Source organism: Anolis sagrei, chromosome 6, assembly GCF_037176765.1.
Source record: "Anolis sagrei isolate rAnoSag1 chromosome 6, rAnoSag1.mat, whole genome shotgun sequence".
NCBI classification, from domain to species: Eukaryota; Metazoa; Chordata; class Lepidosauria; order Squamata; family Dactyloidae; genus Anolis; species Anolis sagrei.
Window position 1 is genome coordinate 105,032,230 of NC_090026.1, and position 288,358 is coordinate 105,320,587.

At 39.7% G+C, this 288,358-nt stretch overlaps 2 protein-coding genes and 1 pseudogene across 2 annotated transcripts; all 3 read right to left on the reverse strand.

The window, feature by feature from the left end:
• Positions 1-27,562: 27,562 nt before the first annotated feature.
• On the reverse strand, positions 27,563-175,681 carry ITGA8 (integrin subunit alpha 8). Its single transcript, XM_060782332.2, has 30 exons — positions 175,483-175,681; positions 168,916-169,040; positions 145,697-145,797; positions 141,893-142,016; positions 140,844-140,905; positions 139,039-139,084; positions 138,330-138,455; positions 124,683-124,727; positions 122,476-122,519; positions 121,225-121,281; positions 120,430-120,482; positions 114,741-114,946; positions 112,479-112,670; positions 101,431-101,476; positions 100,529-100,636; positions 91,418-91,473; positions 89,874-90,028; positions 88,687-88,824; positions 88,152-88,219; positions 85,581-85,728; positions 77,283-77,375; positions 74,080-74,159; positions 71,422-71,502; positions 69,981-70,086; positions 68,647-68,805; positions 66,448-66,570; positions 62,536-62,649; positions 47,869-47,970; positions 31,632-31,754; positions 27,563-28,516 (listed from the first exon to the last, which is right to left on the reverse strand). Exons 1-30 carry the CDS (start codon positions 175,650-175,652, stop codon positions 28,430-28,432), a joined length of 3,138 nt encoding a protein of 1,045 aa, XP_060638315.2. The 5' UTR covers positions 175,653-175,681; the 3' UTR covers positions 27,563-28,429.
• Positions 175,682-183,866: 8,185 nt separating this feature from the next.
• On the reverse strand, positions 183,867-221,099 carry MINDY3 (MINDY lysine 48 deubiquitinase 3). The gene is made up of 16 exons (XM_060782334.2): positions 221,006-221,099; positions 218,641-218,952; positions 214,497-214,576; positions 213,703-213,760; positions 211,516-211,689; positions 207,427-207,478; positions 206,297-206,411; positions 204,593-204,666; positions 203,953-204,032; positions 198,216-198,286; positions 196,941-197,021; positions 191,785-191,857; positions 190,026-190,098; positions 188,960-189,047; positions 186,715-186,786; positions 183,867-185,042 (listed from the first exon to the last, which is right to left on the reverse strand). Exons 2-16 carry the CDS (start codon positions 218,735-218,737, stop codon positions 184,893-184,895), a joined length of 1,338 nt encoding a protein of 445 aa, XP_060638317.2. The 5' UTR covers positions 218,738-218,952; positions 221,006-221,099; the 3' UTR covers positions 183,867-184,892.
• LOC132779838 (U2 spliceosomal RNA) lies at positions 197,576-197,740 on the reverse strand (annotated as a pseudogene).
• Positions 221,100-288,358: the final 67,259 nt, after the last annotated feature.

Here is a 288,358-nt window from a genome sequence, read left to right on the forward strand (position 1 = left end):
CCCTTCAGAGCGTAGCCATTTAAATCTTATGTTGTATTGTTTAAGCTTCTCCATTAGGAAATAGTATTGTTTTATTTTCTGTACAACTAATGGTGGGAGGTCTTTAGTCAGTGTTATCTTGTGGTCCTCCAGTTATATAGGAACATTAATGTGATTTCTATAATCTCTAATTTTTTTTCTTGTAAAGGTAACAATTATGTCCCTTGGCAGCTTATATTTTGACACATAGGTTGATTTTATCCTAAACACCAGGTCAATTTTCTTTTCCACTTCTTCATGCATTTTCCCTAACGTATCATTTTAGACATTTTGTTTTCTCAGGAGAATTCCTGTTCTAGTGGCTGGAATAATTTATTTGTCTTTTCCAAGATCTATAGTATTCATAGCAATCCTCCAATACCACAATCCAAGTGAGTCATATACATACCTATAAATTGGAAATTCTATATATATCCATAGATAGAAATGTAAAAATACTATGGTATGAATGATCTACTTTTAATATTCAGTGATAGCCATTATAGCCAATGATATGGAACACTGACAACTTTTGAAGAGTCACACCATGCCCACACGTAAATCAGATAGACGCATATTGATTATTTCATTTATATGCCCCTTTTCTCCCAGAGTGTGGGGTCCAAGACAGCTTCCAGAAACAGTAATTTAAAAACTTTTGCCGCAAAATCAAGGCAGTTTTCTTTCTTTCTAAGCATAAGTATAGTCAGACGTGTAATATTTTTGTGGTGATTTGAATATTTTGTGATTGAGATTATTTATTTATTTGCCATATTTATACCCCACCTTTCTCTACCCCAGGAGGGGGTCTGAAGGTGGCTTACAATGGCACATACACAGTGCCTCAAAACAACAAATTCACCAAAAAAAGTTTAAAATTACAACATATTAGACATTATTAAAATACGTTCTCTTCCTGAAGGCTAGTAAGGTGGGGGGGTGATCTGATGTTGCTAGGGAGGGAGTTCCACAACTGAGAGACCACCACTGAGAAGGCCCTGTCTCTTATACCCACCAGCCGTACTTGTGAGGTAGACAGGACCGAGATTAGGGCCTCTTCAGATGATCTTAGTCTCCAAGCTGGTATGTAGGAGAAGATGTATTTGGACAGGTAGCATCTCATACGCCTCACAACTTTGTAGAAACATTAAGGCTAGGCTCTGCTTCATGCTTTAGCCATATATACCTATTTTATCATGCTTAAACATCTTTGAATTCTGTAAAATTATTCTTAAGAACTTCTTGTGAAGAAAACATGTGGAATACTTACAGCAGACTAGGGCTGGGTTGTCACTGCCATATAATTCAGTTTGAACTGCATTATATGGCCAGTATAGACATATAATACAGGTCACTGCAGTTCAAACTGCATTATATGGGCCTACACTGGCTAGATCTACACTGACCATATAATGCAGTTCAAACTGCATTATATGGCAATGTAGATTTGGCCAAAGATTGTATTCTTTGGTGAAGCAAAGTGATGTAGCAGTCCTATATGTCTTTCTTTAAAAGTAAGCCCTACTGAATTCAATGGGGTTTACTCCCAGGTAAGTGAATGGGGGATTACAACCAGCATTATATGTCCTTCTATAAATGGGTTTCCAGTCTGGTTTAGCTAATGACTGCATGTGGTGAAAGGTCAGCTTTGACTTACCAATTAAAGACACGTTAATGAAATGTTCAGCTTTAACCGGATTACTCTGGATTTCAATTAGAAGAGACAATCCCTTCCTGCGATTTCACGTTTATTTGGCAAAATCAGCAAGTGGAGGAATAGCACAGAAAACGGAAACCGAAGTCATTTAGAGTTGTTTTCTGATAAAAGTATCTCATCTCCTTTACTGGACTGTAAATACTACCATTTCCCAAAAGCTGGATTCCTATTTCATCTTATGTTTCCCTTTTGTTCTGTAAATTCCCTAGAAAAGAAAACACTCTTGAGGGGTTGCTTTTACTTTTTGAATTGGCAGAGGGAGAGGGTTGGTAGCGTTCTCATGACTCCATCCTCCTTCTCCTGACCTTCTGCCCCATGTTCTGGTGACAGGAAGTGGGTTGGATTTTGGAGGATGGGTTTCCATTTCAAGGATGCTGTTGCTACCCAAAAAAAGCCCGCAATAGAAGGAGGTCATCAGGTCCCTTACATACCTTCCTCTTTGTTTTCCTGTCCTCGGGGGCAACAGCTTTGAATAACAACTCTTCCCTTCTTGTAATTAAGGGCATAAAAAACACTGTAGGAGGTTCAGATCCTGGACTTTACAAGCAATGTTCTCAGCATGCCCCAGACTCAAGCTATTGTGTCTGTTTTGCGTTGTGCTTTTATGATCTACTCTGCCATAGACTGTATCAAGACTAAGTCCCATTGTGCTCCGAACGGCAGGGAAACATAAGAAGCTGTGATCCTCGCCTCTAAAAGAGATAGCCCTGGAGATAACAAGGGCATCGGGAGAATGAGAAACAACACAGAAATACAAGATCTCACTTCCCTCCCTTTTGCCTTGCCAGCTGATACCACACAGCACTTGTCCAGCAGTGACATTAATTACAAAAGTTTGTGTTTCAGGTTCCTATGACATCTCATAAGATCAAGCACAGTCTAGATTCATACATCTTTAGCCAAGATGGGAATGTTAGTGCAAAAGGATGAACATGTTAGATTAATTCTTAGTAAGCTAAAAGAACATCTAGTTCAACAGTATCTACTTAGAATTTTTTTTCACATTTAAATAAGTTGTATGTTAAATTACTGAATGAAAAGATGGAATGAAGGTGAAAAATCCTACCCCTTTATTGTTGTTGTTGTTGTAGCTGCTGTTGTTTTTCCACTTTCCTCTTTTAAATGAGACTTAAAGCATCTTAGTAAAGGTAAAGGTTTTCCCCTGACATTAAGTACAGTTGTGCCTGACTCTGGGGGGTGATGCTCATCTCCATTTCTAAGCCGAAGAGCCAGTGTTGTCCGTAGACACCTCCAAGGTCATGTGGCCAGCATGACTGCATAGAGTGCCATTATCTTCCTGCCGTAGCGGTACCTATTGATCTACTCACATTTGTATGTTTTCGAACTGCTACATTGGCAGAAGCTTGGGCTGACAGCAGAAGCTCACGTTGCTCCCCGGATTCGAACCTGTGACCTTTAGGTCAACAAGTTTAGCAGCTCAGTGGTTTAACCCAATGTGCCACCGGGGGCTCCTATTTGACGTTCAATAGGTTTTTCCTTAATCTCTCCTTATTATCCAACATTTTCGCTTATCCAACGTTCTGCCTGTCCATTTATTTTGGATAAGCGAGATTCTACTGTAATAATAATTTATTACCTGCCTCTCTTTGAAGCTCAAGGTGGGGTATGGCAGGCTAAAACAGAGAGATGAAACACAACATTTATTAAAATACAAATAGCAACGGACACACAAGACAACACCAATAAAATTCACAATTTAAAATTGACTAGATAAGCCTGGTGGAAGAGGAAAGTCTTTAGTTATGTCTTGAGTTTTTATGACTGATTTAGTTGTCAAATCTATCCTGGCAGAATCATAGCCTTCCCTGTAGATTCAGACAAAAGCAAACTACTGAAGCCTCTGCTAGTTTCTATATACTTATTACTATTTTGATCGCACCCAGGGTTTCTTAACCATATGCAGAGTTTATTTTGGTCACATGCGTCTTAGTTTGAATCTGTGGAATGTTAGAAAGCATGAGGTTATCTTTGGTTGAAACCTGTGTTGAATGTATGGATGTTGGGAGTAGGAAGCAGCACCAGCAACCTTAGTTTCTTCGCTTAAGTGGAAAACATTTAGAGCAGTGTTCTCGACCTTCGTAATGCTGCAACCCCTTAATACTGTTCCTCATGTTGTGGTGACCCCCAACCATAAAATTATTTTTGTTGCTACTTCATAACTGTAAGTTTGCTACTGTTCTGAATCATAATGTAAATATCTGATACGAAATTTAGCATAAATACCCAATATGCCCAAATTTGAATACTGGTGGGGTTGGGGGATTAATTTTATCATCTGGGAGTTGTAGTTGCTGTGATTTATAGTTCACCCTACAATCAAAGAGTGTTCTGAACTCCACCAATGATGGAACTAAACAAATCTTGGCACACAGAACTGGAAGGTTTTGTTGGGCATTGACCTTGAGTTTTAGAGCTGTAGATTACCTACATCCAAAGAGCACTGTGGACTCAAGCAATGATAGATCTGAAGCAATCTTGGCATGGATACTCAATATGCCCAAATGTGAACACTAGTGGATTTTGGGGAAAATAGACCTTGATATCTGGGAGTTGTAGTTGTTGGGATTTATAGTTCATCTACAATCAAAGAGCATTCTGTACCTCACCAACAGAATTCGGTCAGCCTTCCCACACAAAACTCCCATGACCAACAGAAAATGTCGTGTTTTCTGATGGTCTTTGGCAATCCCTCTGACAACCCTCTCGCAACCCCCCCCCCCTCCCCAGGATCCCAACCCCCAGGTTGAGAAATGCTGATTTAGATTGACTGCAATCTGAATATCTAATTCACCCTGGCAAACTTCCAAGGAGATCTTGTTTCCCTCTTTTACAAATGATATTGATTTCACCACATGAATCCTTCTTCTTTACTCATCTTTGAAAGCATAAACTGATGCAAGAGCTGGTGATGGCATGCCATTATTTTATGGCCTATTTTTGTCCTTCTCTATGACCTAAGTTGATTTTAAGTGGCTGCTTCAGAGTCAAAGGCCAATAATAATCTGTGAAACAAATCAACATGTCCCCCGTAAGGTCAATACAGAGATGTTCCTTGTGCCCCGAGTCAAGCTGAAGCATTGGGGAGTTTCTTTGCACATGTCAAATATTCCATATGGAAATATTCAACGCTGTGAACTCCAGAAAATTCCTCTTTGTCTGTAAACAGGACATATTGACTGAAATTAGTGAGAGAATGTAAACCAGTTTTAATAGCACATATAATATGCAACGTATGTTTAGATCACCAAACCCCTTTCTCCCATCAAAAGTACATTAAAATAAGGTTTCTGAAAAAGTTCTGGGTCTGATTTGAGGGATGCATTTTATACACACACACACACACCAATATTCAGTGTCCTTGAGTTCCCTCTAACATATGGGAAACATCTTTATTTAACTCTTTACGAGTGGGTGGAAGAAAGAGCTGTGTTTGGAAACAATTTGGCTCAGAAACCCCATGCGGCTAAATCAATAAGTTTTGTGCTCCAGGGCTTATAAATCACTTCTCACTAGATGGCCTGAAAACTAAGAGGAGGGTTAGGAATTGGAGGCCCTTCTTCACGAGAAGAGGGGAGTGATTACAAGGCCAAATTCCTCCATGCTTCACATGGATAGATATACAACTGCATGGAGATAATGTGGGGTGAACTGAATTGTAATGCAGGTAGCCTTCTCTGTGGACAGTAAGATGCAAGAATGAATGCAGCTGCAATAACAACATGGCTGCCAGCTCATAAGAGCGTAAGATTAGATGTTCTGGGTCAAACCAAGAGCCTATTTAGTCCAGCATTCTGTTCATGCCATGGCCACCCAAGGCCAAATTCCATTTTTACTTTCTTCTAGAGCAGAGACATCACCTGGAATTACCTATATATGTCAGTGGTGTCCAACCTTTGGTCCTCCAGGTGTTTAGGACTTCAGCTCCCAGAATTCTTGAGTATTGAAGAAGCTGACCAGGGCTTATGGGAGTTGGAGTCCCAAACACCTGGAGGACCAAAGGTTGGACAACACTGCTATAGGTCATCTCGCCATTCACAATAGATTAAATAGCTTTACTCTAGTTAGGACTGATTAGTAGGATTCCAGACTAGATACTGGTGGGACACCCAGTAGATTCAATAGGTCTATCTAGTTAGGAATGATCAGTAGGATTCCAGACAATATATAGTGATGGGACACTCATCAGTGAGACATGAGTATAAATGCACCATTCTAAACCAACTAGTCGATGCAGGCATACAACCTCTGATTTGTTGTTAACGGCTGTCAAGTTGATTTTGCCTTTTGGTGGTCCTCTGAATGAGACTAAATGAGTTCACCCATTTGTATATGTCATCTAGCCATTCACAATAGATTAAATGGGTTTACTCAAGTTAGGACTGATTAGTAGGATTCCAGACTAGATACTGGTGAGACACCCAATAGATTCAATAGGTCTACCTAGTTAGGACTAATCAGTAGAATTCCAGACAACAAATAATGATGGGTCATTTATAAGTGAGACATCAGTACAAATGCACCATCCTATACCAACTAGTAGATGTAGGCCTACAACTCTGATTTGTTGTTGTTAACTGCTGTCAAGTTGATTTTGCCTTTTGGTGGTCCTCTGAATGGGACAAATTGAGTCCACCCATTTGTAATGTTGGCTTTCACTTTCTCACTACCTTACTTCTGCATACTGAAAAGGATGCCAGTTTGAATATTTAAGTCAGTCAGTAAGTAAATAGGGATTTTGTAGGTGCATCGACACTGTAGAATTAATGCAGTTTGACTTGACCTACCATGGGTCAATGTTATAGAATCATAGTTTTGTTAAATGTTTATCCTTCTCTGCCAAAGAGTGATGGTGCTCCACCAAACTCTAAATCCCAGGATTCCATAGCATTAAATCATAGCATTTAAAGTGGTATCAAACTCCATTCAGTCTACAGTGTAGATGCCTCCTAAGTCAGGTTTTCTCTAGTTTGAGTATGGATGATGCCACACTCTTTTAGTTGTGTTGATTCAGATGCATTCACAATGTCCATACGGAGCTAAAGTAAAACCAGTTGCTAGAATTGATCTCACACTTGAAAGCCTTATCGTCCAATTTAGCAGTCATGTTTGTTTTGGAAGATCAACAACAGATATTATGAGAAGGGTTATGTGAGAAGGGTTAATCAAAGCTTTTACTGGATGGGTCTGTCACTCCCGGAGGGAAAATGATGTTTGCCTATGGTTTCTAAAAAATATATTGGAGATGTTTGTGTGTTTAATTTCACGTAGTCTATATTTGTTTCAGCATTAAAAAATATATCTTTTAAAAACACACCCACATAGTGACATTGGTAAGTACTAGAATCCTGTGTTTATCAGCTGCACTAAAGAAGGAAAGAACTTGTATTTAGCTATGACTAACTTAATCAAATTGTTGAAATAAATTTAACTTACTCCTTCACTTAGGAGACTTGTCTTGCAAATTTGGGTAGATTTACATGTGTTATTTTAGAATATTGAACTGATGTTTATCTTTAAGAGTGCATTAATTCAAATTCTAAGTAACAGACAAATCTCTCCACTTTGGTTTCACTCAGTTTATAGTTTTCTCATCTTAAATTCATCCAGAGTCATTATGTATTCACAGATTAAGTGTTTTCAGAGCATGAGATAGAGCGTTTTTCGGGCAGTATGGCTTGCAGAATGAGCAAATTGGCATGACTGTCAAACAGTAAGATTAGAAACAGCACAATATTGGAAAGATGCAATGAATCAAGTCTCTTTGTAATTAGAAGAAGAGACTGTGGTCACTGACTGACGATGAGAAAGCCGGCTATGTGTATGAATAAAAAAAGTAAAAACCAACCACAACAAATAATTCTATGGAACACAACCCTCATTTATTAATTATTCTAATTGTGGTCTGAATTGTCCACCCTTTTCACACAGTAACTTCTGGAAATATTTATTTCATAATTGCTGAATCATGTAACTATTATGGGTAACCCAGCGAGGGGGAAGGAGGCCTCATATTTCCTGGCACATGGATGATAATAATAATAATAATAATAATAATAATAATAATAATAATAATAATAAAATAATAATAAAGGACACCTTACTGGGATCTGCATGCATTATTTGCCAATACATCACACAGTCCTAGACACTTGGGAAGTGTCCGATGTGTGATCCAACAGACCTCACAACCTCTGAGGATGCCTGCCATAGATGTGGGCGAAATGTCAGGAGAGAATGCTTCTGGAACATGGCCATACAGCCCAGAGAAACTCTCAGGAACCCAGCGATTCTGGCCATTAAAGCACTTGACAACACAATATTCATAGTGTTTATATAATATTTTATTGAGTTCCTAACTGCTTAATAATTCTTTCACCTTTAGTTATCTTAGCAGTGCGAGAAAATGCATTTAATCAGGTATCATGTCATTGAATGTGATATTTTTTGGCAATCTGCCTTGTATACACTAGCTTTTTTTTTTTTTTGGAATAGATCCTAAAAACAGAACGAATAAAAATCACCCACGTACTCTGACCTTACATAAGCTTTTTGCCATAAAACAATCTTATAATTCATTATTTGATCTTAAAGGGTTTTTGATTAGATCATGAGATGTACAACTAGAAAATAGTCAATTGGCCAAGAAGAGTAGATGTTACATGAAGGTCTATGTTCATCATTTCTTTTGCCAAAGCCAAGATATTTCGATGGGGACCATACGAAAAGTCTTATTCTCTCCCTGCTTGAAAGACTTATCTTTTTGTTCATACATCTGCCAAGGCTGATGCAAATTCTAAGGTGAGATAAACCATCTTGATTTATATGTCTAGCAGGAAATTTGGGATCTTTGAAAGAAAAAAAAGCTTTATAATTTATTATTCTTAATTGTGTCACATGGATGTTAGACAGAAGAGATTATCTCACGAAACCAACATAATGCAGATGTTCCAGTTCTGACACTTTACTAGAGGGAGTCTTCCCCTCCTCGCTTGACTTACATCTTCTTACTTTTCTTGACACATTTTCTGTTTTTGTCTGTTTGGAGAGATATTTATGGCCAAATTCAAAGTTTCAGAACTAACCTCCCTACAGATAAATGCCATTCCATAAAACCATGCTAACTATGACCTCAGTAGGAAACCATCCATAAAGTTGATCTATAAATCCTTGATCAACGGGGATGCCTCACAGTGGGAGTGTGTGCATTATGGTGGTTGAGATCTTCCATTGTGCTTGCATAGTATAAGTGTACTCATGTAGTACAAGCTGGTTACACCATGCGATGTCATCCTTCTGTGCAACCGATTGAATACAGAATTATTTTAGCCTCAAAGCTTCTGTCAGGGGAGCTTCTTTATACAAAGGCTTATTTTCCTCCTTGTCCTTGATCTAACTGAAATTTACTTATGCCTTTCTGGAACTCCACTTGTGAAAGCATGAGCTATTCATAAAACCACTTGGGCAAATGATATTTCTCACCCACAGAGGAAGGCACCCCCTCCTCACGCACAAATCTTGACCATAAAATTCCAAATAGGTTTACTTTAAGATTTTGTGTGTGTCAGGAGTGACTTGAGAAACTGCAAGTCGCTTCTGGTGTGAGAGAACTGGCTGTCTGCAAGGACGTTGCCCAGAGAATGCCTGGATGTTCTGATGTTTTACCATCCTTATGGGAGGCTCCTCTCATGTCCCCACATGGGGAGCTGGAGCTGACAGAGGGAGCTCTTCCACTCTCTCTCCTCCAACCTGTCGGTTTTCAGTCCTGCCAGCACAAGGGTTTAACCCACTGAACCGCCGGGGGGGGGGGGGTCTTACATTAGGTTTGTCGTATGTTGAGAATGACTTGAAAGCACAAAATAGCAGCAACAAAATATTGCATTGAAGGCTAGAACCAGGTGATCTGTGTATCTGCCCCCTTCAGTGAATGTGCAAGTCAATGCCTTAATTCAAGAAATAGCTTCCCAAGATCTACAGAGATACTTGCAGGAACACCTCAGCAAGCGAGAGTCCAAAAGTGGCAGGTTAAAATCTGGAACCTCAAGCAGTGGCTGATACCAGATGAGAGACTCCCCCCTGGGCACACAGAAGACTGGACAACTTGGAAGGTGCTGAACAGACTTTACTCTGGCATGACAAGATGCAGAGCCAAGAAATGGAGCTACAAAATGGAATCCACGACATGTGAGTGTGGAGAAGAGCAAACCACATACCACTTACTACAATGTAGTGTGAGCCCTGCTACATGCACAATGGTAGACCTTTGCACAGCGACACCAGAGGCACTCAAAGTGGCCAGCTACTGGTAAAAGGAAATTTAGCAAATTGCAGAGTTTTTTTACTTTGTGTTTTTAAAAATACATTATAACTGTATCCCCAATTCTCTTCTGACACAATCAATAAATAAGGGATTGGCGTCATTAATCTGCTCTCATCTCACTTTTCTATCTCCTTTTAAAATGCACTAGTTTCTCTCTTCTCCTCCCACTTTCCCTCTTTATTATTGGGTTATTCCCATGGCTGCAAATTGAGTTCAAAATGTAAAAGTAGTTTGTACTCAGTAAACTCAGAAGAGCATAAGAGGAAGAGGAATATTGCCTCTCCTAGTTTACATGCTCTTTCATATTAATATTTTTTTGCCATTTTAACGTCACCCTGATATTGCTTGGTCTCATGTATTAAAGCTTTCATTGGAGATGAGTATGTGCTTATGGTTCTTTACGGGTGAAATCATATATGTAGACCAAATAGCTTGGACACCTTCAAGCAGAGGGCTGTCTTTTATAAACATATCATATAGCCATTGTCGTCAATATATAAGTTAAAATAATCAAAATCAAAATGCTTCTACAAGAAGTTGTTCTGATACTTGGAGCAGTCATACCAAGTTTGAAAATTCATTGTGGCTTCACATTCTGCACTGTAATCCCAATTTGAACGCAGGGAGTAAAACAGTTGCCAGATGCAAGACTTCGCATTCTCACACTGCTGGTCAAGATTCAATAAGATGTCAACAGCAACTGAGTTATTTTCCTTTACCACATGCTTCTTCCTGTGTGAGGTTTGACCTCTTCCATATATACTCTTGTCTTTATACTACACAATCTAAGGACGAGCAAGTTATTGATTGAATGGATGTGCCTACTAAGCAAAAGAGCCAAACAAATTAGCCCTGGTGGCGCAGCGGGTTAAACTGCTGAGCTGTTGAACTTGCTGACCAAAACATTGGCGGTTTGAATCTGGGGAGCAGGGTGAGCTCCCGCTGTTAGGCCCAGCCAGGGACGGCTCAACCCATTACGCAAATAAGCATTTACATCATAGTTGATTTTTCCCAGGGGCGCTCTTGAGGCGCTCTTGGGGGAAAATAGACCTTGACATATGCGAGTTGTAGTTACTGCGATGTATATAGTTCATTTACAATCAAAGAGCATTCTGAACTCCACCAATGATGGAATTGAACCAAATATGGCACATAGAGCTCCCATGACGAACAGAAAATATATATCAGTGATTGGTGGTGGTGGTGGGGTGTGTGTGTGTGTGTCAAAATACTGTTTGCTTACCGTTGAAAATAACCTAGGGCCGCCTCTGGGCCCAGCTTCTACCAACCTAGCAGTTCAAAAACATGACTGAAAGGTAATGCCGCTCCATGCAGTCATGCTGGCCACAGAACCTTGGTGGTGTCTACGGACAACGCCAGCTCTTCAGCTTAGAGATGGAGATGACCGCCCCCCCCCCCATCAGACATGACTAGACTTAATGTCAGGGCAAACCTTTACCTTTACCTAGCCCTGCATAAGGTCAATGGAATGTATATTACGTGAGATGAACAAACCCACCCATTTAAATTTGTTCATCTACAGTTACCTGTATTAACACTGGGGGAACATTTTTAAAAGCCCTACAATGGTCATGGATAGATGTGCTGAAAATGGGTTTTTGGAGCATCAAGGGGGACATGCATTCCATAGGTTTCCTTTTGCCGACTCCTGCTTTATAATAACTCACTTTCATAGATCCAGTGTTGCAGAGTATGGTGGTCACATCAGGTGGTAGATTTGGGAGGGGGTGGAGGTATGGGAGGATGGGCACCCAGCAGGAGCAAACATTGGTTGACAGAGCTGAATGAGCAATTCTGAATCTCCTGAATTTATTTGTTTTCTTTATGTGTGTGTGTGTGTGTTTGTTTTCCATGTCAGGAGCGACTTGAGAAACTGCAAGTTGCTTCTGGTGTGAGAGACTTGGCTATCTGCAAGAACGTTGCCCAGGGGACACTCAGATGTTTCTGATGTTTTACCATCCTTGTGGGAGGCTTCTCTCGTGTCACCACATGGGGTGCTGGAGCTGACAGAGGGAGCTCGTCTGCGCTCTCCTCAGAGTCGAACCTTCAACCTGTCAGTCTTCAGTCCTGCTGGCTCAAGGGTTTAACCCATTGCACCTCTGGGGTTCCCTTTATGTGTGTTGAAAGACCATGTTACATCATGAGTATTAAACTAAAATCCTCGTAGCAACCTTGTCATATTTTGTACCTGGAACTGGGGTAGGAGCATTTTTCTACCATTTTTATTTCTTGCATGTATTCTATGTGAATTCTATAAGGGACTATTGCCTTCTAAACTACCATAGATGATTTATACAAAGTTTAAAACAGACAGCTACATACATTACCTTGTGAATCATGGAGATTCTTCTTGCTGCATTTTCTGCTGTTGTGTAGAGCAAGCATTGAGGATTGACATTTAAAAGACTCAAGAGACTCAAGAGTTTAAATTCTCCAATCCTCACACTAACAGGCAGCCAAGTTGCATTCAGGTTCTTTTTGCAGAGCTCCCTGTCTTCCTAGTCCAGGATGAATCTTTGGATGACCTATCCTTTGCAAAGATCTGTATGCTTTAAAATATTAGCCAGGAGGTATGGAATGGATTAGTCATATGTTGTCCAAATGTGGAAAAGATGGATTACAATGTTAACCAATCAAGTCAACTCCTGCAGATTTGGGAAATAGCGATAGCCAGGGCTTGCTAGGCAAAGGTTGAAGCCCAACATGAAGATGCAAGTCAATGACACCATAACTGACATTAGCATGGATGCCATGAGACAGACCTAGAAAGGTCTGGTTTGCCAGAAAAAATATATACTTAGAATTGGACTCAACTTACTTATTTACTTAGGCAATCCCTGGTAGCTCGAAGATTATTGTCTTCCAGACGTGGTGTCTTGGTGGTGGGTTAGTAGGTGGCTGTGAAGACCTATTCTTGATCCGCATGTTCTCCCGCAGTGAGGACATCGGTTTCCAGATGGAAGGCGGTCCCAGTCAGGGTTGGTTTGACGTGCCTTCCTCTTGGCATGTTTCTCTCTTTTGCCCTCCATTCGTGCCTCTTCGAATTCTGCAGCACTGCTGGTCACAGCTGACCTCCAGTTAGAGCGCTCAAGGGCCAAGGCTTCCCAATTCTTAGTGTATATGCCACAGTTATTGAGGTTGACTTTAAGCTCATCTTTAAATCTCTTTTCCTGTCCACCAACATTCCGTTTTCCATTCTTGAGTTTGGAGTAGAGTAACTGCTTTGGGAGATGGTGATCGGGCATTCGGACAACGTGGCCAGTCCAGCGGAATTGATGGCAGAGGAACATCACTTCAATGCTGGTGGTCTTTGCTTCTTCCAGCACGCTGACATTTGTCTGCCTGTCTTCCCAATAATCATTTTTACCAATTGAGATGTATATTCACAAAACCACGTAAGCCACTGTATTAAGCTGGGCCAGAGAGCCAGTGCCTTAACACTCTTTTAACCAAGCAAGAATGGCAGACCAGGTTCTTTCATGTTTTTAGGCTTAGCTGGGCTTCACATTGTGTGTCAATTGTTGATACTGGCCTTCCATTCTCTTATGCCCTCAAGGATTGTCTCAACATTTCAATCCACATAGTTACAGGTACATATTCTCCAATATTTCCGAGGTGGAAACCAGGATACATGTGGCCAAGTAACATCAGAATACAGTGAAGAAGGCAAAAGTAAACAATGAGGAAGAACACACAAACTACAAGAGGATGTAGACTTTTTTTTTACCTGAACCTACTGGGTAGGCCAAGACTTCACTATCTCTTCTTCCCTTTACATTTGTTGCATTTTGTTTGCAGCAATTGAAGTAATGTGAGAACAAAGGGATAAAATGGGAACTGAGGAAAGAAGCTGGGGCATTTTAAAGCAGCTGAAAAGTGTGGGTGATAGAGAATTAACCCAAGGCATCAATTCAGGACAGTTAGAGGGTATGTAGGTGGCTCACTGAGCTAGATCCCTCTATCAAACCTAAATTTGAAACTATAACATATTATTTGAATGAGCGTTGATGAAGGTACAGTGATATTAGTCTGAAACCTAAATGAATTTTGTGTTTTGACTTGGGTCCCATTTCCAAGTCAAATGCAGTCATTCCATAATCTAAAATAAAATGAAATATAATAAATCCGTATTGTCGAAGGCTTTCATGGCTGGAATCACTGGGTTGTTGTAGGTTTTTCAGGTGGTATGGCCATGTTCTAGAAGCATTATCTCCTGATGTTTCACCTGCATCTGTGGTAGTCATCCTCAGAGGTTGGAAATTAGGAAAATTGGGTTTATATATCTCTGAAAAGTCTAGGTGTGAGAAAGAACTCTTGTCTTTTGGGACTAGGTGTGAATGTTTCAATTAACCACCTTGATTAGCATTTGATGGCCTGAATTTTTTTTACTGCCTGGGAGAATCCTTTGTTGAGAGGTGATTAGGTGTTCCTGATTGTTTCTTGTCTGGAGTTCCCCTGTGTTTGAGTTTTGTTCTTTACTTGTTATAATTTTAGAGTTTTTAAAATACTAGTGGCCTATAAAAATAAATCCAACCCCAAATATTTTGGATAAGGGGCACTCAACCTGTATACACACATTTTTCAAGGCAACACTTTCACCTCGAAATTTTGTCTTTGGTAACCCTATTCTGAATTGTGAGAGATCACTATCCCACTCTGCTGATATCTGATCTTGTCTGATTTTAGAAGTCCGGAAATCTCAGACCTGGTTAGTATTCAAATGGAAAACTACTAAAAATATCCTGGTTGGGCCAGGAGGAACCATTCTGTCGGCCAGTGAACAATATGACCCAGTGGTCTGACCATATATGAGGCAGCTCCCTGTGTTCCTGAATCATAAAAGCAAGAATAATTCAAATCAGATGGATCATTTACTAGCATACCCCCACTCTTTTGCATCTGCTCTTCATCGGCAATGTAGCAAAGACACGTGCCTGGAAAGCAAAAAGATATGCCAGAGAAACAAAGCAAACATATTTGCATTCAATACAATTCTCACATCGAGTGGAATTTCCATGAGGCTTGGAGTCACTGAAACTAAGCAGCTCCTTTCTGCAATCTCCCTGAAGAAAACAACATCAGCATCCGTGCAGAGGGAGCTTCCGTGTTGCCGGCATTCCAGTTGTCTCCGAGCCACAGCATTTAACTCTTTCCAGATGTAACCCTTCAGCCTCCGCTTTTATTTAAAAACAAGCTTATTAGCCTTCAAAACACTATGTGCATGCAAAAAGGTTTTGGCAGGTACTGATCAAAGTGAGAATGATAGAATCGGAACAATTGGGGTTTTGCTTCTTATTTCTCTCTCCATCTGCTGGCATGTAGGTAATGATGGCGGTGGTTGGGAACCACAGGCCAAGATCCTAGATCAGTGGTTCTCAACCTGTGGGTCCCCAGGTGTTTTGGCCTACAACTCCCAGAAATCCCACACAGTTTACCAGCTGTTAGGATTTCTGCGAGTTGAGGGCCAAAACATCTGGGGACCTATAGGCTGAGAGCCATTGTCCTATAGCATATGGTATTTATTTATTTACAGTATTAATATTTTGCCCTTCTCACCCCACAGGGATGACAATGCACATATACATGGCAAACATTCAATGCCATAGACATACAACATATATAGACAGACACAGAGGCAATTTAACATTCCAGCTTTCCGGCTTCATGAGGGTATGCTCGATTCACAGGAGGGGAGCTGCCATTTCACTGTCCACTTATGACACCGAGTCCTTGATGGAGTACTTTCTCTTTCTTGCGCACACTGCTGGAAGGTTTTTATGGTGTCATAAATTAGTTAAATTAGCCTCCCTGCATAAAGTGGTACCTCAATTTCCTGCTTGAGAAATGCAACTGTTTTTCTGGCTGCATAGGTCAACAGCAAGTTAGACTATTAATGGTCAGAAGCTCACTCTGACCCAGGCTGGCTTTGAACTCATGACTTCTCGGCCAGTAGTGATTTAATGCAGCTGGCTACAAACTAGCTGTGCCACAGCCCAGTCCTATATGTCATGTCTCCTCCCTTACCCTTGCACCGGGACTGTGGCACAGCTGGCTGAGTGTCCGCTGCACTAAGATCACTTCTGACCGAAAGGTTATGAGTTCGAAGCCAGACCGGGTTGGAGTGAGCTTCCATCCAATTGTGTAGCTTGTTGTTCACCTTTGCAATCTGAAAGACAGTTGCATCTGTCAAGTAGGAAAATTAGGTACCACCTATGTGTGGGGAGGCTAATTTAACTAATTTACGAGGCCATAAAAAAAGAGACTCCAGCAAAGCACTCCAGCAAAAGCATGCGGGGAATGTGGAAGTACTTCATCAGTGTCGCAGATGGACGATGAAAGCAACAGTCAGAAAAGTGGAATGTTAAATAGCCTCTGACTGTTTGTCTACATGTGTTGTGTGTCTTTGGCATTGAATGTTTGCCATATATGTGTACATTGTAATCTGCCCTGAGTCCCCTGTGGGGTGAGAAGGGTGGAATATAAATACTGTAAATAAATAAATAATAAATTACCCTAACTTGTAGCTCCACATCTTTCAAAATTTTACAGTTGAGAACTGGGATGTGAGGAGCTAGTTAACATGAGAATGTGGTTAAAATGACAAAACTTATTAATGAGGAAGAACATGCAAGCTTGAAGAGGCTGAGCTTTCTCACATCTTTTTCCCACTACTGAGTTTATTGAGTGCAAACTACTTTTGTACTCCAATGAGAACAAGTTGAAGGCCAGTAGGGAAAGAGAAACTGGAACATTTAAAAAGCTGTTGAAGAAGTGTGAGGACAGACCACTGGTAGCATGAACTGAGCAATGTGTGTCCCTTCCAGCTGTTGCTGGACCACAAAGTCTGGTCATCCTCACTGTGATTGGCCAAGACCTCTAAGAATTGGAGTTCAACCAGAAGTTGCCCACAATTAAATCATCCCCTGCTCCCAAAAGAGCAATTGGAACATATTGTTGACAAGATGTTGACAAGATCATTGCATGGTGGAAACTTGGCATGACAACTTTGTTTAGAGCAAACCCTGCCTTAACCCCCTGTTATCAGATCCAGTAACAATCTCTGTCTCTTTATTACTGAGAACTGGAAATCCTTTTAGAGCTTAGGAACTGTTATCTGACCCACTGTGGTCTGTCATCACAAAGTTTATTCTCTGCAGGTTTTCTTAATGAACCAGAACTTGGTGATAGGAGTATACAGATGAACTGATCCTTGATTAGTTTTAGGTGACAGCCATTGCAAGTTCAAGTCTGACTATCTCTCCAGGTATAATCCTTTCAATGGAAAGGGCTAATTAGCATTGCAGAGAAACAACTACAACTTTCATTCACTTAATTGGAGTAAGACTTTAAGGATAAAGTAAGAGTTGGAGTAAGACTTTGGAACCACTGGCAATCATCTTTGAGAGCTCTTGGAGAATGGGACAAGTTCCAGCAGATTGGGGGAGGGGAAATGTGGTCCCTACCTTCAAGAAAGGAAAAAAGGACAACCCAGACAATTGCTGTTTGGTCAGCCTTACGTCGATACCAGGCAAGATTCTGGAAAAGATAATTAAGGAAGTAGTCTGCAAACACTTAGAAACGAATGTGGTCATCGCTAATAGTCAACAAGGATTTATAAAAAACAAGTCATACCAGACTAATTTGATCTCTTTTTTTCGATAGAGTTACAAGTTGGGTAGATGCGGGGAATGCCTTCGACAAGGCCTTCGACAAGGTCCCCCATGGCCTTCTGGCAAACAAACTAGTCAAATGTGGGCTAGGCAATGCCTCTATTAAGTGGATCTGTAATTGGTTCAGTGAACGAAGCCAGAGGATGCTCACCAATGCTTCCTCTTGATCCTGGAAATAATTGATGAGTGGAGTGCTGCAGGGTTCCGTTCTGGGCCCAGTCCTGTTCAACAACTTTATTAATGACTTAGATGAAGGGCTAGAAGGCATGATCATCAAGTTTGCAGACGACACCAAATTGGGAGGGATAGCCAATACTCCAGAAGACAGGAACAGAATTCAAAACGATTTTGACAGATTAGAGAGATGGACCAAAACTAACAAAATGAAGTTCAACAGTGACAAATGCAAGATACACCACTTAGGCAGAAAAAATGAAATGCAAAGATACAGAATGGGGGACGATGCCTGGCTTGAGAGCAGTATGTGTGGAAAAGATCTTGGAGTCCTGGTTGACAACAAGTTAATAATGAGTCAAAAATGTCATGCAGCAGCTTAAAAACTCATTGGTTTTTGGCCTGCAAAAATAGGAGCATAGTGTCTAGATCCAGGGAAGATATGCTACCCCTCTATTCTTCCTTGATCAAACCACACCTGGAAGCACACTGTGTTCAATTCTAGTCACAAGCTGGAATATGTCCAGAGGAGAGTGACGAGAATGATCAAGGGTCTGGAGTACAAGCCCTATGAGGAGCGACTTAAAGAGTTGGGCATGGTTAGCCTGTAGAAGAGAAGGCTGAGAGGAGACATGATGGTCATGTATAAATATGTGAGGTTAAGTCATAGGGAAAAGGAAGCAAGCTTGTTTTCCGCTGCCCTGGAAACGAGAACATGGAGATTCCACCTGAACATTAGGAACAACTTCCTGACTGTAAGAGCTGTTCAGCAGTGGAATGCTCTGCCCCAGAGTGTGGTGGAGGCTCCTCTTTGGAGGCTTTAAAAGAGAAGCTGGATGACCATCTGTCGAGGGTGCTTTGAATGTGATCTTCCTGCTTCTTGGCAGGAGTTGGACTGGATGGCCCATGAGGTCTCTTCCAACTCTATGATTCTATGAAAGGGCCTATCTCCCATAGAAAGATACAGTACATTTCTATGGCAAATCTTACATACTAGACTCTGATGGACCTGGTCTCACATGTTCATCTATATACTAATCAGAGCTGGGAAATTTAGATTGCTAGCTATTGTTGGACTAGAATTCCCAGCAACACTAGCCATTATATTTGCTTGGGAGAGCTGTTGCTATCGATCAAGATCTGGAGGTTCCCATTCCTGAGCTTCCTGGTAGGAAACATGCAGACACATCACTGCTCAAGAAATCTATGCATTGATATAATGAAGTGGTCTTTGAGTTGGAGCATAGCAGCCTTTCTATTAAATATAGGCTAAGAAAAGCATGATAGATTTTTATGTTCCTAAAAGAAGAACATTCTGTAGTCAGGTTTCATAGGTAAAATATGTAGAATTCCTTAACAAACAGTGTCCTCCAATAGGAGCGTAGGACCACTCCCTGTAGGATCCATGGATCTGAAATGGAAAAGAGACTTGCTGAATATTAATGGCTCCCAACCACCTGGCAGCATTTACACCACAGCTTGGGAAACAATCAGCCAATGGCACTGAAACGCCTTAATGTTTTGCACTGAAATATGAGGTTGACCAGTTTCAATCTGTGGTAATGGAATAAACAGACCTTCCGTGAGGTTTAGGAATGGAGTCCAAACCCATTCCGAGTCTTCGTAGTTCATTAAGTAGGTTTATTATGTTACATCAGCAACATTGTCTTTTAGGGAAGGAAAGATGAACTGTTAACAATCAACCAGAATAACTTTAGAATTTACAACAGGCGGAGGAATAACAGGCTATCATATTTTGAGGGGTTTGGTGGGTAACCAAATCTCACATCCAGAAGTGACACCAACAGTTCAATCACTAATTTGACGTTCAACAGGAAAGTATGTGCAGGTTCCTCCCTTTAGGTGTAATCAGATTTCCCGACATTTCCCTTCTCAAATCTATTAGAACTAAATATCTGTACTTCATATCTCCTTTTTAGGATGCTGAAGTCTATCTAGATTATCTGTAAAATCAGGAGAACTCACATGTGTACTTTGATCTTGTTTCATCCTTGGAACTTTTAGAAGTGGAGGCAACTAGTATACTTTGCACTTCATTTTGGTATTATTATTATTATTATTATTATTTATTAATTAAGCCTCTTCAACATACATTTTTCAGATTCTTTTCACCTGAAGTCTTTTTTATTAAAAAAAATAGAATTATGACTTAGCAGTAGAAAAAAGTATTGTGTTCTGGTTTTTGAAGAACAAGTGGTAGCATTGCTTCAAATTTCACAGAAAGGTATTGGAGAAAGAACAAAATAAACAATTCACTATACCATCATGTTTTCATGAAGCAAACATGCTCATTTACACTATTCTTTTTGCCAGAGTAGTGCAAACAAAATAGAATCAATGTATATATATGGTAAGTCATTTTTCCTCAATTTCTAGTCACTCACCTGTGGCCATCCATAGTCAGCCATCTGGATATAAGAATTGGAAGTTGAAAGACACAAGTCTGAAAGGGCTGAAGCTCTCTCTCTCTCTCTCTCTCTCTCTCTCTCTCTCTCTCTCTCTCTCTCTCTCTATATATATATATATATATAGAGAGAGAGAGAGAGAGAGAGAGAGAGGGAGGGAGGGAGGGAGAGAAAGGGAAAGAAAGAGAGAGAGTGTGTAAAGGTGACATTAAATCTAACTGCATTTGACTCTGGAGGTTGGTGCACATCTCCATTTCTAAGCTGAAGAGCTGGCATTGTCCATAGACACTTACAAGGCTGGCATGACTGCTTGGAGCACTGTTACCTTCCCACCGAAGTGGTACCTATTGATCTCCTCATATTTGCATGTTTCGGAATGGCTAGGTTGGCAGAAGCTGGGCTAACAGCTGAAGCTCACCCTGCTCACCGGATTTGATCTGCTGACATTTTGGTCAGCAAATTCAGCAGCTCAGTGGTTTAATCCACTGTGCCACTGGAGGGTCCTGTATATATATATCAAGCTTTAAACTCTGAAAGTCTAAAGCTTGTTGTATCGGCAAAAGGTTTTCCAGTTTGTATGCTCACAATTCGTTTCTCTCTCTTACAACACATACAGTAAAACGTGGGACATGACCTTTATGATTACATGGGGACATATATGAAAGCATCCTTGGTTCTTCTTCCAAATATGCAGAACATATATGGCATTTTAATATAGTTAATTCAAAATAGTAGTTTGGAGAGTTTGAATGCATTCCCAGAGCATTTGAAATAAGCACAAGTAAGGGCAGAACATTATCCTGTTTTGTTTTTGTTTTTTTGAGACAAAAGTCAATGATGGGTTTACCCACAGTTTCAGTTTCATGCAATGTAAGGAGCAGAAAAGGAATCTGAATTGTTAGGAACATCTTCAGGGGATTTCTTTTTGAGATCTTGTCCCTGTGAAGATAACTTTCTGGAAAAGTAATATCACACCGAGACCGCCTTGTTTCACAAGAAGAAAAGCAAGAGTATGACCCGTGACAAACATCCTGATTGGGTAAATATTGCCTGTAGAACTGAATGTTTCACCCCCCCCCCCAAATTCTCCAAATCTTCATCAGCTCTCCCCTCTTCCCCCCTGTTTGCACACAGTAGGGCAGCAAAATTGAACAGCAGTGTCTCCACAATACAATGTGAAGTCAGTCAAAACAAGCACCAGTCCTTCGATATTAAAAACATTCCTGCTGTGTCACATCATGGCGCCGGCATAAGCTAAAGTCAAGACTTTATATTGTCAAGAGGCACTAACTTCAGACTGAATTTCAGCATGGATGTTTGCCAGCAAGCATAAATAAAAGAATTCACTCATAAACAATATCTCAAAGCAGTATGTCAAACAGATTTAAAAATTATTATTTTTTGTTTGTTTTTGCAGAAAGGAAAGCAGGTTTGCTACAAGTTAAATACCTGTGAATGTCTGGTTAAGATTCTCTGTTGTGATGTTGATCTCTGATATTTAAAGAAAGGCTTTATAGTAGTGATCAGATATGATGGATACTCACAATGGCAGTGACAAGAAAGCACCCACGATTAATCAGTGTGCAAAGGTTATGGCTTTTTAGCTCTAGGTTACACTTACTTAAAAGGATATCATGTGAAACTGGTAACGTAAGACATAGTTTGATGTTCATTCAGCTTTGGAAGAGCCATCCATAGCAAAATTTACAGGGGAATCACATGTATGAGAATGGCACTAGACTCATATTTCTCATCAAACTAATGTTCAACTTGTGATGTACTAGGATTTAAGCTCCCTTTCACATATACTACTGTCAAGTCGGGTATCACACATTCTGTTGGGTTTCATCCCTGGACTGCACAAGTTTCTTGTGTCATCAAGTCTCCAGTCCTCAATGAGTAGCTAAACTAGAGATAGGATTAGAGTGAGGGATTCTTTCCCCCACATTCCTATGCATGCTTTCCCAGAAAGGGCTTTGTTTTTACTTTTCCTCCTTGCCATTATGTCCTCCCCCTTTGAAGATGTAATAATGGAATCTCTGTGAGGTGACTTCCTTTTAAAATGTATTTTTATTGCCCTGGGCTTGGCCATATGGCCATCCTCCATTGTCCTTTTTCTTCTGCCTTTTACTTCCTTCCAGTGAAGACACAGTTTGCCTCTTTCTCTAGGCAAAATGTAGCTGCATGGATATTTTGACTTTTTATCCTTTTACCTTTTTAAAGAAGATGATATTCAGTAAACTAGTTAGCTTCAATGACTTTTCTATCTAGAATGTATTTCTTTTACTTCAATAAATATTTTGAACCTAAAGTTCTGACTTTGCAATCCTGTGCCATCCTAAGAACAGAAGCTTATCCCAGCTTCGCCACACATAAGTTTCTGCTGGTTATGAAGTACTTCTGGTACTCAGCTATATTTATGGTGGAATCACCCCAACTGAGGGTTATTTTTGAGTTTAACAGCTTGGATTCCTCTACGCATTCTATATCTCTGTATTACTTTTCTTTTTGTCTTTACATTTCTTCCTGTTGAAATTAATTTTGCATTTTGGTCAAACTCTCTAATCTAAGGTCTTTTTGGATTGTTATCCTGTTCTCTGAGGTCTTAACTAATCGCAATTGCAAGTATTCTTCAAATTTGACAAGTGGGACCTCTATTCTGCCATCTAAGTCATTGATAAAGATGTTGAATAGCACTGGTTTTTGCACTGACAGTACAAATAAGTTTGCTGTTCTTATTTATTCTCCTTCACCATGCCTCTTCAAAGTCTGATAATGAAAACCATACCTATGGGCAACCTTGTATGTTCCAAGGCCGATTTCTTGAGTGCTTGGCACCCTGATCATAGTCAGGCCTGTATAGATACAGCATTCAAAATTTCCCATTTATGTCTGCAGACTCAAAAATGGCTGAAAAATGACAGCCCTTGACAGCAGCAAGCTACAAATGTTACTGCAAAGGAGCGCAATGTGCCAAGGAACAGAAATATGAAAAGAGAGCTTTTCTCAAAGTAAGCAATGTCAGTTCATGTGCCTCTCACTCACATTTCTAGGACACTCTGCAGCTGCAACAAATGGACTCCAGCCAGGCTTACCATGACTGATGGTGTTGTTTCCACTGCTGTCACTTTCCATTTTGGGGTTTTGCTTTTTGCTCTTCATTAAAATAGATGTTCATGGGCAGGACTGAATGAAACACACATTCACTTTAGACCCAGTTGCCTTGGATGTGTCAATGACTTCTGTGATAGCTCTCTTGAACTTTGCCGGTCCCACTCATTCAGTTGAAGAGAAAATTAGGAGGACATGCAAAGGAGGTTGCCCAGCCATTGAAAAGAATAGCCCAGCATTTATAGGAGACACATTCAGTTGTCCCTGAATGAGGATTCCCAGGCTTTCACAAGGAAACAGTGTACAACTAGATGTTAACTCTTCTCCTCTTATTAAAAGCCTGATAGAAAATTGTAAACATTTTACAGCCATGCTAAAAAAAAACCTTCAAAGTAAGGCAAAGGAGTAAATGATGTTATTTTGTTTATTTCTTAATCAATATATCCAAAAGATTGCTTTTTTTTAAAAAAACACACAATTGCCAGTGTAAACATGCGTCAGGTACATAGATAATATAAAATATTGCACATACAAAAAAAACCCCTTTCTTATTTGCAAATGATATTTCATCCGTTTAAGAGGGCTGTGTATAATCAATGTACATATTTCAAGTCAGGACATTATTCTGGATAAACTGTGGTTATAATTCAATTATTTGGTATTTACAAAGATTATACAATTAACTTCTTTTGGATGGATGGAAAGGAGGGGGTTTCATAATTTGACCCAGAACTGGAAGTTCCCTTTGTAGACTCTAACACCCAGCATTTTCAAGTCTGCATGGATGATCCATTCACACCAGGTTTCCATAATCCTGAAGTTAACAAATGACTTTTTTTGCAACCCACAAATAAGTTTTCCACATGAACTGGTTCACAGATTTCCCCTATGTTGTTGGTTTTTGAGAGCCAACATAGCGTAATACTTTAGTGTTTGACTAGTACTCTGAAGAAGAGAGTTCGAGTCACTGTTCAGTCACGAATTGCCACTAGGGCGACCTTGGGCAAATCACGCAATCTTAGCTTCAGAGGAAGACAATGATAAACGCCTTCTGAATAAATGTTGCCAAGAAAACTCCATGTTAGGTTTGCCTAGGGTCATCAATGTACATCATAAGTCAGTGTTCCTCAACCTGATGGTCGGGACTCCTGTGGGGGTTGCAAGAGGGTTTCAGAGGGGTTACAAAAGACCATCAGAAAACACATATTTCTGATGGTATTTGGATGGTATTAGGTATTTGGCAGAGAAGCCTGAAGATCTCGCTACCTGTCACTCTCTTCCTTTTGGGAAACAGACGGCAAATCTTCCCACCAAAAGCCCTCCTCTGCTGTGTTTGGCTGGTCTCTCAGCCAGCCTCTCTTTCTGAGACTCCAAGCGGAAAGGGGAGAGCAGACGTGCTTGGCGCATGGCAGAATGGTGCACATGCACGCGTGAGAGAGAGCGGGTGAGGTTGGAAGTAGGCTCGCACCAGTGAGTCCCTTCAAGGCAGGGGGTCCTGTGTGGGAAGTTTGGCTCAATTATATCGGTGGGGTTCAGAATGCTCTTTGATTGTAGGTAAACTATAAATCCCAGCAACTACAACTCTCAAATGACAAAATCAACCCCCCCAACCCCCCCCCCCCGTATTCAAATGTGGGTGTATTGGGTATTAGTGCCAAATTTGGTCCAGTGAATGAAAAAAATCCTGCATATCTGGTATTTACATTACGATTAATAACAGTAGCAAAATAATGAAGTAGCAACAAAAATAATTTTATGTTGGGGGGTCACCACAACATGAGGAACTGTATTAAGGGGTTGCGACATTAGGAAGGTTGAGAAACACTGATCATAAATACATCATAAGTCAAAAACAACTTGAAAGCTCATAGCAACAACATAACCCTGGAAAAAAGTCTAGGGAATGATAAGCTTCCTTGATTTGAACTCCACTCGTTGTTTTCTCCTTTCTAGTTCCTTTGATTTTCATACGGCCTGGTTTCAAAATCATGTGAAATGTAACAATTCTATGATCCAATTTTACAGCGATAAAAAGGAGAGTCATTTTTATAAACTGGTATTTATGACTGAAATTGGTCTGGACTGAGACATCAATACAAACAATTTTGGGAATATATTTCTTTATATCTCATAGTAGGCAACTGAAAAAGCAGAAGTCGCATTATCCTAACAGATATTAAGAAGAAACCTTCTAAAAGTCCAGCTAAAAAATCCATGTTAGAAATTCTGAAATACTAAATTCTTGGGATTTTTTCATTAGCAGCCAACCAACATAACTATTTGGCTGTTTATAAGACAAGCTTGGCTGTAGACAATATCCCACAAGCCTTCTGAAGTAGTTTTGTTCAGAAATCAACAGGTATGATGTTGGCTAACTTTCCCCTTGTTTTATAAAAAGTTGGGAAAATACCATTTCAGAATGCTCAAATGGCTTTAGAGGCAGATTGGTGGAGAGTTCAGGGTTAAGTTGTCTTTTCTCCTGTTTCCAGTCTTATGACAGCACATACTACACAGAAGTACTTTTTTGGCAGTATAACAACTGGGATTATCGGAACTAAATCTAGAACATGGTGTGAAACATGAACTCACTAAACAAGCTATGGAGAAAGGAAGAGACCGAGCAGTTGAGGAATAAAGGCACTTTTATGCTGAAAATTTTACTTCCAGATTCTAAAAAATACCACAGTATTATAGGCACATGGGAAGTTCAAAAGGTCAGACAGCTGTTCATCGCCATTTGAACAAATTTATTTGGAATTCATGGCGAGGACCACCATGCCATTGCAAGATGGCCTGGTCCAGTCATTACTAAGCCTACAAACTGATTCCAGAAGTTGATGGGATGTCTTGGACTCTTGGTGAATTTGATCAATGGACTGTCCCTCTGCAGCCTACAGTTAAGAAGATATATACTGCATTCATAATCGTCAACCAAGAAATAGCAGTCAACTGTGAGTAACAAAAACTCTATTTCAGAAATCAGATGTGCACTTTGTATCTCAGCGATGCTCTTATTTTTAGACATAAAAATGCATACACATAGGTCAGCTCTCTGCAGAAAAAAATGCTATTCCATGTAGTTGAGTTTCCATGCCCAGATCAGTCTTTTATCAGTACATGAACTAGGGTCTCTAAGTGTTGATTAATAAACGGAAGAAGGAAAACAGACATTTATTCTTAACTATTAGACATCTTCTGGAGCACCTTTCCTAGAAATATCAGGGGAGCAAGCCCTTCTACTTCCAAAAGCAAAAGAAATAGCTCCTACATTGGTTTCAGATGAGATGAGAACCAAAACTCTTCTAAATGTTTCCCCAGCAACAGCAAGAATATCCCTGTGGGCAGGAAAATCAGGCAATTCCAACTGGGTGACCCCCACGAGGGTCTTCCTCTAGGGGCAAACCAAGAATGGGCAACTTGGATGTCCCTGAACAGACTCAGAAGTGGAGTGGGCGGATCAAAAGACAACCTGGCAAAATGGCACTATCTAGAAGAATCCTCCACCTTCTGTGACTTTATGCTTGTCCACAATGTCCTGCCTCATGTACAGAGGAAGAATTGTTTAAAGCTACAGACAATACAGTTGCTCTTGCCCGTTTTTGGTCCAAAACTATTTTAACTGTTTGTGATCCCTTTATTTTATCAGTTTTAAATTTATTTATTTATTTATGCAATGCTTTTGACATGAAATATATATTGGTTTCAGATGCATATTTGGATACCTCTTTGAAACGTGTTTTCCAGTTTTGATCTCCTAGCCAGATGGGACATCCTGAGATCAGGAATGGTATATTGATTCCTCAACCATGGAATATCATTTCTTCCTCTGAATCATCTGTGGTTGTTCCAAATGACAACAAGAGAAGGATATTCTGTGTTGCCAGTGGAACAGATAATCAAAGGAAGAGCTCATAAAAAAGACTCATTAATGAGGTTTATATCAAAGCAGAGGCTTAACTAATGTTGTTTTAATTCACATAAGATCTTTTTTCTCTGTCAGGTTTTCATCATATCTTCTACAATGATTTTGATCAGAAATGTAGCTTGACTTACTTACCAAAAGCAAATGAATTCTCTTACAGGAATACAAGATTAGTACATTTTGTATTTATTCTATGTTTTCCCTACAAATTGACACACGTCTCTGGAATGGAATACCAGTCTTCTTATATCGGACAATTGCAATGATATCTTAATCTGTTATGTTAGTGCTTGGTGTGATTAAATAAATGGATATCCCAAAGAATGGGATTAAACTAGAAAATCTTCAGGGATTTTTCAGGTTTGCAGGTCTATGATTTTTCATTATACATCCCATCTTCTAAAATAGTATGCAACTCCGTTTCTTTCCAAACTCTTATTATTGATATATGGAATGTGCAGGATACATTCTCTCTATTTATATACACAATACCGAGGTCATTGCCATCAGGACAAAACTTCATGACCTGTTTTTGTTAAGATGCCCAGTCTACAAAAAGATTGAAAAATAAATAACCATGCCTTGCTTATGAAAAAGTATTTTTACAGGTTCTGCTTTTGCTTTTCGGAGGTACTTCAAGAGGGCCATCAAAATTGCTTCTCTCCCTGAGCCAGAGTTTCATAGAAGTTCTCATCTTTAGGGAGGTGCCACAATGTTCTGTCAACATATAGCGGAGTCTGAACATTTCATCTTGCTCATCCTTAAGGCATATGGCAGCACAGGATTTCCATCCTTGCATGGTTCCAATGAAGAGTGCTTCTGATGTATCCCATGTGCTGTGAAAAAGAATCACCTTTTGAATAAAGTGATTTGGTTTTTGCTTAACCTTCTTTTGCTCAATAGCTGGATGTATTTTTGAGGCAGCAACAATATTTTCTGCCATCATGCAGCCATGGTGCAGCAAGAATGTATCTAATGTTGCATTGGCCATGCTGGCACTTTGCAAGTCTTCAAATACTCTGCAGGACCCTTCTATGCATCAGTAGTCTTGTCACTTGTCAGTTGTTCCCGGTCAGCCATGTCATCTCGAGGAGGCCTGGCTCGATCAAAGAAGCCACACTAGAACAAAAGAAACAGACAAGGGTTGACAAGCCCATTAGATAAGCAAGCAGGATCAAATCATGTATCCCATCCTGCTACTGAGGCCAAATATAGCAACAGTCAGCCTCCTGAACAAAACAAGATGCCTCACTTGGCTTTACAAATCCAGTCTAACTTCATCTGTTTGTACAAATCCATTTTCAATCTATTGTTGAAGGCTGGTTTCAAGCTGGTTCACAAGTGTTTGGGGTGGTGGTATCCTAACAGCTATACCCAGAAAAAAAAACTTACAACCTGCTATGTTACTGCAGGGTTGTGCACCTTGGTTTCTGCAGAGAGGGATGTATTTTATGTGGCATAGATTTGGATAGCAGCCTCTCTGGAGAGACAGTGCGGTGCTATGATTTGAGTGTTGGACTGGGGTGCACCTATGATGTAGAATTAATACAGTTTGACACCACGTGAACTGCCATGGCTCAATGCTATGGAATCGTGGTAGTTGTAGGTATCTTTGCCAAAGAGTACTGGTATCTCACTGAACAACAAATCCTATGACTCCATAACATTAAGTCATGGCAATTAAAGTGGTATCAAACTACATTAATTATTTCTATAGTATGGATGGACTCTAGGAAATCAGGGTTCAGATCCGTGCTGATGGAAATCCACTGAGTGAGCCTAGACAAGTCAGATTTTTTCAGCCTTAGAGGAAGGCAACAACCAACCTCTTCTGACTATAAGTTGTTAGGAAAACCCAGTGACAGGATCTCCATAAATCAGAGTTACTTGAGGGCACATAACAATAAAATGGAATCCTACAGTTCTTTATCTTGTCAACATGAATGCAATTTATTTTGTTCTTAAGATGGTGGAATGTTCCTGTCAGTGGTGAAAACTAGGTGTTCAGTATTAGGAGATCTTTCTTCTTCACATTAGAGAGTTAAAGACTGAAACTCTTCACAGATGTGGACCATGAATCATCTGGTGGGCCAGAACTGGTGCGTCTTCTACTCTGTTGAATCATATCCATGCACTTGCTGTTTCGTATTAATTTATTCTGGGACTGAGGTCTTCTCCAAATATGGAGGCAAGATGGAGGGCAGATTATGAAATGAGGAGGGCCTGGTAGTTGGAAAACAGCTTCTCACCTGCTTGATCTCCATGGCTGGTTTTGATTATTTGTTCAAATGGAGATGATATAAAGGAAAGGAATGTGCATTTAAAATTAGATCTCTGTGAGGCAGAGGGAAGGCATCTTTTGGAATGATGACTAACAAAGACTCATGCACACCCAGTTCTTATGAAATTCTTCCTTTGCCAGGGTTATGTAACTTATATGTCCCCACAAGCTGAATGGAGCCCACCTCCTTTGTCTGGAAAAGACATAGACAATGACATGACAGATCTCCAGATTTTGTCATCTATATTTACCTGGAAATATAGATGGCAAATATATTACTTGGAAAATATATAGCATGCTAAAGACTTGGCTTTGTAGGTAGGTAGACTGCATTTAGACTGTTGGGTCAGAGCTTCTACTGACCTATACACAGATATTTCACAACTTCTAATGGGCTGTGAAACTCATTACAAAGCCCCTGAAAAGGAACATATACCACTACTATCACACAGTTAAAGCATCTCTATTTGTTCTATTTCCCATCATGTTTTGGACAATACAACTTTTTTTTTGGGGGGGGGTGATCTAAAAATGAAAAAAGTGACTTAAAATATGGAAAATTCCCTCAAAAGCCATTTATAGTTCCCAAACTAATAAAAGAATTAGCATAAGAATGAAGTGACTCATACATGGAAAAAAACAATTATAATAATTATGTTTTTCCTGTGCCTTCATTAGCACCAAAAAGTAATGTGTTTCAGGCATTGCTTGTGAGGTGTTAAATTCCAAAGTCAAGAAGGCTTTCCTTACAACATCTGCTCCATTGACATTCAGGGCATGAGAGTTTCTAGCATATTATAATCGTTCAGGTAAAAATAATTGGAGACGGTTAGGATGGAATGGGAAAAGTTATATTTTATCCCTCATACTCCGAATATGTGATGCCTAACAATTATTTATTTATTATTTATTAACTTGATTTGTACCCCGCTACCATCTCCCCAAGGGACTCAATGCGGCTTACATGAGGCCGAGCCCAAACACAACAATAGAAGCAATAAAACATCAATACAAGTAATTAAAAACATAGACAATAAAATACACAACATTATCAAAAAATAAATAAAAGCAACACATAAAACATGATAAAATACACCTAAGTAATCAGTCCAAGAAAGAAACTGGGGAAAAACCCTCAAGATCATGAAACAATGTGGGGAGTACTCTATTAGGACAGAACAACCAATGGAGTCATTAATTCATGTGATATTGACAACAATGTTTAAAAGTTAGATTTTTGGACTACAACTTCCCAGAGGCTCTCAACCAGCACGTCCACTAGCTGGTGTGGGGATTCTGGAAGTTATAGTTCTAAATACCCAAGCTGTCCAACCTCTGAGAAGACAGTTAGGAAATCAGCTCCTGTCACGGTGAAAATTAAGCTATGTCTCTGATGTGCAACAGTGAGTTTTAGGCACTTTGAAGTCAACTGTTTCTAAGTCCCCAAACCCAATCCTTGTAAACTGCCAGCGACTTCAGTGACTGCAAGTCTTTAGTGATGTAGTTAAAAACATCAAACAGAACCTACCAATATTAAAATAAAATCACTTGCAGCCCTGACAGTATAGGCAATTCTCTAGAGTGCAAGATCACATTACAAAAGATAATTCCTCGGGGTTTTGAGGAGGAATCAAAGCTCAAAATGCTTGTTTGCAAAACATTCTGGTTTTCTTGAACAAAAGAAGATCATAAGTCTTGGGGATCCCAGCCCATCTCTCACTGCTCCCTTCTGATGAGCATTTAATAAAGTGAGACTTTGAAAACAGCCTGCCTCTTTTTAAAGGACAGTAAAACAAACATGACTATCATTCAAAACAAACAACACACCCATCTCAGATCTCTGGGATTATTTTGCGCAGAAGATCATCAATTATTTTGTTTCTGCATGCATTCCCCCCCCCCCACCTTCCCTCCGTGTTTGATGTTATTAGTATCCACATTTGTTCAACATACCTTCCACAAAGCTAACGTCAACATAGCCAGGACCAGCAAGCCAAGGAGTATGGCTAAAACTATAACCCACAGCGGGATTGCAAAGGAAATGTTTGGAGTGGCCCAAATAACAGATGTTTTAATCTGAAACAGAAGATTTAAAATAATGAATAAAGTTATCATATAACTTGAATATGAAGGAAAGCAATTATAAATCAACAAAAAACAGTCCATTAAAATTGATCATGGGCAATAACTTTCAGAACCACGTCAAGAAAATTTGCTGCCTGAGATGAAATACATGTAATCACCTGTCTGGTACCTCTTCCCAATTTCAATGCTTGTGATGGAACTTGAGGCATCATGCTATAGTAGTGGTTACCAGCCTGTTGTCCGTGGACCACCAGTCATCTGCAAGAACTAAAATATGATCCACAGCCTCACTGTTACTACACTGTGGCAACGAGAGCAACTGGTCTTGCAAAACCCTCTCATAGTGCTGAGGCTTATTAAATATGATTTCTGTGAGTGAGCAGATGGTGACTACTGGATGGCATATGTTCTGTATCAGAAACCTGAGCTGAAGTGGCCTATCCAATGTAATTTTCTGAATCAGCACCCCAAATAAGCAAACCAAATCTAAAATTGACCAAAAACTGATTCGTAACCCTTATGGTACTAATGTTGCCATAGGAATACTTCATTTACTATAGGAATACTTCATTTAACAAAGCCCTTGGCAAATCAGCACCTCTCTACAAATTCCTTTCATGTCCACTGAGACCTTCATTTTCCTTTTTGTCCTTCTAGCTGGAAGGTTTTTTTTAAAAGCAGCAATGGCATTGGAAGGATTGTGAAAGACCGTAAGAGAAGCATAATTTTTTCAGGTTGCAGCAGCGTGCCATTAGTAAATGATGCAATAAAGCTCGAGATGGGAAAGAAAGGGATTCTGTTTTATCTGATGCTACTGTAGTTGTTTCTGCCTTCCTACAATTAGCAAGGTAAACAGCAACTGCCCCTAAACCACTTACTGAACACCTGTGAATAGCTAAACATAGAAAGCTGAAAGCACCTGTCTCATCAGCTTCCCCCAACATGTTAAAAAAGGATGTGCACAAAATGGAAATGCTAAGAAAAGTGGATGAGCTGGAGAAAGGAAAAACACATCCCTGGATGCCTTTGCCTAAAAGCATTCAAATAATCTTTTGAAAGTTAAAAATATTTGTATTTACTTGTTTATACAAGGCATACCTGACCCAGTTGTTATATTTCACATATGCATATTGTTAGTTTTGGATAAAAGGTTTGTAGGAACATGTTGAACTGTTCCTCTTTTTGTGGTGGAGAAAACCTATTTCTATTGTTCCCATGTTATTTCTGCCTCTGGCACCAAATATTCTGTTAAAGAAGTCATGCCTAAAAACACATTTACTTCATTAACTGGGGTATAACTGCAGTCTGAGCAAGAACAACTCAGAGATTCAATGAAATGAGTTACAAGACTAAACCCTTGCTTCGAGTTAGATCCAATGGTTAGTCCCATCTAGAATCAACCACGGAATTAACGAGGACTTGATAAGTCAACATATATGTCCTATTTATTCAATGGCTCTACTGTTTTTGGAATTAACAATTCAACTTAGCTAGTAAATGAATACTTTAAAACATGGCAAATTCTTGTGTTTGTACTTGACTATGCTTTTCTGAATGAAAAATGTCCAATGAGGTGATTTGCAGAAAACCACACTACCTAGGATTGCTAGAATTACATTGGTTTGCATTTATCTTGTGGTTTAAACTAAATACATCTGAGTTCCTCTAGGTAATGGTGTAAGAAAGGGTCAATTCCAAAATAGTTACCGCCTGTATTGCATTGTGGTCTGACACAGCCACATACCTTCTTAAAGTCTGGGCAAGCAGCCCTAGTTGCACAAATCCAAAAAGACACAATACAGTCTTTTTATGGCAGGAACTACATTAAAAATATCAGTTCTGATTTTTTCGGGGGCATTTCAACCTACAAATTAGTGTAACTTACAGAACTGCAGGTAATATATTTATGACACTTTAGACATGTAATTTTAAATTAAATGGAAATGTGAAATGCATTAACACTACTGTCCCACATTCTGGCTGAATCCTTACCATAAAAGATGACCCAAAAAACAGATTTTACGAAACTATTGAAATATATTTAAGCTTTGGTTATGCTTCGTCTCCAGAGGACAATGATATACATTCCAAAAGAGAAAACATTATATGTGTTTTCCCAACCCAGCCCATTTTCAAACATTTCAGAACTCTCTGTCTGTAGATTTATACATGAAACACTTCATTTCCATCTATTTGAGGTATATGGTAGCAGTGACTTCCAATGCTACCTGTTCTGGTTAACTAGAATGTGAACATTGAAATCCTGCCATTACTTTGTAATGTAGAGATGGATATTTTGCTCATTTCGTGTCAAAAGCATTTTACAAATAAGTATAAAACTGATAAAATAGAGGGAGCACAAATGGCTAAATAATTTTAGATCAAAAATGGGCAACAGCGACCGCATTGTCTGTAGCTTTAAACAATTCTTCCTCTGTGCATGAGGCAGGACATTGTGGGCAAGCATACAGATGTGGAGTTGCTTGTTCTGCTCCACAGTCGCTCAGGGTGGAGGATTCTTTTAGGTAGTTCCATTTTGTCAGGTTGTCTTTTGATCTGCCCACTCCACTTCTGAGTCTGTTCAGAGACTTCCAAGCCCATTCTTGGTTTGCCCCTGGAGGAAGACCCTCGTGGGGGGCCATCCAATTGGGATTTCCTGGTTTAGCTGCCCAGAGGGATGTTCTTGCTGTTGCTGGGGGAACATTAAGAGGAGTGGTGGTTCTCATGAAGATTTTCCTTGATTTAAGTCTACTGGGAGTAGGCTGTTAGCTTTCACAGTGCGTGGCTTTCACAGACCTTATTTCTCTCACAGTTAGCAGCAACTTCCCGTCACACATCAGGGGGGCAATGCCAGCTAGATTATAATTGTAGGTTTGAGGCATCCTGTGATTATTCAGCATGTTTCATTCAGTGCTATATTCACCTGCTTTGCATGGATAGACTTGTGCTAAACAGGGCAGGCATACTCAGCAGTTGAGTAAGACAAGGCCAGGGCTGATGTTCTTATTAATTAGGACATTGCGTGTGACATTTTAGGTATACAGGAGATGGATATGATAGAAGCTAACAATATTGGGAATTCTGCCTATCTCTTAACTGTACTGATGCTACCTGTGGTCAAGTAAGCACCCTATAGTGAACTCTAGAACACCTAGTTCTTACTGTAAGAGAAATCAGCTGAGTCAATTATATTTGCAGATATTCAAAATAACTAGGACTCAGCCTCAGTATAACGTTTCAAAAATATTACATTTTTGGATCATTGCTCCCCAAGTCTAGCAGAATTAGCATAGGGAGGAGAAATTACTGGATTTGGAGTCCAAAGAAATAACTCTTCCAGACTCTGGTGTGAATGGACTCGGAGCACAACTTTGAAACCAACAGGGATATTACTTGGATTTGAGACAGATAAATATTTTCCAAAGAAGTCCTGCTTCTCTGTTTTCTCTATCTCTCACTCTTCTTTAGCTCCCTGCTTGGTGAATGGCCAACTTGTCCTCTCACTAATTCAATTTGCAATCGCTCCTTTTTAGTCTGAATTTCTCTGATTCATCCTCTTAAGAGCCACTACCCTTGGGTGAACTTTATGAGGCAGTACTGACAGCGATGGGAGCAAAAGGAGGAAAAAGAGTATGGGTTGCATAACCCTATGGGGCTGTCACATTCACATGAGACATGCAGCTTGTTAATTTTGTTCCTGACATTTCTAGTAAAACCATTTCTCAAAGATGGGCTTATACTCACATTTAGTGTATAAGTTCTTAGCCATTTTGTGTCCTGAAACAATAAAATACAAAAAAACCCCAAACAACCTCAAAACAACCCACAAGCACCTTTTAAGCTCTTGTTATCAACTGCGGAGGCATTCTAGGTCATTCTAGGTCAGAAAGTCCAATAGTCCTAGTGAAAGCGACACATGTTAATTAGCCAATAAATATTTTTGAATGGTGTTCTCTGTGTTCCTTAACAAGGCATTAGCTGGCAGGAAAACACAAGGGCAGGATGAGAAGAAGGGGGGAAGGTCAGATGCTCTATGGGCAACGATCCTCTTTAGACAGAGCACTCAGTCAAGGAGAAGAACAAAGAAGTGTAGAAATTTCCAGGATGTAGCTCTCAGCAAGACAGCATCTAGGATTAACAACCAAATAGCAGAATTGGACTTTTTCTCATCTTAAGGAGATAGCAATTAGCAAATGCTGGTGTTGTGCACAAACAAAGGAATATTAGTGCTTTTAGGCATTGATCCCCAGGTAGAAAAGGTGTCTGAAAATGGCAGAAAGGTGTTGGGAGAAGAAAATTGATTCCAGTTGAAGGAAGATTTATTTGCCACTACAGATGGCTTTTAGACACAGAATAAGGGAGAATATTATTTGCCTCTGATGATAAAATGTCTTCATTTGGTTCTAACTGCAGCTAAGAAGTAAGAGTCACAGGTGAATCCCATGAGTTTAGTTCACTTTGGAAAGCAAAAAGTGGAGACTTAAGATAATCTTTTGTTTTATTCAGAGGTAAGCAGGCATTTCTATAGGACAAGAAACCCTCACAAAGAGTACTTGGACAATTATCTAGAGTTAAACTCGATTTCAGACACATCTAGTGTTCAACCACCTTGAATCCCATTTTGGAAGAAAGGTGAGGTATGAATTCAACAAACGAACATGTTTCCAATGCTGTTTCAGATTTCTGTCTGCTCCTTTCCTCAGGCTCTGATGGGCTCTCATTCAAAAATATGCAGAGAAATTCCCAACTATCAGGAGACCACCTTCTAACCTTTAGTGCCCATTACTAACAAGGAGATAGACCTGCTTCCACCACAGAAATCAAGAGTTCCAATATATTTACAGAAGAGAATCAAGAGATAGATCACAGAAAAGTAATGCCCATCCCCTTTCTTAGCAATGGGATGAACTAGAGCAGTGGTTCCCAACTTTTCTTTGACCAGGGACGGCTTGACCAAGGACCACTTTGACCAGGGACCACTCTGGCCAGGAACCATTCTCCAACATTAGTACCAAAAGGCTTACGAATCAGTTTTTGGTCAACTTTAGATTCAGTTTGGTTATTTGGGGTGCTGATTCAGAAAACTGAATTGGGTCAGCTCTAGTTTCTGATCCAGAACATATGCCATCCAGTAATCACCATCTGCTTGCCCACAGAGAACCATAATTAATCATCTAGAGCTGATATAGTCTATCCAAGGGGGTGGGACTGGTCAGTGACAGGGAAGGAGTGGCAGGAGGCGTGAAAGGTGCAGAAATAAAATAAATAAAGAGGAAGGAGGTTAGCAGACCAGATTTTTGTCCTCACGGCCCACTGGTGGTCCGTGGCCCACAGGTTAAGAACCACTGAACTAGAGAGATTACAACTCCCAGAATCCTAGTGTGATTATGGGATCTGCTGTCTCAAAAAGGAACCTTTCCAAAATGTGGGATTACTATGCCTGAGGTTGTAAACTGTTCTGTCTGAAACTTTGGTCCCTTTACCTTGTAAAATGTAAAGTCTCCCTTTGACAGGAATTTCACTAGAAGTCAAACAGTAATAGAAATATGACCACAATAGAACTGATAGAGAAAGAGAGAGAACAACAATTGATATATCTGGAGCTATACGGTGGAAAGATTTTTCCCTGCCAGATTTTTACAAGCAAAACAGCCCTTTGTGAATATGAATCTGTAACTAATTTTACTCCTATCATTTTTTATTCTCCTGTAACACTTGGAGTCTAGAATTTCATGTTACAACTTCAAAACATCTGAAAGCCTGATATCAGAATAAATAATGCAAGCCAGACAATGCTGCATACTTTGAAACAAAACTGTACAGAGTATTCTTGATGGCAACACGTACAAGATTTGTTTCTACAGAGCATGGAGTTGAATGCAGAAATGGTAGGGATAACAAACCATGGGATTCTGGAGCGGTCAGGAAATGTCCACGGGGAACTATTTTCATTTCATGCTTCCTGGATACACCACCTACGTTACTGTTCTTCTATTGTATTCTAGTTATCTGTTAAATATATCTATACCACATCCCAAAATACATGGTATATTTATAGTGCTGAACCACAGTTTTGCAATGCACATTTGGTTCAGATATGATGATACTTCTAAAACTGCTCATAATGACCACCCAGTGATTGCCATGAAGAAGGGATTTTGAATCTGGGATTCTCTATGAACCACATGACTCGGGGCACCTTGGAACTCAGGATTAAGGATGGATAAAATTGTTGTTTCAATTTATATTTTGTCACACAATTTAAAAAGAATGTATTTGGGATGGGAATAAATTTATCTTTGAGGATGCTTGCGAAAGTGCAGGCGAAACGTCAGGAGAGAATGCCTCTAGACCATGGCCATACAGCCTGAAAAAACCTACAACAGACCATAAATTTATCGGATTATAAGATGTATAAGATGCCTTCAATATAAGCAGCTCTAAAAATGGGATGCGCCTTAGAATCGTGGGTGTTTATACGGTCTGTTCAAACACACACACTAACACACACATATTTTTTGTTGGTGGCACTAAAATCGGTGTGTGTCATAAAATCAATTGTGTCTTAGAATCAAGTACCTACACCAATTTGACAGATGAAAAGAAGAGAGGCGACTTGGGTGTACCAGACCTCCAGCTATATTATGAGGCGTGTGGGTTAAGTTGGATAAAAGAATGACCAGGTTCTAAAAAATACTGAAGGGATTCCACCTAAGGCAGGGATGGCATTCATACTTATGGTATGATTTTTTTTTAAAAAAAAGAACTTTGGAAATCACTCCATTAGGTCGGCTTTTATAAAGATTTGGAAAAAGTACAAAAATAGATTATAAATGAAGACCCCGATATGGATCTCACCTTCAGAAGTAGGACAAAGAAGAGAAAGGGGCCAAGACAAATGGTTAATCTACAGCGATTAAAGAAACAGAATGGTAATGTCATTTTAAAAACACAAAAAGAAATAAAAAAAGATTGACAAAAATTTATCATTACAGACACGTTTTAGAATATTTCAATAAATATAAGATAATAGGTTTCTCAGAAAAAGATACCTTTTGGGACAGGATAGTTACAACAAAAAGAAATAAATTACAAGAATTTATACAAAACTCTTAGAATGGTCAATGGAAAAATAATTTGTAAAAGACTGTATGATTAAATGGGACATTGGACATGCAATAAAAATAGAAGATTGGGAAAAGATGTGGAATCAGTAACTCAAATTTACCTATTCGTATGATCTAAAAGAAAATGATGTACCAATAGTACATTGCCCCACAGAAATTGGTGTAACGTTTTCCAAGTATTCAAAATAAATGTTGGAAATGTGAGGAACATGAAGTAACTTTCTTCCACATGTGGTGGATGTGCAAAATAGCCAAAAAATATTGGAAATAAATTCAAGGAAAAATACAAAAGGTGCTAGATATAAATTTACAGCTAAAACCAGAATATTATTTATTGGGAATTATAGATATAGAAATTGGGGGGGGGGGGGGAGAAACCCAAAGACAGACTTCTGACTTATTTGCTGACGGTGGCAAGAATAAACTATGCTCATCATTGGAGAACAAAAGAATTTCCTTCCAAAGAACAATGGATGTCTAAAATAATGGACATAAGGTCTATGGACAATTTAACACAACTACTGAACAAACACACAGAAAAACAAAGAACTGCACTTTAGTAAGAGATTATATGAGAAAAGGAAAAATAAAACTGACAATAGAACTAAACTGAAGAAAACAAGAGAAATTGCCCCCAGGAAAGAAATGAAGAAGAAGGGAAAGGCGAAATAAATAAAAAAAAACTTTGTACAAATTAGAAAATACAACGGTGAAGAAGATTGGAAGTTCTGCTGCTGCTGCTGTTTTCTTTCTTTTTGTTTTTTGGGAGGGGGGGGGGTTGTCTCTCATTCTTGTCTTTTTAAAATATTTCTTACTTTTCAATGACCGACCCCAGATCCCTAATATTCTTGCTGGTGGTTTAAAAAATATCCCCCGCGTATTAGATACCCTTGACTACTCCCAATTCCAACTATATCTATTTTTTCTTTTAACTATATTGTACATAAGAAAACTAATAAAAACCATTTATGTATGAGAATCATGTACCTTCCCTGAGAGAAAGTACTGTGAAACAATAAATTATAAGATTAATTGTCCATACTTAGGGTTTTACATTGAGAAGCGCACACTTGATTCCCTGCACATTGAACCATGTTAGTCTTCAGTTAGAATAGCCACTTCTTCTTTTTTTCTGAGAGACTCCTTTTTAGTGTTTCACTGGCAAGCAAGTACAACATGATCATCTCTATGAAGGAAGTAACATTTTGCACTGAATTGGCCCCACAAATGGAGGAGGACTTGGTTTCTGTTCAATTTTAAAAGAATGTACCGAAATGTATACATGTGTGCATTAGACCAAAAGAAATTGAATAAAGTAAAAAAAAAAAAAGTCAATTTTCCACCACTGTTCAGGATGTCCTCTAACATATAGTTTTTATGCTTTGTTTTCTCTGCTGGCAAAATTGTATTTTGCATTACATAACTAAATTTTGTAGAATTGTATGAAATCAACAGAAACATAATCAGAGGGATCTGCTATTTGTCTGGAAACTATGTTAGTCTTGAGTAGATTGCCTCAAGATTGTGTCCCAGTGTCATTATTCTTCAACATTCGTTTCAGTGACTTAGATGACAGGGTGGAAGGAATCTTTATCATGTTTGCAGATGATAGAAAACTTGAAGGGCTGGGAGAACAGGAACAAATTCAAAAGAAAGTTGAGGTAGAAAATTGGGCAGAAATTAATCAATGAAATTCACTGGGGACAAATGCAAAATTCTACATTTAGTCCACAAAAAGCAAATGCACAGGAATAAGATAGAGAATACTTGGCTCATTAGTACAACATGCAAAAAGGGCCTTGTGGTTATTGTTGATCATAAATTAAACCTGAGCCAGAAGTGTGATGCTGCAACGAAGAAGGTGATGCCATGTTAGGATATGTTGTTTCTAATTTGCGGGAAGTTAATAGTCCTCCTATATTCTGTGCTGGCAATGCTTCCAGTGCTGTAAAAATTTCTATCAGTTATGATGGGAATGAGAAGACAAATACCTACAGGCTGATGCTGAGTCCTCAGGAGAGCTGTCTTAATAGCTCTGAATATCCTGTTTCTACCATTTCGTAATGGTGGGTCGGCTGCAATAAGCTATGCAATACTAAGCTAAAATGGGAGCTGACTTGTTATACCTCAGTTTATCTGTCACAGAACTGAACTCACTAAAGTAGTAAATGTACAATAAGTGAGTTATTTTAATAACACCATCAGTATTTGTTTGTTCAACAAACCCTTTCCTAACCTATAATTATGTTTGTTTGGAAATGTTAAAAGATGATTAATTTTCTTTAAAAGTAGTTCATGTTACTCCCAACCAAACATTTCCATTTTTAATAAAAAGGAATCTCTAAATAGTATATAATAGCTCCCTGAGTCCAAGTCATAATTAATATTGACATGAGTGTTTGCATATTACTACTTCCTTGTATAAATATTCTTCGCTGGGAGCACAAGCATTTTAAAAATAAATATGCCTGCTGGACATTAACTCTGTAGAAGCACCACTTAAAAAACAGAGCCCTTTAAATCTGCAAATATACACACTCTTGGCCAGTAATAAGCTAGGTGATACCAGTCATGTTTTCAATTACATTATGTTTTCCTTTGTACAAATATTTCAAAGCACAGGCAATCCCCAAGTTACAAACATCTGAGTTAAGAACGGGGGTGAGACAACAGGAAGTGAGGGAAATCGACCCCTAAGAAGGGAAATTCACTCCTGGAAAAGCTATCATCATGGGGTAAAGGGGTCTCTCCACTGAAGCGGTGTCCCCAATATTTGTTTCCATAACAAGCCATTTTTTAAAAAAATCAAATGATCACAGGGACAGAAAGGAAGGTGAAATCTTCTGAACAGGGGCACAGACAGCAAAACAAACACCACAGTTAACCCTTCCCTATGCTATCCAAACATAATATATGTCTAGAGTTACACTTAAAAAATGTACCTGTTCCAACTTACAAACAAATTCAACTTAAGAACAAACCTACAGAATCTATCTTGTTTCTAAGAAAGATACAATGTACAGAAACTGAAGGGTTATTTTCTGTTCTGAAGATCGGAATAAAACTTTTTTTTTAAATAAAGTTTTATTGTGTTATGTGGAAAAAAACATACAATCTACTAAATTCAACAATAAAAGTACAAATATTTTTCCCCCAAAACCCCTCGCTCCCATTCCCACCTGTGAACCCCTACCCAAGACTTCCAACACCACACCATATGGAACTAGTATCTAACAAAACTCAATCCTTATCATTACATCAATAAATTCTCAGTGTGGCTATTTCAAAATCTATTTTTGTCTTCTTTTTTAAATACCCAAAGGCAAATAAGTCTCCATTTTCTAACAACCTCTACATTGTTTCCTTCCTTAGTGCCATTGGAGAGCTTAGCCATTTGAATATACTTGACTAATTTTCTCTTCCAGTCCTTAATGAGTAGTTCTTTTCCCCTTTCCAAGACTTTGCTATTGTAATTCGCGCAGCCACAAAACTATATTGTCAAGTTTCTATACGAAAGAAAGTTATAAAATGATTTAACCCAAAGATATGCCAACTGGGCTTGTTTCAAGAGAGAATCAGTAAAGGAAATATAAAAATCTGAATAAAATTGATGAAAATTTAGGATGTTGTGGGTTACTCCGGAGTTTGTGGGAAATTCTGGAGTGTTTTGGGGCTTTGCTTCAGGCTGAATACCTGGATTGGATTTGTTTGGTCCCAATCTCCAATCCAGATAAACACTGCCTCTGTATTCCTTATGCTGCACTGATCAGTGTAATGGGATGGTGTTCAACAGTTTGGAAGTCAAGCCCTATGAGGAGTGAATTAGGGAGATGGGTTTGTTTAGCTTTGAGAAGAGAAGGATGGCAAATGATGGCCATGTTTAGATATGTGAAAAGATGTCACAATGAGGACAGGGCAAGCTTGCTTTCTGCTGCTCTAGAGGATACAAAGCAAGGAAGAACTTCCTGGTGGTAAGAGCTGTCCAGCAGTGGAATATGCTCCTCAGAGCATGATGGAATCTAATTCTCTGGAGGTTTTTAAGGGGAGGCTGGATTACCACATGTTAGGACTAATTTGATGATAGCAGAGGATGGAATGTATAAGCCTTGCTGTTTCTTACAACTCTGTGTTTCTATAATTCTGTGATCTTTGTGCTACCATCACTACCCCTCACTGAGCCATGGAGCTTCAAGAGAGCACCTGGTCATCACAGTAACGTCTGTGGATACCTGAACTGGAGGTCTGGATGACCAGTAAGAAAGAAGGAGGGAAATCAATCTATCTCCAAGTGGTTGGAGTATCTGTCCTGCAACAACATGTTGCTACTTCATTCCCTTCGTAATATCTGCCTCACTTTCCCTATCAGTGACAGTAGCCCTGAAAAGGAGCCAACAGAGTAGCATTGTACTATTATGACTCTCCATATGACAAAAGAAGAACAGGAAAGAGAGGTTGTCCATCACTGGTGGGGAAATATATGCTGGTGGTTACTACTTCAACATAGCCACAGGCCTTTCTTTTAAACTCAGTACAGACTCCAAAGGCACCTGATCTCATCTGATCTTAGGAGCTAAACAGATTCAGCTCTGGTTAGTACATGGATGGGAAACAGCCAATGAATGCCATGTGTTGGAGGCCATACTTCAGAGGAAGAAACTAGCATTTCTTGAGCATTCCTTGTCTAAGAAAACCACGTGAAATTCATGAAAATGACATAAAAACAACCCCTGACAAGATCAGGAGTTCTTCTCTGGTTCACCAAGGGGTCAAGAAACAATACCATGGTTGTGTTCTCTAGTGGGTGGAACTGATTGTTCCACAGGGATATGATGCCTTATGAATTATTCAAGACAGCAGGAATGAAACACTGGAGTTTCCTGTTCATTTTTTTCTGGGTAACAACCTTCTAGGAGCAACCTCTAAACCTTAATATTTGCAGGGGAAGTGGGTTAGGGACTATGCTCAGCATTCTGAATTATATTGTCTCAATTCTTTCTGTACTTTTTCTTACCTGAAAACAGTTTCCCCACACTTCAGATAAATACTGTAGGCCTACACTGACTCTACAATTGATCAACTTCAGGAAGGGCAAATGCAAGGAGCATTGACAGCTGAAACTTCAAAAGAACTTCTGCCTGTGACACATCAGGCTGTTGAGTTGGCAAGTCTCCACTCCCATGGTCAGATCTAAGAGGACATTAAAGCACTATCATTTTTCAAGAGTTTATGGTTGCTGTTTTGGGCATCTGGCCATAAATTAGCTCTGTGGAATAATGTGCCTTGTTCTCAAATAGTACTGTAAAAAAAATGCTTATCTGATCATTTGGTACACCATCTGAGGCTGGTTGAGAGCAGCAGGCTATCACCTGTGGAAGAGCACCCCAAAACAGATGGAGACCGGGCGTAGAAGCCATTTTGAGTAACATGTGTTTCTGCTACAGGAACACATGCAACAAAAACCCAGAAAATTTTTACTTTTTATTGTGGTATCTTTGAACTTCTTTGGATGAGCAATGAATATCAAGGATCAAAACATTCTGCTTTCCAACTTAAAGGTAAATCATTTTTCTACAGTAGGCTTCAAAGGGAAAAGCCAACTAGGAGCTAGACCCTTCCACTCTAAACTTTCTCCCAGTTTATTTTCTGAGTTTCTCTATTATCTCCCAATATGTTTTACGTGATATTATTAGTTCTATCATTGACTGGGGAGAAATATTCTCCTTTAAAATAGTACACAATGCAGACAAATTTCTTTATCTGAAGCTCCAATGTGAGATGTCTTATAATTGTTTAACATCTGAAAGAAAATCAATATTTAAAAAATATTTTGCACTTGTTCTTATGATGCTTATCTTAATTTCATGGCAGGCAGCTTACATTGATTTCCTCATGCCATTCCTAGTGAGGTATTTGTCATGTACAGTCACCACATTTTTTCTTCTTCCTGGTATAGCTTAAGAGATTTTGTAATAGGGGTGTTCAAAGATTTTCTTTTGTCTTCATTTTAAACAAAATCAGCTGGACCACATTCCCAGACTAATGCACGGATCAAAATACACTTACCCTTCCGATAATGAATGCCTCTGATTTTAGTGATATAGTACTCAGCACAAAAAGCACATTGTAATGCATAGGAATTGCATTATTTTAGGTTAAAACATGACAAAAAAACCCAACTTTAATAAAACATTTTTTAGAACATTATAAACTGGAAAGGGGATGGAACAGGCTTAGGGATGCAGAGGTGGGAAGCAATGAGGACTAGAGTTACAGGACTACATCTGGCCTCTGAAGTGGCAACCAGCATCTCCAAGACGTGCAAATGCTAGAAGACCCTTCCTCACAACTCCACTCCAACTATGATCCTGGAAGTCCCTTATTGGCCATGATTGGCGACCATGTCAAAATAGCAACTTTTCCAAAGTTTGATCTAAATATTAGATGCTAGAGATGAATAATGTCCCATATGTTTTTGAGTAACCATGTATAAAACTAGGAAATCACAATCTGCAGATATCTCCACCTCTCAAATACAACTGGAAAGTAGTGCTTTGATTCCTATGGAAATCATAGTTGTTTTCATGCTAACAAGCATTAGTAAACACATCATCTGATCCCCTTAAATTACTCCAATGTCTAAATATCTTAGAAGTTTACATTCTATTGAAAAACAAAACACACATCTCAGTTGCTATTCTTTTTCCATGAGAGCTCTGGCACCTTCTAGAAATGAAGAGCACAGTTTGGAAACACTCCCCCACATCCTTACAGGCATAGTTAATGATGCATCTCTGGTGTGTTACTAAGGGCAAATCTCTTGGAAAACATGAGTTGAGGTGCCTTTTCATTAATCACATAATGAAAATTACTCTTTAGTATAGGAGGTAGCAGCCAAAACGATGATGAAGTGTGACTAAAAACAAAAAATGTCCATACTTGAGCCAGAAATATTTATGTTCAGTGTACTGGGATGCTACCAAGAATGTATTTAAAATAACAATTAAAGTGCTTTTTAAAAAGCCAGTTTCTTGAACAATGCTTCCTTTTTCCAGAATACTTGGTCACAATAAAGGATTATATTGTGGAGTTTATAACAATTTGGCAAGGTGCTGGTCTTTCAAGTGCCTCAGACAGCTTTCATTGTGTCAGCTTCATGGATACAGCTGGTTTAAGGCAGATTGGCTCAGCTCAGGAACAAACTTTTATGCATCTATTACACAAAGCTTATGAAAAATGGATATAATGCTGAAGCAGAGCTGACAGAACATAAAGATTGCACATCAGAGGGTATGGAGAAGGAAGAGTTGAGGAAGACTTATCCTTTTTCTTCCTATCCCTGCAAACAGAAATAGGAAACAAGGCAACTATCTCAGTCTAACTCTCTTTAGTTTGAATAAACCATAAAACCCTAATGCTATTGGCTAGAACAACGCTTCCCAAACTCTAGGTATTTTGGATTTCTAGGTACAGTGTTCCCTCACTTATCGTGGGTGTCACATTCCAGGACCACCCACAAAAAGTGAAAATCCGCAAAGTAGGGATGAGGGTGAGGCAGAAGCTAGGAGAGATTTAAAGGCAAGCACACCTTTTTTGCTAGCTATCTCTGCTTTGCTTTGCAATCTCTCTTGATTGGCTGCTTCTCTCCAGAGTGGGAGGGTGAAACCCCCTTCCGTACTCCATCGCTGCCAGGAGGCAGGATTAGAACGCTGCTCTGGGCAACGGTAGCCATTCATAAACTGGAAGGCAAAAACCCGTGAAAGAGTGAGTCTGCGAAAAGCAAAACGAGAAGTAGTGAGGGAAAATTGTATTTGGGATTTCAAATCTCAGAATCCCTGCCAAAGCAGTTAAGGCTTCTTGAAGTTGAAGTGCAAAAGACCCAGAGGACTAGAGTTTGGGAATTACTGGACTAGAGACTGCTTTGTGGAGTAATCTTACAGAAGGGACTACACTTGAGGTGAGCGGCAGATAGTGATAGATGCTCTGCCTCCATACAGGAGAATTGGTATGGGCGGGACTAGCCTTACAGTAAGACAGAGTGAAGTGACTGGGTAAGCAGCAGCTACAAGGGGACACTGGTCTCCTTGAGTATTTCATATCTGGGTTTTCACCTCCATTGAAGGGTAAAGTTGAATGCAGGGATGAGGTGAGATAGTCAAAACCCCCAGCTCAAGATCTATGGAGGGCCCAGATCACAGTGTCTGGACTGTGTATGGAAAAATAAGCAATACATTACAAAATAAATGTTGGTACCTCAATACACTTGAAGGTGGATATAAAGTATGTTGCCAAATCTAAGTATAGCCAATCCGTCTATAAGCACTGTTTGTCAATATGATTCAGATATGGCGCAGCACAACATTCAACTTGAAGTACTAGTCTGTAGTAGCAGTAACATCTGATATATGTGGAGATGTAGGAAAGGGAGTGTGCTCGTGGATCTTGTCCCCGGTCTAGTGCTAGTATTCTGTAGCCCGGGGGATATGCTAGGATACCCTGTTCTGGTCCCACAAAACTTCAAGCGTGATTAAGGTTACAATTCTATCAGCAATGCTGACATCATAGTCAACTACCAGACCAGCTGATTTGATGGTTCATGGAAAGGTGAGGCTCAGGCAGCAAAATGTCTTGAGAAGGTTTGGATCATGATCTCGCCAACTCTAAAAACAATCAATAGACCTTCCATTGGTATAAAACAACTTCTATCTAGGTTACCCCTTTTTATATCTGAAAGAAACTATAAGTACTGTTCCAAATTGTAATACACCCAAATACATCACAAATGTTATGATCACTTAAAAATTCTATCACTCAAATATCTTTTAAATAGCATTCAGAGAATGAATCTGTAGGAGAAATGCAGGAAACACTTTATCTCAGATCTCCCATCTATAAATTAATCTTACATAGCAGCAATCAAGATGACCAAAACAATGCACGTGTTTCATATCAATGAACTATTTATTTTCTATGCTACTCACTGCTACGCTTCCTTCAGGGGGTTTTGCAGGCTGAACTTTGTATGGCATCTTCTTGACTTCAAACGACACATTGACTGAAAGAGAATAGTGTCCGTTTTTCCTCTGAAAAAAAAAATACAGACAAGTAATGTATTTTAAAAATGTTTTAATTAGTCTCCTTGAATTAAGGAGCCCGATATAGGGCTAGCCCCGCTGTTAGGCAGAGTGAGGTAACTGCCTCAAGTAGCAAATGTTGGGGTGGAAATGGTGCAAGCTGGTCCTCCTTTATTCACCTTCTGCCCCATTTGTTGGAGGACAGAATAGATGACATATAGCTATGTTATAGAAGTTAGTTAGCTGCCTTTAGGTGTGATAGAGGTAGCTTTGTTGGAATATGTTTCAGCTGCCAGTCCAGCTAGTTTCTCTCCAAAAGAACACAAAAAGCTGTCTTGAACTGAGTAAGACAATTCATCCATCTAGCTTATTGACAAGTAATGCTCTCAAGGATTTATGGCATGTGTTTTTCATAGTCTTACTTGAAGAATTCTGATTTTCCCAGGTAGTCTTCCATCCAGGTAGTATTAACTAGGCCCAGATCTACACAACTACTGGAATGACAAGGGAGTGGATGTGCTAAATGAGATATGGCAGGACTTGGGAAGTGGGTACCATGTAGTACAATTTCAGACCCATTGCAATTTGATAGCCTGCGAAGGCTCACCTGATTAGCATATGACCAAATATTTTGTCCTCTATTGATCCCAGATAGCAGAATGTCCTCCTCTGTGAGATGGGATCTCTTCCTAGTCTCACTACTTTCAGGAAGATCATGGGGAGACATTGGCCTTTTAAGTTTTTTGACACTTCTTGGTTATTATGATGATTTAGTGATTTTTTTAGCCCCAACAAATGCTATTTTTTAATGAACAAACAGGAAATAAATATAATAATGGGTAGCTACCTATAGGTTCAGAACCCTCACATAGAGATTGAAATCTCTGTTGCAGAGTTGCAGACTTCAGTGGAGGGAGTTAACACCAGGGAAGCGGGACACAACAGAGGGGGCAAGGTATATCAAATATATTTCTTCTCACCTCTAATTTCATAATCATACAAGCCATATGTCAGTTAAAAAACCAAACATTGCTCTTATTGAAAAACACTCATGGACATATGCATTAAATCAGATAAAACTTGACAATTTAACCCCCCTCCCTGGCAATCCAAAGCAGTTCACCAGTCTAGGTTTACTAGCTACTTTGGTCCTTCAACAAGCCAATTTTCTCCGAAATAATCTAGGCAGTATATTTCCACATAGGAGCCCACGGTGGTGCAATGGGTTAAATCCTTGTGCCGACAGGACTGCTGACTGAAAGGTCAGCGCTTGGAATCTGGGGAGCAGGGTGGAGCTGACTCTCATCTGTCAGCTCCAGCTTCTCACGTGGGGACATGAGGGAAGCCTCCCACATTACGTTCCCTGGACAACATCCTTGCAGACAGCCAATTCTCTCACACCAGAAGCAACTTGCAGTTTCTCAAATAGCTCCTGATACACAAAAAGAAAATCCCACATGATAAAAAAGAACATTATTTTTGAAAAAGTGGACAAACAGTGACAGCAGTACATATTAAATCTGCATGTGTTGGTTTAAATAGACAGATGCAAATTCAGAAACTGCGACTTCTGTTCAAATAAAAATACTGTACATTTACACCTCGTCCACGTTGTTTTCCACAATCGGTTGCCCTCCAAATGTTTTGGGATATATTTCTCATAACCATTAGTTATTCTCTCTTGCTGGATGGAGGAACCAGAGTGTTATAGTCCATCATCTCGAGAGGATGTCAGAGTCTTTTTGACTTTTCTGTAAACAACCCCGCATATATGTTCCAGGTCATTTGTTCTTTTTATCCCAAAGCACAAAAATGAAGAACGGATTCAGGGTAGTTTTTATTGCTTACATACAAAAGATAAAGGTCTTATTTTCCAAAGATGCTTCATAGTTTGGCAGCCACATCTTGCAGGCCTGTTGAGTGGCCAAGGAATTAACTGGCACCGCATCTGACAGCTTTTGACTGAATCCACACACAGGGCTCACTTTCCAATTAAAAGCACAATAGGCCTATGATGACCAAGTCTATTTGGTAGCACAAGACATGAAGGATAACAGAGAGAAAGAGATTTCCAGTCTCCCTGAAAACATACTTTTATGTAAAAAGAAATACAATACTCCCTACTTTCTGGTGCACGAAACCACATCAGTACCACAGAGAATCATTGTGTTTCATATTTTGACTGTTTTCATTTTGGCAGGGCTCCCGTTTCTGAAACTTCATTGTCCAGTTTATATCCTGCACCTGGGAAATGCTATTTTCTTTCCAAAGAGGATCTTCCTTTTCTGATTTCTGCTCCAGGACAAACAGATTCTGGGGGCTGCCTTCTATGCATTTTCAATAGGGCCAGCATGCTCATCTCACCAGTGGAAAATGTTTATATTCTTTGGAATTTCCTGCAGCATCAGCTTGCTCCCCCAGTATTTTAGTGATACTTTCTCCCTCTGCAGCTGCTGTTCAGAGAAGGCGCTCTTAAGTTATTTTATCTCTCATCAGCAAAGACGATTTATGAGCACACTAATCCCTAACCTTTGCCCTTGAGGGTGGGACTTATCCAAACATACATTCATTTGAAGCACATGTATTTTTTAAATGTGCAATTGTTTCCTGAAGTTGAGAGTTTATTCTTCCTTTCTTTTTCTTCTTTGGTAATCAGAACTCTTGCTGACCAACGGCTTTCCAGAATTTAATGTCTGTATCATCCCTTTGACCAAAATATATGTTTTATAACTTAGAGCAAAACAAACCTTTATAGGCCTGTTGATGGATTATTGAAAGAGACTGAGCTGGCATTAGACAGACTGTGGTAGTGTCTTGAAGTAGGTAGGATACTACAATAAGAGCAGCTTATCATGAATATGTTGTTGAAGGCTTTCATGGCTGGAATCACTGGGTTGTTGTAGGTTTTTCAGGCTGTATGGCCATGTTCTAGAAGCATTTTCTCCTGACATTTCACCTGCATCTATGGCAGGCATCCTCAGAGGTTGTGAGGTCTTACAACCTCTGAGGATGCCTGCCATAGATGGAGGCAAAACATCAGGAGAGAATGCTTCTTCAGAGTTGAGGCAATTGGAATCCATTTTTTAAAAAACACTTTTTGTATTGTAGTTTGAAATTCAATGTAGCTTGTTCCCAAACAGAAATCTGAATGTCATCATTAATTTGGTACTGCTGACTACAGTAATAGACATGGAAGATGCCAGGTAATGGCATCAAATTCTCCATGCTTGTACAAAATACACTTTAATCTCAATAACGTTGTAAGTCACTAGTGAGGGAAGAATATAGCTCAGCCAGAAAACAATATTGAATTTTGGTTTTACTATAATTTTTGGTCAGTTGGCCATTATTTCAGATTTTAGGTTGTGTGCAGAATATTGTTGAGAAGTCACAATCACTGATTTTTAAACCATGGGTCCTTATCCCAAATGGGGTCGCCTTTGCTCAATGTTAGGGGTGCAAAAAATTGACATCAGCAGATCTAGTAGCAACAATGTGCAGTGTTTACTGTGGACTCTACAGAAAATGCAAAAGGACAAATCACTTTGTCTAGTAAACCTTGCAAATGATTATTTATTATCGGTATTGATACCTATTTGATATACTTATACACCTGGGGTTGTGTAAATATTATGTGGGCAGAATCAAGAGTGGAAAAGGTTGAAGAAGTCTTGGTCTAAGTCATTCTCATTTTAAGATTTTTCCCTAATCTCATTCAAGATGAACATCTATATACTCATTTCTGGATTTCTTGATGATAGCTAATCCTAACAGTCTCATGATTCCAGGCATCTTTATATATATAATATCAGCATTTTAACTTAGAAAACTTGCCTGGGATTACTAGCTTTTCACCCATTCAACAATCTTCTTAATCTACCATGACAATATTCACTCCAGTGCATGAACTACTACATATTTCTGTGTATCTCTTTCTTAATCTTTCCCCTTGTCTGTAATTTCCCGCTACTGAATTCCAGATGATAGCAAACATGTTTATTACTAGTCCCCAAGTGTATGACCATAACATTTTGCACTATTTAGGCTCATTCCGTTCCTATTACTTGAGTTCATGAGGGCATTCAGATCATTTCCTATAAATTTCTTGACTGCCCTCTGTAGTAAAAATACAGTCTCCCTTCTTGGGGTTATCAGCAAATGTCATCCATAAACTCCTACTTCATTAGCAAAGATAAAGTGACTCTCATGCTGGTCCTGGAGGACTCCACAGGCCACTTTCCTTCAGTTTGTGACTCTACTTTTGGCCCTGAACTTGCTTCTTTTTTAACCAATTCCTTAACCATTTTACAGTACCCATATACAGCCAAGTTCTTCACTCTTAAGCTCTAGAAATAGAGGGTAAGAAAGAAGGAAATAAAAAGTTTAATAAGATTCATTAGTCTACCCCTTAGAAAACTGAGTTAGCAGGATTGAAAAGAAACAACTGGAAAAGCTGACATGATACAAGGATTTAAAGATCGAACTACAAAGACAGTCAAGGTGGTCCCAGTGGTGATTGGCACACTGGGTGCAGTGCCTAAAGACCTTGGCCTGCACTTAAACACAATCAGCACTGACAAAATTACCATCTGCCAGCTGCAGAAGGCCACCTTACTGGGATCTGCACGCATTATTCACCGATACATCACACAGTCCTAGACACTTGGGAAGTGTCCAACGTGTGATCCAATACAACAGCCAGCAGAGTGATCTTGTCTGCTGTGGACTCATCTTGTTGTGTTTCAAATAATAATAGTAATAATAATAATCCTTATTTATACCCCGCCACTATGTCCCCAAGGGGGACTCGGGGAGGCCAAGCCCAGAATTACAGTACAACAAAATAAAATAAAATGCAAACAGCAGATAATAACATCAGAATAAAATACATAAATTAACAGAAAATAAAATAGATGCAAAAAAACGCGATGAAGAAATAAAATAAAAACATGGTGGGCGGGCCAAATGCACAGAATAAGATTGATAAAACCTTGGGTGAGATAAGTAAATGGAGAAGTATGTGTCTGTGGGGGAGCTCAGAAGAGGGTGAACAATGGGATTGAGCCTTCATTAAAGACAAGAAAAAGTGCATCATGAGAACGGAACTATGGTTGGGACGGTTGCAATATTTGAATTTTGGCATTAGATCCTTCTAAATATCTCACCTTTTCTTTTCTTTCAAATATAGGGCAATGACCCTGGGCTTTTTTTTGACCAAAACTTTCAGAATCCCCCAGTTGAAGGACTCTTTGTAGTTCCCAAAAGTAACATTTCCAAGCTCTACATTATTCCAAAGCTAGTATTAGGCCATTTAACACCATATTCCTTTGGGTAATTTATATGCTCAGCTGCTCATATCCAAGCAAACTAATAAACATGCCGCATATGATTTATAGAGAAATCTTGAAGGAAGGGCAAATCTTGTCTTTCTTGTTAATCTGATATTCACAAACAGGCTCTGGAGTACTATCTAACACAATCTGATGTGATGGATGAACAGTAAAGAACATGAGCCATTTCCAAATGCCCCTTTACAGTAAATATATCAATGATAAAAACGTATTTCAACATTAGACATATTCTGATTCAATTTTAAGGCTGTATTACTAGTTACAACCCCACCGTGTCTTGAGGATTAACGTCTGCCAGGACTTAAAATAAAAATAAACATTTGAACTGTGCCTTAGGGTCTGAATCCCCACAGATGCTTCTTCAGCTCCAGGAAGGATTCTGGAATTCAATTTTTATCACTTAATAGACACTGAAAGTTGCCTTGGAGAAGATACATGGAATGTACAATGTATTATTTCAGTATTAATGGATTAATTTGTCAATGGCAGCTGAGCATTGGTACAATATGTGTGTAGTTGACAACTGAATCCCCTGATGTTGTCTAGGTCTCTGGACACAATAACCTAATGACAGCTTCCTTTTCGGTCTCCATGGTTTCATTTACCAATTTCCATCAAAAAAAAAAAAGGAATCTCTGGGAATTACCAGCTGTTAGGAACTGTGGGAGTTGAAGCCCAAAACACCTAAAGGGCTGAAGTTTGCCCATGCCTACCACAGATGATGTCTCCTAATGCTTAAATACTTAGGTTGTGATAAAATATCAGATATTAACATTTTGGACATATTTTCTAGTACAGGGCTTCATAATTTTTTTCCACTCATGACCACTTTCCACCCAAGAAGTTTTCATGGCATCCTGAATATATAGGTGTATAAAATAGGTATAAAAATCAAACCTTTACTGATAACAAATCAGCATTTGCAAGGCTTGCTAGACAGGCTGATTTCCTTTTTATGAAGACCAGCTGAAGCATTTCTCCAGAGTTCACTGTAAATATTACAAGTTGTTACAAACTGGTTTCTGCAAACGGGTGGTGTTTCGAAAACCCTTTTCTGTTGCCAAACTTTTTGTGACCCCAGCATTGAGCTAAGGGGTCAGTTTAAGAAGCAGTGTTCTAGTAGATGTTTACTGTATTCAGAATTATGTGCATGGATGTCAAGCCAACCTAGCTTTCCTGCCTGATCTCTGATGTTGTGTGTCCAACTTTTGTGTGTGATTACAAGTGTGAAACTGTTCCAAAAGTCTGGTACTTTTGCATACAATGGTCACATGTTCAGCTGTATGCTAGTCACTATCATTAATTCATCTCACTCATTAGACTGCTTTAAAAGTTATTAATCATGTAGCAATGTACTTGATTTATTATTGTGTACTTTATTTCTGACAAGGCTATTAGCCATCTATATAAATGAGATCTGGGATTATGGAACAATATTTAGGATTAAATTGGCATCCCGGGATTTGTGAATGGCTTTTGTTGGCTTATGTTTATCTCTGTTTATTCTCTCTCCTTGTAATTTTTTGGTTATTGCGTCCTCCTTCCATCATGATAGTTTATGGTAGACAAAAAGTCATAGTTGTTATTAGTATTGTTAAGCTGTGACTCACAGTGTGACTGATGTTAGTTATTAAGAAAATCTCTCTGGGTTGATAAGAGTATGGCATAAAACCGGAAAATTCTTGTCAAAAGTCCTATAAATGTCCTTTAAATAATTCTTGAAAGTGATGAAAAACCACTACAGTCAGCTCTCCATATACATAGGTTCAACAATCCATGGCTTGAAAATATCTTCTACATCAATTTGAAATAGTAAACCTTGATTTAGCATTTTACAGCAGCAATGCATATAGTGTAACTAGAATATTCATGGATTTTGGTATTCACAGTGGACTCTGGAACCAACTCCCTCACTGTACTTGTTGCACTGAAGAAATAATTGAGTATCCACTAAATGTAGGCATTGATAAGTGACAATAGCAGGAGCCTATCATTGCAAGGAAGAGGGAGGACACAGAATTTCACACTTGGAGTTACACCATTATATAGGATCTCAGTGTAAGTTCTTGGACATCAAAGAAGATTGGCTGGTACCATAAATTATGTCAGGGTATAGGCCAGGGCCATCTCTCTCTTATTTACTTACAGTTGGCATATATATATATGGTATGTGTGTATATATATATATATATATTGATTGATTGATTGATTGATTGATTTCCAACATTTCTACCCCACTCTTCTCAACCCCCAAGGGGGGGACTCAGAGCGGATTACACTGGCAACAATTCGATGCCGCAATGTACAAACAGATAACAAATATAACAGCAATTTAAAACAATATATAAAACAGTAGATTAAAAACAGTTTAAAACATTATCATCAAGACGTATAGTCATTTCCAGTCCAATTCAACCTCCAAAGTCCTGTCATGCCTGCTGTCCAAAAGCCTGGTCCAAGAACCATGATTTCAATTTTTTTATAAAAGAGAGGAGGGATGGAGTCGACCTAATATCTCTGGGGAATGAGTTCCACTGATGGGGGGTCACCACCAAGAAGGCTCTGTCCCTCGTTCCCGCTAAACACTTTTGAGAAGCTGGCAGGGCCGGGAGCAAGGCCTCCTCAGATGACCTTAGGCTATGAGGAGGAATGTAGAGGGAGATATGTTCGGACAAGTAAGCTGGGCCGGAACCATATAGGGCTTTACAGGCTAAGGCCAGCACTTTGAAATGTGCTCGGAAGTGGACCGGCAGCCAGTGGAGTTGACATAACAGGGGGGTGGTATGCTTCCTTTATGTCGCTCCGGTGAGTAATCTGGCTGCTGCCCATTGGACTAGTTGAACTTTCTGTCTTCTGTTTCAGTTCCATGTTTCAGTTCCATGTCCCAGCCTAAAGCCAGACTGATCCGGATCTAGATAATCGGTGTCTACCAAGAACCCCTGGAGTTGCGAGGCCACCACACATTCCATGATATATGTGACTATAGGAGCCGTGGTGGCACAATGGATTAAACTGCTGACTTGAAAGTCAGTGATTCGAATCCACAAGATGAGGTGAGCTCCCATCTGTCAGCTCCAGCTTCCCATGTGGGGACATAAGAGAAGCCTCCATCAGGATGGCAACACCCAGAGGTTCCCTGGGCAACATTTCTGTAGATGGCTTATTCTCTCACACCAGAAGCAACTTGCAGTTTCTCAAGTTGCTTCTGACATGATAAAAAAGTTTTTTGCTTAGAGAGATAAGGTGTTTGCGTCTATAATAAACATTTCCCCCCTTTAGCCACAAGGCCAAAGCTAGAGAACTTCAATGTCTTACCCTAAAGATGCACTGATTTTTATCTTTAGCATTCTCAGGAGTACTGGCACCTTACCTAGAAATGTCAAAACATACACTTTTCATTATCATACTGGGTGGGGGAAAAAAGTCAGAGCCTTTGTTTCAGCCAATGCAAATGTGAAACACATGGGCACCTGGATTCAAAAGAGCTAAGCCCTTCCAACCCACAATGAGGACAGTATCAGTCTGTATGCTATCCAGATGCAGGCAGAGGTAATTTGGAAGGCACTTCAGACTCCTGGCCCACCTAAGTAGTAAAGAGCAATTTAAACGAGTTCTCAGTAGGAAAGCTGATGAATGATGGTGCCTGCTTTGGTCCTTATGAGGCGCAACAGCAGAAGTCAATAACCCAGTTGAAAAAGATACTAGGTAGAGGCAAAGCAAGACATAGCAAGGCATGTGAGGACAAAAATAAGTTGCATATGGTGCACAGGTGGGAATGAGGAGGGCGGGGAGAGGAGGGGAATCTTTTTTTAGCTAGTTAGAAAAAAGTAGTTGTCTAGTAGGGCTCATCTTCACATTTTAGTAATGATCCAAACTGAAAATATTTATAGTAGGCCCTCCATTTTTATGGGGGTTGAGGGGTGCAAAACTACCATGAAAGTAGAAAAATTGAATTAAAAAAGCATTATTATTTTTTTATTATAGAGAACTCTAGGAATCTCTAAGCACTTCAGAGCATCTATTTGGGGTATCCATAGAATCACCTTGGAAGCCTATAGATCTTTCTTAAGAAAATGTGATTGTTCATGGACTTGATTATTCACGGATTTGATTACAGATTTAATTAATATATTCTTTCTAAGACTCTTTGGGTCCTCCAGTGGACATTCACCACTGCCATGGAGGATCTAGCAATTCTTAGAGGGAACATATGAATTAAATTTGTCAATAATCAAATCTGGAAAAGTTAAACCCAAGAATGTGGGAGCCGTATTGACTAGAATGAACAACACAATTGTCATAGTTCATTTTGACAAGATATAGTTGGAGGACATGAACTAGGTTGTTGTGAGTTTTTTTGGGCTGTGTGGCCATGTTCCAGAAGCATTCTCTCCTGATGTTTCACCCACATATATGGCAGGTATCCTCAGAGGTTGTGAGGTCTGTTGGAAACTAGGCAAGTGGGATTTATATAATTATGGAAACTTGCCTAGTTTCCAACAGATCTCAATATCTCTGAGGATGTCTGCCATAGATGTAGGTGAAATGTCAGGAGAGAATGCTTCTGAAACATGGCCATACAGCCCGGAAAACTCACAGCAACGCAGTGATTCTGGCCATGAAAGCCTTCGAAAACACACAGAATCATGAACTTTGTTCTTATGAGAGAGAACCATTGAAGCTAACTTTCCTTAGATAGAGGATCTGTGGTAGTCCCAAAGTTTGTTCTCCACACTGAATCTCCGTGTGAATACACACACACACGCACACACACACACATTTTCTGATTATATTACAGTAACAATTACAGCCTTGCTTCACTAAAAAGAAAATAGATGGGAGGGAGGTTCCAGCTCATTTCCACTGATGTCTGGTACATTCTGGGTGGGAGTGAGAAATGTACTTCAAATGTGCGCTTGGAGAGTTCATCAATCCTTCTTCTCTGCTTGATATCTAACTTCCAGGAATCAATTGTCAGAAAAATGCTTCTGCTCAAGCACATGAAATACAAGTCATAAAATAACTGACTCCAGATTTCTTTCATGATCAACAGGAGGGATGCAGCCCTCCAATGCCCAATAGCCTGATACCTAATTTAGAGCCTATGTGGAAATTTTTGGGATGAAACCGATTTCACAGTTATTCAAGGGTGGTCTGATTCAAAGGTTAAAGGAAATGATGGTGCTACAAATATATATATTTAGCTTAAAGCTAAAAAGAGAGGCATTTCTGGCTTTTTAGAAGGAGAAAAGCCCATACAAAAGCTGAGAAAACACTCAATAATAATATCATGGAGGAAGGGGCTTTGCCCTCCGAAGAACTCCAGAGAACTAAACTGAGTTTTCGGGAGGACCAGATTGGGTTCTGGCTATCTGAAATATGTGGGTTTTAGCAACAAACTTTCTAAACAGGGCAAGCACAATATGGCTTTTATTCTTGTATCTCTGGAGATACTAGAGATACAATTTCAGAATTTGAGGGCATTGAGACTACACAAGCATTTATAACATGTCTAAAAATGAGTTGCACTACTTTCCCTGCTGTGTTAGTTGCCTAAAAAAAAAAAAAGCCTGGAAAAATATCCAATTGAAGAAATGGCATGTTTCTTTTCATGTATACACATTTTAAAAGTTAGTGCATGAAGTTTCAAAATTTGGTGGCTAGTCCATGCGCAAAAATTCCAATGGTCATAAATTAACACTTTTTTATCCATTTTCTCCTTCTCGTTTCACTCTGTGTAGCCTTAAAAATGATTAATGCTGCTGTTTAATAGTGCGAGGGGGAAATGTCCTGTTGTTTAAGAGATGGAACTGACCTGACACTTTACTCCACAGATCTTTAAAATATGATGGCTTAGTACAGATAACCAAATCCTGGCTTAATTGGTCTAGGTATGCAGTGTGCTCCATGCATTTTGCACACAGTCTCTTTGCATCAGCGAATGAAGCCTCCTGTGATATGTGGTCCTTCTAACTTCCAAGCAAAACAGGATTGGGAAGTTAGTGTTATTTGTCTGGAAACAATTAACCACAGCTTGCCTGTTTCATGAAACGAAAAACTATGGTTAACTGCAGGTTCTTTGGAACAGATACATTGAGCCCATTTGTACTCTAAAATTGTGGTTACCATGTTATGGGTGGTGATGAATCCACCTTGGAGCTTAGTTTGAACTTTAGAGGAGAAGGTGAACCCTACTTTTCCTGCATGGCAGGGGGTTGAACTAGATGGCCCATGTGGTCTCTTCCAACTCTAGCATTCTATGACATTCCAAAACAGGTTCAGCAACTTGGATAACACATATACATTTTAGAGGAAACTCCAGAGATGATTCTCCACTCCAAGGATGTTGGAACCACCTGGCCAACATTCCACTTTGTTTTATCAAGCTGGGATTTGGGCAAATATATGTGGATAATGTCCACCCACCCAAGAAAACAAAGAACACACAGCCCCTTCTCTCCATGCATTAAGTCAAACAAACAAACAAACAACAAACAAACAAGGAGAGCAAAGCAGTTGGCCATGTTTTGTGGAGGAAAAGGAACTTCAGAAGGCTATGATTTTGGACACAGAAGCTAGCATCAGAGATGTCAGCTCTTCTCTGTCCTAAATCTAATTGAAGCAGGAAAATACCTAACAAAATGGTCAGTGGGGGAAAGGTTAACTACTGTGTATTCCTGGCTGCTCTTCTACTTAAAACCAGAGCTTCCCAAAGTTTCTTTTCTGGGTCTAGTTATCTAAGTTTTCATGTTATAGACAGTTTGACTCTTCAACTAGAGTTTATTTTATAAACACATGAGATGTGTCATAAATTACACATTGCCATGGCACCGAGAGAACGCTAACACAAGCCTTAATGGAAACAATTGTACTGTAACCAAATAAGGCGATTTCTTCTTGGCCTGAATTAGGCAATTGATGATTTGTTGGTTCAGCTAGTCTGACGACAAAATTTAACATATGTTCGTGTTTGCATTCAAGCTTTGAAGTAAAGCCAAAAGTGATCCCTGTTCTTTCTTGGCATGGATTCAACTGCCTTCATTATCTTTGTTGGCTCATTGGGAGACTCTTGGCTGCTTGTTTACCTAAACATGTTTAATCGTCTCACTTCATATAACTGCAGTTTGCGATAAAAGTTTAGGTTTTTAGGCGACAGCCCACAACTTGCTCTGAGACAGAACAGGCAGCAAACGCCATTCCAATATGGCATAAAGTTAGTAAGTCATTGGATAAATTAATTTTGAAAAAAACACATAATTCTTTGAAATGAAACATGTGTTTTTTAGACCTAAAAATAAATCACAATGGATTAAATATTCAGCGGGATTACACTTTCCTATCTGGAAGAAGAAGCTGTACTATTATTTTGTGCTATGCCACATCACATCACACTACACTACACTACACTACACGGTTCTTTGGAAGGGGAACATGCCTCTCTTTCCATTCCACCTACAGACTTTTTGCAAAGATAGTTATCTCATAGACAAACCAGAGCTAGAAAGAGTGCACTTTTGGATTATATTCTCTAGATCAGTGGTTCTCAACCTTCCTAATGCTGCAACCACTTTATACAGTTCCTCATGTCGTGGTGACCCCCAACTATGAAATTATTTTTGTTGATACTTCAGAACTATAACTTTGCTACTGTTATGAATCATAATGTAATATCTGATATGCCGGATGTATTTTCATTCACTGGACCAAATTTGGCACAAATGCCCAAATTTGAATACTAGTGAGACTAGGGTGCGTGTGTGATTTTTTTCATTTGGGAGTGTAGTTGCTGGGATTTATAGTTCACCTACAATCAAATAGCAATCTGAACTCCACCAATGATGGAACTGAACCAAACTTGGCACACAGAACTCCCATGACCGACAGAAAATACTGGAAAAGTTTGGTGGGCATTGACCCTTGAGTTTTGGAGTTGTAGTTCACCCACATCCAAAGAGCACTGTGGACTCAAACAATGATGGATCTGGATCAAACTTGGCAGGAATACTCAATATGTCCAAATGTGAACACTGGTGGAGTTTGGGGACCTTGACATTTGGGAGTTGTAGTTATTATTATTACCCACTTTATCTCTCTCGAAGGAGACTCAAAGTGGCTTACATTAAATGTATGACCGAATGATTTAAAATATACATATATGCAAGCATTAAAACAGAATTAAACAGTAGGATCCACTTACATAGACTCAAAATGATAAATACTTATAAATAAATAAATAAATAAATAGTTGCTGGGATTTGTAGTTCAACAATCAAAGAGCATTCTGAACCTTACTAATGAGATCATTGGGCCAAACTAATATTGTGTATTATATTGTGCTAATATTGTGTATTATGTTTTTTATGGTTTTAAATTGTATACTGTGGATTGTGTATTCTGTATTCCGTTGTAAACCGCGTTGAGTCGCCATTTAGGCTGAGAAATTGCGGTATACAAGTACAGTAAATAAATAAATAAATAAACTTCTCACACAAAACCCCCATGACCAACAGAAAATACTGTGTTTTCTGATGGTCTTTGGCAACCACTCTGACACCCCCCTCACGACCCCCAGGTTGAGAAACACTGCTTTGGATTATGGGGATTGCAGTCTAGACAGTAATTTTTCTAAAAATTGACCTAAACAGAGAAATAGCTAGATACAGTAGCAAATTGTGCATAAGACCATTTCGATCAGATGTATTCATTCAACTCTGATAAATCTTGTTGTATTTCAGATTATTCACACAAGGCATTTTTAGAGCAAATGTGCTGGCAGGATATATACTGGTGCAGTAGGAATGTTGTTGCTGGACTGAACCACATTACTTTGCCTCTCACCATTCCTGAAAGCTAACGTAACTCAGTAAATGGTTGGAAATAGAAATGAAAGAACTGGGAATCATGTCATATAATATAAGTCTGCTTTGTGTGCTACATTTTCAGCAGGTCTTGTGTGTACTGTTTACTAAAACATTCTAAACATGGAGTATTTCTAAACCTTTTTAACAAAGGGCAGAAACCCCAAAATATACCCCATCAGTACAGTTTCTAACTTACATCCAGAAATTCCAGTGCTGTTCTGGATGGCACAGTCTGAAATGGCTGATGAAGTGATATTTGAACACTTCTTGCTAATAGTTTGTTATAGGGGTGGGTAGGAGACTTGGAGAAGGCTGCTGCAGTACATAGTGGATATCTGGCACCCTTCAGAGAATTTCCTTACCTTTAGAAATGTTGAAGCCCACAAAAGAGAACGTATTTTCAGTGCCGCACTTCTTCCTCTTTCTAAGAGTCCCACTGAACAAGTGATCATTAGGCACTCCACATTTGTGCAATTCTATAAGAAAAAAAAGAGGACATACAGACTATTTTGGTAACAAGAGAAGTGCATTGGCATATACTGATTCTGTTATGGAATAACAGTTCCCCAAAAGATTAGCATTTTTAAAAGAACCAACAACAACGACAACAACATTATTATTATTATTATGGACACCAAATTAAATTGCACATATAGTCAGAGAGAAAAAATCTTTTCTCGACAGGATTTTTTTTTTTTGCAATCTGCTTTCCATGATTCTGTACTAAATTAGTAGCTTAAAATAAATTCTCAGCCCAGAGTAGATCAATTAAATGTGTGGAAACTTGTTATATTAAGACTTATATAAATTCCACTGATTCAATGAGTCTTAGTTGGAACTGGATTTAGCTTCCAATTTCTCCAGTAATATTTATAGAGTTGTTGCTGAAATTTGATACTACAACGGTCAAAATGTTGTATATCAATATGTAAGAACATTGTAGGTACAGAAACCACGAAACATATGTTGAAAGGTAATTAAACTGGTTTAGGTTGAGACTGGCAGTGACACCAGTGGTGATTTACTGACATTATAAACAGAGCAACACAGTCTTGTGGCATAAGGACCGGGCTGTGGTGCAGCTAGTTAGTAGCCAGCTGCATTAAATCACTACTGACTGAGAGGTTATGAGTTCAAATCCAGCCAGGGTTGGAGTGAGCTCCTGACCATCAATAGTCTAGCTTGCTGTTGACCTATGCAGCCAGAAAGACAGTTTTATCTGTCAAGTAGGAAATGTAGGTACTGCTTTATGCAGGGAGGCTAATTTAACTAATTTAAGACACCATAAAACCTTCCACCAGCCTGCATAAGAATTAGGAAGTACTCCATCAAGGACTCAGTGTCACAAGTGGACGGTAAAGCGGCAGCTCCCCCTCTGGCCAGAATTGAGCATACCCCCATGAAGCGGGAAAAAGCTGGAATGTTAAATTGCCTCTGTGTCTGTCTATATAAGTTGTATGTCTAATGGCATTGAATGTTCGCTATGTATATGTGCATTGTAATCCGCCCTGAGTACCCTGTGGGGTGAGAAGGATGGAATATAAATACTGTAAATAAATAAATAAATAAATAAATAAATAGTATTGGCATATGGTCCAGGATCTGGCCTATAAGTCATTTTTGTGCTGCTGGTTAAGTTTATAGGCAAGGAACAATTACAGCAAATATAGTATCAGTCCCTGACATAATCAGTCCCCAACATCATACTGGTTGGTAAGCACTAGACTAGGTTCCACACCATTGGATGCATGATACCAGTGGTGATTTACTGACAATCAATACAAAATTCTGAACGGTGATATCTGATACTGAAAAAACAATAAAAAGCAATCAAGGAGCCAATTGCCATAAGAGAGGACCGACTGCAAAAGACACATCCTTCATGAAACATGTACAACAGAATAAACGCCTGCATGAAGTGGTTAGCAGACTAGGACTGGAAAGCCCGAGGTTCAAACCTCACTTTACAATTCATGTCTTTGTCATTATTTCTTATCCTTATCTACTTCACAGGGCTGTTGTAAGAACCAAAAGTAGGCAGGATTGCAATATTTCTGGAAGTTTAAGAGGAAAACTGGGATATGTAGAAATGTAACGAATAGGCCATTGAAATAATGAACTAAATTCCTTTCTAACACAGAACATAAGACTTTCACTTAGGTTGTATAAAACTTCACCCTCTCTTTAAAAGAGCAACTCAGAAATTTAACTGGATGCAGAAAATATTAAACATGATAGTAAAGATAATCTTGTCCATAAAAGTCTACAAGATGTTCCTCCACTTCAAGTAAATAGAAGGTTGTGTTTTACTATCCAACTCCTGTCTATATCCTCAAAGGCACTTGATTATACAGAACTTACTGAAAGGCAATGTTTAGAGGAAGTGTTTGTTTAGTTTCTCTTATTTAATCACTCTTTAATCTTGCCAGATTTGTTTATTTGTCTATCTTGTAGAAGCAAGCAAGGAATGTTTTATTTTTTTAAAATTCATCATCACACTAAACCAAAAAAGTGCATAATTAAAGGCTTAGGGACTCCTAACCCTACACCAGATGTATGTAACTTGACATATATGGACGCTCTGTAATAACATAGTTGCCGTAACTGAATGAATGTGTGGGCTCAGATAGAGTACTCTTCTGTACTCAAGGGAGGGCTACCCCATTCCAGAAAAGATGAGTCCACAGCAGACACTCTGCTGGCTGTGGTATTGGATCACACGGTGGACATTTCCCAAGTGTCTAGGACAGTGTGATGTATCGGCGAATAATGCATGCAGATCCCAGTAGGGTGGCCTTTTGCAGCTGGCAGATGGTAATCTTGTCAGCACTGATTGTGTTTAAGTGCAGGCCAAGGTCTTTAGGCACTGCACCCAGTGTGCTGATCACCACTGGGACCACCTTTACTGGTTTGTGCCGGAGTCTTTGTAGTTCGATCTTTAAATCCTCATATCAAGCCAGCTTTTCCAGTTGTTTCTCTTCAATCCTGCTGTTGCCTGGGATTGCAACCTCGACAATCCACACTCTGTTTTTTTGCACGATCATGAGGTCAGGAGTATTGTGCTCCAAAACTATTAGTCTGAATTCGGAATCCCAGAAGTGTTTGACGTGTTCATTTTCTGTAACATTTTCAGGCTTGTGATCCCACCAGTTCTTTGCTGCAGGAAGATGGTATTTGTGGCACAAGTTCGAATGAATCATCTGAGCAATGGTGTTATACCTCTGCTTATAGCCTGTCTGCATGATCTTCTTGCAGCAGCTGAGGATATGATCTATTGTTTCATCTGCTTCCTTGCAGAGTCTACATTTGTGATCTGTTGTTGACTTTTCAATTCTGGTTCTGATGGCATTTGTTCGAATGTTTTATTATTATTATTATTATTATTATTATTATTATTATTATTCTATTGCAAATGAGAAGTAGCAAATGAAATTCTAGCCATGGGCTACAACCCATGGATTCAGACACAACACAAGACTGAATGAATCTTTCTTCTCCATTCTGGGGGATGTTGCATGCAAGCAATGGGATTGTGCTTCTGGAATACTTCTTATCCAACAACAGAGCTTAGGAAAAGTGACCTTATTGACTACAAGTCCCAAAATCCTCTAGCCACATAACTACAACACAGTTGTAGTCCCAAATTAGGTATTTTCTAAGCTCTTTACAAGAGAATATGGCAGTTCCTTACCAGAACTCCCTGTGTAAACACCCTTATTTTTAATTCCCTATATCAAAACAAAAAAGTACATAATTGAAGGTAATTAATGTAATACACAAGATAAATTATATATTCCTCTGATCCTCTCAGATGCTCGTAAAACTATCCAAAGTATGGTTTGAGGAGAAAGACTGAATACCAAACAACGTCAAGCTAAATGCAAGTACAATAAGCTTGGATCAAACTGCTGAAAAAAAGTCTGGTTCTGTTTATTTTTTGCATATAAAATCCAGATTCCCTGACCCCTCGCTGCACAGTTAGCATTGGTTAGTCTTAACCATCTGCAGTTGTTGAATTCACACAAAACGCAAGTCATTATGAAAGATGACAGATAGCAAGGTGGCACTCTTAAAAGGCTTTGTGTATTATAATGGCTGAATAACATACGAATACAGAATATAAGGTCATGTGCTAAGGGATCTCTCACATGATGAGAAAAGTGGAATTTCTATTTGCAAGTGCCAAAATCAGGGTAAAACAACTATCTCATTGTTAAGACTGCATCCATAAGCCTTCTGTATACACATGGCACTGTAACTTTTGATTGTCTCACCAGAATCCTTGCAGAATTCTTTTGATGCTCCACAGCTTTGGCTTCCCTCCGCCCAACATAGTGAGGAATAGATGAGTTTCGCAAAAAAGCCGCAAGCTCTGGAGTGTCCTCCGGGACAGCAAACTGTAAAGAGAAAGAAAATGAGTTGTAAACATATTCTACAATTGTTCTAACAGATATGTTGCTTTCAGACAGCTTGACCTCCTCACTCCTATTTTGCTGCTAAACTCTGGAAGCTAATCTCCTGTAGTCTTCAAATAATAAGTGGATTAAGTGCTGCCCAAAAAGAAAAATACAATTTCTATTAATGGACTAAAAAGGTGCCGCTTGAATCACCTTTGTAACCACTTTTTGCATGAAGAAAGCCATTGGACCTGGATTCTATTTATCGATGTGTATTGGAAACTTAACATCACTCTAATAAATCTTGTAGTAAGTAGTTAAGAGTTTTACTGGTGCCAGTAAATATTTTAGAATAATCACCTTTACTGGTTTTTCTGGAAAATTAATTATTCTAACCAAAGTTATCTACATGAAGAAAAACAGATCTGCATAAATAGCTTTGAATATAATACTTGTAAAAGACTGCATAGCTGTTTTAATTGATATTAGTCTTTTGTTCTCATGCCCCTTCTACACTGCCATATAATCCAGATTGTCAAATCAGATAATCCACATTATCTCCTTTGAACTGGATTATATGAGTCTACACTGGATATAATCCAAGTCAAATCAGATAATCCAGATTTTATATGGCAGTGTAGAAGGGGCCTCAGTTATAACACAATGAATTAAGATCAAGTTTTTCTTTTCTGTAATCTCAACAAGAAGTCAATCTGAGAAGCAACAGCAAGAAATTGTACTCTGATCTGAATCTTGTAAATACAATAACTATTTTCATGACCAGGATTGAACATTTTTTTCATGAGGATTGAACAAATTAGAACAAACTGTTAGACACTGTGTCATTTCTGATTAATAAAATATGGTTAACTTTATTTTAATTGACAAAAACAGCCCAGCTCCATAAACCAAAGTGTGAAGCTGGTTTGTTTTCCACTAGTCACAGCTAAGATAAATCATGGTTTACCCCTTATGTAGAGCCACAGTGGTGCAATGGGTTAAACCCTTGTGCTGGCTAAACTGCTGACATGAAAGTTAGCATTTTGAATCCATAAGATGGGATGAGCTCCCATCTGTCAGCTCCAGCTTTCCTTGTGGAGACCCAAGAGAAGCCTCCCACAGGATGGAAAAACATTCGGATGTCCCCTGGGCAACATCCTTGCAGACAGTCAATTATCTCACACCAGAATAGACTTGCAGTTTCTCAAGTCACTTCTGACATGATAAAAAAAATCCCTTATGTAGACCAGTGCTTCTTAAACTTTTTATTTGTGAATACTTTTGGCCTGATAAATGTTTGGCCTGAGAAATGTGTTTCTGGGTATACTGGTACGTAAAGTAGATATAAAAATCAAACAATTTCTGATAATAAATCAGCATTTGGAAGGCTCGCTAAACAGACTGATTTTCCTTTTTAAGAAGTACAGCAGAAGCATCTTCTGCAGTGTCCACTGTAAACACTGCACAATAGATTCGTGTAAATGTCTAAAACAGCCTCTAGGTGACATTCAGAAAAAAATTGTTTCCAAAATTTTGGGACCCCAGCATTGAGCAAAGGGGGGCCCATTTGGGATCAAGACCAACAGTTTAAGAAGCAGTGATTTAGACTACATGGATAAAACCTTCTGAATTATGTGACTATGCTTAAGGAGGAGTGAAAAGGCAAGTGTGCAATACATAATACATGGGTACAGCACACTAGTATACTATTGTTTTAGGCAAAGTAACACTGAAAGATCACTTGAAATGTAAAATATACTTGCATTTCAAGTATAGTAATGTGAAACAGGTTTCCTAGCACTTATGGCATTTTTCACTCTACAACTGAAGATTTGAGGAAGAGGAAAGAAAAAAAGAAACAGTTTATGGCAGTAATGACCAATAGTTGAAATTACACAGTAATTCATTCCCTCTGAACAGCTTGTTTCATATACATCTGCTATATATTTTTGGCTTTAGAAGAAACAAGTGTAGACTTCCAGAAGTCCTGCATTGGTAGGATAAAATTTAGGAGAGCCCAGATAAACAATGCTTTACTCAGCAGGCAAATCAAAAACTCAGTATGAAATGTCTTACCTTTATGTCTAAACTGTTGATTGCAGAGCTTGTTTGACATTGCAATGGTCCATGAGTCTGAATATGAAGGATGTAAAGAAGGAATTCCTCTCCGCTCAGCACTGGCCACTCCACGTATAGGACTGTATCATTGATAGCGCTTGGTCCACCGTTATGCAACTATGGAGTCAATAAACAAAATAAAGAGAACTTTAAAAAATCACTGTAACTAACAATTTACCTTGCAATTTTTTTTCTTGTCTGGAGCGAGAAACTGCAAGTCATTTCTGGTGTGAGAGAATTGGCTCTCTGCAAGGACGTTGCCCAGGAGACGCCCAGATGTTTTTGATGTTTTACCATCCTTGTGGGAGGCTTCTCTCATGTCCCCACATGGGGAGCTGGAGCTGACAGAGGGAGCTCATCCTCCCTCTCCTTGGATTCAAATCTCTGACCTGTCTGTTTTCACTCCTGCCGGCACAAGGGTTTAACCCATTGCGACATCGGGAGCTCCTATTATTTATATTAATGTGCCAGGTTCCATTTTGCCCTCCTCCCCATTCATTGTTGCTGTCACTATCACAGAATCGTGATTACTATGCAATGGTGTCATAAGTTCACAGGCCATAATTTTTCTAGGTCTTTAGCCAGAACACACGCAAACTGCTCCTTTAAAGTACAGTTCCCAGTGAGAATGGCTTCCATACATGTCTGAATGCTTCTCTTGCATATACAACTTGTTTTTAAGTATTGGTGGGAATAACAGATCCTGGGCTGAGACTTCCTACCATTCAATAATATTTCAGCAAGAAGCAACCTCCTAATATTATTCTTGTGCCGGCAACCACATTTGCTCCAGATGTTGCACTGCCCACTGGCTTGTATACAGGGCCCTATGTATAGCATACTGTTTCAGTCTCCGGCATCCGTGATCCACCAAATTCCAAAGAGATTATGGACTCATTACATCTTCCCTTCAAGGACTCAAGTAGATTTTCAGGATGTAATAAAAATGCTATAAGCTTGCAGTTATCAAAGGTTATAGCCATTGCAGGATGTGGGTTTTAATTCATTTTTAATTGGCATTTCATTGTGAATTTGGTTTGATTCATCTATTTTGATTCAGGAACTGATGAAGTTGTGGTCTATGCCTACTTTCTAGGATTATGTTAGTGAATTAAATGCTAAAAGAAGCTCAGTTCCTCATAATGCTCAGCAATCCTCATAATATTCAAAGAATCAGTCCTGGAGGAAATGAAGAATTGTTGCCTACAGTGAAATAAATGTACATCTTCTGTGAAGCATGAGTTCATAAATGTCTTAGATTTCAAACATTTCTTTCTAAGTTCTTTTCTTACCTCGTATATGTGTTCCACCAGAGGCCCAATGTCATCTTCTTTGGTAGGTTCATCTTTTGGCTCCCAGTTATGAATTGGCAAAATAATTTGTGGAGGATGAGAAACTCTGAAATATTTCACAAATGGAATCACATGGAAGATTATACTTAACAACTAAAAGGCATTAGATTTTATTCAAACTACAGCCATGCCTGGTTAATTTTGGTTGTACTTTAATAACATGACCCTTCTGATTTTATGGACAATTTTATGGATAATTCCAATTTCATAAAGATATATTTCTTTAACGTGACAGAAAAAAATTATTGTCTGTATCAATGACTAGGAATAGCTGCTATAATATAATGTATCTACAAAAAATTACCTATTAAGGTAAAGCGCACAAAAGAAATATTTCATTTTTAGAGGGAGTCTTTGTTAATGGGTGAAAGTAACTCAGAAGGGTGTTTTAAGAAATGTTGCTCTGGTTAAAAATAAAAACAATAACCCACAAGTAAGTTTAATTTCCCATTTTATTTTTTACTTAGTATCAAAATTGCATTAAAAAGTTTATCTAAAACTGATAAAATAGTTTATCTAAAACTAATAAAATAAAGGGATCACAAGCTGCTAGATACTTTTAGACCAAAAACAGGCAACAGCGACAGCATTGTCTGTAGTGTTAAAACATTCTTCCTCTGTGCATGAGGCAGAGCATTGTGGACAAGAATGCAGATGCTGAGTTGTTTATTCTGCTCCAGAGTCACACAAAGTGGAAGATTCTTCTAGATAGTGCCATTTTGCCAGGTTGTCTTTTGATCTGCCAACTCTGCTTCTGAATCTGTTCAGGGCCTTCAAGTTGCCCATTTTTGGTTTGCCCCTGGAGCCAGACCCTCGTGGAAGGCCATCCAATTGGAATTGCCTGATTTATCTAGTTAGAATTGCCTGATTTTGCTGCCCGCAGGATATTTTGCTGTTGCTCGAGAAATATTTAGAGGAGTGGTGAAACTTTTCTCATGAAACCTTTCCTTAATTTAAGTCTACTGGGAGGAGGTTGATAGCCATACAGTGGGTGGTTTCACAGTGTTCAACTTTATTTCTCTCGCAATTCCAATAAAATAGTTAGGTATTACATTTTAATTAAGGGAATGAGAAAAAAGGAGATACTTCTGAATGTAAGGGAGAAGAAGTCACCTTTTTTTGGACTAGAAAGAACTTCTGAAGCTTATCCCCTCTCAGGCCTAAGCAATGTAAACCTAATTGCTAGTTTCGAGTAGAGTAGATCTAAAGAATCAATTGCTGAATGGTCCTCCTATATTTATACAAATCACATCAATTCTGTGGGTCTATCATACTTGACAACAGTAGCTGGTGGCCCACGTATTACACAATTACCTTAATTTGAACGAAACAAACATTTATTGATTAGTTTTATGTCAGAGCTAAAGATAATTGCACTCACCCTCTGATCTGTACTTGAGCGACGGCATTGATGTCAATCTGAAGGTCAACCAAATTACTGTTGGGATTAACCTTGTTGGAACTAAAATACGTTTGAGTAAAAGGTTAATGTTCTTTCAAATATATAAAGCTGAAAGCATTTTCACTTAAGCATGCAATACACCAGGCAATAACATCAAATTAACAATGCTTTCTTTCAGAGATGGAAGACAATAGTGGAAGGAAAGACAGTGGAAGGAAAGGCTCATCAAGACCAACTCTGATAAGAAACAAAGCATTTTATATAAGAAGCTCAGTTTTCAGGGCAGGCTATCAAAATATGCTTATTCTCATAATATTTTGATCATATTACTGTATATACTCAAGTTTTTCAGCCTTTTTTAAGGCTGAAAAGGCCTCCCTTGGCTTATACTCGAGTCAAAGTTATTTATTATTTTAATCTGTTATTATTATAATTTTATGGCATTTATTATTTTACTCTATTATTATTATTACATTTATTATTTTACTCTATTTTTATTATTGCATCTATTATTTTACTCTATTATTATTATTATTATTATTATTACATTTCCATTATTTTACTCTATTATTATTATTATTATTATTATTACATTTATTATTTTACTCTATTATTATTGGAAGGAAACGTAAGAACATTCATATTGAAGGAGGTTAGAATAATGGTTTAATCAGAGTTAGTCTTATCTTAAATTACAGTTTCATATAAATACTAGCCGTCCTCTGCCACATGTTGCTGTGGCCCAATCTGTGTATGTGTATTTTCTGTATGTATATATATTTGTGTATATATGTATGTTTGCATATATATGTGTGTGGTTTTGCATATGCGTTGTAATGTATTTTTTATTTTTTGACCTTTAAAGTCTGTTCTGTTGTGTTTTTCAGTATTTTTATGAGAGATGGTTACTTGTTGGCCTGATAGATGTACTGTGTCCAAATTCGGTGTTAATTCATCCAGTGAGTTTTGAGTTACGTTAATCCAACAAATGAACATTATATTGGGTTGTTGTAGGTTTTTTTGGGCTATATGGCCATGTTCTAGAGCCATTCTCTCCTGACGTTTCGCCTGCATCTATGGCAAGCATCCTCAGAGGTAGTGAGGTAGGTACCACTCGAATCAATCCGTTTTCCTAGTTTTTGTGATAAAATTAGGTGCCTCAGCTTATATTTAGGTAGCACATATCACGGGATTTAAAAATATTTTTTAGGAATCTGATTAGTACATTGCATGGCACAGAGATGAGAAAGGGTAGTGGTGACCTCTCTAAAAAGAAAATGCATAAATAGTAGGCTAGCCAGACATTATATTTAAATCAAGAAATTTCCTATGCTATGATTTCCATCATCCTCGGTAGAACATTTCTTCTGAATATAGAAAGCCTTAAGTTGAGTCTCTTGGCAAGTCCTGGTAGCGCTACCTGAAACCCTGGAGGCACCTGTCCACAATGGGCTGAAAGGACCAATAGTCTGACTTGTTTAAAGGCAGCTTCCTTTGTTCAAAAGTACACAAATAGCTTCAGATGTTCCTTACAGGTTTTAGATAACACATCTGGAAGAGTTTCCAGTTCTATGGGTCTTTGTAAACCTTTTCATTTCCTTGTAAATTATCCCAGCAAACTAGTTTATTTCTGGATCTTCTTTGTGTAGTGATAAAATTATAGCTCTGTTACACTCCTGCCTAACGCATCTAATTGATGTGGAAACACATTTGATGTTAATCAGGAAATATACCACCATTTCTACCACAAGCACTTACACAGTCTTATTATATATCAATATATCAACATGAAAATACATTATTGTGATAAAGATCACATTACATGTTCCAGTAATGCACCAAAATGCAGACCATCGAAAGACAAATCTTGTGATGTGGTTATGATACAGATCCAAATTGAAGACAGCCATTATCCCAGAACCTTTTATTTTTAACTCCAACACATAAATGCCTCTTCTCAGCATAGAATTGCTGCTCATACAGCAGCTGCTCCAACTTCAAGGGCATGCAAATAGGACCAGTAATTACCAGTAAGTTGCGTTTTGCCTTCAGCTTGTGACTGGAAAAAATATTATAGTCAGATCTTGGAAACATTTTTTTTTTAGAATTCCCCCTGCACTGTAATCCAAATGACAACTTTCCCAAGATCCGAATAATGAAGACTATCTCCATTAAAGTAAATGACCTTGAGAGGCTTTGCTTTATTTTCTCTTTCATCTTTGGTAACAATTATATTTGCTATGAAAAACTGTTGAGCAAACTAGCTTTAGTTTATGAAAGAGCAGGTGAGCTTGTTACTCAGCAATTACAGTGAGAACTGAAAGATATTCCCTGATTATTCCTTGAGCAATGCTATTAAGGAAAGGTGAACTATTATCATTAATTATGAGAAATGTAGCATATGACAAAACAAATTATGCCAAGCACATACATCTTTATTTTTCATAACTTTTTCTGTTTTTCTATCTGCAGTTGTTCAAGGATTTTGGAAATCCAATTAATTTTGGCAGAACTAGTAAATTGAGGATGGAAGTAAAATGTATAAATGGAGTCATAATAAATCAATAGATCAGGCATGGGTAAAATGAGCCAGATTCTTAACCATTTTTTCTTATCAAATAAATACAAACTCCTTACCTTCTCATTTGCAGTTCAAACTGGATGCTGAATTCAGCATTTTCAAAGCGTTGGACAGTGAATCTGATGCCTGACGAAAACTAGAATCAGATTTCAATAGTTAGAATATTTGTCTGATCTCTGCATATAGATTAACGGTAAAGGCCTCAGCTAGTCCAAATTAATCTTTCCATTGTGCTATGCAATCCAGAAGCAATTCTTAAAATTCAAACTATACATAGGATCTGACTCTAACCCTGGTCAAACTTTTTTTGACCAAGGACCACTTTGACTAGGAACCACTTTGGCCAGGACTTACTTTGACCAGGAACCACTCTCCCACATTAGTACCAAAAGGATTACGAATCGGTTTTTGGTCAATTTTAGATTCAGTTTGGTTATTTGGAGTGGTGATTGCACTGGATAAACCACATCAGCTCTAGTTTCTGATAAACAACATATACCATCCAGTAGTCGCAATCTGCTCACCCATAGAAAACCATATTTAATAATCTAGCTGGTGTGGTCTATCCAATGCAATTTTCTGAATCAGCACCCCAAATAACCCCAGAAATAGGTCTAAAAACGAAGACACCAAGGTTCCCCTGCTTCCAGGCACCACATGGAACGGCTCTGCTTGGGGGAGGGAGGACGAGGAGAAGCAGTAGTCAAGAGGCTTGTTGTCATGCCTTTTATGGGTAGTCAGCCTTTTCCCCCCCAACATCCCCGTTGCCTTGGCACTATAAGAGGGTTTTGCGAGACCAGTCGCTCTCATTGCAACAGTGTAGTAATGGTGAGACCAAGGACCACATTTTAGTTCTGGGGAACCACTGGTGGTCCACGGACCACAGGTTGGGAACCACTGCTCTAGCCCAATGTGATATACTATGACTAAGGGTGCATCTACACTATAGAATTAATGCAGTTTGACTCCACTTTAATAATGTTTTATGAGGGGAGGGTCAATTTTGATGTTTTATACTGTTTTTTTAATTGATGGCATTGAATTGTTGCCAACACTGTGATCCACCCTGAGTTCCCTTCGAGGTTGAGAAGGGCGGTATACAAATACTGCAAATAAATAAATAATAAATAAACTGTCATGGCTGAATGCAATGGAATCCTGAGAGTTATAGTTTGGTAAGACACCAGCACTCTTTGGCAGAGAAGGCCAAGTATATTGCAAAACTGAAACTTCCAGGATTCCATAGCATTGAGCTATGGCAGTTAAAGTGGTTTCAAATTGCAAGTGTAGAAGCACCCAGAATCTTCAAAATGTCAACAAGAGGTCTTTCAAAGTTTTTGGCATGTAACCCAAAGAATATACAGTGTTATCTAAGTTAATAGCCAGCAGATAAGTACAGAGCAAAGAATTCACGTATACTAAACTCATGATAATCAAGTTCTTCCGCAATTATCATATTACTTTTTCACATCACTACCTATTTTAATGGCTTCTCTATAGCATCTACTTCTGACAACAGGACATAAGAGTTAGCCGCCTCCCTCTGAAGCAATGAAGCAAACATGTACCCTGTTTTGATGATCTATATGAAACTCCTCCATGCATTAGCCTCACAATAATGCTTTACTTAAAGCATAAAACTGCACTCCATTTGGGAGACACTAATGAGCAGCAGATGGTATCTCTGTGTGGCAATGGGTTTTAATGGCGGCTTTTAGTCCCGAGGCTGTTACTAATAGCGGGCAAATGGGGTTCACATATGCCAACAATAAAATTCCACCAAGTTCAGTGGAACTATACCTGCTCACCACAGTTAAAAGAGTTTTAAGCTCTTGGAAACCTGTCAAAATCTTTTCATTCAATGGCAGAATTCCAAACTATTACACTCTCATGTTTTAATTTCCCATACGTTAAGGATGGTGCGTTTCTGCTTCGCCTTAAAGCTGATGCATTACACTAGATATTGTTGTGTTGTATTTTGTATTTACAAATTACGAATATCCTGAGAGTTTTGGCTATGGTCACAAATTAAATAGATATACTGTATCAATAGATACATATGCATTACACAATAATAATTGTGATTCTAATTGTTCTAGTACAGGTGAAAGCTATGGCGAGACTCTATACGGTACAGCAGTGTTTCTCAACCTTTCTATGAATTGTAATGTAAATATCTGATATGCAGGATACATTTTCATTCACTGGACTAAATTTGGTACAAATACCCGATACACCCACATTTGAATACTGGTGGGGTTAAGGGGGGACTAGGTTTGTCATTTAGGAGTTGTAGTTGCTGGGATTTGTAGCTAACCTACAATCAAAGAGCATTCTGAACTCTACCAACTATGGAATTGAACCAAACTTGGCACACAGAACTCCCATGACCAACAGAAAATACTGGAAGGGTTTGATGGATATTGACCTTGAGTTTGTAGTTGTAGTTCACCTACATTCAGAGAGCACCGTGGACTCAAACAGTGATGGATCTAGACCAAACTTGGCATGAATACTCAATATGCCCAAATCTGAACACTGGTGGACTTTGGGGAAAATAGACCTTGACATTTGGGAGTTGTAGTTGCTTGGATTTATAGTTCAGCTACAATCAAAGAGTATTCTGAACACCACCAAAGATAGAATTGGGCCAAACTTCCCACACAGAACCTCTATGACCAACAGAAAATACCGAGTTTTCTGATGGTCTTTGGGGATCCCTCTGACATCCCCTCGTGCCACCCCCCCCCCCCCGAGGCCCCAACCTCCAGGTTGATAATACACTGCTGTACAGTATTCTTATGTCATTTGTATCTTAAGGGAGATACTGTACTCCTCCATTCAGACATAGTTCATAAAGAGTGCACAGGCAGGCATACATTGAAATATCACAATGGGATGATCCTATAAATTTACTCAGGCAACTGTACACTGGATTGCTGCCCAAATTTCAATGAAAGGAATGTGATACATGCTCACTTGAGCCCTCAAATCCAACTAATTTGGCAGGATTGAGCTTGTAACTTCAGGTGGATTATAGCCAGGGTCATAAATAGTTTTACCAATTGGAATACATCTTTTCCACCCCCTTTTTAATACAATACATTGCTGTCTCCTATTGTGCCCACCATTTCCTGCCGAAAGAATGTTTTAGCTGCCACTTACTGACCCAAATTCCTCTAATTGAGGCGGTTTCCCATTAACTCCCCAAACAATTTAATTTGATAAAAATCAGAAAACGTTTCTGGTTTTGTCTTACATTTGCTCCAGCTGCTATGGGATTCCCAAGGTCACAAATCACTGTTCTCGTTTCATTTTCCATCTTGTAATCACAACTCAGCGCACGGAGTGCCTGTAACCAAAGAACACCAACACAGGGGTTAAAGGGCAATCTAAAAACGTATCCTGTTGGCAAAATTAACGACTTCTAGATGGCAAGATTGCTGTTGGTTTCAAACACCTGCACAGAAGTCCAATCATTCATTTATGATTAAGGAAGGCTTGACATTTGCATGTGGGTGAGTGAGGGAAATTGCTATCTACATTTTGGAAGAGCTGAAAGGGCAAAAATTATGAAGGTTTAATTTATGTGTGTGTACAACTCTAACTTCCATCATCCTCAGTCAGCATGGCCATTGGCAAGATGATAAGTCTTAAGAGAGAAAGAGGGTGTATTTGCAATATGGGAGAGGCAATCTCTAACCAGATCTGTTCCTAAAAAGTTTTCATCTTCTGGTAAGATTCTGTTTATCTTTGCCAAGAAAAGATAAATTATATATATATATATATAGTTGTGTACAAGTCGACCTCATTTATAAGTCAAAGGTAAGTTTTGTGGCTGAAATTAAGAATAATTAAGGAGCATGTGCAATGACAATTTGGAATGGCTATTTCTCGATCATGGGATTTTAATGTTTATACTAGGATGCTTTTATGCTTGTCTGAATGTTTAAATTTTATGGATGTGTTATGTTGAATGGTTTTTAATTGATTTTAAATTCATAGTTATATGTAGTAATTAGTTACTATGATTTCTTTGTGTAGAGTGTGCTGGCATTGAATTTTTGCCATTGTATGTTGTAAATCACCTTGAGTCCCCCCAGAATGAGAAAGGTAATATATAAATACAGTAAATAAATAATTTTTGATATGACTTGTGGATAAGTTTTTATTTTTGTTTCAGAAGCAACCTGAGAAACTGCAAGTTGCTTCTGGTATGAGAGAATAAGCTGTCTGCAAGGAACTTGCCCAGGGGAACCTGGATGTTTTACCATCCTGGGGAGGCTTCTCTCATGTCCTCACATAGGAAGCTGTACCTGACAGATGGGAGCTTACCCCACTCCTTGAATACGAACCGCTGACCTTCAAGCCAGCAATTCAGCCAGCACAAGGGTTTAACCCATTGCATCACTGTGGCTCCTAAGTTGAGTTTACTCTATGCAGAAATTGTTTCTTTATATAAAAAAAAGCTAAATGCAGTATTTATATTGACCTGTAGATAACCCAACCCTGATTTGGGGGGCAATTTTTCCCCACTAAAATGTCTAGACTTATACTATACACACACACACACACACACACACACACACACACACACACTTTATTTGTAACCCGCCCTATCTCCCCTAGAGGACTTTGGGTGATTTCCAGTAGGGAATGGCAAACATTCAATGCCATAAATAAATAAAAAACAAATAATTCATAAATAAACTTCAATAACAAATTATAACAGTTAATATTTACAAAATTAAATATAAAATAAAATGAAACATATACATCAATCCAGTCTTCAGTGTGACAAGGCTAATTAGTTTAAAATACATTTTAAAATACAATTCTATAGTTTACTTTGATCCAGAACTGTATGCCTCTTTTCTTCAGATGCCTACACAAAACTATAATTCATTACTGATAGGTGCTCCCTAATATTTACTTCCAATATTTGCTGACCTACAGATTATGCTAGAATATTCAGTAGTAAATCCATAGCAAATTACTAGCATCGGTGTAACCAATCAAGGCTGGGACACTGTGGTAATTCAGGCACTCGGTTCTCTTAACTTTCTGTCTTAAGATCTATCTACTACACATTCCTGGTGTTTGGATGGTGTGCTTATTTCTTTTTTTAAATAAGGAAAGTGTTGGGGTTTTTTGTGTATTATTTCTGGCCTCTTCTTCCTATCTGGGCCATTTATATAAATACTATGAAACAGAGACAGCCCAGGAAGCTACAAGACAGTAGGAAGTTAAATAACACAGATTAAAGCAAAACACTAATATCCTCCTTAGCCTTTCTTTCTTTGGCACCATTAGTTAGAGAAATAAAAAATCAACCTAAAATGAATACAAAAGTCTGAAAAGTATGGCTGGAAAAACCACTGTGCATGTTTCAGGGATAGTATTGTTTTGCATATAATGATATCCATCCAGTGTCTCCTAACTATTATGTGGCAATTAGGAAAAGCTTGTGATGGTTAGCAAATCTTACAAGAGATCTAGGGCAATTATATAAAATCCCCTTAAAGCTTTCTACCAGGCATCACATTTTGAAAGATTACCAGTAAACGTTGCCTTAAAACACCACTCAACCATCCTGGATGAACCCTTTGTGATTCCAAGCATTGCATTACATGTGTGTACCATTGAGAATAATCAACTTATTGCTGATGTCTCCAGTAAGATTTGCTAAATGTCTCACAATAGTGAGGAGACACTGGATGGAAATCTATCACAAATGGGGTGTAGTGTTAAGATGTATTGATGCAGAGTCTAACCAGCAGGACCCATGTTGCACTCAGGCCTCTTCTATACAGCCATATAAAATGCAGATTATCTGCTTTGACCCTGTGCCGGCAGGACTGAAGACCGACAGGTTGCAGGTTCGAATCCGGGGAGAGGTGGATGAGCTCCCTCTATCAGCTCCAGCTCCTCATGCGGGGACATGAGAGAAACCTCCCACAAGGATGATAAAACATCAAATCATCCGGCCATCCCCTGGGCAACATCCTTGCAGACGGCCAATTCTCTCATACCAGAAGCGACTTACAGTTTCTCAGGTCGCTCCTGACATGACAAAAAACAAAACAAAACAAAACAAATGTGGCAGTGTGAGACTCATATAATCCAGTTCAAAGCAGATAATGCAGATGTATCTTGTAGAATGAACTTCTCCTGAGATGAGAAAACTGATAATGACTGTTCATTTACTGATGGGTCTATGTACTGTAATAAATATTGTTGGTGTTGTTGATTAGATAATTTGGATTATATGGCAGTGTAGAAGGGGCCTCAGGCCTCTTCCACACATCTGAATAAAATCCCACATTTTCTGATTTTACAGTAATATATGGCAGCGTGGACTCTGATGTTGTTGTTGTTATTTATTTGTTCAGTCGCTTCTGACTCTTCGTGACCTCATGGACCAGCCCACGCCAGAGCTCCCTGTTGGCCGTCTCCACGCACAGCTCCTTCAAGGTCAAGCCAGTCACTTCAAGGATACCATCCATCCATTTTGTCCTTGGTCAGCCCCTCTTCCTTTTTCCTTCAGACAACCAAATTCAAAGCAGATATTGTGGGATTTTCCGTCTTGATATTCTGGGTTATATGACTGTGTGGAAGGGCCCTCAGCCTTGAAGGTGCTACAAGATCTCTTTGAATACTGATATCCCAGATCAACATGGACGGACATGTCTTAAAACTGATAGTATTTATTTAAAAATTCATTTCTGAGTAAAAAAAAACATTGCTGTCTGAAATATATGTTGCTTTTTAAAAACATATTCTAAAATTTAGATCCAATATAGAGAGAGATCCTCTCTGTGGCTATGTTATTCATTCAGTCACTAGAGATCTTGGATAGCATGTTTTGTGATTTTTGGTAACAGATTAAAATGTTTTTAAAGTCTTGGGTTTTCAATATATAAGGAAATCGGCTGTCTCATTTTAACTAGTTTATTATGTATAAAGTTTGGTATGGCAATAATGATATCATCACTGAATGTTGAGGTGATGTCTTTGACCAAGAGGATGTATTTTTTTCATCCTTTAGTTGTCTTTGGCCTTCTGCAACATAGTCTACAGTGTTAAGTACTAGATAAGCTTCTCCTTTGTCCCTGGACTTTATCTATTTGTGTATCCGTTTGTGTCTGGAGATTTCTTCTACTTTGGAAAGGCAGGTCTGTGATTGTTAATGATTCTGCTAACAGATTAGGGGTGGAGGATTTCTAATAAGACAGTGTGGTGTAGTGGTTTCAGTGTTGGAACTATATCTCAGGAGACCAGGGTTCGAACACCTAGCTGAGCAACAGAAACTTACCAGAAGACTTCGAGTAAGTATTTCAGGCTACTTCAGGCTACTTCTACAATTCCCTATATCCCAGGATCTGATTCCTGATTATCAACTTTGAACAGGATTATATGAGTGCACATCCAGATAATATGGGGTAAACAAAAAACTTGGAATCAGATCCTGGGATACAGAGCATTGTATATCCAGACTCAGAGCCTTTCCAGACAGGCCATATATCCCAGAATCTCATCCCAGGTTTTCTGCTTTAAACTGGATTTTAGGAGTCCGCACTGCCAGATAATCTGGGATCAACAAAGATTTGAAGGGCCCTAAGAAAAAGACTTGAAGGAATACAACAACAAAGAGTGAGTTCCGTTAATATTTGGTATTCATGTTTATGGCAGCTGAAACTGTCATAGAAGATCTTTACATACATATATCTCTAGAGTAAACATGGACATTATGAACCTATCTGTATCTCCTTCCAAGTGTTTCTTAAATGTATTAAGAATATTAATTATCCTAGCTCACCCCTAATGATTTCAAGACAGCATGTGTGATTCTACACGTTCCTACTTTATCCTCTCAACAACTGAGGCCTCATATAAAATCCAGGTTATCTGCTTTGAACTGGATTATATTATCCTATACACCATATAATCCAATTCAAAGCAGATAATCTGGAATTTATATGGCTGTGTAGATGGGGCCTTATTGAAGTATGGTCATCTGAGAGTGAAGTCAGAGTTCCCTAATCCTAGTCCTACTTTTAACTACTAAAGTTTTTTGGTTTTGTAAAACTGGTCCTAATATTATGCTATAAAATCTCTGAGGTCTTGAGACAGGAGCCTAAAAACTACTCACTTAAAATCCTATCCCCATCGAGAATCTTGAAATACATTTAATTCATGGGGTGACAAGACTGCAGAAATGAGCAATTGAATTGAGAAATTAAGATCTGTGTCTCTGCAAACGAGAATTGATACACATTCTGATAGCAAATCCATTCACCCTGTATGCAAATCCACTAACACCTGGGTATGTTAAGCCACTTCGGTTTTTTACTAGACCCAAGGAACAATTTTCCACCTTTATTTCTTTTATGGCAACACATGGCTTATTTTACAGTTTTGAACAGTAGCAGAACCTGACCAATTAACACCAGAACAACCTGGTTTGTGTTTCAAGTTAAAACAACTGGAATGTAGATGAACATGGACAACCCAAGAGGACTCCTGGATTAGTAAAGCTGAGACTTTAAAAGTAGCAGAGCAGCTTTCATGACAGTGATTAATCACCAACCGCATTGCATTTCCCCAAAGGTCTAGATATTAATGAACCAAAACTTAGCTGTTGACATTCTAGCACAGCATGTTTCATAGGACTGTGCCACTAAAATCAAGGACACTTGCTTGAGGACTGAATGTTTTTAGAATTTATCAATCCATATCTCTTTGTTTCTTTCCCTTGCGTCCAATTCTCTCCACAGTAGGGCTCTGTTTAAACATAATTTTCTGACTTGTAGCAAAACCACAAAGTTTACCAAACTATAAAGTTCAGAATCCCTAGCTTTCATATTTCCAATGTCTGAAGTTTGGTGCATGATGACACAACTCAAGAACTTTGTGATTTATGTTCCTAACCATCATCAGATTGAGGAAAAGACAAGTGGTTCAATTGTAGCTTCTCTATCATGCCTGTTTCTTCTTCTGCTTTCAATCCAGTCCCAATCCAAAATGTACCTGAAAATCCATAGAGACACACTCACACATTTCACATAACAGACTACAATAGGAGAGACAACAGTTAAAAGATCTAAAGGACCAAGCTTGATACCGATCAATTGTTCAAGGGTCAACTCATACTTATACCTTGAAAGCTACAGAACTTGGAAATCTCTTTTTCCATCTCTGATGCCATTATCTCCCTAAAAATACACTGTAAGAAAATATAGAGTGGCACAAAACAAAACAAATCTTTCTTCTCCATCATCATCATCATCATCATCATCACCATCACCTCTCCAACTTGGCCTCCTCCATACATGTTGGACTAAAACTATTATCATCCCACAATGAAACATGCCACATTATCACAGGATGTCTACTCACTACACCATTGGAAAAATTATACTGTTTACCTGGTTTCGCACCACCTGACATCCACTGGGAAGTAGCAGCCAATAATGAAAGGACCAAGGCAGTGACATCTCTGGCCCATCCCCTGTTCAGATATCAGCCAGCATGCCAATACCTTAAATCATGAAATAATTTTCTAAGATCTACAGAGATACTTGCAGGAACACCTTAGCAAGCGAGAATCCAAAAGTGGCAGGCTAAAACCCAGAACCTCAAGCCATGGCTGATATTGAATGAGAGACTCCCCCTTGGACACACAGAAGACTGGGCAACTTAGAAAGTACTGTACAGACTGCCTTCTGGCACCACGAGGTGCAGAATCAACCTTAAGAAATAGGGCCACAAAGTGGAGCCTACGACATGCAAGGGTGGAGAAGAGCAAACCACAGACCACCTATTACAATGCAGTCTGAGTCCTGCTACATGCACAATGGAGGACCTTCTCACAGCAACACCAGAGGCACTCCAAGTGGCTAGCTACTGGTCAAAGGACATTTAGTAGAATGCCAAGTTTTTAAATATACATTACAACTGTACCCTTGGTTTGCTTCTGATACAATAAATAAAATAAATCCTACAACTAGTATTGAAAAGGTTATGTTTTCACAGTACAACAATAAAATCTTAATGCTCTTAAATTCACAATGATACAAGTGAAAAGACCGAGCACCAAAATAGATCCAATAACAAGTGGTAAGAATATATTTAAAACTATATCTACAAAAACAAGGTGCAGCTCAGTTTAATTAAAAACATAATATTTAAGAATGGCAACACTTTATTTTCTTGACACTTGTTACAAAAGTGTTTTTTTCCTTTTTCTTCCATCTTTGACTTGTTTGACTTATGATAAAACTAACTCACAAAAGAGGAGCAGGAAGTTATTTTCAGCACAACAAAAATATTTGCTTTGGGAACGGAAATTAACTTGGCACACCTTGTTCCCCCGTTTTTTGAGGGTGTCATGCTTTGAACCTTCCAAAATAAAGTTCATGCTAGATCAGCTTGCAGGCTTTGTAGTCAGATGAGTTGATATATTCTTCTTGCCCAGTAGTGAACACATGAACTGTCTGTGTATCTAGGAGATAGAATTTCCTCTCAGCTTTTCTAAAAGAAACTCCCCCTCTTCCCTGCAAAACCTTTCAAGTAAAACGAGCTCTGTCTTGCTCACATGAAGCTCCACATGGCCCCACTGAATAGCATTACTATACATGTTTGCTAAATCCTCCTATCCCAGAAAGAAATCTTTGGATGAGGAAAAAAATGAGTTGGTAAAAAGGTGTTATTTCAACTTTTGGACCATCTCGTCAATATTTAGTGAAAATGGCTGCACATTAAAGCTTTTGGACCTAATCGGTTTTGCACATACCTCCCAAGTACATGTTTTAAATCATTTTGGCCTAATTGAATTCATTTTAAATAACCTTTTGAACAGGTTAACTATTGAATATGTTTTAAGCCTTTTAAAATCATTTTTATTTGACTGTATGTTGCCTCGAATCTCTAGATCAGTAGTTCCCAGCCTGTGGTCTGTGGACCACCAGTGGTCCACAAGAATGAAAATGTGGTCTGGGGCCTCATCATTACTACATTGGTGCCTCAAAACCACATGGCAACAAGACCAACTGGTTTTGCGAAACCCTCTTATAGTGCCAAGGCAAGAGATGTCAGGAGGGGAGAGGCCGGATACCCATGAAAGATCACTACTACCACATCAGCACTAGATGATGAAATATGGTTTTAGGTGGGCAAGCAGAAGGTGACTACTGGGTGGAATATGTTCTGTATCAGAAACTAGAGCTGATGTGGTTTGTTCAATGCAATTTTCTGAACCAGCACCCCAAATAACCAAACCAAATCTAAAGTTGACCAAAAGCTGATTCATAACCTTTTTGGTACTAATGTTGGAGAGTGGTCCCTGGTCCAAGTAGTCCCTGGTCAAAAAAGGTTTGGGAACCACTGATTTAGATAGGGCTAGGGTGGGGAATGGATGAATGAATATATATATATATACTGTGCTCAAATAAACACAAAGAATACAAATATTTGGCAGTAGCCATGTTCGCTGGGCAATTTTGGGAGTTTGTAATATGAAGAAAACAATGACCTAATAAATTTTGCTATACAGTACCTTGTTGTTGCGCTCAACACCCGTGTAATCTGCTTCAGGAGGTATCTTTATATGCAGCTCTGCTTCATAAGCTCCTTCACCTTCATTTCTTGAATTGATAATTAGCATAACACAGTTTTCTTCCCCAATTATGATCTGATCTCTGTCTCTGTAAAAAAGACAGCATATTTTGTCAGGGACCACTGTGATGTTATGGAACTTGGGGCTGTAGTGTATTTGTTGGAAAAATTAAGAAATAGTGTGATTATGAATGTGATTCATAAAACTATTTTTATTTATGTGTGATAGATATCTCTGAGCAAGAACAGACTATTGGGAGAAAATGGAGATTGTACAGCTTTGAAAGGCTGTTAAAACGCCTGGTGTGCTTGATCAGGGAAGAGATTAGACTCAGGACAGTTGGTTTTGGTTAGGAGTATGAGGAGATAAAGTGTTATTAGAGCCAATCAAAATTTAGATGTATTAAAATCATGTTGTACTTCTTTTTCATAAATTAGTTTTGTAAAGGGTGAGTCCAGAATCTAAAATTGGCCACATGGGTAGCTGAGATAGTGACACTGTTGCTTTCCGACAATTCAATGTACACAAACTTTGTTTTACGCACAAAGCTATTAGAAATATTGTATAAATGTTTCTTCAAGCTATGGGTATAAGAATCACATAAGGCATAAAATAATTTCCTGTTTAGACTTGGGTATCATCTCCAAAATATCTCATAATGTACATTTTGCACATATATACAAATACAGGTATCCCAAAATCTGAAATGCAACATGCTTCTGGGTCCCAAACATTTCAAAAAAGGGATGCTGAACCTGCTGGGAATGCTATACAACTGGCCATGTTACAGTATCACACAATCTCTTTAGTGACAATAATGTTTCAAAGTTGATGTTGCCCAGTGGTGGCATTATAAAAATAAAGTCTCAAATGGGAACCAGAAGAATATCTAAATGGCCCTACACATGATGCTTTAGCAGTGGAGACAGGTGAAGGTCCTTACATCTGGTGATAGTAGTGGGATAAAACTGGAATGGAGGAGGGAGGAGTATTTATAAAGCCCTACATCCTTGATGTAGGGGCCGTGGTGGTGCAGTGGGTTAAACTGCTAAGCTGGAGAACTTGCTGACTGAAGGTTGGCAGTTCAAATCCTTGGGACGGAGTGAGCTCCTGCTGTTAGCCCCAGCTTCTGCCAACCTAACAGTTTGAAAACATGCAAATGTGAGTAGATCATTAGGTACTGCTTCAGCGGGAAGGTAATGACACTCCATGCAGTCATGCTGGCCACATAACCTAGGACAACACCAGCTCTTCGGCTTAGAAATGGAGATGTGCACCACCCCCCTGAGTCGGACATGATTTGACTTAATGTGAAGGGGAAACATTTACCTTTTATATTCTTGAAGGTAGGATTGGAAAAAAATGTAAATAAACAAAAGCTACAGGCTAATGAGAAGAAGAGAAGGCTGAGAGGAGATACGATAGCCATGTATAAATATGTGAGAGGAAGCCACAGGGAGGAGGGAGCAAGCTTGTTTACTGCTTCCATGGAGAATAGGACAAGGAACAATGGCTTCAAACTACAAGAAAGGAGATTCCATCTGAACATGAGGAAGAACTTCCTAACTGTGAGAGCCGTTCAGCAGTGGAACTCTCTCCCCCGGAGTGTGGTGGAGGCTCCTTCTTTAGAAGCTTTTAAATAGAGGCTAGATGGCCATCTGTCAGGGGTGATTTGAATGCAATATTCCTGCTTCTTGGCAGGGGGTTGGACTGGATGGCCCATGAGGTATCTTCCAACTCTTTGATTCTATGATTCTATGATTTCTGTGAAATGCTGAGATAGACTAACAGGTGAATGGATAAATTCAATCAAACTATCACTCAGGTATCCAACCTTTAAAAAGGGTGCAGAGAGTGAAAGGATATTGTAGTTTATCTGTGTCCTTCAAAGGAGTTACTTAGAAGTACGACATATGATATGAGTAGAGTTTGGAAAAATTACTTTATGAATTACTGCCAGAATTCCCTATATTACCTGGGGATTCTGACAGCTGTGACTGAAAACAGTATCGTTTCTAAGATTTAGGTATGAAACATCCAGTAAATGCCCACCACTGAAATGAACATTTCTAATATTACTCTACTGTACCATATTTATGAGCCTCTTTCTCCCAAGCTGGGATTCAAAATGGCTTGAGGTTTCTTTGAGATGGATTGAAACAATTTGCATATACTTCCGTGCAAATGTAGGGACGATTTTTAAAACTATTCCTTCCTTTCCTCTGAAATAAGCAAAGTTCAAATAACTAGCGAAACACAGAGGTGATTTTGTTGTGTGTGTGTTTTCTTAAAAAAACATGGGAGACCTTTGAAGCTACCCACTTGAGGACCGTAAAAAGTGAAGCAGAGACATTAAAGCCAATCTCAGCGTGAGGCTGTTAAGATCTCTTTCCTATCACAGGGGCAGCCCTGGTGGGTTTTCTCTACTCTTTCCCCCACCTCCCAGCAGCTTTTTAATGAACACCTTTATCCCATTAAGAGCAATACACAAGTTTATTTGTTCAGACTTACGGCACAGCGGAAAGTTTCAAGTCAGGAATGCACACGTTGTCCTCTCCACAATCCACAAGAATGTAAGCCTGCATTGTCCAAAACATGCATCACTCGTGTTAGGGTTTCTCATGGAAAGGAATTTCAGACATTTCCTTTCCTTTCTCTTTTGTTTGTTTGATAGCCATCAAAAACATCTCCCCGAAAAGACCTGAACCTTCCAAACCCCAATGGCAACAGAGAGGGCCAGTGGTGGCTGCTTATAGACATGAATATGTATCCATGTCATGATCTGCTTATTAAAGGGCGTGTATATATTTCCATCATTGCTAGGCAAGGAATATGATTTACATGCTGTCGGACTTAGCTGGAACTAAGAGAAGGAGAATATTTAGAAAATGCAGTCTGGGAGAGTTTTCACAAATTTCAGATAGATCTGGTTCAATTAACTCACCATCATGAACACATTAAAGTATTGTTGCGTATATTGAGGGAATGCTGAACAAAGACAAAAGATGCCACACAGCATGATAGCAATGACACGCTAGGTTCATACCTGCTTGCCAACTATGTTTTCTTGGTAATAGTTCAGTATTGGGTTCACAGTTAAGCCATCTGAAAAAGTAGATTCGTCCAAGCTGTAATTCAGGGTAATGTTGATTGGAGACAATTTATCTCGAAATTCAGTTTCATCCTGGGATAGGTAAATTAAACAAAATACACACTAAATCTCAACAACAAATCAACTCACATCCTTATTCTATTATCATCTCCTCAGTAGGAAAGAACATTATTATCACCAAATGACCCTGAACTACATCCAATTTTATCTAATTTGGGAAACTAAACAGGATTGGTACTGGCAAGTCTACTTTGCATCCCGTATGGAGAGGAAAAGATATATAAAATACATACATACACATTTATAAATATACTTTGCAGATAAAATCTCTCAGATCCGTTCTGACTTGGAGGCCATAGTGGATACAATCCCAGTGGAGATAACTTTGCGTATTCTGGTTAGGTTCCAGCATTGTCTTACAAAGCAAATACTGACCCATTCTTACAATTGCAAAATATGATATGTGTGAGGTAACTCAGCCCCAAGGTTGTGCGTATGTGTGTGTGTGCATTTGACATATTGGAGAAATTGCTTCAATAGGCATGGCTGTTTGCTATTGAAGGAGATAAAGTACTATAACTGATGGCTGCCTTTTTTTATTGATACTATTCAGAGGCAATTGTAGGAGCCCCCGGTGGCACAATGGGTTAAATCCTTGTACCGGCAGGACTGAAAACCAACAGGTCACAGGTTTGAATCCAGGGAGAGCACGGATGAGTTCCCACTGTCAGCTCCGGTTCCCCATGCAGGGACATGTGAGAAGCCTCCTATAAGGATGGTAAAACATAACCCCCTCCCCCCCCCCAAAAAAAAAACCATCTGGGCATCCCCTGGGCAATGTCCTTGCAGGCGGCCAATTCTCTCACTCCAGAAGAGACTTGTAGTTTCTCAAGTCACTCCTGACACAGAAAAAAGAGAGGCATTTGTAGGAAAATTCTATGGACCGATTCCAAAATATAACCTTCTTACATTTTCTGATGAGGAGGAACCCTAACAAAACCCACTTATCTTTTTGTTTGTTTTACTGCCTGTCCTTTTTCATCACTCACATACCAACTATATTTTGAAATGACTATCCTGGAAATGATCACTTCCTTGACCCGGGAAAGAACAACACTTACTCTGAGATAAACCACAAAGTCCTTACAAGTGAGCCAGTTCTGTCGCTCTATCATAAGGAGGAAGGCATGCTGTGACTGATGGTAATCCAGGAAAAGGGTTCGCTTAACAGCTCCTTTGACTTTTAAGGAATCCAACTGCAGCTCAGCTTTCAGAGCTAAAGGATACAAGCAAGCCGAACATAATAAAGACACGTTATCCTTTAAATTCTCCTCCAGTTTTACAGAAAACCGCCTGTTTTTCAATGTTCCCATTTCCAAAAGCAGTTCAATGTTTGTTCAAGTGGCCAAAGATACTGCCATAAAAGTGAGCCACTGAGATTTATTTCTTAGTTCACTATAAACAAGAGTACAAGTAACATGGTAAATCTTTTGCTGCTCTTTCACCACAAATCTGAAACAATAATCCTGTATCAACATACAAGTAAAATTGATTTAAACTGATTTAAATGCTGGAATTGATTTAAATGTTTTTCCTTGCAAGCCAATATCGGTACCAACAGGGTCCCCCCAAGGACATGATTGGAACAGTATACAAAAAAGGACATGCCTTTACAATAGGCATGAGCAAGTCCAGATATTTTGGACTTCAATTCCGGTAGGCTCTTAGGCATTGTAGGAGTTGAAATCCAAAACACCTGAAGGGCTAAAGTTTGCCCATGTCTACTCTACAATTTTCCTCATTCAATTGAATGGTCCCCTCCTTGCTGCCATTTCATTGGGAGGCACATCTAAAAGACTTTTAGAGTGGAATGATTTCAAGGAAAAGCTTCAGATTAATTTTTTAATTTAATCATTTTAACTGTGCTTTGGAGCCCCCGATGGTGCAATGGGTTAAAGCCTTGTGCCAGCAGAACTGATAACTGACAGGTCAATGGCTCAAATCCGGGGAAAGCAGGTTGAGCTACTTCTGTCAGCTGCAGTTCCCCATGCACGGACATGAGAGAAGCCTCCCACAAGGATGGCGAAACATCAAACTTCTGGGTGTCCCCTGGGCAATGTCCTTTCAGATGGCCAACTCTCTCACACCAGAAGTGACTTGTAGTTTCTCACATTGCTCCTGACACACACACACCCAAAACTGAGCTTTATGATTTTTGTGTACCTGGTTAAATTATTTTAATATTGTGGGCAATTGAGTTCTATTTTTTATTTTGACACTTGTGTGTTTTCAGCTTGTTTTACATTGTAAGCTACTTTGGATTTCAATTTTAGAAGAAAGATGGGGTAAATATAAAGACGACGACAACAACAGCAACACTAATGGGACTTTGTGCACCCTCAGTGCACAAAGCATTGAATTTGTTTTCAAAATAACACTTTCACAGACTAATTTTTTGTCCAGAATGTGACAAGGAGCAAGAGAGTTAAAATAATTTCTCCAAACTTTTGTCAAAGAGGGGATTTAAGATATTCCTTAATTCTGCACCATTTCAATTAATGTCTTTCATCTTAAGCATCCAAAGACTGACTTGAAAACAACATTAAGTATTTCAACAGACTTCAATGAGTCTCTAGCACAGCCATGCAAATATACAAAGACTTACCTATTTTATCTGAAACACCTGGAGCTTCAAAAGCCACACATACGTTTACAGTAAAACTACAGAGGAAAGGAAAGACAATAATTCACTTGTTGAAAGTTTTTTTAAAGAAATCCTATCATCCATTTAAAAAATCTGACACAGAAAGTGAATGATTGTTAAACCAATAAGAAACCCATGGATCTGAGGTGGTCCTCATTCACTTCCACATATATCTGAGGAATCTGTAAAAAAATATGTTATTACTATACACTTGTGGATATGTTGACCTCATGTAAAAGTTGAGAGCAGGTTTGGGAGCCAAAATTATGGATTTTGGATTGACGAGTAGCTAACTACCCAGTGGGTTTTCACGTCTGAGTGGAGATTTGATTCTGATCTCTCAGTCCTAGTTCAACATTTGGGATCTCATCCTATCCATTTCCACAGTTTAAAGATGAAGTCCATTATACTATGCAAGACTACTTTCAGTGGTTCCTCATGGGACTCTGTCTTTAAACTATTTTTAAATTGTCTAGAAAAGGAGGTTTTGGAGTCAGGGAGCCAGTGTCTTCAATTTGCACAGACAGAACTAAAGGCACTTATTTTAACAAGAGATGAGAGCTGTTGGATTACCCAGTGTTAGATCATTGTAGTGACTTCAAACTGTGGATGTTCCTGTGGGTGGTCTTGAAATATGCATGGATGCTCCTTTTCTTGACATTAATCCTCTTGCATAAAACTTATAAGGTATTTTTTTAAAAAATAATTTATTCTTCAAGAATTGCACAATTTTGATATGTTGCCACTGCACTGTAGCTATATCTTCCTCTTTTTTATCTAGATTTTGAGACTATTGCAATCCCAAAGTTTCCCCCTTTTTAATTGAAAAAATAGATTGGTATTGCCCATGGGATAGCTCCGAATACGGAGAATCATTGTAGGAATGGACAAAAGTATATTGCATGTGACGGAAATGAATATATTATCAGTTTTCCTTACAAATTGACTGGAATAAAACGCTCTGGAAAAGAAGATGATTCCCCCTGCTTTCTCCTCCTCATGGATGAGGTCCTTAAAGAGGATAAGAAACACCAGACTGGGTAGGAAATAGACAGGAATGCTGGCAAGAACTAAAGTTCAAGCAGGAGAACCAGCTCCCACTACTGAAGGTTTTATGAAACCATATAAAGTTCTAAACTGTTATCTATTTCCCTTGCCACAGAAAATACTGGGTTCTCAACTGTTTGGGTTTTAGCTTATTTTCTCTATTTATATTCATCTAGTTTTATTCTCCCAAGATCTTCTTTGGTGTAGCTCAGGGTGAGATATAATGGTCTCTCAGGTCCCGGATGTAACCAATACAACTCATACCCGAGTGGCAACCTGAAGCTTTCTAGTCCCAGTATGATACTCTAACCCAGTGGTTCTCAACCTGTGGGTCCCCATATGTTTTGGTCTTCAACTGCCAGAAATCCTAACAGCTGGTAAACTGGCTGGGATTTCTGGGAGTTGTAGGCCAAAACACCTGGGGACCCACAGGTTGAGAACCACTGCTCTAACCACAGCATCAAGGTGGCCCTTCAAACACTGCTGAATTACAGCTCCTAGCATTCTTCATGATTGATTCTGTGGGCTAGATCTATTAGGAACTTCACTCCCATAACATTTGGAGGGTTACAAGTTTCCCATCACAGCAACACATCATGGTGTTTCACAGTAACAATCCAGTTTCCAAATTTACTACATGTGCTTATTGATCTTGCAGCTTATTAACTTCCTTCTCTGTTCAAAAGAGACCCATTTACTTTCTGCCAAGCTACCGTAAATGACATGATGCATATATGAGCCTATCTTCTGAGATTAATCACCTTGAGAAGGTAATTTAAGTTAAATATTTCATTTCATCTGACATGCCAAGTCAGTCTATAAACTAATATACCGCACCCAAAATTGTAAGCTGAAAAGCATTTGAGTTGCCATACACTTCCCTCACATTATGAAAATATCAATTTTTAATCAGGTGACACTCAAAAAAGGCTTTTGCACATAACCACAGAGGAGTGGTTAAACAAAGCCCATCCTGTTAGAAAAATACAATTTCCTGCTAATTAGGGCTGCTTGGCAAACCATCATTGGTGATTTTCTCCTGATGACAGGGTAATTTATGTGCTTCAAGCTGAATACTAAAAACACAAAACACAACCCAATTTATCTAAACTAAACAAGCCTAGGGCTGCATTAAATAGTTCTACAGACTAAAATGTGAAAAATCTTCCCATTGGTTCAAAAATTTAGGTTTAACCAAGGTTTCCACCATTCTAATTATTATGACTGCTTTACAGAAGCAGCAGAACACATTGAAAATAGTTATCTGGGTTTTATCTGATCCATTTTACTGGAGATTGGGAAAGTTACTTTTTTGGGCTACAAAGTTTGGGAATTGAAGTTTCAAACAAAATTTTACTCAACAGAGATCTGTTTACACTGTAAACCCAGCACCAGCAATACCAACGACTCTTATTAGAATTGAGCATCAGCTTCCTCTGACAGTCCCAATGAAAATGAGCCACATCTGGGACTGATCTACTGTGCATGACCTTACTCAACATCTTTCTTCAGGGCAAATTATTTGCCATGTACCACAGAGCAGGGCTTTCCTGGGGACTCCAAGGGTTATTATGAAGGTTTATTTCAGGCCTTCCAAGAATTCACTATTTCCAGCCGACATTTTTTCCCAGTGAGAAGTCAGGTAAACATGGCTTAAATTTATGAGGCCATATGAAAAAGGAAATAAATAAACAAAGGTAAAATATTAGCGTAATAGAGTGGTTCTCAACCTGTGGGTCCACAGATGTTTTGGTCTTTTAAATCCCAGAAATCCTAACAGCTGGTAAACTGGCTGGGGTTTCTGGGAGTTGTAGGCCAAAACACCTGGAGACCCACAGACTGAGAACCATAATAGGTCATGTGATTTAGCCTAGATTCATTTGAACTGATCAAAACCCAAAACGTCATGTTGCAGAAATATAAAATAGGTTGAAGTTATTGCCTTATGCAGGTCTATACATAGAGATTTCACTGCCTGAGCCAGAATACAAAATGGTATCCTCTTATTTATTTCTACCTCACCCTTTAGCCAAAAACATTTATACCAACCCTTCAGTCAAAAAGGCTTCCAAAGTAGACTACTAATTGCCGATTGGACAGTTCCCTATCCACGAGATTACAGTCTAAAGATTTTCTATTCCATGTAATTTGAGGGAAGGAGCACAAGCTTGTATTTCAGAGGTAGTTATGCATCTTGCCTCCATAGGAATCAAGCAGAGACAGAGAATTCTGAAATACAGAGTCCTTGTTTGATATAATCAGGTCCTTTGTGCTTTACGTATTGGGAATCCCATCCATCTATATGGAGCTTCCACAGAATAAAGACTCTGCATTCTGTAGACCTGGATTCTCAAGGGATTTCTGGGCAGTATTCCCAAATGTGAGTTATGGAATCCCATCAAGAGATTACTGTTGGGAAATGCAATGATAACTCCAAGACTAGGCACAAGTCTTTTCTACTAGGAGAAATGCCCTTCTGCTGAAAGAACCTTCTTTTGCTGGCTGCTTAAAAGATGTGCTAGAAGCACTGCTCTCCTGACTTTAAAGTTTATTCAAGGTTGGAAACACACCAAGGGGAAAATCAATCCTTAATAAAAAAAATGTACCAACAGTAGATAGCTAGGATTACACATCCGTTTCTTCTATTGATGGACGTGCCCTTCTATCATAAATATGTGGTCAGAGAAATCTGGTGGTAAAACTATTTGGCCAGTGAGGATCTAGAAGAGTTTTCCCCAAAAGGTAGCATATGAAATTATAGACAAACTGTCATGCCAGATCCAAAGCTCTCTCGTATGAGGAACATAGACACAATGCCAGCACAACGTTAGTTCAAGATGAAGATAGTTCTATTTAATTTTCAACATTGTTGGAAACTGGGTTACAAGAACAGTCTGATGCCTTTAGGGTCCTCAAGCAGGGAAGTTACTTCATTATTACATTATTTTGAGCTCACCCTTTTCCTTTCTTAGAGTTGCAAGTAACAGGCCATGTTTTTGGAAGCTGGCTTAAAAGTCAACACAACTAAGGGCTGAATTGGGTGGGTTTATGACCATGAAGACAAGTTTATAACTGTCGAAAAATATACGAATTGAACAACCAGACCCATTTATAACTGTCAATCTGAGAAACAATTAATCTATTCAGGCATTTTAGAACAATTGGCGGATGGAAAGAGAAGCAGATAAGGAACAATGAGGAAGTGGGGGACCCCTCATCCTGTATCCGCTTGCCTTTATCCATAATAATAATCTTACATGCATAGTCTGAATGCTGCCAGTGTCAAAGGCTTCATGACCACCATAAAATGTAACTGCACAACAGAACACTATAGACACAGATTATAAACTAACAAATCACTTCTCTCAATATAAGAACTTCCTCAGTGAACTGCAATTTTTCCAATGAATTTTCACACATAAAAATCTATGAGAAAATCGCACAAAATAGTTACTCCTACCCCTGGCTAGAACACCATACAGAAAACATAACTACCAAAATAATTCCAGTTTGTATTCAAGTTGTTGGTGCAGACATTCAAAGCCCTAAATGGCTTTGGAAGACAGTGGTAGAAGCACTCTGCCTTTAGACAACTGGCTGAAGTTTGAGATCTACTGGAGGAGCTGTCCCATTGTTCTCATCCATCAGGGCAATACATTGTGAGAGGATGAAGGAAGGACAGATTACATATCTCTAACCGTGTTTCTTCAAGTGGTCTACTGTGAATCCACACATATGGAGTTACTGCATCTGCGCAGGCGCCAACAAAAAGCTTTCTAAGCTGTATGATCTTTCAAATTTTGGTGGTAACCCTACCCACTGCTCCCAGGGCATAAAGAAGTTCCTTTTCCCCCAAAATGCAGCTCTCTTTGGAACTTTATAAGAGATGTCTACGACTCAATACAAGCACTGCACCCAGTGTGCATCAAAGAAACCGAACTCCCAATGGCCACGCGAAATGCCGGCTCTGCCTTGGAGAGGGACATATGGTTTGGCTCCTGCCACCATTGCCAGGCCTTCACGGCCCAAGCCAGGACGAAAAGTGCAGCCAGGCTAAAGGCACTGTTATACCAAAAGCCCTTAGCCCCCTCCGCATCCATGGCCCCATTGATCTCAGTGACATTGGTGGTCCCTTCAAGGACCTTGGCCGCCTCAACAACTTCAAAATCTTTAACTCAAGGTCTCGAGACCAGTGAGTCTCAGCGGCCAACCTCCCCAACTGGTGCCACCCAGGCCTCCCTCAACCTTGAGCTCCATGGCATTAGCACAATCATCCTGTGCAATCACAGTGACACCATGCATGAGGAGTCCAGACAGGCCCAGGTAGAGGGATCAATACAAGCTTCCTTCCTGCCGATTCCCCCAACACTGGGGGAACACAGCTCAAAACACAGCTCACTGTGCAAGCTCAAGTGGCAGCCAAGAAGAGAAGGATACAACAAACCTCATCCTCTTCTTCATCAAATAGAGACCAAACCTCCTCATCGGCGGCTTTGTCCCAACAATCCTCACCTTCTCTACAGCCAGCCCAACCAGAAGGCACAGTAACTCCATATGTGTGCATTCACAGAGACCATGAAGAAAATTTGGTTTTCTTTGTCATGGCGCCCAATTAAATACTCTTTCCTTAAAGGTCTGAATGCTACCAACGCTTTTGTCACTTTGGTGCCAAGCAAAAAGATGGCTACTTGCTAAAGCTCAGGGCATGACTGACTTGGTTCAGATTTGCACATGATTGGTTTAAAATTATTTAAGGTTTTAAAACTATTCAAAATGATTTAATTATAAGGATGGAGTATAAATATTTAAATACAGTAGGGCAGTGTATTATGCAAGTTTGTGTTACGGGATATCAGTTTTTGACTACTTTTGCTACTTTTGGATGTTTTCATGGTCATGGAAAGCTTAAGAAAGTTCCTTTTGGGGCCACAGCTTCTAGACTTTGACAACCAGCATTGTTCAACAAAGGAACGTTTCCAAACCCTGGGATTTTGTTGTCCAGTTTAAATTAACATGGCTTGATCCTAGATTTTTCAGTTGATTTCTATGGGACTGAAGCTTGACTTTGGACCTTAGATCCGTTTTATGCTTCACATTATAACACATTTATGGTTGTAAATGAAATCTGTAGAATTTTTCTGACCGCATGAAAAGAAAACTTACAGATTTTAATAGCAACATCACACTTGGTTAAAACAATATTTTACTTCTTCCAGATAGTGCCCTGTAGCCCAAATCTCCCCAAATCTTTACTGCTTAAGATGATCTCCTTTCATTCATTTTATTTAGAAATGTCAATCAACAGGCATTTTGCACAAGTTGCGCAGCTGGCTAAAAGATACAGAAATCTATCCCATGGGGCAGAGGAAATATTTGTCTGTTGGAGTTTCCCTAATAATTGTTTGCATATGGACAACACGAGGTTATAACAACTACACACAGAGAGAAAAAAATTACAGAATGGAAAACTAACAGCTGCTCTTCAATCATTTTGAGAGACTGGATTAAATTTTCTACAGCAGGAGTAAAATCTTCAGGGAAACATATTTTATAACATAATGGTCAGAACCACAACCATCTATCAGCTGTGTCACCTACATAACATATATGGTTATATATTTGTCTGTGAGAAAATTATTTTCTCACAGAATGGAGTTTCCAGGTAGACAGAAGAAAACTAGGAAGTAATTTTGGAGTGGCTTTGGACACTGTCTGCAAGAGAGTAAAGTGGGTCAAATGGGATATAAGACATCAAATGACAGGCAAGAAATGTCATATTGAATTCTCCCCATTACATAAATTCATTCCAATTTTAAAAAAGAAATTCATCAGGTGAATAGTTGCAGTCTAACTTGTGTCCTTGTACACTTAAACTTGCATGAAGTTTAAAGGGTAAATACAACTGATACTAAGTAAGAGTTGACTTTTGTAACCGTTTAAATTGGGTTATTATAGTTGAAACTGGCAACAGGATTTCCCTCAAGATTGGTTTTTCTTTTATTTCATACTGTGGAGTATTAAAAACGTTATTCCACCACAATGGTTTGGAACAGGTCATTCCTAATGATTCTTCAATCACCTAATTTGCACCTCATTCTGCAAAATGTGTACACCGGACATCAGGATAGCAGTATGACAGACCCATTTCTCGATTCTTGCCAGGACTCTAGAAATGGAATGATGATCTATTCCATGTTTTGTACAACAAGGGTGGGCAGATCTCAAGGCCAGTTTAGCTAATACTAGAATCCTTTAGATCTGTTGACTGGAATCTGGTACAAAAAACAATTGTGCAGAATTAATTTGAGCCAAGTATCTGAAGTGAACAGAGTCCAGTCCTTTCAAACAAAGTGTATCCTTAGATATCCCTTTAGATACATCCTACAATCTACCTTAATTTTAGCATGCCACTCTTGAAGGGAGCATACAAATAATTTTACGTAAACTCAAGCGCATACTCTGTGCAATACAAAGTTGTAAGTTCATGTTATCTCTGGGTATGTCTTTTTTTGCTTCTTGCAGACTACCATTCTCTTCCACCCTCTGGAACATCACAATTGCCCCATCAGGAGTCACTGTTGTGTTAGGATAACAACATTTCAATGGCATTTCCATTGCTGCTAGAGGGGAACAGAGAAGCATTTGGCCATATTCTCATAACCAGATGTAGACCAATGACATCATCCACTCAGACCTTTGGAGTAGATCTCAGTGGGAGATGTCTTCCATCTGTGTCAGGCTACAGAAACATAGCAAAAAGCTTCTCCAGTCTCTTGAACTCTCCCCCATTAATGTAATAACCATGGAGAAAAGCACAATGGTGAGTCCTGGGGACTAATGGTACAGTTCAACATGTGGATCTCTTACATTATGCTACACCATGTAGGATCTTGGCCAAAGAAGCAATAGTTGTCCAGAATGTAGACCAGTGACATCATCCACTCAGACCTTTGGAGCAGATCTCAGTGGGAGATGTCTTCCATCTGTGCCAGTTACAGGAACATAGCAAAAAACTTCTCCAGTCTCTTGAACTCTCCCCCATCAATGTAATGACCACGGAGAAAAGCACAATGGTGAGTTCTGGGGACTAATGGTAGAGTTCAACATGTGGATCTCTTACAATATGCTACACCATGTAGGATTTTGGCCAAAGAAGCAATAGTTGTCCAGAATGTAGACCAGTGACATCATCCACTTGGACCTTTGGAGTAGATCTCAGTGGGAGACGTCTTCCATCTGTGTCAGGCTACAGGAACATAGAAAAACCTTCTCCAGTCTCATGAATCTCCCCTATCAATGTTATGGCCATGGAGAAAAGCACAATGGTGAGTCCTGGGGACTAATAGTAGAGTTCAACATGTTGATCTCTTACGTTATGCTACACCATGCAGGATCTTGGCCACAGTAGTAATAGTTGTCCAGAATGTAGTTATGTTTATGGTGTGCATATGTACTATGCAATAATGCATAATCCAGATGAAACTTTCTCTAGCTTGGTTGTGAAATAGGCATTCCCCTTTTCCCGAAATCATTTTGTTTAACAACTATATATTGATTTATTGTTGAAAGGGCTTAAATACAACTAGAGTAGGATGGAATGAATTCATATTCGTGTCCGTTTACCAAGTTCCCATTGAGTCAATGTGTCTGCTGTCGATCAGAAGAACAATTAAATTTAGGCTACAGTATTATCACAAGGCAGAAGGACAATCCTCCAGCAAAGAAGGAACATCCCAAAGAGAGAGAGAGAGAGAGAGAGAAAAGAAAGAGCTAAAAAAAATCAAACACTGTGAGTTAAGATTTCTTTCAGGCATTTCAGCTTTGGTGCATATACATACATTGCCAAAGCATCTCCATTTACTTCAGAGAAGGAAGCAAAGTTGAAAAGACAAAGTAAAGAGAAGAGATTTTAGAGTTCTAAGGAGGTAGGTTATGCCTGAAGAAGGTTGGTATGTTCACTGCTTGACTTTCTAAGTCTGTTGATTAGGATGATTTATTTGAAAATGATCGACACCACCAACTTACCAAGAAACGAGAGCCGCAGAACCAGGAAGCTGACAGGTTTTATTTTCCGGATTTATAATCTCTGGTGAGAGCAAGACTCGAGCATCTACTGTCACAACCGGTCTTGCTCTGCAGGGGAGATAAACAAAGACTCACTACATAGGACAGGAAATGGCCATGAAGAAGGGAGGAATAAAGTATATTTAGTTTCTGTGAACGTTGATGGCATATGGGAATAAAGAAAGCATGAATCACATTTCCTGTATCAGTGCACACCATAAACATTTGAACTCTTGTGGGGAGGCACATGAGAAGTATCCATATCAGGAGGAGCACATGTATCTTTCCACAGGGACAATGCGCTAGTCCCTTGGATGTTTATTATGTATTCATGCTTATACTGTTAATACATATGGTTATGATCTAGTTCTAGTTTGTATCTGCTAATAGGGATTAGCTATTTTTATCGAAATATACAGAGACATCGTTATGAGCACAAGGTGATCATTCTTAGCATAGTGATAAATACAACACATACCAACAAAGGTCAATGCCAAAATCTTAAAGTGCCACATCATACAATTCTAGTGTGCTACAGTATGAAACTATTATGGGTCAATTCTGCACATGTTGCACTGGTTTTCTAGATCCATGTATATTACTTCAATGTATATACATCAGAAGAATATTTATGATGTATATAAATCATAAATGCTTTCCCAAACAAAAGGCTCTTGCATTGTGTTTCAAAAACTGGAGTATTGGGTTTTTCTTTGGGAAATAAATCACAAGAAAGGAGCTGCCATTGTTCAGAACTACAACCTATACTATATTGTTGAAGAAAACCAAGCCCGTAATTTATGAAATATTCTTGCAACCCATCCTGAGGTATAAATAAACGGATAGGGAGTAACAGCAAATACCTGTAAACAACTACTTTTCCAGCTCCAAATGCCCCCACAATCAAATCTGAAAAAAGAAACAAAGAAAAAGAAAAAATGCTCAAAACACAGTTAATGCTGTAAGAATTATGTTGACAATGAATGCATACATAGGTAATTGATGCCCATGAAACTTCATCCAATAATTCACTTTCGTTAAATAGTGTACAGTTGTGTTGTCGAAGGCTTTCATGGTCAGAATCGCTGCGTTGCTGTGAGTTTTCCAAGCTGTATTTCTTGGATTTTCTTAGTGGGTCTATAGATAGTTTGTATGTTGGGTTTCTTCATCAGCTTCCATATGTGGTCAGTGGTTCCCTTGATGTATGGCAAGAACACTTTTTCTCTGGGTGGGTTTTTGTCTTTACTCTCGTGGCTTGTTCTTGGTACGTTCAGCAAAGGACAAGAGGGGTCCCCTCACCTCTGCAGGAGTCTAACATATACCATGCAGTTGTGGACAAGTCTACACACACTAGAGAAAAAATCCACTTAAAATCTGTTTTCTGCCTCCTGCAGAATTATGGGGTTTGTAGTTTAGTGAGGCTGTTAAAGGCTCCTCCCTTAACTACAAACCCTAGAATTCTGCAGGAGGCAGAAACCGGATTTTAAGTGGATTTTTTTCTCTCTAGTATGATGAGGCCCATATTAGAGACCACCAAACACAGCACTCAAGCATAAATCAAGGAAGATGAAAGGCACTTCAGACAAATTCAACCAGAGAAATCAGCCATAACAGAGCACCTGATGAACCAACCTGGACACAGCAAATGATTTGAGAACACAGAAATGCCGGACCACTCTAACAACCACAATTTCAGACTACACAGAGAAGCCACTGAAATCCACAAGCATGTGGACAATTTCAACAGAAAGGATAAAACCATGAAAATGAACAAAATCTGGCTACCAGTATTAAAAAACTCTAAAATCAGGACAACACTCAGAAAACAGGGGAATTCCAGACAGAAAACAATCAGGGCCAGCTAATACATCCCAATAAACGATCCCCCTATACAGGAAGCAGCTGGGCTTTGGAGCTGCAAGGCTATTCAATGATAAACAAGGCGGCTAATTGCAACATTCACAATTGCCTCCAACAGACAAGAGTTCTTTCTCCCACCCTGCACATTCCACAGATATATAAACCCCACTTGCCTAGTTTCCAACAGATCTCACAACCTCTGATGATCCCTGCCATAGATGTGGGCAAAACATCAGGTAATAATGCCTCTGGAACATGGCCATACAGCCTGGAAAACTCATAGCAACCCAGTTTACAGTTGAGTCCTCCCCTCCTTTCTATGTTTCATTTTGAATTTAGAAAAGAGAGTAAACTGGGAAGGGTAAGATATAATGAAATAAAATTGTGCATTGGATGGACAATGTGGACAGCGAGACATATTTCTCCTTCCATTATAAATAAATATGATTTCCATAGGCTGGGCTTTCTTCTTTTAATGCGATCTACCTACCTTCTCTGGTTTCCTCAGATCCTCCTCTTTCTTATTCACATCCATCATATTAATATTCACCTCTTTTATCTTTCCACTTGTCCCTTCCCATTTTAAATTTCCTAATAAAATACATTTGAATTGAATTTCTTAGCCATTATACCATGAGATAAATTTTATTTGAAAGCACACAAATAGCTCCTTTTGTACATGAACAAAATGTTCTGCTTTGAATGTAGTTGGTGATTAGAAGAGATATTTGGGGGGCTTGTAAGAGGTGGGGATATTTTCACATATTTTCATGTGTTGACAGGGAATGTTTTATGAGATAATGCAGCAAAGATTTCCAAATCTCATGTAATTAAAAACAATTGGGAAGTTTGTGTGGCTTTAGGTACCAAAAAAGAGGGGTCCAAAAACCACATATTGGCTGTGGGTCACACTATGCCTAACTTTGGATGAGAATGTGAACTGGAGCAACTCATTTTATTGCAGGCACCATGCATTGTGTTTACATTCCTATGCTATTCAGTTTTATTCTCTGTATGGTTTGGTTCAGGGCCATACAAATCAACTGAAGGTTTTTCTTCTTACCTTCCTTAATTTTTTCTCTTGTCAAGAGATACTTTCAAAACATTCAGAATGCCCAAAACATTAATGAGGTTTATAAACATTATGTGCTGCGCAAGTAAATATAATCAAAATCAAATGTTTGAACTGTCCAGCAGCCCTATTATTCTAAATATAGCGAACCCTGTATTTAATAAAGGTATGCATTTTCTTAGAAAATACCACAGCTATTGAAATGTCTGTCACAGCATAAAGAAAATTTTCTGGAAAAAAAATGATATTACTATCTCATATTAAGTGCCCAAATCCTTCCAAATGAAACCCGACAAAACACATACTGCAATGAAAAATAAAATTATACTATTCCATGTACCAGAGTTGCAACATATGTAGATATGCTGTAGTTATATTTTTGAAACAGGCAACAAATCTCCACAGATTTGATTTAAAGAAAGTGTTTCCTATATATCATCACAAGGCTACAACTGAAATTCCACCATGGTTTGGACTTGACGTTTCAGCTCTGAATTTCAGGCATGCATTTCCTCTTCCTAAAGAGGGTTATCATCTGTTCTCCATATTAGATAATGGATAATACCCCTGGTTGCCTAGGGGAATAAGACTGGATATATAGGAAGTAATGAAATAGCCATAGATGAGTTTCCAAAAGAGAAAAGAAAAAGATGGGGGTGGGGAGCAACTCCTACTAGCCAAAGTCCCAAGTCTGCAAGAGTCACAGTGGCCATAAGCCTGCATAACTCAATATAAAGTAGTAGCTCTGCAGATGGGACTATGCTAAGATGTGTCATTTATCACCTGGGCAGACATGATGTCCTTAAATAGGGTGATTTAGGGCTTTTCCACTGCTCAGATCAGCAGAAGCAAACAAGCAGGTTGACATAAGAGTGAAGTTGCATTGTGACTTGTGAGCACTCAACAAACTTTGCTCTCAACACAACATTTTTGATCATCTGAAGAATCTGTTTTATAAATAAATGAAGTGTGGAAGATACAAATCACTGAGACCCAAGGACTCAGTCATTTGTTTCACTCCAGCACTTTGGATAAATACTTGAATGAAGACCGCCATTCTTATCCCCAGGTACTGCTGCATTTTATGGAATTTAATTATGTGACTTTTATATGTAATTGCTGTGTAGATTTATGTTGTCATGTTTTTATGCTTATGTATTGTGTCCTTTATGTGTACAGCATTTAGAGTGCTTGTGTGAGCCACCCTGAGTTTCTTTGGAGAGATAGAGATAAAGTTTTTTTATTGTTACTATAACTCTACCTGCACTTAGCTGAAGCTTACCCAGAGACTTAAAGGACACTCATGGCAACAACTGCTACCTTGACACCCAGGAACATTGATGGATCAAGTAGAACTGGTCTTGCCATTAGCTGGTAGATAACAACAACAACAACAACAACAACAACAACAACAACAAATTTGTATCCCTCCACCATCTCGAGGCAGCTCACAGAAGGAACTCGAGGCAGCTCACAGAAAGCACTCAAGAGTGCAACAAAATATAAATACAACAAAATACAGAAATGTAAAGTTAATAACAATAACATTGACCCAATTATATTTAAAACAGCAATTAATCCCCTATTTATTTAAAAGATACTATAAAACTCAGCAAGCTACAATAATAGCAGCTATGTACAATATCAGTCCCCATAAAGTGCAGAAGTGAATACTCACTAAGTTCTCAAATACAGTGATTAAGGCCATAATCCCTAAACATATTCAAAAGCTTGTTTTAAAAGCCATGTTTTCAGATATTTCTGGAAAACATGGAGAGTGGGGGCTACCCTAATCTCTTTAGGGAGGGCATTCCAAAGCCTAGGAGCCACCACCTAGAAGGCCCTCTCTCTCAGCCCCTCAGAGATGGGATCAAGAGGAGGGCCTCCCCAGCAGATCTTAGGACCTGCGTCGGTTCATAGCAGGAGATGCATTCTCGAAGATAGATATTAGGGAAGGCTGTTATTCCTTCTGACAAGGTACAACTATTTATTTATTTATTGCATGCATTTCTACCCCACTCTTTTCCCCCAAAAGGGGGATTCAGGGTGGCCTCACATAAGTATGTGATGCTGTCGATATATAAACAACAAGGGTTACAATTAAAACAGCAAAATCATGAAAACACTTTGTACAGAGAAATTACCAAATTAATGAAACAATAAATTATGATGCCAGTTAAAACCAAGACCAAGTCGGGTAAATCCAATGTCTCATATGTCCTAACTTTACTTCCAAATTGTCGCTATCCACTAGACGAACACCTGGTCCCAAAGCCAACTATCTGTACCTCATGATTTGTTCTATACCTTTTAAGATATTCTGCTACCTTCGAGTATGCTAGAAGACCCTACTCCATTGCAAGTGTTGAAATAAGGTTGCATTGCCTCCTGAAATGGGATAGGGGAGGACCCCATCTTGTCTTGGTTCAGGTATCACAGTTGTGCCCTGCAAGGCAAGCTATATACATGTCCAGAATTGATTGAACCACCTCGCACAAATCAACAGTAGTCTTGGACAATCCTTCTTTGCACTAAATTTCATCCAGTCCTAAATTGACATATTACTTCCACTACATTTATGAGATCAGGCAACAGCAAATGGGTGTTCATCAATATGGGAATATATGTCCATTTCTAGTTCTATAAATCTTAAGATTGTAAGTTTTCAAACAATTCAGCAAAAGCTAGATGGTAGTAAGCCAACTGTCAGCAATTGACTCCAATCCACAAATAAGAAACTCCTAAGTTTTTACTTCCATAATCTTCTTTTCTGGTCTTCCTCTTCCTGTCTGCTCATGTCTTGAATGATTCTCCTAAATGGATTCCATAATAAAATATGTAATAATTCATTTAAAAACCTGGTAGGTGTTGGAATCTTGGCACCTAGCTTACAACTCTCTGAATACTTTATACTCTTCGAAATCCCTGCTACTAAGAAGTTGGAGGGATTTATTCCCTCTGTAGACCTTGATGCTCTTAACAGATGGAGCCTTCAAAGAAAGTTATTTTAGAAAGAGTAGGCAGAACTTTGTATTTTTAGGCTATTGTTTCCCATTTATCATAGCTCTTACTTTCCTAAAATACACCTATAAAAGTTTATTCACACCAATATAAATATTAATTTGGAATGATTCAGTCTGTGTTTGACCAAAACCTATAGCGTAGTATTATAATGTGATGAATGCAGAAGCATCAGGTGAGTGAAATTATGTGCAAATGTGTGGGAGAGTAGTAGAAGTAGGCAAAATGTAGACTTTTGGGTACTGTTGGATCAGAAATCCCATTATTCCTCATCACTTGCTGGATTTGATAGGAAGTGTACTCCAACATCTTCTGGAGACTGGACTTTGCACACCCTTGAAGCAAAACTTGGAAAAGCTACTTTTCAGGACCACATCTCCCACAATTTCCCAGCCACCATAGGCTGTGCTATTTCAGAATTTGGGAAGCTGTAGTCCATAAGGTAGCTTTTCAAATTTAGAGAGAGAAGGAAAAAGCGAGAGAGATGGGGAACGTGTGAAATTTGATCATTACAATTTCAGTTGAACCCTTAATGGTGGAATATGAAATGATAAAATCGGAGAATTCCCCAATATCCTATTTGCTCTGAATTTCTTGGATGCTTAGGACAAACTAAGAATGTATAGCCCTTCTCTTTCCTAGTGTTGGAACTAATTTGGAATGACATCTTCTGGAGCCAGATGGCTCTGATGAACAGCCGAGGTGATGACTACAAACTCTCAATGTTATTTCTTGGCTAAGTGATCAATCATTGTAAAACACCATCAGAAGGTTATCTTATTACCATGATGGTTTTACACAAATGCTTCCATACGCCGCAGACACAGAGAGATGATAGCTCACATAGACACTAACACCACAACACTGTCCCACCCTGCAATTTTGGTGAAGCGATTTTTAAGCTTTTATCAGAGAACAAGATAAATATCCCAGTGAATAAACACAAGGAATTTTGGCAAGAAATACTGCTATGTTTCTCCAAAGAGTGAACAGACCGGATACTGTATATGTTAGTTGTGCCAACAAAACTAATACGGCAGATTTCTTTTTTAAAAAGGACCACTGTAAGTTCACATTAGCATATAAAATTATAGGCATGATCCATTCACTTCTGCACAAAAAATATTGAAGTTCAAGTAGCCTATACTGGGATTTGGAAACATGTACTTTTGGGACCAGCTCTCAGAATCCTTATGTAGGATGGCCCACTGTAATCCAGAAAAGTAACTTTTTCAAGTTATGGTCCTGGCCTATGTACTCAGAGGTAAGAAGCACTTCATGACAGGTATATTCTTTCCATATTCTGCCTATGTTCCTTGCAGTGTCCCTGGAACAATGGGGATTAGCCAAAGTCCAAAGGGAGGGAGAAGCTAAAAAGCTCTAATAAGTGCATTAGGAATTGCCTTTCACCATGGACAACTAATGGCCAGCAGAACTTTACCTCACTAGAAGACCACTACAGAGAGGAAAACTCATACTCTCTACTTCAACTCCTAATGCCTCTTCAGAAGTCTGAAGCTGGATTTTGGACAATATGTAGGACTGCATGGAGGAGAGAATGGATCCAGAAGCTAGTCATATTGTCAGTTCAGCAGAGGAATAAGGAAATGCTAACGTGTTTTTTTTCTCGAACTTTTATCCTCCAGGCATTTTGGACTTCAACTCCTAGAAGCATCAGCCAGCTTGGACAATGGTCAAGGATTCTGGTAACCTAGCACTGTTTCTATATAGAGCCAAAAGTTGCACCTGCTGTGAGGAGTCCATAGAAGAACAGTGGGTTTCACAGAAGAAGTATTGCTTCCAGCTACTAATCTGGAACAATGAGAACCTGGTGTTTACTAAAGTGCAGACTGCTAGATCAGGCTGGATCCAGGGTGATACATTTTCACACTTCAAAAAGACCCGCCACTGTTTCATTGGCCACAAGCAGCCCTCTAGCAGAGTCTTTCTGGAGATATGACTTCTGCTGATCACATGGCTGAGCACTCTGTTGTGACCTCATTGGAGACAATGTCACCAGCAAGGGTCGATCAGACAGTTGCTTCTGGGTGGCAATGGTGGACTCTAGAAGGGCAGAGCACAACTGTCAATGTATTGTTGATCCATCCATCTATCTGGAGTCCTAATAACTTTGGGTGCTTCCAAAATGGTAGGTGTTGCATCTGACACAGCTCTGGAGCAATTTACTCTGGAGTATTTCAATAAGTGTAGATGCAACACAAGTCCAAAACATTTGGAGGACCAAAGACTGGGAAGCCCTGGTCTAGACTGCAACTGTCTTCAAAGAAAGAGCCCTGTGCATAACAGAAAAAGTGCAAGCCTGCGCCTCTATCATGGCAAGGGTAGTGAATCTATTCTTGATTTTATCATTTTCTCCCCAGCATCTGCTCTGAGTGGAACACTTCCAGATGGGATTTACTGCCCTTCACAACTCCCAGAAACCCTCCTTCTCATCCCACTGGTCTGTTGTCCCACATCAACTGTTAGTGTTTCTCCCATATATATGGCACCTCTATGCACACTCAAGGCATGGCCATGGCTGTGGCAAAGCTAAGCAGTATGACTCATAAACAATATATTTTAGGGAAATGAAAATTAAATGTAAATTGGATTGCATTCTTCAGATATAAGTTGGATATTTTAGCTCTCCATCATGTGCGGTAGCAAAAATGGACCCCATGCAGGTATTGGCATTTACTACTAGCGTGTGTTTATTATTTTAGCACTTTGCTAAAAATCTGATACAGAGCCCAGTAAAGATTTTTTCAAAAGAGCTGACTGTGGATTAAGTGCCTCTCCAAAAATTTTCTAACGTTCAGAATTTAAGAGAAAAACCCCAGCATGGACTGTATATACTAATCAAAACATCTGACCTTGGACCTTGCCTTAGGTTAACTTTGAATTAATGTGAAATTGTTAAACAAAGAAAAACAAATTTCCAGCTATGCAGTTATATCTCTTAATTCCGACAAATGTATTTACTTAAGTTCTTCAAATTCAATCACATCTTGTAACATTATGTTTCAAGATACTTAAAGGATTCTGGCCACAGACTATCGACTTTCATTTTTATTGGCATAATTGGTGCTATATTGGACCGACGGCATGCTTGGATAGAGAACAGACATCTATACCTTGCCTCCAATAATAATTATTATAAAACTAGAAAGGCTAGACAGGACTTCAAGATTATCTTAAAATGACAATTTCCCAGAGGCTTCAGCATTTACTTTATTGCAGTCCAGTTCCCAGACTCTCCTTGGCAGCATGGTCACTATCAATATAGAACTATTAGTTCATGATGTGATAACCTTCCAATGAGACTACAATATGCTGTCCTTGGGGCTTCCCATGAAGACTATCTGGGAGCTTCAGTTAGTGCAGAAGTGAATGTAGTACATTGGTTACCAGTTCTCAAAATTAGCTTCCAATAAGTCTCTGGGCTCAATGGAAAATGTAGAAAGTCCTTACATGGCTCATGACACAGATACTTAAGAGAACTGCTAATTGAGATTTAAAGGCAGCCAAGGGGTTCTGCCTGAGATGACCCCGTGGATCCCGAGCTGTAAGGTTTCTACAATATGGCAGAGCTCTCTTAGAGGTAGTACTCCTGCTATGGAATTTTCCTCCACTTAACCACTGGTTGTCCTCCACACATTTGTCTCAAGCAACAAATAACACATTTGTGCAAAGCTTGAAGAAACAAGTATCTTATTTCTCTCTGCATCCTGTTTTTATTATTACCTGTTGTTCTCTTCTTCTTCTTTTTCTTTCCCTCTCCTCATCCCCTTCCCCTTTCCTTTCTCTTCTTATCTTTCTTCCCTTTTTTTACTTTCTTCTTCCATCCCTTCCTTCCTTCCTTCCTTCCTTCCTTCCTTCCTTCCTTCCTTCCTTCCTTCCTTCCTTCCTTCCTTCCTTCCTTCCTCTATCTCTGAGACTGCTTACCTCATGAAAACATGGCTCTCTTTGTGGCTGTTTCCTACCTTCTTCCCTTTTCCTCAAATACATATCACATTTCTTTATGCAGTGACATCACAGAGGGCCACTTCACTTAGCGATAGTCGATCCTTTATCTAGCAACAGTCAGTCCAATGACATCTCTCCCCCCCCCTCTCTCTCTATATATATGTTCATGATTTTACTATCTGAGAATATCTGAGAACTATCTGAGAATTGAGATGTTTTGGATGGTCCTGTTTTACTTCAATCAATTACAAATGTACCTCCATGGTTACTTTTAAGTCAGGATTTTTGACCGATCTCCGACTGAACATTCTGTTTAGTACCAAGTCCCATGGCACTGGTTTCCAAGAGAGGAAGCTGAAAATGACTGCCTTTGTAAAGGACCCAAAAGGGTTTCAAACACACATCATATTTTTATATTTCCCTTTTCCAAAGCTAATGCAGACGAGAACGCAAAATGGCAAGCTCAGCCATCTGGATTAAGGCAGACAAGCGGGTTGTATGGAGTGGGTAGAGAATAAGCACTGAACACCATCACAGAATGTAAGCTATCCAAAAACATTAGTACAGTAGATTAACAGAGCACAGTGGCAAAGATATTCCAGAATGTCCATCCAGCATTGTTTCATTAATTACAACAGGGTTTATGCTAGCAAACAATCCATGGCTTGGACTACAGCAGTTCTACTATGTGGGTTGTGAATACCAAGAGCCCTCTCAGCTCCTGACAAAGAGAAAGACTGTGGTCTGCCGTATGCTTGGTCCCGGGTGGGGAGATGGAGAAAAATCAAATTAAATTGATGTTGTACATTTAGACTACAGATGGTGTTGGAACGCTGCCCCAAACTGAATAAGCTCCACTTCAGAAAATAAAGAGTGAAACCTCCAAATGGTGAAGCAGTGTTGATAAATACCAGATGACACCAGTAAAATATTAATTGTTAAGGGACAAACGTTTGTAAACCAAACTAAATAAAGAAGAATGAGTATAAGAAAATAATGAAGGAACAACTATAACTAAACTTCTCTCCCCTGTTTTTGTGTACACTTAGAATCATAGAATCACAGAGTTGGAAGAAACCTCATGGGCCATCCAGTCCAACCCCCTGCCAAGAAGCAGGAAAATCACATTCAAAGCACCTCCGATAGATGGCCATCCAGCTTCTGTTTAAAAGCCTCCAAAGAAGGATCCTCCACCACACTCCAGGCCACAAAGGTGGAAAGAGACAGGAAATCCTTTCAAGATAGAGTTTTGCCTCAAGCCACCTGGAGATGTCATAGCTCGAGAAAATTTGTGCTGTACTTTCTCCCCCTTTTCCATAGGGTGACATCAGTTTGGATCAAGTTCAATGCAGTTGGGAAACTGACATCCACACAACATTCAGATTTGGACAAATTGTATTCTATTATTATTCTGTGTGCGTTGCAACTACAGACACAAAGAAACCAAGAGCTCCATAAAGAAAACAGAGTAATTTTTAAAAAAGGTCAGTGCCATTTTTGGGAAAATTATTATAATTTTAATAGCTGATGCATCTATTTTCAGGCAATGTTATATATGCTGAACACCTTTGGAATCTTCACAAAACGGATCAGACTATTACTATAGCAATTATTTTAAATGACTTTTTAAAAATGGGTGGAAGTGTTCCAAAATGTATAGAAGCAATGTTTCCCATTCAGATTTTAGCAGGATTGGAAGAGTTAATGTGTCAGCTCTCTCTCTCTGTCTTCCTTTCTTCGTGGCAATTCAGGTGTTTTATGTTAATGTCTCTGTTTCAACCTCTCTTGCATTTCTGATGTTTTATCATGACAGGAAAGGGAGTATTTGTCTTGTCCAGCTCCAAATTCTCAGGGAAGCCAAGCTGAAACTGCACACAAAAGCAAAGCCTATTCTTATTTTGACCTCTGCCTTCCAAAAAAGAACAGTTAAGGGATGATGTCTTTTCCAGAGAAAGGAGGGATGAAATCCCCTCTCTTGTGGAAGAACCTTACCTGGGTAATCATTCTTGTCTATGTCTGAGTCTCCTCTTAGCGTAAAGCCAAATCCCGCAGGCATCGGCTGGGAGGCCCACATACCACTGAGAACCTGGGAAGGGTTCGGGTTTAACCCATTACTGGCTCCATTGTAAATGAGTACGTTCCCTCTCCGGTCTTCTCCGGCAAATGGTGCGCCTATTGCAATGTCTGCAAAAGAACAAGGGGGGAAAAGACAAGGTTATAAAACTGTTCTTTTAATTGGCACATAAGCAAAGTAGAATTAATGCAGTTTGACACCCCTTTCACTGCCATGGAATTGTGGTTTGGTGAGGCAACAGCACTCTTTGGTAGAGAAGGCTAAATACCTTGTAACTCTACAACTTCCATGATTCCATAGTATTGAGTCAGCACAGATAAAGTGGGGGTCAATCTGCATTAATTCTACAATGTAGGGCGCATTTTGAAGGCATATTTCACATATTTTACATTGAGGCAGTTTTCACATATTTTGTAGGGAATAGTTTCTCAGAAGATGAGTTTGGAAAAATAATTTATTTGGTCTACAGTTCCCTAAATTTGAGCCAGACTGCAAACAAGTATTATTCCCAAGTCTGGATGCCTCAATCTTAGATCTCCAGAAAAATGTATGATACATTTTTAGAGGGAAGATAGCATTATATTGCAGTTTGAGCATTGGTTATGGAAACAGACTGTGCCTTGAGCAAGTCGCACCCACTCAGGCTCCATCTACACTGCCACATAATGTAATTTCAAAAAGCGGATTAAGTGCATTAAACTGGTGTCTACACTGCCATATAATGTAGTTCAATGCTGTTAATCTGCATTCTGAAACTGCATTATATGGCAATGTGGATGAGGCTTCAGCCACAGAACAAGTCAAAAGCAAATTCTATCTGAACAATGTGTTGTTGAAGGCTTTTGTGGCCAGAATCACTGGGTTGCTGTGAGCTTTCTGGGCTGTATGACCATGTTTCAGAAGCATTCTCTCCTGATGTTTCACCCACATCTATGGCAAGCATCGTCACAACCTCTGAGTATGCCTGCCATAGATGTGGGTGAGACATCAGAGAGAATGCTTCTGGAACATGGCCATACAGCCCAGAAAACTCACAGCAACCTCTCTGAACAAATCCAGCCAAGAAATGCCCCATGGTATGTTTGCCTTAGGGTTGCCATAAATCAGAAATGTCTTTAAAACACATTTCAACAGAATGGGAAATGGTACATTTTAAAGGAATGGAAGCAGGGCAAGAAAATGCTCTTGGAAGTCGAGAATCCATCCATAGTCAATGCTGGGTATTGTGAATGATTACTAACTCAGCAGTTGGGATGGCACAAGATTATTTGAAAAGGCATAGAAACAATCTCATTCCAAAATGAAATGGTGGAAATCTATGCATTGGCAGGCTGTGACTCTCTGCAGTTCATAACAGACAGGCACACACACACACACACTCAAGAATATGCATCAGCACTGGGAAAAAGCAGTATATATGTGCGTGTGTGTGTGTGTGTAAGAATCTTGTCTCAGAGGTTAATCTATAAAAGATTTTAAAACCCCATCTCTCTAGTTAATCATTCCTGCTTTTGCTCCCAGTCATGTATTTTAATTTATTTTTAAGCTCTCAGTGGCTTTTTGGCAGGGCCAGTCTCAACAGACACACACAAAAAATGAGAAAAGTATAGTCTGGATATATTCAGTGAATTGAAATAGACAAATGATCTGTCACCCTTTCTGCTGCTTTTTTGATCCAAAGTCTTGACCAGCTTTAATGTTTCTCAAGATGCAAATGATTGAATCCTTGGATACAGAATTCCGGGACAGGGAGGGCCAAATGTAATTAAACGTGAAGGTTTCCCCTTGACATTGAGTCTAGTCATGTCCAACTCTGGAGGGTGGTGCTCATCTCCATTTCTAAGCCGAAGAGCCAGCATTGTCCATAGACACCTCCAAGGTCATGTGGCCGGCATGACTGCATGAAGCATCATTATATTCCCACAGAAACGGTACCTACTGATCTACTCACATTTGCATGTTTTTGAACTGCTAGGTTGGCAGAAGCTGGGGCTAACAGTGGGAGCTCACCCCATTCCCAGGATTCAAACTGCCAACCTTTTAGTCAGCAAGTTTAGCAGCTCAGCAGCTTAACCTGCTGTGCCACCAGGGGGCCCTGGTGTGGTTTAACCCTTTACTTAAACCATGATTTCCCCTATCTAGCCCTCTAAGCATCTTCCATATGTATTCTCATGTATTACCGTTATATCCATCCTGGTTCAGGTCTCCAAGGTGTGCAATGGCATTGCCAAATCTACCGAACACTTCTGTGCCAGATAGTATCTGTGCGTCTCTGAAGGACAAGATGCTGTCTTGCAGGTAAAGATACACTTGCCCCACTTCTTTAGGGTTGCTCTCAAATTCACGCTCCATAAAAAGAGGCGCTCCAATGAGGATGTCATCCAGCCTGGAGGAGAGGTCACAAACAAAGGGGTCAATCCAAAATTCAAAGGTCGTTCCTCCACTTAACTCCACTCTAATACATTCACACACGTAACCATGGTTGACGGCTACAGAACTGTAGAAGTTCTAATTAAAAAACAACAACATTCCCAAGCTCTTAAATAAAACATAATTATAAGACATAACGTATGGCTCAGTTGTTCCACTAATGCAGTGGTTCCCAACCTTTTTTTGACCATTTGACCAGGGACCATTTTATCCAGCGACCTTTTGGTAGTACAACATTAGTACCAAAAGGGTTACGAATCAGTTTTTGGTCAACTTTACAATTGGTTTGGTTATTTGGGGTGCCGATTCAGAAAATTACATTCTATATACCTCATCAGCTCTAGTTTCTGATATAGAACATACACCATCCAATAGTCGCTATCTGCTCAATCACAGAAAACCAGATTTTATAAGCCTCGGCACTATAAGAGGGTTTCACGAGACCAGTTGCTCTCGTTGCAACAGTGTAGTAATGGTGAGGCCACGGACCATATTTTAGTTCTTGCGGACCACTGGTGATCTATGGGCCACAGGTTGGGAAGCACTGTATGGCTCAGTTGTTCCATGAACTTGGGATAATGGGAAATGAAAAAGTAAGCTTTCAGTTTCTCCTTCATGGCTGCTGTACTGAAGATGTCGAAACCCTGGTGTATGTCCTTTTTCGATTCTGCACAAGACCTCATCCACATCCCTGTTCTCTGAAAATTACACATGCAGAGCATCTGCACTGGAAAAACGTTGAGAAGGAAATCTGATGAAGCAGCATTAATGGCCTTGTGGTACTAATGTTGGAAAAGGCTTTTATGTGTCCCTATGTCAGCATGACGACCCAATTCAGCCAACTGTTCTTCTCAATGCTTATGATCTTTGCTGTGGTTTGTTTTCCACGTCCGAATTCAGATAACAAAAACAATGATGTCAATTGCACTTCTATTTGTTCTCTCACCCCGCCCCCGTGTTCAAACAGTACATGGGGAGTTGTATGTTTTGAAACATCTGTTTGCACTAGAAAATTTTAAACGAAAGAACATTTTTGCTTGTCTTCAGCTATAAATAGCCTCATTTGGGAGCCAAATTTGAGCGAGGAGAACAAGAAGCGATGCTACGGCCCATTCAGTACATGTAAAATAATTCTACCCAGAACTTGGAAAAGTTACTTTGGGGACCACATTTCCTCCCAAGCCAGCAACCACATACTGGCTATGGAGATTCTGCATGCTGTACTACATCTACAAAACCCTTTCTACTATCTAGTTCAGTGGTTCCTAATCTGTGGTCCGTTCCCCACAAGTGGTCCACAAGCACTAAAATATGGTTCGTGGCATCACTGTTACTACATCATTGCAATGAGAATGAATGGTCTCGCAAAACCCTTGTATAGTGCCTAGGCTATTAAATATGGTTTTCTGTGGGTGAGCAGATGGCAACTAATGGATGGCATATGTTCTGTATCAGAAACTAGAGCTGATGTGGTCTATCCAATGCAATTTTCTAAATCAGCACCCCAAATAACCAAACCGAATCAAGTTGACCAAAAACTGATTTGTAACCAATTTGGTACTAATGTTGGAGAGTGGTCCCTGGTCAAAGTGGCCCCTGGTCAAAAAAAGATTGGGAACCATTCATCTAGTTCGTTTTACAATGAGTCTCTACAGCTAAACTCCTTTGACACTGCAGCTACGGTCCATTAAACAAGTGATTTGTTTGCCTACACATTCATATGGGAGAGGCACAGTCCCCTACTCTTTAAAGAAATTGTGTATAAAAAAAGCCTAAGCTGATCACCTGCTGAAAATGTTTACAATTGTTTTGTGGGCTGCAGGGTAAGTAACAGCAGGAACCCAGAACCATGTCAAAAGGAAGGAAGATCCTAAGTATTTCAAAGCTCTGAAATAACATAAATAAAACAATTTGGTAATGCATTTCTATTGGATACGCGATTTAACCTCACATAAATAATTCTCATCTTGAGAATAAACTGCTCTCCAACTCCCCATGCTTATTTAATAGTACTAGCATTTATTTCAAAGAGCAACACTATGAAGCTATAAAATAGGTCTCTGCACAGCTAGCATTTATGAAGGCGATTGGGCCTCACGCAGTAGTAGTAGAAAAGATTCAGTTCCTTGCCATATAAACTACTTCAAAGCAGATAATTTGGATTCCGAAACTGGATTATACGGCAGTGCAGAGGGACCTAAGGTAGTTTCCTTTTAAATCATCCAAAAATGTTTGCTCCAGAGCAGTAGTTCCCAACCTTTGGTCCTCCAGGTGTTCTGGACTTCAGCTCCTACAATTACTAACAACTGGTAAAATGGCTGGGATTTCTGGGAATTGAAATCCAAAACACCTGGACGACTACTGCTCCAGAGGCAAAGAAGAGTCCTGTCTAGTCCATGTAAAGAAGCCAGTTCAATCATACTTCAACAATGGGATTAGGGCACAGCCCATCATCATAACTGAAGGCAGCAAAGTAGTTTAATGAGTGCAGGCTACTTTAAGAACAGTGTAGCAGACAAAGCAAAAAGTTGAGCCAAAGGAATCACTGATTTACTTTACCTACCGGTCTTGCTTCCTATGTTCCTAACAACAAATCCCAGTGCACAACATTTCTTATTTTAGAACTGGAATGGGGCAATAGCCTTAAGAAAATATGTTCTCCACGTCCTTGTTTTTCATAAAAGCAATCTTATTTAAACAATCAAATCTCAGGCTGCTTGCTTTATCCACTCCCATCTCCAGGGGACAAGGATTCCACAAAGAACTCCAGCAGTCGTCTCCTCCCCACTGTGGTTATTCAGGCTTCATGAACTACTGTTTTCTGAGAGCATATCTGGATTTGAGCACTTAGCAAGGCTCAACAAGGAGCAAGCCATCAAAATGGGAAGCAGTGGAAACATCAGATAACTTAGGCTTCTTTTGGGCTACAAACTGCTATATAATTCAGATTCTCAAAGCAGATAATCCACATTATCCACTTTTAATTGGGTTATATGAGTCTACACTGTCATATAGTCCAGTTCAAAGCAAATAATCTGGACTTTGTATGGTAGTCTGGAAGGGGATTAACATTGACATATAAAATCCAGATTATCTGTTTTGAACTTGATAATATGACAGCATACTCATATAACCGAGTTCAAAGCTGACAATGTGGACTGTCTGCTTTGATAATCTGGATTATATGAGAATGTAAGGCCCTATCTGCTTCGAACTTGATTATATTAGTCTACACTGCCATTTAATCCAATTCAAAGTAGATAATCTGGATTTTATCTGGCAGTGTAAATGGGCCCTTTAAGGGATTGCTGCTGGAAAATGAGGTTTTCTAGCCACCAAGGCCCCATCTACACTGCCATATAATCCAGTTTCAGAATGCAGATTAACTGCATTAAACTGGGTTATATGGCAATGTAGACTCATATACATAATCCAGTTCAATGTGGTTCATTCTGCATTATGTGAGTCTACCCTGACCATTATAATGCAGTTCAAACTGGATTATATAGCAGTATAGATAGGGCACGTGTTGACGCTTACAACATGAGAGTATTGATTGTCTAGCAATTTTGAAAAACAAGCACAAAGGATTAAATCTCATATTAGTCCTATCAAGAATTAGCACAAAGGGTTACATCCCGTATTAGTCCTATCTAGAGCAAAACCCACTGCAATCAGTAGCCCCAAACTGAGAAAAACGAAAACAAACTAGGAATAAAGCCACACAGATGAAGATGGTTGAATGCTTTGTTTCTTTTGGCTTTGCATCAGATCAGTGTTCTGATTTTTTTCTCTAGGATAATAGAATGATATTTACGAATATTGGACATTTTGGGAGGATTAAGAGATTTAAGAGTTTAATTCTATCTAAACACACACTGCCAAGCTGAATTCTCTCTTTCAATGCACTTAGTTCATGGTAGTCCTGGAATAGTTTTGTGGATCTCAGAATAAAGACATAAACAAATCAGTTAATATTTGGTCTGGGTCAACTTCAATGCATTTACTCATGTCCATGTTGTCTATTCCATGTACTATTCTGTGTTTAAAAATAAATGTATATTCAATTGATTTGCATATGCAGCACTCCTTAAGAAAGGAGTTTTGTGCACATCTTTCTGTAGAGCATAAAACTTTGAGAGATTCTGGGTCGGTAGTCCAAAAAAAGTAGATTTGTTAAAGTAGATTTGGGAGTTTGGCCCAGAAGATAAGATTCAGGCCCCATTTATACTGAAATGCAATGCAGTTTGATGCATTACATTTCAGTGTAATGCATTAAATTATATGGTTAGTATGGAGCAGTGGTTCTCAACTTGGGGTCCCCAGATGTTTTTGGTCTTCAGCTCCCAGAAATCCTAACAGCTGGTAAATTGGCTGGGATTTCTGGGAGTTGTAGGCCCAAAACATCTGGGGACCCCAGGTTGAGAACCACTGGTATAGAGACTCATATATTAGTATAGAGACTCATATATTGCAGTTCATTGCAGCTAAACTGCATTATATGAATCTTCACTGACTTTATAATGCAGTTTCAAACTGGCAGCGTAGATGGGGCAATGGCTACACATTCATATGTTGGAAATTACAACCTTCTTCAAGCCTCCTCTAGTGATTTGTTTATCTATAACCCTATTGCTTACTTATTGTATGCATGTTCTGATATGCAGCTTTCTTTCCTTGCTCTATGTTTTTCCTGAGCAGTTGTGGGAGGGGCTGCAGACCATGTGATCCACTCTGAGATGAGCACAAACTTCTTTAGAGATGGGACTGCTTAGATCGCAGACTTGCAAACACTTGTCTGCTGTTGTTGTAAGACAGATATGTTCTGACCAGACAGCAGAGAGAATTATCTCAAACATATCTGTAACTGACTGATAAGTTTCGAACCTGTGTATGCTGAACACATGAGGGTTGTGAGTAAACCAAATATGTTATTTTTACCAAAGTCTAAAATGTTTTTGTAAAATCATAACTAAGGCATCAAGGTAGGACGTTAGCCATTATCTTTAACGATGGTCAAGGAACTGGCACTAATTTACTCTACTGATGTGATATTATATTCACAAATAATTACTAGGGAAATGATACTACCAACAATGTATAGGTTAGTACTGGTTGTTTGTATGTAGCCAAAGACATAATGCCTTTATGCAAATTCAACCTTTTTATTATTGCTGTTTAATCTATTTTTCACTGTCTGCTATATACCTATATCACTACAATTGAATTGTAGCACTAGTAGACCAGGTTTTATCACCTTGTGTATATTCTTGTCTAAAATCCTTTGAATGACAGCATCCAAAGAATATTACAATCTGAATATTAATCCAGGAAATGTAAATTGGGTCAGTTCAAAATATGGATCAAATAAAAAATTAATAGGCTTGAATTCATTTGAAGGTGAATAGAAGAAGTGAGAGACAAAAATTAGCAACTTACCCATCACTGTTAACATCTGACACTGCAACTGTATATCCAAAGTAAGATGCCATCTGTAAATAAAGAGTAGTCATATTTTTATATCAAAGAACCCTCTCAACTCTCACTTTATAAATGTTGATGTCCCAACCCATTCCATTTCAAAAGTTTTGTTATAGCTATATAGTAGGCCTGTCTTCCCAAGAGTCGGCATTCTGGAAGAAGCAAAGACCATCAGAATTGAAGCGATGCTCCTACACCATCAATTTCGCTGGACTGGCCACATTGTCTGCATGCCCGATCACTGCCTCCCAAAGCAGCTACAATACTCCCAACTCAAACATGGAAAACGGAATGCTGGTAGACAGGAAAAGAGATTTAAATATGGGCTTAAAGCTAGCCTTAAAAACTATGGCATAGACACCGAGAACTGGGAAGCCCTGGCTCTTGGGTGCTCTTAACTGGAGGTCAGCTGTGACCAGCAGTGCTGCGGAATTTGAATAGCCAGGAATAGAGGGCGAAAGGGAGAAATGTGCCAAGAGGAAGGTGCATCAAGGCAACCCTGACTGGAACTGTCTTCTGTCTGGAAACCGATGTCCTCACTGCAGGAGAACATTCGGACCAAGAATAGGGCTCCACAGCCACCTACGGACCCACCACCAAGACATTACATTTGTAAGGCTATCATACCTGGACAATAAGGGATTGCCCAAGTAAGTAAGTATATACAGTAGGAAGTTAAATATTTGAATAGCACTGTATCCGATATTTTTAACTGTTGATAAGTAAGTCTTCTGAATTATTGATAGTTATTACCTGTTCACCAGTGAAATTCTGAATAAAGGTCAAATCAGTGGAATTTATAATTGAAACCTGGAAAGAGAATATAGAAGAATTTCAATCAAACAATACATCACAACAATTACAAAGGGTGCATCCACACTGCAGAATGAACACAGTTTGACACCGCTTTAACTGCCGTGGCTCAATGTTATTGAATCCTGAGATTGTAGATTGGTGAGGCAGCAACGCTTTTTGGTAGAGAAGACAAAAGACATTGTAAAACTATAACTCCCAGGATTCCATAACATTGAGCCATAGAAGTTGTGTGTGTGTGTGTGTGTGTCAGGAGCAACTTGAGAAACTGCAAGTTGCTTCTGGTGCGAGAGAACTGGCTGTCGGCAAGGACAATGTCCAGGGGATGCTGGATGTTTTGATGTTTTTACCATCCTGTGGGAGGCTTCTTTCATATCCCAGTCATAGCAGTTAAAGTGGTGTCAAACTGCATTAATTCTGCAGTGTAGATGGACACAAAGATGCTGCTTCTGCATTGCTTATTAGTATTTGCAGTACTGCAGAGGATTTTCACCTTTTCACATGGTTTGTCTGTTATTGAAAACCATTCTGCACCTACTCAAAAGTCCTGCAAACCCAAAGAAGTTGTTGCCATTCTTGAATCCCAAATGTTCCTGTCTTTTAAATAATCTGATTTTGCACTGAAGAAATTACAAGAGTGCCTTATCTACAATTTTATGAGGACTTTGATTTTGGCAGGATTTCTGGAATGCTAATATGAGCTGCCACACTTCTGATTAATGAAGAAATAAAGATCATAACCCAAAACATATCTCAAAATGCTCCACAAAAAAATTGGTTTGCTATATCAAAGCAATCTGTACTGTCTCCTTACCTTTAGGGACGACAACTAGCATACTTGCAATTACTTAATTAATGTATGGCTAATGAAAACACTTTTTAAGCCATTGTGCCCAACCTCTGCTCTGGGAATTTATCTAAATGCATACATTTTGTTATGTAAAGTACATTATCTTTTCATTTTGTACTATCGTTCCTGAAATCGCATTTTATTGTTAATTAAGGCTACACTTCAGGACAAAGGGGGAATTTCATTCAAGATTTTCACATGATTTTTTTTTCACGAACAGATGCTAACGATTTCAAAACAGATTTTAAAATGCCCTTGGGAAACCAGAAATATATTTTATTTACTACTAATTCACCATTTGTGCAAGGCAAGCAGAATACAATATGTTGTAGATTACATACATAGCCAAAGTTCTGTGCACCTCTTGGGACTCCAGCTACCAACTCTAAAGAAAAATAAAATAAGAGTCTGAATGTTAACTTAGTTCAATACTTGCTTACACAGCAATTGTTCTGAAACTATTAGAGAGCAGGCTGAAAAAAATCATAGCACTATTAAATATATCATAAATATTCAGGTATATTTCAATTGTTTGACATTTAGAATATGTTTGGCTACTAAAATCTCTCTTTTGATATAGAAAACTAAGACAATGCTCAAATGGGGCCGAACCCAAAACACTTTGTTGTCTGGGCTGAAAAACAAAGCAGGGCTCCTTCTCTTTCGAAGTGCAAAAACCAACTGCAAAAGTCATTGAATCTTTCTCCATGAATGGCAATTAAACATCTGCAGTTTTATGTAAGACAGAAGAGTAGCTTAAGGAGCACAGGATGGGTTGTGCAGCAAGAAAACTTTTCCTACTGCACTTTTCATGACATAGCTCAAAAATGCCCTTCAAGGGATCTGTTTCATTCTGTCTAATGTAGCATTTCTCAACCTGGGGGTCGGGACCCGGGGGGGGGGGTCGTGAAGGGGTATCAGAGGGGTTGCCAAAGAGTATTTTCTGTTGGTCATGGGGGTCCTGTGTGGGAAGTTTGGCCCAATTCTATTGTGGGTGGAATTCAGAATGCTCTTTGATTGGAGGTGAACTATAAATCCCAGCAACTACAATTCCCAAATGGCATGGTCTATTTTCCCCAAACTCCACCCGTGTTCACATTTGGGCATATTGAGGATTCATGCCAAGTTTGGTCCTGATCAATCATTGTTGGAGTCCACAGTGCTCTCTGGATGTGGGTGAACTACAACTCCAAAACTCAAGGTCAATGCCTACCAAACCCTTCCAGTATTTTCTGTTGCTCATGGGAGTTCTGTGTGCCAAGTTCGGCCCAATTCCATCATTGGTGGAGTTCAGGATGTTCTTTGATTGTAGATGCACTATAAATCCCAGCAACTACAACTCCCAAATGACAAAATCTCTCTCCCCCCCCCCCCCCCAACCCCACCAGTATTCAAATTTGGGCAAGTGAATGAAAATATATCCTGCATATCAGACATTTACATTATGATTCATAACAATAGCAAAATTATGATGTTATGATGTAGCAACTAAAATAATGTTATGGTTGGGGGTCACCACAGCATTAGGAAGGTTGAGAATCATTGATCTAATGGTCCCTCTCTTGATATATTACATAGCCCAACATTCTTGGTGTCTTGGTTTTTAGACCTGTTCCTAAGGTTATTTGGCATTTCGATTCAGAAAATTGCACTGGATAGATTTCATCAGCTCTAGTTTCTTAGATATGGTCATCATGGTTTATTATGGGTGAGCAGATGGCAATTGTTATATGGAGTATGTTCTGTATCTCATAAACTAGAGCTGATAGGGGAAAACTGGTGCCATTTTTGGAATCAGCAAGTCAAACATACTCAGAAATATAGATGACATTTGAGGCTTCAAAATATCTGTAGGTCGGTGTTATCAAGAACACAAAGAACCTCAATAGCACTAATGTAAGTTAGACCAGGCATGGGAAGGCTTCAGCCGTCCAGGTGTTTTGGACTTCAACTCTCACCATGCCTAACAGCCTCAGGCCCCTTCCCTTTCCCCCTCGGTTGCTTAAGTGAAACGTCAGGAGCGAATGCTTCTAGAACAAGGCCATACAGCCCAAAAAACCTACAACAACCCACTGGATTACATATCTGGAGTGTAGATCAGGAATGAGCCAAATTGGACCCTCCAGGTGTTTTGGACTTCAACTCCCATGCTTCCTAACACCTCAGGCCCATTCCTTTTTCCCCTCTGCCACTTAAGCCTTTTCCCCCTCAGCCGCAGAAGCAATACCTATTGATCTACTAACATTTGCATGTTTTCGAATTGCTAGGTTGGCAGAAGCTGGGGCTAACAGCGAGAGCTCAACCCACTCCCCAGATTTGAACCACTGACCTTTCGGTCAGCAAGTTCAGCTGCTCAGCAGTTTAACCCACTGCACCATCGGGATCTCCACGGAAATTGATAATCATATCATAACATCTTGACCATTTGACTTTATGTATATTATACTGTAGCCTAACTATTTGAGGTTTAAGCATATACTTGCAGAGAAGAAAGATGCAGAATAATGAAATCATGTATTATTTATCTTGAAGACTACTGGCTTCTTACCTTGTTGAAGGTCTCCAGTGAATTCGCCCACAGCCAAAGAGTACCCTGTTTGAAAACAAACCTATGAGTATGAAGTCTAACAAACCACTTAAGTCTGAAGAGAGACACTTGTGAAAGGACAACTCTGTATTGCAATCATATCCATTAAAAGCACTTTATAAAGTAGAGCCTTTAAAGTTAGAAAAAGGAAAACAAGTTGTCAGAATTTTATGAGGAACTTCATTATTTGTCTCAGAAGCATCATAAATCTACAGAATGAAACAACTAGGAAAAAGCACAACTGCAATTATATCCCAAGATGAGCTGTTAGTGCAATACTTTATAATTCACCTAGATGGAATATTTGTTTTGACACTACTGGATTGCACAACACCATATTCAAAGGTGTTAATATACACTTAGCTGAAAAGAGACAATGTACATATTTTATTGCACAATGAAAACATCAGGACTTTTTAAACATTCATCTACACCTTCCTGGCATTGTAGCTCTCCAGAACACATCATTTGGCGAGACTAGCTAGCTAGACTAGTTGAGGAAGAAGGTCAAAGAATTACAACAATCATTTCCAGAAGGTTAGCTGTGTTGGAAGTGGTTTGAGGAGAGCGGGTAGACGGTTAGGTCAGAAAAAAAGAGACGGGAATGGCGGCGGACGCAGGTCTCTGAGGCTCCAAGAGCCTGTCGAGGGAACCTGTGTTCTCCTTGGAGGGTAAGGGGTCAGTAACCCCACAAGTGGTTGGACAGAGGACCACTTGCAAGCAAAGCTCGGTTGGCCCTGCGGGGGCGGGTAGAGCGGTTTCCCCTCAAGGGAGACGGCTGTTCCCTGCCTGGCAGGACGCCGAGCTAGCGCCCGGAGGAGAGACACGGCTCGAGAGAGCCGCTATCGCCGTCAGTCTCTACTTAATGTAAAGAAGAAGATTCTTGCAACTGAGATAGAAAAGAAGGAAAACAGAAACAAAATAAAGCGGAGGCAGCGAGCAGCAGCGTCAAGGAGAGAGAGAAAGGAGAACCGAAGAGTGAATATGCAAGGGTGTGAGAGAAATGAAAGAAAGGAGAGGTCAACATAACATATAAAGCCAACCAGCCAAATAAAAGGAGAAGAAAGAAGAAAGGAAGATAGAGGAGAGTGGAACTTTTAGGAAGTTACTTGCTGTGCCTAGAGGGAAGGAATGCTGAAGAGGCACTAAGGTAGGCCGGGGGAATAGTGGCTGGGAAGAGTCACCCTCTGGAATCCTACCGCCCGTGAAAAAACCCGTCCTCCCCATCCCCACCCACCAACTTTTAGGACCCCGTCCCCACGCCCCTCTCAACCCTCCACCCCCAAAGTACCTTCCATCTCCCTGGGCTGCCCCCTCGGACCCCACAAAACCCTCGCTGGCCCGCTGGGTCCGCGGCTCCTTTAAGGGCATCTAAAAGGAAATCAGACGCCGTGGGAGGACGCGCGGCGCGTGGCGAGCGCATGCGCAAACGCAACGCATTGCGTGCGCATGCGCAGGACGGCTCGCGACGCGGCGCGGACGCAACGCGGAAGAAGAGTCGGAAGGAAGGGCAACCAGGACAAGAAGAACAGTGGGGAAGGTGTACCAGCCAGGAAACGCGGAAGGGAACGTGTGAAGCAGCCGGGGGGCGAAACTGTGAAGCTGTGAAGGACGGAAGAAGAAAGAAAGAGAGGTGAGAGGGAGAAGAGGAGGGAGCGTGGAGAGCCAAGGGGAAGGTGGTCCCCCTATACCCCCTCAATAAGACTCCCGAGTGCGGGAGAAGTGTGTGGAGCGAAAAAGAGGGCAGGGACAGGGGTGGATGAGGGGAAAGAAATACAGAGGGATACCCCCTAACGTTGAAAGGAAGATACAATCAATACAACTAAATAAAGACATATAAAGGTTGAAAGGGGAGATACCCCCAGGACCCTCCCCACCACTTAGAAGTAAGAGGGATAAACAAGGAAACATTCTGTACTAACACTACTAAAGAATGACGGAGAGTAAAATGGAAAAATTCTTGTCATCAACGAAACAAAACAAAGTAACTAGTGTAACACCCGGCGCAACAAATCCAATGATCCCCACAACAACACAAGGAAACATCCCAATCCCAGCGAGAATATTATCAACATCTACACAAGGGGAGATCTCCTTAAAGGACTTACTGGCAGAAATGCTAAAGATCCAAGAGAATATTGAAAAAAAAAATTGAGGACAACCAAATTAAAACTCAGAACAACTTGGAAAAACTCATCCAGAAGGAAATGGGGAAAATGAAACAGGAACTGAAAGAAGATCTAGCACAGATAAAAAAAGAGGTGGATGGCGCCCAAGTAGAGATAAAAGAGCTGAAAAAAGAGAATGCAACTCTAAAGAAAAATCAGGGGAAATCAGAAGCCAGATTAAAAAGACTAGAAGAAGCAAGTGAAAAAATGGAGAAGCAGCAGGATATAATTGCAAGTAAAGAAGCAGACTTTCAACTAAGATTTAGGAACATAGAAGAGAATGAAGAGGATAATATACGGAGAATAATAGCTGAAATCACATCCGAAATCTTAGAAATTCCCTCAGAAAAAACGAACAGAGAAATCGACTCACTCCGTAGAGTGAATTCGAACTACGCAAAAAGAAATAAAGTGCCGAGAGACATCGTGGTAACTTTTTGCAGAAGAAGCTTCAGGGAAGAAATCATTAGAGCAAAAGCAAAGGAACAGGTACAATATAAAGGCAAAAGGGTGATAGTCCTCAAGGAATTCTCATACAGTTCTATGAACAGCAGAAAGAAATACTATTTTATAACTGACGAACTGAAAAAACATAAGATAAAGTTCCGATGGGAAAGGCGGGAAGGAATCCAAGTAACATACAGGGACAACAAATACTGGCTTACGTCCGAAGAGAAAGCAAAAGAGTTCCACAGGAAGCTCCTGAAAGACCTAGAAGTGGCTCCAAGGTCAGGAAAAAACGAAGAAACATTAAAAGATGCCGGCGCAGCCAGGAGAAGCTCGATTAAAAACACAGAGACAAGCAAAAAAGAAAAGAAGAGACCTAGACCGGACTCGGCAGAAGATGAAGAAGAGGAGAAAGGAGTGGGACCTTTAGATTTTGATACACAAACTGCACAGAATGAAGAATGTAACACTGTATTCTAACAATGTAAATGGGATGAACTCCCCTAATAAAAGAAAACTTATTTTTGACACACTGAAAAAAGGGAAGTTTGACTTCATTGCGTTACAGGAGATCCATATCATCCCCAAACATAGCAGATACCTAATCCAGCCACAACTAGGTACAGAATACTACTCTCTAGCTACACAGAAGAAGAGGGGAGTAATACTCTATGTGAAGGACCCCCAGAAAGCCTCTTTGGCGTTTAAAGATGATGAGGGCAGATTTATAGGCATTAAGACACGCATAAACAACCAAGAGACACTGATCTGCAATATTTATGCGCCTAACGGTCCAAAGAGGAGTTTTGTGAAGAACTTAAGGAAAAGGTTAGCGGAGCAATCATTTGAAAATCTGATTGTGTTGGGAGATTTTAATGGAGTGTTGGACTGTGCAAATGATAAATCCAGGTCTGAGAGAAAATGTGTTAAGGGAGGGAGGCTTCCTGAGAACTTCATCAAGCTTAAGAGAGATTTCTTTCTACATGATGTCTGGAGGGTTAAGAACCCTACAGGAAGGGACTATACCTTTTATTCTAACAGACATGCGATGTGGTCCAGGCTAGATATGGTCTGGACCTCGAGCTCAATAATAACCAACATCAGTAAGATCAGAATAATGCCAAGGCTTAACACCGATCATTGCCCTATAACAGTTGAGTTCCAAGGGAAGGAATCGCAGAGGAGATGGAGATTAAACGACTTCCTATTAAAAAAGGAAGAGGACATAGAATTCTATAGAAATAAGATTAGGGAATACTTTGAACACAATAGTAATCAAGGTACCAAAGCCGAGGTAGTGTGGGATGCCAGCAAGGCTGTGGTCAGAGGACATTTTATTAAACAGGGATCGATCCGTAACAAACTAAGAAGAGCAACACAGGTAGCCTTGTCTGAGGAGATAGAGTCTAAAGAAAAGTTATTAAAGAGAAAACCAGGAAGTAAGAAGCTCAAGCTCGAATTAGAGATATTGAAAAAACAATGGAATACAACACAACTGGAACAAACAGCAAAAAAGCTGAAACTCCTGAAGGTAAAATACTATGCACAGGCTAATAAGCCAGGTAAACTACTAGCTAGGAAATATATGGCAAAAAGGCAATCACAATATATAACTAAAATAACCAGAGACGGGATCTCTTATACCGAAGAGGATGATATATGTAAACAGTTTAGTGACTTTTATAAGGACCTCTATAAGAAGGATGAGATACCGATGGAGGACATTGTAGAGTACCTGACGACACACAAACCAGATAGGCTATCGGATGCACAAAGAGAAACCCTTAATAAACAGATAGAGGAGAAGGAGATTAAGACAGCCATAAAAAAATTAGCAAATGAGAAGTCTCCAGGGCCAGACGGAATTACTGCAACATATTATAAAATATTTCAAGATGAACTTACACCACACCTACTAGAGTTATTCAATAACATCCTATCAGAGGCGAGGATCCCGGACTCGTGGCGAGAGGCAACGGTAACTCTGATACATAAGGAAGGTACAGAGGAAGAATGCGTGAAGAGTTATAGGCCGATATCTCTTCTGAATATCGACTATAAAATCTTTGCGAATGTGATAGCCAACAGGTTAAAAACTATCCTGAATGAAATCATTAATGAAGATCAAACGGGATTTCTTCCGAAAAGACAAATGAGTGAAAACATGAGATCCATCCTGAGTATAATAGAGTTCTATGAGGCTAACCCTCAAAGGGAGATCGGTTTGTTGTTCCTCGACGCCGAGAAAGCTTTCGATTGTGTAAACTGGGAATTCATGCTGCAGCTTTCCAGGGAAAAGGACATGGGATTTCAATTTATGAACGTCTTAAAAGCAATTTATACAAACCAAAGGGCAAAGATAAGAGTGAATGGCCAGCTCTCAGAGGAGATCAAGGTAGAAAAGGGCACCAGGCAGGGATGCCCTTTATCTCCATTGTTATTTATTATGTCATTGGAGATTCTACTAGAGGGCATAAGGAGAGACACTAACTTGAGAGGATCTAAAATAAGAAAAGACGAATTCAAAGTAAAGGCGTATGCCGATGATTTGGTTTGTATTATAGAAAATCCCGTAGAAACAGTCCTAAACTGGACCAATAAAATCAAGGAATACGGAAAGGTGGCAGGTTTGCGAATCAACGAGTCAAAAACGAAATTCATAACCAAGAACATAGCGGACTCTAAGAAGGTGGAATTGGAAAAAATCTCACGATTCAAGGTCACTAATAAGATCAAGTACCTAGGGATAAACTTAACGGCCCACAACTCCCAACTGGTAAAGAACAACTACGATCCGGTTTGGAAAAATATAAATAAAAAACTAGAGACATGGAAACAATTTAATCTTAGCCTGTTAGGCAGGGTGGCCATGATAAAGATGAATGTGCTTCCAAAGATGATCTTCCTCTTCCAAATGATACCGGTGCTGAGAACCAAACTCTGCTTTACACAGTGGAGAAGAGACATCCTGAAATTCATCTGGAGCGGGAAAAAAGCTAGAATTAAATATAGGATTCTAACAGATGCCAGGGAAAGAGGTGGGTTAGGCCTGCCTGATTTAGAACTGTACTTTGAGGCTAGTGCTTTATCCTGGGTAAGGGAATGGGCACTTTTGAGGAAAAAGAAACTTTTAAACCTAGAGGGAGCGGACACCAGGAGGGGTTGGCACGCCTATCTTTGGCAGGGAAAGGCTAAGATCGAAAAGAGTTTCACCAATCACTTCATAAGGGCTGCCCTCCTTAAGGTCTGGGGAAAGTACAAGTCTAGATTTTATAGCAAGACACCCCTATGGCTCTCCCCAATCGAGGCCTGCCATAAGAGAGAACTACCTAGTGACAAGTGGTTTACATACAGGTCATTGTTAGAAAGGAAAGAAAACCAATGGAGGCTAAAACCGTTAGAGACATTAAGAATACTCGACCCAAAGTTTTCCTGGTTCCATTACCTGCAAGTTTCAGACTGTTTTAAAGAAGACAACAAAATTGGTTTTGCACCCCAAGAAACATTCTGGGAGACAGTTATGAAAAAGGACAGGAAGTTAATAAAAGGGCTATACCAGAAGCTCTTGGAGTGGGCCACAGAGTCAGAACTCATAAAAGAAAATATGACCTCCTGGGCCGCAGACTTGGGGCACACCGTTCTACTTAAGGAATGGGAGGACATTTGGAAAAGGAAATTAAAATATGCCAAGTCAGTGTACATAACCGAAAGCTGGTATAAGATATTTGTTCGCTGGCATTTAACACCTCAAAAGCTGGCAAAATTTCATAAGGGCTCAAATGGTCTATGCTGGAAATGTGGTACAAAGCTTGGCACCTATATGCATATGTGGTGGCATTGCAAAAAGGCCAGGGCTTATTGGAAGGAGATCCACTCCTATGTACAGGGAATGCTACAAGTTAAATTTGATCTGAGAGCAGAATACTACCTATTGCACTTATTAGACTTTGAAATGGATATAAACAAGGAAAAACTCTTATTTCACCTGTCTGCCGCAGCGAGGAATACCTTCGCGAGCAAATGGAAATCCAAAGAACTGCCGCTCATGGAGGACTGGCTCTTAAAAATTACTGAACTGATGGAACTAGACTCTCTGTCAAATATGGTATATGATATTAGCAAAAAAAAAAGGGTTGATTGGCGACCTGTGAGTCAATACTTAAAAATTAAGAAAAATATAGTGTTATAACTAATGAATGCTGATCAGATGACGCTGCACTCAAAGGTAGAGCTGATTATAATAGGTACCAGTTGGTGTTGCCGCGCATTCTATTGAGGAAGTCCATTGTTTTTAATGTACCCCCACATGCCCCTTTCTGTCAACCCCAGCCCCATCTATTCTCCCTTTCCCACCCTGTCTTCCCTCACCCTCCTCCCCCACACACACCTCGAATTAAAAAATAAATAAATGTGAGCAAATAATAATAACGATAAAGGATCCAGGCCAATGCCCAAGGGGAATGATGTACCTTATGCACTTGGGTGTGTAGTTTTATACGCACAGACGAGAATACTTGTCGAGATAAATGTAGTAGATACTGTTCTTATATTGGTGTGGATTCACTATGTCTGTAACATGTGTGTTTGTATATTGAAAATCTCAATAAAAAAATAGTTATAAAAAAGAAAAAAGAAAAAAATGAAATATAGTACAGAACATAAGTTTCATGTGATAATGCTTACAGTGCATACATTGTAATCAATGACCACTATAGGCCGTTGGAAGTTTTTCGGGATGTATGGCCATGTTACAGAAGCATTCTCTCATGACATTTCGCCTGCATCTATGCCAGGCATCCTCAGAGGTTGTGAGGATGCCTGCCATAGATGCAGGCGGAACGTCAGGAGGAAATGCTTCTGGAACATGGCCATCCAGCCCGAAAAAACTTACAACAACCCAGTGATTCTGGCCATGAAAGCCTTCGACAATACAATGATCTCTATAGCTCGTATTGATTTCAGTGGATCTGTTCCTGAGATGGAAAACTTTGTAGAAATGGGTTAACTGTTAACGAATTACTACAGAAACAGACACTGAGCCCATCAAAAGATAATTAAATTATTCTTTAACCTGTCCACCTCTAGTCCCCAAAAATGTGGTTCAATCTGAAATCAACTCACTGAGAATTATGTTGTTAAACATGGTCATTCACAAAAATGGTGTTGATAACAATAATTAAAATATGTAGTACAACGATTTAAGCCACAGGTGACAGAATCTAATCTCTTAATGAGTTGCATGATTTTATAATCCTTAGAAGCAATTAAACAAGAATATTTGTCAAGTGTTTGGAAGGATTAGTTTTGCAAACATGGAATGTATAATGAGTTGCAAGAGTTGCCTTGGACAGTGGAACAGCTGCGAAAGGTGTCCAACAGTGGAATAAACTGCTTTGGGGGAATACTGGGCTCTCCATCTTTGGAGGTCTTTAAACAGAGCATGGACAGGCATATCCGCTAACTTACATCTAACGTTTGTAGTTTACATCTGAATCATAGCATTTTGCCAACTGCCAATCTCCTGATCACTGTGTATATTTTGCGAACATTGCACGGTATAGTTCCGTCCTTACCTTTGCTGCTAATGTGGTAATAAGAACATAATATAGCACTTTAGAGGCGCCTGTTTCCGTAGCCAATTGCTTGCACTTTACCCCTTCCCCGATTCCTCCTGCCGCACTTTAGTAATATAGAGGGCCAATTTTTTGGGGCTTTGTTGCACTTTAACATCTTGTTGTATCTTGTTGCACTTTAAGATCCTGCACCTTAAGAACTACCCTGTAGCCGGGGAATTTACTTTGCACTTTAAGACTCTAGCACCCCAGAGACCATCCTATCTCGCGGCTGAACGCCTACCTCTTGTATCCACCATCTACTGAAGTGTTTTGTTTTCCATCCATGTGGTCCCCCACCCTCCTATGTATACTGTCCGTGTTACTACTGTCTGGTGGAAAGGGCAGGGGAGGAAGTGGGCTGGAGCCTGTGATGAACAATGAGGGGGGGAGGGGGGATAAAGAAGACCAAAGCAACTGGCAAGAAAAAACACCAGCATCCCAAACAGCTGGTGAAACAGAGATTAAGACCCCGGCCATGAACTGCGGCATGGACGAGGGGAGGTGTTCCACTAGCCGAGGGGCCCCCATAGAGGTCGTGGTGGGAAGGAGGAGATGTGGGAAAAGGAGACCTCAAATTCGGCCTAATTCGGACCACTTATCCACATTAAAAATTCCAAATCGGTCTCCTAAGGTAAATTGGTGTAACCAGGTGAGCGGACCCTCCGGACTGAAGGTGGTGCTGTTGAACGCCAGATCTGTCAACGGAAAAATGACCTGGATCCAGGACTTAATCCTGGACGAACGGGCAGATCTGGCGTGCATCACGGAGACCTGGTTGGATGAAGCTGGAGGAGTAAATCTGACCCAGCTTTGTCCTCCGGGTTTCTCCGTGCAGCACCAACCGAGATCCGGAGGGCGGGGAGGCGGGGTCGCAGTGGTCTATAGAGATTCCATCCATCTGACCAGGTGCCCCATCCCGCAGACCGCAAATTTTGAAAGCGTCTACCTGAGGGTGGGTGACCGGGACAGAATAGGGATTCTGCTAGTGTACCGTCCACCTCGCTGCACTACAGTCTCCCTACCTGAGCTAGCGGGGGTGGTCTCGAGCCTGGCGTTGGAGTCTCAACAGCTTCTTGTGCTGGGAGACTTCAACATCCATGCCGAGGCGGCCCTCACAGGTGCGGCTCAGGACTTCATGTCTGCCATGGCAACCATGGGGCTGTCCCAACAAATATCTGGCCCCACCCACTGTGCTGGACACACATTGGATTTGGTTTTCTGCCAGGGATGGGAACAGGGTGGCGGTGTGGAGGAGTTGTCCATCTCTCCGTTGCCATGGACCGACCACTTCCTGGTCAGATTTAGGCTCGCTGCGCCCCCTAACCTCTGCAAAGGTGGAGGACCCACTAAGATGGTCCGCCCCAGGAGGCTGATGGATCCAAATGGATTCCTGACGGCTCTTGGGGAGTTTCCCGCCACCTCGGTAGGTGACCATGTCGAAGCCTTGGTTGCTCTCTGGAATGGGGAGATGACCAGGGCTATTGACATGATTGCTCCGGAACGTCCCCTCTCAAGTAGCCGAGCTAAACCAGCCCCTTGGTTTACTGAGGAGCTGGCAGTGATGAAGCGAAGGAAGAGGGAACTAGAGAGCGTGTGGCGTTCGGATCCGAACGAGTCAAACCGAGCACGGTTTGTGTCCTTTCTTAGGGCATATGCCGCGGCAATAAAGGCCGCAAAGAAAACCTTCTTTGCGGCCACTATTGCGTCTGCAAAGAACCGTCCGGCGGAGTTGTTTCGGATTGTCAGAGGTCTTTTAACTCCCACCACTGCGGGCGGGAGCCCTGACAATTCGGTCGCGCGCTGTGAAGCATTTGCTCGGTTCTTTGCAGACAAAGTCGCCTTGATCCGTTCTGGGCTGGACGCCGCGTTAAATGCAGTCTCTGAGGATGTAACAAGAGCACCTGCTTGTCCTATTTTGATGGATTCTTTTCAGTTTGTGAAACCCGAGGATGTGGACAAGATACTTGGAGGAATGAGGCCCACCACGTCCATCCTAGACCCCTGCCCATCCTGGCTTCTGAGGGAGGCCAGAGCGGGATTGGCTGAGTGGGTAACAGTGGTGGTGAATGCCTCCCTTCGGGAAGGCAAGATTCCAGCGAGCCTAAAACAGGCTATTATAAAGCCGCTGTTGAAGAAACCATCACTGGACCCCACTAAATTGGACAACTTTCGGCCTGTTTCCAATCTCCCCTTCTTGGGCAAAGTCATGGAAAGCGTGGTGGCCTCACAACTCCAGGTATTCTTGAGAGACACGGATTATCTGGATCCGGCACAGTCTGGTTTCAGACCGGGACATGGTACCGAGATGGTCTTGGTCGCCTTAGTGGATGATCTGCGCCGGGAGCTAGACAGGGGGAGTGTGTCCCTGTTGGTGCTCCTGGACCTCTCAGCGGCCTTCGATACCGTCGACCACGGTATCCTTCTGGGGCGTCTTGCGGGAATGGGTCTTGGAGGCATTGCTTTGCAGTGGCTCCAGTCATTCCTGGAGGGCCGCACCCAGAAGGTGTTATTGGGGGACTCCTGTTCCGCACCACAGCCTTTGACCTGTGGGGTGCCACAGGGTTCCATACTGTCCCCCATGCTGTTTAATATCTACATGAAGCCGCTGGGTGAGATCATCCGGAGTTTCGGGGTGCGGTGTCATCTGTACGCAGATGATGTCCAACTCTGTCACTCCTTCCCACCTGCTACTAAGGAGGCTGTCGAGGTCCTGAACCGGTGCCTGGCCACTGTAACGGTCTGGATGAGGGCGAACAAACTGAAATTAAATCCAGACAAGACAGAGGTACTCCTGGTCAGTCGTAAGGCAGAACGGGGTATAGGGTTACAGCCTGTGCTGGACGGGGTCGCACTCCCCTTGAAGGCGCAGGTTCGCAGCTTGGGTGTGACCCTGGACTCATCGTTGAGCCTGGATCCCCAGGTTTCAGCGGTGACCAGGGGAGCATTTGCACAGCTCAGGCTCGTGTGCCAGCTGCGCCCGTATCTCGGGAAGTCTGACTTGGCCACGGTGGTACACGCTCTGGTCACATCCCGCCTTGACTACTGCAACGCTCTCTACGTGGGGCTGCCCTTGAAGACGGCCCGGAAGCTGCAGCTGGTTCAGCGCGCGGCAGCCATGTTACTAACTGGAGCGGGTAGCAGGGAGCACACAACGCCCTTGTTGTCCCAGCTCCACTGGCTGCCGATTTGCTACCGGACCCAATTCAAGGTGCTGGTTTTGGCCTACAAAGCCCTAAACGGTTCCGGCCCAAAATACCTTTCGGACCGCATCTTGGCCTACGAGCCCACGAGGACCTTGAGATCGTCTGGGGAGGCCCTTCTCTCGGTCCCGCCTGCCTCACAGGCATGGCTGGCGGGGACGAGGGAGAGGGCCTTCTCGGTGGTGGCCCCCCGGCTGTGGAACACTCTCCCTGCAGACATCAGGCAGGCGCCCTCCCTCATGTCCTTCCGAAAAAGCCTTAAGACATGGCTGTTCGAGAGGGCATTTAGTTAAGTGCAACAATGTGGTAAAGAAGATCGGAATGGAACAAGGAATATGAGACTGGTTATGATTCTACTAAGAGACGAAGCGGATTTTTAATGTTGTCTGTAATCGTTGTATAGTCTATATGTTGTTGTAATTGGTTTCCTTTGTAAATTGTCTTCTATATGTATTTGTACACCGCCATGAGTCGCCCTAATGGGCTGAGAATGGCGGTTAATAAGTGCATCAAATAAATAATATTTCAAGAGTGCTTTAGTTATGCATTTCTTTATGGCATGGAGTTGGACTAGATTATCATCACTGTCATTGATTTATAAAAACCACGTTTTACATGAGCAGCCTGAAATTGTTAATTTGATGTTCCCTGCACTCAGGATGACAATCTGAAAAGAGAAAGAAGTGGCAGTGGAGGAGAGAACTCAGGTCCCTTCTACACTGCCATATAATTCAGATTATATAAGCAGATAATCCACATTATCTGCTTTGAACTGGATTATATGAGTCTACACTGCCATATAATCCAGTTCAAAGGGTCCTTAGTCTAGGAGAGGCTGGCTGCTGTTCTTTCTTTCCAGTTCCAGAGCAGTGCAGTTGGCTTAGGGTAGTGGCTTCCAATCTATGGTCCATCAAGCACCAGTGGTCCCCTAGAATGAAAATATGGTCCATGACCTCACCGTTACTACACTGTTGCAACAAGAGCAAATGGTCTTGCGAAACCTTCTCATAGTGCCAGGTCAAATGGGATGTTGGGAGGGGAGAGACACTGACTATGCACAAAAGGCACAGAAACAAGTCTCCTGATTGCTGCTTCTCCTCCTCCTCCTCCCTCTCCCTGAGAAGCCATTCCATGTGGTTCCTGAAAGAAGGGGCACTTTGGTGGCTTCATTTTTTGGGTTTGTTTCTTGGGGTTATTTGGGGTCCTGATTCAGAAAATTGCATTGGGTAAACCACATCAGCTCTAAATTGTTAAATATGGTTTTCTGTGTGTGAGCATATGGCGATTACTGGATGGCATATGTTCTGTATCAGAAACTAGAGCTGATGTGGTCTATCCAATGCAGTTTTCTTAATCAGCACCCCAAATAACCAAACAGAATCTAAAGTTGACCAAAACTGATTTGTAACCCTTTTGGTACTAATGTTGGTTAAGTGGTCCCTGGTAAAAAAAAAAAAAAGAAGAAGAATTGGGAACCACTGGGTTGGAGGAATTAACTTTCCTAAACTGCCAGATCTAGGTACAATGGAGCTATGTATTTTGCTCTTCTCTCCCTTTGAGAACACAGTAGTGGCAGTTGGAATGGGGGAGATGGCATTTCATAATTTGCTGGGCCTTGCCATGATCAAGCTGTGCCTGGCTGTTCTTCTCTTCCTTAAAGGCCACAGCAAATGAGGGAATGCTTTTGCTAAGTTGCTGAATGAAGATATGATGGCTCTGTATCTCCTAATTTTCTCTCTTTCTGAGGTCTAGCCAGTGGCAGTTGGGACAGAGTAAGGGCCACCCAATCTATTTCTGGATCAAGGCATAGAGCTGGTTCTTCCTGTTCTCTCCTTTGTACTCAGTTCCAGCTCTGCAATTCTATGATTGTAATATAGTTGTAATTGTTACACTAGGAACAGATAGAAAGTAGTTTCTCTTGCACACAAAGACATTGCCATTTCCATCCAATCATGCAGAAATTTCAGTACATATTGGGTGGGTATCCTGAATTGTATCGATACCCATTTTGGAAATGTGCATCTTTTTCCCATTGGACATTTCTCTTGTTAACTCATGGCAAAAAGTTTTAGATCACACTGACAGGCATGACCAACAGTATGTCCAAATCATTGTCATCATTGTCATCATTGTCATCATCGTCATCATCATCATCATCATCATCATCAAGTAACTTACCAAGATAGTTGTCATCATACACTGATGGTGCCATTCCAGTTTGCTTTTCTTGTGACAGCTTCCTTAGGATATTCTTGAATGAATAGTCTGTGATGATATCTGCAACACTACTGGTGATAATCTGGCCTGTGATTTAAAAAAAAAATTAATAGATTAAAGAAAGTTTTATGGGGCAGTAAGTTAAAGAACAGTGACTAAGGATATGTTTCTCACCCAGCTTCTGAACCATTTATAAAGCAATTAGTACATGGTAGGAACAGTATAGAACTAAGACACAGAATCACGAGACAAAGAGAGAGGAAATGTGGAGGGAAAGGGAAAACTACCGAAGCTGTGACAGAGTGAAAGGAACAAGAAGAAGCCATAGTAAAACATATTCTCTTTTTAATAACCTCTGTTCCTAATGCTTGTCTTAACTGGATGAAGCAGATTAAAGCAGCAGTGGAAGTCTATCATTAAGAAAAGCATGAAACACATTTTTAGGGAAGAACAAAAAGATGTTGTCTATGATGCAAGCTTAAAGTTGTATGACTAAGAATGGACTAAAAGGAAGTGCAATCCCATGTGTTTACTCAGGGGTAAATCACACTTTACTGAATAGTGCTATGTTCCTTATGTGGTTAGCTTTCAAATCTTATTTGCTGATTCTTGCAAGCCAATCTTTTTCACATGTTACTTCATCATCAGCTATATAAATATATGAACATACCTTGCCAATAAAAACTGCCAGGTCCTCCTACTATAAGGTCTCCATTCTACATACATAACAGACAAGAGCAACATGAAAGTACAATGAATAGGATGCTCAAAAGACCAAAACAAAAAAAACAAAACCCCAAAACAAACCCAACAACAACAACCAAATATGTAAAAAAATGAATGAAAATATGCATTAGATGGAATGATTTAGCCAGCGATTTGCAGAGGATGCCAATGGAGCAAGCTATTCATAATATGTTCACCTGTCACAGCTTTAAAGACATTCCTTCTGACTTCACTCTAGATTCTAGTCATTGCTATTGACTCAATGGATTAAACCAGTGGTTCTCAACCTGGGGTCTCCAGATGTTTTTGGCCTTCAACTCCCAGAAATCCTAACTGCTGGTAAACTGGCTGGGATTTCTGGGAGTTGTAGGCCAAAAACATCTGGGGACCCCAGGTTGAGAACCACTGATTTAGCCCATGGTCATCTGTGGTCTTTCAGAAGCTGTTGGACTACAACTTCCAACATTCTTTCCTATAGGCTTTGCTGTAAGAATGTATCACTTTCACTCCAACAAAATCTTATCGGGATATTCTTGATTTAGGAGTACCAATGAAGAAAAGAGAACTTGGTACAATGTGGGTATCTCATATATCAGGAGCCAGAGAAATTGGTCAACTGTTGCCAACGAGCAGAAGCATCCTCATCTAAGGTACTTCTTGAGAAACGTTGCTCCAAAATCAATCATACAATAAAGTTTTTATAGTCTGGAATAATAAAGTCTGATGAAGAAAGTCTCTGCACTCGAAACAGAATACATTTGTCAGCTAGCATACTATTATTACTCTTATTGGTTACAAATAGAATATGCCCCTGCATCCATGTGAGCAGTACCCATGCTTTCACCTACACTTATTCAGCAAAATGTGTCCTCTATCAATACATCCATTAATTAAGACGTACAGTAGGTTTTCCACTTTCAGACCCCTTCAAAAATGGAAAAACATAAAGCAATTGAGAGAACACCTCGCTACAAATATCTAGGTCCTCCAGAATGACCCTATTATCAACTTCTATCATAAGTTAACCATAGTGTCATGCTGGAGCAGATAAAAGTTTTCAGATAAACTATATTAATCAAATGCAAACAATTATATTATCAAAAGTTAAACCTGTAAATGTGAAGGGTCAACTATAATTTCCCCTTCGGTTCACAGGTGTATATTTTGGTTCTTGCCTACCATTAACATTAAACCAAACTGGTTCCAAGTACACAATGTTGGAGAAATCAGTTAGTGTGTGTCAACTGTAAAATAAGATGATTGGCTGAGGAGCTGGCTGAGTCAGAGACTTTTGGATACTGTTACATTTTTTAGGTTTGAGCTGTGCAGGTGCTTGCAGAAAAGCAGAGAAAGAGAGACAGAGTTTGGAGTGTACTTTTGCTTGATGAGCTGCTGGAAGGAATTTCTACCATGGACAAACAAAGACTATTTTAAATCTCTCATAAAAGGACATTATGTGAGTCAATGTAACTGATCATATGATTGTACATATGTTGTTCTGAATTATGAAGAGTAAACTACTACTGTTCATCTGTGTGGCATATTTTCTTTCTCTGGCAAGGCAGTGTGTGGACTGGTCAGACATGAACTACGCATGATTTTTATTTCGTCACACACGATACAGAGTAATAAATTATTTAAACAAACACTTTGAGAAATTATGAATTGGAATCGAAAAGTATTTATCTGAGAGTAAATATGAAACCAGTTAGTAGACCCAGAGCCATGCTGACTACTCAGGACTCTCACCTTATAAAAGTCTAAGCTGAATCCTGCTTGACAGTAACCTTGTCCCTCAGGATCTGGATTTTCTGAAGATATCAAAGTATGAAAATTGAATTAGTTTCATAATGTGAAGTGACTAAAATATTACCACTGTGAATGGATACAGCTTTCCAAAGGGAAAAAGAGCCAATCATCTGAAAATCTCATCTACCGTTTTTGTGCTAAAATTCAAGCAACTGATTTCTGAGCTGGAAACTAGTGGAAAGAAATATATATATATATATGAATACCTGACATAAAAACAATTATGTGGATTTTGCCAGGGAAATCTGAATCCCAACCAACAACTTCAAATTCAAAATCTGCTCTGACAGGTTTGAAGGTGAATATAAGATGTGGCATTCAGTTTACCTTGACATCAACTAGAATCACATCAAATGACTTTGGATTGCATAGGTACCATAGACTGTCATGGCTGCAACTTCCTACATATGTGCATATACTGTACAATTATTTTGAGGTTGTGAAAGCCACCTTCATTTATGCACTCAGCAATAACAATCCAGAAACATATTTAGGAGCTACATACAAGGAATTGCACAATTCTGTTCCTTTAACATTTTCCCAATCCACGCTGCACTTTGACCCTCATTTTCCTTGCTCACAAAACAATATGATTATTTTAGCATAGGTTCAATTAGTAGGTTTCCAGCTCTATAAAAAGAAAGGGAATGTGTGTTCCATTTGAAATAATCAGCTGCTTTTAAAAGTTGGCTTCTGCTTATCAGGAACTGTTGGCTATATTTAAAGCCCTTTTAAATTAAGCCAATTCTGTCTTCACGTGTCAGCGTAACAGCAACAGCCTCATCTTTGCTCTTTTAATTAAGTATAAAAGCATCCAACTGGAAACATATAATCTGATGTCTCTTTTTGAACCATGATCCACTTTGCAAGAAAATGTCTCTTAGTTAAGAGCCATCCAACCGAAAACTACACCTGGACTTAACGCATGACAGAGCAGCTTACAATTTCGCCTCTACGTGGGCCAAATTATGAAACAGAAAACAACTTACTATTGCGACAAGGGGAATATTCAGCGTAGGCACTGAAGTTTTGAATTGCCACATAGCAAGTGCCAACTGGATCTTTTTCAGGTGAAGCCTTCAGCGTTCTCCAATGATATAAGGGAGCACAAGCCTATCAAAACATGAGTTGAAGAGGAAGTGATTTTTAGGTGTCATGAGTGAGACTGGTCCTGTCCACAGAGATATGAAGTGATGCTTTTGTTAATGACATCCTCTACCGTAGTGGTTCTCAATCCATGGGTCCCCAGGTGTTCTGGCCTAGAAATCCCAGAAATCCCACCCAGTTTACCAGTTGTTAGGATTTCTGGGAGTTGAAGGCCAAACCATCTGAGGACCCACAGATTGGGAACCACTACTCTACAATTTCCGCCAACATGGGCACCTCTGGCTGCAATGGCTTAAGAAGTCTGAGAGTTGCAATCCAGAGAGGAAATTTCCCAAGTACTAGGTTTTTCTTGGAATCTCAGTAAAATACTGAATGCCATCACTGAATCTAATTTCCCACCATGCAGGAATACACAATTAAACTGAAGTATGTCCATCCAAAAATGTCAGTCTTGCAAATGTTAACAATCATATGATGCACACTGCAAGTGTATTGCGTAGATAAAAAGATGTGCAGGGATTCTTTTTTTTTACTCTGCAGATATATTTAGTTCCTTATTTATGCATTGTTTCCATTAGCAACAATGAAATGCTAATGGAAAAATCTTCTTCACTATAGAATTCTTATAGGTGTGGCGAACCACTGATCAATAGTAGGGTTTGTGTTTGTTTTGCAAAGAAAACAATTATGCTTCTGCAATAAGACCAGATATTGATTACCATGACCAACTATTACTAGGAAGCAAGCTTCCTCCTCTCATGGGGTTCTTCACATGCATACAATTTGACCCTGAAACAAGTGTTAGTAGATATCATGTAAGTTGACAAATTTGAATTGGAAACAGGAGGGAAGGAATGAAGGTTGGATGAAGGTGATCTCTCTCTAATGCAGCATAATTGATCTGCTGTATCTGAGATAAAAAGGGTGATGATGACAATCATCATCATCATCATGCATTGCTCAACTTCAAGGTTTTTCTCATATATTTGGAAATAAGCAAACATTTTAAAATACTTGATATTGCTCAATTTTCTCCTTTAAAGAAAACCAGATCCCAGAACTCTCCTCCTCCTGCCTAAATGGCCCTGCTGGTGGCCTCAGGTGGCAAATACTGAGAGGCATCAGTAAGATGTTGAACGATGACTACAGGACTAGGTGTTATGTTATAATAGTTTTTAATTGCATTTATATGTTTACTTATTTTGATTTTAATGTTTAATGTGTTGTATTTATATTTTGTTTGGAATGCGGCATAATGATTGCCAAAACTGTAAGCTGCTCTGAGTCCCCTCTGGGGTGAGATACAGTGGGTGAGAAATACAGGATCGAAATAATAAATAAATAAAATGTTGAAACTATGAGTTCGAATGCCTGTACTGTGCCCCAAAGTCAGAACACTGCCATCATGTATATATTGTCCTATTATAAATATGGAATTTAAAATACCTATCGTTTCAGTCAATTTTTGCAGATGAAATTGGTAGTGGGGTGGATCATTTTGTTCCTAGTCTCAGATTGCAAAATAGTGCCGCCTTGGTTCAGCCTAGAGTGGACCTACACTCTCGCATAACCAGGAGCCAATCTGATGTGTCAAAGGCTGGGTATGGTCCAGACAGTGACTCCTCCAGTTGTTGCAGAGACAAAAGGGAGTTCTCATTGCTCAGCACTGGCAAACGTGTTTGCCACACTAACTATTCCCCCCACCCCCATCCTGTATGGCAGTTTCAGCCATGACATGGGTCCTACTTGTCATGTGTTGTGACATCGGTAAGGGCAATAGGGTGGCAAAACAAAGGAGGAAATCTCCGTGACACAGAGGACACGGGTCAGAGGACTGCCAGCCTGCACTCCTGGGCTGCCTGAGCTCAGTAAATGGGATGGCAGTGGGGGCAATTGTGTTCAACTATATCCACAGGACCTAGGTTTGGAGAAATTCTATGCCAGGACTCCAATTTTCCCCAGACTTTAGCTGATGTGAGGCAAGGACGATCCACCTCTACACTGATCAAAGTCATCAGTATAGATGGGGCCCAGGTGGCTTATTATTCAAGGAAGTGGGGAGCATATAACATATGATTCTGTAAAGTGATCTCTCCACTACTGGATTGTCCATTTCATTTCAAGACACTCAAAACTGTAGCAGGATGTATGCTTGTGATCTTATACTTTGTAAGAAAACAGTCCCCTTATTTGAACGCTTGATTGATGGCCATTGAGAGTTATTGGCCAATATGCACAATCATTTTTCAATAGAGAAATCAATGTTGTATTGACAAAGACCAGAGAAAGAGAGGATAGTATATGTGTGCCAAAACGGATGTAAATAAAAGGTGCTGCATTCAGAATCTGAGATTTGTGATTACTTGGAGGAAAGACGTCTGGGAATCCAACATACATGTTCACTCCGTAACAAAAGAAGGTGATGCTTTATTCATCACCTGTTTTATGTCAAAAGCCTGTTCTGGGATTAACCACATGAGTGAATATGTAAAGCAAGGCATTTCCTTTAGATGCACATGCTATTAAGAAATAATTCAAACCATTTCAAAACAAATCCCAAGGTAACAGTTGTTGCTTTACAATGGTTTGGGAAAAAATTAAGCATGACCAAACTCAAGGTTCACGATGCAAGATGCTCTGTCGTCATTCGCAAAGCTTTTTATAATCCTGCTGCATTACTTGCTAATACAAAATGCCTGCCTGAGTAGCAAACACATCACCTTCACCTCACTGTTTAATAAGGCAGCTTGATAGAACACAAATAAGTCATTATGGACTTCCACCTGGGGGGTTACAGGATGACCCCCCTTTATTCACATATTCTTATCCCATGATCTCAAAAAATATTTTCCCTTGGAAATGTTTCTGGGCCTTTCTAAATTCTCAGTGATTCTCTGGTAAGTTTCTAGCCCAGGCATGAGCAAACTTGCACCCCCCAGGTGTTTTGGACTTCAACTCCCACCATTCCTAACAGCCTCAGGCCCCTTCCTCAAGCGGCTGAGGGGGGAAAGGAAGGGGCCTGAGGCTGTTAGGAATGGTGGGAGTTGAAGTCCAAAACACCTGGAGGGTTCAAGTTTGTCCATGCTTGTTCTAGTCCAAGTACAGCCAAAATATAAGTGTTGCTATATGTTTTCAGATATTCGTAAAGGTCTTGAAATTGATACAGGGCCAGGTTATATTATATATTAATCCTTAATAATTCTTTATAAAATAAATCACAACATACACATGGAGGTTCTTGAAAAAAACTATTTCTGTAGCCATAGTCAACAAATATACCCACAATTCTATAACTGTGATGTAGGCCTCCCAAATAAGATACTAAAGGCAACATAAGGCCCTCTCTGGTCACTCCAGGCTGTGTACATCTTTGTACAGATTGTCCAGGTAGTTTGTCACCACTAACTACACACTTATCAGCTTTAGAGTAACAAAGGCAGCTGTTTTAATCTTTCTCAGTATGCAAAAGGATCTTGAAGCAAATGAGAGAAAGAGGTTGGTGGCACAAGCTTTTGTAGAAGCTTCATCAGATGCATCAGATTAGAGGTAATCGTACCACTCAATTGTGGATTTTGTAGTTCTTTTTCTAGGGATTAGTATGGCTGCCTTTGCTTTTTACAGTTAAGTACACACGGCTATCTGGGACTAAAGAAAAAACATTTCATCATAAAAGTATAAAAACTTACCACAACTTTTCCTTTATGAGCTCTGACTGTTGCTCCAAACCACTGATTTGATTTAAACTCAATAGGCTCTCTTGTGCCATTCACTTTGATTTTCCTGTTGTCTGCAAAAGAAAAAGAATTTGGCAGTATTTACATTTCCAGGACAGATAGAAAAGAACAGGAAAGATCAAACTAAATGGTATATATTACTGCACATCACATTATTCAAATCATTGCTTGTGTGAAAAAATTAGAACCAAGATGTGTTACTGCTACCACTCATAACTAAGGACCTCGTCAGATGGGCAGGGGGAAAATGGGGGAAGGCGGAGGGAGCCGTCCTCCTTCATTTCCTACCATCTTTCCCCATCTTCTAAGATGGCCAGCCATCCCATGTGCCCTTTCCAGTGCTCTCCCTGCTTCCTCACCATTTTGTGAAATTAGGAGTCGTGTAGACCCGACTCATGAAAACAGAGTCTTATCTTAGTTTCCAGGTGCTGGCAAAAAGAATTCCCATGGGCAGCTACCAGAAGTGGTAGTGCATTATGTGTGACTCCACTTTGCCAGCACCTGAAAATGGAGAGAAGATGCAGAGAAGACTGTCTGATAAGGTCCTAAGTTGCCATACTGACTTCAATGGGAACTAAGTACAATTTATCCAATCTTAATCCAACCCATACCCCTCAACTGAGCCAGCATAGTGTAGTGGTTTGCATGTCAGATTATGACTCTGGAGACAAGTATTCAAATCACTGCTTGGCCATGAAACCTACTGGATGACCTTGGATGAAGGCAATGGCAAACTTCTCATGAACAAATTTTGTCAAGAATAAACTGCTTTAGGGTTGCCATAGGTTGGAAATGACTTGAAGGAACACAGCAATAACAATAACAACAACAACAACAACAGAAAAGAAAATACAAAAAAATAAATAGGAAGAAAAAGTTATACTGAAATACATATGCACAGACTTCTATAAACTTACTAAATTTTGTAAGCAAATTGACGGAAACATGTGGGCTTCAGTCAATTTGGGATCAAAGGATTGGGAAATGTGACCACATTAAAATGTATCTATTAGCTCAAACTCTTAAATGTTCTAATTATAAATGGGTCACATTTCCTGGAAAGTATTGTGACATAACTTTCCCTTTGTCACCAAAAGCAATCCAATGTGATCCAGCTAATGTTGATTTCCACCATCCATTATTCTCCAACTAGACTTGAAGATGGAAGAGGACTTCCTACTGACCAGAGCTACATGTAGCTACATTGCCACAAGAGACAGCACTTTTAACACTGCCTTATATACACATCACTGATGTCAGCCTAAGAAAAGCCATCTGGGTAAAAACTCAGCCCAATTATAATGCATTTCAGGTTTTAATAAAAAGCAGACCTCCCTTCCTTTCACCCTCAGCCCTCTGAAGTGAACTGATTTCCCACATGTTTCTGAAAGTATGTTCCTCCCTCACCAGTCACTTTTAATGAACTTCTCTATTTATACCCAGGAGGGAACGCAAAACCCACCCCCCTCCATTCCTGTCCCTCGTATCTGGGTAGTCATGCTTTGTTTCTGGTTCGTATCAAGCTGTTGTTCACCAGAGACAACTCTTGTTATTCAAGCTAAGTAAGAATAAAAACACACACACTGTCAGAGGAGGAATTTAAAGTATTTTTTCAATGTCAGATTATATTATATGCTTTAACAAAACTAAAATATAAAACACACACAGGTACAGTGATTAATACTTAGAACCAATGTGGACATATCATTCTAAATTGTCCAACAATGGTGTCACAGACTGGCTTGCTCCTCAGAAAGTGCTCAAAAGGGTTTACTTTGGGATTTAACTTGAAGAAACACCCTCATTCTAGCTGGGGACTCTGGAAGTTGTAGTCCAAATGATTGGACTGGATAGTCTCTTCCACCTCTATCATCTTTCTGAACATCTGGATTGCATACTTCAAGTTCTGCAGCATATACTTCCCTGCTTGACTAACTCCTACACAGCATTATGATTGTTTGAGAATCAACATAATTGTGTTCACAGTAGGAAAGGAATAGGATAACCCTGTAAAACACAAGCCACGAGACAGTTGCTTACAGCTTCTATGAATCTAGTATCTGAGGAAAAGTCTCAACCGGCCCAATTGATCTGATAAGAAAGAGTGTGTTGAAAACAAGACTGGCATGGTCTAAGGACACAACCATTGAGCACAGTGAAGCAGCCCCCTTAGTTGGATGAAATGTAATGTCATGAAAGAAACTGTTCAATAGGTAATTTATTATTACTACAGCCAAGGGAGGCAGATGGAGAAAGTCCTGCAAGATTTTCTGTTCCAGGTATCAAAATAACATTGCTGGCCTTAGGTACTATGACTTTGACTCTTGGTTGGGGTGGAGTGGGGGACATTATTTGTTGCTCTGCCTTATGCAACAAAATATATTGGGCTACCTCCACTTTGTTTATTATCAGCTAGGTATCAGTCTTAGTGGCACAGGACTGGTCTGCAAAAAAAGAAAAGAAAAAAGATTTCATCGACATGGAAACCTATTGGATGACAGTGGGTGAGTCATGTAATTTCAGTCCCAGAAAGTGCCACCGTAGGTCAGAAATAGCACACATGATTAAATATATTCTTCTTCCTCTCCTCCTCTTCTTCCTTTTCCTTTTAAACAGTTATTCCCAAATGCTAGTCCTCTAAGTGCTTTGGACTTCAAATCCCAGATGCCTCTGTTGCCTTGGCCAATGAAGAAGAATTCTGAGAGCTGACATTCAAAAGATGGGAGTTTAGGAAACCCTACTTGAACCCCCACTGGTGCAGTGGGTTAAACCGCTGAGCTGCTGATCATGCTGATCGAAAGATCACAGGTTTGAGTTTGGGGAGCAGCATGAGCTCCTGCTATTAGCCCCAGCTTCTGCCAACCTAGCAGTTCGAAAACATGCAAATGTTTGCAGATCAATAGGTACTGCTTCGGTGGAAAGGTAACAGCGGTCCATGCAGTCATGCTGGCCACATGATCTTGGCGGTGTCTATGGACAATGCCGGCTCTTCGGCTTAAAAAGGGAGATGAGCACCAACCCCGAGAGTTGGACACGACTGGACTTAATGTCAGAGAAAAACCTTTACCTTTACTACTTTAGCATCTTCAGCATACTGCTTTTTTGTTTTTGTTCCTCATTAACTCATGACCATGCAGTGTGGACTTACTTTTTGCCTATATACATTTCTTATAATATCTCCATGCAAAATGTAGTTGCTGTGATCACAACTCCACTTTACTTATGGTATAACCTAGAGCAGTTTACTCTGGTACAAGCTAGAAAAAATCATTTAGTGTACAGGTGACAAGCAAAGACCAGGTCCCTTTGGAAGTGAAAGGAACCACTCTAAAATAAAGCTGTGGTTTCTACCTACTCAAGGGACTCCCTAGGTTTGCAGAGTACATGAGATTGTAAAAAGAAAAGTAGAACAAATTATTTTAATGACCTGACAAAGCTTTGTGAGCTTCTAGGATCCTCTGAATGCTGGAAGCAGTTGAAATACGGATTGTTGGACATGGCAGTTTGGCAGAGAAGGGCAGAAAATGGAGAGAAGGAGGAGATTGGACTGCTCAAGCATGTAATAGTGTGATCGCATGCAAGCGGAATTAGTGTCAAGAAAGAAAGAAAAAGAAAGAAAGAGACAGGGAAGATAAAGTATAGGCTATCTTTCTGCAAGTGTTGGCACCACTTAGAAAATACTAGGAAAACAACCCTGTTTGAAACAAGTATCTGGAAAAAGTGAATAAAAGCAATGAACTTTCATCATTAGTTCTACACTGTTAACAACCTGAGTCTTATACAAGTAGACACATTTTGGTAGACATTGAATTATTGCCTACTTTTAGGCTGCTCTGAGTCCCCTTCAGGGTGAGAAGGGTGGGGTATAAATATAATAAGTAAGTAAATAAAGGAGTTGCTTCCCTGAGCTGCTTCAGACTAATTGGAGAAAAATAATTATGAACTTATTTCACTTCCTATAGATTTTGCCTGAAATTTAGTTTTTAATCCCAACTACAATGGGAACGTCAACGCTTTTATTTCATTTAATGGCCTACCATGGATTGGACTAATGAACAAATTCTAACTGTCAATGGCATGTTCCATCCGAAAATAGCAAACAAACATTTTGAATTCAGTGATAATGTCTCTTTGTCTCTAATCTCCCTGTGTAGAACAGAAGGATCTGAATGGACAGTTTTACTCAGGTTCACCTGAATGTGAATTCAGTTATCCATATGTCATTTTAGAAACTTAGTACAGTACATGGTACATTGCTCTCAGAGGTGTTTGGTGCCTGTCATATCAGTGAAGTAGTGAACCTATTCTGGATGCTAGTCAAATACCTAAAGGAGTTGTCCAGCATGCTGAAATTATCTTGAGGAGAGGGTTTAGCACCTTGAAAACTTCCTTCAAAGTTTAATCTAAAGCTTCATGTGTATTCATTGATGCACAAATATGGAGGCTATCTGCTGCCATTGATTGTACACATTGTCAAGGGACATCTTGCTCACACCTGAAGAATCAAGAGAGGGATCATACATTAGAGACAAAACAAAGTTCTGAATTCCACTTCCAGTATTTCCAGTCCAAAGAAACAAATTGGAAATATGGAAAGTTCAGAACTTGGAATTACTGCCAGCCGAAGAAGACAGTGTTGGCTCAGAGGCACAACAATCTGACCCAGGATTAAGCAACTTCTTACACAAAGAAATGTACTGACTAAAAGCATCACATCCATAGCTCACCCTGAACTGAAATTCATAAAAGCAAACATATTTTTTCATTCATTTTTTCTTCCTTTTTTTTGGCTTACTAGGCAATTGGAGCCAAATGAAGAAAGTCTCGTGCTTTAAAGCTTTTTCGTTTCGATTAAGCTCACATATTTGAATACATAAGTTGCTCAAAAATGCAGTCTTAATTGGAAACAAAACTTTCAGAGCCTGAAACACAGACATGACCTTGGCTTAAAAGGAAAATAGCCGTAGTCTTGTTCTGACAAATAAATACTCAGAACTCTTTCAGGGTTGGGAGAGGGGTTTAAGAGGGCGGTTTACAACAGTACACATCATTCTGTCACACATACACACACACACAGAGGTCTAACATAAGTTGGGATGGATAAAAATGATGCAGTAATGGCTAAAAGCATTTTGATGGCATAAGCTCTTCTGAAAATAAATCTAAAATGTTGGACAGGATTTTATAAATTTTACAAGATCTGGGAAAATATACACAATGGGCATATTGGGACTCTTCTTTGGTCAGATCAAAGATCCATGTAGCCTCCTCCTCCAAGATCCTCAATGGCTATGATGTCTGAAGATGAAGGAAGTCATTGCATCTGGAGAGCACCTTGCAGAGAGACTGGACTTGTTCAATATCTTTCCATAGTGGAAAGGCCGAGGGAGTGTAACTGTTGCCAGACAATAACTTACAGTGTTGCTACGTTTTGTGCTGCAGCTCTTAAAATTAGACGAATGATTATTGATCCCACAAGGCAACACCCTGCTGGGAGTGTAGTTAGAGCAACATGTTACTGCTGAAATGCTACTAGACTCGCAATGTTCCCCTTCCTTTCCCTTTAGTGTCCCTCTCCAGTGTTTTTGACCCCTCCTATCAATCTCTCCCCTCCCCCCCTCGGTCCCATACCTGTTACAATAACCTGTGTTTTAAAATGTGATTTTTAACCATTTTTAATCTACCTTTAAATAACTGCTTCACTGGAGAGTTGTCCTTCCCCTCCCAGGGCGCTTGTGCCCTGCTTTGTGCTGGTCAGTGACCGTAATAAAGTTTTTTATTGTATTGACAAAGGCAGTGGACCTCTTCTGATGTTGCTTCACAGCAACTGTTGTTCACAACCAAGACTGAAACTAAAGATACCATGCTGGTTTTGCTTATTCCATATCAGTAATTAATGCTGCGCTTAATGGAGGTTTTGGCCAGAGTCCTCTCTATACTTCTTTGCAGAGAAATTTCAGGTAAGCATTTCCAGATGATATCAGTGAACCCATGAGCTGAGAACTTCCCTTTCTCCCTCTCTTTCTCAGACTAGACCTTATACCTACCCTATATCTCTCTTTCTTGTTGAAACTCTTGCCACTCGCTTTTGTCTAAATTCTTAGCAATATCCTAGGAGCTTAAAGAAAACTGGTTGTTCTGACTGACTGGTGTCCCAAAGGTGACACCAAGATAAGTTCAGGGGCCTTAGCCACCTTCTAAGGCTGATGGAGTGTAACTTGCCTATGGTCATTCAATGGGATTCCTAGGCTGAGTGAGGATCTGAATCCTGGTCTCCAGAGTCCAAAGCTCCAACCATTACACCACATTGGTTCTCACATCCATTTCTTTAAGACTATTTAAACAGGAACAGCTCAAACATGAACTTTTCTACGTGGACATTACAAAACACCAAGGGAAAATGAATCTGTCTATTTTCATTCCATTCGGTTATCCACGTTTCTAGATTTAAATTCATTCCATTCTGTTTTGTGTGGGTGTGTGTGTGTGTGTGTGTGTTTTTAAAAATACACATGGAAATTGTTGTGTGTTGCATATTTTGACATCAATTTTCCTTAGAGTTCTCTATTTCAAAATTATTTTCAGAAAAGTGAAAATACTAAAACAAAACTCTTTTTCAGTATACATACTACAGCAGTTCAAAAAGTATGAATTGGGTAAATTAGTATGAACATATGACAGGAGCAAACCTCCATCCTTATATAAGTGTATAAGAGACATTGGGCCACACACAAACACAAAAGACCCATCTGGCACCACTCTCTTGGATTTATTACAAAAGCCATCCAATGATGTGGGATTTTTCCTTGCCAAAACCAGCTGACAGAAGACATGCGATGTAATTAGGACAATTCATACTGTTATTCCAACAGAAGTATTAGATGTTTCATGCACAGGTGATTTTCACAAGTCTCCACATATAAAGAGTGATATTTGAAGTGGTCCTTAGGACATATGTGGGATATTGGGTGGTCCTCCAGATGTTCTTGGCCTGCAGTTCCTAGCAGACGTAGTTAGAAGAGCAAGGGTTGAGAAAGGTTCAAAACTTTTCATAAACTCATAGAATCACAGTTGGAAAGGGCCACATGGACCATCCAGTCCAACCCCCCCCCCCCCCCGCGCCATGCAGGAAAAGAACAATCAAAGTATCCTCAACAGATGGCCATCCAGCCTGTTTAAAAGCCTCCAAAGAAGGACTTTCCACCACACTCTGAGGCAATGAGATGTTGAACAGTTCTCACGGTCAGGAAGTTCTTCCTAATGCTCAGGTGGAATCTCCTTTCCGGTAATTTGAACTCATTGCTCAGAGTCCTAGTCTCCAGGGCCGCAGAAAACAAGCTTTTGCTCTACAAGAGTAGCACATCTGGCTTATACGAAGGGTAGGAAACCTTGGAGGATATGGGGCTGCAGTTATTTATTTCGTGTAAAAAGCATTGCATAAAATAGTTTATCTAAAACTGATAAAATAGAGACATCTCAAGCTCCAAGATAGTTTTAGACCAAAAATGGGCAACTGCGACCACATTTTGTGTAGCTTTAAACAGTTCTTTCTCCGTGCGTGCTGCAGAAATTGTGGGCAAGCATGCAGATACTGAATTGTCTGTTCTGCTCCACAGTCGCACAAGGTGGAGGATTCTTCTAGGTAGTGCCATTTTGCCAGATTGTCTTTTGATCTGCCCACTCCACTTCTGAGTCTGTTCAGGGACTTCCAAGTTCCCCTTTCTTGGTTTGCCCCTAGAGGAAGACCCTCATGGGGGGGGGGGGGCATCCAGATAGAATTGCCTGATTATGGGGCTGCAGTAGCCTCCTTAGAGATCTTTGTGGTTCATAGTCTTTACCTAAACTCAAAAATCACACAATGTTTTGCCTCCAAATGCTCTTCCAGGGGCCACTGGGACATTTTTGCCATGCTTTTGGTCCTCCCGAGAGCATTTTAAGTTTAGAAGAAAGTACTTTTCAAAACAGAAAATGACTCGAAGTAACCTCTAATTGTAAAAAGGCCTTTCCTGGGTTTAAAATGCTCTGGAGAGGGTCTGGCAAAAAGTGTTCTCTGTGCTTCTTAGCGAAATTTGGAGACATTATCTCCCATACACTTGTATACATGCTTCAGAAACCATAAGTCTACCATTCTATCCAGGAAGCAGAGCAACCAGAAGCCATTGCAACTGGAAGCATCACAGCCTTCCCAGTTGGTCTCTATTTGGCACTAAAGTGCCATCTCCCCCAGACATTATCTCCTATACTCTTGTATACATGCTTCAGAAACCATAAGTCTACCATTCTATCCAGGAAGCAGAGCAACCAGAAGCCATTGCAACTGGAAGCATCACAGCCTTCCCAGTTGGTCTCTATTTGGCACTAAAGTGCCATCTCCCCCAGACATTTTGGATAAAAGAGAGACATTTTGGATGTATGGACCAAAATGTCTAACACCACATGAGCTCAACACAGAGGAATAACACTATTATCAGCCACAAATACAGATGACATAGCATTCTGAATTACCACCTATACAAACATTTCACACTTTTTAGAATTGCATCATTTTATAGAATTATAGACTAATAGAGTTGGAAGAGACCACATGGGTCATCTAGTCCAACCCCCTACCATGCAGGAAAAGCACAATCAAAGTACCCCTGACAGATGGCCATCTAGCCTCTGTTTGAAAGCCTCCAAGGAAGGAGCCTCCACCACACTCTTTTGTGAAATGTAATTCAGTTTTACTAGCAACCTGGAGGTTAAATCAATCCCTTATAAGAGATATAGACACATACATAAGTTGCAAAAACAATGTGTAAAGGACACAACATATCTCATAAAAACCTTCATATTTTTTAAAAATATACTATTTGTAAGATAATATCACACATTTCCAAGATTTTTGTCATTTGTTGTTGTTTGTGCCTACCCACTTCAGCCAACAAACTAATGTGTCGTAACACATAATTTGGAAAGCTCTGTACTAAACAGTTCAATTTCATGAAGGTAGAAGCTGGAATCTCTCAAAATGTATTTTTAAGTTCTGCTTGTTAATCACTTCAATAAATGCTTACATATAAGCATGTACATACGAGTATTCTTAGACTCTGTGTTCTCTTTTATTTTTTTTTATTTCTTTCGGCATTGTGGAAGAGCTCCTCTTAAACTTTAAACAAGGGGACCGTCATTCCCAAATTCTACAGCCAAAAAACAGTGAGATGGCATGAAAATAAAACTATATATTCTCTCCGCATCCAAATCCTGAGGGCCAGAAGAGTATGGACATTTGAATGTTGAACTAAATCAAGATTTGAATCCTTTTTTCAGCACTGGAAACTAGGCTTGAGCATTTTGGCTGAACCTCAATCAGTTTCTGCTGGCTGGATCCTTGGAGAGTCCTGTATCCGTTTTCGTGCATATCCTGGAAACGGACAGGTAGCCGGATAGCTGTTTTATTTATTTATTTATTTATTTCAGTTACTTTTACCCCGCCCTTCTCACCCCCGAGAGGGGACTCAGGGCGGCTTACAAAGGAAGGCACAATTCGATGCCTATATCAAATATACATACATACAGCACTTAAACAGGTAACAAATTAAAATCATCAGTACATAACAATACACTAATACAATAGTAAACGAATCCTATGCTCAGCGCTCAGAGTCCCGTAAATCCATTGCATTCCATCAGTTCCAGCTCATCATCAAGGTCTTTCTTTAGCTGCCAGAATGTCCAAATGCCTGGTCCCACATCCAGGTCTTCAGTTTTTTTCTAAAAGAAAAAAGGGAATTCACCGATCTAATCTCCCCGGGGAGTGAGTTCCACAGGTGAGGGGCCACCACCGAGAAGGCTTTTGGTCCGCAGCAGAAAAAAACGTTTAGATCTGTCCCATTGGTGGCAATGGGAACTTACAAGGCTCCCCTTTCCATTCCTGGGACTCTTTCCTTTTTTTTGTTCAAGGGAGCCTGTGCTTCAACAATGGAGTTAAGGAAGCACCCTTCCTGGGACCCTTTCCTTTCTTCCCTTCAAGGGAGCTTGGGTTTCAATAACAGGGTTAAAGAAGCAGACACAGCTTGCATAAGACATGTCACTGCATTCTTCTATTCCGATTTGCCCAGCAGGCAGGGCTCACAGAGAAACCCCATGCGAGCAGCACACGGCAGCCTCTTTGCATGCCACATAATGCCAAATAGGTGAGGAGGAGCCATGATCGGCTGCCACGTGATACCATAACAGATGAAAAAATGTGACAGCTGGGTCCTTACAATTACGGTCATCTGACCAAGCTTGATTGGCCAAAGGGAACTGGTGCACTTCAAATCTGTGCACCATCCTAGTGGAAACTCATTAGGTGGTGTTGAGCAAATTATACTCTCTTAGGGTGCATGCACGCTGTAGAATTTAATGCTGTTTGACACTGTCATAACTGCCATGGCTTCATGCTATGTAATAACTGGAGTTGTAGTTTGACACGGTCTTAAGCCTTCTCTGTCAAAGACTACAGGTGCCATCTACAAATCCCAAGATTCCACTGGATTGAGCCATGGCAGTTAAAGTGGTGTCAAACGGCATTAATGCGCCGTTACAAGTAAACAATGGAAACCTCCTCTGAATACATCTTGCCAAGAAAATCCTCGCTGTAAGTCTGGGTTGATTTCAAAACACACAGCAACAGATCTAAACCCTTCTTTTGTAGTCAGTTTCCCATAGGATCTCACCATATTTATGGTTAATACTTTGTTCATGTAATTAAATCCCTAGAGTCTCACAAGACATCCTTTCCGTTTAAAGGTTAACAGTACCTGGCTTTTGTTACAGTCGGCTCTGCCTCTGACTTCATGGTTTATCTCAGCTGCACACTTTGCCAAGATTTTTCTTTTCTCTCTCTCTCTCCCCCCCCCCCCTTTTCTTTGCAGGCAATTCATGTCTTGGCCAAAAAATCCCAACCTGTATCCAAAGATGTGATTGAGCGCACTCAAAGGACAAGCATAGCTCCTAATCCGCCACAGTTAGCAAAATTTCATTCCAGAAATCCTAGGCTTTAGCACCAATACTATAAAAAGAAAATACCACCTCCCTTCACAAACTACTATGCAGTAAATGGCTTTTTAAAAGCAAGGATTCAAGCTGAATCTGCACTATATTGTTGTAAGTTTTTCGGGCTGTACGGCCATGTTCCAGAAGCATTCTCTCCTGATGTTTCACCTGCATCTATGGCAGGCATCCTCAGAGGTTGTGAAGTCCTGTTTCTGGAACATGGCCATACAGACCAAAATCTTACAACAACCCAGTGAATCTACACTGACTTATAATGTAATTTGAACTGTGTTAAATTGGTCTGTCCTGACCATCTAACACAGTTCAAACTTCATTATATGGCAGTGTAGATCCAGTCACAGTCACCACAATGAACAATATTCTAGAGTTTGGAGTCAAGAGTTTAAAATTACAGTCCCCACAATCTTCTATCCTACATGGTTGACGAACATAACGAAAGGGGGATTCTGGAAGATGTAGTTCATAAAGTTCTGAATTTGCTGTTTTGAATCCCATCACAAATATGGATGCATCTACTGGTTTTGCTTTATACAAAATTCATTTTTTAAAATCTATTTAAATCTATTTTGTCCCATTTATGAAAAGATGAGTAAAAAATGAGTTCTTATCCAAAATTAAAATTTCATTAGCCAAATTTAATACATATGAATCAAGGAACATGAAAGGCACTGTAGACTACTTCAACAGAGAAGTCAACCATAGCAGAGCACGTGATGAACCAACCTGGACACAGCATATTATTTGAGAACACAGAAATGCTGGATCACTCTAACAACCACCATGTCAGACAACACAGAGAAGCCACTGAAATCCATAAGCATGTGGACAATTTCAATAGAAAGGAGGAAACCATGAAAAGAAACAAAATCTAGCTACCAGTATTAAAAACAATTCTTCAATCGGGGCAGTAAATATTAAAGAACAACACTACGAAAACAGGGGAATTCCAGACAAGAATCAATCAGGGCCAACTAATACCTCCCAATAAAGGATTCCCCCAGGCAGGAAGCAGCCAGGCTTTGAAGCTGCAAGGCCATTCAATGCTAATCAAGGTGGCCAATTACAACATTCACACTTGCCTCCAACAGACAACAATTCTTTCTCCCACCCTGGACATTCTACAGATATATAAACCACACTTGCCTAGTTTCTACAGATATATAAACCACACTTGCCTAGTTTCCCACAGACCTCACAACCTCTAAGAATGCCTGCCATAGATGTGAGCAAAACATCAGTAGTGAATGCTTCTGGAACATAGCCATACAGCCCGGAAAATTCACAACAATTCAATAATACAGTTATTCTCTGGATGGAGAGGATGCCGTTATTATTATTGTCATTACTATATTTATTTATATTTTGCTTTATCTCTGAAGACACCTAAAGTGGTTACAATCTTAATTCTTTTAACTTTTAAGAGCAAAATGTTTTCTACTGAATCTCAGTTTTTGTTGATCCAATATATGTGTATTTTTAAAAAGCCAAATTTCTTCTCTTTCCTTTACAAATTAATACTTGAATTTTTACACGTTTTTCTTTAAAAAAAAAAAACCCCAAACAACTCATAATGAAACAACTTTTTCACTCTTCCCAATGTAACTAAAGGGAGAAAAGTCACATTGCTCTCTAGCTACCTCTTCTGGCCAGAATAAGAATTGCATGTACATTTCCAATGCTGATTATTTTATTTATTTATTCATAAAACTATTCATATTCTGCATGAGAGTGCAACATTCTCCAAGGTTTATCACAGCAAAACCATAATTAACATTCTAACATCTTTGATCAGGCAGAGGCAGCCTCTAACAAGCTATGAAAAGTGAGCAAATTGCAGCTCCTTAATTGATTGCTAATTGGGTTGCTCTGAGTTTTCTGGGCTGTATGGCCACATTCCAGAAGCATTCTCTCCTGATTTTTCACCCACATCTATGGCAGGCATTCTCAGATGTTGTGAAGTCTGCTGGAAACTAGGCAAGTGTGCTTTATATCTTCTTCTGCTTAGGCGATCCCTCATAGCTCAAGGATGATGGTTTTCCAGATGTGGTGTCTTTAGTGGTAGGTCTGTAGGTGGCTGTTGAGCCCTATTCTTGATCTGCATGTTCTCCTGAAGTGAGGACATTGGTTTCCAGACAGAAGGCAGTTCTGGTTGAGGTTGGCTTGACGCACCTTCCTCTTGGCACGTTTCTCCCTTTCAACCTCCATTCATGCCTCTGCAGCACTGCTGTTCACAGCTGACCTCCAGTTAGAGTGCTCAAGGGGCAGGGCTTCTCAGTTCTCAGTGTCTATGCCACAGTTTTTAAGGTTGGCTTTAAGCCCATCTTTAAATCTATTTTCTTGTCCACCAACATTCTGTTTCCCGATCTTGAGTTCGGAGTAGAGTAACTGCTTTGGGAACTGGTGATCGGGCATTCGGACAACATGGCCAGTCCAGTCTGCTGGAAACCAGGCAAGTGCAGTTTATATATCTGTGGAAGATCCAGGGTCAGGGAAAGAACTTTTGTCTGCTTGAGGCAAGTGTGAATATTGCAATTGGCCACCTTGATTAGCATTGAATGGTTTTGCAGCTTCAAAACCTGGCTGCTTCCTGCCTGGGGGAATTTCTTGTTGGGAGGTGTTAGTTGGCCCTGATTGTTAATTGATTGCCTTAATTGACTGTCAGATCCCAGAAGCACTTTTGAGATTTATTCATCTTCTGAATTAATTGTCAAATTTGTTTGATTGATATTGATTACTTTGACCTAACAGTCAGAGAAGGGCATCTATACTGTAGAATTAATGCAGTTAAACACCACTTTTAACTGCCATGGCTCAATGTTATTGAATCATGGTGAGGCATCAGCACTCTTTGGTAGAGGAGGTGAAATACCTTGTAAAGTGACAACTTCCATGATTCCTTGGCAGTTAAAGTGATTTTAAACAGCTTTAATTCTGCTTTTGAACTGTGGTGTTAGAGCAAAGTTCTGAGAGTGCTTTGGACCGCCAGAAGATCCAACCAGTCCATACTTCAGGAAATAAAGTCTGACTGCTAATTGGAGGGAAGGATATTAGAGGCCAAGATGAAGTAATGAGAAGACAGGAAAGCTTAGAGAAGATAATGATGCTTGGGAAAATGGAAGGAAAAAGGAAGAGGGGCCGACCAAGGGCAAGATGGATGGATGGTATCCTTGAAGTAACTGGTTTGACCTTGAAGGAGGTGGGGGTGGTGACGGCCGACAAGGAGCTCTGGCATGGGCTGGTCCATGGGATCACAAAGAATTGGAAGCGACTGAACAAATGAACAACAACAATTCTACTGTATACATAGACCCATATAATATCTCTTGGTGGTGCTAGCACCAATAAGTTCCTGTCTTAGGTAACAACCTACTCTATGTTTGGTGGCATGGACACATCAAGATATATTTTAATAAGGTCTCTAGGAATTTGTTAGGTCCTCTAATGCAATCTCCTATAAGTTATCATGAACAAGTATCTAGAGAGGATATATCTCTTGAAATCTCAAGATCTTCCAGTTATCACAACATGGTATGCTGGGACCAGATCTCCTTAATGATCAGAGTGGCTTCATTCCATCATTAAAACCAATTCATACCTAATGCAAAAGACCATCTTATTTGTTGCTTGTCTTTGGCTTGTTTTCCAGTGATCCTTGAGGAGGAGACACAGCCTGTAAACATCTGGCGCATTCTGGCTGTGGCTCCCCCACATACCAAGGCTCTGCAGCATATGCCGCCATATGCGTCCCATTTCCCTTGCAAACACTGTGCTGTTCACCCAGAGTACGTAAGCAGCACATTTGTAAAGGCTGAATTGGCCCACAGGCAATGTTTTAACCCAAATGGAACTCAACTGTTGATTGTTATTTCCTTACAGTTTATTGTAGGCTTTCCCGCTCCATGCCTACCAAGCATGCCCAAATGTCTTTATGGACTTGATGTTACGGTAGGAATGTGTCCTACTTTACAGTCCTCAAATTGAAGGCCTATCTAAGGGCTCTTCTCTGTTTGAGGATATTATCTATTAGAAACAGAGTTTGTTTCAAATTAATTAGTTACACTTGTAAGCTATTATTGCTTTAAAGTAATACTATTATTGCTTTAAAAAAACAGCAACAATGTATTTTCCATTTCTGTTTAGTTGAATTATTTTAGCTACTTTTTCAAGAAGCACCTGCTATGTTGCAAACTTTTTTCCTCCCTGGCCCACCTATTGCATGGTTTACATTGTAGAATTATCACACTTTGACACCACTTTGGTTATGGGGTCTCAATGCTATGGAATCGTGGGAGTTGTAGTTTTACCAAGTCTTCAGTCTTCTCTGCCTAAGAGCATTGGTGTTTCATCAAACTATAATTCCCAGGATTCCATAGCATTAAGCCATGGGAGTTAAAGTGAGGTCAAACTGCACTAATTCTACAATGTAGATGAGATATGGGCAACCTATTGGCTGCTAGGAATTGTGGGAGTTGAAGTCCAAAACACCTGTAGGACCGAAGTTTGCCCAACTTTTGCCACCTATTTGTTCTGCACCATTTAGTGACAGAGATTAATAAACCAATACGACACAATACATTGTAACTTAAAATATTGTTCAGGTTGCTGTCAAACCTATCTCTCATTAGATTATGATGGTTATATCATCTTCACTATTGAAAAAATAAATTACTTACAAGGAACTAGTTACCTATGGTCAATTCTACACTGAGATATATCCCAGGATCTGATCCCAGATTATCTGCTTTAAACTGGATTTTATGAGTCTCCTCTATCAGATAATATGGGATAAGAAGATAATCTGGGATTAGATCCTGGGATATATAGGTAGTGTGGAAGGGGCTAAACCTTTTTACTGAGAGTCCTTCCACACAGCTCTATATCCCAGAATATCAAGGCAGGAAATCCCACATTATCTGAGTGTGGACTCAGATAACCCAGTTTAAAGCAGATATTGTGGGATTTTCTGCCTTGATATTCTAGGATATAGGGCTGTGTGGAAGGGTCCTTAGTCTGTATCGGAATACACAAAACAATAAAGCCACAAGGGCATAAGCATGGCCACTGACATTTTAAAGCTTGGGGTAAAGAAGAAGCAAAATTAATCAAGTTGCCTAATGGAAAAGAGACTAGAGCCCCTTCCACACAGCTGAATAAAACCCCATATTATCTGCTTTGAACTGAAATGCATGGCAGTATTCCAGTTCAAAGCAGATGTTGTGGGTTTTTTGCCTTGATTTTCTGGATTATATGGCTGTGTGGAAGGGCCCTTGCTTATGAGAACCAGGAGCATAAGTGAAATGGTGGTGATGGGTTTTGAAAGGAGTATAAACAAATCCATGGATGAAGAGGCTATTATTGGCGAATGTATTCCCTTCAGGATCTGAAGTAGCATGCCTCTAAATGAAAGCTTTTTTAAAGTTACATTTAGGACTATATAACTTCTAGAGTCTGGGGGCCCTTCTACACAGGCATATAACCCAAAATATCAAGGTAGAACATCCCAATATGTCTGCTTTGAACTGGGTTATCTGAGTCCACACTGCCAAATATTCCAGTCCAAAGCAGAAAATGTGGGATTTTAATCAGCTGTGTGGGAGGGGCCTGAGAAGCAATTTATGCATTAATTATGTTTACTGGAGAATTCTTTGTCATGAGTATTTTAAGTGTCTTGTATGTGAACTAATGCTTGATAAGCTTAACTGCTCATTAAACATATGTGTCTCTGTGTCTCTGCGTGTATGTATGTGTATACATCTATATGTATGTGTGTGTGTGTGTATCTGACTGTCTGTCTATCTATCTAGCTGAAGTTTTTGCATATTGTAATCTGGCTAAAATATTCTGTAAAGTTCTTTGAGGCATAAATGAATAAGATGATGATAATGATGATAATCATTCTGCAATTCAAAATAGTGACACCCCCACGCCCTCCCAAGCTCAGTTTAGAACACAAGTTGCTCTCAGCTGGTGGCTGTCTTGGAGTTTGATTATGACAGGTAGTAGGATGGTGGTCTAGACAGGGCTTTGATCAACTCCAGCATGCTAAGATCAAGGTAAACTCTGAATAAATTGACCTGATATCTCTCCGTGATGTTTCACTGGCAATAGTCAGCTACATCAGCTCATTGGCATGGACCCATCATTTCATAATGGCAAAAATCCGCTATATCCACTCATGAGTACGTTGCAAACTACAGTTGGCCCTACACATCCATGGGTTTCACTTGTGTGGGTTTGATTATTCACATATTTACTAAGTATAAGACTAGTTTTTCAGCGCCTTTTTAGGCTGAAAAAGTTCCTATTGGCTTATACTCAAGTCAAAGTTATTTATTATTTTACTCTTATATTATTATTATTATTATTGTTGTTGTTGTTGTTGTTGTTATATAACATTTATTATTTTATTATTATTATTACATCTATTATTTTACTTTATTATTGTTATTATTACATTTATTATTTTACTCTATTATTGCTATTATTACTACATTTATTATTTTACTCTATTATTATTGGAAGGATATGCAAGCACATTTATATTGAAAGTTAGAATAATGGTTTAACCAGAGTTGGATAATCTTATTGTAAATTACAGTTTTATGTAAATATTCAAAACCATTTAACCTACTGATGCCTCAATCAATGTAATTTTATTGGTATTTATTTTTAGTTTGAAAGTTACCAGTAGCTGCTGCACTTCTCACCCTCAGCTTATACTCGAGTCAATATGCTTTCCCAGTTTTTTTGTGGTGAAATTAGGTACCTCGGCTTATATTCAGGTCGGGTTATACTCGAGTATATATGGCAATTAATATGGTCTCTCTGGTAATCTCTAGGTCCTCCAGTATCATCCTACCATCAAATTCTGAAGGACCTAGAAATTACTAGAAAGAACATTTCTCTAGGCATTTGTAAGTCATCTAGGCTAAGTTGTGCTAGAGATTCCTAGCAAAATGTTATCTCAAGGAAAAAAATGTGTTTTTTATTTGCAGTTTTTCTACTTTTGCTGGATCCTGTGCCCATAAACCTAGCCAATATGGATGTCTTTACTGTATTGCACATTTTACAGCAGGATTACTGTTACTCCTTCTTTCTAAATGCAGCTCTTTCCCACTGTTGGTCTGTTGATTGTAGGATAGTCACTGTTGGCAACGGAAGCGAGGAACACATCCAAGTGTGCTGTCCGGTCTTCCCAAACAGTAAGATTATAGCTCTCAGAAAATGCATAAAAAGCTAGTTTACTTGAGGTGGAATTCCCCCATAAGTGTGAGAATCTGTCAAAATAGCCCTGTGTTTAGTGTTTAAGGACAAGCCAGATTGGAGACCCAAGCAAGTCATGTGGTTCATCATGATCCTAGACATCTTCTCCTTGCCTGCAGCTGTGGCCTGTAATCTCTTCTTACATAATGATCATTAATCACAGGTTAACTTTCCTTGTGCAAAAATAAATTATTAGAGAGAGAGAGCATACATTTTGCTGCTTTTGAGGAAGGAATTTCTGGGTGTTTGGACTGACAATACTCTGTTTTAATATTCTCAGAGCTTCAGTAGTAACAAACTCCAAGTCCATAAAATGCCTGCAATATTTGAACTAGTCCTAATCCATGTGTTGTAGTAGAGCCTACGAGTAGCGATGCTACCAGTAGTGTGGACACTAGAAGGGGAAAGCGGGTTACTCGGGAGCAGGAGTCTGATGAGGAGCAACAAAGAAAGAGGATCCGGGATATACTTAATGCTCCCACAGATGAGGAATCATTCCTGGGTTTCTCTGGGAACAATGGGTCAACAAGTGAGGAGGAGGAAGGAACCATCATGGATTGGTTTCAGGGAAGGAAAAGGACTACTCGGGAGCAGGAGTCTGATGAGGAGCAACAAAGGAAGAGGATCCGGGAGATACTTAATGCGCCCACAGATGAGGAGCCATTCTTGGGTTTCTCTGGAGGTGATGGGTTAGAGAGTGATGAAGATGGAGATGACACGTTGGACTGGACTAAGATAAAAGAGGTACAACCTGTATGTGCGGAGCCAACGCCCAGTGATACATTCGTGGGGTTTTCTGGTAATGAGGATTGGCAATTGGGGAATACGGCTGAATCTTGGGGGGACCTAAGTCTTGACAGAAGATGGAGAAATTGGAGGGATGGAAATAGGAATTCATGTGTGGAATCAAGAACAGCTGCAAGGGATAACAACGGGGTGGAGGTCAGATCTTCTGATGATGATGTATAAGATAAAAGTAGGCTCTGAAATGGGGAATCTTTGCAAAGTGTTGGATCATGCATTGGGTTCTTGTCGCTGCCTATTTCATGTTGGTATTGGGTCCTGGATCTACAGGTTACTGCTTCCATTCGTGTGTGTTTCTTATTCGACTTGGATTCCCGTAAGTGTTGACTTCTCCCTTCCTTGACTTCGGACCGGTTTGACTATGACGCTGACTATGTGGACTTTGGGACTTTGCTACTTTGAATTTGAATTCGGCTTGCTTCGACCATCAGACTTCGTTTGACTACGCTTTCTTCCCTGTGGCCCTTGTGTTTGTTAACTGTGTATTTGCTGTGCTATTTTGCGGGACTTGCGGAGCGCTTTGTTTTAATCCCGTTCTTTTCTCCGGATAATCCGGATTATTGCTTCAGTTAATTCTTTTGAACCAAGACTGGTTTCTGCTTTTGAGTTTGGCCAGAGACACTGAGTTAAGTGTCTCTGAACCCTTTTTCTTTGCTTAATAAACTTTACTTTGGAACTCATCTGAGTCTAGCCCTTTAAGGTGTCTGTGTCCCGACACCATGTCTTTGTCTTTTTAAAAAATGAAAGCCAGTTGGATTTCATTTCCACACCTTCCTTTTTCATAACCATCTTTTCATCTTTTTTAGGGAAACAAGGGGACCATGATGTAAGGATGGATCTATTCAGTTCAGTGCCACCACACTGTTTTCCCATGTGAGTCGGGTGAACCACATCACAAGCATTTTTTTCTTATTTATTTTAAACACATATGCCCAAATATTGTGAGCACTTATTAGGGCCCCTTCCACACAGCTGTATAAAATCTACATTGAACTGGAGTATATGGCAGTGTGGACTCAGATAATCCAGTTCAAAGCAGATATTGTGAATTATCTGTCTTGATATTCTGGGTTATATGGCTGTGTGGAAGGGCCATAGAAAATTAAAACATAACACGAGACACAGGTCCCTTCCATACAGCTGAATAAAATCCCACATTTTCTGCTTTGAACTGGATTATATGGCAGTGTGGACTCAGATAGCCCAGTTCAAAGCAGATGTTCTGAGATTTTTTGCCTTGATTTTCTGGATTATATGGCTGTGGAGCCCCCGGTGGCTCAACGGGTTACACTGCTGAGCTGCTGAATGTGCTGACAGAAAGATTGGTGGTTCAAATCCGGGGAGTAGGGTGAGCTTCAGCTGTTAGCCCCAGCTTTTGCCAACTTAGTAGTTTGAAAACATGCAAATGTGAGCAGATCAATAGGTACTGCTTTGGTGGGAAGGTAACAGCGCAGTCATGCCGGCCACACAACATTGGCTGTTCGTATTAGAAATGGAGATGAGCACCACCCCCAGAGTTGGACACAACTAGACTTAATGTCAAGCAGAAACCTTTACCTTTTTACCTAATGGCTGTGTGGAAGGACCCATAAATGTAGATGAAACATGATTCATAACTTCTTTCTTGATAGTATAGCTGAAAAGATGTGATGCTAAAGCCTAGTCTAAGGTCCTTTCTATACTGCCATATAAAATGCAGATTATCTGCTTTGAACTGGATTATATGGCAGTGTAGACTCATATAATCCAATTCAAAGCAGATGATCTGTATTTTATATGGCAGTGTAGACAGGGCCTACATTTCAGTTCCAAACTCCTCACTTGCAGAGTTTGGGAATATACTTTCTTGGATTACATTTCTGGCTGAAGGAGTCTGATACCTATAGTAACTTTGCCAAAAAGCATGCCTTGAAGAGATCTCTCCTAGGAGATTTTAGTGTATTCAAAAGGCATCATTTTACCATTTTGGCAATTTTTGCCTCCCAGGGATGTTTTTCAAGCCACTGTTTGTAGAAATCAGACTGTGTATACTGAAGTAATACAAATGTATCACGAAATTTAAACTGAGCTTGATGAATCATAACATTCTCGTCTAAAGATCCAATCCAACCAAATGAAAATCTTTCAATTTTAATGTTTCAGAAAGACAAATATTAAATGTTTTTCAAGGGCTGTAAGGGGAAAACAATATAAATATAAGCAGCCAGAATTGTCTCAAATGTGTTTTCTCTTTAATTAAATGCAAAACATCTGTCAAAGGGGGTGGGTGGGAGAAGGGGTTTGAAGTGCATATAATCCACATTACTCTTACACTGGCTTCTACACACCCTCCATTATTCTAAAATAAAGTCTTTCCTTTCTATGAATAATTGAATAAGGAAAATGGCAGATCTTTTGCTCTGTGCAAATAAATCTGAACACATCAGACAATGTATTTAGCAGGTTTCAACTTTTGAAAGAAAACAAGAACTTGCTGCCTTAAACTCAAAGCTGGTTGTCTTCAAAACCAGACACACCCTCAGTGTAACCACAGAATAAGAAAAAAAAACAGACATTGTTGCACTCTAACCTTGGGACACCTTTTCAACCAGTGCTATACCAGAGTCCAGTAGTATCTAACTACAGCAGTTTATTTACAAAAGCATTCCACAAAAAGCAGTAGAAAGGGTGCTATAAAATAGCAGTAGTCCATATATACAAAGATCAGTATCCAAAATAGCAAGGTACATGAAATCCAGGAAGTCAAAAGCATAGGGATAAATCCATAAGTATGAAAACAGGAACTTTTCCAAGGCAAAACTCTTACAGGAATATAGGCAAACACAGGAAACTTGAATCTATGGCAAGGTTGTCTGCTCTGGAGACATCAAGTAAAAATCACTTAATTTAAGCTCAGGCCTGACCAAGAAGCTACGAGAACATGCCTTTGACACCTGGGTCTCAAGGATTTTTCATGGGGTCTTTCTGAACCCCTAAATACCTTCACTCCCTCTGTGTGAAGGCCTAATCTGTTATCACGGGAAAACTCCCTATCTTCTGCTGAAGGTCGATCCCCAGGAGAAACTGACTTTCCCCCCATTGCTAAGGAACGAACATTGGAATCCCAAACATCCTCTGTCTCAACTTCAATTGCCAACACTTCTCTCTGATCTAAAGTCTGCAATTCACTCTGATCACACACAGACTCCTCAGTGGGAAACCCATCACCCCCCTCGTCCTCTGAGAAACCCCCAGCATCTTGCTGCTGAGCCCCAACAGGCATCTTAGTTAAGGTGTAGCATTTAAGTGAAGGTGTAGCCAAAACTGAGACAACTCAATGGATGATAGATGAAATTCTTCAAGGAGCTAAGAACAGACATGAAGCAAAAGTAAAAGTTGACCAAAATAAGGTCAGAACCCTGAATGAAGCTGTTTAACAACTTGTGTGCTAGGACAAAGAGAACTACTATAATAATCAATGGAGAGAAATAGAAGGGGACAACAGGAGACATCTTCCACAAGATCTGAAAAAATCAAAGGGAAATTTAAACCAAGAGTGGGAATGCTCTACAACCAGCAAGGGAACACATAATATGATCAAGAAGTGATAAAAATTGTGACAATACAAAAAATGTCTATATAAAAGAGAGAAAACACCATAATAAGACAAACCTTCAGTTTTAAAAATGGGAGCTTCACTCAGAATTTTGGAAGATGAAATCACTCATACTTTGGACTTATCATGAGAAGACACGACTCACTAGAAAAGGCGATAATAATTGGTAACGTAGTAGGAAAAGAGGAAGATCGCAATTCAAATGAGTAGCCTCAATCAAGAAACCACAATCCAGAGTTTACAAGACCTGAGCAGGGCATTTGAATATATATCACTGTTATTTTCATGAGGATAGTGAACACAAAGCATTGGAATACAAACATTCATGGCTGGCATTTCCTCTTGGGAGTTGTAGACATAAGATCAGGCAAACTGACACCAATGGAGAAAGCATCCAATCAGCTCCCATGATGGAGCAATCTCACCAGAACATCCCATGCAGACAGCAAACAAGAGCCCATCCACTTACTTGTACCATCAAATGGGATCTGTTTACACTCGGAAGCAGGCCAAGGGCAATGGTAGACGGCTCCTCCTTCCACTATGTCTGGCTGCGTCGTGTTGGCTTTAGGCGCTCCGACCAGGATGCTCACTCTGCAAAACATTGAGAAAAGCTGATGAAAAACAAGGATATGGTCAAAATGCCAGTGCAAGTTGCCAAAGCTTGGAAAAGTTACCTTTTGTACTGAAGCTCTCAGAACCAGTGGTCATATGATCAAAGGATTCTGGGAAAAGAATTTTTCCCAAGCTCTGGGTAGTTGTTTTGTTGAGGAGATAACTACTTGCAGAATGATAATCCAACAGCTATTGAATTTTTCTGATAATTGAAGAATGATGCTAATAAACAACCAGTTTAATAATGCATAATCATTCCCTCAGGCTGTTAGGAATTGCAGAAGTCCAATGCACCTGGAGGACTGAAGTTTGCCCATGCCTGGTCTAAGTGATGCAAAGACCAGTCATGCTTATTTGTATAGTGTGTTCAATGGTGTAAAGAACGATCTGACACCTATTTTTATAATGATCATGTAAAGCAGGTGTGAAAACCAGTGGTTGGGCTATAGATCCCAGTATTTCTCATAATTGCTTAGGCAAAGATTCTTGGGACTTGCAGCTCTACCTAAAAGCTGCATGATTCCTACCCCTGGATATTATTTTACTCCATACTACAAGGAGCAATGGGCTACCTACTTAGCTAACAGCAAAATCCAACTGGGAATGTCCAGATCCACGATCTAAGTCTCTTGATCAATACACTATATAACAACTGAAAAAAATTTCTGTTCCTGGTTTGAAAGTGTTATTTCCTGTTTAATTGTGTGGTTCTTACTTTGCAATTAGTTATTATACTCTAGAAACCTCATTTTTGTGGCTGGCACAAACTCTGTTGAATTGGTGGAGACTCTATGAGATATTCATTGAAAAATGTGCTGTAGGATATCCCGCAGAAACAAGGTTCTTCCAGGTTTTTTTTATGACAGAACCAATTAGGAAATGACATTTATAACTCAGGAACTAAAACTGTGTTACATAGTGCTATTATTGTGCGCCTTCAAGTCATTTCTGATCTAAGGTAGACATATCACAGGGTTTTCTAGACATGGTTTGCCCACAAGAGGCTTTCCACTGCCTTTCTCTGAGGCTGAGTGGATATGACTTGTTCAAAGGTCATCTATTGGATTTTGCTTCTGGTGTGAGAGAATTGGCCATCTGCAAGGACGTTGTCCATGGGACTCCTGGATGTTTTACCATCCTGTGGGAGGCTTCTCTCATGTCCCCCACATGAGAAGCTGGAGCTGACAGATGGGAGCTCACCCCACTCCCTGGATTCGAACCACTGACCTTTCAGTCATCAGTTCTGCCAGCACAAGAGTTTAACCCATTGCGCCACTGGGGCAGTTTCTCAAGTCGCTCCTGACACACACAAAAAAACTACTGGGTTTCATGGCCAATGCGAGAGTTGAGCTGTGGTCACCAGATCTGATGTCCAATACTCAAGCCTCCACACCACAGTGACTTTATGGATTGGTCACTATGCTCAATGCACAAGTCAGTCATGGCCAAGAAGACATCCTTGTTTTTTATATTTTAACTAACCATTCAACCCACGCTACAACTGAATGGTTAGCTTGAATAAGGAGTTCACAATAGATGACTGAGAGGCACAATGACTGAGATCACATAGAACACTGACATGGAAGCCTCCTCTCCAAAACCATGAGTTACTGAAATCCAGGCAAAATCAGTTTGGTTTAGATAAAAGCAACAGGATTTACAATTGCTTCGGACAAATTTGCTGTTTTCCAGCTTCACAGATTTCCCTTTGAAAGGAACAGACCTTCACAGAAGCAGCAATTTTCAGTAGAGGATACCATCAACTTTAACCAGAGAGTAGAACTCGGGAGATTTGTGGTTAACCCAAGATCAGACCACCAGCGGAGGATGCCAATAGAGCAAGCGATTCATAATATGTTCACCTGACACAGTTTTAAAGGCATTCCTTCTGACTTCACTATAGATCAGTGTTTCTCAACCTGGGGGTCAGGACACAGTATTTTCTATTGGTCATGGAGATTCTGTGTGGGAAGTTTGCCCCAATTCAATCATTGGTTCAGAATGTAGGTGAATTATAAATCCCAGCAACTACAATTCCCAAATGTCAAAGTCTATTTTCCCCAAACTCCATCAGTGTTCACAGTTGGGCATATTGAGAATTTGTGCCAAGTTTTGTCCAGATCCATCATTGTTTGAGTCCACAGTGCTCTCTGGATGTAGGTGAACAACAACTCCAAAACTCAAGGTCAATGCCCACCAAACCCTTCCAGTATTTTCTATTGGTCATGGGAGTTCTGTGTGCCAAGTTTGACTCAATTGCATTGTTGGTGGAGTTCGGAATGCTCTTTGATTGTAGGTGAACTATAAATCCTAACAACTCCAACTCCCACAGGACAAAATCAATACCCTCCCCCAATTCCACCAATATTCAAATTTGGGCGTATTGAGTATTTGTGCCAAATTTGGTCCAGTGAATGAAAATACATCCTGCATATCAGATATTCATAACAGAAGCAAAATAAGAATTATGGAGTAGTAACGAAACAAATTTTATGGCTGGGGGTCACCATAACATGAGGAAGCGTATTAAGGGGTCATGGCATTAGGAGGGTTGAAAACCACTGCTCTAGATTCTAGTCATTGCTATTGACTCAATGAATTAAACCAGTGGTTCTCAACTTGTGGGTGTCCTCAGATGTTTTGGCCTTCAACTACCAGAAATTCTAACAGCTAGTAAACTGGCTGGGATTTCTGGGAGTTGTAAGCCAAAACCCCTGGGGACCCACAAGTTGAGAACCACTGGGTCAAACCCTTGTGTCGGCAGGACTGCTGACCGAAAAGTCAGTGGTTCGAATCTGGGGACCGGGGTGAGCTCCCATCTATCAGCTCTAGCTTCCTATGCGGGGACATGAGAGAAGCCTCTCATAGCACAGGATGGTAAAACATCCAGGTGTCCCCTTGACAACATTATTACAGACAGCCAATTCTCTCACACTAGAAGCGACTTGCTGTTGCTTGTCGCTCCTGACACACACAAAAAACCCCCAAAACCTTCAAGTCAATAAACCTGCATCAATCCATCGATTTTGTAAATCTGGGTTTAGCTAAGGAACAGAAATCAGATTAAGAAGTAGAAAAGTCAAAATCCCTATCCATTGAGAAAGATGCAGACTGATATAAACTAAACAAATGGGAGAACATCTACAGAATCCTCCTCTACGAATGCATCCAGGAAGCAGAGCTTGGTGTGAATGGTTTCCAAATGCTATTTAAACCCATTAGTAGACAGCTCCCCATGCACTCTTAGTACAATCCTATGTGTGTTGTCGAAGGCTTTCATGGCCAGAATCAATGGGTTGCTGTGAGTTTTCTGGGCTGTATGACCATGTTCCAGAAGCATTCTCTCCTGACATTTCACCCCCAACTATGGCAGGCATCCTCAGAGTTTGAGGGGCCTATTGGAAACTAAGTAAGCGAGAATGTATTGTCGAATGCTTTCATGGCTGGAATCACTTGGTTGTTGTAGGTTTTTTGGGCTGTATGGCCATATTCTAGAAGCATTATCTCCTGATTTTTCACCTGCATCTATGGCAGGCAGCCTCAGAGGTTGTGAAGCCTGTTGGAAACTAGGAAAATTGGGTTTATATATCTGTGGAAAGTCCAGGGTGGGAGAAAGACCTCTTGTAAGCATGAGGCAAGTGTGAATGTTGCAATTGGTCATCTTGATTAGCATTGAATAACCTTGCAGCTCCAAAGTCTGGCGGCTTCCTGCCTGGGGGAATCCTTTATTGGGAGGTGTTAGCTGGCCTGGATTGATTCTTGTCTGGATTTCCCCTGTTTTCAGAGTGTTGTTCTTTATTTACTGTGAACCGCCCTGAGTCCCCTTCTGGGTTGAGAAGGGTGGTATATAAATATTGCAAATAAATAATAAACTCTCGAGGAACCCTTTGTCGAGAGGTGATATGCTGTCCTGGATTGTTTCTTCTCTGGAGTTCCCCTGTGTTTGAGTATTGTTCTTTATTTACAGTTATAATTTTAAGAGTTTTTTAAAAAATTAGTACATTCACACGTAGCTCCAACAGACAAGAGTTCTTTCTCCCACCCTGGACTTTCCATGAACCTAATTTTCCTAGTTTCCAACAGACCTCACAACCTTTGAGGAGGATCACAAAAAAAGAACCACAATTAAAGCCCTGGCAGACGGTGCAAAAAGAATCTGCGAACCCCACCTCCTCCAAGATGAACTGAACCGCCTAAACTGGGCTTTACAGGCCAATGGATACTCCACCTCAGACATCAGAAGAGCTGCAAGACCAAGAACAAGCCAAGAGAGTAAAGACAGAGGAAAAGTGTCCTTGCCATGCATCAAGGGAACCACTGACCGCATAGGGAAGCTGATGAAGAAACACAACCCACAAACTATCTTCAGACTCAACTCAATAAGAAAATCCAACAAATACTACATTCAGCAAAGGACAAAAGGGATCCTCTCACCTCTGCAGGAGTCTACTGAATACCATGCAGCTGTGGACAAGTCTACATAGGGACCACCAAACGCAGCATTGCCTAAACATGAATCACGGAACATGAAAGACATAGCAGACTACTTCAACCAGAGAAGTCAGCCATAGCAGAGCACCTGATGAACCAAGCTGGACATCACATGTTATTTCAGAACACAGAAATGCTGGACCACCATGAGAAGCCACTGAAATCCATAAGCATGTGGACAATTTCAACAGAAAGGAGGAAACCATGAAAATTAACAAAATCCGGCAACCAGTATTAAACAACTCTAAAATCAGGACAGTAAATTAAGAGCAACACTCTGAAAACTAGGGAATGCCAGGCATGAAACAATCAGGGACAGCTAATACCTCCCAACAAAGGATTCCCCCGGGCACTAACAAGGCACTCCTAAAAACTGCCAGGCCTAATCATGGTGGTCAACTGAAACATTCACACCTAGTTCCAAACAGACAAGAGTTCTTTCTCCCACCCTGGACATTCCACAGATATATAAACCCTACACACACACACAAGATAGTTGTGAGTTTTCTGGGCTGTATGGCCATGTTCCAGAAGCATTATCTCCTGACATTTTGCCTGCATCAATGGCAGGCATCATTAGAGGTTGTGAGGTCTGTTGGAAACTAGGAAAATTTGGTTTCTATATCTGTGGAAAGTCCAGGGTGGGAGAAAGAACTCTTGTCTATAGGAGATAGGTGTGAATGTTTCAATTGGCTACCTTGATAAGCATCTGATAGCCTGACAGTTTTTAGGTGTGGCCTGTTACTGCCTGGGGGAATCCTTTGTTCAGAGGTGATTAGCTGTTCCTAGAATCATAGAATCATAGAGTTGGAAGAGACCTCGTGGGCCATCCAGTCCAACCCCCTGCCAAGAAGCAGGAAAATCCATTCATAGCACTCCCAACAGATGGCCATCCAGCCTCTGTTTAAAAGCCTCCATAGAAGGAGCCCGCGCCACACTTTGAGGCAGAGAGTTCCACTGCTGAACAGCTCCCACAGTCAGAAAGTTCTTCCTAATGTTCAGGTGGAATCTCCTTTCCTGTAGTTTTGTTCCGCATCCTAGTCTCCAAGAAAGCAGAAAACAAGCTTGCTCCCTCCTCCCTCACATATTTATACATGACTATTAGGTCTCTCATCTATGACAAGCATCCTCAGATGTAGTGAGGGCTCACTACCTCTGAGGATGCTTGCCATAGATGCAGGCAAAACGCCAGGAGAGAATGCCTCTAGAACATGGCCATATAGCTCCAAAAAAAACCTGGCGTCGTAAGGGTCACCCGGCAGAATCTGCCAGTGGTCGAAGACACATTGTGGGAAGGCTTGCCCGCCCGTGTTGGAGCGCAGGTCAGCCTTCTCTTCTGCGGGCTAAAACGTGCCCAGCTCTTTAAGCCGCTCCTCATAGGGCTCATTTTCCAGACCCTTGATCATTTTAGTTGCCCTTCCTCTGAACACATCCCTGATTTTTTTTTCTTGTCTGGAGTTCCCCTGGGTTTGAGTGCTGTTCTTTATTTACAGTTATTTGATTTAATATTGGTACATTTACGCCTAGAGTTCTTTCTCCCACCCTGGACTTAGAGAAACCCCATTTTCCTAGTTTCCAACAGACCTCACAACCTCTGAGGATACTTGCCATAGATGCAGGCGAAACGCCAGGAGAGAATGCTTCTAGAAGATGGCCATACAGCCCGAAAAACCTACAACAAGGAGTGTAGATCAGGCATGAGCTAAATTGGACCCTCCAGGTGCTTTGGACTTCCACTCCCACCGTTCCTAACAGCCTCAGGACCCTTTCTTTTCCCCCTCAGCCGCTTAAGCGGCTGTTAGGAACGGTGGGAGTGGAAGTCCAAAGCACCTGGAAGGAGGACCCAACCTGGCCCATACCTGCTGTAGATGCCACCAAGGTCTCCATCCCGCTCTGCCTCCGCCCCCCACTTGAGAAGGATGCCACTTACTCGTGGGAGGAAGGCGCGGGGCTGTAGAAGTCCAGCGCGTACCCGAAGTAGCTTCCCGGGGGTCCGCGGTACACGGCGCGCTTCTCTTGGTCCAGGTTGAAGGCGCCCAGCGGCGGGAGGAGCAAGAGCAGCCAGAGGAGCAGCCGCCTCCGACGCCCCCGACGCCCCATCCTCCCCTCCCGGGCAGCAGCAGCAGCAGCAGCAGCGGATCCCTCTGCGGGGCTCTCCCTTCCTCCTCCTCCTCCTCCTCTTCCTCCTCCTCCTCAAAGGGCTGCCTCGGGCCGCCGCCCGCCAGGAGATGGCATGGCGAGGAGGGAGGCGCAAAGCCATGCGCCCCTCCAACACCTCCAGCCGCTGCGGAGGTTGACGGCGGCCGAGGAAGGAGCGGAGCAATGCGAGCGCAAGTGGGAATGGATGTGCCGGGCAGCGCCACCTGGCGGCCGCACTGCACTGCAAGGCAATCCACGCATTGGGAAGAGACTGAGGACTCATCACACTATATATATTTATTTGGGTTGTTGTAGGTTTTTCGGGCTATATGGCCATGTTCTAGAAGCATTCTCTCCTGACGTTTCGCCTGCATCTATGGCAAGCAGCCTTAGAGGTTGTGAGGTCTGTTGGAACTAGGAAAATAATAATAATAATCTCTCTCTATATATAAATGCTCTGTGCATAATGAGTACCTTAAAAACCAAAGAACCAATGAACAAAATCCCACCAAATTTGGCACCAAAACATCACACAGCACAAGGAGTGACCATCACTCAAAAAATTATGATTTTGTCATTTGGGAGTTGTAGTTGCTGGGATTTATAGTTCACCTACAATCAAAGAGCATTCTGAACTCCACCAAGAATGGAACTGAACCAAACTTGGTACACAGAACTCCCGTGACCAACAGAAAATACTGGAAGGGTTTGGTGGGTATTGATCTTGAGTTTTGGAGTTGTAGTTCACCTACATCCAGAGAGCAGTGTGGATTCAAACAATAATGGATCTGGACCAAATTTGGCATGACAATCAATATGCCCAAATGTGAACTCTGCTGGAGTTTGGGGAAAATAGACCTTGACATTGGGAGTTGTTACTGGGATTTCTAGTTCACCTACAATCAAAGGGCATTCTTAACCCCACCAACGATAGAATTGGGCCAAACTTCTCACACAGAACTCCCATGACCAATAGAAAATACTGTTTTCTAATGGTCTTTGGCGACCCCTCTGACACTCCCTTGTGACCCCCCTAGGGGTCCTGACCCCCAGGTTGAGAAACACTGTTCTAGAAGCATTCTCTCCTGACGTTTCGCCTGCATCTATGGCAAGCAGCCTTAGAGGTTGTGAGGTCTGTTGGAACTAGGAAAATAATAATAATAATCTCTCTCTATATATAAATGCTCTGTGCATAATGAGTACCTTAAAAACCAAAGAACCAATGAACAAAATCCCACCAAATTTGGCACCAAAACATCACACAGCACAAGGAGTGACTATCACTCAAAAAATTATGATTTTGTCATTTGGGAGTTGTAGTTGCTGGGATTTATAGTTCACCTACAATCAAAGAGCTTTCTGAACCCCACCAACGAAGGAATTGAACCAAACTTGGCACACAGTTCTCCCATGATCAACAGAAAATACTAGAAGGTATTGGTGGGCAGCAGGCATGTAGCCGGGGGGGGGGGGGGCTTGAGGGGCTTCAGCTCCCCCCCCCTGAAATTCTCATGGTGGTTCGCGAAAAGGCCTTACTGGTGCATTATTTAAACTGTTATGTTTATTCATATCATGATCTGATCACCATACTCAATATATCCCATATGCATGCGGGTATTGGGGTAACGATACAAAAGGTTTGCTAGGGTAGATCCTCTTTCACTCAGACTCAACCCCCCCCCCCCCCGAAATTCAGCCCCCCCAACCCCCCCTGAAAAAAATTCAGCCCCCCCCCCCCCCGAAACAAAATCCTGGCTACGGGCCTGTTTGGTGGGTATTGATCTTGAGTTTTGGAGTTGTAGTTCACCTACATCCAGAGAGCACTGTGGATTCAAACAATGATAGATTTTGACCAAACTTGTCACAAATACTCAGTATGCCAAAATGTGAACACTGGTGTAGTTTGGGCAAAATAGACCTTTACATTTGGGAGTTGTAGTTGTTGGGATTTATAGTTCACCTACAATCAAAGAGCATTGTGAACCCCAGCAACGATAGAATTGGGCCAAACCTCCCACAGAACCCACATGACCAACAGAAAATACTGTGTTTTCTGGTGGTCTTTGGCGACCCCTCTGACACCCCCTCACGACCCCCCCCAGGGGTCCAGAAGCATTCTAGTTCTAGAAGCATTCTCTCCTGACGTTTTACCTGCATTTATGGCAAGCAGCCTCAGAGGTTGTGAGATCTGTTGGAAACTAGAAAAAATAGGTTTATATATCTGTGGAAAGTCGAGGGTGGGAGAAAGAACTCTTGTAAGCATGAGGCAAGTGTGAATGTTGCAATTGGTCACCTTGATTAGCATTGAATAACCTTGCAGCTTTAAAGCCTGGCTACTTCATGCCTGGGGATTTATATTTATTTATTTATCCTTCTTCAACTGGCATGGGTAAACTTGGTCCTCCTGGTGTTTTGGACTTCAACTCCCACAATTCCTAACAGCCCCATACCCTTTCCTTTTTCCCTCTCACCTGCTTAAAGGCCAGCTTTTCTTGTAGCTTTGAGGACAAAAATGAAAGCAATGAGAAGATAAATCTTGAGGAGTAGAAATTAATGTTTTTTTAAAAGCCCAAAATATTGTAGGGTGCATATATTAGGAGCCTGAAATGGTGAGCTTCAGGCAGAATGGCTTCTCCATTCTGCAAACCAGAGTGAATTTATTTCTAAGGTTAAGTGTTCTGCCCCATAGCTGTCAGCACTAGCTTACCCTGACTCACCACGTTTGACTTTTGAGGGCTTCCTATCAACCATAGTGTCAAGTGATACATGATCCGATAATTATGGGTCTACAATGAAATGAATACATTGGTGATAACTGATTGGGAGAGGCCTTTCTGATTCAAGATCAAGAAAATGGGATGGCCAAGTGGAATATGAGAAGTTACTTTAAAAAAGAATTGATGTAGACATGTTGCCGTCCACCACCCCAAATAATTACCTGCCATTATAGCCACGATGTCTTTTTTTTAAAAAAGTAATTCTTTACTTTTCCACAGGGACATTGCCCAAGATGTTTGATTTGACCCTTCTCCCTATGTTCAGCAAGATATATTATAGGCACACTTTGGGCTGTTGAGATGCTGACATTTCAAAATATATTCTTGTTGTTTTCAATGTTTTGGCCACAGCACTCCCAGTTTCATTTTTTGACTGATTCAGTTTTCAAAGTTCTGGAGAATTGGGTTTGAATCCTTACTCAGCCATGGAAACCCACTAGATAACTTTGGGCAAGAAAACCTCATGGGATCCTATAAAGTCCAGAGTTAGTCTTCAGATAGAGAATGTTTGTGGCAGGCTGGAACATTTTCTTAGCAAGCTATTTCTGATCAGAAATATCTTGAAGGTATGCAATGGATAGTAAAAACAATGTGTTGTCGAAGGCGTTCATGGCCAGGACCACTGGGTTGCTGTGAGTTTTCCAACCTGTATGGCCAGGCTTTGAAGCTGCAAGGCTATTCAGTGCTAATCAAGGTGGCCAATTACAACATTCACACTTGTCTCAAACAAACAAAAGTTCCTTCTTCCACCCTCGGCTTAGTTTCCAACAGACCTCACAATCTCTGAGGATGCCTGCCATAGATGTGGGTGAAATATCAGGAGAGAATGCTTCTGGAACATGGCCATACAGCCTGGAAAACTCACAGAAACTCAGTAAAAATAATGTTTTTGAACTCTTCATTCACTGTATTCTTTGGCCTCTCTTTTTTCACTTTCCCATTTGGAAATATTTGATAGAAAGCTATCTATCTATCTATCTATCTATCTATCTATCTATCTATCTATCTATCTATCATCTTTCTCTCTCTCTCTCTCATGGTATCATCATCACCACTATTCTTCAGGGATCATCCGGAGTTTCAGAATGAGGTGTTATCTCTATGCAGATGATGTCCAAATCTGTCACTCCTCACCTGTCACCAAGGAGGCCATCCAGACTCTGAACCAATGCTTGAAAGCTATGTCAAACTGGATGAGAGCTAACAAATTGAAACTGAATCCAGACAAGACAGAGGTCCTACTGGTCAGTCGCACAGCCAAACAGGGTAGAGGGTTACAGCTTGTGTTAGACGGGATTGCACTCCCCCTGAAGACGCAGGTTTGCAGATTGGGAGTGATCCTGGACTCATAGCTGAGCCTGGAATCCCAGATCTCGGCGGTAGCCAGGAGAGCTTTTGCACAGCTAAAACTTGTGTGCCAGCTTCACCCGTACCTTGGGAAGTCTGATTTGGCCAGAGTGGTCCACGCTCTTGTTACATCCCGAATAGATTACTGCAACGCGCTCTACATGGGGTTGCCTTTAAAGACTGGTCGGAAACTTCAACTAGTCAAAAGGGCGGCAGCTAGACTACTCACCGGAGCTTCATGCAGGGAGCATACCATCCCTCTGCTATGTCAGTTCCACTGGCTGCCGATCCAGTTCAAAGTGCTGGTCTTGATCTATAGAACCCTATACGGCTCTGGCCCAGTGTACCTGTCCAAACGTATCTCCTTCTACGTCCCACCTAGGAATTTAAGATCTTCTGGAGAGGCCCTGCTCTCAGCCCCGCCCTTGTCACAAATGAGACTGGTGGGGACGAGGGACAGGGCCTCCTCGGTGGTGGCCCCCTGCCTGTGGAATTCACTCTCCGGGGAAATTAGATCATCGTCATCCCTCCTCTCTTTTAGAAGGAAATTAAAAACATGAATATGGGACCAGGCCTTTGTGTAATCTGGCAGACTGACAAGGACAATGACGACAAGAGCTATGGAAACGGATTATGATAAGCTGAATGGAATCACTAATTACAGAATTCGGTGAAACGATGGCCACCAGGCTGGCTTATTTTCTTGTAGATTTTATTGTATTAACTCAATGTTTTAATTATTTATAATTACTGTTTGTTGTGTATTTTATTGTGTTTAATTGTAGGCATGAAATATGTGCCAGCTGGAATTGTAGGCATCAAATATGTGCCACCCTTCTCAACCCCTAGGGGGTTGAGAAGGGTGGGGTAAAAATACCCGAAATAAATAAATAATCTACAATTAATCTACAATTGTGTCATTGCAGACACACATAAAGGGCTCAAAAGAGAGGAAGAATTGTTTTGACACTGTCACTAGAAGGAAAGTTTTAATTGAATGTGTCCCCTGTACTTACTCAAGATAAGATCCTGCAATTTTTTCAATGCTTCTGTTTTTTAATGGGAAAAAAGGAAATACAAATGAAAAGCAGCAGCAGCCACCCTGTCCCATAAACAGAAGGAAACAGTTACCTATAAGAAAAAAGAAGCCTATAATTGTGAAATATGAAGGGGCAGTTGATCTTGAACCTTTTCTGCTGGAATCTGGCAAGTGCCCTGAGATAAAGCAGGAATAGAAAAAGTGTCATTCCCCTCCTATAGAAATACCATGAAAACTGTTATCTCTCCAAAGGAACGTCTCCCAGCCTGGCCTGGGTTGAAAGAGGTGCAAAGGGCGGATTTCTGAAAGGAAACTCTGACCAAGACAAACAGACCTTGCCCCTCCAGAGGCTCTGAATTTATTTTACAGGGCCTTGCCCACCCAGAAGAACACACAAACAAAACAAAACCCTTAGTGCGACTTTAGCCTTCTTCTCATCCAAGTTAAAACAAAACAGGGCTGTCTTAAAACACAAACAAGATAGCATTTCTGCACTCCGAGACCTCCTCCCTTTGGTGCTTCAACTGCTCTCAATTTGCTCTTTATAGCAAGTCCAACTTCCTTTGGGGAAAATGCAGCTCCCCTTTGATCATCCCTTTCAGGCACATTCCTTGAAGGGATCTATTAATACAAATTCAGGTTATTAATTGGGTCAATTGACTGCTTGTGTCTTTAAGACATGTAGACAAACAAGTGTCAAAATGAACTGGATTAATAACTGAATCCCCAGAAACTTTAGAAGAAAGATAGGACGGTGAATGAAATTTGGGCTCATCGGGACGGGTCAAAGAAATTCTGCTGCCTGTTAGTCAACATCAGAGACACTGTCCCACTCAAATCGAACTGTAATACCTAAAATATTGTCAAATAATCTGGTTGTTATGAAATGGCAAGTCCCCAAGGTCCCATAGATACCTTTTCCCCTCTGCAATAGTAAAAAGTCAATGATAAATTTTTGAACTGGACCATTTGCTGCCATCTTATGACCTCCAAAATCTGCTGCTTGAAGCAGCCACCCCACTCCATAGCCAGCTTTGCAGTCTGAATATAATCAGTTCTAGACATGGGTTGATTTGGTCAGCTTATTGGATTATCTGTTCTAACTGAAAATTGTCCTGCAGGTTTCTCCGAAAATATTTTTTTGCAGCCTTATCACCAATACTCTTTCAAAACGAGATGTTTGGATGGACCTTGGGACCTCCTTCATGCAAAGTATAGATGGGGCCTTTGATTTATAGTGCCTGATAGCAGGTTCAACTCACAGGTCATTGGGTGAAACAAACAAGCAGATGTCTGGCAGAACTACAATGCTAGAGAGTTAAACATCCTTGCTAAAATATGTTAAATGCACTTTCAATCAGGGAAAACTCATTTGGCCATTTTGGAATGGTTGAAATAAAAATTCTTGACATCTATATGACCAATCGTAGCATTATGTTGTCACACCTTTTCACAAAGGTTCCCAACCTTTTTTTGACGAGGGACCACTCTCCAACATTAATACCAAAAGGGTTACGAATCAGTTTTTTTGGCAACTTTAGATTTCGTTTGGTTATTTGGGTTGCCAGAAAATTGCATTGGACAGACCACATCAGCTGCAGTTTCTGATACAGAACATATGCCATCCAGTAGTCCGTCATCTGCTCACCCACAGAAAACCGTATTTAATAATCTAGAGCTGATGTGGTAGTAGTAATCTTTTGTGGGTACTTAGCCTCTCCCCTCCCGACATCCCCGTTGCCTCAGCACTCTGAGGGTTTTTGTGAGACCAGTTGCTTTTGTTGCTGCGTTGTTTCGAGGCAACTGTGTAGTAATGGTGAGGCTGCGGACCATATTTTCGTTCTTAAAGAGCACAGGTGGTCCATGGACCACAGATTGGGAACTACTGCTTTAAACCCTCCTCCCCGTTGTTTCCCACTTGCTTGCACAGATGGCTTCTCTTGAGTCTCATTTTTTAAAAGCAATTTTTCATTTTGAAATAATATCCATTGAGAGAGTTCTCACCAAAGTTGTCTCACTCAGGAATATCACATATAAAATTCAAAGTATACTGAATACTGGTTAAAGCAATCTTCGTTTTGTAACACCACTAAAATACCGCTACTCTGAACAGCAGCAAAAACTACATTTCTATATCTTCTCTCCCGCTGGGGGAACATGAGGAAGGAATAAAGTAAGTGGACCAGGGATTTTCAAAGAATATCTTTACTACTCACTGCACCACTTCAAGTTGCAGGACTCTGGCAGAGAAGGCAACAGACCTTGTAAAACTGCAACTCCTATGATTCGATAGCACTGTGCCATGGCAGTGAAAGTGGTGTCAAACTGAATTAATTTTACAGTGCAGATGTACACTTTGCTACCCAGACACTCCCAGGAATTAAGTTTCTTGGCTTGACCTAAAAAAACCCAACATTTTACTCTTTACACAATATCCAGATTGTTACTTTGTGACACTTACATACCCTCGACTGACAGTGCACCAGAACTAAACTTGGCACAGAGAAGCATGACCAACCAAACATACTGCAAGGGTTTGTGGGAATTGGCCTTGGCTTTGGGAGTTGTAGTTCACCTGCACCCAGAAAGCACTGAACCCAGCGGAGGTCAGATCTGGACCAAACTTGCCATTAAGCCTCGACAGGGCCAACTGTGAATACTGGTGGGGTTTGGGGGTGATTGCCTTGTGAATCTGGGAGTTGTAGTTCTCCCTTATTCAGAGAGCACTAAACTCAGGCGACGATGGATCCAGACCAAACTTGGCACACAGACTCAAAATGGCCAACTGTGAATGCAATCAGAGTTTGAGGGTGATTGCTCTGGAAATCTGGGAGTTGTAGCTCACCCTTATCCAGAGAGCACTGAACCCAGCAAACGATGGATCTGGACCAAAATTAAATGATATTACCTAACATCACAAAACAAACAATGCCTTCTTCTAACAATCCAGGCACCGCCACGTCCCCCAGCTAGTAGGCAAATAAAAATGCAAAGAGAAAAAACACTAAATCATTTTAATTAAGTTTTTGTTTTATTTAGGCCTTGCTAGATAATAAATAATGGACTATCCTATGTGAATAACAGATGCTTTCATGCATGAAACATACAACTGTGCTGGCATATGTACTTTTCTAAGGATATAATGAGAAGAGGTATTTGGCAATAATAATATGAACATCTTAAAAATCATAGCACAAGCTCTCTCAGCTGTAATGTTCTCAAAACATATCTTTTATATGACTTTGAAAATTAATATTTACTTTTCTTAAATCCCACTCTGACATTGAATGTACCCAGCCCGGTAAAACTTTGGGAAAAATACCACCATCAATAAATAGTGTTTATAATTTTATAGTTAGTCATATTTCAGAATTCACCATTTCTGCCATATTTGAATAAAACCATGTAGAGTTTGGGATATTTGGAAGAAAACAGCAGTCATTTAACTCATTCAAGCATATTTAGTGCAAATGCCAATCTAGTCCCAAAGTTATGCTATAGTGTAGGCCACCATCCACTTGGAAGTTTCCCTGAACAAACCCCATAGGAATCAGTGGGGATTGTAAGAGCACCATCATGTGTTGCACAGCCCGTTTCCCAAATGGGTTGCACCCTAAGGCAGTCTGATTTAAATAAAAACATATGGCTGAACAAGTGTGTAAAGGAGTGAATACTATGATATTTAAGACAGTTTAAAAAAAGCTAATATGCAGATGCTGTACTACTTGACTAGTCCCAGGTTCTTTTTAAGCTGAACAGGGAGGATTCTGGGTGAGAAACACACATTTTAACTGCACTACAGTGGCCAAAGAGGAACTAGTTGGTAAAAAATAAATCAGTCCAATTGTTAAAAAAATTAAATATTCTAATTAACACTGAAAAGGTGTTTTATTTACAGTTTCTCAGTGATACCAGTGTATAGCGACACAGTCAAAATATAGTTGGCTTGCTTTTTTGTTTTTTTAAATACAGGCAGCTGCCTCCCATACCCTCATTCAAAGCATTGGACAGTAATTCATACAAAGTCTTCTCTGAACATCAATTTAATGAGGGGGACCGATCTGTGGTCCAAAGCAGTTCTATGTAGGGCCACTTTGTCTGCAAACAGCGCTTGATTGGAGTATCATCGGTTTGTAGCATTGGGTCTTCAAAGCCCATAATCATGGCTGTACCTTCAACGTACATGACCTGCCCAAAGGGAATTAATTGGTTTAGTCTGCGGTGGGAAAGAAACAGCTATTTCACACTCAGAAGTACATAAAAGCTTAAAATTAACATTCTTTATCTTATTAGTCATATGGAATAAACTATCAGAAATATTAAAAATTACGTATGTATTTTTTAATTACAAAAATATGAGTCAAGCATTAAAAGGGTTAAATTGATACAATGATTCAGCAAAAGCTGCAGTTCAGTATAAGCAGGTGTGCATCTAGCTTAGTAGCATCAGTCTATGAGAGGTCTCTGTGGGAGAAGGGCCTCAGTGTGTTAGTAGGCCTCAGTATGAGGCCTCAGTGTTAGTTTGCCTCAGTATGTGAGAGGCCTCAGTCTGAGAGAGCCCTACGTGAGAAGGCCTCAGTGTGAGGTAGGTTTAGTTTAGGAAGCTTTGGTGAGAGGAAGCCCCAAGTTGAAGGCCATCGTGTGTAAAGCTTCAGTGTGAAGGCTGCTGTGTGTAAAGCTATTGGTGAAGCTCCTGTGTAAGTTTGGTGTGAGAAGAGGCTCTGTGAGAAAGAAGCTGTTTATCTACATGAGAAAGAAGCCCAGTGTGGAAGCAAAGAAGTATAAAGAACTTAATTTGAGGTTATGGAAACCTTGTTCTTGTAAATAGTGTAACCGTATTATTTTAAAGAAAAGCCTCCTATGGAAGAGATAACATTGATCTCTGTAAGTGGTTTTTTATATCACTTTGGGGTTCAGGTGCTGCTGCTGATAAGTTACTCTGGTGTACATTCATGGGGAGGGTCTTTCATTAATAAGCCCACACACCTAACATGAACAACTCATATCATTCTTAGTATTCTTACTAAATATGGTCCATATACGTTAAAAAAGTTGCATTGTTTTTAATAGGGAAATGCTAAGCTTCTATTTAGATACAAGGGTCATAGTATCCCCAAATGCAGCAGGATGCACTCCATAATCTAGCTTCCATAGCAGAACTCAATATTCAGCCATATAAAAGAATGGCCTTTGATTTAATGTTAAGTGCCTATAATAACTACATGGCTAAGAGAAAACATTGCCTGTTTAAGGTTACACGATTCAGGCAGGTTTTAGCAGTACATCCTTTGGAAGTAATTAAGTTGAGTATCAGAGCATCATATGATAATGGAAGACAATTGTCTGGATAATTATGGATATAACTCTAAACATTTTAAAAATACGTCCCCCTCATCACTACTCTGATTCATGAGGGTTTGAGGGCTGCATATATCTATATCAATATCTATCTACATACAAACACACTTGAACCAATGCTGAATGTTGATAGCAGTCCATAAGTATAAGTTCAGCTGTTTAGGGTCAGAGTGAGACTGTTACTTTCCTTCATCTTAAGCCACAGGGACATTGAGGCAGGGTTCTTCTTCATTTCAGATTGGTTGTCTTGCATATCTCCCTCTCTGTACAACAACCCATTATTCTCCTCTCTGTTTCTCTTATGGGTGTGATGGGGGCTGTCTCTTTGGGCATTTAAATTTGACTGCTGAAAGGTACAGTCTTGTTTTAAGTCACCAGCATGGAACCATGTGTGTGCACAAGTATATATGGTCCTATTACCCAAGTATGACTGAAGCATTGGTAAGGAAAACCTTACAGCAATGAGGGCATATTAAGCCACAAGAGAAAAATGTCACCATACCTTTTCATTGTAATTAGATTGCTTCAATCCATTGTAGTGGAAGACAGGGAATGATTCCTGCACCTTTGAATCCTAAGAACACACACAAGATAATCAGTTTCAAAGTACAGCTTATTTCTTCCTTTAAACCACATTGATTTCACACCTTATTGTGACATACAGGAGGAGATCATACAGGTCAAAAAAATAAACCAAGGTCAAAAACCGTGCAAACTTAGCAGAGAGCAAGCCTCACTGAATATACTATCCACTTTTGGATAAACATGGATAGGATTGCAAAATCAAGATACTGTTACAGGCTCTAGAAATTAATTGCAAGACCAAAATGAGCATAGCTCATTTCATTGCTTGTTACTCCATTGGTTTTATCCCTGAAGTTGTCTGTCTGTTCTAAAACTCATGATGCTTAACATTCAAATGAGCAATTACATTTTGTGCATGGCCAATTTAATGTGAGTATTGACAGGGATATCCCTTGATTTTCTTCCAACAAATGCAAAGTACTGTGAAGAGTAGGGAAAGGAAAACTGCAGGCCACTTTTTTTTTTGCCCCCAGACCACTTTTGAGACTGCAACGCCCCACTGCCACAATCATGTTTAAAATAATCTGCCACTGAAACTTGGAGATGGAGCAAAGAACAATGTGTTTGGCAATGAAATCCAGTTGTAGGCTGCCATTAAAGCCTGCCGTCAGCACGTAGAAAACAGGGCTGAAAAATTGGCTTAAAACTGTTGTTGTTGTGTTCCTTCAAGTCATTTCAGGAATGTGGTCCCAGCTCTCCCATAATGGCCACCCCTGAGTGTAAATGGACCAGCAGCTCTGAAGAATTTTGGTCTTTTTTTCCTTCTATGGAGGCTTTTAAACAGAGGCTGGAGGGCCATCTGTTAGGGGTGCTTTGAACGCAATTGTCCTGCTTCTTGGCAGGGGGTTGGACTGGATGACCCACAAGGTCCCTTCCAACTTTATGATTCTATAAGTGCTGGCTTTAGCCTATAAAGCCCTAATCCAGTGGTTCTCAACCTGTGGGTCCCCATATGTTTGGCCTTCAACTCCCAGAAATCTTAACAACTGATAAACTGGCTGGGATTTCTGGGAGTTGTAGGCCAAAACACCTGGGGATGCCCAGGTTGAAAACCACTGCCCTAAACAGTTCTGGCCCTACCTGTCCGAACATATCTCTCTCTATGAACCACCTCAGAGGCTAAGATCTTCTGGGAAGGCCCTGCTCTCAGTCCCACCTCCTTTGTAGGTGTGGTTGGTAGGGGAAGAGAGGCAGGTCCTTATGAGTGGTGGCTCCTCAATAGTGGAACTCCTTTCCCAGTGAAATCAGATCAGCTCCCTCCATCCTGACTTTTTGAAAGAAACTAAAAACCTGGCTGTAGGACCAAGCTTTCAGAGAGCAGTCAGTGCAATAGGTGGCTATGAAGTAATTGTAACACAATTGGAATAGCTCCTGGATGATGACTTTGGATTTTAATGTATGCGTATATTGTATTTGTATGTTTATGTTTGTATGGCACTGAATTATTGCCAATTTGGAAGCCACTTTGAGTTAGATATAGCAGGGTAAAAATACAGTAAGTAAGTAAATACATACATACATACATACATGTATAGGGAACAAGGAAAGGTGAAAACTGTATGTGCTTTATATTTCCGGTAGTATTTCAAATGTTTTCAGATACATAGCATACAAAATGGGAAGGAAGTGGGGAGAAAACTGAAGCTAGTGAAAGAAAGGATCAGGGAATTGAATACAGGCAGCCCTTGAGTTACAAACATCTGACTTAGAAATGACTCCAAGTTAAGAACGGGGGTGAGACAATGGGAAGTTAAGAGAAATCTTCCCCTCAGAAGGGAAATTCACTCCTGGAAGATTTATCATGGCGAAAAGTTGTCTCCACTGAAGCTTTATCAGCAATTCTTGTTTCTACAACAAGGCAATTTTTTTTCTAAATCCAATTGTCACAGGGACAGAAAATGAAGCGAAATCTTCTGAACAGACAGTAAAACACATGCCACAGAGGTGTTAAACCTTCTCTGTGCTATCCAAAATTATATTTATATTTCTTCAGACTTACAAACAAATACAACTTAAGAACAAACATACAGAATCTATCTTGTTTATAACTTGGGGACTGCCTGTAGCTTGAAACTGAGCATACATTAATAAGCTGAATGTATCACTGAGCATATACGTTTCAAATGACTTATCTGCGAAAAAGAAATATATGGTAACACTACCTGTTCAGGGAAAAATTCTTGAAGAAAAGGACCCAGTAATATGATTCCCAATCCTTCTGGATCTAATTTTGCCTTCATGAGATTGATACTATGATTAAAAAAGATAAGAAACACAAAACACGGTGGATTTGTATTCTTGCATGACTAAGGGCTGTAGCTCTGAAACACTCTTAACTGCCAAAAACAATCAAGCTGTTGTGCTTAGAGTCTTAATGACATATGCAAAGGAATGGGATCTTGTGGCCAAAACAGAGTTATTTTTAAACCAAAGTAATCTTATTTTAAATCAAAGTAGCAACAATAATTGAAATACTACGCCTTATTAGGTAAAGCTTTCAGAAAAAGGCACACTGACTAATTCCTGGGATTATATTCCAGAAACTTAATGGATACGGCAGACAGCCTTGAACATACCCATCATCTCTTGAACTGTCTTGCAAAGACCAAGCTTTTTGAAAATGTATTTGACACAACATAACAGAAAGAGGGAAGCCGGAGTGGAGAATGTTAACCATTTTGATGTTTTAGACTATGATTCCCACAATCTCTTACCATTCATCATGCTGGGAAGAAATAATGGAAGTTGTCAGCAAAAACCAGCCTATTCCTGGAGCACCAAGTCTGAGTAAAACTCTGTATCTACCTGTATGATGTGCTTTGCATTCAGGTTGCCTGAAAAACATAGCTTTGTGTGTCTCTCGACAGCTAAAATTGTACCTAATTCTTTCTATAACAAATAGTATATTTTGGCAGGCAACCATAGATTAGCGTAATCTATTTAACATGTGTTTTGGATTTAAAAATAAAAATGCATTCAGTACATTAAGCAGGCAATATCCATGCCTAAACCAAATGCATTTTGCACTACATAGCCCATGATCAAAATCAGATTTGCCAAAAGCTCATACTGTACTGTAGTTCAAGACCCAGTCAACGACTATCTCCTCTAATTGAGGAGGAAAAACCCAGCCCTTCCTGAACGAATTGTAATCAACAGAACAAAATTGCACTCCTTACAATGAAGTCTTATTATGGTCTTAAACAATAGGAGTTAATTTACACTTACTATTCAGGTTCTGATACAAGGTCCAAAGCCTTCATTACATCTTCTAGAAGTGTGTCTGGTATAAAGCCATTATCTGGAGTGGGGTGAGGGGAGAAGGAGAAATAAAGAGTTTTTCAAGACCTGGTAGATGTCTTTAACCTAAAGTGCTTGTATGTTGTCGAAGGCTTTCATGGCTGGAATGACTGGGTTGCTGTGGGTTTTTCGGGCTGTATAGCCATGTTCCAGAAGCATTCTCTCCCAATGTTTCACCCACATCTATCTCAGGCATCCTCAGAGTTGAGAGGTCTGTTAGAAACTAAGTAAGTGGGGTTTATATATCTGTGGAATGTCCAGGGTGGGGGAAAGAACTCTTGTCTGCTAGAGGTACATGTGAATGTTGCAATTGGCCACCTTGCATTTTATGGCCTGCAGTTTCAAGGCCTGGTTGGTTCTGCCTGGGGGAATCCTTTGTTGGGAAATATTAGCTGGCCCTGATTGATTCTTGTCTGGAATTCATTTCCTTTTTGAGTCTTGCTCTTTATGTAATGCTCTGATTTTAGAGTTTTTTTAAATACTGGTAGCCAGATTTTGTTCATTTCATAGTTTCTTCCTTTCTGTTGAAATTGTCCACATGCTTGTGGATTTCAATGGCTTCTCTGTGTAGTCTGACATGGTGGTTGTTACAGTGGTCCAGCATCTCTATGTTCTCAAATAATATGCTGTGCCCAGGTGATTGTATGGTTAACAGAATAACTTATTCTGTCTTCGGGCCTTTCCACACAGCCATATAACCCAGAATATCAAGGCAGATAATCCACAATATCTGCTTTGAACTGGATTATCTTAGTTCACACTACCATATGATCCAGCTGTGTGGAAGGGGCCCCTGTGCAATACAATTGTTTCTTCTTGGATATGGCCTTTTCCAGGATGTCTCCACTTCTTCAATGATTTGTAGGGGACTGATTTATTATCTTGCAAAGTGGAACTACTACAACAATGAAATTTTACTGCACTAAAATCTTTGTCCTGATAGTCTTGAAATAATGTGGGCTGTACATCTAATAAAGTGTAATTGAACAGATGTCTAGACATGTTTCTAACTAGAGAATATCAATCCTCCAAGAGAGAGCACTGAGTAACCTGAAGTCTCATTTGAGGAACCAAGCTACAAAGGAAGTCAGTAACTAAAAGAAACAAAAATATATGAGTACATCTGCGAATATATCTGCAAATTTGTGTTTAGTGTTAGTGTATATTTATAGTTATTTTATGTTCCGGCATGGAATGTGTGCCATATATATGCTGTGCTCCACCCTGAATTCCCCTTCGGGGTGAGAAGGGCAGAATCTAAATGTTTCAAATAAATAAATAATAAACAAATTTGGATCATCACGTTTCATATTATTAAATGACGGTGACCTGAATGCACAACCACTGAAGCATGTGTATTCGTGTCTCCACCATTTAATAATATGCAGCATGATCACTCACATTTTTGTTGTATTCAAATGGGACCAAATCTCAACAGATATGGTGGAACCACTGTATAAATGTGACACTAGTACCTGAACAATTTAAATACACACATTGGAAATGGATAATAATAGAATAACAGATATTTACATATTCTTATTATTTCATTATCTTTAAACCACAATTGGCAACAAGGTAGTGATTTTTTTTAGCATGAATTTCTCAAATGCTGTATTTACCCCCTGACTTTTGGATCTTAATTTTGCACACTTAAGTGTGAATTCAATGGGAGGACATCTCTCACCTTCAGGATCATATGTTTGAAAGACACGCCTGGCTTGTTCTGAGGGAGCTTCAGGAGCAACAAGTGCCAAATCCTTAAGAGAAAAATTAAAAATTGCACAAGACTAAGTACATCTTTGTAAATACTTCTCTTAACTAATGAAATGCATGTGCTTCTGAGATGGAGCATATAAAATGCAGGTCTTCTTAAAAGCTACAATTGTTACTACTACATTTTATGTTGTTGTTCATTTATAGTCTGCTTTTCTCTCAACAATGGAACCCAAGAAAGGCCTCTCCTTCTTGGAGCTCTTAGGACTCCTTCAGCTTGCCCACTTCTTTTTATCTACCGTCACAGTATCAACTCAGCATCTGTATGCTTGCCCACAATGCCCTGCCTCATGGACAGAGGAAGAACTGTTTAAAGATACAGACAATACGGTTGATGTTGCCTGTTTTTGGTCTAAAATTATTTAGCTGCTTGTGCTCCCTTTATATTATCAGTTTTATACTTATTTATGCTATGTTTTTGACACAAAACAAATACATCTACCATCACAGTCATTAAAAAACAAGCCTTCAAATGTTAGGGCATTAAGATTTTACTGGATCTGTGATACATTTTGTTCATGTGACATCTCTTTTTCTAAACAATGGATAAAGAATATCATTTCCCAAATCAATACTGAGCTTACTGTTAGAGAAATAATATAAAATTGAAAGTCCAAATAGGTCTTATAAAACACAGGAATACTCCATCATATTGAACAAGCAGGCCAGGATTGTTCTGACCAAAACCAACAGCTTCAATATTTTTTGTCTTGTAATCTATTACTAAGGTTGTTGAGATGTCCCTTTTGCAAAGTAGAGCAGCCTGTTTCTACAGTCCTGTCTTACACTACATTTCTTCTGCAGAAAGTTTTTTTTATCCTTCCTTCCACAAACAAGCAGATTTGATTTTTGCACCTTGTATAAATTCATTTCCTTTGGGAAACAGTCACACAAATGTATTTTGCCTGCCAAAGTCTCACAGTTTTTGCCAAACACAAGCTTCCACACTTCACAAATCATCTGAAAACTTCCCAAATCTTGACTTAGCCATAGAAGGAGATCCTGCCTGCCATGTACCAAACATTACTATCAAGTACACCATGTCACAGAGGCAAAAATAGCCTTTTCATATTTTGGATCTTGTGATATTCCTATTCAAAATAATTGCTCTGTTTGAAATACTTTTCGTATTTAAATACTGTGTTTATTTTCGGGCCTTATGTTTACCCTTGAAGGCAAGTACACACACCACTAATAGATTACAGTGAAGATTTCTCAATTGTTTACATTCTTAATAATCAAAAACAGCACAAACTGTATAATAACTACAGTGCAGAGAAACCTTCCAGGAGTTTTAAAGCATATTGTTTTATTTTAATGTTCTAATCCATTTACTCAAAATGAAATTATTTCAAACAATACCAATTAGGAAAGAAAATTCACACAGATTTCTCAAACACTTAAATCTAATTAAAGTCTGTCAATGATATCAGTATGGATTCTGTAAAGGCTTAGGATAACATGGACCAAAAATTACCAAAATATTCAACATTTTGAAGATCCAGTCTGGCACCAGTCAAATATATTTTGAAAATCAATTATTGAAGTATAACTCAGTTACTCATTTATACTTTTGTTACACAGCGGCTACTTTGGACATTAAATTCTGTAAACCTGTGTTTGAAAAACCCAAAACATAGATGACTGTAGTTCAGTTTAGGATGATCACAATGACTGAATTAAGTCCATAAGCCAAAGGAAGTTTTAGTTTTAGGTTTTGTTATCTCCCCCCCCCCCACATGAATAGCTTTTTCTACATGGCATTTCAGGGCAAAGTTGAATTTTATACAGTTAACAAAGTTGCTGTAATTTACTGCATTTCCTTTTGATATGTAATCAGCAAAACTCTGAAGTTGGAGGATATGCACGGAAACCCTCTAAGTGACCCTGGGCAAATCACACTCTCTTCTCCTATGATGAAGGCAAAGGCAAACTTTCTCTGAATAAATCGTGCCAAGAAAATCCCATGATGGGTATACTTTAAGGTCATCATAAGTCAGATATTACTTGATGGCACACAACAATGGTTACAGTGGCAACATCGGTAACTTATTCACAAATATATCTGGTCTATATTAATTATTATGAAGAGGAAATACAACATAAATTCAATAAGACATTATCATCTGTGATGTACACATATTTCTTCTTTGAAAGCTAACTATCTAATTTAGATATATATTGGAATATTTGTATAATGACTGACGCAAAAAAGTAGCAGAGAGAATCAATGGATCAGTAATCCTTCTACAAGTAATATAACATTTTCAGAATGCTTTTATGCACTCTTTTGTCTGAAACTCGTCCTCCAGGCACTCTTTTATATCTGAAACTACTGTTTTTGATACAATCACAAAAGCATTGTTCTTTATATAAGTTTATCTGAACACAAGAAGACAATTTCTTGCCGGTTCAAAGAATACAAAATGGATTTGAAAGAGTTTTAGCTCAACTGTAAAGAATGAAACAGGATGCTGTATACAAGGCTTTAAGCTGCGTAGGTGGGCAGTCCACAGCTGTCACATGCATTAGTGTTTTCATGATGATCAAATGGCTAACAGGAGACGAACACATTTCAGTAAAGTTCTCTCATCCATATAATTATGCCAATGTCCACAAAGTTTCAGCCTGTCTATTAGGCATATGTTTAGATAATTAAAAGTCATCTGAAAAGCACATAACAGGCTACAGAAAGCCAACTGTGTATCTCTACAGCCTAATATTTTGTTCCCAACTGACTTACTGTACAATCAGCCTGCCACATTTGCTGGGGTTAGTGGTGCAAGGCCCCTGCAAAATCTCTGACAGAAGCTGATCATAGAGTCGTATTGGAGGAACCAGAGATTCCTAAAGAACTTCAGTCAAATCCACAAAAGTCAAACTTGCAAATATAGAGGGACATTTGTCTTGAGAACGAGGGAGTATCATCTGCTATTTGTTATAATTTACAGAAGTTTTTACTATATTAGATCATATAACACATCAACATTCATACTCACTATTAAGTTGGATTGTACTATTTACTAAAGGGAGTGGGGCCACAATGCAGGCATGGAAGCACAGTTCTTTGGATCTTGACCAGAGAATAATATATTTGGAGAAATACAAGAACACCTAAGGGTCTAAGAAAGGCCATATCCCACTTTCTACTTCTTGTTGTATGTCTTCAAGACAGTTCCAAGTTATGGTAACCCTACACTATTATGGAGTTTTACTCAGAAGAAGTTTGCCACCATCATCCTTTGAGGATGACAGAAAGGCCTTGGCCAAAGTGAGGATTTGAATCCTGGTCTACCACAGTCCTTATCCAGCGCTTAAACTACTACACTGTGATGGCTGTTCCATCTTCTTTCTGTAATAATTATTATTTAAACTCAGTGTATAGTTTTTTAAAAAAAATTTTAGACATCGAATGGTCATTGAAGTAATGGAAATATATTTATTCTAGTTAGGTAATTACATAATTGAAAGGAAGGAACTGCAATGCCCATGTGGTTTAAAGTCCCGCCATGTAAGAATACACAACAAGATGTTTACTGTAATTTAGATAAATCCAAAACAATATTAATTACAGCATTATAGAATTTAAACCTCTTCCTATGGATTAACAGATGTTAGGTAATTCTGTGTACATCTTTTGTGTACAGCTAAATCATGTAATCCGAAAACATATTTGCTCTATCTTGAATTATAAACCAATGGTGCCAGCTATTTCTGAATATTTATATTTAGCAGCCACACTTATATAAAATGCAGACTATTTTTCTGTTACTTCATGTGTGTTTACTGCTAAACTCTTGAAAGAAAACAGATGTAAAACAGATTTTCCTCCAAAAGGAAATAATTGGCTGTAGCACCTAGGGGTATATACAATTATGTTTCATGGTCTGCACACAGCCACGTACAGTGACTTCTCAGACAACCATATTAAGAGCTTACATGCTCTCTGAGTGCTGTGGTTCTGCATTGCTTGCTGTCCCAATTCTCTTTTAAAGGAAATGCAATTTATTTAATACTCAAAGACAGGGTAAGAAAAAGTCACTAGCATAGTAACAATCACAATGCTCTTTGTGTGCAAAGCATCCTAGGATCTCAAGTGAGATTTGAAAATGCCACATCAAGTTCTAAGCTTTGACTTAAAGCAAACAGAATCTCCAAAACTTAATAATAATTGGGAATTTCTCTAGGCTTCCTGGTTGCTTGCGTTGGCTCTCTAGGGCAAAATGAACCTATTGCTCCTTGGGTAATATTTGATTCACTTATTAATGTTCTGTTCTTGTATGCCTTAAAGTCATTTCTCACTTATGGTAATGCTAGAGTGATTGTTTTTTTCTGGAGCTAAGAGTATATGACTTGCCCACAGTTACCCAATGGGTTTCCATGGCTGAACAGGCCAATGATCAAACCACAACATTACACACTTATTTATTCCCTAGTGTCTCTTTCATCCTAACGCATACATATACTCAAGTCACACATTTGTTTTGCTATGTTTTTCAACTAAAAAAAATCAATCAGGCTTCTATAGTTTCACCCTGATTCTGTAATTTATTACAATAAGAGGAGGCTGAACGAGTCCAAAACAAGATCTAAATAATGATGATGAAGAGGAAGCAAACTCCTGCTCACCAAAGACCAATGCAGTACAAGCAGGTTTATTCCTTGTTATGATTAAGCATACTGTGACCAGATGAAGAACAAGCCATTGTTTCTGCAGCTCAGAAACCAGGGATTACAACATTTGAGACATTACTTAGTACAAATACCCATGTATGGTCAATTTTTTAGTCAAGTAGAACAACAAATGCTCTTTGGGATTTGATTCCTGCCATACAAAAGAACTAGTAGATTCTAAAGATGAGTTTGAGATGATTCCAGCCATACTAAGCCAATCTTTTCAAAAACATCAGTTTAGAAATCCACTACATTTAGAGGACTATGTTTCATAAAGCCTGTAGTATTAACATGATGTTTTAAAACTCTCAGTACCATTTTGTAAAGATTTGAACTAGAAGATTTAAATAGTACTTGGCCTTGAGTTATGAAATAAAAGGAAAGGAATCCTACCTTGGCAAAGAAGACTGTGAGATGAGTTTCGCTGCCAAGTATCCAAATAGGGAACTTTGGAGATTTCAAATAGGAGCCAACCTAAAAGGAAAAAGGCACAACAAAGATTAAATTAAGAACATTGTTAAGAAGAATAGTACAACATAGTGTAATGTGGTAGCAGCTTTCACCAAACAGATGCTTAGTACTGCTAATACAAGTGAATGGTTGTGCTCCAAACTGGCATGAGTTATTAAACATGAGACACTGTCCAGGCAATGCCATGATCTTCCAAATATTACTATGATCCATACTAAACACTAATTTTACCTTATACTAGCATTGTCTGATGACAGTCTCTGGTACAGCCAGGTTACTGGTACATTTTTAATAAAGTATTTTAATTCACCATCAAATGTGCACATCTTCTCCTTAACAAGCGAAAGCAGAGGACAATTTTAACCCAATGAGAATTTTAGATAAAGTCTCAAATATATTGCATGCAGATGAATGCCTGGAGAACTCTATAAAATCAATATAGTGTTGGCCCTCCATATCCACAGATTCAACCATTTATTTAGCAATTTTATAGTATCTATTCTACTATATATAATGGAACTGAGAATCTAATAGAATCTGAGATCCATAATGGGTTCTGGAACTAAACCCCACTATATATAGTACCCACTGCTGGTTTTTAGAAGCTTCTGGCAATCTTTGATTACTCTAAGAAAGCTTCCCTCCACTGCCAGCATTTCAGCTACGATTGCTATTTATTTTGGATACTACACTTGATCTTAGCCAAAAGGCTGAGAAGTGATTGTTGATGCATATATCTATGGCTACCTGTATATTTGTATTTTATTTTAAGAGTACTAGATGTATGTTGTATGTTGTGTCTGCACTGTCTGTTTTTGATAAGGCCAACTGGCTAATCAATAAAAAATGTTGTTGCTATTTATTTTAGATGCTTTTACATTTCATATAATGGACCAGAATTCTATTAGTTAGTCCCATATAGATCTACTGAATCAACTGATGAATATAAGTTAACACATAAGTAAATCCTATTGACTGAATGAGTTTTGTGTAGTCAAAATTTACAATAGAATTCAGGCCACAGTTTATGAATTTGTACTAAGTTATGAATCTATTTTATTTGTCTTGTGAGCCCTCTTAGATCAAATTATCCTCAAAATCATCTATAATAAAGAAAATGATAGATATATCTTGTATTAAAGAAAACCACCAAATTCCAGCAGCTACTATATTTCAAATAGCTTTTGAAAACTTTACCTTACAGTATCTTAGAGATTCCATGAGGGTCAAAAAACCAACACTTGCTTGTTTATGTATTCCGAGTAACTCTGAAAAGAAACAAGTCCCTTATATTAAGGTCAATCAAATATAGTAATTTGATTCTTATTCTCTCCCCCTTTAAAAACTTTAAACATAGTCCATAGGAGCTTAGCTAACAAATTACGCAAAAAAGGTAAATTAAGCATGAGACCAATATGCAAGAATATGAAGAATTTGATGTAATGCAATAGTTCAATAATGTCTCCCTTTGTTTAGAAACTATGTTCTTACAAAGTAAATAAAGGCAGATATATGAATTTATAATAAAAACACTGCTGAAAACTTAAAAATCATTCTGAGTGGAATTTGTTCTTTCCATATCCAATTTGTTCTCTGCACAGAAAGCACAGATGAGATAAATGGAAGGTGCTACAGAGGGTGGCTTGCAAAGACAGCCTTTTAAGGATGGGGCACACAGGGTTAGTACAAATTCTTAGGAACAACTGAAGAACATGTTGCTAACATACCAAAGAATCAGATTGAAGCTGCCAAAAATCTCTGTTGTAGCAAACTTCTCAGCAATAGTTGTGACTACCAATCAAATATTGGGATTGGAATTTGTTTTGCATTCCACACAGAAGAGGTTTAACAAAAAGGGATATACTGGGTAGTGACAGTTGGGATGGAGGAGAAGACTTTTCATCTACTTCTGGACCTAGCCGTGATGGAGCTGTGCCCGCCTCCTCTACACTCCCTCCAAAACTAGATCATCACCATGAAGGATGGTGGGTGATGGTACAAATCACTATAACAAGAGCATGATGCAATCCCTCTTTTAACAAAATAGCTTTAATATGCATTTTCATCACCCTGAAATGTCTGGGTCTCCCAGATGCACTTTACATTTTTCCAGCAGTGCTTTTCTCATAGACCATGATTTATTTATTTATTTACAGTATTTATATTCCGCCCTTCTCACCCTGCAGGGGACTCAGGGCAGATTACAATGCACATATACATGGCAAACATTCAGTGCCACAGACATACAACATATATAGACAGACACAGACGCAATATAACATTCCAGCTTTCCAGCTTCATGAGGGTATGCTCAATTCTGGCCATGGGGGAGCGGCTGCTTCACCGTCCACCTGTGACACCAAGTCCTTGATGGAGTACCTCCTCATTCTTACGCACACTGCTGGAAGGTTTTATGGTCTCGTAAATTAGTTAAATTTGCCTCCCCGCATAAAGACACAAAGTGGTACCTACATTTTCTACTTGACAGATGCAACTGTCTTTCAGCCTGCATAAGACAACAGCAAGCTAGACCATTAATGGTTGGGAGCTTACTCTGACCTGGGCTGACTTCAAATTCATGACCTCTTGGTCAGTAGTGATTTAATGGCTACTAACTAGCTGCGCCAAATTCTGGTCCTGCCTTCCATGTTTTGTGTTATAGGAATCTGTTGTTCCTAGTCTAGATTTCAGTCTTGTCATAGCTTCATAGTTAGAAGGACATCCTCCCACTGTTGTTACTGATGTCGCTGTCATTACTATCAATTTATATAGTGCTATCACTGTACATCAGTGGTTCCTAACCTTTTTTTTTAAACCAGGGACCACTTTTACCAGGGTCCTCTTGACCAGGAACCACTTTGACCAGAGACCACTTTTCAACATTAATATCAAAGGGTTACGAATCGGTTTTTGGTCAACTTTAGATTTGGTTGGGTTATTTGGGGTGCAGATTCAGAAAATTGCATTGGATAGACCACAGCAGACTTGTTTCTGATATAGAACATATGCCACCCAGTAGTCACCATATGCTTGCCCACAGAAAAACATATATAATAATCTAGAGCTGCGGACCTTATTTTAGGTCTTGCGGCCACCGGCCCACAAGTTGGGAACCACTGCTGTACACGGAACTATAGAAGGCCACCCCCACACCCAAACAGTCATGTCGTTTCTGTCCTCAAGCTTAAAATCTTAAATTACAATATAACACAATAGGAAAGGGGGGTGGCAGTTTGGAAGCGGAGTAGATACTATCCCCTTTTCTCTCCCTCTGAGGCCAGGGGAGTAGCAGCTGGGATGGACGGAAAGACTTTCATCTGCTTCTAGGCATGATGGAGCTATGACAGTTTCTTTTTCTTTCCCTTTTAAGCCCAGGCATTGGCATTTGGGATGGAGGAGAAGATTTTTCATTTATGTCTGGGCCTATGCACGCCAGATGCATGCCTGTCTCTTCTACACTCCCTCTAAGACTAGATCAATATCATGAACTTATAATATAATGAACTGATAGAAGCTTCCTCCTGATCCTACCCTACGTTACTTCGTATGCGGCCTTGTATAGCTGAAGTATAGCTAGATGACATTCATTGTGAATAATTAAAATAGGCTAAGACTTTTGACAAATGAACTTTGGCCATACAGGTTTGTATGGAAATGTGACACTATTTCCTGTGCTGGTCAATGACCAAAATAAATATTTTGAATTTGAACTTTGGCCTTACGCAAAAAGCAACCTTTTTGAAACATGCCATAATTCAAATTTCTGTGGAACTGCTACCCAAAGACAAATATCCTTAACCTTAAAAAAAGACTTGTAGCTTGTCATGGAATCACATGCTTTGAAAAGCAAATTTAACAGGTTCACACCTTGCTATCATCAGGCAAATAAGGGAAACATTCCCATTGAAAACAGCAGAGAGTGCCTGGTAGTAAGGAGAGACAAAGTCACTCCACATATCTTTGTCAGGCCTTTTCCTAAATTCTCTCTCGTTCCCTTAACCACTCATAACCAGAATATAAGCACAGTTATTAGTGGCAGTTAAGTCTACTCAACTGTTAAACCCACTTCACATTGACTGCTGATCCTTCTTGAAGAAAAACCTGTGGTTAGCCTGAATTCAAGTTAATCCTAGTGCTGGCAATGGCTCAAGAAGAAGAGGATGGGTAGGCACTATAGACACAAAGAAAGCCCCTTTTAAAGAGTATGGTGATGAATCAATGCCCCCCTCATGTTTTTTTATTCCAGTTCTCATCAATGAATATGGCTCATGATCAGCAGCGACAACAGCTGTACAGTCAGCCCTTCACATTTGCCAGATGTGACTTTTTACGGATTTGATAAAAATGTTATTTTAAGGACTATCTAGGTCTTTCAATGCAATCCTATGTTCAACTTCATATAGAAGTTGCCTATAGCTTGTGCTGGATAAGAGATTCCTGGAGAGGTGTTTTCTCCAGCAAAAAAAAAGAAAAGAAAAAAAAGCAAATTTTAAATTTATTTCTCCACTTTCATGGCCTTTGTTTTCCTCTAGTCCCAGTAAACACAAAGGGCTGATTGTAGCTTCCACAAAAACTTTTTTTCCCTTGAGAAACTGCAAGTTGCTTCTGGTGTGAGAGAATTGGGTGTTTGCAAGGACGTTGCCCAGGAGACGCCTGGAAGTTTTACAATTCTATGGCATGCTTCTCTCATGTCCCTGCATGAGAAGTTGGGATTGACAGATGGGAGCTCACCCCGCTGCCCGGATTCAAATCAACGCCCTTTTGGTCAGCAGTCCTGCTGGTATAAGGGTTTAACCTATTGTGCCACTGGAGGCTCCCCACAAAAACTGTAGAATGAGCATGTTTTAGAGCTCTTTCATTAGTGGTCTATAGCAAAGTGTTAGAATAATCTCTGTAATAGGCCATTCTATTGTTGTGATTGGTTCTTTAGTGAAAAATTGCATATTGCATGCTGAAGATTGTCATGAGCCAGTTTGTCTTTGTCTTAGAATTAAAAACATGGGTGAAGTGTTTGAAACCAACATGGAAAGAACTTGCCTTGATCTGAACTGGCTGGCAAGAAAATGATTAAGTGGCTTTCTCTCATTCCCACAAGCTACTTTTCATGTTAAGAACTAGATATGAGGGTTTCTTTAGATCAGTGGTTCTCAACCTTTTTTTTGACCAGGCACCACTTTGAACAGGGACCACTCTCCAACATTAATACCAAAAGTTTTTGGTCAACTTTAGATTCAGTTTGGTTACTTGGGGTGCTATTATTGTTACGCTGTTTTATGCTGTCTTAATTGTTATTGCTTTGCTTTTAATTGTATTCTGCCTTGGGCTTGGTCCCATGTAAGCTGCCTCGAGTCCCTTCAGGGAGATGGAGGCGGGGTAGAAAAATAAAGTTCTTCTTCTTCTTCTGTTTCAGAAAATTGCATTGAATAGACCATATAAACTCTAGTTTTTGATACAGAACATATGCCACCCAGTTGTTGCCATATGCTCAGCCATATTTAGTAATCAAGAGCTGATGTAGTAGTAATCTTTTGTGGGTAGTCAGCCTCTCCCCTCCCGACATCCCCGTTGCCACAGCACTATAAGAGGGTTTTGGAAGACCAGTCACTCTCATTGCCATGTGGTTTCGAAGCAACGGTGTAGTAATGGCTGCAGATCATATTTTCATTCTTGTGGACCACAGGTTGGGAACCACTGCCTTAGATAAATGTTTACACCTCAGCTGCTTTGATCTATGTAATATACTCAATCTGTATTTTATGATTATTATCTTCATGAGAAGAACTTTGTTTTGGTTTCTTCCCTTCCCTGTTGTTATTTTTTATTAAAAAAAAACCAGAACAATAAAGAAAACACTTTCAGTTTTACATTTTCAGGTTTTCCTATCATGTTTTGCATTAAGCAAATGCTATATACGGTAATACAGAAAACACAGACACTACCTCATAAAACAAAAAGTTACATGGAATCTGGTTAGTGACTATTTGTACACATTTGTTTTTCTTTCTAATAAGGGCACAAACCTAGATTTCTGAACAGATTGTGATAAGTTTCTCATATATACATTATCATAAAAGTTTGCTTGTTTTAAAAACACTATACATTTTATTTCAACCAAATTCTCAACAGAACGACAACACATTACATGTTTATCCCAAATTAACTACCATACAAACTGGTGCAGACTCTTCCATGCCTACTAGACTTCTCTCCCTTTTTCTAACTCCTCAAATATTTTCCTTCCTTAGACTCTACTGCCATCTTGTGGCAAATAAAAAATGCAAGCTTATTTAAAAATACATAAGCAGGAGCACTATTAAAAGTAGAACTCATGGCAAAATAGTAATAATAATAATAATAATAATAATAATAATACAATTATTAAACAAGGCAATAAAACTGAAAATAAGACATCAAGAGCCAGATGAAAATATAATAGTGTAAAATGCCTGAAAAAAAGTATTTTTAACCTGGTGCTTAAAAAATAGGTGACAGATAAAATTCCCTCCAGATAATATTACAGAGAACTCCCTATCTTTTGTGCATTTCTCCTGAAAACTGAATAAGGAAAAGGATCTCACCACAAATAGGTAGTATCAGTACATAAATAGCTAACTAACAAGAACATAAAATGAGCCAAAGCCAAATCCTCATATTACGTTGCACTATTTAGAACATTTTAAAAAGCCATGCACTGAAATCATGCACAAAATGGCAGGTGAACTAACAACAGGCTAGAACTTTTAGGTAATACGCAGAATAGCAAAAGGGATATTATATACAGGAACAATCTTAGAAATCAAAAAGTATAAAACAATCCCACAAATCTACCACTTCAAGTTTTAAGAACTCTGTATCATGACAATTTTTAAAATTGGGAAAATAATTTTACTTACAGAGCCCTTGTGCCACTTCAAAACAAGACAAATGTACTTACTCATTCCAGAACATTCTCTGTCCCCATCCCAGACGTTAGATACAGCATGCCCCGTCAACAGGAGGTTAATTAAGCTTTGGCTGAGTATGAAGAAAACAGAAAATTTAGACTTACTAATAACACTGTGTAACAAAACTTGAAAACTTTTACGTTCCTGGCTTGAAAGAATTATTTCCTGTTTAACTGTGCTGTACTTACTTTGAAAGTAGTTGCTATACTGCACAAACTATGTTGAATTGTTTGAGACTCTATGAGATATTCATTGAAAAACTATAGCAAAATGTGCGGCAGTTTTTGCAGCTTAATAAACTTTTTCCATGTTTTTATGATTGAACCAATTAGTAAATGACATTTATAATCCAGGGACGAAAGTTGTGTTACAAAGTGTAATTTATGTTTTCACCTTTAATTTTTTTAAAGCATGTTAAGATATAGTAAACTGAACATGCACTCCTCAACCCCCTGAAAGTTATGACACTTCTTTAAGTAGTCTCCTGATGACATGATACAAACATGAAATTCTCTACAAATTTTCATCAATTTTTCCATAATGAATTCCCTATGCAGATGGATTTCTGAAAAACAATTTGTTCAAAGAAAAATCAGTACTAAAAGGAAGTATAAACTAACCAGAGCTTACCTTCCATGACCATAAACTGGGTCTATCAATGGCTCAGTTGAATCTTCTATTTCATTTTTAATATTTTCAATGCCCTAAAAAAAGAAATATTTTCTATTGCATTTAATGGTACCATGTCTACCCATTCAAATAAAAAATCCCACAAATAACCCATTGTTAACATGAATAGCCCCTCTCATTTCTGTCAAACATTACAGAAAAATACATAATAATTTAACATGTTTTAAACTGTTAAATTGTTTCATGACTTTCAGACTTTTAATTGCTTCTTACTTCACTTTGAACATGTTTATTAATTAATTCTTCAAATCGACTTCATGTGCATGTAAGCCTGCAATCATGTAATATAGGGTGAGATAAAAATACTTTAATTAATAAATCAATATTGACGGTTGTCCTGTCCTCCATTAGAGAAGATTTAGAGTGATTTCAGGCCTGATTATATAGAGAAAAATTTGGTTGCCTTAGTGCAGTGGTTCCCAAACTTTTTTTGACCAGGGACCAATATTAGTACCAAAAGGGTTATGAATCAGCTTCCTTGGGGTGTACCTATGATGTGGAATGAGTGCAGTTTGATAACACTTTAATTGCCCTGGTTCAATGCTATGGGATTCTGGGAGCTGTAGTTTTACAAGGTCTTTAGCCTTTTCTGCCAAAGAATGCTGCTTCCTCACCAAACGGCAAATTCCAGCATTGAACAGCATTGAGCCAGGGCAATTAAAAGTGGTGTCAGATATTGAGGAAAGAAGAGGTTGAGAGATATAGGAAGAACAAATGAGATAATGAATAAGAAAAGGGAATGGAAAGATCAATAGAAAGAAAAAGGAAAAGGGGTTTGGAGAGATTAATAGGAAGAAAGGGAAAGGGGGGTTGGAGAAATATGGATAGGACGAAAAAGGAAAGGGGTGGAAAGATACAGACACGCTTTGGCTCAGGACTAAGATATGGCAGGGAGAGGAGAGCTCTGTTCATAACTATGAGTTGTTCATAAGCCAGATATTCATAACTCGGACGCTCCCTGTACTTGGCTTTCATGCTGAGTAGTACTACCCACATCAGTCAATCTAAATGTTCCTCCAGCAACAGCATGAATATCCCTTTGGGAAGCAAAATCAGGCAATTTCAACTGGATGGAGGGTCTTCCTTCAGGGGCAAACCAAGAATGGGCAACTTGGAAGTCTCTGAACAAACTCAGAAGTGGAGTTGGTAGATCAAAAGTCAACCTGACAAAATGGCACTATCTAGAAGAATCCTCCACCTTGTGCGACTGTGGAGCAGAATGAACAACTTGGCATCTGTATGCTTGTCTCAATCTCCTGCCTCATGTACAGAGTAAGAACTGTTTAAAGCTACAGAAAATGCGGTTGCTGTTGCCTGTTTTTTGTCTAAAACTATTTAGTTGCTTGTGGTCCCTTTAATTTCTCAGTTTTAAACTTGTTTATTATGCAATGCTATTAACATAAAATAAAATAAAAGTCAGTCTGGGAAAGTACAAAACACTTTGAAGCATTTTGATTAAGTTTTTCCCCTAGCCATGGGAACGTGAATCCAAACCAGAAAATATATACTTGCACTGAAGGATAACTACTATTGTATTATTAATTTCATTTTATGGATTCTAAAATGAGAAATGGCTAATTTAATGTTTCCAGTTAAGGTAAGAAGTCAGTTTAATCTTTTAAGTTTAAGTTTTAGTGAACATACCTTTGTCAGTATCACAGAATACAGAAAGAGCAACACTCCAAATTTATTCGTCCAGACTGAATGCTGATTCCATATTGCCTCTTTGAAATCTGGAAAGCTTGTGAATGATTGCTTTCTGGAGATTAAAAAGAAAAAGCCAACTGATCATAACTTTTACCCCAATTTCTACATTTTATTTGATAACTAACAAAAAATGCACCATATTGTAAGGTACTTCAGTATTTTTGATTTGCAACTCAATTCGCTAGAGAAAACATTTACAGTACTTGTTGGGTCAAAACTACAGAATGTGTCAGAATTCTAGAGACCCAATATCGACATTCTACCTTAAAAGATCTCACATGCCATGGACAGTGTAAATGTGTAGCTCTTTAAAAATCATAATTTTAAACAATACTTTTGTATAACATGCAGTTAATAGCAATCACTCTTGTAAATGATTTTCAAATTAAAAAAACCAGCAGAACTAGTATAAAACAAGTATTATGAGGTATGCTGGAACAAAAGCTGCATGCCTACTGCTGTGCTTACACAATACCATTTCCATGCTTACCTTAGGAATTTAATTGACAGTGTAAGTTCAGTGAATAGTATTGAAAGTCTTCATTTAGAAGCCTATTATAACACAAGTCAGTTAACAATAACCCTCGTCCTAAAGATGTGTATCTGCTTGTTAATTCTATCATCCCATCCCACAATCTCAAATTAGCTTTTCAGAAATTAGAAAATAAAGACTGAGTACAGAAATTATTCTAAACAGGAAAAAATCATTGTTCAATTGTAGTGTTTAAATAAAATCACAACTTTTTTCCGAATACATGTTTCTGGTTTTTTAAAAAAATCAGGAACTCTTTAAATGTCTGCTTAATTGTGAAACTTATAAATTAATATTAAATGTAGCAAAAAAGGTCTTCATGTAAACCTCAACATAATCAAGTCACATCTGATTATTTATGACATTTTTTTTTGATTTTGAAAGCAAGAGTTTTCTTAGTCTTATTCTTAAATAGGCTTAAATCTTGAGGGTAAAGTTCATGGAGATGAACAGCACTAGGGTAAAGTCTTAAATCAATATTTGTTTACTTGGAGAACAAGATACCATATTTTAAGTGTTTCAATATATTACTTACTGAATTAATGCATGAAATCGCTCAAAGCCAAGCTCTTCGACAGCCAAGGCAGCTATACACAAGAGACACTTTTCAGCACTACACATGGCAAAAGGTGACACAAAAACACACAGCAAGCTAGAATACTTTCAAGCTGTTCATAATTCCAACCCACACCCTCTTTTAGACCAGCTTCCACTTCAACAGTTATAGGGCCCTTCCACACAGGCATATAAACAAGAATATCAAGGCAGAAAATCCCACAATATCTGCTTTGAACTGGGTTATCTGAGTCCACACTGCCATATAATTCAGTTCAAAGCAGGTAATGTGGGATTTTATTCAGCTGTGTGGAAGGGGCCATAGAATACAAGCCAATTTAATGTGACCCATCTAGATATCTATATGTAACTGGATGCACAGGCAGTTAAAACTCAATACTGCCAAGGCTAGCAAACCAATACGGTTCAATAACCTTGGAAACTTCCAGGGTTTGTTCTGAATGAATTATGCCAACCACTGCAGGGAGCTCATCAAGCACAAACATACTGAAAACGCAGTTCTTCTAGCTGAGCAGATTCTATGGAAGGACAAGTGAGCATAGTTTATCTAGATTCTGGATCAAAACTACAGTAAGAAAGCTGTATTTTCTTTCTACTTCTCCCACCTCATTTCTCTCAACAATTATAAGTGCATCGACTTTTAAGCATTTTTTTCTATTTTATTTCTGTTAAATGTTTTACTTCAGTGTGTATTAGATAAGCCAATAGTAGAAAAAAATACAGCATCTAGTGCCTTCTCAGGTTCAGATTTTCTATCACCTTTTCCTCATTCTGTAAAGTGGTGCCTGAACATCATCGATTGGAGTCTAAACCATCACTACTTAACTTACAAGGCATAAATGACATGGAATTTGCATGATAATTGAATTTAGCAGGAATAGTAAAAAATTAAATAGTTTATTCCCATAAAACTTCATGCCAAAGTAGCAAATTCAGATACACAATCTTCATTACATAAAATTCCAATACTAATAACATAAATATGCACCGCTGCAATTTCTGTGAATCAGATAATATTACAGGAATAGCACTGTCCTAGAATTAGCTTTAATCCTAGTCTTCGGAGGTAAAAAAACCACTTTGAGCTGCACTAGTTAAAATTATTATAATAGATCACCTGAGGAAATTGTGATATAAAGATATTGCTGAACCTGTGAACTTGCACTAATATAATCAATGGATGGCAAACAAGTTATCAATATGTACACTATAAAGCAGATGGTACAAGTAAACTTTGCAGTAGCAATATATGGATCAATACTTTTGCCAATTTCATAAATACTGTTGAAATGAGCAGAATGCCAGAAGAACTAGGAAGTGGAATACAAACACTACTGAAAGTGTAGAGTGGCAGCAGTGTATCTGCAGTAAAGCAGTGTATCTGGGTTGCTGTGAGGTTTTTTTGGGTTGTATGACCGTGTTTCAGTGCCATGTTCTAGAAACATGGCCATATAGCCCGAAAAATTCACAGCAATCCAGTGATTATGGCCATTTTAATTTTTTTTATTGTGTCAGAAATGTCCTGAGAAACGGCAAGTCACTTCTGGTGTGAGAGAACTGGCCATCTGCAGGGACGTTGTCCCCATATGGGAAGCTGGAGCTGACAGATGAGAGCTCACTCTTTCTTGTGGATTTAAACCACCGACCTTCAGGTCAGCAGTTCAGGAGCTCAGCCGGCACAAGGGTTTAACCCATTGTACCACCACATCTCCGATTCCGACCATGAAAGCTTCCAATAAATCAAGACAGTTTGAGCTGGGAATGAGCTCTAGCTGATCATACTGTGGATGTGTGTACCTGCATACAATAGGTAAGGCAACAGTACCTGTCTTTAGAATCTCTAAACAAATAGCAAATACAACAGAAAAGGGGAGATCTGATAAGCCTGCCACAGCAGCCACCCTATTTTTAAATAATTTAAATTAATCTATTACAATCCTAAGAAAAGAAGAGGCGGATGAAATAAAAGTCATTCCTAGATACTTTTTGTAAAAAGCTTTCAAGTGTTCTCTAGAAAATTCAAAATGTTTTTGTTTACTTCAGCAAGGCTTATCTGACCTGGTGGTTTTATTTCACATACTCATATTGTTAGTTCTGTGAAGTGCTCTTCTCTTTTCGAAGTGTATGAACCTATCCCTATTGTATCCGTGTTATTTCCACCTCTAGTATTTTCTGCTATTGAAATAAAACCCAGGAATATCTCTGTTCTGTTAACTTAGGTATGCCTGTAAAATCTGAAAATCTGAAAGTGCCAAAAGCAACCTGTAAAATGTCAAGTACATATATAAAAGAATACACAAATACTATGAAAATGGTAGCTGATAATACAGCTCTCCCTTTACTAAAGGTACTTGTCAGAGAACATAAGGAAAATCAATGGTTTCCCATTATTGTCCTATCACAAGTAGCTGCAATCAAAAAGATAACTATCACAATAAGAATGTGAATGAAGCATCTTCATAAGAAAATATTTTTCTCATGGTCTTGCTATACTAAAGGCAAAGGTTTCCCCTGACATTAAGCATAGTTGTGTCCGACTCTGGGGGATGGTGCTCATGTCCATTTCTACACCGAAGAGCCGGCGTTGTCCATAGACACCTCCAAGGTCATGCAGCCAGCATGACTGCAGGGAGCGCCATTACTGTCCTGCAGAAGTAGCACCTAACGTAGCGATCTACTCACATTTGCATGTTTTCAAACTGCTAGGTTGGCAGAGGCTGAGGCTAACAGCGGGAGCTCATCCTGCTCCCTGGATTTGAACTGCTGGCCCTTTGGTCAGCAAGTTCAGCAGCTCAGCCGTTTAACCCGCTGCACTTCCAGGGGGCCCTTATAGTAACATCCAAAATGTTTATTTGCTGATTTGGAGAGAGATATTTCATCAAAAATGTCAGGTTAAAACTACATCTGCCAAATCAATTAATCACACTAAAGAGTCATTAAACTGTTTCTCCTTGGGGTGAAAGACTCTTTTCATTCTGCATGACTCAAATTATCACACTGCCAAATTAACTGGAAACAAATAGGAAGAAAACTAAAAACAAATAATGAAAGATACAAGAAGAATGTTTAAAATGTGAGAATGTAACCATTTGCAAATTGCTGCCACCAAAGAAATGTTTTATTAAGGCTAGCAGCAAATTAAACAAATCTTGGTGAATCTGTTTGAGGGGCCTTTGGCAATCGGAATTCTTTCACTCATTCACAGATGGGGCCAGGATCCAAGATCCTGTTAGCAGAAGGAATGGAACGACATTCACTCTGGCACTAATTGTCTAGACCAGAGATTCCCAACAGTTGGTCCTTCAGGTATTTGAGATTTCAACTCCCTGAAGTCCCAGTCAGTTGGGACAACTGCCTGGAATCCAGGAATTTATCCAAAACACATTGAGAATGAAAAGCTGGAAACCACCACTACAGATGATTTCCCATCTGATAGAGTCTATTTGCAGATGGCTGTATAAGGAAGAGAGGAACAAGCAACAGTCTCCTTCTCCCTTCTACTGGTGATTACCTCCCATGAGTTTAGGGGATGCTACAATATGGCAAGCAGTTAGGATGCCAAAATATAAATCAGTATTTAAGATCGACATAAAGTTGCATCTGAATACTTCTGAGAATTTCTTAGTGCAACAACATCTTACAACAGGTATTTTCTCATTTCAAATGATGCCTTTTCTATGATAATGCCTGGCATGTATTCCTTTTGTGAGTTCTTTGATCAAATTCTACACAGTTAATAAAGATGCTTTAATTTATTGTAGGTACTTTTAATATCTATCCAACAAAACTCTTATCCTTAATAGGCCTGGCGGCTTGATATTATAAAATGGGATGCAACATTAAGTCATACTCATGTGGCATAATACATCTATAGCAGTGATTAACCCTGAAAGCATAAAGCCTATCAGTGCCAAGGTAATGGAAGACACTGTCATGATCAGTACAGGAAAAAGTAAGATTACTGCACGGAAGAAACTATGATACCAAAATCTTGTTACATAAACATAAAAGCGCTGCTTGAAATCATGCTACACAAAACATTTCTTACAGGGCTGCTCCTCTTGATGGCTTGACTCAGCTGGACTCTCAGAAATACTACCAGTTTCTTCTGCAGTTTTTCCTCTTTGCCATGTTACCATACAATATGATTCTGAGTGATCAGAGGAAGCCAGTTCCAAAATTTCACTTAATGTATGACAAAGGAGATTCTTCTGCTCTTCCTCTGAAATAGTTAAAGCCAAAGCAAACAAAAGTTTTGATAGGAAATATATAGGCAAAACATCTAGCAATATAAGTAATTGGGTGTAATCCAGTGGTCTGTGGAAAGCACCTTGGGTGGAAGCAGTGGATAAAGGCATAACTTGGCAATTCCCAAGCATCTCAGTAGCCAGTTTAAGACCGATGACAGAGTTCTTCTCATTTTAGCTCATGCCTCACTTTGTGCTCGTGTTTTTCACTAGCCTCATTCAGGCATAGCTCTAAACAATGATTCAGAAATGCAGGAACAAACCTGGGCAAACCAAAGCTTTGGACTCTCGCATCTTCTCCTCCCTTTTGTTCCTCTAGTGCAACCAAGAGATTTTTCTTATGTCAGAACGGATCCAAAATTAAACTAGCATGTACCGATTCAAGGCAAGATCTAGCCATGATTTATTATCTTGATTTAATTTTTTAAGAAACCATTTCAATCCAAGTCAGCATAGTTCAGTTTAAACTGCATTGAGTTTAAACTAGTCCTTATCTTGTGCCATGCTGGAGGGGAAAAGGAAGGAGAGCACCATATAACAACCACTGCTTAGTATTATGTCCAAAGCCAATTATTCTTCTTTCTTAGTAACTCTCACACATGAAATAATTTCTGCCACCAGAAAAAGGAGCAAGGTAAAGGGATGCAGTTAAGTTGTGTTAAATATATTCGTACTGATTATGAACAATATATGTTGTATATTTTTTTACAATTTAAACCTTATCTCCACATATATTTATTAAATAGCCTGACATTTCAATACAGTTTGACAAATTTGCCCAATGTGCAAACATGTGAGTAATTGGGTTGCAGTGAGCTTTTCGGGCTGTATGACCATATTCCAGGAGCATTCTCTCCTGATGTTTCCCCTGCACAAGAACACTACTGGAACATGCCCATACAGCCCAAAAACCTCAAAGCAACCCAGTGATTCCTGTCATGAAAGCCTTCAACAACATGAGTAATTTCTATTCAAGAGCAATTAAAAACATTTTCATTCATCTGGGTTCTCTTTTACTTCTATTAAACACAATGATGAAATAATCTTAGTGCACTTTTAATATAAAAATAAAGAAAGTTCAAATTTTGTAAAAACAGTCAGATAAATGATTAAATAAAACATGTACTCTAGTTTTTGTTTTTTTTACATTTGCTTAATTTGCACAATTGCTGAATTTATTCAAATCTAATGCTCATCTTTTTTTGGCTAAACGACCTTCCTTGTCAAAATTGGCGTGTGAATTTGATTTGCATCATACAGTAATCTTAGTGCTGCCAAAGCAAAAGGAGAAGGTGCTTCAGGAATGTACTTGGAGCTCCTTGTTGAGGGACCTCATATCTAATTAAATGGCCAGGGATCAATGTTATCTACAAATTACAATCCTGGGATTTGTAGTTTGGTAAGACACTAGGATTCTTTGGCAGAGAAGGTTCAAAACCTTATCAAACGACACCCCCCAGAATTCCATAGCACTGAACCAAGGCAATTAGAGTGGATTCATTCTACATCATAGATGAACCCCAAGCTTTCTTTTCCATTGCAGTAAGCTTTGGTGATCTAACACAATTGCTTATAATGAAAGAATTCTATGCAACTAGCAACAGTAATGCAGATCTGATTTGGCCAAATTTCAAAGAGTGCACTTTTTGCTGGTGCGCATTAATTTTGACAGCAACTACTTTTTTGGTTTTAAGGTTTTGAAAATTAAGGTGAGCATTAGATTAAATGGAGTATTAGTCTTGAGTAAATATGAGTTTTCTATTGGCAAAGTTTGGTTTTTTGTTGTTGTTTTTTTTGCCTTCTTCTTTAAGGTTTGAAATGTTCAGTTCCATATTCCCTACAATGAAATCATCAGCAAATGCTGACTTGATGTACAGTTGTATTATCAAATTACTGCATGAATAAGTGTGCCATATTTTAGCTCAGCACAGCATAGTCTAACAAGAACTGTATTTAAAATGCCACATGTGAAAAAGGCTTGTAGTTACCTTGACATTGTCTCCAGGTAGATTTCTCACAAGCAAAAAGCTTCTTCAGAAGGAATGCCTTATATTAAAGACAATATTGACATATCAGAAATATAAGAGTTGTTCTCTAGTGCTATGACGTGTTTCCATTTCCAATCTTGGTTGAACTTTAACAATATTTAAATGTATTTATATATTCCCTTTCCCCTGATGCAGATACAATAGGCTCCTGCCATTTAACTATCATAGACATATGAATAGCTCACAGATGGCTTTAACTGTGACAGGATGTTGTATAAAGATAACCAATTCTCACATGCAGTAAAGTTTCCTACTTGTAGCTTACTATTTCTGAAGAATTTAATACTCAAGAAAGAGATTGCATGTCTAGCTCTACCCAAGAGGATTAAAACATCAGTTACCTTTATTAGAAGTCAATGCTGCAGAAATATGTGGAACAGACAAATTAGTTCTTCAATTTGTATTTGTAACTGATCTAAATTAGGCACTTTTAACATTTCACGCACACTGCATTAAATTAATGTGCCAACTACACTGATTCAAAGTACTAGTGTCTGGCATTTTAAAAATTGGCACATGGAGTACTATGCACACAGTGCAATCAGTAAGTAAATCCAATTGTATCTGCAATACCTAATGTATAGCGACCTCTTCACACGTCCCTCCCCCATGTATTATTTTGCCGGCAGTTGTATAGATGTCCATTGTAGATGCCTTAAGTGATCTAGTGAACTATGGAACAGCAATCGAAAATGTATATTTGAAATTTAGCTTCCTTAAGTTTCTAATATTACCTGAATGGGTGCAATCACAGCACAAGGACCTCCTTCAAATTGTTCTAAGGCAGTGGATTCTGATTCACTGAATACAAACCCTAACAAAAAGAACAAAAATGATGAATTGGTTATTCCCAAAACAAAATGTCAGGTAAGACAACTCAGTTGTTTCTCAAGGACAATGTGCAGAGAGCTATTTTCAATATTTCTACTCCCAATACTTATTAAACAACTTGGGCAAGTTTTTTTCCACATTAACAATTAATTATAATGATGTCAGGAAATTTCACTATGTCAAGGGGTGAGATGACACATAAGTATCACTTCTTGAAATGTTTATAACTCTACCACTCCAAGCTTTCTTCTGTTAAAAAAATGACAAATCTGATAAGGGCAGGAACAACAATATTATTTCTGTGACCATCAGCTCTGTACCATTCCATTTAGGAAGTGATAATAAAATCATGTCAGTCCTGGCATATAGCAACATAGCCAATATATTCTTTCTTACACTGCTTGCATACCTTTCAGCTATTCTGCAAATTTTATTATTTCCTGAAAATCACATAAATGTGAAGAATCCGGCTCAGAAAACACCACTTGGCTTTCATCAAAACCTCATGCAAATTTAGTAGCACTCTTTTATTTTTAAAATAAATATCCATCCCTCTTTTTGGATGAAGGCACAGAGGCTTTTTAGAGCACAAAATTGCAACAGACACTTTGAAAATTAACACTAAACTATACTACATGTTTCAGTGGACAAAGCAACTACAAAAGTTCCAGGACAGAAAAATATGGTCATAACTTTAAATGACTTTCAGCAGGGTTCAACAATTTGTAAGGGTCTTTTTCGAAAGTCCTTTAGGACACTCTTCAAATACTGTGCTTTACAGTTTTGTTTGCTTTGTACTGAACTATCTGCACTTTGTAGGCCATTTTCAAATCACATCCAAAGTATTATTTTAACACAACTGAGATACCAGAACAAGCAGAGTCTACAAATATGTCACTTTTACTTAGCTTTTCTACTAGAAATAAGAAATAAAGCAAAAGTAAAGCAGACACAAGACACGAGAAGGAAGAAAGGGAAGAAAGGGGAAGGGAAAGAAAAGGGGAGGAAAAGAAGGAGAGAAAGAAAGGAGAGAAAGAGGAAGGTTGGCCATAGCAATGCATGGGGGGTACAGTTAGTGCGTGTGTGTATATATATATGTATGCAAGATCACATTTACAAACACAAATAACATTTCTAAGGATGCTGCAAGAATTACTGAAAAAGGCAATATTCTAATAACTTGGTGCAAATTACAGAACAGGATATAATTTAACACTTAAAAACAGAAGAGTATATATGATTTTGAATGACTCTATGATATATAGAATGATGGTGTTATCACAATTAGAAAGAGAATAAGAGTAAGAGAACACATTTCATCCACATTATTTTGCCAGTCTCACACTGTACATACAACAGATTTCAAATCCCAATAAGCTCCCAAACTAGTCCACTCTCAAGTATTGTCCCTACTGAGCATATCCTGGACTGAGACACTGAAACAAGGAAGACCTTCCACAGAACACAAAGTAGAGGCTATGTATTATGGAGGATAAATATGGGATGTTATAATCCGTATTAAGATCCTATCTTATGTTCATGCTTCAAAATCACTGAGTAATCTCTTAAACAGTATGGGAGTTCCATAATTCAATAAGTATACACATTGCATAACACAATGCACATCATACATTTCAGAACACCCGAAATAAAGAAACTTGACATGTGCAGCTCCCAGAGACAGTGCATTTCTTGTACAGTCTCCTTACATCCAATCTAGTTATGAAACTTTGTTAATGTCTCCCAATCAAATCCACCTCAGAAATGAAGGCAAGAGGTTAATAAGTTGGTAAGACAGTTTATAAGGCAGCAGGTGGTAAGCAATTAAAAATAGCACAGCCAAAATCACACAGAAATCTGAGCAGCACCCGTATACCAGAAGATATGACGCACAAGCATGGTATCTATCTATCTAATCGAATAAATAAACAGAAAACACAGGTATGTCACAGTACCAAAAGTGGTGCTGAACCTGTAAGAGGAAACAGTTTAATGAATAGAACCTTGCATACTGTGGAAGACTGCACAAAACAAGACAGATTTGCACTGAAAATACAAATGTGATTCAGTAACACCTGGCCCCTTGGATTTCTCACAGGTATCATGTGATGCAAACTCTATTAACCCATCCAGAGAAATAACTACACTCTCTATTGTTGTAAATTTTGCTAACAGGTACAAGCAACAGAAAGTCAAACTATGGCTCCTATTCGCCACCTTACTATTATTGAGGTAACTGCTTCCTTCTGCAGAAAAGATATAACTTCAGAAAACAATTATTTCGTCATTGTAGATTTACCAATGGAAGAGAGATTGGAATGGGTAAAATGTTGTAAACCATATTGCATTGTAGATGCTTTTTCAACAGAGCAACCATGGAGTTAACTGGGGACAACTCAATTGGTAGCGATACCATGTGGTTGCTCTTGTCCCAGCATTGAACATGTTGCTTTTGCATTTGGAATTATTTAACATCAATAAAGTAAGATATCATTCCTGCCATGGTATAGGTCACCAACTAGGTTGTGCATGTGGCTATTTCAAATGTGCTATTGAACTAGACCATGAGATTAATAGTTAAAATTGTACAGTGGTCAATGAATAAATAACAAACTTTTAAAATACATTTTAAAAGGTTATAAGCAAAAGTATTCCTGAAAAATTGCTGAGAGTTTTTGCCTAGGAATAGCAAAAGGAACAGATCAAAATATTGCTTTTTCGGTGCAGATCCAGTTTTCAAAACTGTGCCCCAAATCAGACATTATTTTTATTGGCTAAGATTTTATATGTCATTGTCTCTATTCCCTGACAGTACAGTAAACAATTTGTGGTTCATAGTAATCTTCTAAGAATCATTTTTTTAATTAAACGAATATACTTTCACATCAGAAAAACATATCTCAGCAAAATACACTTGCATCTGCAATAACAAAAGTAAATTTATAAAGTGTCTATATTTATTATTTATGGGCAAGCTATTGATAAACACCACTATCAGTGCTGTTTTATTACTTGTGTTGAGTAAGCCAAAATAAAGCCTGAGAGTAGAGAAAATGTTGCAGTAGGGATTTGGCACAGCTTACATTTTCAAAGATACTAAAGGGCTATGAAAACCTAAGCCAGCAAGCTTTTAAAATCCTGCCTTACTAAAGCCTTATTAAAGATCAAGTTTCTGGTTATCCAGAGTGATTCTATAGGTGCCTGCACTGCACGATGCCAGAGATTTCCCCAGTCCTGTCAAACCAAACATCACATGCAGTAAGACAATGTAGAAGTTAGCAGAAGAAAGAGTAATGGTTAGACTGATCATTATAAGAGTTATTACAGAAAATCGTAGAACTATGTTGAAACTAGTGGGTATTGTTTGCTTGACTTTTAAATGCTCTACTATCCAAACTTAGGACAACATACACTACTACTAGTCACAAATAAAGAAAAGGGGGCAGGAGGGAGAAACAGTAGTTCAATTACAGAAACATAACCTTCCTGGATATAATAAACCATGATTACTGAACACCTAAAGAGAATGTCCTAATTATAATATGCAAAAGGCATCTCAAACAAACAAAATGATGGGGTTTTAACATTCATCATTATAGTATATAGTGATGATATTACATACATATTTCTTGCCCTTCTAGAAGAAAATGGGTGGGTTGTTGATAAAGCTCTCAAGTGAAAGGCCAGATACAAAGAGGATTGGTCACCTGTTACCTGTCAACTCAAGGAAAGAGGAAGATCAAAACAGAAGACCTGCAACGTTAGCATTTGCCTCCTTGCCACAAAGCAGCAGCTCAGGTGTGCATAAAAAACAGTAGCAATGCTTCCACAAATAAACCATTGCTTTCTTAGAAGCCTCTCAAGGCAACAAAATTAGTTTTACAAATTCTCGGTCCAAGGGAAGCATCTGTGAGTTGTCAAGAGGGCTTTGGCTGTAGCACACAAACCCACAGAAACCACTGTCCTAGGATGAACTTGCAAGGGGTGTGTGTGTTGAAGATTGGAAAGGGAAATTAAGTATGGATATTTTTTGAAGGCATCTAGTACCTTGTGCCCAGCGACTGAAGATGGTATCTGCGAGGCCCTGGGAGCCAGGCTTCTTGCCCCACACCAGGTGGATCACCTCCTGTCCTACTTCAGCCATGGGGGCGGCTCTCTGGCCAGATGGCTCCGGAGACACCTCCCAGAAGCAGACACCAGAAGGCAACAATGAAGAGGAGGTTGTGGCGGCGAGGTGGCTGCCAACCCGCTTTCCCTGAACATGGGCTGGGGCGGAGAGCAGAAACTGGCAAGCGAGGCCACCTCTTAAATGCAAGGAGAAAAGGCAGTGGCAGCAACTTAGACTCCAGACTGGTTGGCCTAAAGGAGAGAAAGGCAGAAATATTTAGGATGTTAAGTATATGTGTGCTTTGGGAGCCAACATAGCATAGTGGTTTGAAAGCTGGACTCCAGAGACCAAGATTTGAATCCCCACTGGCCATAAAAATGTACTCTGCTGGCCATAAAAATGAGCACGTCACACCCTTTCAGCCCCAGATAAAGGCAATCGCAACCCCTCTGATCAAACCTTGCCCCTTGCCAAGAAAACCAAGTGACAGGTTCACTTTAGGGCCACCATAAATTAGAAATGTCTGAAGATGCACAACACACACACATCAATAAATCAATTATAATACCACTACAATCATAATTATTCAAATTAACATTCTTCACTACTACTGACGGAGAGAGCCAGAGAGCAGGTAAGCTGCATCTAAAGGTGCTTTTATCTGCTGTATTTGAACTTTATCATCCCTGTGTGATACACTCCTTATAAAAAAATAAAGAGCCACTTTGAATCTCCTTTAAGAGAGAAAAGCCGAATATAAATATATTATATTAATATTAGTAATGAAATTGATCTTCTCCTTAACTCTTATGGAGTATGATAACGTCCTAACACAAAATAATTTTTCTCCTTTGCCAGATGTTGCAGGTAAGCTCCATCCAAAAGGACTTCAATCCTGCCATATTTGCCCTTTATTACATTTTAATCATTAAAATAAATCATACCAAAAATAAATTAAAATAAAAAGCACTTTACATTTTTTTTTAGGTCTGCTCGTATGCCCTTCCACAAACGCCACATTCACCTTTTTGTCCATGTCCCAGCATTATTTCCATTTTAACTTTACATCTGGCCGCCTTCCCACTGTTTTTAATTGCGTGTTGTCTTATTGATAATGTTGTATATTTTAATGTCTATGTTTTTATTTTAATTGCTTGTACTGTTGTTGTTTTGCTTGTATTGTTGCATTCGGGTTCGGCCTCATGTAAGCCGCACCGAGTCCCTTGGGGAGATGGTAGCGGGGTACAAATAAAGTATTATCATTATTATTAAAATAATGATAAGGTACATAATTGTGCTTTTTTTGCCCTGTGTGATTGTGCCCTCATGCGAAATAAAAAAGCCACTTTGCGTCTCCTTTAGGAGAAGAAGCAGGGCATTAAATAATATAGCCATAACAATGTCTTTTTTCCCTTCACTCCCAATGAGGGAGAGACAAGATGAGCCAATGGCAGTGGTGTGTGTATATGTGGACGACTCTAGGCCCCTTCACACAGCCATATAACCCAGAATATGAAGGCAGAAAATCCCACAATATCTGCTTTGAACTGTTATCTCAATCCAAACTCAGATAATGTGGGTTTTTCGCCTTGATATTCTGGGATATATTGTTGTGTGGAAGGGCTCTGAGGGTCCTCCCACACAGACCTATAACCCTGAATATCAAGGTAGGAAATCCCACATTTTCTATTTTGAACTGGAATATATGGCAGTGTGGACTGAGATAACCCAGTTCAAAGCAGATATTGTGGGATTTTCTTCCTTGATGTCCTGGGATATAGGGCTGTGTGGGAGGACTCTGAGAGTCCTTCAACAAAGCCATATATCCCAGAATATCAAGGCAAAAACCCACATTATCTGAGTGTGGACTGAGATAACCCAGTTCAAAGCAGATATTGTGGGATTTTCTGCCTTGATGTCCTGGGATATAGGACTGTGTGGGAGGACTCTTGAGAGTCCTTCAACAAAGCCATATATCCCAGAATATCAAGGCAAAAAACCCACATTATCTGAGTGTGGACTGAGATAACCCAGTTCAAAGCAGATATTGTGGGATTTTCTGCCTTGATGTCCTGGGATGTAGGGCTGTGTGGGAGGGCCCTCAGTTAGCATAACTGCAGAAGAGAGAGAGGAAAGAAGGGGAAGGAAAGAGGCTGGGGATGAGGCCCAGTCCTCCTCAGAGGCGCCGAGGCCTCATGCCTTTCCTAGGCCGAAGGAGGATCCACCCTCCCCATTTCAATCCCCTCAAAGGCCCTCATCCCCTCCCCATCCCTCCATTTCCCCGCTTGTGTACATTATACCGACCCGCCTTCGGGCTCTCCCAACTCAAGCCGCGTCCTCCGCCCGTCTGACTCACTCCTTCCCTTCTCCCCCTCACTAATACTACTCAATGGAGGGCTCGGGCACTACGGGTGGCCCTGATTGGACGAGCCGGTGCCAAACAAAGCCCCTCGACGAATCAGCATTGCCGTATTGCTCTTTCCCCCCGCCCTCCTAGGCTCAGGGAGTGAAAACACGCTCCAGGGAGGGAGTTGCGCATGCTCAGATACACTCTACTTAATGCCGGTTCTGATTTGACGAAACCGCGTGACGGGCATCTGGATGAACCAATCAACGACCGATAGTAAAAGTCTTGCTGCAACAAAAGTTGTGAAGTCATTACAGGGTGGGGAGAGAGATATAAAGATTTCTGTAGGGGTTTCATTTCTATTTTCTAAGCTTAGAGTTATACAGTATGACAAAGAGATGTCTATACAATTCCTGGGTTTCTTTTAATTTAAAATTTAAACATTTTAGATTGGCTCCCAAGCCCTTGTCCTTTAAGTGTTTTGGACTTCAACTCCCAGAATCCTCAGCTGCCGTAGCCAATGTTGAAGGATTCTGGGAGATGAAGTCCAAAACACTGCCAATGCAAGAGCTTAAGAACTGTAGCTAGACAGCACTCCAACAGGAAAAGGGGAGAAAGAGCTTTGGGCATAGAGAGTCCATTGTAGAACTAGAAACATTCATGTTTGAAAATTAATTCGCTAATGTTAATAGAAGTTGGGAAAATAATTTCATTTTATATTTATTGTGTCAGGAGCAAAGCAAACAGTTGTATTGCATTTTTAACAAACAAACAAACATACAAAACACAAAGTTTGCAAGCTTGGTAGTTGATTAATTTAATTCACTGTGGTAGACACAAGTAACTGAGATTGTTTCATTGGTCAAGTTATCATGAAGTGGGTTGATGCCCTCTAGTCCATGTGATGAGATCCCTAGAGAGGATGATAAGCAGCACTATTTGACAGAGATGGCTGAAGACCTTGTAAAACTACACTTTCCAGTATTCCATAGCATTTGTTGCACTCCAGGACAGGAAAAGCCCTCTGACTTTAAACACCACACTGTTGGATAGGGAAACAATCCTTTTATTGAAGATAATTAAAAAGCAGTAAAGTAAAAAAAGCACTTTAAAGAAATAGGTAGATCCAATTAGGTAAGAAGATAAGCAGGAACAAAGTAGTCCAGGGTAATAGTCCATAAAAACAAAGTCAAAACTTCCCAAATAAAATGCAAGAAATGAAGAAACATGAATCCAAGGCATGAATATAAAAGCATAGAATTCAAGAATCAAAACCATGAAAGAAAGGCACTTAAAACATGAATTTTCCAAGCAGAGCTTCCATGAAACAAGGACGAGATCTTGACTTGATTCCAAACGATGCTTCATCTGACTACATATCCTGTGCTTGGGACTTTTATCTCTTCGTTAGCTATGTCTCTAGCGCTCAGAAATTGGTTTTGCTTTAGCTGAGAATTTCTTATCTTTTTCTCTCAGAGCCTGGTAGAACGCCGAAGCTCTCTTGTTTTGACTGATCTCTCCCCATCTATCTAATTGCTCATTTATTTCTGCAGCTGGGCCAGGTGCCGAGCTGTTTTCATGTTCCCTATCATGGGAACTTTCTGGTAACAACTAGGTTCTTGTGGGTTTTTTCGGGCTATAGAGCCATGTTCTAGAGGCATTTCTCCTGACGTTTCGCCTGCATCTATGGCAAGCATCCTCAGAGGTAGTGAGGTCTGTTGGAAGTAGGAAAAATGGGTTTATATATCTGTGGAATGGCTGGGGTGGGGCAAGGAGCTCTTCCCTGCTGCAGTTAGGTGTGAATGTTTAGCTGATCACCTTCATTAGCATTTGAAGGCCTGCCTGAGCCTGGGAAAATCTCTTGCTGGGAGGTGTTAATCTGTGCCTGGTTGTTATCTCTCTGTTGTTTTGCTGTTATAATTTTAGAGTTTTTTAATACTGGTAGCCAGATTTTGTTCATTTTCATGGTCTCTTCCTTTTTGTTGAAATTGTCCACATGCTTGTGGATTTCAATGGCTTCTCTGTGTAGTCTGACATGGTGGTTGTTGGTGTGGTCCAGCATTTCTGTGTTCTCAAATAATATGCTGTGTCCAGGCTGGTTCATCAGGTGCTCTGCTATGGCTGACTTCTCTGGTTGAAGTAGTCTGCAGTGCCTTTCATGTTCCTTGATGCGTGTCTGGGCGCTGCGTTTGGTGGTCCCTATGTAGACTTGTCCACAGCTGCATGGTATACGGTAGACTCCTGCAGAGGTGAGAGGATCCCTCTTGTCCTTTGCTGAATGTAGCATTTTTTTGGATTTTCTTGGTGGGTTTGTAGATTGTTTGTATGTTGTGTTTCCTCATCAGCTTCCCTATGCGATCAGTGGTTCCCTTGATGTATGGCAGGAACACTTTTCCTCTGGGTGGATCTTCATCTTTACTCTCGTGGCTTGTTCTTGGTCTTGCAGCTCTTCTGATGTCTGAGGTGGAGTATCCATTGGCCTGTAGAGCCCAGTTGAGGTGGTTCAGTTCATCTTGGAGGAGGTGGGGTTCGCAGATTCGACAATACATTTCTGGTAACAATTCAGAGAGCACACCATCATCCCCACACCCCTCAGGGGCATTCTTATGGGAAACTACACTTTGAACAGGGATCTCCTGATCATTCTCTGCACCAATATCATTGACCAAACCATTGCCATCTTGAAACTCATCTTGAAACTCGTTGACACCACTCCCCACATCCAAAGCACGCTGATCCTGAAACACAATCACAGGCTGAGCTCCAACAGCATTTACCTGTAGCAGTTAAAGTGGTGCTGAAGCATTAAGCTTAAATCTATATAAATAAAAATGCAATGTTCATTTGTGGGATTAACATCACTCAAAAACCACTGGATGAATTGACACCAAATTTGGACACAATGCACCTATCAGGCTAACGAGTGACCATCACTCATAAAACACTGAAAAACACAGCAGAGGGGACTTTAAGAGCCAAAAAAGGAAAAAAGACGCTATGGTGAATGCGCAAAAATGACTCCCCCTGGCAAACAAAACACATAATAACAGATCCACACTCTCTTCCGGACTACACTTCCCAGCATCCCCTAGACCAGGCTCTTTAGGAGAGGAGGATGATCCAAATGCACTGCTTCCAAGCTGCAAGCTTTCTTCTCCTTGGATTTCTTTGAGAGTATCCCAATCCCTGCATATTTCTAATTTACTATTCCTGGACTACAACTCCCAGTAAGCCTCCAGATAGATAGACTAGATAGAGATAGATAGGTAGGCAGATTGATCAAGAGGACTGCTGAGAGTTGCAGTCCAAGAATAGGTAGAGAAGGAAGAAAGGGGAGAAAGAGGGAGGGAAAGAAAAGATGAGGGAATGAAAGGAAAGAAGAAGAGAAGGAAGGAAGGAAGGAAGGGGGGAAAGTAAGAAGAGAAAGAGGGAGGGAAGGTTGGCCACAGCAACGCGTGGCGGGTACAGCTAGTATTGTATAAATCTTGTCCAATATAACCACCCGATGATTTCCTAGTAGCAGTATATATGCATATATGTATATGTGTGTGTGTAGAGCAATGACTAATCGCAATAAAATAGTGAAGAGTAGAGACATCATACTGGCAACGAAGATCCTCATAGTTAAAGCAATGGTTCCCCGTAGCAACCTAGATTTGCATTATATATGTGTGTGTTATTTTAGTGTGCACATGCACATTTGTATGCATAAATGTCAGTTTGTGAAAGTTATTCATTTATTAGTAATAATCAGGCCTGACTAAATATAGCTTATTATCTATAATAACTATACAGAATGGGCCAGTGCCACTTTCTAAAGGAATCCCACTGGAGCATTGCAGCACATCAAAATACCTGGGAGTTACTCTGGACCGTGCTCTGACTTACAAGAAGCACTGCTTGAATACCAAGCAAAAAATGGGTGTTAGAAGTAACATTGTACTAAAGCTGACTGGCGCAATCTGGGGATCACAACCAGACACAGTGAAGGTCTGGTTGTGCTTTGCTACTCTACCCCTGAATACACATGCCCAGTTTGGAATATATCTCACCATGTTAAAACAGTGGATGTGGCTCTTAATGAGACATGCTGCATTATCACAAGATGTCTACACCCAACACTGCTGGAGAAATTATACTGTTTAGCCATTATTGCATCACCTGACATTTCTCGGGAAGTAGCAGCCAGCAAAGAAAGGACCAAGGCATGGACACTCCGGCCCATCCTCTGTTTGGATATCAGCCAGCAAGCCAACGCCTTAAATCAAGAAATAGTTTCCGAAGATTTATAGATATACTTGCAGGAACACCTCAGCAAGTGAGCGTCCAAAAGTGGCAGGCTTAAACCCGGAACCTCAATTCATAGCTGATACCAGATGAGAAACTCCCTCCTGGACACACAAAAGACTGGGCGACTTGGAAGCCTCTGAACAGACTGTGCTCTAGCACCACAAGATGCAGAGTCAATCTTAAGAAATGGGGCAACAAAGTGGAGTCCACAAATGCGAGTGTGGAGAAGAGTAAGTCACAGGCACGATGGAGGACCTCACAGCGACACCAGAGTCACTCCAAGTGGCCAGCTTCTGGTCAAAGAACACTTAGCATAATGCCAAGTTTTTAATTTTGTTTATGTTTTAAAATATATTATAACAGTACCCTCAATTTACTTCTGACACAACAAATAAAAAATAAAATTAGCCCTTTATATTGAAAGCAATACTGCTGAGTTAACACCAGGTGTCAATGCTGCTCTTCCATTGCTTGTGCATCATGACCCTTGTAATGTGGACCACACTTTTGTCAGATGCTATTTTTGGCCTTTGATTACAGTTTGGGTTCATTAGCTACTATTTTACAATCTCCTCTGTCAGTATTTTACACAGTAAGTACATTAAACACTCTAACGAAACTCACAGTGTGCTTCAGGAACTGACTAAAATTTAACATTGGGACAAAGCCCAAGGAGAGTCATTAAATTTAATTAAACATGCAAAGGTGGTGTGATGGGCTGATTTTGTAAAATGTCTCCTCTGTTTCTTGTATTTGGTCTCATTTGGCTTGCATTTTTAATCACGACACTGGTTCTACACAGTCCTCCACATGTTAGACCGCACACATCATTGCATATATTTATTAGTGTTTTTTGTGTGCCAAGAGCGACTTGAGAAACTGCAAGTCGCTTCTGGTGTGAGAGAATTGGCCGTCTGCAAGAATGTTGCCCATGGGACCCTTGTATGTTTGATGTTTTACCAACCTTGTGGGAGGCTTCTCTCATGTCCCTGCATGGGGAGCTGGAGCTGATAGAAGGGACCTCAACCCACTCTCCCCAGATTCAAACCGCTGACCTGTCACTCTGCAGTCCTACCAGTACAACGGTTAAACCCATTGCGCAACCAGGGGCTCCTTTCTTAGTGCTGATGATGTATTTGCAATCAATCCAACAATAGATGGCAGCTGCATGATCTTCACTCCTAGTCTTCAGGCTAGCACTCAGCTTCACTGGGTTTGGACAAACTGCTGTAATGTAATATATTTTCAAGTTGTGTGCTTGAAATCATTTCAGACGTATGGCAACCCTGTCCCAGGATTTTTTTTTTTTTTGGCAAGATTTGTTCAGAAAAGGGTTTCCATTGCCTTCCTCTGTGGTTTGAGAATGTGACTTGTCCAGGGTCACCCACTAAGTTTCATGGTTGAACCCTGTTCTTGAGAATTGTAGTCTAGTGCTCAAAACACATTCAATGCAAATAATATGCAGATGTATATAGTGGATTTGAATTCCAGTTAGGAAGAGTTCTAGTGACTATGGTCCAAGAGCAGGAGAGACTTTTTTCCTTGTCAGGAGTGACTTGAGAAACTGCAAGTTGTTTCTGGTGTGAGAGAATTGGTTGTCTGCAAGGACGTTGCCTGTCCACCCAGATATTCTGATGTTTACCATCCTTGTGGGAGGCTTTTCTCATGTCCCCGCATGGGGAGCTGGAGTTGACAGAGGGAGCTTAACCTGCTCTCCCTGGATTCGAACCATTGACCTATCGGTCAGCAGTCCCGCTGGCACAAGGGTTTAACCCAATGAGCCACTGGGGGCTGTTCAGGAGGGGCTAAATATGGGATAGGGCCATATCTGAATGTATACTTTATTTAAAAAGTCAGGAGACTTCCTTTTAATTACATAAGATTTCCAATATATCAAGTACAAAGTTTCAAGAAAAACCCCTCAAAGCCAAATAAGAAAGGGCTTTCCAAATACAAGTGACCCCCCCCCCCAAGTATCTTGGAGACACTGAACAATGAATATCATCATGGACAAAGTGAACTATACTAATTGGGATACAGAACTAATTAATATTGTCTATGTGTACTATTTGGAAGATGTGGCTTCATCTTCCCTTTTTGGGCTTGTTTCAGTTCCAAAGCGCTTCATTTAAAAACAAAACAAAAACCAAACATTGTGTTATTAATGGTTTACAGATAGATTTGGAAGCAATCACCACTTTAAACAATTGAAGGTGAGGGAGAAGTGGAACAATAAGACATAGAAAGCTTCCATCAAGGGTTTATTTTTCTCTCTCCCATGTAGATATTGCAATGAGAATTTGGTTTAGACAAATAGAAAATAATTAATCTGGGAGTAAGAGACCGGTCCAGGAAATGTGTGCCAAATAGAACAATCAGCCCACATATTGGCCAGGGAAAGCAGGGGAGAATTTACTGTGGAAATATCTCAAGACCAATCAGGTCAATGCAAAGCATCGGTGACAACTGAGGATGAGCAATTTGCTAGCTTGAATAACCCACCCACACAGAATACAAAAGCTACTCAACCTCAGTTAGCATGCAAAGGGATAACTGTCAGAAGACGCCTGCCCTGAACTTTCCAAAGGTACGGACAGCTGTAATTCCACTTGTCATGGAAACACGCTCAATTTGCTCAATGCTAACTGACTGACTCTGGTGTCATTCACAAAGCTATGTTCTCTTCCTCGGAGCATTTTTTCTAAAGATTAAAAAGTATATATGTGTAAAACTTCCCAAAAAAGAGAAATAATGATAAATAATTCACAGGAATGCTCTCATTCTAAACCTACCCTTATCCAGGGATTTGAAATCCACATTTTCACCTACCCACATCTTGGGTACGTAACTCTCACTCGTGTATGTGCTTTCAAGCCACCTGTTTTTTCTTCGTTTTTAATCTAAATTCTTCCTTTTTAAAATTTATTGTACCTTATATACAACATCATAATACAGTTACACATAACTGTTTACACTGCAGGTTGCAGTGCAGACCTCTGCCCTTGCACTTTGCTGCTTTGCTACTATGCTACTGAATAGGCGTGCCCAGTGTGGAACACATCTCACCACGTTAAAACAGCGGATGTGGCTCTTAATGAGACATGCCGCATTATTACAGAATGTTTGTGCCCTACACCACTGGAGAAATTATACTGTTTAACCGGTATTGCACCACCTGACATCCGTTGGGAAGTAGCAGCCAATAATGAAAGGACCAAGGCAGTGACATCTCCAACCTATCCCCTGTTTGGATATCACCCAGCACACCAATGACTTATATCAAGAAATAGCTTTCTAAGATCTGCAGAGATACTTGCAGGAACACCTCAGCAAGTGAGAGTCCAAAAGTGGCAGGCAAAACTGAGAACCTCAATCCATGGCTGATGCTGAATGAGAGACTCCCTCCTGGGCACACAGAAAACTGGGTGACTTGGATGGTATTGAATAGATTGTGCTCTGGCACCACGAGATGCTGAACCAACCTTAAGAAATGGGGTAACAAAGTGGAGTCTGCAACATGTGAGTGTGGAGAAGAGCAAACCACAGACCACATATTACAATGCAATCTGAACCCTGCCACATGCACAAGGGAGAACCTTCTTATAGCAATACTAGAGGCACTCCAAGTGGCCAGCTTCTGGTCAAAGGAAATCTAGTATAATGCCAAGTTTTTAACTTTGTATTTTTAAATACATCACAACTGTACCCTCAATTCGCTTCTGACACAATAAATAAATAACTGTTTATAATTCTTTGTTATCCCATCCATCATCCCTCCCCTTCCCAAGCCACAGGCATTATTTATTTTTATTTATTTTATTTCAGGCGTTTTTACCCCACCATTCTCCAGTTGGATCCAAGGCGGCTTACAATATTGTTAAAACATCACTCTAACATAAACCATTAATAAAACAAGACATAAAAGTAGTTTATATACTACCCGTCAGTGAATTATTCTCTATTATCTAGGGCCCCTTCCACACAGCTGAATAAAATCCCACATTTTCTGCTTTGAACTGGAATATATGGCAGTGTGGACTCAGATATCCCAGTACAAAGCAGATATTGTGGGATTTTCTGCCTTGATAGTCTGGTATATCAAGGCAGAATAGCCCACAATATCTGCTTTGAACTGGATTATCTGAGTCCACACTGCCATATATCCCAGTTCAAAGCAGAAAATGTAGGACTTTATTCAGCTGTGTGGAAGGGGCCCAGGTCTTTCAAGTCACTAGTTGACTTCTGGGAACCCCATGAATTCCCTAGTATTTTCTTTTGCAAGGACTCCTCAGTGGTGGGTTTGCTAGTTCCTTCCTCTGAAATACAGCTGACATTATTTGGTATTAATCGGCAGTCTCCCATCCAAGTACTAACCAGGGCTGACCAGCTTAGTTTCCAAGATTTGGGGGATCTGGTGCTTTTTAGGGTTTCTTAGCTTTCAAGGAAGGCAATAGCCACCTTCCTCTGAATAAGGCAAGTACCCTCAGAGTTCTCATGAAGGCACATACCTACAACAGCAACGTGAGTCTTGACACAAGACATTGCCCAAATACTTCAATGGGATGTGACAACCACTGATATCAGAAAGTAGATTTATTTTGAGGTGGGATCTTGAAAAAATACACTCTTTTTATACACGCCTAGCTGAAAGAACACGAAAAGGCAAAGGGCTAACCTAAGCACCATGCTTAATTGTAGTAAGTATGTGACCCACTGGGGATATAAAACCTCTTATTGATTTCTCTTGGAACTTGTATTAGTGGTAATCATCTTTTATCTAAAATGAATGGGAATTGGAGTGATTTATAGCTCAGTTTCTATGGAAGCTCATAATTCTAATTGCCAAGCGTTTCTTTCCCCCACCATTTTAATGCTCAAACCTGACAATATATTTTTAGCCCAGGGCACATTTTTATTTGAACTAGGTTGTTTGTTGACAAAACTAATTAGGAAGATTCCTTTCTGATGATTTTATCATCATCACTATGCTGCATGAACTTTAAAAAAAATGTGAAACTCATAGGTCGGGGGTGCTTTGACTATGATTTTCCTGCTTCTTGGCAGAGGGTTGGACTGGATGGCCTTACGAGGTCTCTTCCAACTTAATGATTCTATCCTTCAATGGATAGAAGACCTTGCTGAACTAATTCTAAGGTAAACAACATGCTTTGAATAAGCACTCATGAAATCATTTCGTTTCCCATGAATTTTCTCTCTTTTCCATGTAATCACTCAGAGCTACAGGAGCTGGTTCTCAGCTCTGAACTGTAAGTGAAGGCCTTTGCTAATCTCTGTAACGCCAGGTGCATTCTCTTGAGAACTTTCTGTTTCAATTAGCTCTTCACTTGACCCCATATCTCAATATGTTGTTTCTGGCTCCACTGTCCGACCTTGGAGATCTGCACTGTCTGAGCCAGTTTCACTTCCCTGACTTGAATAATCAACACTTTGAACCTGGCTGGAGTCTTCTTCAGTTTGAATCCCAGGAAATCCCACAATCCTTTCCAATTCATCAGTGAACCCATCAGCCCCTGGCTGAACTATAACAATGGTTGAAAGATGACTTATCAGTACGAGTGGATAATAAATTAACAAACTGTGGATAGACAAAGTGTCCTTGGCTTTTGACAATGCTTTGTCCTCTCAATCAGGAGAGGAGAATGTGTGCTCCTCCAAATGTTGATGGATTCTGGTTCCATCTACATGGTCAGTGTAAACAAGGGTCCCCAAACAGGCCTGTGAGCTGGATGTGGCCCTCCAAGGTCATTTACCCAGCCCACGCCCCTGACTTTAGACTTAGGGTCACGCTAAGTTTGAATCAACTTGAATGCACACAACAACAAGCATCCTAATTAACTTGGCTATGTCATCAGCCAAAAGCAAACCCACTTCCCATTAAAATGCTGGTAAGTTTATGTTGGGTAAAATTGTTCTTTTATTTTAAAATTTATTTTATTTAAATTTTAAATATTGTATTGCTCTTTCATGCTTTTTTGAACTATAAATAAGATACATATAGTGACCATATAAGTTTAATGCCTCTTCAAACTGCATTATATGGCAGTCTAGATAGGGCCTCTGTCTCCCAGCAGCTCTCATCAGCTTTGGTGAGGATGATGGAAACTTCAGTCTCCAACGACCCATGGCTGCATATTTATTTATTTATTCCAGCCTTATTCATCTATTTGGATGTAACAGCTAAGAGCAAGGGAAACAAAGTCTGAATTGTTTGTTAATTATTACAATGCACTACCTGTCTTTTTGTAAACAACACATATTATAGTGTGAACCATTAGGCAGTATCTAATTTATTGTTATACAGTGGGCCCTCTGGATCTGCAATTTTCAGTGGCTGCAGACTGTTCACACCATATTGATAAATGACAGTGATGTGAATGCGGTCGTGCTGAAGTGCACACATTCACATCTCTGTCATTTAATAATATGGGTTTTGATTATTCGCATTTGTTTATATCCATGATGGGTTCCAGAACAGAATTCCTGCAGATATGATGAACCCACTGTAGTCAGTTGGGCCTAGGCATGGGCAAACTTCGTTCCTCCAGGTGTTTTGGACTTCAACTCCCACAATTCTTAACAGCCTACCAGCTGTTAGGAATTGTGGGAGCTAAAGTCCAAAACACCTGGAGGGATGAAGTTTGCCCATGCCTGGTCTAACCTTTTGTGTTTCAGCTGTAGCATTTTCCAGCATTTCTAAATCACCCTCAAATAATCCAAACAAGTAAGACAATGAATGAACCGCTGAGTTTCAGCCAGCCTTTTAACCCTCAAAGACCAACCAAACATCCTGGATGGAAAAGCTCCACGCTCAAATATTTGTCATTCAAGGTATTGTCTTGCGCATTATTTAGCTTTATGCTTAATGGCCACAACATCCAACCAGATTTTGGACTTTTTCTTTCTTCTGTTTCTTAAAAATTTTCATCTCATTTAGCCTAATTAAGAGTTTTTGAACACTTGAAAGCTTACATGGTTTTGTTGCATTTTGTCCCAATCAATATATTACTAAACTCTGGTTTTTGTTTTTACTTGGGGACTATGTGGCTTCTTCTTTTTTTTTTACTACATTGCATAGTCAAATGATGGTATAACTGCTACTGACATTTTAATGTTTGCAAAAGGCCTTATGCATTGATTTATATCCCACACTTATTAAAAGGTTTGGGCATTAAAAGTATTAGATTAATTAACTTTAAACAATCAAATGTTATTTATTAAGGAAACAGTATCTGGGAAAGAATCTGGCACAGATAATAAAAGTATATTCTTTTTTCTAGTATGATTCACTTTTTATTTGTTCATGGATTCAGGAAGGTATGGATCTATAATGATCAAAGTAGAGATGCTTCCAATTGCTTATTATGTCAAAAATTATGGTGTATAATCTTGACCTCATAGGATTAATGGAAGCGTTATCATTGATTTGAGTGGGAGGGCAGTGACATGCGTTGTACTTCACTGGGCTTAATAACTATGACAAATCAGTCGAAGTTGCTGGACTGGGGAATAAACACTTCAGTTGGTTAATCAATATTTATTTACCCAGCTAATAATCAATAGTCGATGATAAAAACAAACAGTTTGAAAGCTACAAACTAATTAATGCTACCAAGAGGTAAGAATCAATGCATTCACTTTTTAAATATAAATGTCATATTCATAACTTTTAAATATGTATTAGAAGTTTATTTTGATTTACTCATTAAATCTCATATTACTTACTGGATCTCATCTCCTCATACTCTGTTGTGTTTGCAGCCAAATGTTCTGAAGACGCTCTTGAAATACGGGACATTTCAACATTTCCAATAATAATAATAATAATAATAATAATAATAATAATAATAATAATAATTGTTTGTTTTCTGCCCTATCTCCCCGAGGGGACTCAGGGCGGATTCCAGAATACACAAACACAAAGGCAAACTCTCAATGCCTAGAAGCAACGAAACACAGATAAAGGTAAAAGCTTCAGTTATCTCATCAGAAGCACTCACCTCATAAGACAGCCTTGGGGAAAAACCTGAAAATCCTCCTTATTATTGTCAAATTTTTAATTGAATACATTGCCAAGGCCAAAACCTGACCTTAAGCATAAACTATGTTGCCATATAATGCAGTTTGAATGCATTATATGGTCAGTGTAGACTCATATAATGCATTTTAACTGCATTATATAAGTCTAGGTGGGGCCTTAGATGAGGATGCCAATTCTACTTGCTTGGGTTGACTGAATAGCCCTTGTGGTTTCTTCCAGCTCTGTAAAAGTATGGATGTAGTGAACCAACTCCATTCTTTGCCTACACTACAAACAATTATATGGGTCTACACTGCATTTTATGGGTCTATGCTGACAATACCATACAGTTCAAACTGCATTATTTGAGAGTGCAGAACCAGCCTCTGAAAACCCCATGAAATTCATCTGGGTGCCATAAATTGATAAGCAACACATACACAACACTATTAATACTGCACAGGATCCCAGCCAATGGGGAGCTTTTTTGAGAAATGCTGATTTCCCCAATCTTGGGAAAGGGGAAGGCCTTTACCACTGTCTGTGTATTGTATGCTGTTGTTCACTGTGTAAAAACATTGAATGTTTGCCTTATATATGTAAACTGTAATCCGATCTGAGCCCCTCCGGGGAGATAAAGCGAACTATAAATAAAGTGTATTATTATTATTATTTTAAACACAACAAGATTAGTACGCAGCAAACAAGATCACTATGCTGGTTATTGTATTGGATCACATGTCAGACACTTCCCAAGTGTTTAGAACTATATGATGTATCGGCGAATAATGCATGCAGATCCCAGTAGGGTGGCCTTTTGCAGCTGACAGATGGTAATTTTGTCAGTGCAGATTGTATTTAAGTGCAGGCCAAGGTCTTTGGGCACTGTACCCAGTGTGCCGATCACCACTGGGACCACCTTTACTGGCTTGTGCCAGAGTTTTTGCAGTATTATTATTATTATTATTATTATTATTATTGTGTCATGAAATAACACACTGATGTGAAATCATTGGAAAGCTCTGTTCTAGATGCTACACTTCTGGCTGTTAACAGCGAGTGACTTCAAGTGCTTCAGTAATTATACAATTCAATTTATAATTAAGCTCCAGTTCATTTATGAATCATCCCATCACACATTTCCACCCACAAGAGGGCACTACAACATTCGGCACACACAGCAACAGGGCATTTCTCTTCCCATTTTGCTAAACTCAGGGTGAAATCCTGGGGAAGAATAATCTAATAGATGAGATTTTAAGTACCAGCGAGAGACAATAATTTATGCGGGATGAGAACCTGACTTGAAGCATGTAGACGTTAAGAAGTTCAGCTACGACTTTTCATAGCAACCCTGGCAAAACTATATTGCACACAATGCCTCTAGATAGGCAAATTACATTCATGCCTTTTCAAAAAAAATGTACCTAAGTTAGCAATTTTTTTTTTTTAAAAAAAGGTGTTTTGGGGTCTTTGATTCCGAGCTGGATCAGGGCCCAATACCATTTTCCTCCTGAAGAATCACCTATGTGTAATAAATTATAGCTTCAGGGGGAAATGGCTAGAATCTCACCAAAACTGCTTATGTGTAACAAATAATATCTTTGGGGGCAAAACGATGTTGCAGAAAAATTGATCTTACATTACACTTGCATAGCATAAACCTCTACATATCGAGCTGCATATTAATTCTGCTGTGTAACCTTTGATGGAAACACTATTTGAAAACATCAGGGAAAGGGTTGATGTTGAGAAACTCTAAGAAGGAGACTCTTGAAAGGTGAAAACCGTCCCAGTTTGGGGCTTATTCTGTGCAAATAATGCACCTGAGTTTTCCCATCACAAGAAATGATCATTTTTGCTCAGCAAACAAGTTTCCTATGCAAACCATAGCATCTTATGTGTAGAAAACAATATACATAGAGGAAAACATTTTCAAGCTAGGAAAAATAATCTTTCTGCCCAGAAAATCTTTCTGTGCAGAACACAGCATTTTCCACAGAAAAAGGCAGGGAAAGGGCTTTTTTTGATGAAGAATAAAATGTCCAAACTGTGACTATTCTCAGAAGACTACAGATATTGACATTTCCCTGCAACAATGGCAAAATTATTAATTATTGCCTTCAATAATCATATTTATGAAAATTTATATCTCTACTGCTAAATGACACTATTGTGGGGTGGGGGTGGGGGGTCTGCAAGCATTGCATGTATACCTTTGCTTCAGCAACTGATTACAAAAGTTCCACTTTGGATAACATTGTTGAACTGTTTACGTATGTATAAGACATGATTCTAGCTGATAAGTAGACTGAAGCACCTGTCATAGATTTTGAGACAATTGTTAAATTTATTATTATTGGATTTATTGTCAAGGAGCATTCATTGAGTTTTATTGCCAAGGTGCCAATAAAGCTTCCTTATTAATACATGAATTGAATTTCTGCCCTGCCTTTCTTCTAGAGTAAGATCCAAAATGGCTTGCAGTATTTCAAAATATGTAATATTATTAAACTCCTATTTTAATGAAACATTAAAAATGACCAAATACCAGGGTTTCTTTTTAAAAAATGCTCAAAACCACACTTAGAATGTACAGCATTGGTGGTTCGCGAAAAGGCCTTACTGGTGCATTATTTAAACTGTTATGTTTATTCATATCATGATCTGATCACCATGCTCAATATATCCCATATGCATGGGGGTATTGGGGTAACGATACAAAAGGTTTGCTAGGGTAGACCCTCTTTCACTCAGACTCAGCCCCCCCCAAAACTCAGCCCCCCCGAAACCCCCCCTGAAAAAATTCAGCTCCCCCCCCCCCCCCCAAAACGAAATCCTGGCTACGGGCCTGGCTGGAAGGCAAAAGATTTACATGGAAAGGAAGTCATGTGGAGATAGTTCCACCACACTGACAGCAGAAATTTGCATTAGTAAATTGGGAGTCCCTCATGGATTGTATGGGAGGCTTATGAGAGAGATGTATGCAGCCCACAGGTTGCCCACAGATGAGTTAAACTTAAGAGAGAAAGCCATATTCTCATGGTAACAGACAATATATAAGGATGCAAGTATATGCATAGAAGATAAAGGAATCCATCATACAAGTGCTTGGCACAATGCCTGTGAAATGATGTGGTGATACTCAAATTACCAAGAAAATGAAGGAGATTATCCTGCACAGATGACTAAATGTGTGTAGGCCTGACTTGAGCAACAAGTTGGCTCTGTTTAAAATGAATCCATTTACTGTTTCAAGTGCAGAAGCAGAATGCCGTAAGTCTGCAAATTCTGATAATACTTGTGGAGAAAACATATTTGCTTGTTGAATGTTCTGTTTCATATAGCTGGAGGCAAACTGGAAAGGGGCTGCTTATCAGAAGTAGACGTTTAGACTTTAAAAGAACTGGCCAGGGTGGCTGGAGGGTTCTTGGAAATGTAGTCCAAAAAGTAACTTTTCTGAGTGCTGCTCATACATTTCTTATCATCAACTCCAGCTTTAGTGTTTAGAGAATACCCAAATTATTTCACACTGCATCCAGATGGCATGGGTTGTGTTGAAACTTTGCAAGTTGTTATTGCTGATGATGTTATTTGTTCCTTGACTTTTTTTTCATTCCAGGAGATCAAGGGAACTCACAAAATTAAAAAAAAGCTACAGATAAAAGTTCACTTTGCTAAAAGATATAAAAGTTAAAATATAATGAAAGTATCAATAGAATTAAGAGCATTTAAAATCTTGCTTTAAAACCCTCCCCAGCAAAAATAGACAATACAGTATATTATAAAAAATGCTTTCCCTTAGCAATTAGTTGTTTGTTTGCAACTGATAGGAAACCATGGACCAGTTTAGTCTCTTTGTTTGTGCTTGTTTATAAAGCCATTGTCCTCCCAACTCTGCTATACCTGTGAAACGTGGACTGTCTACAGATGTCATACGCAACTCCTGGAACGATTCAATCAGCGCTGCCTCCGAAAAATCCTCCAAATCTCTTGGGAAGACAGATGGACAAATGTCAGCATGCTGGCAAGAAAAAATCACTAGCATTGAAGCGATGCTCCTCCACCATCAACTCCGCTGGACTGGCCACATTGTCTGAATGCCTGATCACTGTCTCCCAAAGCAGTTACTCTACTTCGAACTCAAGAACAGGAAACGGAATGTTGGTGGACAGGAAAAGAGATTTAATTGTGGGCTTAAATCGAACCTCAAAAACTGTGGCATAGACACCAAGAACTGGGAAGCCCTGGCCCTTGAGCGAACTAACTGGAGGTCAGCTGTGACCAGCAGTGCTGCAGAATTCAAAGATGCACAAATAAAGGGTGAAAGGGAAAAACGTGCCAAAAGGAAGGCACATCAAGCCAACCCTGACCGGGACCACTTTCCATCTGGAAAGCAATGTCCTCACTGCAGGAGAACATGTGGATAAAGAATAGGGCTCCACAGCTACCTACAGGCCCACCGCCAAGACACCACATCTGGAGGACAATCATCCTCGAGCTTCAAGGGATTGCCTAAGTAAGTAAGTTAAAGGTGTGACTTCTTTATACCTATACTCTGTAGAACGACATGGTACCATCTTCCTGACTACAAAGAATTTTGCTGGAATTCAGCTTGTAACAGGCACCAAGGAAGAAAGGCAAGATCAGATGCCATGACGTGTTTTTAACCTTGTGAAAGTTCCAGTGACTCAAATGCTTGCTGATCTTTCAAGAACCAGTTGATTCAATAAAAGATACAATCGCACCAATTCCACGTCCAAAAAGAGATTGGTTTTAGGACAGTCAGAAGAAATTTTATCCTAATACATTTTTCTCCCCAGAAAATTGTCAGCAAGTGAGAACTCAGGTGGATAGGGAAAGGGCCTGCATGCCCCTGGCTGCCAAAAGAGCTCTGCAAGTCTGCTATTATGATGATATAAAAGGCAGCGAGTGAATAGATGATACAGAAGCATTATGGCAAAGCTTGTCCTGAGATGTCCTGGCCAGTCTTTGGGGACATGATGAGAAAGAGCCTGACATTCAGATACTCCACTGGGTGACGGGAAATAGCTGGGGCTGAAATGCAGTCTATTGAATAGCACCAGGCTCAATAGCAGTGAAGTGTATCACAGCTTATATTGTTATTTTGACCTAAGGAGTGCACTGCGAGCATTATATAACCCTGAGTACAAAACATAGCATGTCATTGAATTTCGAACTCTTTTCTATACCAGGATGAGAAGCAATGGAGCAGTGCTGTGGCTGTGTTAACGTACTCTAAACAGCTTTTAATGTTGCTTGCCTCCAACATGTGAGAAATGATCTTGACACCAATTTTACTGCTTACAGCTCAAAACCCCTCCCTCTAACAAAGGGAGTGAGTAAGCCCCATATGTAAACTCCTTATATGTCTTTCACAATCAAATAATATCCCTCCACATTTTCAGTTCTGACCTTTTCAAGATTTGATTATTCATCGATTTGATTAAAATGTTTAGGGGCATGTTGATTCCCACCCCCTAAAAGGGGGGGGGGGGAATCAGTGCAGGAAGTTCATTCCAGTTCTCCTTCTATGAGCCAGCGTGGGCTTTGAGATCTGCTGAGAAGGCCCTTCTCTTGGTCCCACCACTGTCACAAATATGGTGGGGAGAAGAGAGAAGACCTTCTTGGTGGTGCCCCCCCCGGCTCTATACGCGATTAAGTTAGTCCTCTTGCTTCAAACCTTCCAATCTAGTTTAAAAACTTGACTTTTCAATTAATCCTTTGATCTCGAGCTGATTTTTTTTCCACCCAGGAACTGTGGAACTCCCTGCTGTGGTTAGATCATTTTTAATGTTTTTTTTTTTTTATTGAATGCTTTTCTGGTTCTACAGATAAAATATAGGTGATGGGGAGGGGAAGGAACGGGGAAGGAATGGGGACTTATCTACATGGGGAGGGTAGACACATGAGGGAAAGTGAGGTTGTGGGAAGGGGAGGAAACATCTTGACTTCCCTTTCTAATTCTCCACGTGTTCCAAGAAATAAATTGGTGAAGTAGGGGTTCCTTTCTATATCTTCAGCTTCTCCCCAGCACGTAGTCAAATTTACTGTTTCCTTCTTCAGTCTAAGGTTTTTCTTCCTTAGTTTTTATTGTGATCACCTTCCCTTGTAATCCTCTCTTAATGTTCAATCAGATATTCATCAAATAGTTCTTGTGGGTTTTTTCGGGCTATATGGCCATGTTCTAGAGGCATTTCTCCTGACGTTTCGCCTGCATCTATGGCAAGCATCCTCAGAGGTCTGCTGGAGCTGGGAAAAAAGGGGTTTATATATCTGTGGACTGACCAGGGTGAGACAAAAGGCTTTTGTAAGTTGGGCTAGGTGTGAATCTTTTCAACTGACCACCTTGATTAGCATACAATGGGCTGACTGTGCCTGGAGCAAACTCTTAATGAAAGGTGCTTAGATGTCCCTGCCTGTTTTTCTCTCTGCTGTTTTAATTTTAGAATTTTTTAATACTGGTAGCCAGATTTTGTTCATTTTCATGGTTTCTTCCTTTCTGTTGAAATTGTCCACATGTTTGTGGATTTCAATGGCTTCTCTGTGTAGTCTGACATGGTGGTTGTGAGAGTGGTCCAGCATTTTTGTGTTCTCAAATAAAATGCTGTGTCCAGGTTGGTTCATCAGGTGCTCTGCTATGGCTGATTTCTCTGGTTGGAGTAGTCTGCAGTGCCTTTCATGTTCCTGGATTCTTGTTTGGGCGCTGCGTTTGGTGGTCCCTATGTAGACTTGTCCACAGCTGCATGGTATACGGTAGACTCCTGCAGAGGTGAGAGGATCCCTCTTGTCCTTTGCTGAACGTAGCATTTGTTGGATTTTCTTGGTGGGTTTGTAGATTGTTTGTATGTTGTGTTTCCTCATCAGCTTTCCTATGCGATCAGTGGTTCCCTTGATGTATGGCAGGAACACTTTTCCTCTGGGTGGATCTTCATCTTTAGTCTTCGACAATACATTCATCAAATAGTTTCCAATCTGTTTTCTTTATTGGTCTTCCTTTTGATTCTTTAAGATAGAAGATCAGCTTGCCCATGTCTTTTATTTTGCTGGTCTTACCTGGTCTTCTCTTGGTCCCACCACCATTGGTGCGGTCAAGAGAGAAGACCTTCTTGGTGGTGCCCCCCCCCCCCGGCTCTAGAATACCCTCGCTAGAGAGATTAGGTTAGTCCCCTTGCTTCAAACCTTCCGATCCAGTTTAAAAACATGGCTTTTCAAACAATCCTTTGGTCTTGAGCTGATTTTTAAGGGTAGTCTGAGGATTTACTGTTGGCATCGCCTCAGCACTGGGTGTCTCAATTAAAAACAACCTGTTTTTATCCGCAGTATGACTGTGTTTTATGAATTTTAATGTTTTATTGTGTGGTTGCATGTGTGCGCGATTGTAATTTCACAGTTGTTTTTTTTTTTAGGTCTATGTACTGTTTATGTGCAGCACTGAGAAGCTGTGCTTTGTTAGCCACCCCGAGCAGTCATCACTATTGCATCTACATCACGTTATGTCATTGCTAAAAGTGGACATATCTTTGCACATGCATATTTGTATTGGCATCCCACAATAACTGGTGGGGAGGATGCATATTAATGTATTAAAATATCTTTCTTGGGCATGCTTTTTTAGCATTAAAATGAGCTCTAGGTTACTACACTTCAAAATTTATTTGCTAACTGAGTACATTCTTATTACTTCCTGATACCTGTTTATACTGCCGCTACAATCAGGAGCTGAAAGAGCCATCTAAAAGGCCATCAAAGGGAAAATAGCTCAAGCTCATTGCTATAGTCTTTTAAAAGGAACTTTTATTTCTTTTATTATGGGGTCTGCAGTTTTTAATTCTCTGAACCCCATCACTGTGAAAGGGCCACTCATACTGAAAACCAGACTATTTTTTTGAGCATATCAGTTAATGTAGACCTGAATCCCAAAAGGTATGATTTTCTAGTTTATTTTATTTTATTGAAAGGCAGAAGGAGAATATTAGCTTCTTCGTACTAGATGTGATAAAAAGTATTTTAACTTGATTTTATGGTCTGTATAACTTTTTGTTCTGTTGGTGTCATCTTTCTATACTTAATATTATTCCGCAGAAGTAAATTGTAGTTATAAAATATTATAGTTCCTCCAAGGGATTAAAAAATAAACAAAGTAGATGGCAAAGCCACCTAAATCATAGTCAAAGTATTCCATCAACTTCCAACTTTACATCCATTAAATAGGGCATTATGTGCCGCTTTTACCCTATAAACTAAAAGAAGATAAAATATAAGAATTTATTGTTGCTAATAAACAAAAATGGACAGAGGTGTGTGCAGGAGGGGGCAGTTCGGCAACTTCATGCAAGTCAGTAGATAGCAAAAAGAATATAAGACATCGGGAAGTCTGATCTGGCCACAGTGGTCCACGCTCTTGTCACATCCCGTATAGACTACTGCAACGCACTCTACGTGGGGTTGCCCTTGAAGACTGTTCGGAAACTCCAACTAGTCCAACGAGCGGCAGCTAGACTGCTTACTGGAGCGACATACAGGGAACACACCACCCCCCTGTTATGTCAGCTCCACTGGCTGCCGATTCAGTTCCAAGCACAATTCAAGGTGCTGGTTTTGACCTACAAAACCCTTTACGGTTCCGGTCCAGCGTATCTGTCCGAACGTATCTCCCTCTACGTCCCATCTTGGAATCTGAGATCATCTGGGGAGGCCCTGCTCACGACCCCACCGCTATCACAAGTGAGGCTGGTGGGGACGAGGAGCAGGGCCTTCTCAGTGGTGGCCCCTCACCTGTGGAACTCACTCCCGGGGGAAATCAGGGCTTCAACTTCCCTCCTTGCCTTCAGGAGGAAGGTAAAGACATGGCTCTGGGACCAGGCCTTTGGGCACCCTGACAATTAGACATGGAACCAGAATGATAGGACCAACAATGTGTGGAAAGTAGAACCTAACTATGAGTCGGTTAAATGCTGACCAGCAATGAGGTTTGTATTGCTTTTATTGTTTTAATTGTTTTTATGGGTTTATGGCTATTCCTGCCGATAATATTGATTGTTTACGTTAATTGTTATCAGTGTTATAATTATTGTTGTATTGATGTTATGTTTTTGATGTTATGTTTTTGTAATACAGGCATCGAATTGTGCCTTGTTTATGTAAGCCGCCCTGAGTCCCCCCGGGTGAGAAGGGCGGGGTATAAGCAACCGCAATAATTGTATATTAGACAGGATAATCCTCAATTAATCTCTCTTTATGCAAACACTGAGCAACTTTAGCAGGACTGGGGTGGGGTTGGGGGGGTACACAGATTGGAAAAAAATGCCCCCTAAAATGGAAAAAGGAATATAGAAGTTCATTGAAGTCCATTTATGAGAACTTTACATGTTATCAATTACTTACTTAGGTGATCCCTCATTGTCCAAGTATGATGCCCCTCCAAGTGTCGTCTCTTGGCAGTAGATTCATGGGTGACCCACATGTTCTTCCATAGTGAGAACATCAGTTTCCAGGTGGAAGGCGATTCCGGTTAGTGTTGGCTTGGTGCGCCTTCCTTTTGGCACATTTCTCCCTTTCTCTCTCCATTAGTGACACTTCAAATTTCACAGCACTGCTGATCACAGCTGACCTCCAGCTAGAGTGCTCAAAGACCAGTACTTCCCAATTCTCAGTGTCTATGCCACTTAGCTTTAAGTCCATCTTTAAATCTCTTTTCCTGTTCACCAACATTCCGTTTCCCATTCTTGAGTTGGGAATATAGTAACTGCTTTGGGAGACGGGCATTCGGACAATGTGGCCACTCCAGCAGAGTTGATGGCATAGGAGCATTGCTTCAATGCTAGTGGTCTTTGCTTCTTCTAACACGCTGACATTTGTCCACCTGTCTTCTCAAGAGATTGGAAGGATTTATGGGAAGCAACGCTGATCGACTTGAGTGTGACATCTTTAGACAGTCCACGTTTTGCAGTCATATAACAGGGTTGGGAGGACAATAGTTTTATAAACAAGCACCTTGGTCTCCCTACGGATGTCCTGGTCCTCAAACACTCTCTGCTTCATTTGGAAAAATGCTGCACTTGCAGACCTCAGGCGATGTTGTATTTCAGTATCAGTGTTGATTTTTGGAGAGGGAGCTGCCAAGGTAGTGGAAATAGTCAAAATTTTCTAACATTACACAATTAAGCTGAATTTCTGGCATTGCAGAAGGATTGGCTGGTGTCTGCTGGAAAAACACTTTGGTTTTCTTGATGTTCAATGAGAGGCCAAGCTTCCTGTATGCTTCTGCAAAGGTGGAAGAAAGCCATTCCAAAGAGATGGTTTCCCAGTCCCTGACTGAACATTTCCAACAAGGGGATGACTGGAGGTTGTCAAATTGCTTTTACTACTCAGAGATTTCTCCCCATGTTTTCTCAAAAACTATGATACTCTTCTGTAATTTATCCCCATAGGATTAAATTTCATTTATTTCATGTACGGTATAGCCTGCTTTCCCCCCTTATGGGTTTCAAAGTGGTTTGTAGTATAAACGCAAAACAAATATGTTAAAGCAACATGAGATACCACAGCCACAAAAGCATCAAATTGCCACATTCAATTAAAACACTATGTTTAGAACAGTAAAATTTCAAAAAAAAAAAAAAATGACATCCCCTCCTGCATGGCCATTTCTTTTCCCTTGTGTACCATGTCTTATTTAGATTGTAAAACTGAGGGCAAGGAACTGTTAAATTAACCATCTGTGGAGAGACAGTATTGTATAGTGGTTTGAGCATTGGACCATGACTCTGGAAACTAGGGTTTGATTCTCTACTTGGCTCTGGAAATTCACTGTTTTTTAAACTGGGGTCCCGACCCCAAATGGGGTCCCCTTAGTTCAATATTGAGGTCCCAAAATTTTTACAGCAGTTAAAGTTTTCAGAACATTACCTAGTGGCTGTTTTAGACATTTACACATTTTTTTGCCATATTTACAGTGGACTCTGCAAAAGATGCTTTGTCTGTCCCGCTTTTTTTGTGTGTCAGGACCGACTTGAGAAACTGCAAGTCGATTCTGGTATGAGAGAACTGACTATCTGCAAGGATGTTGCCAAGGGGATGCCCAGATGTTCTAATGTTTTACCATCCTTGTGGGAGGCTTCTCTCAGGTCCTCACATGGGGTGCTGGAGCTGACAGAGGGAGCTCACCCACACTCTCCCATTGCTCCGTCTGTCCCGCTAAAAAAAGGAAAATCAGACAGTTTAGCAAGCCTTGCAAAAATGCAAATTTGTTTGATTTTTATACATATACATATACATATATATATATCTATATATATCTTGGTTGCACAGTGAGATAAACCACTGAGCTGCTGAACTAGCTGACCGAAAGGTCGGCGGTTCAAATCCGGGGAGGGGGATGAGCTCCCGCTGTTAGGCCCAGTTTCTGCCAACCAAGCAGTTCAAAAACATGCAAATGTGCGTAGTTCAATAGCTATTGCTTCTGTGGGAAGGTAATAGTGTTCAAAGGCCACATGACATTAGAGGTGTCTATGGACAATGGCGGCTCTTCAGTCTAGAAATGGAGATGAGCGCCACACTCCAGAGATGGACACGACTAGACTTAATGTCAGGGGAAACCTTTACCTTTACCTTATATATCCAGGGTCACGTAAAAGGTTCTTGCACAAATTGGGAAATTTTAAGAAGCGCAGCACTAGGTGGTGTTGGATGGGTCACAAACTCTCAGACCCAGAAAACATATTGATACCTTAAGTCACTATTCATTGGAAATGACTTGAAAGCACACAACAAAAAAGCCTTTGTGGCTGAAGAGAGGGATATAAATACTCTAAATAAATAAATAAATCCCTTAGAAATACAATGCGTATTAAAACAACACACTCATCCAGCCTTCTGGAGCTGCAGAAAGCTAATCCTTGACTTTTTCTACATGACAGCCTTTTGAGGATTTGAAGAGTGTCACCAAGTCGTCTCTTGGCCTTCCCTCTTTTTCTCTGAACGCTGTACCTATGCGTCAGTGATATCTACCTTTCAAGTTTAAATGAAACTAACCTGGGATAGGAGTCCCCTGCAGCTGAGCTTAAGAAAAGAGAGGCAGAACTACTTGCGGCCAATTTCTGTTCCATTCTGATGAAACCTGTCATTGATAAAAGAGAGTTCAAGCTTTGCTAAACCAATTAAAATGTTTTTGCCTCAGGAGGTAAATAAAAACACATGATAGAACTAAAGCAGACTGGAGAGTGGTAATCAGTACAGTAGTTCGGTATTGAACAATATTGAACACTGTAACAATAACACATAATAAATCATTTTGAAAGGTGCATTCGATATATTTTTCCAAGGACGAACAAAGTATGCTCATGAGAATTGAAAGGAGGCCCTCTGTTGATTTTATGTTGTTTTTTTTTAAAAGAAAGAAATTGCCATTTCTTTTTTAAGGGAGGATTTCCTCCCTTTCTGCGACACAGTAATGCTAAATGTTGTTCTGAAAGGAAAAAGGCAGAGAGTTGTATGCAGTACGTCTTGTGGTTGTGCAGCAGAGTAAACTGCTGAGCTGCAGAACTTGCTGACCAAAAGATTGGAGATTCGAATCCAGGGAATGGGTGAGCTCCTGCTTTAGCCCTAGCTTCTGCCAACCTAGCAATTCAAAATCATGCAAATGTGAATAGATCAATAAGTACCGCTTCTGTGAGAAGGTAAAGGCACTCCACGCAGTCATGCTAGCCACATGACCTTGGAGGTGTCTATGGACAACACCGGCTCTTTGGCTTAGAAATTGAGATGAGCATCAATCCCCAGAGTTGGACATGACTAGACTTAATGTCAGGGGAAACCTTTGTCTTTGCCTTACTTCAGCACACACACTTGTGTGATACGTTTTTGGAGAAAGATGGCAAATTGTGGGTTCTGTGCCGCATGTAGCCTCAACCACTTTTTTTGAACATCATCACATTGTACCCCCCAAATTAATATGTGCCCCCCAAGTGAGGTGGTTATTGGGTTCATAGGATCTATCGCTCCTCCCAGGAGCCTCCAGAAATGGCAGATGGTATCGCTCTCATCCACCAAGATGTGATGTGAGAATTCGGGCAAGACCAGGCGAAGTAGCCAGTCACAGCTCAGGGAATTGTGTGGATAAGTATCCTTTCTCCCATAGCAATATAGCTTAGAAGCAGGTCTCTACATACATTAGGGGGAGCCAGAAGTAAAAACAGGGCAGTAAGAAATAAGACAAGGGCCTGTTTGGAGCAGGGTAGGAGAAATGAGCAGGGTAGGAGGACTGGGCTGTGGCGCAGCTGGCTGGGAGTCAACTGCATTAAAATCACTACTGACCAAAAGGTCATGAGTTCGAAGCCAGCCCTGGTTGGAGTAAGCTCCTGACCATTTGTCTAGCTTGCCATTTGTCTAGCTTGTTGCAGCCCGAAAGAAAGTTGCATCTGTCAAGTAGAAAATTTAAGTACCGCTTATGCGGGGAGGCTTAACTAATTTAAGACATCATAAAAATCTCCAGCAGTGTGCAAAAGAATGAGGAAGTACTCCATCAGTGTCACAAGAGGACGGTGAAGCGACAGCTCCCTTGGTGGCCGGAATACCCTCATGGAGCTGGAATGTTAAAAAGCTTCTCTGTGTTTGTCTATTTTGCTGTGTATCTATGGCATTGAATGTTTGCCATTTGTATGTGCATTGTACTCCGCCCTGAGTCCCCTGCGGGGTGAGAAGGGCAGAATATAAATACTGTAAATAAATAATAAATAAACAAACTGGGTTTTAAAAGTGGAGAGTGTGTAAGATGTTCGGGTAAATGCATGACTCTTATTTGAAATTGAGGTATTTAGAACTAAGTATGGATACAATTTAAGGTTAGATGTTTGTTTTATTAGCTATTCAATCGAACTTTGCTGTTTTTATTTTCTACATCAATGTCTGGATGTTTTAATTTAATGATTAACAAGGAAAACTGATTAGAATTTAATCACACTGAACCCACGGAAGGCATATCTACATAGTCACTTTAACCCGAAACTGGCAAGAATTGGCGCTGTAGCATTTACATGATACACAGGGCTGTCTTGCCCCAATGCAAGATACAGCCAATTAACGTGATTCTGTCCTGTTTTAGATAGTGTTAAGAAATGCTCTGAAGCTTCCCTGCACTTTGGGATAATATGAGCAGTTGGGCTTGATCTGATTGGCAACAAGGGAAAATGGGGTGGCACTTCCCTTGTTCGTTGTGTGTCACTGTAGAAGTGACTTCTAAGCTATAGATATCATATATCATGTACCACAGTTGATGGTGGTTGATGGTGGTTGATGGTGGCAGGCCTAGCATTTGGTGATGGAAGGGTTAATGTAAGTCCTAGTTCTAAAGGGCTGAGTAATCTGTAAGTAAAAAAATTACGAGTGAAAGCAATTAAGGATGGAGACATGCAAGAGATAGATTGCAGCTGTATATAAGAAGCTAACCTTGGGACTGATCTTTGGGAAAAAGTATTTGTTTTATTTTGGTGGTAGATGCTGCTGTTTTGCCCCTGGTTTGTGGATTTTGATATCCTGACCTGTCTCCTGAACTCTTGGAACCCTGGAACCTTGAATCTCTAGACTGGCTTTTGACTACAGTATAGACTCTTGATCCCTGGACTTTACTAACTGAACTCTCGGTATTTTGACCACTGGATTGGACCCTTTGACTATGGCATTCTCTTGAACCTGCACCAGAATTGCTAGCAGTCTTTTTTTTATGATTCTGTGGCTGAGTGCTATCTTTATGTTTTGTATTTCAGACTATGAAAACAGCCAGAAAGTAAGTGCTGCTTTAATTAAACAGTTTGTTTTGGTTCATCTCTGCCTGTGTACCGCAGAGCACTGACATTGTGATAATAGAGAGCTTGGGGCCATTGCTCAACATCATTGCCAAAATTAGCAAAGATGCCTGCTCAACACAGAGAAGGGAGAAGGATCAGCCCTTTCTCCCCTTATGTCTCTGAGTCATGCAGGCACCTTTACTTAAACTTACAGGGTCCCCCAGTCATGGCCCTGACCTCTTTGCCGTGAATCACTGCTGTAGTGATGAATGACAGTCAAGATAAGGGTGATGGACAGCTGAATCCTACTCCAGTTGGGCAAGCAGGGGAGCTGTAGGAGAAACCTCCCAGTCTCATGAGAGAAGACCTCTAATGGAGTGAAAGGCTCCATGTCGACAAATACAGGACATGTTCTTTAAATATTACAGGCATGTGGACATGACTTGAGCTGAATGCCAGGGATTTCATCCCATGAGCGGGGGAAAGAGGGGTGAATTGCCTTCTTACCATAGTGTTTCATTCCATTCCGTTCCATTTAAAAGGAAAATAGATCATATATTCACCCCATTACACACAATGTGCATTTGTCCGTTTCTATTGTAATGCTCTGTATTCTGAGCTATCACACAGGCATGTGTGATAACCCACCTAATCTGCATTTTTTCTTCTTTTTTTAAAAAAGGGAACTTTGCAGTTGCAAAAGTCTGAAAACTAGATCTAAAAAAGGAAAAAAGATAGCCACAGTGAAGTGATATACTGGAATTGTGCAAATTCTGAAGAATATTTTTTCAAAAAAAATTCCTAAAAGTTTCATGCAAGGGGATTACTGGCAACAAAAGGAGCATCAAAGCTCATTTCAAGACCATCTATAGGAAAGCCCACACTTGAACATCACTGAAATGATCTAATATGGAGGCAACTGACAGTTCTTACCCCACATGTAAATAAGTGCCTTTACCTGCTTCTTAATTAATCAGGAGCTCTGAAGATGATTGCCACCTGACTCTGGAAACCCACATTTTAAAGACAGAGTCCCATGGGGACCTGCTGGAAGTAGTCTTTTGTCGTATGATTGACTTCGTGGGATTCTGTCTTTAAACTGTTTTTAAAGTGTGTAGAAATGGGGGACGGGACGGGGTGGGGGAGGGAGAGACCCTGCATCTGATGAGGTTTCTAAACGCAGGCAAGTCTAGTTACGGGAAACAAAATTTAACTTCACTTCTTGACAGTCAGATCCTCCTGTTGTGCATCTTGGATTTATGGCCCTTGGACTGTTGATTGGCTTTTCTGCTTGGACTCTGTGCTGATTTACAGCTTCTCGACTTCAAACGGTTATCAGATGCTTCTGGCACTTTGGCTTTTGGACATAATTCTGGCTGAGTATGAAGAGCAAGACAGGAATGCTGGACTGATTGTCTTTAGACGGAAATACATATATGTTGGTTACTTATTTTAAAGATTTATAAATAACAGGTTTCTGGGCTGGATTAGCAACCAGCACAAAACAAATTGCTATAATAAAATAATAAAAAAACAATAGCTTAGAACAATTACGAAAATTTCCCTGAAAATTCCGAGAAGATCCAATTAGCACTTGTTTAAAAGGGGGAAATGACTTTTGTACCCTGTAGTTTTCCTGGCCACCCTATTTCACATTTAGCATACTTTGTTTTTTGATTGGCCATTTAGATATACACATGGCCATAATTTACAAATCTAATTGCAATGTTTGAAATCTTGCAAGGCTTTCAAAACAGAAGGTTTTTAAAGACTGGGCAAGGGAGTTCTGTACTATTTTAACTTAATTGTTTTTAAAAGGTTTGTATCTTTTTAACTTGTTTTTTGTTCTTCTAACTTGAGGTATAAATCATTTCAATGCTGTGGATGACTTAATTTTATTTTATTTTAATGTCTACTTTTATGTTTAAAATGTGTATTCTTTTAAACTATGAGCCACTTTGAGTCCCCATTTTGTGAGGAAAGCAGGATAACAACAACAACAACAACAACAACAACAACAACAACAACAACAACAACACATGTACCTCCTAGGAAATCCCACTGTGGGAGTGAAATCAAATCAATGCTTAAGGAAACTAAATCCCTAAAAGAGAGTCATTCTGAAGCCTTTTCCTTAGGTTTTCACCACCTATTCAAAAACATTCTTCTCAATGTTGCCTGTAACTAGGGAGAAAACTACATACGTTATTTATTGTCCTTTGTGGTGACAAATAATTTAACTCAGCACATCTCTATTATAGGGAATGATGCTGTTCCTGTTCCAGTTGGGCTTTTACCTGAGGTGTCCAAATGACGCCTCAGGTAAAAGCGAGCCCTGCTTTGTCCTGAATTAATTTGATACCCCATTAGATCTGGGCCTTCCTGATCTGTGTCTAATGGGGTATTGGGCCTGTGGGGACTCACCCACGGGTAGTCCTTGGACTGCCCTGGGGAGAGTCCCCATTGTCATCTCTCTTCTTCAGACTTCTAAAAGCCCAGAGGAGCAAAATGGCATCCACCTGCTCCCCCAAGCCCCCACCCCAAAACAGTCCTAAAAATTTGCAAAAACTTACCTGGTGTTGAGATCTTTGAAGCCTCTGAGGATGAGGACAAGGATTTTCTGGGTGAGCCTGGTGTTTCTGTGGGGAAAAGCGAAAGTGTTTTTCGAGATGATGGGAATGTTTTGGGTAGATCTGTTGTTGGAGAAACAGACAGGGATTCTCATGAGAATCGGCCAGGGATCGACTTTGGAAGGAATATGGAGGAGACAGGAGGGTTACAGATAACCCAGCATTTACAGATTCGAAGGGATAGTGCAAAACAGACAAATCTGATGTTTCCAGAGACTGAAATATAAACAAAAGGAACACAGGTATGAGAAAGAGTGATGTCATGGCCAAGAGAGAACTCTGAGTTAAGAGTTCTGTTCTTGGGTCTGGATCTTGTCGTCCTGTTTAAGTTCTGTGTCTCCTGTTTGGATTACAAATCTTGTTTCAAATTTCAAGCCTTTGGGATTATAGTAAAATTCAAGTATCAAGCCTTTGGATTATGGTGATGTTCATGTTTTCAAGCTTTTTGATATAATTCTAGTTTAAGTACAACAACCCCTGGATTACAGTTTCTTGGTTTTGCTTTAAGTGATTTTGGAATTTCTATTCAGAGTTGGTCATTCATTTTTGTTAAGCTTCTAGAAACTGTTTTTATATGTGATACTCTTTTCATAATAAACATACTATTCTTGTTCATCTCTGTGGTGTTTGGGTGAAAAAGGGATCAAGTAGGCAGCTGGGCTGCCATTATGGCAGTCCTGGAGTCCTCCTGGAGCATAGAAATGATGTGCCAGAAGACCAGCGGGCAGGGCGTGTAAGAGAGAGACATCACTCCTCACCCCCCCCCCCCCAATCTCCTGGTGCATAGCTGCTGGGATGGCATGGGGACACCCCACTGGGAAAACATTGTTTGGGCAGGCATGTGGATTTAAACCCATGCCGAAGTAGGTTTTTAAATCCCACTTAGGCCTGGGTTTAAACTATGTCTGGAAGCACCCTCAGACTGCAGATACTCCAATGAGAAAATAAAAGCCACAGGGAAATTACAGACAGGAGGCAAATATGTGGAGGCAAATATGTGGCAGAAGATCAAATACTCATAGAAGAAATATGTCGCACTCTTATGATAACATTTGATCAGGCTGCCATTCTGCGACTCTGGTCAGCTAAACAATTATACATTTTCCTTTATGCTGGAGTCTTTCCTTGCAATCCTGAAATCCTCTGAGAAATATCCTAGATTTGATTTTAATTCCCAGAGAGCGATAGTATTAATGATAGGCCATGTTCCAAAGAGAAAAATGGCTAGGTTTGTTTAGACTTTTGCCAACCCTTTCTGCCCTTCCTGAACTATTGTCAGACATCAAAGGCAGAAAGTACAATTTGGAAAGGTGTTATATGAAACCTTTTCCTATAAGCAGTGTCTTTCATTTTTTCTTTTCTTTTTGGAGGGGAAAGGGGATTTTTGACTGGCAGTGTCTGTTTTTGTTTTGCCAGTTTTGGAACTCCATCACATACAAATATTTACACTGACACTCTGGAGAAAAAATCCCAGCAACACATGAAAACAGCCCACAATATCATTAACGCTTTCTTCGGTTGTAAAAGGTTTTTCACAATGCAGTAAAGTGAGAGCTAGTTGCGCTGTTTATGTTATAAGGAAGGATTGTTGCGGGGGGGGGGGGGGATTGAGTGAAATTGTTTCCAAATTGCACCGACTCCAAGGCAAACCCTATGATGACAGGGTTCTATTGACAAGAATTGTTCAGAGGGGGCTTGTCTTTGACTTCCTCTGAAATTGGGGGAGTGTGGCTTGTCCTGGATTTTCCATTGGGTTTTCATGGCCCAGCAAGATTTAAACCCTGGTCTCTAGCATCATAGGGACCATCTACACATGTCAAACCCTCCAAATCAGGTCAGAAGTTGCTCTGGATGTCCACATGGTGTGGAGCACAGGCAAAAGTAGATGACAGCACTGGACTGTGTGGAGAGTAGAACAGTTTGACTTAAAGCCAATCCATCTGTCCCCACTAACCCTGAAGTGTGGGGCTTCTCCAGAGTTTCAGAAAAACTCTAGAGTATTTTCCCACCATGTTTTACCCTGAGTTATGGTCTGGAAGTTTCTGGATCCTATCCCTGTATCAAAGCAATTTGAATTTTTCACATTGTGCTCTCTCCTCCATTAAATCATGTAATTGATTATGGAAAAGTATTGCTAGTGAAGCAACCTTAATATAATTTTACAAGAAGATCAGCCTTAGGACCTTATCATACACATGCCATAGAAAATGCCTTTAAAGTTTTATTTTATTTTATTTACCTTATTTATACCTCAGCTTTCTCAACCCCATAGAGGGCTCAAGGTAGTTTGCATATATAGGTAACAATTTGATGCCATGCAAAATGTACATATATAATAAACATATATATTAAAACAATAATTAAAAACATATCAAATCTTAAAAACACTTGTTATAGTTACGTTATCCAAAATCGTAGTCCATGGCTGTCCCAAAATTGTCATAGCACTATTCCATAATTCTCTAGTGGGATACTAACTGAACGCTTGATCCCACATCCATGTCTTTAGCCTTTTTCTGAAAGTCAGGAGGAAGGGGGCTGATCTGATGTCATTAAGGAGGGAGTTCCTTAGCCGAGGGGCCACCACTGAGAAGGCCCCGTCTCTCGTCCTCATCAGTTGCACTTGTGAAGGGGGTGGGACCAAGAGCAAGGCCTCCCCAGACTATCTTCACCTCTTAGCTGGCTTATCGAGGTTCCACCCCAGGTAAGCTGGGCTGGAACCTTTTAGTTAGACAACCTGAGGTTTTAAAAAGCTAGATTAAGGACTGGCTTCGTACCACCCCATCACACCTGCTCTTTCCTTCTCACATCTAATAAAATAATGTGCCTTTGACTTATCATATAACTGTGGGATAACTCCTTGCAATACATCCAATACTCCCCTACATCGCTGTCTCCCCTCCCCACTTTAAAAAGAAAATGGCAGATCTTGCACAATCTATTTTCTACAAAGCTGTGCTATATATGTTTGTGTGTGTGTGTGTATACACACTGCCATCTGTTTTGGCAAAGGAGAATTGAGTGGGATAAATACTTGCCCCGAAAGAGACATCACTGGCATAGAGGTTGAACTGTAGATGAACTGCAGATGGGTGTGCATGGACATGCATGGAGAAATAAAAGATGAATTAAGTCCATTCTTTCCCACTTCATAAAAGGTACTGGTGCCAGATTCTTTGCCTACAAGTGCCTACGGGTTAGCAATGAAACAGACCTTCCATCATGCGATAGGATCTGAAGGCCCGAGCAGGCAAAGGGCATCAGATGGGATATAAGACAGTGTGATAAGATTGTTATATTTCTCTGCCAAACCCTGTGTTGCTGGTTGTTCAGCTTCTGCCTTGCCAATTTGATTACTCTGCGAGAGGGATCAACTACCAACTCTTAAAGTTCCCAACAATGCAGTGCCCTGTTTCAAGCAGCAAAATATCAGGACCAAGTGGCAGGTTCATCTAGAGTGCTGTTTGGCCAGACTTGAGTCACTGTAGAACTGGATAGCAGAGGTTCAAGTTCAGATGAATGGCTTGTTTCTCATGTTGGTGACATCTTGACTGTGCTGTAGCATAACTTTTCAAAAGCACCATGGAAGCAACTAAAGCATGGAATGTCTGAAGTGCCCACTCAAGGATAAATACAGTAATAACCTTTCAATAGAAGCAGAAAAGTGTGAGTACTTTATATCATGTGCGTTATATGTATATATATCTATATACATTATGAGAAGAGTTTTGGAACACAGTGTTACCGCTCCCAACTAAGTGGGGGGGGGGGGGGAGAATACCTCTTCCATTAGTGGAAAAGTAAAAGGTAGCTTAGCACTAATGATTATAAATTGCAGCATCCTTAACAGAAACTGCAAAATCCTTTAAATTGCTTTTTGCCTTGCAGTATTAGAGTGGCTGAACATAATTTACCCCACCTAACACACGCACACTTGCTCACGCTCCTTTTCTCCATGATGTCATTATATCTAGTGCTACAATGTCATCGTAATAATAAGGATATTCTAATATTAATGCAAAGATGAAAAAATAGTATACATTTTGATGAATAATGACCCGGTGTTTTTGGATCTCCTTGCCAAGTCATATTAAAATGACAAATAATTGCAATTGCTTTGCAGAGGACTAGAACAGGCTCTGTAGTCAAAAAGCGCATTAGAGACCACTGGTGTCCATTTATTATCCTTTGTCAGGAAAACATGGTTCTTAATGAAAGGGAATGAAAGGACACTGATTGAGGACGGTGACACTAAGCTTCTTTCTCAGCCAGAGCCCTGACATGGGTATTAAGAAGCAGATTGAAAGGTTAAGATGCCAGGTTTAAAAAACAAGGATCTGAAACAATGCACCACTTGCCCCAAACCTCTATTTAAAAATGCCCTGTTTGGATACTTCGGGCAATTCCAAAATTACAATGGATCAAAAAGGGATTGCTGCAGGTACAAATAAATGTTGTTTGAAAAACAGACACAATAGTCCTTAAAGCAAGCAAGCAAGCAAGCAAGAAAAGCAACTGTGTTGCTATCTCAATCAGGGTACATCTATACCAGAGAATTAATGCAGTTTGATACCACTTTAACTGCCATGATCAATGCTATGGAATAATGTAAGCTGTGGTTTCACAAGATCTTTAGCTTTCTCTGCCAAGAATGCTGATGTCCTACCAAAGTACAAATCCCAGGATTTCAGAGCATTGAGCCATGCTGGTTGACATAATGTCCAACCACATTGATCCTACAGCGTAGAGCTGAGCCATGCAATTTTCTTCTTTCTTCTTTCTCTCTCTAGCTAGTGCTCCTGAAGCTAACACTCTCAGCTGGGGTATTCCCTCACTCTCTGTAAGTGTTAATCGATATATTTGGAGGAGTCGATTGTTTAGTAGTCCATTTGGAACAGATATATGTCTTTCAATAATTAGACCGTTTCTTGGTGCAGATGTCAACAGGGACAGCTGACCAATGATCACAGACCTTTGGAACTTGCTGGTCTCCAAACCTCAGAGTGAGCTACCTTGGCCAAATGGAATATTTCCCAGGCAGATGAACAAAAAGAGCTTAACTTTCTCCTGGTTATCTTTTTATATGTTCTAAGGAACCCCACCACAATGTCTGCATAAACCAAGGACACATTAACAGTACAGTGCTGTTACTCTACTTTAAATGCCATGGTTCCATCCTATGGAATTCTAGAATTTGTAGTTTGGCAAAACACTAGAATTCTCAAAGTTCCCCCCTCCCCAGCAAATTCCAAATGTTAGGGTTCCATAGGCTTTTTAGTGGAGTGACATATCTAATGTGAATGGTTCTCAGAACACCATGTGCTGTACAAGAAGAGCATGGTGTCTCAGCATTGCCAAGACCGCTTAGGGCCCTTCCAGACAGTCCCAAAATGCGGGTCCTGTTGGGCCTTTCTGGAGGCATCCAAGCATGTAAATCCCGCTTCGTCCTCAATTAATTTGATACCTGATCAGACCTGGGTCTTCTTGAAATGCCTGGGTCTAACGGGGCATGGGGTCTGACTTCTGCAGTTTCAGGAGTCAGTCTCCACAGCCCATCTTGGTTCTTTGGATTCTATGAGCTCGGAGAAAAAAGAGGGCAACTCCCACCCTCACTCCAAAGCCCTTGAAATAAAAAAAAACTTTCTGGGCTGCTATGCTGGTCCTCTGGCAGGCCTTCTGGCACGTAGAAATGAAGCGCCAGGAGGTAGGACAAGGGCAAGAAGGAAAATTTGGGGTGGTCTTCAGGGTGGTCCTATGCCATTGCCTAGCTTTTGGTGGGAAGTGTGGGGACAGCAATGTGGGCAAAAACTTCTTACTTTAACTCATTTTCGCCTACATTAAATTGCTGCCTGGAAGGACCCTTAACTGCCCAATGCCAAGTGGAAATGCAATGGGAACATTATAGGCAGCTGGGTTAGCCAAATATATGTTGCTGCTTGAGGTTGGGCAGCTAATGGTACTTATTTCCTCTCCACCCAAAGTGGATCTAGTAAAGAGCGCCATGAAGTAGTTGGTGATAAAAACACAACTTTATCAATTAGGAAATTAACAATTTGCTGCCCTTTTAATGGCACCAAGAATATTCCATTGGAAGCAAGCATCAAATGACAGGACTGATTAGAAAATAGCAAAAGGATGCCTTTAGAAGTCTTTAGCCAACATAATCACTGACCATACTGACTCAGGAGTTCTACGTTGATAGCCCAAAAATATATTTTGATTAGCTTAGGGATTGATCCCAACAACTTAGCACACTCTTCTTTTTAAGAGACATAAGGTATACAATTGTTATAGTTTAGGATTATTCCTACTTTAAATGATATCTTAGCGAGCCTTTCAGAAAACACAAAGAAACCCCAAAGCTTCTTTTTACTAAGATTTTCTTGACAATGACAGGAGGGACAAATTGTTCATAGATCTTGTGTTGCATCTCTGATACAGTATATTTTCAGTTCTGTAATTTTCATGTGCTGTGCTTGGACTAGAAGAAGGAAGAGACAGAATGCCAATATCTTGGTGAATAATGGACTTATTTTTCTTGTTTATAGTCTGATCTTTCTGGACTTTCATCCTCAAAACCTCCTTGTTCTAATGAGACTGGAGTGGATGATCCAGTAATGCATTTTGGACTCTGTCTAAACGTATAACTTTATGGAGGTACTCAATATGAGAAAAATGGAACCTATAAAATAGCCTTCCCCAAAATGATACTCTCAAGTTTTTTGTCAACATCCATCAGCCACAGCCTTGGGTTGTAGCCTAACATTTGGGAAAGGTGACAGATTGTGGAAGATTGACATAAAAGATGAAACATTCAGGAAACAATTCTTAAGAAAGGGTTAAGTAATTTACAATCTCATCACTTTGAACAAAGGAAGATGACAACACTTTTGTCACATTAATGCAGGGATGCACAATTTGTGGCCTATAGTCCACCTGTGGACACAAGGAATCTCACAGAGGTTATCAGGGATCAATTTTTCCCCATATTCTACAAACATTGATTTGACAATGTTTGGGAAAATTTAGTCCAAGGAAGAGGCCTTAAAAAACTGATATAGAATCATAGAATCATAGAGTTGAAAGAGACCTTGTGGGCCATCCAGTCCAACCCCCTGCCAAGAAGCAGGAAAATAACATTCAATGCACCCCTGACAGATGGCCATCCAAAAAAGGAGCCTCCACCACACTTTGGGGCAGAGAGTTCCACTGCTGAACAGCTCCCACAGTCAAGAAGTTCTTCCTAATGTTCATGTGGAATCTCCTTTCCTGTGGTTTGAAGCCATTGTTCTGTGCCCTAGTCTTCAGGACAGCAGAAAACAAGCTTGCTCTCTCCTCCCCATGTCTTTCCCTCACATTTTTATCCATGGCCCTTATCATTTCTCTTCTCAGCCTTCTCTTCTGCAGGCTAAACTTGCCCAGCTCTTTAAGCTGCTCCTCATAGGGCTTGTTCTCAGACCCTTGATCATTTTAGTCACCCTCCTTTGGACACATTCCAGCTTATAAATATCTCTCTTCAATTGTGGTGCCCAGAACTGCACACAGTATTCCTGGTGCGGTCTGACCAAGGCACAGTAGAGGAGTAGCATGACTTCCCTGGATCTAGACACTATACCACTATTCATGCAGGCCAAAATCCCATTGGCTTTTTTTTTGTCTCCGCGTGACATTGTTGGCTCATGTTTAGCTTGTTGTCCACAAGGACTCCAAGTTCTTTTTCACACGTACTGCTGTCGAGCCAGGTGTCATCCATTCTGTATCATTGCATTTCATTTTTTTTCTGTCTAAGTGGAGTATCTTGCATTTGTCTTTGTTAAACATAATGTTGTTAGTTTTGGCCAATCTTCTCTATAATCTGTGAAGATCGTTTTGAATTCTGCTTCTGTCTTCTGGGGTATTGGCTATCCCTCCCAATTTGGTGTCGTCTGCAAACTTGATGATCATGCCTTCTAGCCCTTCACCTAAGTCATAAATAAAGATGTTGAACAGATCCGGGCCCAGGACAGAACCCTGCTTATGGCATTCCACTTTTTAAAAATTAAAAACAAGCCTTTATTTATTTTAATGAAGGTGCCACACTACTCCTAGTGCAGTGGTTCCCAAATGTTGGTTCCCCAGGTTTTATTTACCTGAGCTCCCAAAGAGTTGAAGTCCAAAACATCTCAAGGAACAAAGTTTGGGAACCACTTTCACTGCAGCAGAGTTACACATTTGTGTCTTTCTGACATTTAGAATAGTACTAGAAGCTTATATGAAAAACGTACACATTGCATATCCATTATTCAAATTATTTGGATTTCGGATTTTCTCAGATTTTGGAATACCTATATTTGCATATATGTACACAATGAAATATTTTGGAGATTAGACCTAACCTAAACGCAAAATTCATATATACATATAGCCTGAAGGCAATTTTATGCAATGTTTTTAATCATTTTGTGCATGAAACAAAGTTTGGATACATTAAACCATCAGAAAGCAAAGATGTTAGTATCTCAGTTGCCCATATGGAGAATTTCAGATTCTCCGCGTTTTGGATTTCAGAATTGTAGATAAGGGATGCCCACCTTGTATTAAATGTCTTTTCTTATTTACATCAGCTCCTCAACTTGGCATCTTTCAGGTGTGTTTGATTACAGCTCCCACACCCCCACAGCTGATATAGGATAATGGGAGTTGTAGTCCAAATCATCTGGGAAACACACAATTGTGTTATGGGTGCTGTGTTTGAAGCTCATGTAGAAACAGAGCTGTTTCAAGCCATGCTGAGTTTTGTCCACCCCTACTTTTTCCTCCTACTTCTCCCTTTCTTTTCTGCCCTTTCCCCTACGTTAATTTAATAGGAAAACCCATCCTAAGATGCCAGGGAGACAAATGTACTGAAGCCCTGTTAACATTTAATCTCTTTTTAGATAGATGCAAATATTGCTGTCAATGGTATCGGCGCCGGGTCCAGCAATCATTCAAGGAGCCTGCTCATCCATTTTCCAAGCCTGGGCTCATTACAATCAGTCACCGAAAATTGTGATCCAGAATATTCGTTCTTGACGAAAACAATGGAATTAAGCCACCCCAGCCACAGAAAATTGCTTTCATATTCAAGCAGTGCTACACACATACAGATACCTTGCTGATGATTTTACTGCCCTGAACAAAATATATTGCTCCTGCCAGAAAACTGTCTTTTGGTGCTTTGTCACATACAAGTGATGATAAAATTCCAACAGAGAGACTTCTTTTTAATCTTACAGGTCATCGTTTGTACTCTGGACAATTCTCCCTTTTGTCCTCATTTAGTCTCGATAAGGAGGAAAATTCCTTTTAGTTGTCTCCAAACTTCTTTGAAGCCACACGAAATCAGAAGTCAGATTCCTGTTTGAGCACACTTTTGCAAAGTTGCTTTTATTTTTTATTTTTGTTTAAACCTTCACCATGCACAGGGAATGATTTACATCAGGAAAAATGGAAGCTTCCAGGTGTCTCTGAACCCCACTATCTCATTAGCCCCAACCTGGATGGTAAATGATCAGGAATAAAGGAAATTGTTGTTTAATCACATCTGGGGCAGGCCCATAGCCAGGATTTTGATTCGGGGGGGGGGGGGGGGAAGCTGAGTTTGATTCGGGGGAGGGGGGCTGAGTCTGAATAAAGAGGCTCTACCCTAGCAAACCTTTTGTAACGTTACCCCAATACCCCCATGCATATGGGATATATTGAGTATGGTGATCAGATCATGATATGAATAAACATAACAGTTTAAATAATGCATCAGTAAGGCCTTCTCGTGGACCACTATGAGAATTTGGGGGGGGGGGGGCTGAAGCCTCTGAAGCCCCCCCCCCCCCCGGCTACATGCCTGATCTGGGGAGTTGGCCATGGCTTCCCAGCAGAGTTTGAAATAACATTTAGGAAATTACAAGGAGATTCCTGATGCATGGACATACTTAAAGTGAGATTTAATCTGTTCAATACCTTGAAGACTACACTTTCATCCCATGCCTTAGCTACAACTTGCATTATTCCATTCCCTTGTTCTTGTTTACAGTTGGCTATGTTTTACAAGAGTTCTCACCATAAGTATTGGGAGCTGTTCTGAGTTTAAATTATTGTTTTATATGCTATTGGTTTTATTTTTATATTGTACTCTGTGTTTATTTAATGTGTTGTTTTAGGCACTTTGTGCCATATGTAAGCCACCCTGAGTCCCTTAGGGAAGATGGAGGCGGGGTACAAAAATAAAGTTATTATATTATTATTATAAGACCTCCATTCTCTAGTTTTGATCTAGTTTTGGTTCATTGGATGGTTAGTTGTTTGTTGTGAAACTGATTTCTCTTCCAGAGCTGGGAGAAAAATGAGAAAGGGATGTTGAGATAAGAAAGAAAAGAGCCTTCTGTTTTATGGGGACTACTGGAAGAGAAAGACTAATCTAAATTAGTGACTTCCGTATAATTGTGTAGCGTTCTTGATCATTAAATATACAACTCGTTGTTAATTTACAATTGAAGAATAACTACATTTAACATCAATGCAATAACGTTTTATGAGGACTTGAGTCACCTTGAAGAAATAATTAATTTTTAGTCAACACTGTTTATTTCTGTTTTAGCAAACGCCATGCTATTCCGTGACTGCACTGTATAACTAGAACTCTGTGGCCCCATCGACTTCCATGTAATGAAGTTTGTAAATGCACTGAACTTCACTATATGAGTCTACAGCAGTGGTCCTCAACCTTCCTATTGCTGCGACCCCTTAATACAGTTCTTCATGTTGTGGTGTGCCTCAACCATACAATTATTTTTGTTGCCACTTCATAACTGTAATGTTGCTACTGTTATGAATTGTAATATAAAAATCTGATATATAGAATGTATTTTCATTCACTGGACCAAATTTGGCACAAATACCCAATACGCCCAAATTTGAATACTGGTAGGGTTGGGGGGAATTGATTTTGTCATTTGGGAGTTGTAGTTGCTGGAATTTATATTTCACCTACAATCAAAGAGCATTCAGAACTCCACCAATGATGGAATTGAACCAAACTTGACACACAGAACTCCCATGACTAACAGAAAATACTGGAAGGGTTTGGTGGGCATTGACCTTGAGTTTTGAAGTTGTAGTTCACCTACATCCAAAGAGCACTGTGGACCCAAACAATGATTGATATAGGCCAAATTTGGCACAAATACTCAATATGCCGAAATGCGAACACTGGTGGAGTTTGGGAAAATGGACCGTGACATTTAGGAGTTATAGTTGCTGGGATTTACAGTTCACCTACAATCAAAGAACATTCTGAACCCCACCAATGATAGAATTGGGCCAAACTTCCCATACAGAACCCCCATGACCAACAGATAATATTGTGTTTTCTGATGGCTTCTATCACCACCTTCATGACCCCCCCCCCCAGTGGTCCCAATCCCCAGGTTGAGAAACGCTGGTCTACAGTGACCAAGTAATGCAGTTTCACACTGTATCACAGTGTAGATGGGGCCTGTGTTGCACACACAAGGACCTGAGTTCATGCCAATGAAGGAAGACATTCAGTTTCGCATTTCTGTTTCTACAATGAAATAAAAAAAAAAACCTGCCTTTTTACACTGAAAATTGCAGGTTTAAATTTTATGCAGTTTCTTTTTTTATATAAAAAAGCACAAAAAATGAGTTTGTTATTATTTCTTTTTGAAAATGCTTTCCTTTCTGGTAAGATGCTGTATCACATTGTTAATAAAGGAGCAGGTAAGTAGGATGTTTTGTGATTTTGAGCTACAAAGCAAGAAATTCTCATAAACTGCGCTGTTGGGTTATAAATTAAACGCAATAACCGCAGATCATTGTGAAATTCACTTAGACGGCTTGCAAATCTCTGTTTTCCCCTCAGTGTTTTGATTCAGCAGATGCAGGAAACACTTTTCTTAAGCAAGAAGGATGCAGAGAGGTGAGAAATTTGTATTAGTTGCAATGTGATAGGCAATGTGTATGTGTGTGTGTGATTCACTTCTAAGCTTTATTTCTAAGCTACTGTGTTGACAAATGAATCAGACATTTATTGGTTCTGTGGGACTCACATGAATGGCTTTGATTGGCCAGATCTCTGGCTAGGTTTGAAGGTTATATGAAGACTTTGTCATTCCATGGCCAGCTCTGACAAGCACTATCCGCTGAAAGGTTTTGCTGGATTCTAGCAGATAAATGCAAGACATTCTAGACGAGAAGTTCAATTATTTTGCTTTGTCACTATACCTCATTAAAGGCACTGTTCAATCCGCAGTTTTTGTCTCTGGTCACTCAGGGTCACTGAATGTACAAGAGTTTAATAATCAATAAACAGTTTGTAATTGCATGGGTTCTAATGTGAATGGCTGCATCTCTCTCCAGACAAACTCTCACGAGGCTTGGTAGACAGATAACTAAGGATGGAATTTGCAGTTTAGGAACAAGTGATGACAAGTATGGGGTACTTTGAAAAATAAAGTTTTGTTAACATTAAAATGATGTTAACTAGCATGGAATGGGCCCAAGATGACTTTTTACTAATTCAGTGTAAATGCATAACATAATGTTTCATGCTCTACTATGAATGACTCTATCAAAAGAACAACATCTCAGGTGGGACTAGAGAAGTTCTAGGTCAGTGTTTCTCAACCTTACTAATGTCTGACCCCTTAATACAGTTCCTCAAATTGATAATGATAAATAATAACAATGCTCGCGACACATTCATTTTTAGAGTGAGTAGGATATTGCAATGCTCATTTTGCAAAGAAATGGAACAACACTTTTGCTACTTTTGCTCAGTAATGAACCAATAGACTATATCAGTAACAATCTGCTGCCTTTTTGTGTCACTCCAAATAGTCTAACCCGAATACAGTGTTTTTCAACCTTCCTTATGCCACGACCCCTCAATACAGTTCCTCATATTATGGTGACCCCCCACCATAAAATTATTTTCATTGCTACTTCATGACTGTAATTTTGCTACTGTTGTGAATTATAATGTAAATATCTGTTATGCAGGATGTATTTTCATTCTCTGGACCAAATTTGGCATAAGTATCCAATACCCAAATTTGAATACTGATGGAGTTGGGGGATTGTTTTTGTCATTTGGGAGTTTTAGTTACTGGGATTTATACTTCACCTACAATCAAAAAGCATTCTGAACCCCACCAATGATGTAATTGGGCCAAACTTCCCACACAGAACTCCTCCCCGACTAATAGAAAATACTGGAGGAATTTGGGAGGAATTGACAGTGATTTAGGGGAGAGCACGTCTGCTCTCCTCTCCTCACTTGAAGTCTCAGAAACAGCCCTCCCCTTGGCTGAGAGGCTGGCCATTAACAACAGGAAGAGGGCTTTTGGTGGGAAGATTTGCTGTCTGTTTCCAAAAAGGAAGAGAAGGATAGGCAGAGAGATCTTCAGCCTTCTCTGCCAAAGGGGTTCCTACGACCATCAGAAATATGTGTTTTCTGATGGTTTTTGGCAACCCCTCTGAAACCCTCCTTATGACTCCCCCAGGGGTCCCAACCCCCAGGTTGATAAATGCTGTTCTAGGTCACTTCTTCAAGCAACCAGAAATAGTTGGAAGCCCATTTAGTGCCTTGTTTTGATAAAGAATTGCAGTTCCTGAAGATTTCTCATTTTGGTAAAACTAGAAGACCCGAAAGTCACAAAAATGTTGCAGAATCCAGGGACATCAAGAAGGATTATAAAGATCAGCAGGACAGGGGATCCCTTCTTTTCACTGATAGAGGGAAGTCATGATCCCACTCTGTTTTGCTTTGGTTAGACCTCTCCTGGAATGTTGAAGTGTTGAATTCTGGACACCAAAATTCAGAAAAAATATGGACAAGCTGGAACGTATCCAGAGGAGGGTGATCAAAATGATTAAAGGTTTGGAAATGAAGCCCTATGAGAAGTGGCTTAGAGAGCTAGGTATGTTTATCTTGGATAAAAGGGGAAAGGACACAGCATATGACCGGCAAATTAACCTGTATGATGAGGTCGTGGGTGATCTTAAGCAAATCACATTCTCTCATCCTCAGAGGAAAACAGTGGCACACTTTCTCTGATTTGTTTTTAATGATTGTTTGAATGTATATGTTTATTTTCTTATATATGTTTGTATGGCATTGAATCGCTGCCTATATATGTAAGCTACCTCAAGTCCCCTACAGAGTGATAAAGGTGGGGTATAAATTTGCTAAATAAATAGATAAATAAATAAATAAATATTGCCTATGGCTAGAAACAGAGATTTGATGGTGACCAGCCCACCCTTGGCCTCAGCTCCTCAAAACGGGAGGCACATGAGGGGCGGCTCAGGCAAGCAGTTCTAATTCTTCATCACCTCCTTTTTGCTCTGCTTAGGGAAATTGCTGTATGTATGTCTGAACCAGTCCTACTTTCTAAATACATACTGTCAAATTTAATTTAATTGGGCTGTTGATTTATAGGTTGTCTTTCTACAAAAGGACTGTGTTTAGATTTAGCATGTCCATTTTTTCCCATATAATCTTAATAAAGAGATCAAGGTTGCTGCCAAATATTTTGCTGTTGACATCACAGATATACCACATATGTAATTTTCTTGTTTTATTCGAAAATCAAATGTTCTTAACCTTCCCTCTGAGCAGAATTAATTTGCAAGGGAAAAAAAATTAATCCACAGAGTTCACTTTGCTCAGTGGCCTTGAAAAATTACTCTAGAATTCTGTTATGGTTCATTCTACTTGATGAAGCTCCCAGAGATAAAAAGATAGTAAAAAGACTGTGGAGAGTTTTGCGCACATTGGATAGCGTGCCATGTTTTATTTAAACAGTAGGGGGATTAAAAAAAAAACATGTGCAGCACAAGAATTTAAGGCTAGATAAATCTGTCCATTTCACTTTCTTGTATATTCAAAGTGTTTAAATGTCAAGTTTTCTCTGTTAAAGCTATGAAGAAATATACCATTTTGGAATAAGGTGAATAGAATCTCCAGACAAATCCAAGGGGTACAGCTATTATTTATTTATTTATTTAAAACATTTATATTCCGCCCTTCTCACCCGGAAGGGGTCTCAGGGCGGAGCCCAGCATACACACGGCAAACATTCAATGCCGGGACACAAATTTACATAAACATTAAAAAACATTTATCAAAATATTAAAACATTCCATTGAAAATCATCCTATAAAGGGGAAACTAACATGACTTCTTAAGAGCTAACCCAGAAAAATGCTTGTACCTCTTTTAAATTGTATGTCTTGGTCCTACAGAAGAATGGGTTGACATTGTGAACCCATTGGTGTGTCTAATTCACTGTGATAGCAAGGGACCAGAGAATGGCTTGGTTACTTTGCCATGATTGGAAAATGATTCTGTGTCTTAAAGGAGGCTATACATGATCGACTTACAGCTAGTCTATAGTCAAAACAAAATTGAGTTAGTTAGTTTAATGGAAATTTTCCCACCACATACGCTTTGCAGGAGTGACTTGGTAACCTTTGCAAACTATATTAGGTTTTGGGTTGTTGTAGGTTTTTCAACCCAAAAAACCTACAACAACCCAGTGATTCCAGCCATGAAAGCCTTCGACAATATATTAGGTCTTTCTTAAACAAGGCTGATAAAGTGCAATAATGGTAGGATGAAAATGTATTTAGATGGGTCTCATTGCATTTGAAAAGTGATTAGATCCCTTAGATTGTCCCTTTACACTGATGAGAAAAACTCATCAATGTATCCAATATTGCTGTTGTTCCACCACTCTTCTTTGTGTGATAATTTCCTCCTACTGTGGTCCGTGCTGCAAAATGGAGGAAGGTCTCACAAGAATGACAAAACTACACGACTGTATGGTTGGAGCAAACCACAGGATGCATGCGTCAGATAGAGTAATGGAAGACTAATCATTCCATTAATAAAATGACAACATTGTGCAATTGTCCTGAGGTTTGAAAATTATTGTCCCAATAATGATATGTTTCCATTTGCTTAAACAATATAACTGACATAAGACAATAGGTTATTGTGATACAGCTCGGGGCTCTCATTTAGTTCAGATTCTGATCTGCCAAGATGAGAGACAGAAGCGTATCTCCTTGAATAAAGCTGGATCTGTGATTCACCATCATGGCCTACTAATCTTTCCATAGTGAGGCTGGGAGAATCACCAGCATAGGGAGGAACATGATGCACCTATCTATTATACCTTTACTTTTTGCCTTTCAAACAAAAGACCGAGCAGCTATGAATCAGCACCATGCAGAGTTTTAAAAGCTGAGCACTTAAAGGTCTCTTTTTTATAGTAAATATGTCAGTTTCATTTTCTTTCACATTTGTTTTTTTTTAAAATCAGGTTCTTTTCGACATGTTTTTGGTTCAAATATATTTGCAAATTATCAATATAAAACCACTCCAAATGAACTTTTACCCCAGAGTAGAGCCTTGTATTAGGTATTAGGGCAGCAATTCTCAACCTGGGGTTGAGACTCCTGGGGCAGGGGTCACGAGGGGGTTTCAGGGGTCGCTAAAGACCAACCACCAGAAAACATATATTTCTGATGGTCTTAGGAACCCCTTTGGCAGAGAAGGCTGAAGATCTCTCCACCTGTCTTTCTCTTCCTTTTTGGAAACAGACAGCAAATCCTCCTACCAAAGCCTTCCTCTGCTGTGATTGGCCGGCCTCCCAGCCAAGGGGAGGGCTCTTTCTGAGACTTCAAGTGAGGAGGGGAAAGAAAGTATGTTCGGTGCATTACAGTGTAGTGTGCATTTGTGGGTGAGGGAGAGCATGCAAGGTGGGAGGAAGGCTCATGCCAGTGAGTCCCTTCAAGGCATGGGGGGTCTGTGTGGGAAATTTGGCCCAATTATATCATTAGTGGGGTTCAAAATGCTCTTTGATTGTAGGGGAATTATAAATCCTAGCAAATACATCTCCCAAATGTCAAGGTCTATTTTCCTCAAACTCCACCAGTGTTCACACTTGGGCATATTGAGTATTTGTGCCAAGGTTGGTCCAGATCCATCATTGTTTGAGTCCATAGTACTCCCTTGATGTAGGTGAACTACAACTCAAAGTCAATGGCCACCAAACCCTTCCAGTATTTTCTGTTGGTCATGGGAGTTCTGTGTGCCAAGTTTGTTTCAATTCCATCGTTGGTGGAGTTCATAATACTCTTTGATTATAGGTGAACTATAAATCCCAGCAACTACAACTTCCGAATGACAAAATCTAACCCCCCCCCCCACATCACCAGTATTCAATTTTCAGCGTATTGGGTATTTGTGCTAAATTTGGTCCAGTGAATGATAATACATCCTGCACATCAGATTTTGACATTATCATTCACAACAGTAGCAAAATTACAGTTATGAAATAGCAACAAAAATAATTTTATAGTTGGGGGTCACCACAACATGAGGAACTATATTAAGAGTTTACTGGATTAGGAAGGTTGAGAAACATTGTATTAGCATAAGACAATTTGGAGTGACAAGGCAGCAGATTGTTAGCGATATAGTCTATGGTTCATTACAGAGCAAAAGTAACAAAAGATGTCATTGTTTCATTACCTTGCAAAATGAGCATTGCGATGTCCTCCTCACTCTAAAAAATTAATGTGTTGCGAGCATTGTCATTATTTGTGACATATTTCCTTGAAGCTATATCCCTTACACACCCACCGAAAACCATTGCATTATTTATGTAGATCCATGTATAAACTGGCATTGGACTTTCACCATCTCTCACATGGCATTACTGAAGATTTCTTTTCCTTTGCTAAATCAGGTGTCACATTTATCACTTTCAGTATCATAGGTCTTCATTGAGTCAAATAAACCATATTTTGATTACCACCCTGGAAAAATATAAATGCTAAATACTATTTAACTGTATTTTATAAGATGGAAAAGTATATATTTTTCCCTTTCTAGTGACCTTTTATTGCCTTGTGAATAAAAAAATAATTTACCAGGCAGAAATAACAGTTCAAGGAAGATGCGATTTATGAGCATGCCAGCTCCACTAAAACCAAAGGATACACATAATGGTCTCAGAATAAAAATAGTGGATTATCTATTTCAGTACTCTGAAAAATCGGGAAGAAAATCCCCACCTTTGCTCCAAAAATGAAAAGATATGTTTGTTTCATCATCTTGTTAGAAAATGAGCATGTGTTCAGTTCTCTCAGTGTTTAACACCCCGTCTGTTAACCTGACAATTAAAATGGATTAGTATGAACTTTTAACCAAGCCTGTAAGAGTTCATGAAATCCACATATGTCTATATCTGTGAATTTGAGTTCTTGGATGTCAGGAAAAACTACTGTGGTGGTAAGTTGCCAGTTTTTGCTTTGTGAAGTGTGAAAACTTCTGGAGTGAGTGTGTCAGACAACACCCCCATGCATTGAGAGAATTGGGAGTTACATGGGATAGTTTCATCACACACTATTGGCATGCTGACAAGCTGTCCCTAGATCTGTTGCTGGAATGCAGTTTGCGCATGCATGTAATTTGGGTTTACGTGTATGTGGTTTTTTTATGACATGCAAACTGCTATTCACTGGCTGGGGGGGGGGGGCAGAGGGGACACCCCATACAAAAACAACAACAATCTTTTTTATATCCAACTACCATCTCCCCAAGGAGACTCGGGCCTGTTTACAAGGCATTCCAAGAAGCAGCATATAACATAAACGGTACATGAGTATAAAAGAATATGACAAAGAAATTATAAAAATTACAACTATCAACACATATAATATAAAATAAAATAGCACAATTTTACAAAAAGCAAACTATCTGTAGATAAAACTAGCAGTTATCAATTGACAACTAAAGTGCCAGAGTGTCAACCTCATATGGGCCTATTTCAGCCTACTTGAGATCAAAAGACTGCTTAAAAATCCACATTTATAGGCTGTATCGGAAAGATTCAATGTGGGGACTAACCTAATCTTTTTTAGGAGAATATTCCAGAACTGGGGAGTCACCACAGAGAAGGCCGTCTCTCTCAATCCCACCAACCACACTTGAGACAGTGGTGGGACCAAGAGAAGGGCCTCCCCTGCTGATCTCAAAGCCCACACTGGTTCATAGAAAGAGATGTGGTCTCAGAGATAGGTTGGACCTGAAGCATATAGGGATTTAAAGGTAATAACCTGCACCTTGAATTGAGCCCGGAAACTTGTTGGAAGCCAGTGAAGCTCCTCTAGTAGGTACATGGTATGTTCCCTACAATTAGCCCCAGTTAGTAATCTGGTAGCCGACCTTTGCACTAACTGCAGTTTCTGAACCGTCTTCAAAGGCAGCCCCAATGTAGAGTGCATTACAGTATTTCATTCTAGATCTTTTGTGGGTAGTCAGCCTCTCCCCTCTCAACATCCCTGTTGCCTCGGCACTATAAGAGGGTTTCACGAGACCAGTTGCTCTAGTTGACACATGGTTTTGAGGCAACATTGTAGTAGTGTTGAGGCCACAGACCATATTTTTGTCCTTGCAAACCACTGGTGGTCCACCGACCACAGGTTGGGAACCACTATATTAAAGTGTTTAGGTTCAGTACATATTCTGTCTCTGATGGAGTGTTTTTGCCTTTTAGATTTGCTAGACTTTTTGTGCAAGATGCAAAAGACACCTGAACATCTTGGGTATAATTGCTTTCCTACTAATTCGATGCCATAATGATGATATCCCTGCCTTTTCCTAATGGAGAAAATGTTTTATGCTTTATTAAATTGTGCATTTTCTTCCCTTTGATATTTTTCTAGATGTCTGATAGCTTTATAGGTTTACTTGTTTGAATTATTCCTCTGTTTCACATTTCATACACTGAAAGAAATCATTTATGGTAATATTCTAAAGGCCAGATGCTGTCCTTTGGAGAGGAGAGAAAGAGAAATCAAGAGAAAAAGAGACAAGAGAATTCAAAAAGAAACTTGGTGAAGTGTTTTCTAGAGAACAAATAGTATCCTTGTAGGTAGATTATTTCACAAGCACTGGTATTGAGATTTGTGTTTGCTGCTCTCTATATAACAAGCTTCGAAAGAAGACTGGATTGAGACCTTCAGAGGCCCTAAGCACTTAAAAGATTTTGTTCCCATACACACACACACACAATAATAATAATAAACTGTAAAATATTGTTCTTGTTTAAAATGAAACAAAATTTATAGTAAGATGGAAAATAATGTCTGTTTTTGTATACTTCCACTGTATTTATATCTGAAAAGATTTCTCCTACTTTTTTAAATTCCAAAGTCTTTTGAGGGTCCTTTTTGTGGAATCTGGTTCTGCTACACCATTTGCAGTTTTACACCATATGGTCCATGGCAAATCTATCAATGGAAAATTTTGGTGGTGACTCCCTTCCCTTGATGCTCTAATAATGAACTTATTTTACTTAATGGTTAACACTTCCAAGATGTTATTGGACACTAGTTTCTATCAACCTTAGCTAGTAGAGCAAATTATGAGAGACAGTGGGAATAATGGTTCATCACTATCTAAAACAGAACATGTTATAATGTGATACAATACAATACTAATAATAATACAATACAATAATTATATATTTTATATTACATGTAATATTACTAATAATATTACGCTATAGTGGTATAATACAATATGGGAATGTTTGCTACTAATATTGTGCTATGCTAATAATATAATATATTGTATGCACATATAACTTGTAAGCCACTTTGAGTCCCCTTCAGGGTGAGAAGGACGGCATATAGGCGTCATAAATAAATTAATAAATAAATGGCCACTGCTCATTCTAGATGATGGATTCAAGTAGCTGTTAATCCAAAAAAGAAACTTTTCAAAATTCCGGTCCTAGAGGCCCGCATGTGTCCCATGGTGTCAATAATCTCCAAAATACTAATAGCATTAGGTCCTTAAAGTCTATTTCCTAGTACAGTTCTGTGTTCAACTTTATATTTTCATATGTGGCTCTACCTCAGTGGTTTCCAACCTGTGGGTCCCCAGGTGTTTTGGCCTACAACTCCCAGAAATCCCAGCCAGCTTACCAGCTGTTAGGATTTCTGGGAGTTGAAGGCCAAAACCCACAGGTCAAGAACCACTGCTCTAGCTTTAGTCAGGTCCTGGCATAAAACAGCTTCTTTGGGTAACAGATGCTGTGTGTGGCATATAACTGTGGAGTGGGATATGCATCAGCATCTTAGATGGTGGCTTTAAAGCTCAGTCTAGAATTTGGGGAAGATTTGCCACTCCACCAACAAAGAAGTCACTGACTTCCAGTAAAGAAAACTGGATGGAAGCATCTTCAATGTCTGGACTTCGCATGGTAAGTAGTATAATTGCCTGATGTTTGCTGATCCCCTTTCCCCATTATCCACATTGTTTAGCTTTCTGCTGGTTGGAGAGGTCACTTTAGAGGAGGAGAAGGTGGGAGAATTCTAAATTTGGATGCCTAAATCTGAATTCAACCCAATTCATGACATTATTTTACCTCTTTTTTTCCTTCTCATTTTCTCATTTGATTCTGACCATTGATGTGATCTCTAAACATCCTGGGCAAGACAGATAATAGACCAACTAGAATAGAGACATAATAATAATAACATAATAAAAATTATTTATAGACTGTCCTCTCTCCCCGAGGGGACTCAGGATGGTTTACACACAACAAGGCAAGCATTTAGGGAAGGAGTTTCAGAGGTGGGGGCAATCATGGAGAAGGCCCCCTCTCTCGTTCCCACCAACCACGCTTGTGATGGGGTGGGACCAAGAGCAGGACCTCCTCCACTGACCGCAGTGCATGAGGTGGTCTATGTAGGGCAGTGGTTCAAAACCTGTAGTCTATGGACCACCAGTGGTGCCCAGGAACTAAAATATGAGAGCAACTGGTCTCACAAGAGTTGTACTGAGGCAACCAGGATGTTGAGAGTGGAGAGGCTGACTATCCATGAAAGGTGCAACAACAAGATTTCTGACTGCTGCTTCTACTCCTCCTCCCTCCCCCTGAGTGGAGTCATTCTATGTGGTGCCTGGAAGTGAGGGAGCATTGATGTCTTCATTTTTACACCTGTTCCTGGGGTTATCCACGAAAGGCGCAACAACAAGACTCCTGACTGCTGTTTCTTCTCCTATTATTTTAATAATAAGTTGCCAGTGTAGCATTTTTCAAGTAAATAAAATATCTCTCTTTTTTAAATTCCACTATGCCACAATTTCTGCACCTTATTTTATTTTATATCTTTTTTTACTTTAGTGATATTTGTCTTTACTATTCAAATATAGCACAAATTCTATGTAAAATCATACTATATATTTTTGACATAATATTGAAATCTGAAATATATACAGAAAGTCTGTATATCAGTCTGTGGGTTCACTTTATAGAGTTTCAATCCAAAATATTACTCATAAAAGATTCAACTTTATTTATGGTACCCAGGCATCCATGGTGTGTTTGTGTCTTGGAATATATCACCTGCAGATAAGGTGTGATTGCTTACAAAACATGTGTTCCTGCTTCATATATAATTAAAGAAAGCAAAATGTTAATGATTCGATGTACTAGAGAAATAAATTACACTTCCCCAACATTTGTACCTGACAATGGATACTTTTCTATTTAACTGGGAGGTTGTTGCTGCTGTTTGAACAAAAGATTCTGGGCAAGCAAAATACCCACTGAATACTGCTGATTGTACTCCTCTTCAAGAAGGAATAATGGAAAGGAATCGGGCGATAAAGGAAATGAATAGCACCCAATTATAGTAAATGATGATAAATAGAAATCCACTGAAGCTGCTTACACTCACACTAGCACAAGCTGGTCAATCTATGATTTATTTATTTATCCCCACTTTCCCTTTCCCTCCAAATGATTGAACTTGTAATTTTAGATATAATATTAGAATGATCAATTGGGAGACGTAAATCTATAATCAGCTGGAAGGAAGCAATCTGTAAAAATGATACACAACAGCCTCAGTCCTGTTGGTTAATTCTGACTAGAGGAGAGCCATCAATTTATTTATTGAATGCTGAGTAAGCCTATAGGTAAATCCCATTGATTCAATAGATCAGGTTAGGACTAACAATGGATACAAGTCAATAAATCTGTCTGGATTGAAGCTGTTTGCAGTCTAAGCTTCTGGATAGTCAAGTATTCTTGATCTATAAACAGGAATGGGCACAGGTCTCATTCACATGAGTTGAGCCATACATTTGCTGTTGAATATTTTAATGTAAATTCTCTACGTATGTATCAACTAAACATAGATCTGAAAGCAATTTTTCATCTGAACCTTTCTGATTTTACAATACAGAATGAAAATAAATGCATTCACAATGTGTAAGCATATGCAAGAGAAAATTAATCCAGGGGAAATGCATATATTAATATGTCACAACATACACGCCTTTTTGGCCCACCGCTTGCTTCCAGCAGCAGAATGTCTTCTTTCTTTGGGTGGATTTTTTTGGTGAATTTTTTTCCTCCTGCTTCTTGGGCTAAACCCATTGGCTAAACTCATTTGACCTCAAAGTAATTAACATTTTTGGCTGATATTGAATTGCCCCAAGGTGAAGAATGCATGCCTATTTTGCAGTCTAATAAAACCAGCCAAAATGGAGCATAATTTTGTTCATTCAGAGGTAAAAGCCATTATTCATGAGAACAAAAAATGTTTTAACTGGAACCTGAAAGAAAGAAATTTTGACAAGGCCCCATCCTTAGCCATCATCATCCCGAACCTAGGTGCATCTGCACTGAAGAATTAATCATTTTATTGTTGTGTTAATATTAATATCTCTGACCCAACACTACAGAATCCTGGGATTTGTAGTTTGGCAAGGCACCAGCACTCTTATGACCTTGTCGCCAGAGGTGCTTCACTTCGTAGAGGGCTGTGGGAACCCAGTGCCCCACGCCCAGCATAACCCAACTCCAGTTAAGGATGATCAGATGGGGGAAAGTGTAAGCATACCTGATATGTGCAGCTTCCCCCCATGCATTTCAATGGCAACACGGGGAGAGAATATGGAAAATTTATTATTATTATTATTATTATTATTATTATTATTGCCCTGGCGGTGGCATGAGCCAGCTCTGCCCTCTTACACCCACGGAGCCACACCGGCATGATCTGATGGGAGCTGACTGGCTCAGTAGGTGACTGGGAATAAATTGGCGCATGCTGTCGAATTTAGCCCCGTGCGAAGAGGTTGTTAGGCAGAGACATTATAAAATACAATTCCATGATTTCATAACATTGCGCCATGGAAAACTGTGTTAACTCTAGCGTGTTGATATGCCTTGAGGCTATTCTTCTTAGTGAAATGGTAGAGAAATTAAAATCTATTCTCAGTCAGTGAAAATTGGTTGGTTGGTCAACTTGGCAACTCTATTTCTGCATTTATTTATTTATTTAGAGTTGGACCAAACTCTCTCATATTTAGTCATGTGGGAATTGGCCATGCTCATGTTAGGGTTTGCCATAAGATGACTAAATGTAAACACAGTTCTTGTTAGTAGCATTTACTTGTTATATTCCAGACATTTCCGGTGCGAGGATGAATTGTGATAAAGATCCTGCCTTTGATTATCATATCAGAGATTGCTGACAGAAGGTGGGTGAAACCTTGACTGATAAGAGAATAGATTACAATGATGATTACAGATGAATCCAAAAAGTGGGATTGGGGAGGTCAGGCTACTTTACCATGAAACATACACTAGTGCACCAATCAGAAGCAGGATACCTGATGCAGTTCTTCCTTGCAGAAAAGATCTCTGGGAGTATGCTTCACTCCAACTGATAGGTGAACAGCTCTGTGTCACTTGAAGTAGCTGCTGTAACGTAAATTATGTTTGGAAGGCTTTTATGATCATGATATTATGGTATAGGGACCATGAATATGAAGTAGATATGAATCCATAACTCTAGATTCTATAACTGTAATATTGGAATTCTAGACATAATTTTGACATCCCGTTTCTTTGTTCAGTTGCAGTATTTGTGACTAGTGTACACCAAGACAACTGATCCAGTCATGGAAATGAATAATTAAGCACTGCAATATATGTTTTTTTCTCATTGGGAGGTGCCTCATTGGGAGGTGCCTTTTTTAGCATTTAAGTTTCTTGAGAACTAGCTCATTATTTCAAATTGATGGAGAAGAAAAGGAATAAAAAAGACACTAGATGAAGGTGATTCAATGTTTTTTTAAAAAGCCATTCTTGAACAAGATAGATGAGCTCTATATATCGTATCCTAGTTTCAGACTTTCAGATTTTTACTGATGATCATATGCATGCTTTTAGGTAGTGGTAAACTTCCATTTTCAGGACTTTACTACTTCCATTTTCCTATTGGGATGGAACTAGAGTGATTTTTGTGAGAACCATAAATCTGATGGATAAGGAGGAATCCTGAAAATTCAGTTTCATAAACAAGATAATATATTACTCACTGTTATGTGTTGCCATTTATTTTGTCCCACTTTTGCACTAAAATAGTGGCCAAAATACCTACACTATTAAAAGCTTACAATAAAGAAGCTACCTTAAGAGGCTAAATAAATAAATAAGAAAAAGACACCATCTTCATAAAGGCAGTGAGAGTAGGAATGAACTGGATCTGGGAGGGGAAACTCTTCAGAAAAGGCCTTTTCTTACAATGCCTCTCGAATGAGTCTTTGCAGGTAATTATATCTTTAAGAGGCCTTCTACTCAATATTTGATCCACCAAACAAGAAATGTAGTCCCTAATGACCTAGTGATTTTACCATTGGACTACAACACTGTGGACACACCCCGTCATGGAAACGTACTGACCATGGACAATCACTCTCAACCCCAGAAAACCCCGTTATAGGTTCATTTTAAGGCTGCCATAGGTTGGAAACAACTTGAAGCCACACAGGAACAACAAAATATCATTCAGGATAAGAAGTTCTTATGTGGCAAAGTCATTTCTCATAACTCTAAGTATCCAAATATGACATTTAATTTAAGAGAGAAAATATCTTTAAAAGAGACTGGTTACAAGTCATAAGAAACAACCAGTGTGCTGTTCCAGGATGAAATCTTGCCATCAGAGGTCACCTAGGGGCCTTCCACACAGCCCTATATCCCAGAATATCAAGGCAAGAAACCCCACATTATCTGAGTATGGATTCCGATAACCCAGTTCAAAGCAGATATTGTGGGATTTTCTGCCTTTATATTATAGGATATAGGACTGTATGGAAGGGACCCTAGAACAGTAGCAGAAAATACAGCCCCAGTAGGTGTCTTACCAGTCCTGTCCTACCAACAAGAGAGGTAGAGAAAAACATGCATAGATACCCAGGTTCCCAGGCACCCCTTTCTCCTCATCTGTGGAAAGAGCTTGGGAAAATGCTTTTTTTGGGACTACAACTCTTAGGATTCACCAAGTAGCTTAGCCCCATGGGAGAATTCTGAAAACTCTAGTCCAAAATAAGTGCTTTTCAATCTATGTCCATGGAATTCAGTGATCTAATTATATGTTGGCCATAAATATGTTGGAAACTGCTTTGAGTCTCTCTCTCCCCCCCTCCAGAGGTGAGAAAAGTGGTATACAAGTGAAATCTATATAAATAAAAATGTAATGTTCGTTTGTGGGATTAACAGAACTCAAAAACCAGTGGGCCATTGAAACCAAATTTGGACAGCATACACCTAACAATCCAATGTATGTCCTTCACTGGGGTTTGGGGGGTGGGTGGGTGATTTTGTCATTTGGGAGTTGTAGTTGCTGGGATTTATATTTCACCTACAATCAAAGAGCTTTCTGAACTCCACCAATTATGGCATTGAACCAAACGTGGCATACAGGACTCCCATGACCAACAGAAAACACTACAAGGGTTTGGTGGGCATCGACCTTGAGTTTGGGAGTTGTAGTTCACCTACATCCAGAGAGCACTGTGGACTCAAACAATGATGGATCTGGACCAAACTTGGCACAAATATTCCATATGTCCAAATATGAACACAGATGGAGTTTGGGGAAAATAGACCTTGACATTTGGGATTTGTAGTTACTGGGATTTATAGATCACCTACAATCAAAGAGCATTCTGAATCCCACAAATGACAGAATTGGGGCAAATTTCTCACACAGAATCCCCATGACCAACAGAAAATAATTAAGGTGATCCAGTCCAACTCTCTTTAACAGGGCAAGAAAATGTAATCAGAACCCTCCTGACAAAGAGCCATCGTGTCATAAATATAGATAGATAGATATGATTCACACACACACACACACACACACATATTATCATAGATTTGAAAGGGACCCCTAAAGAAGGACTATGATATGTTGCATATTCCAGAGTAGGCAAGCCAGACACTCTCCACATCAACACTGACAAAGAAACAACAAGAAATACTGCTTACATAGATTAGAAACCAATACTTTCTCATTACTTTATTTTCCAGATCACCAGACTGGGCCACAGCAACACGTGGCAGGGGATGGCTAGTCTATATAAATAAAAATGTAATGTTCATTTGTGGGATTGACAGAACTCAAAAACCACTGGGCGAATTGACACTAAATTTGGACACAAGACACCTAACAATACAATGTATGTCCTTCACTCACAAAAACAAAGAAAAACCACTCCCCCTCCCTCCCCCTTTCTAAGTGATGCTTAAAACCCAACAAACACTATAACAGGATACAGAGCATGCGTGGAAATGCTGTCCCCTCCCCTAACCTTAGAAAGGCGTTCAACTGTACACCTCGGGGAGGGAGGGAAGGAGAGCACATGCCAGCAGACTCCCATGGAGAAAAAAGCCCTCATCCCCGCAGGCCTGCCTCCCTGTTGCTACCCCTTATATACTGGCCAGGTTACTCTGCCTCGCCTGAGGAGGTTATCTATCCAGACCCGGCTAATCTACCACCAATAGGATGGATTCAGGAGAAAGGAAGCTCTGCGGAAGCAAAAGCAATCAAGCTCGGATCCATCAGTAACCCAGACTCAGAATAGAGAAAACCCAGTCCTATTCATGTCAGGCAGGAAGACCCCACCCAAGCCCTCCCAACAGATGGCCATCCAATTCCAACCCCATCCTGCCAGGGATTCATTCTCCTATTCATTCTACAAATATAGCACCCCAAGCATATAGGATCAAATAGCAGCAGAGATGATACAGTGTAATAATAATAATTAATAATAATAATAATAATAATAATAATAATAATAATATCTTACAGTATAGCACCCAAATAATATGGGTTTATACACAGATGATACAGTGCTATAATAATAATAATGATAATAATATCCAAAATAAATAAATGAATTATAAAAGGTTTTAAGTCAATGATATGACACACAAAAATCTATCCCAAAGAACTACAAAAAATTGAACTGGCCCAATGAATCCATACAACTACGTAACAATTGGTAATATGTATATATAAATTTGTATACGCCTTTTAAAATATTTTTGATAACATGTTAATTATAAAATACTTATTTAATTTTAAAATATTTAAATATTTCATAATTTCATTTATAAATATTTAACTTTTGAATATTTAGTTTGGATATTTTAAATTTAAAATATTTGTTTAATTTTAAAATATTTTAATTCTTTCGTTATAAAATATTTAATTGCTTAGTTTTAAAATATTTTAATTTTAAATGTTTAATTTAGCATGTTTTAATTATAATATTTTAATTTTAAAATATTTAATTCTTTAGTTCTAAAATATTTCATTTTAATATTTTGATTTTGCAAATTATTATTTGAATTAAATTATTTAATTTTAACATTTCAAATTTAAAATAAAAATTGTTTAATTTAAAGTATTTTATGTTAACATTTTTATTTTAAAATATTCCTTTAATTTTAATGTTATAATTTATACATATTTCATAGTTTAATTTTATAATAGTTTATTTTAATAGTTTATTTTATTTTATTTGGTTTATTTATGAAATATTTAATTACTTACTTTGTTTATAAAATAATTATTTAATTTTAAAATATTTAATTTTACTCTTTTAATTTTAAAATATTTAATTGTTTAACTTTACAACATTTAAATCTAAAAATATTTAATTAACTTAGAAATATTTTACTATTAGTATTTTAATTTTAAAAGTATTTAGTTGTTTACTTTTAAAATATTTTCCATATCACCAGGCTAGGCCACAGCAACATGTGGCTGGGAGGGAGGGAGGGAGGGGGATCGCCAGGGAAGAGACCCTTTGATGCCACGCATGGAAGGACAGGTGCAGGAAACCCTTTGGAGTATAGGAAGGGCCCCCATAGGCCATCCAGTTCAACCTCATTTTCCAGTAAAGGTAGATACTATCAAAGCCCTCCCAACAAATGGCCATCCAGTTGGAGGACAGCCCCAAAGGCCATTCAGTCCAACCTCATTTTACAGTAAAGGAAGACACCATCAAAGCCTTCCCGACAGATGGTCAACCACTTGGAAGGGAGTTCCAGAGGCCATCCAGTCCAGCCCCCTTTGGCTGTAAAGCTGTCTGTCTGTCCATCCATCCATCCTTCCATCCATCCTTCCATCCATCAATCACTCCATCCACCACTCTATCTGTCTGTCTATCTATCTATCTATCTATCTATCTATCTATCTATCTATGTTCTATCCATCTACCTTATGTTCCATCTGTCAATGTCCCTTCCGTCTGTCCCTTCTGTCTATTGCTTCAACTGGAATTCCTCTGTTTTCTGAGGGCCACAGCAACGCGTGGCAGGGTACAGCTAGTAAATAAATACATAAAATGTGAAAGCTGGACAGTGAAGAAAATCAATAGGACTAAAATCAAGTAATCTGAAATGTGCCAGGCAATTTAAATTTCCAAAATAAATAAACAGATCTTAGAATACATCAAGCCTTAATTCTCCTTAGAAGCCAGAAAGTTAGAATTGGAGGCTGTTGTACTTTGGCCATATAAGGAGCCTACGTGCATCCTTTACCAAGTCAGTGATGCTTGGTAAAGTGGGATGCAGTAGGAAGACTCCATTACAGATGGACAGATGCAATGACAGAATAAAAGTAGGATTTGAGTGAGTTGTGGCCATTCCCTACAGCAACAACCCATGTCATTTTTCTATCCAGTTCTGGGCATTGCAAGTCCATGTTGACTCAAGTAGTCCTTCCACTCGAAAAGAGAAGTCACATGTCTGGGGCCATCTAAGGTTATGTTTCAAGTCAAATTGGCTGTTTCGATATTTTATCCTGTTTATCTGAGATCAGTGCAATTTGCTATGCTTAGGCTAGTCAATTTTATGGGTGAATTGTGAGTTGACAAAAGAGAAGCAAGTGGGTTTGTGAATGCTTTGAAGAGCTTTTCTTCTCAGTGCTCCAGAGCACACAGCAAAGTTTGCATTCAATTAGTTCGGGCGTATTTGCTTCTCGAAGCTAAAGTGTTTTGTTTTGCTGAGCTGGGTCATCAGTGGAGGAACGCAACATCCATCTTGCAGCCCACTTGAGTCAAGTCCTTTAATTAATGACTTGGGAATCTGCTTTATCTTTTAAAAAGATAAAATCTAATTGTGGTTCAAATTAGGCTGTCTAATGAACGTGACCACAAAGCGATCAATCAAAAGATACACAGGAATAGTATAAACCTCTTGTTTGTTTTGCATAAGTATCTAAGTGGATCATCACCAGTTATATTGATGCTTTCTTTAGTGGGATTGTAGCCAATTATACTGGTGTGCCTGCAAGGCATACATTTAAAGGCTTGCGGATTGCTCTTGTAGTAGCAAAAAGCCTTGAACTCCAAGCATAAAAAAACAAACATTTTCATTGTTTCATGGTCAGAAAATGTTATTGTTTTTAACCACTCATGATCACATTTACTACAGATGCCAAATCCTTGAACGTAGCCCACACTTATATCTAAAGCATATCTTTTGTCCCTTTCCTCTTTTTCTTTACATAGTGTAGTGAGGAAAAAAAGACAGAAACCACAGGCATGTATCTGGGTCTACTTTGAGAGAGACAGATATTAGATAGATCTAGATCTAACCTGGAGAAGAGGAAGAGTGAGAAAAAGACATCGTCTAAGGCATCGTCTCAACCTTTCTAATGCCATGACCCCTAAATAAAGTTCCTCATGTTGTGGTGACCCCCAACCATATTTTCGTTGCTACTTCATAACGGTAATGTTGCTACTCTTATGAAGCATAATGAAATATCTGATATGCAGGATGTATTTTCATTGTTATAAATTGAACATAGTGACTGATCACAAAAACAATATACTTGGGGAGTATGGACAATGGATGATGGGATTTGCAGTACCTTCAACTGATTTGGCCATATAAGGAGCCTACGTGTGGAACTCAGAGGAGCCTCTGAGTTCCACAGACCACTGAGACCACCACAAATATAGACCTGGAACAAACTTAGCACAAAGAACCCCAATGACCAACAGAAAATACTGGAGGGGACTGGGAGAAATTGACAATGATTTACAGGAGATGTAGTTCACCTACATATGGAGAGCGCTGTGAAACCAAACGACTGTACATTTGGACCCAACTTGGCACAAATTTTCAAATCAGTTTTTTGTCAACTTCAGATTTGGTTTGGTTATTTGAGGTGCTGATTCAGAAAATTGCATTGGATATACCACATCAGCTCTAGTTTCTGATACAGAACATACGTCATCCAGTAGTCACCATCTGCTCACCCACAGAAAACTATAGTTAATAATCTAGAGCTGATATGGTAGTAGTAATATTTGATGGGTAGTCAGCCTCTCCTCTCCCGACATCCCCATTGCCTTGGCACTATAAGAGGGTTTCACAAGGCTAGTCGCTCTTGTTGCCATGTGGTTTTGAGGCAATGATGTAGTAGTGGTGAGGCTGCTGACCATATTTTCATTCTTGCAGACCACTGGTGATCCACAGACCACAGGTTGGGAGCCACTGCTTTAGGGGAAGCTGAATGCGCCCAATTATGGCTGGCAGAAATGGTGCTTCATGTGGGAGATCCCAGTAGCTTTTGTGCAGTAGGCGCAACAAAGCTTCTTTCTGCAACAACTCCAAAACCATCTTCACTGGTGTAAATGGAGATTAAACCAGCATGTTTTCCAAAAAAGAGTCTGACCAAGACAGTTAAGGCTAGAATTTGTGCCAGGTAAACCATAAAAAGCTCTTTTTTTGATACTTTGTTTCTTGCACAGCAGTTGTCCTTCCAAGGAGTTCTGGTCATTCATTTATAAAAGTAGTTAATTAATATATGATACTTCAAAAACATGAGAAGGACAAACATCATACTTCCCTGCTCTCTTTTTCTTCTTTCCTTATAGGGTTTGCCTAAATGGGTGTATGAAATAAAGTAGGCAAGAAGATGTTATTGAACTTTCATCTGCCCTAGTTATTATTTACTTCTTTATTTACTGCATTTATTTCCCACCCTTCTCACCCCAAAGGGGAGTCAGGGCAACTCACAACCTCAGGGAGGCTCACAACATAGGATAGCCTAAGTTCAGAGATACTGGGAGTTGGAGTCCAATGACATCTAGATGACCTTGCGATTTCCACCCCTGCAATAAAGTCACAAATGATCACAAACCAGAGATCACTACAGACATTTGACATTGTATTCAACAGCTGCGGTATTCAAGCAAAGCCTAATGTTGCACAGAGCTATAAATAATCATAAAAGGAGGAAGGGATTAGTATTGATTCCCTGTGGGAGAGAATGGAATAATATTCCCAATTGTCATCCTATCTTACTTTAATGAGCAACAGGGGAAAGGAATAAAATGGATATTGCAAGGACAAACAAATAGTTGACAGAATGAGACATGGATATCAGATATTTTTGTTTTTGGGTTGCATTAATCTGTAAAATATGAGATCTCAAACTAAAAGCACTGAATCAGCATAATAAGGATGGGATGGGCAGAAATTGTGTGTGTAATGTGGGAACACCACGATAGAAGCAGAGAAAAATGTGAAAATGTGATACTTTGATAAATTAAGCTGAGAATAAGAAATGTAGCTGTCACGCTCAGATTTGTTTCTAAAATCCCAGGAAGTGACTCTTGCTTGTATAATTTGTCAGTTTTCTTTAAAAAGGGATGGGAGGAAACAAGAATAAGGCACTTCAATGAACACATAACTCTTGTTAATTTGATAGTCGAATTCGTATTTGTACCCTAACAATCCTGGTCAGGAGATAAGGCTCAACCAGTGCCAAAGACAACATATTCAAGAGATACAAGAGACTGACTCCTGCAGTTGATATATTTTTAGGTCTACTATACAACAACATGAATCTTGTTTGTAAACCTGTTGAGTCCATTGTTGAATGGTAAGACAACACTAATGTACATTTCATTGATCCAATGTATCTACTCTAGTTAGGGTTACTGATATAATGCAGGACAATGCCTGAAAGTAGAAGACAACATTGTGACATCCGGCATGGTCTAGTGCAGAGCTTTCAAAACATTTCATGTCAGTGGCACACTTTTATACATTTCATGACACAGTAATTCAGTTTTACTAGAATCCTTTAAAAAGAGATTTGAAGACACCCATAAATTGTAGTAGTGAAATGTATGGGCAGAGGCGACCCTAGGTAATTTTCAACGGTAAGCAAACAGTATTTTGGCGCCCCCCCCCCCGCCCAACCAATCACTGATATATATTTTCTGTTCATCGTGGGAGCTCTGTGTGCCATATTTGGTTCAATTCCATCATTGGTGGAGTTCAGAATGCTCTTTGATTGTAGGTGAACTATACATCCCAATAACTACAACTCGCATATGTCAAGGTCTATTTTCCCCCAAGAGCACCTCAAGAGCGCCCCCGGGCAAAATCAACTATACTGCAAATGCTTACTTTGAGTAATGGGTTGAGCTGCCCCTGTGTATCTGATGAAAACATTATATTTATTTTTTAAATGATTTGTAAAATAATAACATACATTTCCAAGATTTCTGTCATTTCTTATTATGTTCGCACAGCACACCTACACACTGCAGCTAACACACTAACAATTTGGAAAGCACTGATCTAGTGGTTTGAGCCTTGGATTATGACTCTGGAAACCAGTGTTTGAATCCACTATGGAAGCCCACTCAGTAACCTTGGGCAAGTCTCACTTTCTCAGTGACACCAGAGGCACTCAAAGTGGCCAGCTTCTGGTCAAAGAAAATTCAGTATAATGCCAAGTTATTAACTTTGTGTTTTTTATACATTATAACTGTACTCTCAATTTGCTTCTGACACAGTAAATAAATTAAATAAACCATATGTTGCATTTGACGTGAAGGCAGCTAACAACTATGACCACAACAAGCCCAACCCAATTCAATGGAGCATACCTCTGAATACACATGTTAGGGATTTCACTGCCTAGAGAAGCAATTTAGACTTATAGTATAGGTTTGGTCAAATATCTGTCTATGTTTTTCATGCCTTCAAAAGGGAATTTGAATCCAAGTCATTTGAGTCCTTCAGACTGGGCATTCCTCTGTCTTATGAATAAGTCAGTGGGATTTAAAACTATAAGACATGCCTCTTTCTTTCTTTTCTTTTGAAGCTACTAAAGATTGTGTTTAACTTGTTACTACATGTGTATTATATAGTTCCATGATTTAGAAATGTCTCCTGGTTATTCCACATTCATTTCCTGCTAATAATTGTGTGTATGTGTGAGACAGTGTGTGTGTATATATCTATACACACACACATACATATAACCATACACAAGGACACATATACACACAGACACTATGGTTTTGGAACAAATGATCAATGTCAAACAAATCACTTTGCTGACAAGGAAAAGAGATATGGGCAATATGAGTGCTTCAAGTACTCCAGGCAGGAATGTGAAGAATATGATTAGGATCTAAAAGAGATTTGATCGCCATCATCTCAACAACAGGACGTTGACAGCAAGAATAAATAACTTTTCAGGAGCAACTTGTTAAACTGGGTTAGAAAAAGGATATGTAATGATGTGGCCCACTCTAATACCTCCTCCCAATCAGATTATAGTTTATTACTCAGCTGAACTCTATAGCATGATTCAGTTTGCAGTTAACTAAAGGGGGTTGCACGACATAAAAGAGAAAACCCTCATATCTCCAAGCAGCATTTTGGCAGAAATTGCAGATGTGAGAAAAAAGCCTGGTGTCAGGAGAACAGAGGATGGTAGAAAGTGCCACATAACGTCAGGCTATTTGTCCACCTTGCAACTATTACCTGTTCTGGCTGGTGGGAGCCCTCCAGAATCTCCATCAAAGGTGATCATCTTTTAGGAGAATCTGGAAGTTGTAGCCCCCCCAAAGAAACATTTCCAGATTTTCTTCTCTCCTATCATCTGTATAACTGGATCATACTAATTTGGAAGCATCAGAGCACATTCTACCATGATGCACGTTGAGTGTTCTTTATGCAACTCAAGTTGGACTGAAAAAAGCCCTGAGAGCATTAAACAATTACTGCGAGGCGGAACAGCTGCATCTCAACTTTCGGAAAACCAAAATTATGATGTTCATTAAATGATCCAAGAAGCACAACTGGAGAATAGATAGACATCAAATTGAGCAGGTTTCAAGTTTTAAATACCTGGGAGTATTCCTCCATTGCACTAACAACAGGAAAGCCACACAGTATGCAGCAGAGACAGCGCAAAAAAGTTCATCCTCCATCTTAAGAAAAGAGGCTGAAGTGTCCTACAACAGGGAGATTTCTCAATGTGATGAGGTCACTGCTCAATCCAAAATTTAGTGCTCAATCCATAATGCAGTGCTCAATCCAAAATTACATCATGCTGGCTCTCCAAAATTTAGTAAAAATATTTTTACTACTAAGAAATTAATATCCAATCATATCATCTAAATGTGAATTCAAACAAGAGGGAGAAAAGTAGCCTGAAGTAGGCAGGTCTAGAATGAGACGCAGTATGACCCTGAATACTAGTTGCTGGAAAGCAACAGCAGAAGAGTTCTCTTCAGTTTCTACTGGTGAAGGTCCTATGCACATAAGTGGTTGACCATCATGGAGAACAAGATGATGATGATTTAGAGGAAACTTTGTTTTGACCAAGCAGATGTCTTATGGAAAATGTTAAGAGTGAGCATTGTCCATTCATCTCTAAAGTTAAGTCTGTATGATGTTCTAAAGGACATCTATGTCTCTTCTCTATCAAGTGGCACCATCTTATCCCCACAGCCCTTGTCATGAATAACTTTTCAATAACTTTAAAGCATAGGTTCTTTTTATTACAATTTCCATTGTGAGAGGGTCTATCAGATTACAGAAAATATTTAGACAAAGAATGACATTGGGCATACAGACATATATATTCTATGCAACTACATTGGATTTACAATTACATTGGCTAACAAACAAATGAAGGAGAATTACATTTTCAATCACCATTCACACACATGTACATGCATTCATCCTCATGCATCCAGATATTACCATATCCTTTTCTCCCTCCTTGGAGAAGTACCAATTAGGCCAGACCCTGCTTTCTTGCAGCCTGCCAATGCATAGTTCCGAAACTTCCATAACTTCTTCCCTAAGCACAATGCCAAGGATCAGATCTCTGTTTTCCATACACCAGAACTCGATTCCCTGCACAAAATCTAAGACTCCAAAAGCATACTTCTTCCTCTTCCCTTGAGAAAAAAGCCCCAAAATGACCAGACTGCTCCCTTGCAAATCTGCCGCTCTCCAAATACACCACCTCTCTCCTTCCCATGGAGCAGAGCATGGCAGGTGAACCGGATGCCTCAGGTCTGTCACAATTTGAGAATTATTAGATTGAGTCTTTTATAGGAATATTCTGCTGATGTAGTCTCAAAGTTGTAAATTAATGATAGACATCTTCCTTCCTGGAATATGTTAACTCCAACTTATTTTCCTGGTCAGATGTTGGTTCTTCTTAATTGGTGTTAGCATTGTGTTGACTTCCTTCTTAACATTGTAAACATTTATCTTACCACTGTCCAGTTCTTATCACAGTTTACTTTTCAGTTCTTATTAGCAACTTTTAATTACACTCCAGCAAGCTGGTAGTTAGTCATTGCAGGCCTTGGTCTTTTACTGGTATTTCCAAAATTATTAACTCCATCCATATATCCTTCCATTCATTCCCACACATCATTATATCAAATCCACATTTATCAAATCTGCATATTATTTTTTTTGTGATACCCTGCTAGCAGGTGGATTCTAGGATTCTGGGAGTTGTAGTCCAAACAATTCATGTCTCTGAGCTCCACCTCAGTCAGCGAGGGTAGAATTCAGCAGCATTAAGAAGTCAGCAATGAGATGGTCACCTTAAAAGAACATCCCAGCTGGAGTCACACACTGCTGTAATTATGGAGAAGACAGTAGGAACACTGGGAAGCCGTGGTGAGAAAAAGAAATTAAATAGATGGCTCACAATTAGTCTGCTATCAGTGGACTAGCTCTGTGTGCTTGACTGGGATTTTGAATCAACATATTCTAAATTCAGTAGCTGCTATTGTTTTTTTAAAACCCATTTTTGAGATGCTGC

Coding starts and splice junctions, on each gene's coding strand:
- ITGA8 (XM_060782332.2), bottom strand. CDS start 175,652: ATGGGGCGTCGGGGGCGTCGGAGGCGGCTGCTCCTCTGGCTGCTCTTG. Junction 142,017..145,696: donor CTCATAAAGGAAAAGTTGTG/GTAAGTTTTTAT, acceptor ATGTTTTGATAG/GCTTGTGCTCCCTTATATCA. Junction 114,947..120,429: donor TCAGATGTTAACAGTGATGG/GTAAGTTGCTAA, acceptor CCTCTCCTCCAG/GCTGGATGACATCCTCATTG.
- MINDY3 (XM_060782334.2), bottom strand. CDS start 218,737: ATGGCTGAAGTAGGACAGGAGGTGATCCACCTGGTGTGGGGCAAGAAG. Junction 214,577..218,640: donor CTTCAGTCGCTGGGCACAAG/GTACTAGATGCC, acceptor TCTTTTTGTTAG/GGTTTGTATTCAGTGAATCA. Junction 190,099..191,784: donor TCAAACATATGATCCTGAAG/GTGAGAGATGTC, acceptor ACCCCACTCCAG/ATAATGGCTTTATACCAGAC.